At 39.3% G+C, this 288,358-nt stretch overlaps 4 protein-coding genes across 9 annotated transcripts; all 4 read right to left on the reverse strand.

Moving 5' to 3' along the window:
- Positions 1-34,112: 34,112 nt before the first annotated feature.
- On the reverse strand, positions 34,113-169,936 carry BAHD1 (bromo adjacent homology domain containing 1). 3 transcript variants are annotated; one of them, XM_058162099.1, is made up of 8 exons: positions 169,269-169,936; positions 164,445-164,485; positions 71,091-72,740; positions 53,812-54,173; positions 47,405-47,564; positions 41,224-41,300; positions 39,069-39,160; positions 34,113-37,389 (listed from the first exon to the last, which is right to left on the reverse strand). In XM_058162099.1, the coding sequence occupies exons 2-8, from the start codon at positions 164,470-164,472 to the stop codon at positions 37,200-37,202; spliced, it is 2,559 nt and encodes an 852-aa protein (XP_058018082.1). In that variant the 5' UTR covers positions 164,473-164,485; positions 169,269-169,936; the 3' UTR covers positions 34,113-37,199. The 3 variants fall into 3 exon arrangements, with proteins under 3 accessions (XP_058018082.1, XP_058018084.1, XP_058018083.1); XM_058162101.1 differs by lacking the exons at positions 164,445-164,485; positions 169,269-169,936 and adding an exon at positions 105,247-105,493; XM_058162100.1 differs by lacking the exons at positions 164,445-164,485; positions 169,269-169,936 and adding an exon at positions 104,904-105,492.
- A 9,467-nt stretch (positions 169,937-179,403) lies between these two features.
- IVD (isovaleryl-CoA dehydrogenase) lies at positions 179,404-210,192 on the reverse strand. Of its 3 annotated transcripts, XM_058162102.1 has the most exons (12): positions 210,012-210,192; positions 205,335-205,424; positions 198,905-198,956; positions 198,575-198,744; positions 194,122-194,215; positions 192,304-192,440; positions 189,186-189,282; positions 186,831-186,924; positions 184,796-184,877; positions 183,872-183,976; positions 182,344-182,416; positions 179,404-181,720 (listed from the first exon to the last, which is right to left on the reverse strand). In XM_058162102.1, the coding sequence occupies exons 1-12, from the start codon at positions 210,156-210,158 to the stop codon at positions 181,587-181,589; spliced, it is 1,275 nt and encodes a 424-aa protein (XP_058018085.1). In that variant the 5' UTR covers positions 210,159-210,192; the 3' UTR covers positions 179,404-181,586. The 3 variants fall into 3 exon arrangements, with proteins under 3 accessions (XP_058018085.1, XP_058018086.1, XP_058018087.1); XM_058162103.1 differs by lacking the exon at positions 183,872-183,976; XM_058162104.1 differs by lacking the exon at positions 179,404-181,720 and having other exon boundaries at positions 182,344-182,443.
- A 2,290-nt stretch (positions 210,193-212,482) lies between these two features.
- Positions 212,483-222,218, reverse strand: LOC131187647 (small kinetochore-associated protein-like). 2 transcript variants are annotated; one of them, XM_058162106.1, is made up of 10 exons: positions 222,065-222,109; positions 220,512-220,593; positions 219,994-220,128; positions 219,412-219,553; positions 219,034-219,099; positions 217,797-217,902; positions 215,619-215,733; positions 214,554-214,615; positions 213,844-213,918; positions 212,483-212,829 (listed from the first exon to the last, which is right to left on the reverse strand). In XM_058162106.1, the coding sequence occupies exons 3-10, from the start codon at positions 220,016-220,018 to the stop codon at positions 212,695-212,697; spliced, it is 726 nt and encodes a 241-aa protein (XP_058018089.1). In that variant the 5' UTR covers positions 220,019-220,128; positions 220,512-220,593; positions 222,065-222,109; the 3' UTR covers positions 212,483-212,694. The 2 variants fall into 2 exon arrangements, with proteins under 2 accessions (XP_058018089.1, XP_058018088.1); XM_058162105.1 differs by lacking the exon at positions 219,994-220,128 and having other exon boundaries at positions 222,065-222,218.
- Positions 222,219-234,374: 12,156 nt separating this feature from the next.
- On the reverse strand, positions 234,375-268,988 carry DISP2 (dispatched RND transporter family member 2). Its single transcript, XM_058162189.1, has 8 exons — positions 268,975-268,988; positions 256,710-257,165; positions 254,039-254,068; positions 251,243-251,366; positions 250,002-250,114; positions 245,381-245,499; positions 240,028-240,125; positions 234,375-237,782 (listed from the first exon to the last, which is right to left on the reverse strand). The coding sequence occupies exons 1-8, from the start codon at positions 268,986-268,988 to the stop codon at positions 234,375-234,377; spliced, it is 4,362 nt and encodes a 1,453-aa protein (XP_058018172.1).
- Positions 268,989-288,358: the final 19,370 nt, after the last annotated feature.

The raw sequence follows: 288,358 nt of genomic DNA on the forward strand, positions 1-288,358 counted from the left end.
GACTTGGTGGCCGTGGCTTGGTGGGGGCGGGAGGTCATGTGACTGGGTGGGCGTGGCTATGTAACCATGTGACTGGGGGATCAAAAGACAGAAACTCACTAACAATGTCCTGCTGGAGCAGAAATGGACTAGATGATCTCCAGGTCCCTTCCAGCTCTGGATTATCCTCTGAAGCTGCGTCTAATGCCACGTTTGTACTCCTTCCTTCCTCTCCTCTCCTCCTTCCTTCCTTCCCCGCCTCCCTCCCTCCCTCCCTCCCTCCCTCCGTCCTTTCTTTCTTTCTTTCTTTCTTTCTTTCTTTCTTTCTTTCTTTCTTTCTTTCTTTCTTTCTTTCTTTCTCTCTCTCTCTTTCTTTCTTTCTTTCTTTCTTTCTCTCTCTCTCTCTCTCTCTCTCTCTCTTTCTCTCTTTCTCTCTCTCTCTCTCTCTCTCTCTCTCAAAAATGAACCCCCCCACACCTCGTTTTTCCTCCCAGCCTACCTGAAGCCTGCTAGAAAAACCAAAAAACAGGGGGGGGGAGTCCGTTTTTCCTCCCAGCAGGCTTTCTTTCAGGGAAGCCTGCTGGGAGGAAAAACAGAGTCCCCTCCCCGCATTTTTTGGCTAGCACCCAGCTGAGCCACATGATCATCAGAGTTTTTTTACTTTTAAAAGCATTTTTCCATCTGAAGAAAAAATGCTTTTAAAAGTAAAAAAAAAAAACCTCTGATAATTGCACGGCTCAGCTGGGCATTGGGGGGGGCAGGGATTTTTGCTACTGGGTCTCCGCTACTGGGTCACCCACCGCCATTGCTACCAGATCAGGCGATCCGGTCCGAACTGGGAGCATTTCACCCGTGGTTTAAGCACTAATCCTCTTTTTCTTTCAATTAAAGAATCCAAGATGAAACATTTTCAATTAGCCCAAGGAAATGCTAGGTGTTTCAAAAGTCCTTACCTATTCTGGTTACAAATTTGGAAGAACTTTCTGTAATCTAATTACTGTCTGGATGAGTAAATGCATTATCATTATAACCCAGAGGTTCCCAATCTTTTTCGCCCGCGGCTCCCCCGGAAATCCGACCTGCAACTGCGCATGCGCACCAGACGCGCCCGCGGCTCCCCGGAAATCCGACCTGCAACTGCGCATGCGCACCAGACGCCCCAGAAATGGCGCATCAGCGCCGGACCCAGCGGGCGCAGATATTCCGCGGCGCCCCCATGACGATAGCGCGGCTCCCTGGGGAGCCGCGGCTCACAGTTTGGGAATCACTGTTATAACCTGTGTTAATCAGTTGTGGTCAAGCTTTTCCTAAGAGCAATCTTACAGAAGATGTTTGTAATTACTTCTAGTTCTCAAGTCACAACCATTTGTTTAGTGAGGACTACTATAATTTAAAAAGTATTGACATCAACATTATTCAGCAATTCTGAACTAGGTAATGCTGCATAATTCATAAAAAGAAAAAAAACACCTTTTAATTTCAGACATGGTATTCTCTAAATGTGTGTGTGACTAGACATAGTGGATATTTTAAAGTAGAAATTTGTAAACCACAAATTATTTTTCACTCTGAATGGAGATTTAGCTTGTCTTTACTAGGCTTTGCAAAATAAATTCTGTTGAAAAATGTAACTCGTCATAAATAACAGTTATTAGAGAATTAGATTTTTCTGAGAGCTTATGGTTAAGACTTTGTTAACAGAAAGGCTATATATACTGTAGAATGCAAAACTCTGCTAGAGGCAGAGAAAATGGTGCCATCTAGTGGCCATTTAGATTTATGCAATTCAGATATGGTAGTCCTGACCTGTTTTATTTATTTATTTATTTATTTATTTATTTATTTGATTTTTATACCGCCCTTCTCCCGAAGGACTCAGGGCGGTGTACAGGCAGCAGTAAAAAATAACAATACAATGTACAATTTAAAATAGAAATTAAGAAACTTATTATAATTAGCCTAGCATTTTAAAAATTTATAAAACTAAACCCCATTTAAAATAAATAACAAATTTAAAATCAATTAAATTTAAAATTTATAAAAGTTAAAAAATTTAAGCCAGCCCCGCGCGAATGAAAAGGTGTGTCTTCAGTTCGCGGCGGAAGGTCCGAAGGTCAGGTATTTGGCGTAAACCCGGGGGAAGCTCGTTCCAGAGTGTGGGAGCCCCCACGGAGAAGGACCTTCCCCTGGGGGCCGCCAGCCGACATTGCTTGGCGGACAGCACCCTGAGAAGTCCCTCTCTGTGAGAACGTACTGGTCGGTGGGAGGCATACGGTAACAGCAGGCGGTCCCGTAAGTACCCGGGCCCTAAGCCATGGAGCGCTTTAAAGGTCGTAACCAAAACCTTAAAGTGCACTCGGAAGGCCACAGGTAGCCAGTGCAGCCTGTGCAGGAGCGGTGTTACGTGGGAGCTACGCGAGGCTCCCTCTATCACCCGCGCGGCTGCATTCTGGACTAACTGAAGCCTCCGAGTGCACTTCAAGGGGAGCCCCATGTAGAGAGCATTACAATAATCCAAGCGGGAGGTAACGAGCGCATGAGTGACTGTGCACAAGGCATCCCGATCAAGGAAGGGGTGCAACTGCCGAACCAGGTGAACCTGGTGGAAGGCCCTCCTGGCGACGGCCGTCAAATGATCTTCAAACGACAGCCGTTCATCCAGGAGGACACCTAAGTTGCGCACCCTATCCTTTGGGGCCAATAACTCGCCTCCAACAGTCAGCTGCGGCTGACAACAATATGTCACAACAATATCACAACAATATATGTAGGTATCATACAAAAAGATTATATAGTATATAAACACATATATGAGTAAATATAGGAGGTATAAGCATATATATATATATATAGGAAGAAGAAAAGAAAAAAAACAATAGGACAGGAATGGTAGGCACGTTTGTGCACTTATGCACGCCCCTTATGGTCCTCTTAGGAATGGGGTGAGGTCAATAATAGAAAGTTTTTGGTTAAAGCTTTTAGGATTATGAGAAGAGACCACAGAGTCAGGTAAAGTATTCCAAGCACTGATGATTCTGTTACAGAAGTCATATTTTCTGCAATCTAGATTAAAGCGGTTGACATTAAGTTTAAATCTATTAGTTGCTCTAGTATTATTGCAATTAAAGCTGAAGTAGTCTTTGACAGGAAGGACATTACAATAGATGATTCTGTGAGTTAAACTTAGGTCTTGTCGAAGGCGACGGAGTTCCAAGGTTTCTAAGCCTAGGATTTCAAGTCTGGTGGGATAAGGTATTTTATTGTTTTCAGAGGAATGGAGAACTCTTCTTGTAAAATATTTCTGGACACGTTCAATTGTGTTGATGTCAGAGATGTGGTGAGGGTTCCAAACAGGTGACAAGCTACAATGGCTAGCTAGATTCATGCAAAATGCTAAGCAAGCAAACCATATTCGTGTATGATATGCCGATCCAGATAAACTATGTTTTGGGGAGTCCTCTTATAAAATGACACATCCTCATAAAACAGAATATGGAGTTCACATATTATGCTAAACCAGAATATAATCTGTTTGGTTTGAGTTAAGGACAAAATGTGGTCCAAGCTATAATTGTTCGTAAATAATTGGTGTGAATTCAGCAATTTAGAACTTTCTCCACAAGTTTGAAGACTGAGACAGAACAACAGAAGAGAAAGAGAAGGAGAAGGAGAAAGCCCTTAGTAGTACAATTTCAAAATATTTTTCATGATTTCCCCAGATCAAGGCCTAGATTTATTTTTCCAAAATGAAAATAAATATATGAATTTCACAGGGAGCACAAATTGTTAGCACAGATTTTAGTACTTAGCACAGGGGTGTCCAAACTACGGCCCGCGGGCCAACTGCGGCCCGCGGGTCAGTTTTTATTGGCCCACAGCAAATTCTCGGTGGACAGTGGGGTGCGGCCCCCGTCCTGGCCCCCAAGGAAGCCACTGCTCGCCCGGTTGCAGATGCGGAGTGGCTCCGCTGAGGCGATCCCCGCCCACCCGGGGCTGCGGGCCGGCCATTCCGCCACTGGGCTGTAGGGGGCGCCCAGGACGCCCATGGCTCCAGCCCGGCCCACCAGACAGAGGAAGAGGCGGGCGGGCGGCGACGGCCATCGTCCCCACGCGGGGCTGCAGCCCCGGAAGCCAGGCGGGCGGCGCTCTGCTTCCCAGCCCCGCTGGATCCTCTCTCGGGCGGCGCTCTGCACGCACTCAGGGGCGCCACTTGTCGCGGATGATGGTCTGCAGCTCCCGGATCTGGTCGTTCATGGGCAGGAGTTTGAGCTGGGCCGCCGCCGATCCCGGCCAGTCGTGACGCGCCGCCGCCGACGTGGCCGTGGCCTCGGCGCCCGCCGCCCGCACAGCAGCCGTTCCGCCAGCGCAGCAGCATCGGCTGCCGTCGGCGCTGCTGCTGCTGCTGTCCGGGCTCAGGCTGTCACCGCTGCCCGGCCGGGTCGGCGGCGCAGCTGCGAGGCCTGCCCTCGCCGCTCGCCGGCATCCCGGCCTCTACCCCGCGGGCCCACCACGCGCTGGTCGCGGCAAGGCATCGCCTCCATGCGCCGCGAAGCAGCGCCGCGCGCCGCCACGCTCCGCTTTACCTCAGCCGCGGGCCCGTGTGCCGGCCTGTGACGCGCCGAGCTCGCCCGCTCCCATTGGCCGCGCGCCTGCCGCTCCGCGCGCCGCCACTCGGCGTTCGGAGGAGGGCGGTGCCCGCCCACTCGCCCCTAGTTAGCCCGTCCCTTTCTGGCCTGGGTGGGAGCGTGGCACACCTGAGTGGCTGCGAGGCGGTGCGGGCCTCGCCTGGGCCTCCCCGGAGTCCCTCCATTGGCTGCTGTGTCTCCCTCAGTGGGAAGAGAGTTCGCGACGGACGGCGGAAAATCCCCAGTAAATACATGCTGGTTGCCAAAAGCTTGACTTTTGATGTAACTGGGGATGCTGCGAAGGTCATAAATGCAAAGACTGGTGGTAAGTCACTTTTTTCAGTGCTGTTGTATTGGTCGCTAAATGAGTGGTTGCAAGCCGAGGATTACTGGTAGCCGCTGTCAGTATTTAGGTCTCTATGTATTTAGGTTTCTATGCCCATAGCCACATCCACTCAGTCACATGAGGAGTTAGCCACGCCCACCAGTCACATGACCACCAAGCCACACCCCAAAATAAGCCACGCCCACAGAACTGGTACAAAAATTTTTAGCCCCCCCGGTGGCCCGGGCCTTTGCTTATTTTTCTGTATTTGGCCCTCACTCAAAAAACTTTGGACACCCCTGACTTAGCATTTTCATGTGCAAGTGGCAGAGATTTTAATGCTTAATAAAAGCATAGCCGCACAACATAATTTTCACATGGTTAAATATTATTTGTAAAGGACTTAATAGGAGGATAATGAATACTACTGCTTATTTGCTGGTCTGAAAACCTCATTAGAAATTTGTGACCCTAAGTAGTTAATTAAATAAACTAAAAGCAGACTACAAAAGAACATGGTTATTAATCATCTGATTAAAAGATCTGTGCCCCATTATAAAAGCCAATTTCTATATATTTAAGTGTAAACTGCCTATGAGATGCATGCATGATCAGATTTTGCATTTGGCAAAATTAGTCTGAAAAATAGTAGTACTGATTAATCTAAAAAGTGTGTGTATCTTTTCTTTTATGTACACCGAGAACGTATGCACCAAGACAAATTCCTTGTGTCCAATCACATTTGGCCAATAAAGAAGTCTACATGATAAATAAAAGACAACATTGTTGTGTGAGGGTATCTCAGTGCAAATTATACTCCCATGTACTATGCTTGATTTTGCCAAGTAAACTTTTCTGGGAAAATCATTTTTCAAGTTAGGAATCAGTTGATTGCTTACCATTAATTTGGGCTGACTCTTTCAGCTAGAATGCTATTTTACTTCTACAAACCATAATTATTTCGGGTTCTCTAATTGCAAGGAAAGCAGTAGAAAGATAGATCAAGGATTGCTCAGCTCAGTTTAGCTGGTCCTTGCTTAACAACCATAATTGAGACTAGCAACTGTGTTTAGCAATGCAGTCGTTACATGAGACACCATATTCATTGCCTTTGCTTGTCAGACTCTGGCTGTGAAGTGTGCAAATGGTGATCACATGACTGCAGGACTCTGCTTGCTTATTTATTTATTTATTAAATTTGTTTGCTGCCCATTTCATTGCGAGGTGACTCTGTCACTACTTGTAAAGTACCTAAGTCTTGATTATGTGGCTCTTCAACAGCCATAAGTGTGAGGACAAGTCATAAAGCTACTTTTCCAGTGCCGTTGTAACTTGAAATGGTCACTAAACAGGGCAGCAAGGATTACCTTATCTGCATCAGGTTCTTGAGAATCAGCCATTGTTTGGGAATCAATAACTTTTTTAAAAAAAAATTTAGATCCAGGCCAGACCTATCAGGTTACAGCCGTCTCTAAGCCAAAAACAAGAATACATGGTCTAATACTAAATAACTAATAAATAACTGCATTTATAATTTAAGCTGCTCCTGTCTTATGCTTATGACCATGACTTGATTATAAACTGGCTTAAGAAAATCATGGGCTTTTTGGGACTGTTTGAGAGTGAGGCTAAACTCCTACTTTGAGAAATGGTGAAAGTGCAACGGTAGGATTTTATTTGTTTTAAAAAGCACAAATAATAACATCGATATAGTTATTAAGATAGAGCACAACTGATATTTGGCATAGCGCGTTGCTTTCGGCATTCCTGCATTATCTGTTTTTAATTTTTAAAAAGCTTAATTTTAAGAAAGAAAAAGCTGGCACGTTGCAAAGCAAATATCAAAAGCCACTAGCAGTTTTATTTACAAATTTATTAATTCTGTGATTAAAAGAGACACATTTGCTGTCATCACCAGTGAGATCATATGCGTAGGATGAAATAATTGTGGCTTATGTGTGTAGGAGAGGGCCCGAATTATAAATTTGCATCAGAACAAATTATCCATGGGTCCTATAATGGAGTAACTGATTACATGCCATCAAGTCTTGTTGCCCCTTAGCGATCACATAGATTTTCTTCATGTCTTGTAATAAGACGAGTTATTAACCGTGTGTGCATTAGAAGAATTGCATAAATTGCACTATTTCTGTTTCCTTTCCAAACATTGCAGGCATCAATATAGGAAAAGACATAAATAATATATTATAGTGATGTATAGTGACAATCTGATGGGTCTGTATCAAACTTCAGCCCCTATCCTCCGCGCCTGTTATCAGGGGATGTTGGGAATCATAATTCATCATACCTGAAGGTTTGCCCTGTTTGGGAAGCACTAAACTGAATTTCGGCTAAGGGAAACACAAGGTAACCGGGGGAAAAAAAAAAGGCTGATAGTTGGCAATTTTAATGAGTGCCAACACAATTTCATTGGATGCTGGAGCTCCATTCAGATGAAAACTTCCAGTTGGTGTGTGCATGTTTGTCTATGAAAATTATAGCCTGCATACAATAACATGTTTCTGAATAATTAAAAGCTAAGCCTCGGCAGCCAAAACGAAGCTGGACATTCCTCGGTATAAAATTAATGTTTTATTCTCCGTACTGAAGGCTATCATCAGGCTGCTTTTTTTTCTGGTGCATGATGGAAATGTTTGGCAGCAAGTGTCACATTCAGCATCTTTAGGCTGTGTGCTAAAGGTAGGCTTGAGAGCATAGGCAATGCTTGATGCAACTGCAGAGCACTCTCCAGAGCTATATCAGCTCCCATAATTCCCGGCTAGCATTAAATCTTCACCAACAACACTTTCTTCCTAACTGGCAGATCCAAGTTCAAAAAATAAATTGTGTAACCTACGAGAAACTTCATCTCCTAGAGATGAAGCTGTGAAGACTTCAAGAAGGCTTCTACAGATATGTGAGCATAAATGGCAATTCAGTTGTAACCTGTCAGCAAAACCATGTCCCATAGCCAGTCACAATAGATGATGCCCTGGCCTGATCATCTTGGCTTATCTTGAAAAAAGCTTAGCAAGATCAAATCTGGATGCTATTTGGAAGAGGATCCACCAGGAAATTTCAGGTTTTAGACCAGTTTGGGAAATTATAAAAGCGTACCCAAAAGAAGGCAAGGGTTAGCATTTCCATATTGTCCCAAGTGATGTTATTTGAATTCATAACAACTGGTTCTTAGACAAATAAGGTGTGGGAAAAACTGAGAAGTAGAAGGTAGGACTGAGAGGACCAACATGCTGAGACATGTCCTTCTGTAATGCATGGAGATTATCCTGCCTCCTGTTTGGCTCCCCACTTTACTGGGAGGAGATGAGCTTCTGGAATGGCATCATCAGGCATTTTGCGAGAGTGGTGCTCCTTCATCTTTCTAAATGTCTTATTTTACTTAAGGACGTTCTGGGCTAGGGGAAAAAACCTAACATTAACTATGAGCCAGACGGAAGTGGATAGATAAACACCCCTGATTATTCATCTACAAGAACATGTCATTTATCTTTTTATCTTCAGCATAAATTGTATATCATAATAAAATGATCTGAATTTTGATCCATTATTTCTGAAAAGGACTATGTTGTCAAAAGCTACCATAGACTAAATTTTCTTAGCCATTTACTGGATGATGTCAGCAGAACCTAAATCAAGCCATCAGGATGGGCTTTTTATCTGACTATTTAGGGATGGTATGACTGAAGGAATTTTCAGCTCCTCTTATAATAAGACAGCCAATCCCATTATATTATGTGCTATTTAGGACAAATTGTGCACTCTAATCATTACTTGCTCATTAGGGGAAAGAATAGAATAGAATAGAATTCTTTATTGACCATGTGTGATTGGACACACAAGGAATTTGTCTTGGTGCATATGCTCTCAGTGTACATAAAAGAAAAGATACATCCGTCAAGAATCATAAGGTACAACACTTAATGATTGTCATAGGGTACAAATAAGCAAACAAATCATATTAGGAAACAGTCAATATAAATTGTAAGGATACCAGCAACAAGTCATACAGTCATACAGTCATAAGTGAAAGAAGATGGGTGATGGGGAACGATGACAAGATTAATAATAGTGCAGACTTAGTAAATAGTTTAACAGTGTTGAGGGAATTATTTGTTTAGCAGAGTGATGGCGTTCAGGAAAAAACTTAGATAACGCATTCCCTATTTTGATTACTTGTTGCCTGTTTGATAGGAATGCAGCTACCCACTTATGCAGGAATCCAGAAATGCCATAAGATTTTAGCTTTAGAAATAGCTTGCTGTGTACCACTGAATCGAAGACTTTACAGAAGTCTATATAAATTGTATCTATTGATTTACCCTTATATATGGTAGAACTAATTTTGTATTGTCAATTTTCCCCTCCTTTCTTGCAATTTTACGATAGCCTTTTTCTGCACAATCACAAGAGAAGTTTCTAAGGTGTAAGAAGATGTGGAAGAGAATGTTTTGGTCTCCCAACTATTCATTCTCACAGAGCTTGTCAAGGCCATTCACAAGAAGGAGTTTTTTTTAAAAAAGTCAAGATGTGGCTTTGATTGCACGCTTGCCCTGATGGTTCATCCCTGACAGAATGAATCAAAACAGGCCTTATTTTGGCAGCTAAAAGTAGAATCAGCGTCAGATGATATGTCTGAAAATAATGCCATCAACAACCTGCATTTAGCTGCTAACATCTTGTCCTTCCCTTAAGAGCATTTAAGGGCAAGTTTTCATGTGGAACAGAGGAAATTTGCTTTCCTGGGATTCATTTTTAATGCCAAGATAAAGAAGCATCTCCAACTTATGTGACAAATCCTAAAGAAATGTAAAGCAGATTTACTGCTCTATGAGGTAAGCCTTTACTTCTCAGAACCCAGATTGTCCAAAGAGGATGATAAAGGAAAGTAGAAGAAGTTTTGCCTGCCCTGGAGTGCTGCCATCATGAGCAAGTAACATGAAGAAGGAGAGAATAGTAATTTGCTGCAAGCACAATACAAAACATTTCGTGTTTTTTAGAAGGTTTCCTGGACTAAGGCCTTTAGCACTAATTATATGTCTTGCTCACTCTTGTCCCTTCTAAATGAATTCAGGAACTGCTTAGGTGAGAATACTTCATGGAAGCATAGACTTAGAAAGATATGGAGAGATTGTCAGGTTTGCTTGAAGATAATGCTGAAGAAATGCTGGGAAAGACTGAGAGCAAAAGAAGAAAGGGATGACAGAGAATGAGGTGGCTGGGTGGAGTCACTGAAGCAGTAGGCATGAGCTTAAATGGACTCCAGAAGATGGTAGAGGACAGGAAGGCCTGGAGGAACATTGTCCATGGGATTGCGATGGGTCAGACACAACTTCGCAACTAACAACAACAACAATGCTGAAGACAAGAAGCTTTCTCAAATACAGCAATGAAGGTTGGCCCAAAGTTGTATAAAGATTTCCATCCCCCAAAGATTTCATTCATTCATTCATCCATCCATTTTCCATGGTAAGCTCTGGAACTGACACTTGGGGGGAATTCCAATCTGTCCCTTGCCTCTATTCTTTGGGTGGCATCTAGTATAAGTACCAGTAATTCTTAGTTTCAAAGAGTAATTAGGATCCCATGAATTGTTGATATAACAACATTAAAAATACACAACTGTTGCTGGAGGCATGACGGGCAGGATTTCTGTCTTGTGGATGGACAACTAGTTAGGAGAGTAGGTACTACTCTCTACCAGTTAGGTACTACTAACTACAAAATTTTGGGCTTGGACAACCTGGAACTATGCTGCCTAAGGTCTGACCTAAGCATAGTACACAAAATTATCTGCTACAACATCCTACCTGTCAACGACTTCTTCAGCTCCAACCTCAATAATTCACGGGCAAACAATAGATACAAACTCAAGGTAAACCGCTCCAAACTCAATGGCAGAAAATATGACTTGAGCAGCAGAGTGGACAATGCCTGGAATGCTCTACCTGACTCAGTTGTTACAGCCTCAAACCCCCACAGCTTCAACCTTAAACTATCTACCGTGGACCTCACCCCATTCCTAAGAGGTCCGTAAAGGGAGCGTGCATAAGTGCACCAGTATGCCTACCGTCCCTGTCCTACTGTCCCCATTTATTTGTACTCATTTCCTATGTTCATGTTCATTTTTATACTTATACCTGTTATCTTGTACATGTTTGTATATATATATTTTGCCCTTATGTTACCTTCTTTTGGGCATTTTTTGTGGAGCTCATGCGATTCAGAAGCAGGAAGAAGAATGAGAAATTGTCATCGGCCCATCAATTTCTCCTTTTATAAGTATCTGGGTATCAACTCAAAAAACGGCAATGATCGGGGAGTGAGTCATGCTTAAAAAGGAAGGGCAGGAGCAGTGCTTTTTCAAGTAAAGGTGTTTATCAGTCATATTTTATTCTGATTACACTTCAGAATAACGCAAATCCTCCCCCACTCTGGGCAGGAGGACCTTTGAACATAATAATGTATTGATCAAATGTGAGAGGTACATATTGTCCGGAACCATCTTTCTTAATCTTGGGAAATAGAAAGTACGCATATTATTATTATTATTATATTCAGGTAGGATCTGGTATCAGTAACCTCCTGTTGCTATAGAAACCAATAGGATGGAGGAGGGGACGGAACAGGCAAATAGACATGATAGGTCTGTTTGAATGCTAATGCTGTACTAGAGAGTTGTGCTTTCTCTGCTTAAACCTTGGCATTCTCTCTTTAGTTGGCAATGCTCAAACTTTTAAGGGAAAAAGGAAGACCCACCCAAGCCTCTACAGCATATTTATTTATTTATTTATTTATTTATTTATTTATTTATTTATTTATTTATTTATTTATTTATTTGTTAAACACAACAGTATATATAAGTATAAGCATGAAATAACCATACGAATTGGATACAATCAAAGGGAACATTAGGACAGGAACGGTAGGCACGCTGGTGCTCTTATGCACGCCTCTTAGGAATGGGGTGAGGTCAATAGTAGATAGTTTTTGGTTAAAGCTTTGGGGATTTTGGGAAGAGACCAGAGAGTCAGGTAGTGCATTCCAGGCATTAACAACTCTGTTACTGAAGTCATATTTTCTACAATCAAGATTGGAGCGGTTCACATTAAGTTTAAATCTATTGTGTGCTCATGTATTGTTGTGATTGAAGCTGAAGTAGTCTTAGACAGGAAGAACATTGTAATGTTGTCTCAACCATGGCAGCTTGAGGAGGTATGGATTTCAACTCCCAGAGTAACAGATGTCACATAAGAATGACTATCCGAGGTCATAAAGAGCACTGTTTGAAGTTAAAGTCTTCCCCGGTTAAGCATATTGTTACTATCGGCAAGGAAATGAGCTGGAAAAATGACTTTTTTCATTCTGTTTTTTTTTTAAAGTTTACTTTGGCATTTTTCTTTTCTCTCAGGTCCTTATACTCTGTTCTTTCTATTTTGACAGCTTCAGAAATTGTCCATTATTCCTCTATTCAATGCCCTAGAAATACATGTTTAGGTTGCTGCACGCTTTGAAGATTATTCAGAAGCATTCGTTGGACCGGTGGTGAAATCCTGCCGGTTCTGTCCAGCTCGCATGAGCCTGTAGCGCCGGTGGAAGGTGGTTCGGTGAACTGGTAGCGGCGGCAGTGCAAGGCTCCGCCCATCCAGCCAGACGTCATTACTTCCTGGTTTTAACCCATTGCGCATGCGCAGAGGGTCAAAAATTGGATGTAATGATGGCATGGGTGCACTTCCGAACTGATAGGGAAGGTAAGTAGATTTCACTCCTGCCTTGGACCTTGTGGTAAGTTCTAGTGGAACACCTTCTGTTATTCATAAAAGCAGTGTGAGTCTGAAATAAAGCTGATGCCAATTTACAGAACATTCACATTAATGTGATTCTCAAAAAATGTATTTTAATACGTATTAAATGTTCAGTGTTTTATCTTCAACCTCATACTGACAACTTTAGCTCCAACACATCCAACTATTTCTTTTTGACTTTGTTTCATAAATTGCTATCAGAATAGGCTGCAGTTCTGTCTGCAAACTGTCTTTCTGAATTCTTCACTGGAAAAAGAGAGGGCTTGAGATCATCCAGAGAGCTTCTTACAGATGATCTCTGTGACAGTGAGTAGTGGTCTCCAGTGGATTTGGATTTTAGACCTCTGGGAGTTAGCAGAAACAGCTTTTTTCAAGCCATGATCATAAGGACAAAGGGATCGCCCACCTCCCCTCTTAATCACTTTTATTGGAATTGGCTTGTATATTGCTTTTTGGACATTAAGAAGCTTTAGGAGGTCAAGTTATATGTAACTTTCTAATCAAGGTCTTAGTCAAAATCTTTACATGCCATTTTGAACAAATTGATAAGAACTGTACAGCAGACAAAGAATCAGAAACAGAGCTCTCCCTGCCCTTTGCACACTTCGTATACTTGTTACATTAAGCAAAGTAGAACTGGTCCCTTGTGAATACTTGTAAAACAGGAAGTCACTGTGATCATTTCATTCCCTGGTGTTTCTGTGCATAAATTCTGTGTATTTGAATAAGGAAGTAGCAATATGAGACAGCAGACGTTTTGCTGCATTGAAATTTCATAACCATAGCCCAGTGTTGGTGAACTTTTTCAGCACTGAGTGCCAAAAGGGGAGCATGCGCACGGGGGACTGCTGGAAACTGGAAGAGCAGCTCCCTGGCGTGCACGCACGACACTGCCGGAAACCGGAAGAGTAGCTCCCCGGCACGCATGCGCGCACGGGAAGCTGAGCTTACGGTTTCCAGCGTCCACATGTGCGCTGGTCACCTGGTTTTCCTGTTTCTGGCACACATGTGTGTGCAAAGACCAGCTGGCTGGTGCGCATGTGTGCGCCAGAACCCAGAAGAGCAACGGGCGACAGCTGGTGTGCCCAGAGAGATGGCTCCTGCAAACGTGCCATAGGTTTGCCATCACGGCCATGGCCACTCACTAAGACCCAAATTAAATGTGTCCATTTATTTTTCTGCACATCATTTTTTTACTTGTAGAAAAATCCCAAAGCACATTCTGATATATCAGAAGTTTTCATCAGTGGGTAAAAGACTGTTATACTGTAGTTCTCTAAGCACCAGATATTTGGGGAGAAAAATAACAATAGATATGTGCCCTGTATTTAGATCAATGCTCTCCTGGTTTATAAAAGCTTCTTGCGAAGTGAAATGTGGATATGTTCTCACAGTGATCAATGCTTCCCTTTGGGAAGGGGTAATGCCCCAGCTTTTTAAGGAGTGTGATCCACTTCTTAAGAGACCCTTGCTAGACTCCACCTATTGGATAATTTTCATCCTGTCTCCAAAGTTCCTTTTCTGGAGAAGGTTTTTGAGAAGATGGTTGCGCAGCAGTACCTAAGGTTACTGGATCAAACCTTTTCCAGTCAGAGTTGAGGTTTGACTATGGCATGGAAATGGCATTGGTCACCATTTTTTGACAATATCTGACAGGAACTGGATGGAGGTAGCACAGGGGTGAAATCCAGCAGGTTCTTACAGGTTCTGGAGAACTGGTAGCGGAAATTTTGAGTAGTTTGGAGAACTGGCAAATATCACTGGCTGGCCCCAGGAGTGGGGAGGGAATGGGGATTTGCAGTATTCTTCCCCTGGAGTGGGGTAGGAATGGATACTTTGCAGTATCCTTCCCCTGCCATGCCAACCAAGCCCCGCCCACCAAGCCACACCCACAGAACCGGTAGTATAAAAATGTGGATTTCACCACTGAGGTAGCATGTCCATCTTTGCTCTACTTGTGGGGTCCTGCAGATCCTGTACTTTTTCTGCTGCTGTTTAACATACACATGAAGTTATTGTGTGAGATCGTTCACCACCCTGGGCTGAGATATCATCACTGATGACATGGTGAGTTAATTGATACAGTGCCTGGAGGCTGTTAAGGGCTGGATAGGGAGCAACAAGCTTAAAACTGAACCCTAGCAAAACAGAATGGCTCTGAGTTTGGAACTCTTTAGAGATGGAGAATTGCCATCTCTGGTTTTCAATGGGGGTCACACTGCCCCAAAAAGACCCGGTGAATCATCTGGGGTTCTCCTGGACTCACAACTCCTACTCAAGGAGCAGGTGACAATTATGGATAGAAGGGTCTTTGTGCAGCTGCAGATTGTGCATCAGATATGCCCTTTCCTAGACCAACAATCCCTACTCACAGTCACTCACACCCTAGTCACCGCCTGTCTTGACTACTGCAATGCACTCTCCAGTCCTTGAAAAGTGTCTTGAAGCTTCAATTGGTTCAAAATTCAATAATCTACATGGTTCTTTTCAAATCTAGATTTGTAGACATCATCTCTTTTGCGGGAGTTGGACTGACTACTGATTTTCTTCCAAGTTCAGTTCAAGGTGCTGATTGTCACTTTTAAAGTCCTACATGGCTTGGGGTCAGATTATTTGAAGGACCATATTTTCCTAATTATATCTACCCAAGCCACCCAAGTGGCCAGGCAGGGTATGTTATGGGCCCACTTTCTTAAGGAGGTCCCTCTGGTGGGATCAAGAAGAAGGTCTTCTTTGTGGTGGCTCCCTCCCTCTGGAACATCATTTCTATTGAAATAAGATTGCCTACTACTTTGACATTATTTCAAGAAGCCCTAAAGGTATGGATTGGCCCACAGGTCTGAGGACCCCAGGGTAATATGGAACTCATCAAGTTGCTGGTTTCATTTTTGTCACCTGGAAAGTAAGGTGCATGTGTAGGTATTTATTGGCTTTTGCACTGGAATTTTATTTGTATAAACCACCTGAGTTACCGTGAGTTAGTTGGGTGGCCATATTTTCTAAATTTTCTTAATAAATAAATAAACAAAATACAAAAATACAAATGTAAAAATTAAGATACAGGGATTGTATATCAGGTGAAGTCGGTCTTGATGGGTCATCTGCATATCAGCACAGATGTTCATGCCAGTGGTGGGTTTCAAATTTTTTTACTATTGGTTCTGTGAGTGTGGCTTGGTGGGCGTGGCAGGGGAAGGATACTGTAAAATTTCCATTCCCACCCCATTCCAGGGGAAGGTTACTGCAAAAATCCCCATTTCCTTCCGATCAGCTGGGACTTGGGAGGCAGAGAATAGATGGGGGTGTGGCCAGTCAGAATCTTTACTACCGGTTCTCTGAACTACTCAAAATTTCCGCTACTGGTTCTTCACAACTGGTCAGAACCTGCTGAAACCCACCTCTGGTTTGTGCTTTAAAACTGATAGGCCAATCATCTGTCACAAATTTTTTGTCATCCACATAGCTGCTGGATTATAAGTGCCAGCTACAAGACCAATTTCTAGCTGCACCAGCGACTATAGCAAATGATTTTACACTAATGACATCTTTTTTCTCATGTTGTTCCTTGCTTTTGGATAATGATTTCTAATAAACCACTTCTGAAGTTTCTATGATAAAATATGTTTGCTATTCTAGCCATCTCATTCAAGCAATTATTTATAATAATAATAATAACAACAGAGTTGGAAGGGACCTTGGAGTCCTTCTAGTCCAACCCCCTGCCCAGGCAGGAAACCCTACACCATCTCAGACAGATGGTTATCCAACATTTTTTTTTTAAATTTCCAGTGTTAGAGCATTCATAACTTCTGCAGGGCAGATTTGGATGAGAACACAGAACTTATTTTCAATTATAGCTCAATTTCTCTCCTCTTTCCTTCAGCCTCATATAATAAACAGAAAAGTGAATACGTAACATCCTTTCTTAATCTGATCCTCTAGCTTAGAGTTTCTCAACCTTTAAAAGATGTGGACTTCAGCTCCCAGGATTCCCAAGTCAGCATGGTTATAATCAGGAGTGGTATTCACTTATTTTAACAACTGGTTCGCAAATGTGAGCAACCACCTCCGTGTGTGCCACCTCCGCACATGTGCAGAATCTTCTGCGCATGCGCAGAGTAAAAAAAAAAAGGACGCAATGACATCTGGGCGGATGGGCGGAGCCTCCCACAGCCCCAGCTACCGGTTCACCCGAACCGGGTAGAACTGGCAGAATCCCACCGCTGGTTATAATGCTGTTTTATTTCGCCAAATAATTCTAGCAAATCAAGAAAATACAAATAGAGTTTTCAAACTATTTTTCTGTATGCCAGGTTGTATGTTTTGTTTTGTGTAATAACACATGACCAATCTGGAGAACTTGAAATTTAGTCACAAATATTAGAATTTCTGAAGGAAACCTGAATTTTGAAACAAGAATGGAGGGTGAAACACTGTTACCTGTCACAGTGTTTTTAATTCTGTTGTATTTATATACATGTTTTGAAATAATCAGTATTGTGTAATGGTCAATTTTGACATTCAGAAGCTCATCAGATTTCCTTCTTCATTTATATTCAGACTTGGTGAAGATACTGTCCATGTTATTTCCTGTCAGTGTTACTGCATCCATATTGCTCTTTGAGGAAAATGGGCAATCTAGAAATGTGAAATAAATAAATAAATAGTATTCATGGAGTACCAAAAACATGCAGTAAGGCATCCACCAATGCTCCCCCCCACAGAAAAACCTATATTTCTCTCCAACTGTGGATCTTGTAGACCAGGGTGTCAAACTTGATTTCATTAAGGGCCGCCTCAGGATTGTGTTTGACCTCAGGTGGGCGGAGTTGGCATGGCTAGGGTGGGCATGGCCAGTTTGACATCATTTGTGTCAGGGGCACCTGTAGTGGCCTGAGCGCTCTGCCAGTGAAAACGGGCTCCAGAGCTCCATTTTTGGCTGCGACAGCCTCCTGTAGCCCACTGCTAGTGAAAATGGAGCTCGGAAAGGCTGCCTGCAGCCTTCTTGAGCTCCATTTTCACTGGCAGAGGCACTGCGGGCCGGTCCTTCACTTTCCAGAATGACCCTGCAGATCCGGCCCCTGGGCCTTGAGTATGACACCCCTGTTGTAGACAATCAGTTACCCACCAATGCTGAGTGTCTTCAAGACTGTGGAACTGTAGCTGTTTTTGAATTCAACTTAGTTACACAAATTAGTAATTCTATTTGAAGCTGCTGGTGTGGCCATCTGGAGATGTCATGTTTGATGTCTAGTATGCATTTGACACTTAATTCTGTCTTTTTCACCTGAATCAGGAGAGACAAGCCTGGACTTGACAGTTTCCAAGAGGCTGTAATGAGGATTCAAACAGACCAGAGATGAATTTAAATAGAGATAAATGTTGAATAGGTGCTTTCAGGACTGGGTGCTTTGAAGGTAACCTGTTCTAGATAATGTACCTCTCCTTTTAAAGGAAAAGGTGATATGGAAATTCCCCATGATAGTAATCTGTTGCTAGATACATATACAGCTTTAGCCAGAAGGAAAACATAGGTCCGGTTTTGGCTGGTGCATTAGGTATCACACATCTGGATGACTTTACTTATCTTAATAATCACTCAGATTGCTGCAATCCATAATAGGCCAGAACACAATTACCAATTGTTAAGTAGGGTGGCTAAATGGGATTATATCAAATCAGCCCTTGAAAGGAGTACAAGGCCTACTTGGGAATTATGAAGTTTAATTTAAAATGTTGACCTTAGTCAACCTATTATATTATTAGACCTATTAAACTCTAAGCAATTTAGGACCCAGTCATTTTAAAAATGCCTCCCCCAATAAGATCAGCTGGGAAAGCTTTGCTCAGAATCCTTGAACAGAATAGGACAATTTACCACGGCCAACTCGCTATGGCCAACTCACCATGGCACAACTCACTGTGGAACAATTCAGCAAATACAAAAATTACATTAATTTTGATGCAACTGTGGCCAATAATAATAAAATAAAGAAAGTCAATCCAGAAATACAAGAGTTACAATAATTTTGACAAAAATGTGATCACCAATAATGAAAGTAACCAAATGAACTGATTAATACAATATTGACTTGTCCCACAGCAAGTTATCCTGCTGAGAGTTGGCCATGGCAAGTTGTCCTAGACCCATCTAGAGATAGGTTGGACTCACTGTGAGTTGCCAGGAGAATGCCCTTCTTGGTGACAGTAGCACCTCAATCATGAAGCTCTCTCCTAAGAAACGACCCCATAAACTGCATTATTTTGGAAAATATTTGAAGACATTTACAGTGTAGTAACTCTTCTAAGACTAGATTGCCTTTAAAGTTATTTGTTGTTTTGCTTTTTTAATACTAATCATTTTAATTTTTTGCATTTATTATGTTTAAGCACTTTGGTTTCATTTTTAAAAACATATCAGAATCAGAAATAAGGGGGAAATAAGGAATTACTTTCATGCTTCATAGAATTCCATTAAATTCCAAGTTAGGAGTCGTGTCCATGGATACCTTTCTTGTTGCTTGCCAGGCTCCCTTTTCGCAATATATGAATCATTATGGTTTTTAAATTAGAAAAATTAATGGGACACTACCAGACTGCAGAGCATAGCACCAGAGTCTTAACATTCAAATGTTAAATTTTAATTAGTTTCTAAGTTTAAATGTAAGGTATAAGTTGGAGTTGCAATTCACTAAGAAGTGAAAAATGATGAAGGAAAGCTGAGCTAGTAAGGAATATTCCGAATGATGATCCATTTTGCTTTTTGATAAATGCCAACAGCACCTACTCGGGAAAAAGTCAGCAGATGCCAACTGAATGTTAGGAAACAACCTTTCCTATAGTTAGAGCAGTTTGGCAATCAGATGAATTACCGAAACAGGTGGTAGCTTCCTCCTCATTGAATGTATTCAAGCAGAGACTGAGCAACCATCTGTCTGGGATGTTTTCCTGAGTTGTCTGCGTTGGGCAGAGCGCTGCATTCGGTGGTCTGAATGGCCCCCTTTTGACTCAGTGATTCTACATGGGTATTTGGTGACTCTTGAAGGCAACCCTTTGTGAGAACTTTCATGGCATGTTTTCAAAGAATCAAAGGTGTTCATTGGCACTAAAAGGTGTCTCCCTAGCCCAAAGTACTCTTATGATTTAAAATTCCAAATTTATTTTGTATGCAAGAAAGCTTCATACAATCTGGGGGCAGCTAATCTGTGATGTTTCCTTGCTGAGCTGCTATTGACAGCTCCCGTTAAATAATGGCAAAGTGACAGCAGAGGCAGCTACCCTGCTAATACAATTCTGCTTTGTGGGTACCAACTACCTAATAAGTACTGGGCAGCCCAGAGAGATTGTTAACAATATGGAAGAAATAATCCTTTTCCCTCCTGCAGAGAAAAACACCGAAGTTGTAACTGCAGTGACAGCTGTTGTCCTGAAACCCCAGACCTTTGAAGAACTGCTCTTTCTCTTGGAGTTTCATAGTGAGTAGCTTGAAGAATCAATATGCCTCCTGTGGACTATGGGGGGGCCCTGCCCTCATTATCACCACACGAAATGGCTTTTACTGGGAATTGAAAGATGCCCAAAGCACGCTTATTTCCTCTTCTCTGTGAGATACTTTGGAGACTAGTTTGTGCATGTGTTTTCCAGCACAAACAACAATCCAAGCAAACGGGGGCAAAATAAGCAAGGCTGTACTTCTTCAATTGGGCTGGACTTTCTGAAAGACAGGTTGCTGCATTTCAGATCAGGCCACAAACAAAAGAATACTCAAAGCGGCCCATCAAAAGGAAGTATTCCTCAGTTAGTACATAGGGAGATTCATTCATTGTCAAGAGAGGGTGTGATGGGCTGAATTGTTGTTTCACCAAGGCAAAACAAAACAAAAACCTACAAGATTAATGAAAACTGATCATAGAATTGTGGAGTTGAAAATCACCATAATAATAATCTAATTCTGTGCTTCTCAATCTTAGCTGGCTGGAGAATTCTGGGAGTTGAAGGTAACGCATCTTTAAGTTACCAAGATTGAGAAACACCGATCTAATCCAACGGTCTGCAATGTGCAGGAAAACCAGTTCAGCCATTCTAAGTGGTGACTACGGTACCCAACCACTTTTTTTAAAAAAATCCAGAGACTGAGAACCCACAATATCTGAAGAATGATCTCACCCCAATGGAATTGGCCACCCCATCCCCACTGGTAGAAGGGCCATAGAATTCCGGTTGGTGTGGACCAAGAGAAGAACCTTTTCTGTCATGGTTCCTGCCCTCTGGAACATTGTGCCCCCAAGGGAAGAGCTGCACCTCCACTTTTGGCTTTCTAAAAGGGCCTGAAGTCCTGGCTCTGGCAATTAGCCTAAGGCCCTAAAGGTGTCATTCCGGCGGTAGTTAAAGGACTAAGATAAACCTCTACCTCCTTCCTGTGCACCCCTAGCTCTCTTCCCTCCCACCCAAAATTGTTAATTTTAACTCAATTTTAATGCTATTATTTATTGTTTTAAATGTTTCATCTTGTGTTTTTTAATTGATTGTAAGCCATTTAAGAGTTGCCCCTAGATGAGATGGGTGCATATAAGTTAAATAAATAACAAATAAACAAACAATTTAAATCTGCAAGTAAATTGTTCCACTGTTTTTCCACTGTTCCACTGTTGTATATACCTTATCGTGGTGTTTTGTATGTGTGTATGTATGTGTTTGCTCATCGTTTAATGAAATCTGAATGTGTATGCAAATCTAAATGTATATGCAATTGAGCTTAGTACCTTTGGTTATGGATACACTTCCTAACTGTCTTTCCTATGACACCTTTTCAGGAATTTTTTAGGTTCCTAAAAAATAATATGCAGTCTATCCTCAGCCTACCTGTACTTCTTTTTTTCTAGACTGAATTTTCTAGCCTGCCCTGATAAGACAACTCCTCAGGTCTCTGTATTATCTTTGCCACCCTCCTCTGAAGCTGCTCCAATCTCTCAGTGTGCAGAATAAAGAGGAATAGGGACCTTGTGTATCTTTGATACCATTCTTTTAATATTTGTGTTAGTTGTTCTAGTAGTTATCTCACACTGTTTATTTCAGTTGATTATCAATGACAATCCTCCAGGCCTTCTATGATATAGTGCTTTGAAGCCATGAATCCTTCATTAAGGCCCTATATTTTTTCTCCTTGTATTTCCTTCTGGTGAAAGGAAATACAATCTTGTTCCTCTCAGCCTAATCTTCCAATCTGTGTAGGTTAAGTTGCATACTTGTTCTGCCACACCTGCAATTTAGTAATGTGTATAATAATTGAATGGGCTCCCTTATCAAATACAAATGTTGAATGATATTGGCCTCAAGATAGAACTCTATGGGGGTTCCACTTGTTACTTTTGTCCAATTTGATACCTCGTAGATGATGTCTTCATGGTTTGGTCAAGTCCTGCCTTAGCCATAAAAGCTGGTTGGGTGATTTTGGGCCAGGGCTGTTGCTGTGGGGAAAATAGGAGGAAAGTGTGTTGGATATGTTTTCTGTTTGAGTTATTTGTAAAAATAATTTTAAAAAATAATAAATAAAATAAATAAGAAAAAGACACAGATTTGACAAAACAGCAACCCATGGACTCCGCATTTCCTTAGCTTCCTAGTATTGCAAAGTAGTTCACTTGACAGATGATTCATAATAATCTTTGATGCCTTGATAAACTAGAAATACCTGAGATAAGCCAGAGAACATGTAGCATTGTTGATAAATGGTGATTAAAATCATGCTGAGTATGAGAGTTTTCTCATAATCATTGCAAAAACAAAGGACAACCAGCCCAAGAGAGGGAGCTAAATTCTTTGTTAGTTTTTTTTTTAAAATTATGTGCTATCAAGTTGTTTTCTAGTGACCACATAGATCAGGGGTGTCAAACTTGATTTCATTGAAGGCTGGATCAGGGTTGTGTTTGACTTCGGGGGTGGGGGTGGGCATGGCCAGCTTGATGTCACTCATTTCAGGGGTGCCTGTGGTGGTCTGAGTGCTCTGCCAGCAAAAACGAGCTCCTGTGCTCTGTTTCTGGCTGCCATGGCCTCCTGCAACCCTCTGCCAACAAAAACAAAGCTTGGGAGGGCTGCATGTGGCCCTCCCAAGCTCAGTTTTCGCTGGCAGAGGCACTATGGTCCAGTCCTTCGCGGTTTCCAGGGCGGCCCCACAGGCCAGAACTAAGCACCCTGTGGGCCGGATCCAGCCCGCGGCACTGGTGGGTTTCAAAATTTTTTACTACCAGTTCTGTGGGTGTGGCTTGATGGGCATGGCAGGAGAAGGATATTGTAAAATCTCCATTCCCACCCCATTACGGCAAAGATTCCCATTTTCTCCTGATCAGCTGGAAATTGGGAGGCAGAGAATAGATGGGGGTGGGGCCAGTCAGAATTTTTACTACCGGTTCTCCGAACTACTCAAAATTTCCGCTACCGGTTCTCCAGAACTGGTCAGAACCTGCTGAAACCCACCTCTGGCCCATGGGCCTTGAGTTTGACACCCCTGACATAGATAGATTTTATTGAAGATGATCTGTCCCCAACCTGGTCTTTCAAATCTCCCAACTGTACCCTCATCATTACTGTAGCTGAATTTGCTACTGGTTGTCGTCGTCTTCTCTTTCCTTCTACCTTTATCAGCATTAGGCTGTTTCCAGAGAAGTAGATCTTCAGATAAATGTGTCCAGAGTAGGATAATTTGAGGTAGAGAACAAAAAACTAAATGTAACAAACTTTGAACCTTATATTTAGAAATAAGACTAGTTCAGGTTTAACGTTTCTGAAATTCTTCTGACACTTCCTTAATCACTATTTAGCCTCCAGCTGAAGCTTGGCACTGATTATCATGCAATTAGTATTATTATGAATTTCTGATCAAAGAGAAATAGAAGGACAAACCCAAATCATCCTGGCTGATGTTCCAGCTTTGAATTGCAACCCAACAGCAAATTCAACAGACAACAAAATGACTTTCATTTACTAGATTATATCACGGTGATCCTATCTTATGAGAGCTAGTATAGTTTTTGAACTTGGATCAGTGAAACCTAACTAAGATTCTCGAGTAGGAAATTCACTGAATGATTTTGTGCCAGGGATTCCCTTCCAGCCCAACATACGTTGTTCTTGTAGGGTTAAAATGTACATTGTCTGGAGTCCCAGAGAAAAACAGAAATTGCCATTTTCAGTCTTGGTTTTCCACTTTGTTATTATTCATTGATTTATTAATATTCATTATCTTCCACTGAGTTAAATTATCCATTTAAGATGCATGGATGCTTCTTTATAGATGATATATATTATATTCAGATAATTGAGAAAAATAAGCTGCATCTTAATCACAATTCAGGTACTCTCCATCCAACTCAGGTACTCTCCATATTTCTAAGAGATATTTGGTATTGTATTTCAGAAAAGTCTCGAGAATCACAGACTTTTGTCCACTGGGAACATTTATAAGACTTCCTCATCTCTTTTCTTTAAAATCTCTCAAATAACATGAAAGCTCTTAACTTACCTCCTTTCAAGTTTACATACTAGTTTCTGATAGATCTGAATCATCAAACCAGGAGATGTTCTGCATTTATATCTTTTACATTTTAAATTTCTACATATAAAAAAGCAGTTTTATCATCCAAATGCCTTATTTGTATTCTTCTTACAGCCATTACAATTCAAAGTATTCTTATAACTAGGTATTTGTATTCAGAGATTGGATTATATGCCAAAGCACACAAAATGCTTCCCACTTTCCACTGAAGTGGTACTCATTTATCTTGCATTTCCATGCTTTCAAACTGCTAGGTAGGCAGGAACTGGGTTAAGAACAGGAGCAACACTTGGGTTTTAACCCTGGGCTGTCAGCTTTCCATACTATAAAGTTGCATTTTTTTCTGATAGCAAACATTTATCGATATAAATAGTTATGGATTTACTTTAAAGGTTTTATAATTTTAGAAGTGTAAGTATATGTGAATTACATAGAATTTTGCATTGAATTTGGTAATCTACATAAATCTATATGTTATTTATGCATACTAGCAGATAGGGTCCAAAATAAGCTGATTTGCTACAATTAAAAAGTGCAATTCACTTGAACTTTGATGCTTGTTGATCTTTGTTTTTCATTCTTTTTCTACCTATAATTAAATGCACTTATTCTTTTTTGTATATTTCTACTACATGTTCAAATCAATAATGTTGATTATTGCCTTCATGTTAATAATGAAACCATACTAATAGGACTCAGGCAGGTTATAAAAAAAGTAAGCAGTTATAGAAGGTACAATATATGTAAATGTACTGAATGAGAGTGAAGGGTTGTTGTTTTTAAATGGAAAACATCGTTTTGTGTCTCATTGATTTGGTCTTAAATTCTCTGTGGCTAAATTAAGCAGTAGAAACTACGATCTGTGAAAATGTAAGCTAAAACATTATTATTTAAAGATGACATTTTATGAAGGCATAAAAAATACATTCCTTTTTAAGCTATTCCTTTTTGTGGTAAGCAATACTACGCAAAGCAAGAATTTGTATACCAAGTTACACAAATTTACCTACTTACTCTAGAGGGACTATTCCTGTCAAATACAACCACCTTGTTCCTTGATATATTATTATTTTTATTTTTTTTTATAAAAAAGTTTTATTTTTACAATCTTATCAAATAATTCATCCAATGTACAGTTATATACAATTAGTCGGGCCTGCCCAGTCATCACCCCCCTTTTTAACCTTCTTCCCTCTTCTACCTTCTTTTACTTTCCAAACCTTCCTCTCCTTCTCTTATCTACCTCCTCTCCTCCCTCCACCCTACACTCTTCTCTCTCTTCTACCCCTCTTCCTTCCTCTTCTCCTCTTTCCTACCTCCTACTCTCTCTTTTTTCCCTCCCCACCGTTCTAAAATGGCAACTGGTCAGACCCGACCCTACATTAATTATATTTATACATCTTCAATAATCCCTGTACATTAACCATCACTCCATCACTAACCTCAACCCCCAATTCCTTCCCTTTACCCCCACCCCACCCCGACTTCCCAGAACAAAATGCAGGGTATCAAAACTAACAATCATAATCTAAAATAATTCCTAAATTATAATCTCTAGTCTCTCCACGCTTATTCACACTCTCAATTCCCCTCTCCTTCAAAAATATATCTAATACAAATTATTTCCTAAATTTACTCATATGCTATTTGATATTTTTTTATCTGATACTTATTTTGAATATAATCAATCCACATTTTCCATTCTAAAATATATTTTTCTTGTGTATAGTCTTTCAAGTAAGCAGAGATTTTGCCATTTCTGCCAGATTTGATACTTTAAGAGTCCATTCTTCAATTGTAGGTAATTCTTCTTTCTTCCAATATTGAGCAATCAAAAGTCTTGCGGCTGTTATTAAGTTCAAATCAATAATGTTGATTATTGCCTTCATGTTAATAATGAAACCATACTAATAGGACTCAGGCAGGTTATAAAAAAAGTAAGCAGTTATAGAAGGTACGATATATGTAAATGTACTGAATGAGAGTGAAGGGTTGTTGTTTTTAAATGGAAAACAACGTTTTGTGTCTCATTGATTTGGTCTTAAATTCTCTGTGGCTAAATTAAGCAGTAGAAACTACGATCTGTGAAAATGTAAGCTAAAACATTATTATTTAAAGATGACATTTTATGAAGGCATAAAAAATACATTCCTTTTTAAGCTATTCCTTTTTGTGGTAAGCAATACTACGCAAAGCAAGAATTTGTATACCAAGTTACACAAATTTACCTATTTACTCTAGAGGGACTATTCCTGTCAAATACAACCACCTTGTTCCTTGATATATTATTATTTTTATTTTTTTTTATAAAAAAGTTTTATTTTTACAATCTTATCAAATAATTCATCCAATGTACAGTTATATACAATTAGTCGGGCCTGCCCAGTCATCACCCTTTTTAACCTTCTTCCCTCTTCTACCTTCTTTTACTTTCCAAACCTTCCTCTCCTTCTCTTATCTACCTCCTCTCCTCCCTCCACCCTACACTCTTCTCTCTCTTCTACCCCTCTTCCTTCCTCTTCTCCTCTTTCCTACCTCCTACTCTCTCTTTTTTCCCTCCCCACCGTTCTAAAATGGCAACTGGTCAGACCCGACCCTACATTAATTATATTTATACATCTTCAATAATCCCTGTACATTAACCATCACTCCATCACTAACCTCAACCCCCAATTCCTTCCCTTTACCCCCACCCCACCCCGACTTCCCAGAACAAAATGCAGGGTATCAAAACTAACAATCATAATCTAAAATAATTCCTAAATTATAATCTCTAGTCTCTCCACGCTTATTCACACTCTCAATTCCCCTCTCCTTCAAAAATATATCTAATACAAATTATTTCCTAAATTTACTCATATGCTATTTGATATTTTTTTATCTGATATTTTGAATATAATCAATCCACATTTTCCATTCTAAAATATATTTTTCTTGTGTATAGTCTTTCAAGTAAGCAGAGATTTTTGCCATTTCTGCCAGATTTGATACTTTAAGAGTCCATTCTTCAATTGTAGGTAATTCTTCTTTCTTCCAATATTGAGCAATCAAAAGTCTTGCGGCTGTTATTAAGTTCAGAATCAATTTAGTCTCTATAGCTGTTTAATTTTATTCTTGGTTTTTTGCCCATCCATACAAATTTACTAATCCCCTTTTGCCATTCCTGTAATTTAATATCATTCTTAAACACCGGTATCATTTGAAACAAAAACAAAAACCTGGGCAAAAGATATATTATTTTTTAGGTTTAGATTTATTTTTAATCTTGCCCGATTAAAAGTTCTGGAGAAGTTGATAGCTTGCATGCTGTTTTGGACTACTTTGACTGGTCTTAGTTAAAGTATTAGGGGCTTTGCTAATAAATAAAGTATAGATTGTATTGTAAACATTACATTCCAAAGTTCAATTGGGTCATATCTCCTAGAGAAGAATGCATATTTTAGTAAACATTCTTTCTTAAAGATTAGTTTAGTATGTCTTTTTCTCTGAACTTCACTGTGTACATACAAGTGTGTATTGCTAAAAAAAAGAGGTCCAAATTCTAATTCTTCCTCGGCGTTTAATAATTGCATTGGTGTAGCGTTATCCTTTCCCCCCCCAAAGAAGGTCTTTACTAAGATATTGTTTCTCATTGCTACAATAAAACAATACATAACTTAAAAAGAGAACAACAGAACAAGAACAGAGAATATTTGAATGAATTGTTGAGTACTCCTTTTCTTCAATGTTGAAAAACTTCCTAATATCTCCAGCTCACATACTTAATTGCTTATGTTTCTTTCATTTCTCTGTTACTGAAATAATCTTGTATAACGTAATTAATATAATTTCCCTATTCTTCAGTCCTTTTTTTATGATTGGCTTTTTACAGCAGGAAATCCAAGCTTGATTTGAAGCTTGGATTTGAAGTTGAAATTTATATGGTTTAGACCAGGGATGTCCAAACTTGGCAACTTTTAAGACTTGTGGACTTCAACTCCCAGAATTCCTCAGCCAGCTTTGCTGAGTTGAAGTTGAAGTCTGCAAGTCTTAAAGTTGCCAAGTTTGGACACCCCTGGTCTAGAAATTCTCAAAACTGCATTTGAGAGTAAAGAAGATGATCTTCAATAGAGGTAGGCAGAAGCTGTTGGCTTGGCTGAAAGGGATGAAACATTTTTTTGAATCCAGAACATTCAAATTCCAACATTGGGAAACAGCTGACACAGATGCCTAACTAGTTTGCTGAGCTCAAGGAAGGGAGAAGGTACGGCACAGTCTCATTTGCAAGATTGTGTTGTTATAGCCAATCGGAATGAAAGTAATGTTAGCCTTCCAATGGACTTGACTTCATGGACTCATTTATCTAGTGGAGCTGACAAAAACCCTTTATATCAGGGGTCTCCAACCTTTGCTGCCTGAGGAATTCTGGGAGTTGAAGCCCACAAGTCTTAAAGTTGCCAAGGTTGGAGACCTCTGCTTTATATGCTAAATCATTTTACTATACATTAGATTGAGGATCTTTCCAAACAATCTTTTTAGGGTGCCAGAGAACTCCTGTGGGGAAACAATGAAAGTCAGCCACTAAAGAATTATCAAAACTTCTTTTAATAACAACTTACGGGACCGCCTGCTGTTACCTTATGCCTCCCACCGACCCGTACGCTCACACAGAGAGGGCCTTCTCAGGGTGCCGTCCGTCAAGCAATGTCGGCTGGCGGCCCCCAGGGGAAGGGCCTTCTCTGTTGGAGCTCCTACGCTTTGGAATGAACTTCCCCTGGTTTACGTCAAGTGCCTGATCTTCGGACTTTTCGCCGTGAGCTGAAAACGCACCTATTTATTCAATGCTCTCTACATGGGGCTCCCCTTGAGGTGCACTCGGAGGCTTCAGTAGAATGCAGCTGCGCGGGTGATAGAGGGAGCTTCACGTAGCTCCCGCGTAACACCGCTCCTGCGCAGACTGCACTGGCTACCTGTGGCCTTTCGGGTGCACTTTAAGGTTTTGGTTACGACCTTTAAAGCACTCCATGGTTTAGGGCCTGGGTACTTACGGGACCGCCTGCTGTTACCGCATGCCTCCCACCGACCCGTACGCTCTCACAGAGAGGGACTTCTCAGGGTGCCGTCCGCCAAGCAATGTCGGCTGGCGGCCCCCAGGGGAAGGTCCTTCTCTGTGGGGGCTCCCACACTCTGGAACGAGCTTCCCCCGGGCTTACGCCAAATACCTGACCTTCGGACCTTCTGCCGCGAACTGAAGACACATCTTTTCATTCGCGCAGGGCTGGCTTAAATTTTATCGATTTTAAATTTTAAATTTTCTATTACAAATTTTAATGGGGTCTTAGTTTTATATATTTTAAAGTTTTTTAGGCCAATTATAAAATAAGTTTTTTAATTTGTATTTTAAATTGTATATTGTATTGTTTGTTTTTTACTTTTGGCTGTACACCGCCCTGAGTCCTTCGGGAGAAGGGCGATATAAAAATCGAAATAAATAAATAAATAAATAAAAATAAGCGGGACTGGATTGAAATTTTATTGGGGTTATTTATATTTTAAGATTTTAAATTGTTTTAATATTTCGGCCACATTATAATACGTTTTTTAATTTCTTTTAATGTTTATATAGTATTTTTACTTGGCTGTACACCGCCCTGAGTCCTTCGGGAGAAGGGCGGTATAAAAATCGAAATAAATAAATAAACAACAAAACCTATTGCAACTAAATGTTCATGGCCTTTGAAACTGCAATGTTCTCTAATATGTTTTACTAGTGTTAACATGGATGGCTCTTAACTAAACAAAGCCAAATAAAAAAGCAAGCACATAAAGTTCCTGCCCAACCCCTCCGCTTCAGCTTCCTTTTTCTGTGATACTACAGTAATGTTTAGTTTGCTCAGACAGGACAGAGGCAACACTATCTTTGTTTTAATAAACTTTGTAATGCCTGCATTGTCAGCGGCTTATAGTATTATCATGGTTTACCTCCCTGGGACAGTGTGTTTGATGTCTTGCCAAGAACAGAGGTGCTATCTGTTGGCTTGGCCAGCAGCCTAGCATCCAAGTGAACCGTTCAAATGATTACATTCTCTCTTGTACACTTTCATTTGTAAAGACAGCATTGGCATTTAAAAATGCAAACAATGGTTGGCCTGCTAAGCTTTAGCATGGGCAAGCTGCGCAGCTCTTGGATACCATGAATGTAGTGCATGGCACATTTGCTGTAAATGTACATTCAAATTTGTTGGTTCAAGTCCTCTTTGTCACAGTGTTTCAGTCTATCACTTTAGCATGTCTAAAGCATGCATACTTCACGATGAATGTCTCAAAGGTGCTTTTTTCAAAAGGAAACTGGACTTTCTTGTTTTTTTCTTTGAAAACATTTCACTTCTCATCCAAGAAGCTTCTTCAGTTCTTGGATGAAAAGCAAAATGTTTTCAAAGAAAAGAAAAAAAACCAAGGAAGTCCAGTTGCCTTTTGGAAAAAGCACTTTTGGGACAAGCATGACCTGGACAACTGAGAAGCTCCATAGTCACGATGAATGTTTTGTTTTATTAGATACTGATCTTTATGTATACTATTGGACTGTGATGGAGATCCGGTGGCACTCAGCACCCTCTTGGATGGCACGCGAGCCATCATCTCAGTTCACCTCTGCCATGCGTACGCACGCACCTTCCGCCAGCCAGCTGGTCTTTGGGTCTCTGCCATGCGTGTGCGGGGGGCGGGGAATGTGAGTGGGGCTTGCGTGCATGTGAAGGGGTGGGCCACATGCACAGGGGCCATGTGCGCATTGCATTTGGGGGGTTTGGACACGCGCTTTGGGCACTCAGCCCGGAAAAGGTTAGCCATCACTGCTATAGGATATCAGTGCTGGCTGCCAGACTGATAAGATTTTGTTCTTTCTTTTCTTAATCTTGTCATTTTATCAAAGAAGAGATGATTAATTTTTCCTTCTTTGTTTTTGGCAAGCAGACAAAAAATACCTAAATGTAACATGGTAAATGTGCAGTATATATTAATTTTTAAACACAGGGGTTAAGAGAAAAAATTCATATTCCGTACTCTGCAAGATTAAGTTTTAACACCAAAAATATAGCTTTAGAACAGGTATATTTAAAATATTAATAAAGTAAATTTTCATTGAACGGATTGGACTTTCAGTTCTTGCTGGGTAAAAAATAAGATAATTACTTTGAAAATTTTGCATTTGTAAGGCATCAAATCCATGCAGCTAGCATTTTAGTAAATTTTCTCTTCCTTTTCTCATCTATGCCCACTGTTCCCCCTTGCCTCATCCCACCAAGACAGATGATGGCTCAGTCTTTGAGTTCAAGGAAGACCAGGGCTCAGGCGGACAGAGAGGCTACAGAAATCTGGGTAACCATTAGATAGTAACAGAATTAGAGTTTTCTGTATTTGTTGTTGTTGTTGCAGTGTAACACCGAGTTTTATTTAAAAGAAACACCTAGATTGTTGCTTCTATTGAAACGTAACCATCCTGAAATGGTTTAATGGAATGTTAGGGATAGATGTTTTGGTTGGTGCTTCAGGGAAAAAAATCACATATTTTTTAAATTTTATGTCCACATCCCTTTTCTCCCCAGAGAAGAGCAAGAGAATCTCTCTCTTCCCCTAATCACAGCCCACTCACTGCATGATACTGGTAATGATTAGTATCATTGCATAATACTGGCAATGATTTCTCAAGACAAAAGCAACAATCTGACAGGTTTCAAGCCTGTTTTGAAGTCACCGAGCAGCAGGGTCATCTTCCTTCCTTCTGCCTTTTACAGATTAAGGAAGATGAGGTGTTCCCCAAAGCATCTGAGAGGCATCCAATTAGAGGGTGGCGTCATTTCTTTCACGCAAAGGCAAGGGGTTTATTTCTGTTCCTGTTGGCTCACTATCCATGAATAGCTAGTGGCATTCTATTCAATAATACACTAATTGCAGCAAAAAAATCTGCCCATCAGATGGGGCATTATTTATCCCGAGTACAACTTAAAGGGATTTTGTGCATGTGTTGAATTCTCACACCTCTGATTAGAATTAATTCCTCACACAACAGGTCTGTCCAATCTGAGGTGTAATAGTAGCAGGTCCCCTCTAGAAATCCTGGGGTATGGACTGCAGAACTGGCCCCTCTCTTGCAAAGCTGATGGCACTTTGTAACTTTAAAATTGACAAGATGAAGGGCATTCATAGACGTTACTTATGTTACATAACACTTACCTTAGCTACATTGAATTAATTAAATGAAAAATAAATTTAGTTTTGGACCTTGTTCCACCTCCCTTTGATACACAGATCCTGGCCCCACCATTCAAAGTCAAAGGAAGGCTCCTGCCTTTAAAAATGAAGCATAGCATGTCAAGCAATGATTGCTCAATTTATCGGCTCCTTAAGTGGGTAAGACTGAGATGCTCCTCCAAATTGCTATTCTGCCACCAGATGGCACTTCTTTACCATTTAATTGTCCGTCTCTGAAAATCTTGTTTTAACTGTCCTGGATAACAGAATTAAAATGTAGAAATGCAGCTGATGTATTTTTGCACTAGCAAGTGGGGAAAAGTTGCATTAGTGGCATTCTGCAACAAAAGAGTGCCCTAACGTATGTTTAATGTATTTTACCATCCCTTCTTGCTTTGCACTGCTCACTTGCTCTAACAGAAAACCTGTAATGTATTGCTATCATTCACAAGCAAGGCTCTTGAAATGCTTTTGAAGTCTCTTAACAGAGCCAAGGACCCATTCAATGTTTTATTCAAGCACCTGACTTCTTTGTCTGCTTCAACACTAACCCTTATGGGAATGTGCTTGCTGTTAGTTTTGCTTCAAGTCCTCGTGATGAAGAGACCTAAAAGGACCCATCACCAAGAGATTGGATGCTACCAAGAGGGAAAAAACTAATACCAAATAGGCAACTGAACAGAAATGGGCTGAAATAGCCAAATCTGCCGAGAGATGTTTCTCTCAGACAGATTCGAAACGATTTGAAACTGGGCCTGAGAGGAAGGAGCAAGGGGCGTGGCCAAAAAACTATGACTCAGTCTCTAGGCAGATCCGACTGTAACAACCCATGTCTGGACAATGCCACAGCCTCACTGGAGAACTGAAGTAGAGTTGCTTCTCTCCAAGTTCAATCTTCAAAATGTAACCTTCCGATCTCGGAGTTTGGGCTGTTGCTTGCAGCTTAAAAGAATCCTTCATTAAGAAAAGGATTCTTAATTTCAGGCTCAGGCTCAGGATTATAGTTCCCATCACCAATCTCTTTCCACTTACGACTGTATGACTATAAGTTGTTGCTGGCAATCCTTATGATTTATATTGATATATTGACCATCAATTGTGTTGTAAATGTTGTACCTTGATGAACATATCTTTTCTTTTATGTACACTGAGAGCATATGCACCAAGACAAATTCCTTGTGTGTCCAATCACACTTGGCCAATAAATTCTATTCTATTACTGCAGTTACCTTGCCCCTCCCCTATTTCGGAAGTCAAGAATAGGGAATCTTTGGGCAAAGAGAGCTTGACATTTATTATACGTTTTTCCTCCAAGGACCAGAGAGAAGATGGTAGAAAGGTGCTGACATCAAGCAAAGAGTTTCCCTCCTAATATGAAATATTGTGTGATGAAAATGTGCATGGTGGATTTCAACCAACTTTAAAGAATAAATATATTTTATATACCATTATTTGTGAGCCACTTCAAATGTATGGCAGGATTATCCATTTAATTAATAAAATAAAAGCAATGTCTTTTCCTGTTACTGTGCAGTAGCACTAATACCATACAGTACCCGTAATAAAAACTAGACAATGGCTTTGGTTTTGTTTTCTAAGTCAATACAATTTCTCAAATTTATTTTTAAGAATTACTTCTAATATATCTTTTTCACAGAAGGAGAGTATAGGGAATGTTCTCATTCCATCTGTAAACACTGAAATACAGATCTGGGAAACAAGGGAAGAGACACAAAAAGTGCATTTTACAAAATTATCAACTAAAATATATTTTACATGTATTACATTTCAATTTAAATTCTACTGACTGCATTTTCAGTTTCAAAAATATTTCCATATCTAATAGATTAAAAAAGCATGAAATATTTTCATTGAAGATAAGACATTTCAAATCATTTACATGCTGTCTGCAAACAGCATAAAACAACTACACAAATCTTTAAAACAATATTCTTGGCCTGAAGTAGATTCTGACAATTATCAGAAGCAGGGAAGGTTTTGGGTTTCTGTTCTCCAGAAAAGGGGCTCCAAACCTATTTCAGAATTGGGTAGATAACTATTTTGTTTTTTCCAATTTTGTTTGTTTTTAAACTACTGTTGCTTTCCTGCCTGGAGAAGCCAGAGAAAGGAGAGGGGAGGAAGTAGCAACAGAAATCAGGAATTTACAAAGTTGCTCTGTTTCTGAAGCTAAATTTCATTTTCTTTCATGAGGGCAGGAAGATTGCCCTGAATCTGGGTCTCAAGTCACCATGCTGAGGATTCCAGCCACCACATCATGAATTCTAAAATATCTTTTTGGGAAGAGGCTCTCTGGCACTAGAGTTTCTCTCCCATTTCTAGTTAAGAAGAAAGAAAGAAAGAAAAAAAAGAATCCTAATCTGATTCTGCATAGATCAGACTAGGCAACTCTTCATACACACTCCAACCCAGATCATTGAAGAACTGTCCCTTTATCTCTACCTTTCCCTCCTTGACTTGGCAAATGGAAGAACAGGCCATGGCTACAGAGCATATCGTACTGCTCCCCAATGCTTACCCCTTCCATCCATCAGTTCCCCCTCCAGGGTTGCTTTTCCTGCATGAAGAAAAGTTGTAGGGAATCTTCGGTTCCACATACCTGTGTGGTCACAAGATAGGCTTTGTAGCCCTAGTTAACAAAGAGCCCTTCTATGTGCCCAAGCAGCGGTTTTGATAAAAAGGAAGCCGCTACTTTGACACTAGCAAGCTTGGAAAATTCATGCTCAGCCTTAGGTTGGAAGATTCCTCCTCCAAGCAGGAATATACCCATTCCTGATGGAATGCAATCATCACCTGATTTCTGCTATCCACCTTCGGTTAGACTTTTTCACAGTTTTCCCCCCATTGTTTCCCCTCTTTGGTATGTAGAGCAAGTCTGCAGGTACCATTTGTGTCAACACACAAGAAGCTGAATATGGTAGGGCTACTTTCTCCAGAACAGATATAGAGCACTGGTGGCCAAACTCTTGCTTCTAGCCTGAGGGTCAGAAGTTTTATAGTGCTAACTCTACTTGAAAAGATAACAATATTAAAGCCGAGGAACGCTTCGATAATAACTGAACACTAATTAAATCTCCCTCACCCCTTACAAAAGGGGGAAAAAAAAGCAACTACATAGGTCCCTAGTTCAGGTGAGCAACTCTGGCTGTCAGCAGGTACATGGACTAATACAGTGTTGATTCTCCTTTCGAATTAGTGCAATCTACAAATGGATTCCCAGCTGGGTGTTGACTGATTGGGTGGACTCTTCTTATGCTGTCCTTTGGTTTGCTTTAGAATTAACTGAAACAGCTTTGTGTTAAAGCTAAACTAAAGTATTCTAAGAGCTATACATGTAAGGCAAGAGGCAGAAATATCTGTGAGAATCAAGTAGCAGTTTCTCAAAACGCAAACCTCTCATTGGCCAGTTCCTTTTGGAAGCCAGAGTCTCACCGTCATGGGCATGTTCATATGTCAGTGTTGATATTCTGGGGTGGGTGGGAGAGAAGAGAGGTAGACAGGCAAAAACAGACTCAGTTGGGTTACGATGCCTGTTTCAAAGACTGACACTCAAGCACTATGCACTATGCTATTGTTTCTTAACTCTGGCTTCTAGCCCTCCCAAGTTAGATGAGTGTGCAAATCCAGGTTCTATGAGGACTGTATATGAGAGTAAAGAAAATGGGATGTGGAAAGAAAAATAAAATAAATTACCTCTGCCTAAAATAGGCAGGCCTCTCTAAGTTTGTGGAGAGAAGAGATCAGTATTGTAGCAGCTGTTATTTATGTCTCAAACTCTGAGAACTTTTCAAGTGCCACCTTATCACCCTCACCATAGTTGTGCCCAATAAGCATGATCTTTAAGGCTGGGCCTGTTTCCTGATATCCTGATTTTTATGGCATTTATTCAGAAATAGGTCCTATAGATGTCAATGTAAGTTAATGCTAAGCAATTGGCTTGGAGTTTCAATCTTAGAAGGATATGCAGCTTTTCATAATGGTGTGAGGTGATCTATTACATCTTTCCCACGTTCTGCTTTGAAGCAACAATTTGACTGGGCAATCACACAAAATACTTGAGTGTGGTCCTTCTCAAGTAGTATGTATGCAAAATATGAGAAGGACTTTCAGTGTATTGATGGCTCCCAAAACAAGGTCTCATCTCCATTTTCAATATTATACTAAACAAAAGGATATATGTCCTTCTTCTTTTTAGAAGGACATGACATCAGGAACCTTTTTATAGTTTGATTCACTTCTACACTGAAGTTTTCCTTCAGTGTGTTCTACTCATCCCCAACAAGATTGGCTCTAGAGTCAGTTTACTGGCTTTTATCCACTTTTATCCTCCCTTCCCCCCTCCCTCCAGTATATGAAGCTCATTGTACAGATATATAGATATAGATTTACAGAAGCAAGCACCTATATCTATATACAGACACACATTTCTTTATAGATATATATTTCCACTTATGCTTTTTATATGAAGTGCTGTGCTTTGAAGATCTGCCTTAACAGGAAATCTGCTCCCAGATGTAGAGGACTGAGTGCTTCGGGGTTGTTATGCAGTGCCTGTGGGCAGCACTCCACCAAAGGAGGCTCCTACATGGACAAAGAGCTTAGCCTGCCTAATAGCCTGCTATTGTTGCTCACTTGACGCCACAGTGGCGTTACTGTGGATTCTTCAAGATGCGTCCATGCCTGAAATCATAGACATGACGACAGAGAAAAACCAACTCCGGATCCGTGTCCTCTGGCACCTTGCGATGGGCAGGGGTGGAATATTCTTCAGAAGGAGGAACCATCGCCGTTTTCTTGCCTGGAATCCCTTCCACGCGACGCTTTGCCAAGGCACAAAATCTGCAAGACAGCCAGGTAATGATGCTAATGCATTCTTGGTTACTCTGATAGTAGTTGGCCACAGTTCATTCATTCAGGGGTTTATCAAATTTTACTTTTATTTATTTTTCCAATGCAAAGATTCTGTTTTCGATTCTAGCCATTATGGTTGCCTAGTGGCAAGTTGGAGGCTGTGCACGCTCTCACACATGTTATGTGCACATGGTGAAAAATCCTTTTCCTGGCCCAAGCCAAAAAACTGCTGAGCCCCAAGGAAGCTATATGATGAAAAAGGGAGCCATGAGCCTTCCTTCCTCCTTCCTTTCACTTAGTGATACACCTTCAAATCACTTGACAGTGGGACTTCAGCAATCTTCTGCTGTTTGCCCATCAACCAGTGGATTGACAGGCTACTGGAAACCGTGGTGGGCCACCCAGAAGGCTTCCAAGGGCTATATATGGTCTACAAGCTACTGTACAGTAACAATAGCAATAGCAATAGCACCAGTGGTGGGATTCAAGTAATTTAACCAGTTCTCTGCCCTAATGATTTCTTCCAATAACCAGTTTACCAAATTGCTCAGAAAGTGAACAACCGGTTCTCCCGAAGTGGTGCGAACTGGCTGAATCCCACCACTGAATAGCACTTAGACTTATATACCGCTCTTTAGTGGTTTACAGCACTCTCTGGGCAATTTATAGTGATAGCATATTGCTCCAATAATCTGTGTCCTCATTTTACTGACCTTGGAAGAATAGAAGACTGGTTAGGATTGACTTCCTGGCAGTGGGCAGAGTTAACCTGCAATATTGCATTCTAACCACTGTGCCACCGTAGTGCCACAATCTTGCAATATAATAAAAGGCAATGAAAACCTATCTCCCACAGTAGATTACATTGTTCTTTTCCTTGTAGATTTGGAGCTGTGGGTTCCAGATCTACAAAAGATGGCTCAGGATGTATTGGCAAAACGTTTGAGGAAAAAAGTGAGGAAAAATAACAGCATGATCCCATTGTTCCTTCCCGTGCATCCCTACTCCAAGATCAAAAGCACAAACGTATTTATTAAGACATTTGGATTTGGTACATTTTATTAATTCACTTAATTATCTCGTAGTTCTTGTACACTGTCAAATGACAGTGGATGTTGCTAAACAAATACATAATACAAAATATCAAAACTCATAAAAATACAGCAAAATCAATACATCTGGCTCAAAGGCCAAATAATTGGACTGGAAAGGCCAATTGTGCTTCCGTAAGTTTTTTACTGCTATGTCTTCAGCAGGGATAGACAATCTGGGGCCTTCCATATATGCTGAATTACTAAACCTGCAATCCTTGCTGAGACTGGTACAAAACATAGATCAATCCTTTTAGTGATCTAGGTATGCATATGCTAGTAGGCACATACAAAAAATGTCTGGAAAAAATGCCAAGATGATCTCATTAGGACATCTGTGATAATGCCACAATAGCTTGATTATAACATGTTAGACTATGGATCATCTCTCCCTCCCTCCCTCCCTCCCCCATCCTCTCTCCGTACTAAAACTATCTGTGATGCCCAACAAACCACAACTACCAAGAGAGATAGGGAGAGAGAAAACCTTACCAATAATAAACAAACAAACAGTCTTCCGGAACTGTTCTGATGGAGCAGAGACCATAAAACAAGCATGGTAAGAGCGCCACCTACCTGCAGTACTCTGCAAAGGTCAGAACATAGCACTTTTCCTCTATACAGGCCACACTGTTCTCATCCTGGTGTCGGGATGCAAAGATCTCATTCTGCAAGAAAGTGTACAAGGGGATCAGAGTCTGGCAAGAACACTCTTCTACCACATGTTTTTGTCTGTGGTGTGTTAAAGTATATATCTTATTTTTATATGCTTTTCAGTTTAAGCCCAGTTCTACCAAGAAGTAGGTCGATTGTATTAGTAGACCAACATGTGATGATTTAAACATTAATGGTTACATTTTCAAGTCACATATAAAGCATTCAGAGTGTGGGTTTTTCATTTACCTTCTGGAGTGTAATCTTCTGAGCCCTTACATTAAGTGAGGCAAACTTTTCATCGCCGAGATGCACATTTTAATCAAAGAATATATTTACTGTCTGAAGGCCACAGGGATTCTAATGTTTTATTAACAGGGGTGGCTTAAAAGCAAAAAAGATATGTCAAGGCTACTGAAGGCAATATTAGTCTCTGTTTTTTAAAAATGAGATATTGCACTAAGTGTCCAATTAGTTGACTTCTATGTTATAACATAGCAACAATGAACATATTTGTTTGTTTAGTAAATGTATATCCTGCTTTTACTTCGAAGCTATAGGCAGCATCAAAGCATTCCTTCTTCTGATTTTCTTCTCACAAGAACTATCCTGAGATAAGTTGATCTGAGAAATAACAATTGGCCCAAAGTTACCCACTTTCACATCCGGGGTAGATTTGAACCCTGAACCTGGTCCTATCTCAGCACTTAATAGCACATCAAGTTTTTTGAAGTTTAAATGTATACATTTAGTAACTAATAATTTCTACCTCACCTTAGTTCCTTAGATGTAGGGAAAAGGAGGCAGATAAGTACCGGTACTTATTCACATTAATCTATGAGAGAATCTACAACAACCTATCAATACATTAAGTTATATAATTGTTATACCAGGCATTTCATGAGTGCATGAAAAAGCAACACTTTAAACAGCACTTCTTTGAGGGAGCTAAAAAAGAAATTTAATTGAAATAGATTATATATTAGCATTTATATTTTATATGAAATGTAAAGTATCTAGCTAAAATGGAAGTCTGCCAGTTCAGAAATATGCATGGACATTTCACAGCCCACAACTGCCTATTCATTCGCTTATATAATTTGACCAGAAGAAGACTTCATTTTCAAGTAGCTCTTATATTTTAATTTCTGGGATCAACCTGACAACACTTCAAATCAATTATGGCCTTTTCTTCAACTTCAACTTTTCTTCAAAGTTTCACTCCCTCAAAGCTCAATTTTAAACTAAAAGGCAACAGCACTCATATTTTCACTGGGTTAGTCTAGGAAATTTTAGATCTGAAAGCATCAAAGCTGGTTGGATCATCCTATCAGAGGATCATTGTAGTTGGAATTACAGTTAATAATAGGAATAGCTAGTTGGGGAGAGGTGAGAGACTTTTTTTTTGTTGCTACGAAGTCTTATAGACATATAGATGGACCAAAATTACCATAATGATAGAGAACCTCTGCATTTATTGTACTATAAAACACTAATCTGGGGAAGTAGCACTGTAAAAAATCCAGCCTTTAAAGATAACCTTGCAGTTTTAAAAGTGAATGCTTCCCTAGCTTTTCGTGTCTTAAAGTGAAGGAAAGCCAACTTTAAAATATGAACAAGAACTATTCTGTAACAAATTCACAAAGATAAAAGGACACTTTCAGCATAATTTAGGATTGTTTATAAAATTATGAATGTTTGGGGTGAGGTAATGGAAAGTCTTTAAATGTCTTGCCACTCAAATTACTTCTCGACTTATTCCAGAGGGCAGCTATGTTAGTTTGGTACAGCAGAAACACTGAAAGCAATAAATGTGTTAGTCTTTAATGTAGTCTTTGCTACTTTTTCTGGCTTATGAAACAGTGGAAATGTTCCCATATCTAGAAACAAGTGGCCCAACTGTAAAATAAAGACTAAGCATTTGTTAAAGCAGGAACATAAAATGACCCTCCTTTTCTTTGCAAATAAGCGGTTGAAGAAGGATTAGAAACATTAGAACCATCACATCAAGCAGCCTTTGCTGACTCGTTTTAATGTCCTGGACTTCCATTCCTGATCATCATGGCCAAATACTCACCTGATGCATGCTAGAATTACGGCCTCCCTGAGTGTGCTCTGGTCTATAATACCACAGGAGGCTCATCATCAATTCCCCTAGAAAGAATAAAGTAGTTTTTTTCTTTTTTAAATACGCTTAACACACCAGCATGAAGTAGAACATAAAGATAGTCTGCTTACCTTGAATAGTGCTCACTAATGCATTCATACATATAGGAAATGCCTCCATGCATAACCAGCACTAGTAGCTAGTGAGAGCTGCAGGGGATGTTTTTAGTCAGAAGTTCTCTCCTATCTCAGTTTCCCCAGATTGAAAAACAAAACAGGAAAAAAGTGCAGTCTACTTGAGCAAAGGTGGTGTGTGGGTTGTATAAGCAAACTATTATTCTCATAGTTCCTTGTGCAACACACATTTGAGTAATTGAACAAAAGGTGGACCATTGCTCTCAATGAAGTTCTAATATCAAGATAATAATGTTTAATGAAGGCCACACAGTCCACAACCTCTTGCTGTTTATATGGAATCTAACTCCCCAAGCTCAGAGCATGAGAAAAAGGTTCAGAATAGTCACCCATCCTCCCACTTCTACTGAGGGAATAGCTCTTGGAGCTGCAAATAGGATGGTGAGGGCTATATGCAGTTTTTACATTTCTATGATGTAGAAAGCTACAATTAGGTCGAGATTTTGCAAAATACAGACAGTGAGAGAATAAGAAAGGTTCCAGAACAAGACTTAGTATACCACTGCTTGGCCAGGAGGCAAAGGCTGTAGAAGAAGACTTGCTGGATCAGAGGCTTTTTTCCACCCTCATTAAATGTAGCAGAGTTGTAACAGTCACTCAATTGGAAAATCATTTGCAATGACACTGAGAAACTCTTCATGGGCTCCTCACATCACAGAAGCACTTGAGAGGAAGGATAAAAGCAGCACAACCAGCATAGTTGGCCGAAATCTGACTGATGTCTGCAAGCAAAGGGATTACTCAAAGGGATTGTGTTTGCTTGGACAGCAAAAGAAATTAGTTTGGAAAAAAAGGCTGACGTGAGTTTTGCAATTTTTTTTAACGAAATTCTTTGTTAAATCAGAAACAGAATTGATCAATACTCAAGGAATGAGGAGTGCAAGCTGAGGTCACTGCTAACAACTTTAAAGTTAAGAAGCTACAGAACTGTTGTTTGAGTTTTGCAATCAAACAGGAAAAGACAAGAGACGAATGATGAAATGATGATTTAACAGAGTAAGAGGCAACGAGATCATTGATAAAAGGAGAAAACACCAAGCAAGAAATGATCACTTCTATATGGTAGGCAAAATGGTTGCTAAATACATATGTACAAAATATAAGCAAAGTTTTGCTGACTTCACAAAAAAGCAGAATTTAAATGTAAGATGTGATGAACACTGAAATGTTCCAATCGCCAAAATACAAATAGAAAAAGAACCCTCTTTATTAGTATAAGCACTGTTCGGACAAGTTGTGAGACATAGTCCTTACTTGGAAAGAGAACTGCAAAAAACCCATGCTGCTATCTGAAGGGTTGTTGGGTTACTTCCTTTCCTTGTCATGTGTCAGGAGAACTATTTATTGTGGGATGGTTAGGCAATGTCTTGTGGATTAAATACTGATATCCCAGATTAGTTGCAACATGAATGAGGAGCGAGTTCTACATTTTTGTTGATATACAAAAACAGCTGGTCCACTGACTCCAAAACACAGGACTGAACTTTGTACATAATTGAAAAATGCCAAGAATTCCAGATGATTAACATAATAGGAGCAAACAGGTGACACCCATATTCATTAATTAGGAAGCTTTTGCAGTGGGTAATTCAACTATGATGGGGATGTCAGTTGTGAATCCTCCAAGAAGATTCAACCCTGCACAAGAATGAAGTGTAAGCTGCACAGATGACAAAGTCATCTTTTCAGATGATGATTGTGGGAGTTATAACTGAGAACCGTTAAATGCAGAAAGCTTTGTGGACTAAATCCTGAAATAGAAACTACCATAATCCACTAGTCACGGTATTTATTGAGCCAGCTGGGGAAGGCTTACAGCATTTTTCCAGAGTATTCTGGTCAGTGTGAATCTAGAATTGCCCCTCTGAAGGGAAACGATACAGCAGAATGCAAATAAGACATCTCAAAGCCTGAGAGATGGAGAAGATGAAGGGTTCTCTGGATCTGTTTTCAAAGATGGATTAAAAAGAGCAGCAATTGTCTCTGACAGGTATATATGGATAATGAGAAGACAGAGATGAGTAATGGTACACCTCAGAAACTAAAGAAAAGAAGATCTACTAAAAGATACTTCCTGAGTTGTAACTTTTGTAATGGGAGAACAGGCATGTTGTAAACAAATTAATACAAACCAATTTTAGTAAAGGCAGGAAGTTTTGAAGAATCATCATCTAGATTTTTCTATCATGTTGAAGTGTTTCAGTTTCTTAAATCTATTTCTTTTATCATCTCTAAAGAAACTATTGAATTAAAAGCTTTGAAGACTAGAATATATGTGGCTGACTTTACTGCAAACTTCTGGAAGATCTCAAGAACCTTAACATGAAGAATAAGGGAGAATGACAAATAAATCATTAAAAAGATTGTGCTATATACTCAAATTATAATAAAAACCCAGGAATCTGATGTAACAGCCTCTCCTTCAATACACTTAGATTTAGTAAGCCTGAGATTTGAGAAGCATCTACAATAATAGAATTTGGTATCAAGAATTTGGTATCAAGGAGAAGATAATATTAATACCCTTAAATTTCATGCATGTTCTCAAAGTAATTTGTAATTCAGGAAACAAATGCTATTGAGTCAGGAGATAAATGAAAGAGTGAAATAAGTGGTCTGGTTAAGTGGAAAAACTGTCATAGTGATAATCCTCAGAATTCGAATTAACATATGCAGGCAAAGTTTGAAAGTATCAGTGATGATGTCCAATGGGGCAGATTGGTAGAATTCATATTGAAATCTGGTCCTTAAATGATGCCACTGGTCACATTGCATGGAAAGATAACAATGCCAGGAAGAAAAATAGAGAAACAGGACCTATACTAATCTATATAAAAATCCTTCAACAGAGGAGCCGTAGTAGGAAGAGTTGAGGAAGTTCCTGGCAACTTTTAGTAAGAACAGGATGACCTGGACTGAGAAGAACATGCTTTTATTGGGCTTTCAATTTCAGTGATATAGAATGTAAAGGATGTATGTTTGTGTTTTTATTTTTATAGTTATAATGTACACTGAAGACGGCATTTAATTTTGTTGTACCATGTGCAATGACAATAAAGTAAACTAACTAACCAATTTTCTTGGCAACTTGTCTGGACTGTTGAATCTCTCTGTTAGAAAATCATTCAGGTTCTATCAAAGCTGAAGGCAAGGAGAGGGCTATTGCAAATGGATCCTTTCAAATGATGTAATTGAATGAGGCCCAAAAGAGGACACATTTGTTATGGTATCAAAGAGGGACTTTGTACTGAAGACTTTTTTTAACCAGGAAGATCACTGGACAAATGACTGGAATGGAAAATTCAGTAAGTTGCTTGAAATAGTAAAAAAAAATAATGGTATGAGATCAGCACACAGGTTGAGTCTGAACCCATAAGAGTGGTTAGCACTGAAGATCACATTGGAGCTATTGATTCTGAAGTGATTGGCATAGTTTCCAATGCCATTTATCTCTGAAGCCCAAACAGATATGAGAATGACCTTCTCCCGTAAACAGAGCATGACACTTGAGTAAATAGTGTTTTTCAAGCCTATTTAACAATCAAGACAGCTTTCTATGACATGAACCTCTCTTAGTTTTAGCAGTCAGAAAGAATGGTTGTTGGTAGGAAGCAATTTGCTAGCATAGTTTTTGAAGTGTGCCTTTGCCCCACATCTGCAGAGGACTCCTTCAAAAGCTTATCTCAGTGAAAGATGCAGGGGAGCAAACAAAAATAGTAAAACAACATCTGAATCACTAAGCACATTTTTGAGAAGGGAAGAATCCAGATGATGCTATAGTGCCGTGATGGCAAACGCCATCTCTGTGGGCACGTGAGCTGTCAATCCCAGTTCAGCTCTGCCACATGCCTTCCACTGGCCAGCTGGTCGTTGGGTCTCTGCTGCTCATGCACAGGGGGCGGTGTGTGTGCGGGGGACCAGCATGCACATGGGAAGTGGGATGCATGCAGGGGGCCTGAGTGTGCATGAGTGTGGGGTATGCGTGGGACTGTGTGTGCATGCATGGGGATGGGGTGCATGTGTGTGGGCCACACGCACATTGCATTTTGGGGGGCAGGGCGCGCTGTGGGCACTCGGTCTGGAAAAGGTTCGTCATCACGGCTATAGTGTCAGAAGGAAACTAATGGAAGCAGATGTGGACTGGATGCTAAACTTCCAAAGAAACATCTGCAGTTCTAGAAATTTCCATTACTGACTCTCTGAAGACTCATCACCCAATGTGTGAGATGCACAAAGAAGAGAGATCATGCCACCTCAATCCATAGAAATGTCAGCCTGCTTTGCAATTGAAAGAGATGTTAATGTGAACTGAGTGCCCCATGCAAACTTTCTAATTTTTTTTTTGCCCCTAGCTTTACTAGGCATGTTTACATTTTTAAAATATGTGGAAATAATTCTGAGAATCTGTAAACATCGTGAACTGATTCAAATTCAGCACCACAAACTGCCTGCTTGTGTTGCATGTTAACAGTACACTCCCTTGTACTGTGTTGCAAGTATAGTCTAACTGGCTTCAATGAAAGCATTTTGAAAATGGCCCATCCACTTTCATCAATAATACAACTGATGGAGATCCCTAACTACTAAACCAATGAGGAAGGAACAACCTATAGCCCCCCCCCCCCAATATTTTTATTTCTTATTTCCAATTCTCTGGCAGCAAGGCCTTTGTTTAGTCCAACCATATGGCAATCAAACAAACAGAAATCAAGTTATCTTCCATTTCCCAGATGACAAACTATAGAGAATGTTAGCCTAATTAGAGGTTCAAGACATTCTGGCTGTGGAAATATTTTCTGGGAGTTGATTAACTTGGCAAAATCAGTGCAACTGTTTCCAGGGTGTACGTCCCTAATTATTAGAACCAGTGTCTAAAGATTCTCAGAAAATAAAGTAAGCTGAAAAGCTTCAGAAAGATTCCACTTTGAAGTATATTTTTGGGGTGTGTGGGATGTATGGGTGACTACTGACCAACTGGATGTAATTATCTGTTGTAAGAGACATAGGCAGTTTTGCCCATACATAATCTAATTCAAGGACAAAGTTGATTACTCTTGCCTTCGTTTCAGAGCAGAAGCCTCTGAATGCCTTTAATTTTAGTAATAAGGCACCTATTTGCCAACTTAAAAAAAGAGCTGCACTGATTTTGCCAAGTTGACATCAGAACAGCAGCTCCCACAAAATATTTCCACAGCAGGAATGTCTTGAAACTCTAATTAGGCTAACATCCTCTGTAGTATGTCATCTGGGAAACAGAAGATAACTGGATTTCTTTTTGCTTGATTGTTTAGTAAAAACTAAACAAAGACTATGATGCCATAGAAAAGAAAATAAGAAATAAAGATAATTTGGGGATATAGGCTGTTCCTTTCCCATTGGGCTAATGATTAGGGATCACCATCAATTATATTCTCTCAAAGATGCTTTTTAAAAAGGCAACTGAACTTTGTTTTTCCTTGAAGATGTTTTGCTTCTCATCCAAACTCAGTCAGAACTGAAGAAGCTTCTCAGATGAGATGCAAACATCATCAAGGAAAAAAGTTGTCTTTTGAAAAAGCACCTTTGGGACAATCATGACCTGGATGGCTGAGAATGTCTATAGGCATCAATTGACTTATTGAAGTAATGATGTAAATGAAAGAAAGCTCCACAGGTTACCAACTGGACTTCCAGGTTAATTTAATTTCTTATCTTGGATCTTCCTGACCTGACCCAAGCTTGCAAGTATTACCATCATGGATACAGATAGGTTGTCTGAATCATTTATCTGCCTTTTACATTCTAGGGATTTCTGTCACACTGGGCCTTTGGTAGACAGGGAATGATATGCAGAAAGATTGTCAGGCACACACACACACACTGCCCACTCCCAAGTCCACAAATCTTTTGTAAACAAATACATTATTACACAACTAACATCCATCGTATAATTGGCAACTATGTTTTGTGCTCAATACCTGTTTTGGGGTCTTCCCACAGGGCAGATATCTTAGCCACGTAAGGCATCGATTTCTTCCGTGGCCCTGATTTCAGAAGGACTGTATCCCGAACCCGAATTATTTCTCCATCTCTTTCCACGGCCTGGTAGCTCTTACGAACAGCTGGTTGTGGCTCATTCTACAAATATTGACAAGAGAGAGCGCCAAGAAAAGGAGTGAGTCTGCAAAAACAATACTGAGAAACAGACACCAGCAGCCTCTACTAATCCACCTACGCCAAGTAGACAGCTTCCTGCCAAAAAAGGGTGTCTTTATTGCTAAAGAGCCCGTGGAGAAGACGGATCATACAAAACAGCAGGATACTTCTCTCTTCCCAGCGGGTTAATTTCAGAAGCAAAACATGCTGCTCAAATGAAAGGTAACGATTACTGAGAAGAAATATTCAAGTTACCTTACTTAGTTCAGATTCATTTTAAGGACTAAGGCTGGACAAAAGGGGAGCTTCTTCATGCCTGGCTCCGTGGGAGACTGTAGGGCTATTACCCCATTAATCGATTTTTACCCTGTCTGGTGTAGAAATCATTATTGTGTGACCATTGATACTGAACCACTCTTGGCTGCAAAGAGTTAAACGATTGAAGGACCATGTCCGCTACATCCCTATTTGCTGGTTCCCAAGATGTACATTGAAAATAAGTTTTGCCATGTAAGAATTGTTGCCAGATATTTGTTCTACTAGAGACAGTATGGTTAGTGGTTAAGGTTCAAGGCTAGAAACCAGGAGACTTTTGAGTTCTAATTCCACCTTGGGCACCAAGCCAGCTGGGTAACTTTGGGTGAGTCACTTTCTCTCAGCCTTAAGGAAGGAGGCTAAATCACAAAAACCTTGCCAAGAAAATGCAGGACTGATCCAGGCAGTCTCTGAGAATTGAGCAGAAGGAAAAAAAAATATGTCCACTATAAGCACTGTAACAAAATATCTATGTGTGGACATATGTGGATAATCCTAGATAAATGAAATCTTTTTGTGCTATTACATTTCTTTGCCCACACACATAATAAAGATCTATACAAAATGTGTGTTATAGTTAGAAGTTTCAAAATGGAAAAGTTGATACCAACTCTAGCTATAGTATATACTTAAATGCACACTTTTATATAGATTTGTCCATAGATAAAAGTTCTCCCTCTCTCACTGCTATTGTACATTTCTAATATGTTCCATGTGTTGCCAGAAAAAGTATGTTGCACCATATTTCCTGTGCTTTTAGAATTCCTCTGAAAATAAGTTTTCAGAATGTTTACAATGGTGTGGTTACAAAATAAAATGGAATTGCCGAAAGAAATCTGTGAGAAATAAGATACCAATCTTGATATTCAAAGTAATAAGGTCTGGAATAAAAATGATGCTCAAAGAAAGAATCAAATTCTGGGGGAGTGGGGGAGAGGTGTCACTCTCAAACTGGAGAAAATAACCCCATAAAGACTTTTATTTTAAGGTTTATGTCAATAACGGTTTTTTTCAAAATCACTCCCATCCAGTTTCCGGACAGGCTTTATATGAAACACTGATGTGAGATGTGCTCCCATCACCACCACTGAAGTTTCGGCGGCCAATGCCATTTCTGTCCCATGATCAAGTATGAGTCCTGATGGAAAGATTTCATCTAGAAGAGGGGTCTCCAACCTTGGTCCCTTTAAGACTTGTGGACTTCAACTCCCAGAGTCCCTCAGCCAGCAAAGCTGGCTGAGGAACTCTGGGAGTTGAAGTCCACAAGTCTTAAAGGGACCAAGGTTGGAGACCCCTGATCTACAAATCTCTTGTTGCTAATTTTCCACCACAGGTTTGAAAAAGGAAAGAGGTTAGAAACTAGGCAAGTTTCTAACTTCTTTCCCGTTGTGTCCAAATGGGAGACAACGTACTACCACCCTTTTTTTAAGGCAGGTAGCTGCTTACATCTCCCCATGCCACTCAAACAAGCTAGAAAGGACACGCAGGAGGCAGATTCAATATTTCAGAGGATTCAATTGACTTCCTTGGCTGGACTCCACAAGATCAAATGTATTCTAAGTTGCAAAACCAAGCAAAACCTCATTCTCTGCCCATCCGTCATCCAAAGTAGAGCAGACAGAGGTTACTTTATCTGCAAGGAAATTCTCTAATTTATGCGGGGTGGTGGTGGTGGTGTCTGCAGGGAGTTTGTTCTACTCATCCTCTCCTAAAAGTTTCTGGGTCACTCTGAACATAGTTGCTAGACAGAATCAATGGACACAATAACCACAGAGGAGAACTTTGCCGTTTGTATTGCCACTGAAGGGGTCTCAAAACATGAGCTCTTACCAAAGTCTGGTTGTGGTTTCTGGTTTTTGGCCACAATTAAACATTTTTTTCAGTCATTTCATTTCACTCAACTCTTCAGAAAACTGCCTTTCTTGGGAAGCAGTAAGGAAGGTTACAAATGGTGGTCATGAGGTGATGCAATTGATTGCAAGAGCAAATCAGTTGCCAAGTGACCAAATCTCAGTCACATGACCATGGCGGTAGTTGGAAAGCCAGAACTCCGAGGCCCATTTGTTGGTTCAGATGTAGGTGGAAGACTACTTGTATTCAATGTGCTTTCTATTTATGCTTCTTTCTTCTGAAATTCAGCCCTTGCAATGTTTTCTCAGTTCAGATTTTCTCATTTATATTTGCATTTGGCACTCCTGGCCATTTTTTACAAATTATAATCCTGTAGATATATAGCTGGCTTCTTGGGCAATTTGGTATCCAACGTCTATCAGTAAATGCTAGATCTGTGCAGAATGGAATCTTATGCCATTCATGACATAAAAGATAAATGCATGGATTTAGCTAGAGTAATAAATGAGGCTATTCCCATGAAACTTTTGTCCAGTCACTGTCCCAGGCACTTTCTTGGATTCCAGCTGGAAAGGTCACTGGTCACTGGAATGTGTCTGCCCCCCACATGTACCCTCCACCCCCAGCCCCATTGCACTGACATTTATTTATTTATTTAATTTATTTTATTCGCTCCCCACAACTCGTATTGAAACGTCTCTGGATGGCTTACAGTATTAAAACATTAAAATCCTGACAGATAAATATTTTTAAAACAATAAAAATGGAAATCATAGTTAAAATAAAATTAAAAGATGTGGAGGGAAGGAACAGGATACCCAGTGGCAGGGTGTGTGTGTAGGATTGTGTGTGGTTAATTTATTAATCATCTCCAGTGTGATGCTCCCTCATTGGAGCTCCAAGCCATCTGGCAGAGCCAGGTCTTGCAGGTGGTCAGAAGGGTGAAAACTGATTTCACCTCAGAAGTAAAATATGTTCCAAAGGGCAGGAGCCAAGGCAGAGAAGGCCCTGCTCTCCTGGACCCCACTAGCTTGAATTCCTTGACTAAGGGGGTCCGCAACATGCCTCCTCTGCCAACACAGGTGGGGAGGATAGTGTTGTGTCTTGCCCGCTCTCACTGCAGCCGGGGTCTGCTTATCTGCTTCCGAACGCTGAAGAATGTCCTCCCGGCCCCAGCCCTGGCTCCATGCCCAGACAGGCTGAGGAGGGGGCATCTCCCGGCCCCAGCCCTGGCTCCATGCCCAGACAGGCTGAAGAAGAGCAAGTATCTCCAGCCCCCAGCTCTGGCTCCATGCCCAGGCAAACGGAGCAACTAGACCCCTCCCCCTCCTCCACAGCATGTGAGCCTGAGGAAGGTCAATTACCAACAGCTGCCGACTGGAGTGACCCTCACGTCAGAAGACTTGATAGGCGGAGGCAACAGAAGGAAGGGAGGGGCAGGCCTGGATAAGTGCTGAGTCATGGAGCCACACCCCATGGCCTATATAAAGGATCTGCTTTCTGGCATTCTCTGAGTCAGGCAAAGTCTAAACATATCTTGCTGAAGTCACTTTCTGGTCTCCTGCCTGCCTTGAGGACTTTGCTAGGACTTTGGCAGAGCTGCAGAGGCACACCTGATTCGGATTTCCCTGACCCGGCCGTCAGCGGAGGAGTGGGACACGACAGATAGTCCCAGTGGGGTGAGACGGTTATGCTGACCATAACAGCCTAATGACTATGGGAATTGGTTAATGATTGCAACCAGGACTGCAGGGATTGCTGCTGCTAAACAATGTGGTTGCACTTTACAATCGCGTTGCTTAACAATGGAAATTTCAGTCCCAATTGCTTCCTAAGTCAAGGACTACCTCTAAGTGATTTTAAAGAATACCTTATTCTGTAGGGCAGGGGTCCACAATCCCCGCTCCGTGGACCGGCACTGGGCCATGGCATGCCAGAAGCCGGGTCGCACAAACAAGTGAAGTCCCATCCATGGGATGCTGGCAGCGTGTGAAACCACACCCCCTCTGGTCTGTGAAAATACCTCTCTCTATGGAACCAGTCCTTGGTGCCCAAAAGGTTGGGGGCTGCTGCTGCAGGGTTTTATAGTAGAGAAGCACTTGCCTCCAAGTGCAGATTACAGAACTCCATTAAAGTCCATCAAATGATCAATTATTTAGGGGATTGCAACTAATTGTCTCATAAGCCATTTTGAAATGTTTACAGAATTTGAATATATAGTAACTCCAATGTTGTATTTGGTGGCAACATGGGTGAATACTAGTGGTGCAGTTTTAGAATCTGTCTTGCAGCAATTTTTTTTTTTTGGTAAAGATGTAGTTGTGGACAATCACCAAGCCTTAGTAAATTTTTAAACAGGAATTCTACCTTCTTAGGGTTCAGCTTTTTAAAAACATTTTTTCATCCTGCCTTTATTATTTTTATAATAATATATATTTATAAATTATGTATAATTTACAAATATTTATATTTGTATAGTATATTTCTATACCGGTATTTCTCTAATTATATTTATAAATTACTATAAATTTATAATATTAGGAATTTATAATAACCTTGGAACTGACGTGCATACAGAATGACTTGCTGTTCGGGCATATCCTTGCCATCAATGAGGCCCAATGAGGTTGGGCTAGAACCATATACTTTTTTTATTAAAGATTTTAATCTTTTTAAATTTAAATTAATAATTTTCCCCTTTCTAGTCCCTGCGTTTTTGACATGACAGACAAGATTATTTTTATAAATAAGGCAACTATCATATCCAATACTCCTTCCTCCTCTTAATTTTGTTATAATAACCCAGTTAGGTGAGTTGGCTCGAGAGAGAATTATTCGCCTTAAGCCACCCAGCTGTGTTTCATGCCTAAAATAGATTAAATTCAGTCTCCTTGTTTGTAGCCTGATGCCTTAACCACTAGACCAAACTGGCTTCCAATATTAGGACTGTTATTTTATTGCCTAAAGAAAGATGGCCGATGTTTGAAGACTTTGCTGTGAACAGCACTCTGAAAGAGATACAGTGCTTCCTTAACAAGTATAGTATACTTCATTCCAGCACCTAATATTTATTTCTCCTATACCAGTGATGGCTACCCTTTTTGCCATCATGTGCCAGGAGGGGAGAGGGGGGTCACATGCCCACACCCATAATTCTATGCGTCCCGCCCCCCTGCATACGACTCCCCCACTGCTCCTGGCACGTGATGGCCCGGTAGGCCTGTTTTTCTCTCTCACATCCTAGAGAGGGTCTGGAGGCTGGAGACAGCAAAAAACATCACTTCCTGTCCAACCGAAAGTTGGTAAACAGGCCGTTTCCGGCCTCAGGAGAGACTCTGGGGTGGGGGTGGGGGCGGAGGCAGTTTTCGCCCTCCCAAAACTCATAGAGAGGCTCTGTAGCCAGGTGAGAGAGAAAACTGTGCCTTCCCCACCATGTTTCCTGCCTCTTTCCTGGGGGCAGGAAACAGCCTGTTTCCCTACTTCTGGTGGGCTCAGAAGGCCTGAAAATCAACTGGCTGAGCTCACATGCCCACTGATATGGCTACACGTGCCACCTGTGGCATGCTTGCCATAGGCTTGCCATCACGGTCCTATACAAATGCACATACGTAAAAGTATAATCTATAGATTTCCAGTTTAACTTAGTTTTTAACAAATCTATTATTTTTCTGATTTTTTTTAAAAAAAGGTCATTTAAATATCTTCTAGAAAAGTCTTCCAATATATTTCTCAAAGAAATTATACTTTAAAAATGATCAGAGCAACACTGTTAAGTCAGACAAGCTATGACTAGCCTCTTTGCCTTGCTATCTTTGCTGAGAAATTGCTACAAGGCATTCTGCTCCTGTCCCAAATAGCTAAGATTTAGATTGCAATGATTACAGTAAAGGTAAGATTCTTTTCTTCCTACACCAAAAGGCAATAAAACATTCTGTCACAAACAATCCTGATGTAACCTAAATCGTTTTGCTTCTTTACTATAAAACGGTTTCTTTATTTTTTATATATACATTCATTCTCAGCTCCGCCTGCTAACAAGAAAAGTCATTTGCAGAATGCTTACCACAACATAGACAGCCTTCTCAGATGCCGCTCCAATGGGTATCCAGCCATTTGTGGCTCTCCTCCGGTTGATGCGTTGCTGCTTTGGATGCAGGTGACTTCCAACTGTTTTGCTGTCAGATACGTGCAAGCAGCTAGTGGTATTCCGGAGGCCAGATTTAGAGCCGCTGGGTGGTTTGGAGCTCTGCGGGCATTCACGGGCCATAGTCTGGGGCTCTGAGTTTGGCGTTTGTAAGTGAGGAACAGGTTCTGCAGCTGGTGGCACACTGGGTACCGGACATCCTGAGAGAGGATGGGCAGGTGAAACGGGATGTCCTGCCACTGGGATTGTGAGGTTCAGCTGGTCCAGGGACTTGCAGCTATCTACAAGATAAGCAAGAGGTGAACAAGTAATACAAGTTTTGCTTTTCAGACCAAGATTCAACCTTTCGCAATTTCTGCAATAATTCCCAAGAGGAACATTGAAAAGCACCATTTAACCACAACCATATTATAGCCAGAACTCAAGTCTCACATTTGAGAATTTCCAGAACAGACATCAAAGTGATCTACTGGCCATATGAATATGTAGTATTTTTGTCAGTTGGCTTCCATCATAATTAACTCAGCATTCTAAGTATACAAAATGTATGACATCTATATCTATACTAAATTATCAAATCTTATTTTCAGTCTTGAGAATCAAGACATCATTTTCCTTGAAAGTCTCCTCCACAAAATAAAAATCTGCAGTTCTAGTGCTACACCTGATGAATAGGAGAAAGAAAAACAATGTAGAAGCCATTTCATTTAAACTTCCTATACTTATCAGAAGTATTTGGGGCTCACCTCCCTAATACTTATACAGTTTCTACCATGAGTCCCAGAGGGAGCTATTAGCCTATATTTCAGTATTTGAGGAAAAAAATGCTTTCCATTTCCGTATCTTCCCACTCCACAAAAAGTTTGGAACTTGGAGCAAATAAATTTGTTTGAAAATGTCTTTTTCAGATTTTCAATCATTTATAAAATCCATGTTTTTGAAATACAAATCACTAGGGATGTGCAAAATGTTCTATACACAAATCATTTTGAAATACTCGCTCTTAAATTCCAAGCATCAAAACAAAGTGTTTCAAAACACCTCAAAAGGATTAAAAGACCTTGTTTCAAAAGCAAAATAAATGATTTTTAACTTGAAAGAACAGTTTTGAATTCAAAATGGAATGTTTCAAATAGAAATATTTTACACACCATTATAAACCATGCCCTCAATTCCTGCCATACTAGCAAAATGGAATGACCACATTTCTGTTTAATCAACAGTGGGATAAATCTTTTTTTTTCTCCTGACAATATGCAAAAATAATTATCAAATAGTTTCAGTATCTCAAGAAAAATTAGAGCAGGGGAATAATGGAACTGGGAATCAAAACAGTTCAATATGGCTGTGCAGAGATCTGGATTTAAATGGGGAAAAGGTGACTTAGATGTCCATGAGGACACATTCCTACGTATTGTACTTGCTTAAAATAACAAAACTTCTTTTTCATGGGCTCATGCAACTCAGGAAGAGACAGATTATCTTAAGGAAATGCCAACAGGTGAGAGACATGCATCTCCATGTGTGCTCTAAGTCCCCTTTTTCTTTCAAATCTAGATCACTGTACAGCTCTATGTGGAAGTAGCTCCTGATGCAGTGCTAATATGAAGGATATCTTCACATAAACAGTTAAAGTAAAAAATGCTTGACATTGGTCATGATTTTCAAGACACAGAATGTGGCCTGAAGTATGCAAACTTTATAAAATATGTTTAGAATAAGAGTCATCATCTTAATCTGAATGGCAAGAACGAGTACAGATAGAAAGTGGCTTACACCTGACCAATTCCACAAGAAGCATCCTTCACCCGGAAGAGTGAAACATTTTTACATGAGCAGAGATATTACTACCAATAAAAATCAATAATGCCTTGTATAACCTCTAGAAAGCAAGAAAGTTCATTGACATGCAAACTGTGATAAAACCAAGTCTCTGCTGAAATCCGTGAAATCCTTACAACTATTTAAAAAAAAGAATATTGCCATTGATTTTGATCTAAAGAACGGAACATGACTGGGATGTTCTCAAAGCATACATAATATCTCAAGCAGGGAATGGGATATACTATTTCTTTCTGGAAAGGGATGTTTCATATTGTTGTGGTCCATCAGCAGCCTACGGAGCTGGCAACAGAGTCGGACAGCAATGAGGCTGAGGTGAGGCCAGGGCCATCGGGAAGTGAGGTGCGGACTCCAGAGCCTCCAGAGACTGATAGTAGTGAGGCAGAGGAACAGGAGAAGCCTGTTCCTAATGCATGCATGAGAAGAGCTGCCAGAAGGCAAGAGCAGCTCAAGCAGAGAAGACAACTCGGGAGTAGGGCCAAGAGATGATTGGCCCCTCCCATAAGGCTTAAAACAGACCAGCACCAGCGTTTGGCCTTTGCCGGAAAACAATGTTGTAGCTGCATCTTCTGCTTCGTCTACGTCTTTGTTTTTGTGGCTTCTGGACATTTCCCAGGAAGGGCCTTTGGCAGTTTGCCTAAATGGACCAAGGTTTGCAAGATAACTGAGGAATTTGTGTTGGGAGGCATTTGTTTTACTTTGAGTTGAACGACACTGGGAATGAAGTAATTCCCAGCTGTTCGAATAAAGTTTGTTTGTTTTTTCACAGAATGAGTTTATTACTACCTACTTGGGCCTGGGTCACAACACATATATCTCAAATAAGGATGAAGGGAAAATAGCTTCAGTCTGTATTTTTTAGATGAACCTACCCAATCTGCACTTCTCAAACCTTCAAGTGAATTTGAATTTGTCTGCAGAGCAAAACTCACTGTGAAAAAATACCAAAATAACAGAGTTGGAAGGGACCTTAGAGATCCTTCTACTCCAATCCCCTGCTCAGGCAGGAAACTTTATATGCTTGCAAAAAAGTAGGAGACAGAACAGGTAGTCCTCCTCTTATGGCAGGGGTGTCAAACTCAAGGCCCAGGGACCGGATCCAGCCCACGGGGTACTTAGATCTGGCCCGTGGCACCACCCTGGAAACAGTGAAGGACCAGGCCGCAGTGCTTCTGCCAGCGAAAACGGGCTCCCGAGCTCCATTTTCGGCTACAATGACCTCCCGAGCTCCGTTTTCACTGGCAGAGGGTTGCAGGAGCCTGTGGCAGCTGAAAACAGAGCTCAGGAGCCCATTTCCACTGGCAGAGCTCTGGGCCCATAGGTGTCCCAGACAGGAGTGACATTGAACTGGCCATGCCCACAATTTCTGTTGCTGAGTAAGACAGTTGTTAACTGAGTTGCACCCCATTGTACAATCTTTTTTGCCACAGTTAAGTGAATCACTGCAGATATTAAGTGAATCATGTGGTCCATAAGAAAATCTGGCTTCTTCCATTGACTTTGCTTATTCGGAAGCCAACTGTGAAAATTACAAATGGTGACCACATGACCCTGGGATAGAGCAACTGTCATAAATACATGCCAGTTGCCAAGCACCTGAATTTTGATCATGTGACCATGGGGATGCTACAATGGACGTGTGTGAAAACGAAATCATTTTTTTCAGTGTTACTGTAGCTTTGAACAGTCACTAAACAAATGGTTGTAAGTCAAGGACTACCTGTATTTGGGGAAAGGTGTAATATCAGGGAAAAGGTGCTTGTGAAAAATATACAAATGTTATAACTTCAAACTGGTTTGTTGCTTGAAGGACCCGATAGCTCAGGGAGAAAAAGTGAAGAAATAATTTTCTGCTTGTGATCCAACAAAGATGGAATTTCTCTAGCTACCATTTTGTTATGTTATGTTATTTTATTTTATTTTTATTTTTATTTTAATTTACCTTCATTTTACCTTTATTTTATGCTGTCCATCTTCCCTATAAAGCGACTGTTTACTAGTCACAGAAAGCTGGAAGCAGTGCACAAATTACTCTACTACCACATGAACCTTTTGTGTTTAAAGAACGATACAACTCTTCATGTAGCAAGTTCATCTTTTTTCTAGGGAAAGCATTCGTTGATTAGGTTACAAACATGCTTCCGCATTATTCAGAACATTAAACAGGATCTCAGCTCTGAATACTTAGCTATAGCCAACTAAGTAAAACTGATATAATTTTACAAATGAATTATATAGCTATTAACTCTTCAGTGCAAGACAGGATTTTGGGAAATCAATAATTCCACAGATAAAAAAAAAGTTTAGTCACACAATTTTTATCCATATGCTTCTCTTTGAACGGCAGTATCCTTCTGCAAAATGAGTAAGTCATAATACCCATTTTTCCCACAGTCCTAGTTTAAATATTGCTTTGATCTACCTAAAATCCTCCAGCAGTTTAATTGAATTAGTTATCCCTTCCTGCAATCTTAAAATTGTTCTCACAGCATGGTTGCACACAGCCAGAAAATGATGTCCACAGAGGCACCTGCCATTCTGAGGAGAAGAAATTATACCTCTTTTATCAACTAATTGTCTAAATAACCGCTATTAGAATTATATAGTCCTGTAGCTTTTGTACTAGAGATACTGGTATGGAATTTTCCAACACAGCAAATAAGAGAAGTATTTTAAATAGTCTGAATTAGAATTCTATACATAAGCAACAAAAGAAGTAAAATACACATCAATGGAACCCACTTATGCAAACACCAGAAGTGTTCTTTTTGAATCAGATTACATATTAAATTGGCTCTACAGAAGCCAGTCTATTGTTCTCTATGGCACAGTAGGCTCTTCTATAACTCCTTCCTTAGCCTTTCTACCTAAATGCCTTTACTCTACAAATGGATATCATCTTTTCAGACACTTTTGAGCCGAGGCACGGTTGAATTTAACTTTAAATTAGTTAAATGCACAAATACAATTACTCAACATGCATTTATTAACTCTCTCCCCTTAAAAACTATAATTTGGCAATAACTTTTGGATGGACTATAGAGATTTTAATAGTTTATTTAAAGACTGAGATTTAGAAAATGGTTATTCAAACCACCAACTCACAAGTTTTTTTGTTATCAGTGAGAAGATCTGCCTCCCCTGGGATCACAGGAAGGATATACAAAATAAACTAACCTAATAAATTGGGGATAATTAGATTCTAAATGGGAAACAGTTCAGTTGCTGAAATGTTTGTAATTCTATCCCTTTCACCTTAGTAATTTTTGCTAAAGAGGACTCTAGGACAGGGGTCCCCAATCCCTGGTCCGTGGACCGGCACCAATCTGTGGCATGCCAGAAACCAGATCGTGCAAACAAGTGAAGCCCCATCCACGGGTATGCGAAACCACGCCCCCTCCAGTCTTCAGAAAAACTTCTCTCCATGAAACCAGTCCCTGGTACCCAAAAGGTTGGGGGACCACTGTTCTAGGAGAACTGTACGGTAGTTGATATTACTTTCGGTTTAGGCAGTGCTCAAAGAAGCTGACAAGGTGTGCAATATGCATCCCTAGAACTACAGGTGCTAAATCCCTGCTTTAATTGGAGATGCTGAAAATGACACTTGGCTGTCAACTGTACAAATTACATGTTTACCTATCAAACCATGTCTCTCCTCAAACAGAAGAGGAAGGAAGGAAGGACTCACGTATACTGAGTCAATATAAAACATATAAACTGTACATATAAGTAAATTGAAAAATAAACTGAAATCTTTTAGGTGAAAAAAATAAAAATAAAAAACTAGAATAATGTGGTTACCTAAGTGTTCATGCCCTTTTATAAGTAGGGATGTGGCAGTGCACAAAATCAACAAAACATATTCAAACTGATGTTAAATAGTAGTCAGTACACACTTGCCATCAATGAAAGTGATTCTGATGACTCTACATAAAATTCAGCTGTTCTAGTAGGTTTTTTCTGATACTCAGTTGCCTCTTACAGCAACAGTCACAGTCAGCAACGAGCTTACAAAGCATCAAAAGTTGGAAGGTATCAGTCAGGAAAGGGTACAAAACAATTTCCAAGGTACTGGATATACCATGGAATACAGAGAAGACAGTCATCAACAAGTAGAGATAATACGGCATATAGTGAGATTACCAAGATTACCAAAGTATCCCTCTAAAATTGATGAAAAAGCATGAAGAAAATGGTCCGATAGGCTACCAAAAAGCCTGCAGAAACATTAAAGGAGCTGTAGGAATTTCTGGCAAGTACTGGTTGTGTACTGTATGTGACAACAATTTCTTGTATTCTTCATATGTCTGAGGCAGAATGGCAGGATGGAATCCTTTTCTTACAAAGAAAAACATCCAAGACTGGCTACATTTTGCAAAAAACTTACATCAAATCTAACAAAAGCATGTGGGAAAATGTGTCATGCTCTGATGAGACCAAGGTGAAGCATGGTGTGAAACTTGGCTTGGGGCTGCATTTCTTCAGCTAAAACTGGACTTTTGTCAAGGTAGAGGAAATTATGCACAATTCCAAAAATCAGTCAATTTTGGAACAAAATTCTTCTAAACTGAAGATGAGGAAGAGGAACTTCATCTTTTAACACAACGACCCAAAGCATACCTCCAAATCAACAAGAATGGCTTCATCTGAAGATCAAAGTTTTGGAATGGACCAGCCAGAGCCCGGATTTTAATCAGTGGGGTGACCTGAAGAGAGCTGGGCACAGGATATGTCCTCACAACCTGACAAATTTGGAGCGGTTTTGCAAGGAAGAGTGGGCAAAGATTCCCAAGACAGGATATGCCAGCTCCAAAAGACTGAATCTATATATGTAAAAGCAAAAACCACTCATGCATTAATCCTGAAATCTCCAGAACCATAAAGCCTACAAACTTGAAATTTGCCACGTATGTTCCTCTTGGCTTCTAGATGCTCACTAAGAAAGGATTTTTTGAAATGACCATCAAAGCATTAGTATTTCCTATATTATTATAACACGCTCTGGTGCTAATACGTTCTACTCCCCCTCCCAACTTGAAAATAACTCTGGAGAGAATGGGATAGCATAGGACAGGCTTCTGTGGGACAAGCCTCATGGAGAGAAGGAGCTAGAAAGACTGAGGGAGAGACGGGAATAGGAGAGGAGACTTTACGTGGGGCAAGGCTGAGGGAGAGAAGGGGATAGGGGGGGATCTATGGGGCCAGCCTGAGGGAGAGAAGAGAAGAGAAGAGGACAGGAGAGGAGAGGATCCATGGGGCAAGCCTGAGGGAGAGAAGGGGAGTGGACAGGACAGGAGAGGCTTCTGTAGGGCTAGCCTGAGGAAGAGAAAGGGAGAAGAGAGGCCGATCATAACTACTCATTAATTTTCAAACTCTAAATGTCGATTTCTCAAGCCTGATCGCACAGTTTTGTAGCGGAGCACGGGTATTCAGCTAGTGCTGTCATAAAATCAAAAAGCGCTTCAACAAAATTTTATTTTAAGGGTGTGCACACTTATGCAACCATGTTATTGTACATTTTAATTGTTACTTTTCCCCTTAAAGATTTCAGTTTGTTTTCTAATTGAATTGTACAGCTAATATGATATAGGTAGAAACAAATTCTGAAGTGATTTATCTTACTTATTTTTTTTTTTTTACATCTCAAAAACCTGGCATTCTAACAGTGGTGTGCAGACTTTTTATATCCTCTGTATAAAGAGTGAATAGAAATCAATGAAGTATAAAATGATAATTAAAACAGTTTTTAAGATTTTATAAATATCTGAAAATTTGCCTTTGGGGAAAATGGTATCATTAGTTGTCATTTATGGCTTCTATAGTGATTCAATGGTCAGCAATTCAGTGATCCACCTGGTAGACTTTAATACTTACTCTTTGGACCTTTGGAGTATATAATACAATCATAGACAATCTGCTTTGCATAGGAAAGGACGCTAGTTCCAGCGTTTCTACTTAGAGTTGACAGACTCCTATCTGAACCTCTGGAGACCTACTACTAGTCAGGTAGTCCATAGCTAGGTAAGATTAATAGTTTGGCTGAGGATAAGATAACTTATTTTACTTAGTTTAAAGCTGGGAATATAAAAGTTTAAGAGTCTTCCAAGCAACTGAAAAACAAGGGCTTTTGATGATGATTATACTCATCATCTTGTATTTGATTGAAATATACTTTCTTGGTGGGGAAGGATGATAGGGCAGGGAAGTTAGATTTTTATTTTTAAAGGAATTTTTTTATGATACAGGAGAAAACAATTCTAATGTAGTTTGGGAGGGTTATGAACTTTTTAAAAAAAAGTAAACAACCTTTTCTTGGGATGGGGGAGTAAAATTGGAAGCATCTCAATGCTGTAAGTATTATACTTAGAAGTCTTTGAAAGTTGTAGCTAAGTTATATTCAAGTTTGGGAGGGGGATGTTTTTGAATCAGTCATAGATGAGTTCCTGCAGGTTGTTGTTGTTTTTTTTTGCAAGAGTTTTGGAAATGATTTGCCACTGTTGTTTTTGTAGGGCTGCGAGTCACCCTACAGCTGACTTCATGCCTAAAGCAGAACTAAATTACCCAGCTTCTAGTTTGGCGCCTTAACCATTACATGAAACTGGCACTTATGTTTATTATAAATAAATGTTTTCAGATATATAAAAGAATAGTACTGAATAAGTAGTGGAAGGAATTGATTTCAGAAATATACAAGAATATAAAAGGACATTCTGTAAAAGGTGTGTGTAAAAGGAATTTAATTGCTCAACCAACAGCAATTCCAGCTGAAGGCAGAGCAGGCCTGCTGAGAAGACCACAGTACAGGGAGCCAAGAGGAACAAATGGATACAACAGCACTGGAGCCCTTTACTTTATTTGATACTGAAGATAAAACCTTCCTTGTGTTGAACTCAACGCTCAGTGATTACATGAAGACAGTCGTGCTGGTTTTATGGCAACATATGGAGCTGGTTTGCCTTTGCCTTCTTAAACTCTACAGAGATTAGAGATTGGTGATCTTTTATCCAAGAACTAACAAGATCAGAATTTGGTTAGTTTTCTCAGAATCTGCCAAGATTTGGCCATCTGCTCTAGTTATCAATATACAACATTGGATTCTACTCTAAAGAGCTCAGACATCACTTGTTTAGTCCTGAGGTTACCTCACTACAGTGCTAAGAGATGCCTCAAAATCTGCTTTTAAATTGAAGCAACCCAGCTATCTAGTACTTAGGGATATTTATGCAATCTAAAATGATATAATCTCTACATTTGAAGAAGCATCTACTAACTTTCTCCAACCTAATGTCCTCTTGGTCTGATGGACTTCAACTTCAGTGACCCATGTGAATTCTGAAATTTGAAGAATAAGCTCCTTGGAGCAATTTGGCACAACTGGGTTAGGTTCTTTGAGGAAGAATCCTTAGATCCCAGCCATTCTGTCAGTAAGATTTGAAAATGATTACTTGCCTAGCAAACTGTGAACAGGAGCACCAGAAAGAGAAGTATTTAAAGAAGTTTTCTTCTTTTTCATTTACATTAAGTATGTGTGGGTAGATGGGCTAGTAACATCTGTGTATTTATTTTTAAGGCTTCTTTGTCATTCTTTCCTGTTTCTCGTTTTTTGTAAACAAGCAATTTGCTTTTTAGAACAAGAAAAAAGAGAATATGGGCTACTATGTTCACATGCATAATTTTAAGTCACAATTTGTATAATAAAAATCCTAGGTCCTTGGGAAGGATTTGATAGGTAGACACACACACACACAATCAAATCCAGCCTAAACGTCTGGTTGACAATGTGACCAACCATAATAATAAAGCCAGCATCACTACTGAACCATTTACATTCCCAAATCAGCCATCCTCTGTTCTACCTTCTCCTCAGAAAGATCAAAATCTTCAAGGGGAAAACAAAAAGAACTTAAATGAAGAATAACTAACGATCTAGAACAGCACAAAAATAACAGAATAAGCTTGTCAGCATTAAACCTGTTACAAAAAATAGCTTACACAACTATTAAAAGATGTTAACACTGTAGTATCAAATATAAGCATCAATTCACTGCAAAACACAAACCAATTGATGTACAGCAGAACTGCAGTTATAAAACCTTAGATGCAAAATCAATAAGTAAGAAAAAAAAAAGCCAAACAGTGCATCACCAAAACAGATCATCAGGCTAGAAAATAATAAGCTAAGATCATATGCAAATAAGCTAGAATAGATGAAGAAAAAGAAGTTGAAGAACAAGACCAAATAATACCTGAACAAGAAATAACACCAAGAGACAAAAAAGATCAAGGAAGCGTTGTAAAGTAATAAAGCAACATAACAGCCATAGGCAAGAAAATCAGCAGATATGAAGCTCAGATTGCATGCTACAGGCAGAATCTCCCATTTCAATTAAATCGGAAAAGTTCCTATCAATGGAAAGACTGCAATAAACTAGCCAACTCCTAACAAAGAAGAAATAATGCAATTCTGGCCACATCTATGGGACAAACCAATGAAATACAACAAGAAGGAAGCTTGGATAAAAAAGGTGGATGTTTCGTTGCAGGTTGCGGCTCGACTATCTGCCCTGGGCAACTTGTGACTGGAGATGCACCCCCCAGCCAACGAGGCTGGTATCCATCATCAGCACCGGATGTTGAGGCTCGTGGAACAGCTGCCCCTTGGATGTGGCTGGCAACCTCTACCAGCTGACGGGGGTGGGGGTGGGGTGGGGAGGAACCTGGACGTTGGCTGGAGAAATGCCTTTGCCCGCCTTTGAAAAGGCAAAAGAAACCACTGAAGGTCTCTTGCATTGAAGGTCTCTTGCTTGAAGGCGGGCCCACGGGGTGAAATGAAACCATTTTGCCTAGTAGTGTTGACAGCAGCGCCAAGGAAACCTTACGTTTTCTCTGAACCTTACAAACTAGCTCTCTGAGGCTGGCCTGCCGCTCCTGAGACAAGTATACTCTGCCCTCTAAGGAATCAAGCACAGCCCCAAGATGGAGTAATTGGGTCGAAGGGGTAATGTGGCTTTTTTCCATGTTAATGGAGAAACCGTGCTCCCTGAGACAATAAATAGTTACTTGGAGATCCTCGATGGAAAGTTGCCTCGAAGAAGACTGGATTAAAATATCATCCAAATAACATTGGACATGGACAGGTATGGCCCTAAGATGGGCTGCCATGGCGGCTAGCAATTTCGTAAAGGTGCGGGACACAGAAGAAAGCCCAAAGGGTAACGCATGATGCTGACAGTGAGTACTGGCATAATAAAACCTAAGAAACCTACGGTGGGAAGAACAAATAGGAATGTGTAAATATGCCTCAGTGAGGTCAATAGAGGTGAGGAAGTCGCCCCTCCTGATTCTAGCCAGAATAGATTGAAGACGCTGCATTTTGAACTGTTTATACACAAGATATTGGTTCAGCCTCTTGAAGTCAAGAATAGGTCTCCACCCACCCAAGGACTTGGGAACGAGAAATAAGAAGGAGTAGAACCCCTGTCCCGCCTGATCCTCAGGTACTGTCTGGATAGCTTGAATATCCAGCAGGTGTTGCACAGCCAAATCAATGAAGACCTTTTTGTGTCTGTCTTTAGAGACAGGGCAGCGAATAAAGAACCTCGGGGTGGTGGAGGAGAGGAATTCAAGGGATAGACCAGGTTTTACCGTAACCCTGACCCAGGTATCTGATGTAACTTTGCCATTGGTTGGCAAAGAGAGCTAATCTGCCCCCGATGGGAGGGCCGGACATGCAGTTAATGGTGGCAGCGGAATGAATGACTTCCTCCCCTTGAAAGGGCTGTTTGCCTGGGAAGGTTCTACCCCGAGGCGGCCTGTCCTGGTGTCCCCTCTGTCTAGGCCCGAAGGACCCTTGGGAACTAGATGGTCCTGCCCCCCAATCGGATCCCCAAACAGGCCTGCGGAAAAAGGGAAAAAATCAAAAATCACCCCTGTGGTGAGAATTTTATGCTTTTCCTTTGTCTCCACCAACAAAGGCTCCAAGGCGGGCCCAAACAACTTGTCCCCCATAAAGGGAGCGGAAACCAGATGCCACTTGTGATGGGCATCTGCTTGCCAATGCCAGAGCCAGGCCAAGCGATGAGCCACCACCGCAGATGCCATGGATTTGGAGATGAATCGGGTAGAATTGAGCATGGCGTCGGCCAAGAACTGGATTGCAGCAATGATTTTGTTAAGATCCTGCTGCAGTCTGGTGTCCTCAGGAGGCAATTTGTCCTGTAACTGGTGCAACCAGAGTTAGGTTGCCCTGTTGAAGAACGATGCCGTAGTGGCAGAACAAATTGCCCAGGCTGCCCTCTGGTGTGCCTGTTGAAGGACCTGGTCCGACCAGCATTCTTCTGGGCGTAACCCTTCATCCTGGTCACCCAGGATGGAGGTGTTTGGAATCAAGGCAGCTACTGGAGCATCCACCGTTGGAACTTGGAGTAATGCTGCCGGTTCCGGTGCCATGTTAAAGAAACACCTGTCAGCAGAAGGAACCGGGCCCGATCTGGGCGATGCCCACTGCCGTTGGACGACATCAAGGAACAAGCAAGGCGGTGGAATAGTGCCCACAGGCTTAGTTGGTTCTGAAAAGAAAGGATTCAACTCCTTGTGAGAAGGTGGAGGAGCATCCCCCATAGCCGGGGGGGGGGGGCAGCTACACTGCGTTGGATGCTTTGAAAAGCAATGATTTAAATATGGCCAGTGGAAAAAGACCAGTGAACGCAGGCTGTTCTGGGGAAAGACCTTCGTCGTCAGAAAGGTCTGGCTCCCAGGACTCAACCTCCTCAAGGAGCGATGCGTGGCTCTCGTGGGAGGGAGTTGGGGATTCCAGATCTGGAAAGGACAGCAAATTATCCTGGTAATCATGAACAAGAGAAACAGATGCGATGTACATCACAGAAGGCACCCTGCTGGGCTGATGGTACTCAGCTGCTAGCGATTGTTGAATAGCCTTAGCAATAATCTGCTGGATGTTGTCAGGAAAGATAAAGTCTTGAAGGTGCTCCTGAGAAGTCTGGGCTACCACTGGCGCATGGACAGAGGGATGGACAAGGGATCGGCCCGGAGCAGAAACTGCATCACCGACAGGAGGATGCGCTGTGACAATAGTGGGTCCCCACAATCCTGCTGTAGAAATCGATAAAGGGCAGTCTCGAAGAGAGACCTGGTCAGGGGTCGCCACAGAGAACCTTTCCAGGGGAAGCTTCTTGCCGGAAGAGCATATCTCACCCCTGAATACTACGCCCGAGGGTGCATGCTTGCTGGCCTTGTTGCAGATCTTCTGCAAGGCTTGATCCCTGCACCTCTCATCCCTACTAGAAGCCGTACTGAGGCTGCAGGGCTTGTGGTGGGCACACGAGCCCTTGCTGCCCGTGGCCCTGTCCACCGAATCGCAGGCCTCAGAAGTTCCTGGACATGTGTCCACCGGAACCAAGTCCGTCTGCTGGGCTGATTCGGCCTTCCAGCCGTTCTTAGATTTGGACAGAGGTTTAGGTGGGTGAGACCCCTACTCCAAACAAGGGAGACAGAGTCAAGCTCTCTAGAAAGGCACTGCCTGCTTTAATGTTGTTCTATACTTCTTGTTTCTTTTTAAACAAGCCCGCCTAGGACCTGCCAATCACCGAAGTATATAAACTGGCCTCTGCAAAGGCCCTTTCAGTTCTGAATGTGAAGTCTGCCTCTGCAATGGTAGCAACAATGGCCAGGCGTGCAAAATGGCCGCTCAAGGTGGTGCAGTACCAAGTACTCAGGGTGCAACTCTCTGTTGAAATCTGGAAAAGGTAAGGCCTAATCCACAATCCAAGGCTTAAATGCCAGCAATTAAGGCAGCAAGGGTCAGAAACTCCGGCTGAAGCATGGAGCTCAGCTGTAAAGCACAATTGCGCTGATTGAAATTTGAGCGTGAAGCTCAAAATGGTGCCTGCCATCAAGTTGAAGAGTGCAAAGCTCCTATGCTGTAAAGCGCAATTGCAGTAATAGGAATTTGAGAGCAAAGCTCAAAATGGCGGCCGTTCTGAAGTTGAGGAGCGCGATGCTCCTATGGTGGCAAACAGAACGTCCAAGGCTCCATATCCATGCGGCTGAGTTTCAGTGTCCAAAGCCGCCGCCAAGCCGTGGAAACCAATGAAGTAGGGCTGTCCCCTCTAGATCATAGGCAGGCAAAATAGAAGCGCAAACTCCATCAGTCAAATCAGTTGTCAGGTGGCTTCTGCCAGCTGAATGGGCCAAATGGCTGCCCGATCACCACAGGGTGTGCAGAGCTCCATGCAAAATTCTTCCCAGCTGCGGGGAGCATGAAAGCCATAAGGTCAAACCCCCAGCCTCCATGGAAGTGCAGAGCTCCACGCTATCTGGAATGCCTGCTGTTCATTGGAGAATATTCAAGCAGCGATGGAAATCAAGCAGGGAGCTGGGATATCCTGTTCGCAGGCAAGCTGAAGCTAGCTGCAAGGAAAAGGCATGATCCACCAAAGAGTGGAATCAGCCCTGTCACTCACAATTAAGCTGAAATTCCTAGCAGTGTTAGCTAAGGAAGAAACAGCAACCAGCAATATGGCCAGAGACACGTCCATCCAGTCTGAAGGACTGAGTCAAAAGCTGGAAGCCCTTAACAACAGGGGCGGGACTTAACAACTCTGACAGACTCAGTCCTTCAATCTGAACAGACAAGTACAATCCATGCCTGGCTGCTGTCTCCACCACTATGGAGAAGAATCTTTCAAGAAGACTTACTATCATCACCATCTCTGCATTGATTCCTTTGTCAATAATACTGAACAAGTCAGGTCATGGCTACCACACTTCAAAACATCAGCAGGCTATCCCACCTCCTTTACATGGGCAATCTGAAACTATATGGAAAAACACCATCTGAAATGGTGCTCAGCAACTGCTGCCCAAATATACAGCCAAGATACTGTAATGGAATTTGAACTAGAAAAATGTGCCACCCTTACCGTTCACAGGGAAAAAATAGTGACAACTGAAGGATTCAAGATGCCCTATGGAAGTAACATCAAGAGTCTGGGTGAAGATCCTTACAAATATTTGTGCATCCTTCAGGCTGACGTCATCAAACACACTGAAGTCAAGAAGATCAGTAGTGAATACATCAGAAGGGTGAATAAGATCTTAATGTTCAAGCTCAGTGGCAGAAATACCACAAATGATTAACACCGGGTAATTCCAGTTATTCGATATACAACTGGAAAGGTGGACTGGATTTAAGCTGAACTAAAAGCCCAGATAGGAAGACATGAAAAATAATTACAACGAATCATTCCTATCATATACGCAGAGATATTGACAGACTATTTATCAAGAAGCATTGTTGCAAGCATACCAAATGGTGGAAGAAGAAAAAAGGAAATTAGAAGAATATCTGATGAACAGTGAAGAAGATGCATTAAAGCCCTTCCAACTCTATTATTCTGTATGGTTGGATTGATCCTGGGTTCATGTGATCACCATTTGCAATTTTCCAGCCAGCTTCCAACAAGCAAAGTTTATAAGGAAAGCTGGCTGAATCTGCTAATGAATCTGGCTTCCCTTATAAACTTAACAAGTGTGATTGTGATTCACTTCACTGGCAGAAAAGGTCATGAAATTGGATGTGACTCATTTAACAACTGCCTTACTTAAAAATGGAAACTCTGGTCCCAATTGTAGTTGTAAATTGAGATTACCTGTATATTAAGCAATCTGACTTTGCAGAGCTATGCACAGAAACGGGAACAATATTCTTTCTACAGTACTTTAAAGTGGCTGACATCATGTAGCTTGTGCAGGCAGCTGAACCATGACATGAGATATGTAGAAATAAAAGACTTTTTTTAGTACAGTTAAGGGAGTTGAATGAGTGTTGAAAGGAAAACTAAACAGTCATGTTTAAACTGATCTTGTCTAGGGCTGATGGACAGCAAGTGTTCCTTCTAAGTGTCTACACTGTGGGTACTGCTGTTGGAAAATGATATATTTATATTTGGAGAACTGTTGAGCTCAGGGAGAGAAAACTTGTGAGCTATATCATGGCCCATAAATTTCAGAATCCCTAGCATCATATTGCAGAAATTTGGGGCAAGTCACCCAAAACTGGTGGTACAATTTTTGATAAGAAATACAAATTACACACACACAAATTGTGATAAGCCCTCAGAGAGGCTTAAGTACATTTAAAGAATTAGACTGTCCCACAAATTAAAAAAAAATGGAAGAAGTGAGTAGTCAAAAAGATTGCTCCTCTGGATTTAAACCAACTGATTTGTTTGTGTAGACCAGTCCTCCCACACATGGTGATCTCCAGATTTGGATCATCAACTTTGAGAATTTCGAGGAAATATCTGCAATTAAAGGCTCCCTGTTGAGAAGGAAAGACTGAAAAATTTCCACATTTTTTCTAGTAGCCACATATTCCATCCTTCTACAGCAGCTTCCTCAATCAGTTTGCCTTGCAGAGTTGTTAGGACTGTAATTCCCCAAACTGCTAGCCACTCTCACCCTAGCTGCAGAATACCTGGTTGGGAAGAACAACAGCACAGTACTCATCCAACAAGTATCTCTATCCGTATTATATTATGTGTAACATGAATCAGTCGTGTCATGCGCACAGCTTCAGTCAGAAATAGGGAAGAACAGAAACATCAAGCAGCCATTTCCTCTGGGTTATCCTACTTCTTGCATCCCTTTACATCTGCCTTTTTTTAAGCCTTTGTTGCTTGCTTAAGGAAACTACATACAGGCCAAACACTAGGTTTGGATTACAACTTAAACAAGACATTCCATAAGCAACAATTGGAGATGCATTTGTAAGAAATGTCCCATGTGCAAACTTGATGCAACCCAGAAGAGGATTGAGCGTAAGATCTCTGAAAGGAACAACTGGGCTGCTACAAGCAATAGTACTTAGATTTATATACCGCTTCACAGTGCTTTACAGCCATCTCTAAGCAATTTTCAAAGTTAGCATATTGCCCCCAACAATCTGGGTCCTCATTTTACCAACCTCGGAAGGATGGAAGGCTGAATCAACCTTGAGCTGGTGAGACTCAAACTGCTGAACTGCTGGCAATTGGCAGTCAGCAGAATTAGCCTGAGTGCTGCATTCTAACCATTGAGCCACCACCGCTCAAGAAGACACAACTGGTATCTCCAACCTCTAACTTTGTCTGTGAATAAAAAAAAAATGACCTAATTTCCATGGACTTTCTAATTCAGGTTCAGAGATGCTGAAGGCCAGCATGGTATCCCAGCATCCAATCATCCAGGCAATGCAAGCATATCATGTACTGGCAACAAGGATACAACTTTATTCAAAGACTCAACTGCCCGTAAATATTAGCATTTTTAACAAAAGGAAATGGTTGCAGACTTACCTGCTGCAAAAGGCATCTTATAAGGGTAGCCATTCCGCCCTGTATGCCCACTACCAATTCTGCTTTCTGGTACATGCATAACTCCACAAAGGCTGAAGCTGTTAATTGCTGGTCCCTCTCCACAACAATATGGAGAGCTACACCAATGAAATGGCTGAAAGGAGGGATCAGACGGTAAGGAACCAGGAGATACCAAAAGCCCCTCACAACCCGTTGCCTGTGACAACTCATCCTTCGGGTATATCGAGCAATGAGTGTAACTATTATATCCACTTTGGCCATAATAAACATAAAATCCATTCAACGGCGTCAAATCAGACGATTCAAAGAGACAGCCACAATCTGGATGATTGCCTGGAACAGGCAAAGGATGGAACTGAGGTACTGGGAAGGAAGGCTGATGAAATTCCTGCTTGGGGGTAGGAGATTTCTCTCCAGGTCTTCCATATTCAGGCTTCATGGAAGCTTGCCCACCCATTAGCAAAGGCAGTCTGTGGAAGAAACCCCCCTCTGTGCCTTCAGAAGAATTAGGTGATGGTGTGTAACTGATGGATTCCGTTTTCCCATAGATTCTAGGAGAATCCTGATGAACTGCTTTTCTAAATGCACCCTCAGAGACACCTTGCCAGCTACGTTGACCCTCTATTTTGACAGAGGATATTTCCTTTTTAGATTTAACACAATTTTTTCCATTGGCTTTGGCCCATTTGAGTTTTGATTTGGAACTGTGTCCTTCCATCTTGCTTTCTCCAGTTGATTTACTTCTGGGCTTTAATGGTTGGTCTTTCTCATGAGTCAGTTTCAGAAAAGCTGCAGCATTAAGACTGGCCAATCTCTTTGGGGCAGGATGGTAGGGAATTCCTTTGTCCTCCCGTCTTTTCCCTTCAAAGCCACTGCCCAGGGACTGGTTATAAGGAGCACATTTCTGACTTGATTTAGTTTGGTTCTTTCCCTTCGCTGTTTTAGTGCCTCGTTTTTCTGTCAAGGGCCATGAGCCCTGAGCTTTGCAACATATGCTATTAGTGCAACAAATCCCACTAATCTGGGGGGAATCTTTTCGAAAACGCCTGCCAGATAATAAGTTGTCATCCCGTTCAAAGAGCAGGTTGTTCACTGCCTCAGCATTCAAGGAGGCTAGTCTCCGTTTTCTGGGCTCCGAGGGGCAGACATTATGCCCTTCCTCCTCATTCCCAAGGCATGACAGCTGGCATTTGCTTATAGAAGAGTCTGGTTTCCCTGCTCCTGCTACTTGAACTTGTTCTGGAAGGCAGGAAGGTCTGAAGTCATCTATGCAACTGGCAAGACCTCTTTGCATCACCCTTGGAGTCTCCTCTGACAGTGATCCAGCTACATCCTCTAGTCTAGTGAGTAGCACAGAGCAAGTTTTTTTATCTACAGAGGAGCTGAGGCGTTTCCTTAAGGGATATGTCTTTCGGAGTTCTTGCAAATTCCTGCTTTTAGTCGTATTGGCAAGTCTAGTCTGGACTTTCTGCCCTTCAGTACCGTTTCCTTGCTTGCTGCCCTCCACCTCAGTCCTATCCATTCTCTCACCGTCAATCGGTGACAAAGCTTGGCCAGCAGAACCAGCTGAGTACTTCAGAAGCAAGAGCTGTTTCTTCCGGGCATGCGTCATAGGATCAATGTCCACCCCTGAGAACACAAAGGAAAATGTCTTAATATCAGAAGTAGATAAATGCTTCCTCACGCAATACACCAACTGATACTTAGAACATATGTGCTCTATACAAAATATGGATCTTTGGGGGCAAGGGATAAGGCGTTTAACCAAATGAGGATTTCAACTATCCTAAAAACATGTCTTCATTTCAAACCAGAACTTGACAGTTACATTTAGCTAAAGACCAAACACCTAAAACTTCATTCCTTACTCAGAAGTATGCTACTTTACACTAGTAACTACTCTAGTGTAGTTACTCTACACTAATTCCAGCAAATACTGATTTATCTCACCATCTTCCGAGAGATGATTCCCATCAGGATTATCTAGTTCCAGGATTTCTCTCGCATAACCAGGACACCATTTTTGTGGGAAAAGAACAGGACACCATTTTGAATACAGTATAAGACTAACCCCAAAGCCTTCCTTCTTCATTCAGAAGTATGCTATTCTTTTGTTAATTTCAACCAACACTGATCCATCTCACCATCATCTGTAGGGATGATTTCCATCAGGGATTAGCCACTAGTAGAATTTCTCTCACATAACTAGGGAAACCCATTTTTTAAAAGGGGAAGTATCTACTTTAGCTTTTTTTATCTATGTGAAAAGTGTTATCTTTGAATATTCATGTTTTAAATAAAATCCTGTTAAAAAGTTCTAAAATGAGTTTGCAATGTATCATCTGCATAGAATGCATTCAAAAGAAAGATAGAACTTATGACCAGGACTGGGGAAACTATGAGAAGCGTCTCTGAAATTCCTGCATACAGAAGAACACATCCTGCCTGACCAGGGAAAGAAACCGATCTGCAGAGGGTAAGATCTCTTAGCCAACAGAGAATGGCCATTCAGAGCTGTAAGGGCAGGCTTAGAAACCAGGATGAGTAACACTCAGAAATGCTGATTTTCCTTCACGCTGCTTTTGGATCACATATTAGTAATACACATATGTGGGACCAGCATATACCTTTAAGAACGTATTAGGAAGAAAAAGAAAACACCCTCCCCCACACAGATGGAACTGATTGGTCAGGTTATCAGAGATGCATTAGGCAATTATAATTTTACAGCTTTAGGTGTAAGAGTTAGAATTTATTCTAGCTGCATTTACTTTTCCCTACACACTCTATAATAATTTGGTTTCAGTTAATGCAGATATATTCAGAATAGTATATTTTGTCATCTAAAAACACTTCCCCTCCAAAAAGGTAAGTAGCTGTCCCCTTCTTCTCTTAAGACATCCACATCAAGATATCATAATTTTAAATTTTCTGATTACCATACATCAGATTCCCTCAATCCCAATTCCAAACCACCACTCAGGATTTCCTAGTTATGGCTCTACAAACTAAAAATGCTGCTCACTCATTAAAAAAAAGTAATCCTTCTAAATATTTTGAAGTATCCATTGCAGTTCTCTATGTTTAAGAATTGTTATTATTTCAGTGTTGGAATTACTATTATTTCTGGACAATGTAATGTGAATTCATTTCCAAATTAATTTGGTTTCAACTTTTTTCTAGTCCATTTCATACCAGCTCAGAAAAATTCGACATTTGTTTCTTCCCCGTCTCTGATTTTTCACAGAGCAAATAAACTTGTGGGAGAAGAGAAAGGCTTTGTTTTGTAGACGCAACATAGTTATGCAATCATATATTATTGAAAAATGATGAATGAGGGCACCCTCCACTTCAATTCCATCTAGACCTGCTAAAAATAAATATTGATGCTCTGCTTCTTCTTCTCTTGTTTCTATTTTTCCTCCATTTTTGCAGTCATAAAATATCAATAAGGCAGTAAAAATACGTGGCTCATGAGCAGTGGATCCTACCATTTAGGGTCTTTGCAAAATTCTCTGAATTAGGCAGCAAGAAAGGAATACAAGCTTCATTCAGGAACATTCTAGAATATATCAGTATCTCTGCCAAATTGGAGGAGCACATATAGATAGCACATATCTGCTTGTTTTTAAATTTTAAAATATATGGAAATATTTTAGTCCTTTCCCCTACCACATATAACAGGAAAGAATGCAGGAACTATACTGCTTTTTTCTCCTTGGGTGGGCAGCTAACCCTGCTTTCATTTTTCCCAGAAACAGAAATGAACAGGTCTCAAACTTCATCTAAAGTGCAGTTAGTCTTCAGTCAGCAACAGAAACATCCACATTTATTAACTGAAAGATAGAATGGAGTCCTCTATTGGCATCAAGGAAAATGTCCAAATTTTTTATTTTTCCTTTCACTGGAAATGAAAGGGGCCACCAAGTGTCAGCATTTATTATCCAAAAAGTTTTTAAGCCCTGTAAAAAGAAAAGCCTGTGTGTGGGAGGAAACAATCCAAACTGTGGCCAAGAGAATCAATACCATATTTAGAGTGCCCTGAGGGAGTAAACCGCAACTGAGAAACGTTATCTGTTCTTTTTCCCCTTCCCTTTTGTAGGAGTACTAGAAGAATCTCTAAGACTAGCCAAGCAACAAGATCACTACCAATATTTACCTGTGAAAGGACTGGGCTGTCCTTTCACAGGATAGGTTGTTTAAAGAACAAAGACAAATACTTTTGGTAATTTTATTTGGCTAATGTCGACGCATCACCCATTTTTAGTGCCTTTCAATTAAGTCTTTTAAATCTAGCTGCAATAAGGAAAGCTGTTGAGGGAATTAGAATATTTATGCAGTTTATGCATTAGTGACATTCAGGATGGATCCCCAAAAGCTACTTACAACTTAAATCTTTGTCCTCAGAATGTCAGTGAAAATTAATTACCTACATGGAGTACCACCTTTTAATAATAGACATGATTGATTGATTTATTCTACTACAAACTAAAGACTCCAAAAAAGTCTCCCTCACTCATGTACTATCTAAATGTTTTAGACTGCACCTATGAAGGTTCTACTTTCATAAACTATCTGTCTAGTTCTGAGTCAGGCAATTCTGGTACACAATCGGGTGCAAGTGCTAAAAATGAAACAACATGGCCAACAGATTCCTTGAAACCCCAACTAGGGATGGCCAACTTTTTTGGCATCTAGGCAGGGCTAAAACAAAGATTGAAATTCAAATAATCAGATACATTATTTATTTTATTTATTTTTATTTATTTAGAAAATTTATATTGCCAACTACTCACACATGGCGACTCAGACTTAAATACATCGACTCCCTTTTAAGACATAATTTGGTTTTTCGAGAAGCTCTATGTATTGCATCCAAGACCTTGGGAGCTGATTATAGCTCTGAACTTCAGATTGAGCACCTTCATTTTACAAAAGATCAAAGTTCATTTGAAGAAGAATATATTGGGGACCTCTAGTCATAGCAGAATCCAAGAACAGCCAATGCAGCACAATCACCTTACTGAAATTTATCAGCAACAGATCTGAAGTTTCATTTTCACTCTTAGTGCAGAGTGATCCTTGAATTCCTCTCTCCAGTTAATTAAAATTTTGTCTGGAAAATTAAGTTATGGAAGCAGTGTCAAACATGGATACCCTTACTTCCAAAGACTGTTCCTATAACTATTTTAAGTGCACAAAACACTGAGTAAGCAGCATGTTTGCCTCATTTTCCAAGCATTGCTGTGAAAAAGTGCCATGTCTTAATCTGGCACTGACAAAATATGCGTAAGACAGAGCTGCTCAGCTCTTTTTAAAAAAGGAAGTAAAAGAAAAGTGCCAAGAGGATCTGATGATCACTGTAGTTATCTCATAATCGCTGGAGTAACTGCCGGTAAACTTTTTCAGTCAAACCAAAACTGCAAGACTATCCGAAGTAAGCAGTAACTTCCCCCACCAACACTTCAAATCCCAGTCCCTGTTGAAAACTATAGTCGCAAACATATGGATACCTTGAATCTCTGTGGACATATGCCCCATCCTAGCAATTATATTGCTGTCAAGCAATCTCACTCCACAGTAAATTACAGGACACACTATACTGTTATCAAAACCAATAATTGCCTTAGCTGGAATGTTTGATTTCCAGACTATGAGGCACTGAAAAAAATGAGCCAGCAGTTACAGGCACAACATGCAGAGAAGCCTCCGGCGATAGGCTTGCACTTTCCCTCATGACATTTTTTTAATTGCATGCACTGAAATTCTGCGGAATTATTACTTTGCTTGCAAGTCTTAATTTTTGACCATGTAAGCAACACTATGAATTGTGCGGTAGAAGCATGTCATAGAGAACAATAGCATATGTTCAGTGACACAATGAAATAATTATTTCAACTAGAAGAAAACTGTCCCAAAGGTTTAACACTATTCAACTACAATTGTATTGAAGCACCTGAGGTACATCTATGAATATAACTAGATTTTTGTGAGGCTGAATAAGCACAAATTTTGCTTTCTTGGGGAAAAATCCCGGCTTAATTGTAAAGCACACTTGTTATAAAAACAATGCCCAGAAGAAGCTATTTTCAGTATTAATATAATCTGTGATATAAATGAATTAGAGGAAAACATTGGAATAATTTAATTAGAAAAGGTTTTGTAATTAGCTCACTATTTTACTAATGGATTCTTCTTTTAAATTTCTAGAAGACAGACTTTCTCTCTCAATGTTTTTTTAACAAAAGTTTATTATACAGAGACAATGGTGATATTTTGGTAATGAAAGTGTTATCTGAAAATGAGAAAAAGGTATCAGCATGCTTGGGTAAATCCAAAGGCTTTGCAGAAATAGAAAAAAATCTAGGGAAAATATCAGGGGTGAAATCCACTTACCTTTGCTACCGGTTCGCAAATGTGAGTGTGCGCACCTCCTCCACACATGCACAGAGCCTTCTGCGCATGCGCAGAGGGTCAAAAGGGTATGTGATGACGTCCAGGCGGGTGGGCGGAGCCTCCCGCCACTGGTGCTACTGATTCGCCCGAGCCGGAGAGAATCGGCTGCATTTCATCACTTGAAAATATCCCAAACAGGTCAAGGAAAACCAGGAATGCATAGGAGTTGCTGAGGTGAGTGTTTGGGCTCAACCAATCCAATTGGTAGGTTCCATAATATTATCATAAATCTCTTGAATATAGACTATACATGCTTGTTAATGCAGCTTGCTGACATCACCCAACCAAACTTGGCAGACCTCAAAAAGCTAGGTAAAAGAATGGGAAAGCAAAGAAGGAAGGGCAAGCTGAAGACATTTAAATGGTAAAGTTCTAACACAGGTGCTATTTATGATGGATGATAATAATGAGGATGATGACGCTGTTGATGGCAAAGACCCCAATATTCTATGCAACACCAAGACATAAATTAGAGTTACTTTACTTATTTGACACCCTAAGTCAAGAGCAGCCCTATAATATTTTGTGGGATTGGGGAGTTTTTCAGCACGCTTTGTGCTGAAAACATCCTCGGCTTATACTGAGTCCCCTGTTTACCCCAGTTTTTGGGGTAAATTGGGGACCTCGGCTTATACTCGAGGTTTTTTTTTTCTTCTTTTTTTCACATTATACCGGATGGCGCAAACTTGGCGGGCTTTTGCATTAGCGCGGGGAAGCCCTGCCGGTGCAGTGAGAGGGCGGGGCGGGGGAGCCGCCAGCCTTCTCGGCTGAGGGAGGGAGGGTTTCCCCGACCGGTAGCTGCCTCATTTCCCACCCTCGGCTTATACTCGAGTCCCCTGTTTACCCCAGTTTTTTGGGGTAAAATTGGGGACCTCGGCTTATACTCGGATCGGCTTATATTCGAGTATATACGGTACTTTACTTATTTGACACCCTAAGTCAAGAGCAGCCCTATAATATTTTGTGGGATTGGGGATGTGATCACATGAAATAATTTAAATGCACAAGAGATGGCCAGGGTTCTTGAGGGCAGCCACGATACTGTAAATCAGAATGCCACCATTTGAGGAAGAAAAAGACCTTTGTGACAAAAATTAATCTTGAGATTACCTCTTCTCACTACCGTAAAAATTTCTCTTGGGGTGCTAATTTATTTTATAAAATTGAGCAGCAGCGAAGTTGCCTCAGGGAAGCTGTGGAACCGACTCCCAACTTTTGCTGTGCTCTGGATACCTCAATGCTTTTCTCTCAATGGTTAAGTGAAGCCAGATACATCTCTTTCATCATTGTAACCGGCAAAAATACCTTCTCGATACATTATTCTTCTTCCTCAGGTGGTCATCGGAAACTGCATTTCCCCCACGGCTTGAACGCAAATTTTGCGCAACTTCTTTACTTTTTGCAAGTTTTAGATAAAAACTAACTCCCCATAGTATGTATGCTTTATTTATTTATTTAGAAAATTTATATTGCTGCCTACTCACACATGGCAACTCGAGGCAACTTGCAAGGATATAAAAAAGACCATATAGAAGAAATAAAAATAATAAAAAAGAAAAATAATAGAATTATAAAATAACTCTCACTCCCTATCCCGGCAAAAACACATATTCATATTAGCCGTCTAATGGGCTCCATACTGCCTTGGGTTCCTCAGGCCTGCTGGCAGAACCACACCTTCAGGGCCTTCTGAAAGAGTAGGGGCAGTCTAATCTGGGGGGGGGGGGCGTGATGGTCCAGAGACAGGAGCCACCATGGAGAAGGCCCTTCTTCAGATGTATCTCCTTATGGGATGGTTATTCCACAGTCAAACAAATATAAATGGAAGAGAGCAAGATTAGAGAATGGAGAGATAAGCATGTGGAAAATGCTTGGAGCTTGTAACCAAAACTTAAACAAAAATCTGCACAGAAATTGGCTGTGTTCCACTGGAACTAAACTTGAAACAACTCCAGTTTTTTGCTCTGAACTTCAAAAAATTTATTGAAATAGAGGCATTTTATTTTAAGCTTGTGATGGTCCAAATAGCCTGTAGTCTACATAGTTTTTTTTATGATTGAAACAGTTAAAACAATGGTGTTCAAAGAAGCCAAATTCTGTTCCAAAGCCAGAAAAAATGGATGCTTACAATACATCATTCTCCATTCTGTTTGTTTACTAGATTAGATATTTCAGGATCTTGCCCTACAACCTTATGAAATCTTGGTGTTTTAGCCTCAAATCTTAGAAAATTATGGCATACCCATTCAAAATTCCTAATGATATTTCAGGTAAGAACAATGAAATCTTGTAACATTTATAATCTCATATGTACGTAATAGACCCATATGAATATATGAAATTTAGATTGTAATTGTAAATATCTTTTTTAAATTAAATAAGTAAAACTATCACCACATGCATATGTAACTGGCTCAGAAATCTTACTCGCTGAATGCTTATCAATGATTCCTTCTCACCAGCTGAAACGAAATATCAAATGAGGTGATATTAGAATCAATGCTAGAGGTTACGTTCTCCACAATTTGGTAATTTATGATTTGGATGAAGGAATAGAAGGAATACTTATCAAATTTGCACATAATACAAATTGGGTGGCAAACCTAATATTCTAGAAGACAGAAATAAAATTCAAAATTATTCTGATTGACAAGTGAGCTGAGCGTAACATAAGGATATTTAAAAGAGGCAACTTCAAAATTCTTACTTTAGGAAACTGAAATTTCACTGAAATTTAGGAGGATTGTCATGTAACCAACAATCCTTCTAATTCTATAGGAAGAATGGTTCAAAGGATGGGTACCATGATTGAATAATGCTTTCTAGCCTGTTCACTTCACAAAAATGCTCCATCACCATCACCATCACGTCCTTCCCAGAAGACCCACTCAGATAGGCTGCCATTGGAGCAGGTAGTTCTGCAAAGTACCTTGGTGCTGAGTCATACAAGGCTTTAGAAGTAAAAAAAAAACCCACAAGCTCAATGAAGTAGTAGCTTATGGGAATTAATAATTCCAATTTGTATTTTTGTTGGTCTGTCCCCATTTTGAATATTGTGCCTAAGCATCATTCTTATAAGGATGAATATAATATGAAATCAATTCAGAAAATACCAAGAATGTTATTGGTTATTAAAAAAAATCAGTCCTATCTAGGGACCCTATGGAAAACCATGACAGAATAACAGAGTTGGAAGGGACCTTGGAGAGACTCCTGCTCAAGAAGGAAACCCTATATCATTTCAGACAAATGGTTGTCCTTTAAAAACCTCCAGTGTTGGAGCACCCACAGCTTCTGGAGGCAAGTCATTCCACTGATTAATTGTTCTAACTGTCAGGAAAATTCTTAGTTCTAGGTTGAGACTCTCCTTGATCAGTTCCCATTCATTGCTTCTTGTCCAGCCTTCAGGTGTTTTGAAAAATAGGTTGACCCCCTCTTTGTGGCAGCCCCTTAGATATTAGAACACTGCTATCATTGCCCCTTTTAATTAAAATAGATATACCCAATCCCTGCAACCATTATTCATACGTTTTAGCCTCCAGTACCTTCATCATTTTTGTTGCTCTTCTCTGCACCCTTTCTTGAATCTCAAGATCTTTTTTATATTGTGGCAACCAAATTGTACTATACTGTACACATATGGATGGCTTGACTTGATAATTTTAAGGTCAGTTCCAAATGTATGATTCTAAATGCTAGCAGTTCTCCGACTGTTTCTACTAACATGATGGTTTTGACAATATAAGCATCAGTGGTGGGTTTCAAATTTTTTTACTACTGGTTCTGTGGGCATGGCTTGGTGGGTGTGGCATGGCTTGGTGGGTGTGGCTTGACAGGCGAGGCAGAGGAAAGATACTGTAAAATCTCCATTCCCTCCCCAATCCAGGGGAAGGACACTGCAAAATCCCCATTTCTTCCTGATCAGCTGGGACTTGGGAGGCAGAGAATAGATGGGGGTGGGGCCAGTCAGAATTTTTACAACCAATTCTCCGAACTACTCAAAATTTCCGCTATCGGTTCTCTAAAACTGGTCAGAACCTGCTGAAACCCACCTCTGATCAGCATGTTCTAGATCTCATCAATGATGCAGTGCCTTCTTATGAGACCCAAAGATTCTTCTGATGTTTGCATGGCCTAATTTTGTTGTCATTTAGGAAAGCCTTGAAGATATGCCTTTTTCAGCAGTCGCTGGGTTAGGATATTGTCCAACTCCACTTGCTGTCTCTCTGATATTAGTTATTTATTCTTTTTCTCTCTGACTGTTGAGTTTTTGCTGCTGCTGCGGATCTGTTTCTTCATACTGTTTAAATTGCTTTAGTCATTAAGGTGGCCAACACACTGCTTGAATAAATAATAAAAATTTTGAAGAAGAGAAAAAAATTCTTCATTTTACCAAGCAGTTCTGTCCCCTCGTTGAGTTCGTCCTTAATTCAAGAATTCATTCTGATCCAGTAATAGCAGCAAAATCAGAAGCTTGGTAGATGGTGGGAACAAGAATAAGGCCCCAGAAGCCTGCAGAAAGGTTAGAACCTCACTAATTATGCTGCACATCCACTAATTAGATTAAAGAGAGGTATCTGTTTCTTCCCTTAATTAGATTAAAATAAGTTGCTCAGAAAAAGTATTAAAATGCACACATGCCAAATGGATTACTAAATTCTCATTTAGCCACTGATTGCAAATTGACCAATCCAGTGCTTTGTTAGGGAAGCATTCCAACCTGCAAAACAAAATAACCATTCAGCACCTTACATACTAATCCTGAAAGATTTAGGTATCTGATATTTAAATTAATCAAGTAGTCAAGAATCTTCTTTGATCACCATCTCTCCCTCAATATGCTACTCTTTTTCTTTTCTCACCTCCTTCTGAGTGCAGCCTCATTTATACTTTTTCAATAATTATCTGTGAACCTTTTCATTGACTTTGAATTTAGGCACCAGTTGTCCTTAATCCCAATGTATTTGAAAGCTATTACCAGACATTACCAGATATAACCCATTCTTTTCTGTTTTTGCTTTATGATGGATCTCAGCTGAACAATAAAGCAAGAATACACTGCACTCCTTCCTGTTTTTCTCCAGACCCAATGCCACTGTGTAGTAGGTTGAATTTAGAGAGACTGACCTGCTTAAAAAGTCAATGAATACGTTTCTATGTCTGAGGATGCCTGGGAGTCTGGGTTTTCCCAGCCCTATCCCAACATGCACTTAAGTTATCTAAATGTTATTTATTATTAGGAATAATTAAAATTTCTAATATGAACATTAAAAATAGCTCATACAAATTCATCATACAAATCTTAGGCAAAAGAAGTTGTAAGTCCACCCATTTGGCGAGGTCAAGGTTGGGCAAACTGTACAGTACTAAATTCTCCTGTAAGCAGTGCAAGTAAAGGTTGCAATTCTTTTATAGTTGTTCTTCAATTCAGAGTAACACACTAGTAAGTGTCACTGAATCTAGTCATTTTTAGGCAACGGAACTATGCAAAACATCTCTGCTTTGAAACCAGCAAAAAATTATTGCAAACTGTGGTCACATGATTGTAGGACACTGCAACAAGTTGTAAATGTGAACCACTTCCCAAGCACCCAAAATTTGGCTCTATGACCATGGGGTAGGGTAGCATGACATTTTTCATCAGCCAAGAGTGCAGTGCAGGCTGTAAAACACCCTTTCCAAGGTGATCGTAACTCTCAACAATCACTGAACGAGTGGTCGTAAGTCAAGTACATCTCATGGCATCTGTAAATCTCATGGCAAGGTTAAGGGCTTGTGGAACTTTTAGTGTCTGACTTTAGATGGTAGGAAATAAGGCCGTAGAAAACCTACTTGAGAAATATTCAAACTCTATTACTCATTTTTATACATGCACAAAGTAACAGAAAAACAAATGTGCAAACGACCACTAAATGAATGGTTTTAAGTCCTGTATCTGTACTTCTTTTGCAAAACTTAGATTGGATTTCATGGCCTCTTCAAGTCCTAATGCAATTTAACCGCTTTAGCATATTCTATTTTCTGACATTGGCAGGGAATAATTTCCACATGACATTTCAGATGATTAATTGAAAATAACAGAATGAATAAAGAAATACAATAAACATCAACTTCTCAAGGATCATCATGTTGGTTGGGAATTGCAGATGTTAAATTCTGCACTGGAGATCTTCCAAGTTGGGAAAGATTGATTTAGATTTCCAGACTTTTATTTTCTAATGCTGCCGTCACTGCTCACTCTGCTGAAAACCTTCAACAACTTATGGACAGTTTTAGCAAGGCCTGCCAAGACTTTGGACTAACAATCAGCCTGAAAAAAAACACAAGTCATGGGTCAGGACATGGATTTGCCTCCCCATATTACAATCTCTGCACAAGAACTGGAGGTCGTCCATGACTTTGTGTATTTCGGCTCAACTATCTCTGACACTCTCTCTTTAGATACTGAGCTGAATAAACGTATTGGTAAAGCGGCCATCACATTTTCCAGACTTACAAAGAGAGTATGGCTTAAATAAGAAGCTGACGGAACATACAAAGATCCAGGTCTATAGAGCCTGTGTCCTGAGCACACTCTTGTACTGCAGTGAGTCTTGGATCCTTTATGCATGGCAGGAGAGAAAGTTGAACACCTTTCATATGCGCTGTCTCCGACGTATTTTTGGCATCATCTGGCAGGACAAAGTTCTAATTAGCGCAGTCTTGGAACGTGCTGGAATTTCTAGCATGTATACACTACTGAAACAGCGATGTCTATGCTGGCTTGGGCATGTCATGAGAATGGCTGATGGTCGGATTCCAAAAGATCTCCTGTTTGGAGAATTAGTGCAGGGAAAGCGCCTCAGAGGGAGATCATAGCTGCGAAATAAGGATATGTGCAAGAGGGACCTAAAGGCCCTGGGAATGGACATTAACAACTGGGAAACCTTGACCTCCAATCATTCAGCTTGGAGGCTAAAGACGCAGCATGGCCTTCTTCAATTCGAAGAGACATTTGTTCAGCAGGGTGAGGCAAAGAGGCAGTCCCGGAACCAGTGAAATCTGGGGGCTTTGCAGGGGACAGAATGTATCTGCCCTCAGTGTGGAAGGGATTGCCACTCTTGAATTGGCCTTTTTAGCCTCACTAAATGCTGTTTCCAGAGCACGATACCATAGTCTTTTGAGACTGAAGGATGCCAATAGAACAATAGAATTTTCTAATCCTTCCAGGCAAAGTTTCTTTTCCAGAGTAGATAAAATCGTGTAAATAAGGACTGATGTCAGTTTCGGTTTCTGGATTCTCAATTTTGGTAATATGTTAATTATACTTCCACTGTGCTGTGGAACAGAGCCTTTTCTTTCAGAACAAAATTACTTTACATCAATGAGCTTTTGGAAGCTGTTAAAGAGAGAGTGCTTCCAGGTGCTATCATGATGCCTGTAAGCTTCTGTTTTAAACTGAATTTATACTAAATTTATTTTTATTGTAGAGGCTTTTATTATTTTCATATACTAGAGATGTTTTAATTGCAGGTAGTCCTCAGCGTAGACTGTTTGCTTAAGAACAGTTCAAAATTACAACTGGCTCAGAAAAAGTCACTTACAATGATCCAGGCTAAGTAAATGTGTTTCAGTCTAAGAAAAGCACCATATGTACTGCAAAGAAAATCACCCTTAATTAAGAACTCCCCCATCCCCACCCTGCCAAAGAATTATAGGCAAAGGCACCTCCTAAGTCAGTCTAATTTGCCAACTCCCAGCTGAAACCAAACTCAGAGATCCACTGTTATAAATGTGTATCTCTGACATTTCCTTATGTGTAACTTGTATGCAAATTGGCCAGAAATGACATGTCTCTGGACAAAAAGCAAAGCAGAACTAATTAAATAACTACTGATTGTCTTAAAATGAAGCATCTCATTAATAAAATTAATTGTTCCTCCTATCTACGTGTACGTACTCAAATCATTTGCTTTCACATGGATACCCAGAATACACACACACACACACACACACACACACACACACGCGGTTGGAGAAAAGAGATTCTGGCATAAAGGAGAAGAAGGGGCATTTCTTCTGCGTCTTTGAGACTGAGGCGTCTAAACAATGTATATGGAGTTCATGACTTTCTACCTATGAATTCTACGTACATTTTTCTAGAGTCCTCACTCATTGCAGTTACATTCGAAAGTCTGTTGCCTTTTAAATAAGATCCACCTCTATTCTGTGAACAATAGCTAGCCCACTGCCAAGGCAATTAGGGGTAGAAATGAATGCCTTTCTTTGGGGAAAATACAAGGATGACTCAAAATGATCTGACCCACATATTGTTTTGCTAAAGGAGATTTTTACAAGATATCCAGAAAAAGAAAGCAGCTTTGCAGGGAACTGATTCAGTAGCCTATTTAATTACAAGAAGTTGTTGATGGTGGGATGCTAATGGTGGCAGAGAGGAAGGAATAATGTGAATATACCAAGTCAAAGCCTTTGGGTAGCCTGGCTTTGTAAACCACTTCTTTCTGGCTAAAGATAATAAATAAGCATCTCAGCCAAATTTAGTTTGAGGAATGCTCCTACATGGAATTCAACAGGGGACCTTGTCACAAAATAAACCCAAAGCAATCCTTGGCTACACTCCCTGGTTAACTCAGGCAATATGTTTCAACTGTAAACAAACCACAGAAGTACAGCTTGCAATCTACACAGTCCATTGGGAGGAGCAGCCAAACTAGGAAACATGGCAAGCAATTCTTCTGCAGAGCCCTGGAACTCTGCTGCCTGTCAAATGATATCTTTGCACCAACCTGAAACACCTGATGTTATGCAAACTTTCCCCAGCTTGAGAAAAGAAATGTGACACTCTTCTCTATAGTGAAAGTGAAACTATCCTTAAGTCAAAGGATTTGATTTAGTTTTGCTTTCACTTACAGACTGAGCAACAAGAACTTAGAAGCTGATTTTAATTCAGTGTCCACAGCCAAATTGGTAAAATTCCATCATTTTATTTCAGAATAGGCAGAATTTTATGGGGAATTTATTTCCCCATAAAATCCACACTTAAAGAGTTCAAATACTAAGCACTCTGCTGGATTTCACAGCTGCTCAATTTTTTTAGCAATGATCCATGTTACATGGAAAAACCATGTCAGCTATGCAAAATTTCTTACATGACACAGGCATAAGAAAAGTTCTAATAGGGTATGTTTATTATCTGAGAGGTTCAGACAAAATCTCCAGTGTGTGCTGTAGTAAAGGAACACCAATGAATAATGCATGGGTGAGTAATCTTTGAATTCCACCCCTCAAGTTTCACTTTCTTATTGCTTGGAAAAGATAAATACACAAACCTGTAATCGTAACGCTAAATGGACTTTACACGATTGTAAAAGCTTAACAGACCACGAGCCAAAATCTAGAAATGTAGTGTGGGAAGTTTCTAATGTGTAATCTTCCATGGAACATTTTCTGCTTCCAAAGTATGTTAATAATAATCAGTATAATAATCAGTATAATCAATTCCAAATTTTGTAATTTCAAAGCAATCTCTGGAAAAGATATATATTATTGATGATATCAGATTGGAAGTTAAAAATTGGAGAATATGAAGCAATGGCAAAATCAATAGCATATATATGTAATAAGTTTAACCAAACTTAAGCAAGAATCACTTCTGCATATTTAACAAGGCAAATTTAAGCATTTAGAACAGTGGTAGTCAACTTGTTCCCTACTGCCCACTAGTGGGCGTTCCAGTTTTCATGGTGGGCGGTAGGGATTTTGTCCGATACTGTGAAGCACTTTCCTTTTTTTAATTTAATTGACTTTCTAAAAAATTTTCATAGCATTATTTAAAAACATTTTCATTAGGTTTTCATAAAATTCCCTGTGACGATTTAAATTTCTGAAAATATACTATTTGTATCGCCCGCGCATAAGTTTAGTTTATGTTACGTAAGTAAAACTAAAGTGCGACCACTATAGTGCGACCGCAAACAAAAGAGCCTCGTCCCAGAATAGCTCGCACATCTCCCCCCACACCAGCCAGCTGTAACAGACAAGCAGAGCTGGTAGCTGGCGCCCCCCCAAACCCAATCCACGATGCGCGAGAGGCATGCGCAGACAACGATACATGGCGCATTACTGTGGAACCGGTGGGCGGTTAGAAAATTTTACTACTAACAGAGATACAAAAGTGGGTGGTAGGTATAAAAAGGTTGACTACCCCTGATTTAGAATATAGTTTTAAGGGGGAAAAAGAACTAACCAAAGTACTGAAAGATTCTTTCATAAAGATATGAAAAATGTAAATGTTTATAAATATTGTACAGTATATCAATCAGTCATGGAGAAAATCTGTCTATGGTTGCTAGGAATCAAAAACAACTTGATGGCATATAATCAATCAATTTCAGTCAGAGTACAAGAGGGAAGTTAGAAACTAAATATTTACCTGTAATGTTTTTAGAAAGTTTTATTTCTTAGTAATTAGTGTTTCCAAATGTTTATTAATATGGAGTATATAAGATAAATATGAATGCCCTTGACTGAGACATTTTCAAATGCAAATTACTCTATGCCATTTATTTATTACATTTGTATCTTGCTGCAATCAATTTGACTCTCAGCAACTTATATGATAGGAATTATTTTAATTGCACAGGAAATTGCTTCAAACCATGTTTCATCTGCACTTAAGAAATCTGGAGCACAAATCAGTCTTGTATGCTTGGCAAAGGGCAATTCGAGGTTTTTGTCTATATAATTTGTGATATGACCTAAATAAGATATGTAATAATCAGAGCTATTCTAAATTTCAAAATTAAATTCTGTCAAAAATAAATGCATTACAATATATAATAAAACCATTATTCTTTGGAGGGCCTGAAATATGATCCTAATAGATATAAAGACCTTAAAATAATAAAGGTGGAAATACTCATTGTGGCATTGTGTATAGATTTATAAATATATCTTTCTGATTTGCAGGATATAGAGTTTGCCAAATATCGCATACTCGATTATTCAACAATAGTGCCATATAATTTGGAAGGAGATTGTCATATTAAAACTTTTCTGTATATAAAACATTCACATTATTTTTCCATGCAACTATGTTGCCAAATTTAAGATGCATGGATTTTAACTTCTAGACTTCTTTAGGTGTTTAGTATGGTCACCGCTGACAATTTTGGGAGTTGAAGTTCACAATCTGGAAATTGCCACTGTTGAGCTACACTGTCCTAAAAGCTATCACATAAACAGAACATTTGCATAGAAATTCTGTAGAACACATGCAGTATTTTTCAGTCCCCCGATTTTCCTTTGGAGACCTAGAGTATGAAGCACAATAGATATGCTACATTTATTGGAGACTCATTGTACCTATATGTAGTCCTTGATTTACAATCATTTTTTTAGTGACTGTTTGAAATTACAATGGCACTGCAAAAAGTGACTTATGACTGGATTTTACACTTGCAACTGTTATGACATCCCATGAGCACATGAGCAAAATTCAGGCACTTGGCAACTGGCACATACAGGTAGTCCTTGACTTACAACCACAATTGAGCTCAACATTTTGTTGTTAAGTGAGACATTTGTTAAGTGAATCATTTAAAACAGGGCAAATCACTTTCCCCCATTTTATGACCTTGTTTGCCGCAGTTGTTAAGTGAATTACTGCAATTGTTAAGTTAGCAACCTTCTTATTGAGTGAATCTGGCTTCTCCATTGCTTTTCGGAAGGCTGCAAAAGGGATCTTGTGACCTTAGAATAATGGTCCTAAGTATGAACCAGTTGCCAAGCATCTGACTTGTGATCACATAATCATGGGGATGCTACAAAGATTGTAACTATGAAAAATGACAAGTCACTTTCTTCAGTGCCATTGTAACTTTGAGCAGTCACTAATTAAACTGTTGCAAGTCAAGAACTACCCTGTATTTATGACAGTTGCACTGTCCCAGGATTATGTGGTCACCATTTGCGACTTCCCCAGCCAACTTCTATTAAGCAAAGTCAATGGGCGAAGTCAGATTCACTTAATGACCATGATTCACTTAACAAATGCAGTGATTTGCTTAACAACTGAAGTTAAAAAGGCTATAAAATGGGGCACTGTTCATTTAATAACTGCCTTGCTTAACAACAGAAATTTTAGGCTCAACAGAAGGCAAGAACTACCTGTATTGTATTTTCTGCAAAGACTGTGTCAGTTGCTATTCACAATATCTGTCATGTCACTTTAGGAAGCTGACTAAATATTAAAAAGGAAGGACTGAGAGGCTGGATAGGGTCTGTGGGCTGTGCTCCCCTACATTAAATTAAAGAAGAAATTCAGGTAGCGAGTAACCCTTCAAAAATGTTCTCTTTCAAAATTTACATTTATGCAATTAGTTCACTTATTAAAAAATGTGCAATCTTCAACAATCAAACAATGGCATTTCTCCCTCAAATATTAACATTTTAAAGTTCTATTATACGATACTTGCTAAATAAGGCAAATTGGCAGTCCAGATTCCAGAATACAAATGTGACAATAGAGTGAAAAAAAATATTTCTACATTAACTTATTCTACTGAAGGTCGGCTATACCTACAAGTTAAATGTTTTCAGTCTGAACACAGTACCTGGTGACCTAACAAAAATGTCCATGTGGTTTTCTTGGCAAAAATACCAAAGTGATTTTCCATTTCCCCATAGGATTCCCCCACCCCCAACTCCCTAGAAAAAGCTACTTGATGCCTTCTCTTCCAAAGACCAAGCAGGTCCAATACTGCTTAGCTTTTTCAGACCTGCCCAAGTTGGCCGGGTGCTACCACCCAGCCACAGATCAAGTTCAGCAAGGTATTACTCTGAAGGAAATGCACGATTGAAACACTGAAACCATACATGAAGCTCCTCCTTGTTTCTGACAGTCCAGACAACTCATTTAAAAAAACACACATTAAAACGCAGTAAATTGAACCAGGAAGGTTCAGTTTAATGGTTTATTTCAAGCCCTTGGTTTCAAACACACCTAAGCCACATTCCCTAAAAAGGTTTACAACAATGGAACTGATTCAAGTTGTGTCACATTCTTGAGGCATAGCAATTATTATGGTAGTAATGCCTCAAACACCTAGCCATCTTTTCATCATAGCAGCACAGCTGTGGTATACCAGTAGTGAGGCCAGCTTTTGCTGGTTATGCTTATTCCACTAAGCACTACAGCGATTATTTTCCATGACCAAAAGGCTCTCTCATTCTGCACTGACACATCTAATCAAGCACAAGCCTTGAATAGTGTCATGAAAGCATTAGAGGTCTGCTGAAACAATAATAATTAAAATTAATGCCGGAGATGAGACCCAAGTATAGAGAGGATTGTATAGAATCTTAAGGCTTTATTATACAGGCATATACTCTGCCCACAACACAGGGAACAGGAAAAGTCTCATTAGATATTGATGCTTCCAAATGCTGATGGAAAATAGAAATGCAGAAAGTTATGGAACACCCTGCTTTGTTCACTGTGCAGGCTTAACAGCAGCTCAACTATAGCATTTTTCAAACTTAGATTTCTTCTGCTATTGTTACTTGGCAAGAATGATAACCAACTTTGTGACCCAAGAGAATATACACATTATCTCTCAATATCCCTATGGACAGCTTCAAATGTTACAATTTGCTGGAACAGAATCTAATACCAACTCCTCTTTAGCAATTTGATAATCCATGTTCTCTAAAAACCACTGTCATCCAAATCAGCTCATAGACTTTTCTGATAGCTTTCTTAGCTATAAACCGGTATAAAACAATCTGCTCCCTTTTTCTCAATCAAGATTTGCCTGTTTAATGTTTATTGTTTGCCAGATATACCATTTCTACTTCTGTATATCTCTGTACGAAGTAGAAGATTCAAATCTAACCATTTGTGCCCATTGGTATTTCAATTCATCTTTCAAATGATTTCTTCTTTTATTTTTAATCTTTTTGCATGATGAAGATTTATATAAAATATCCAAGGCTGAATTATTGCTTATGCACACAAGTACTTGATGTTTCTGAATTCAAAGTACTGCAAAATTCATTACCCTCATTTGTTGTACAAATTCTTTATCAATGTGGATAGAGACTTTGAATGATAAAGAATTTGTATTGCTTGCCAGAAACCAGATATCTCCTTCATTGTCCATGTCTTTCCTTGTATGTCTCATATCACTATCTAGCAGTCCTTATGTCTCTTAATTATTGCCTGATTCTATTCAAATAATTCAAATTCTTGGGAAATACAGTATAATAAGGCACTAATGCTTAAAATATACCATGGCCAACCTAAAATGTTCCAGAAAATATTTCATAATTTGACCATATTAGTCAGTCACCATAATAAGGAACTGAACTAGGTAACTAGTGAAATGCTTCAAACCAACAAGAAGTCCAGTTGCCATGACTCAATTTAGAGGTAACACCACCTGGATGACTGAGTATCTTCATCAACATGTTTGATTTTTTAGTTCTCAGATTTCAGATCAGATCTCAGATAGTTGTCAGATGTGGAAGGAAGGAAACATTATTTTCAGTATATACTATCCCTATGGAATATCTTGAAACACAAGGAAATTTTGTGGCACCTATTTTAGAATGGCTACCAATTGTTTTCTTTTAGAGAGCATCTAATTCCTTTGACATCACTGAGTTTTGTGGTTTTAATTAGACAGGGTATTGAATATATGATTTTGTTAGATGGTGTGTCAACTGTTACAAGTTTCCATGGGATTGAGAGTTTATAAATGTTACAATAAACAAATATACTGTGTTGGTTACATTATAATTTTTAGACCATCAATGTCTGATGTTTTTAATACATAGCTTATTATGTCTAAATTTATTAACCCAGATCTTTTAAAAACTTTTATGCTGAAGCCCCATCATATAAAGAAATCCCAATAGCACATTTAGAATTTATTTTGGTACTTTGATATATTTTACCCCTCTTTAAAAAATTTATCTCATTCAAATCTGCATATTTGATAGGCACTCCGTGCATTATTTCATGTAAGTTTTAAAGCAAAATGTTGAGGAGATCCAATCCCAAGATCACAACCTGAATACCCCGCTTAACATCTTATTCCATTTTAAGTACTCTTTTGCGTACGATTAAGACAGTTGTGAATCCACTGAACAGACATGCCACACTAAACATCCCTACTAATCAGATATTATAAGATTCGCGATAGAATCAAATTTTATATTATACACACAGAATTTGCACAATCTGCAAAGGAGGCGCTTACCCACTGGAAAAAAAAAAGTACTACACAGTTAAACTGCCAAGACTTGTTCGTGACAAATACATGTTGACATCTCATAATCATTGCATGTTTCCTAAGTGCTTAAAAATCACATTGTAATTTATTTTTTAAAACATTTATAAAGCTACCAAGTCTGGGAGGCTTCCAATCAGTGATCTACCCATGAATATATATATTCATATATCAATAGGAAGCTGTTGTTTTATAGATTCTCCTTTTTGTGAAATATACAAAGTTTGCTGTCTTTTAAATTTTTTCCTGTTTCACCTAATCTCCAGGATTCTTCAAAGGTAACAAAGATTCCACTATACTAACAATAAGTTCCTAAGTACCTTAGTATGCAATTTATCTGGCTTAGAGATATCTAAATTTATTCAAGGTCAGTTTGTATTCTCGGCTTCTATCAAGCTCAAGTTGGAATCCTGCTTTGACTGCCCACATATTTTCAGTGTTAAAGAAAACTGAACCAAGATAGTTTTATTTTTCTTCATTAATCTGTTATTGTGTTGCCGTCTTCATTCAGTAGCTAATAAAGTTTTTTCCCTCTCTTTTATTTTGAACTTATTTGGAAAAGTCTATTTTGTTGTTCTTTGCCTCCTCGGTCAACCTCAGTTCATTGTGAGTTTTAGCCTTTCTGACATCATCTCAGGCTATTTTTGTGTGTGCCTACTTGATTACGTGTCCCTCTTTCCGTCTCCTTTATGTGACTAACCCCCCTCCCCAGAACTTCACTGAGCTTTGTGTGCAGCTATATTGGATTCTTTTGCTATTTCCCATTTTCTTTCCTTTTTGGAACTGTTTACAGTTATGTTTTTAGCAGCACAGTATATACTTTTTAGGAAGTTTAGTCAATGGGCTCTTTTCCCCATGTATTTACCATTGTTCTGAGTTTATTAAATGTGATTCCTTGAAGTCCAGATGATGAATTGAGTCCATGTTCAAAAACAAGAACTTCAATATTAGATGGGCATTTAATCCCTGCTCCTTCCACTTTTTCTTTTTCTTTCTATTGGATGGGATTCAAATAATTTAGCAACCGGTTCTCTGCCCTAATGATTTCTTCCAACAACAGTTCACCAAACTGCTCAGAAAGTTAACAACCGGTTCTCCCGAAGGGGTGCGAGCTGGCTGAATCCTACCACTGGATGGGATCAATCCTCTTCTACTTCTCTTATAAGAAAAAAAAAACCTCTCAACAAAAAAGATCAGGATTTTTTTTTTAATGATCACACTTGGCAGTTTGTCTCCCAGTAAATGCACTGTATTAGTAAAAGACACTAGGGCTGTACAAATAATCCCAAATCTGCTGTTTGATGCTAAGATAGATTTTCAACACGTTACTAAAACATTTGGAAGGGGAGCTTCTGTTAAGAATGCCATGGAAGTCAAGCGTTCAGGAGGATATGGTGGCTTGCCCGTGCCTGTAGTGCAGGAGTCTCAAACCCACATGCCACATATAGCTGTCCAAGTAATTTTCTGTAACCAGCAAAAATACTTTGTGAAGCTAGGGATACTGCCAAGCGAAGCTATGGCACTGAATGCAATGTGCTCCAAAAAAGAAGCAGTCTGACACCTAGGCCTTAGTAAGCAGATCTCCTAGTAAAAACAAGGCTTTATTAACAGGGCTAGACAGCCACTGTCTTGGGGCTACCTTTGCAGAGCACAGTTACTCTCAGGCACCCACCCCTCCACCTGCGAGTGGGTACTGCTTCTCAGGTAGCCCAAATCTCTCCAGAATCTACTGGAAGTAGAAATGATTCTTTAGAATCTTGGCTTAGAATTATAAGGCAGGATAGATTTTACATTTCTGACTGCCATGGCTGAGTGTAATTTAATACTTGATTGTTAATCATATTGAGCAATTTGATTTCAATTCAAAAGCGGGATGTACAGGACTTTGTACGATCAATAAAAATGGCTCTATTCAATTCTCTAAAACTATACTGTTTTAGAAACTTTAAAAACTGCCCATGTGCCGTCCAAGAGAGACAATATGTACCATTATGGAAGGGAACACTTTATTATTTTGACTTTTGAGGGATGCAAGTGGTATGTTAGGTGGAAATGTGAAGTCAAACAAATTTGAGGAAGTTTTTAGAAGTCAAAATGGGTGCACTGACTCACCAAGGTTTAATGCATCCCCTTTGACTTTTACCTTTAACTTTATATGTGCTGAACACAGGGGGCTTTCTCATATGCATATATAATTTGAGATTAGGCCAAAGTTGTTTATACAATCAATTTCAATCAATTTCTTATTTTTAATTGCTGGGGTGTGTGTGCGGTTCATGTACTAATATCCTTTTTTGCCAAATAACCTATCTTGACATAATTTGTAATAGTTCTAGGCTTGGCATTAGGTGGAAGATTATATAAACATTGGATCCATACTTAATTTATCAATTAATCTTTTTCAATCTTTTACATAAGTATATAATTAGGAATTAACTTTAACAAGAAGTTCTCCCTAAAGAGAATGTTCTTTGGAAATAGTTAACATCTCACAGTTTTTCTAGTTTCAAACATGAAATTCGACAAAAAAAAATTATTTGTATCCTTTGTTCAATGGATAATTGCATTTATTCTTTCCTACTAATCTAGGCCTAAACGTTTTAGCTGATCTTGCTTGCTTTATATTTTGGATGCCAGAATAATAACCTTCCAATGAAATCTCTTGTACGGTTAATAGGAAACAAGCCCTACTGCACTCAGTGCAGATTATTTTGCAAGGTGTACATTGGACTGTGACCTTAATTCCAAACTTCATGCTGCAAGTCCACTGAGTGACAACCTCCAGCTTTGGTTTCAGAACCAGGAGAAGATGATTAGAAGCTGAGGTCTAGTTAAAGCAGATGGAAGTTTTGGCAGTGCATTGCCTAGATAACAAATAGGGTGTTTCCTTTCTAGAGCTAAAAGAGAAAGGATGGGGTTGGCTTTGCATTTTGCAATTCAGACAATTCAAGCTGATGCATTCTTTTTATCTTGGATCTGTAAAAGATCCTCCTCAATTCTAAGCTAAGCCTTCTGAAGCACAATGTAACTGCAAGATGATTACAGGTCTTATCTCTGCCTCCAAGTGACCCTTTATTGAACAAAGAAGCAAAAGTATTTCCATTTCTCATCAGTGCATTTTAAATGTATTCTAAAAATAAGTTTTAAATAACTTGAAACAAATAAGTTTAGCAATATTGTATATTGCTAAACACTTCATCAAGGTATTATTTTTCTTGATGTCAGTCATGAATCTATCATACTTAACATTTTTCTTTCTCTTATGACCAGATCTACTGCCAACATTCTCTTGACCAACCAGATTCTAAATTTTATTCTGATGGTAATTAGAAACATTTAATTTGGTGTTCTACAACAAAGCAACCTACACCCATAGTATGTGGTGGACAAAAATTTTTAGTAAAAATTTGACCCTTTCACATTTTCAAAAAGTAAATGGCTTTTCCCAAAGAGTGCAGTATTTGATCCAGTTAAATAATCTACCCATTTATCATCACTCAACAGTAGAACTAATTTATGCAGAAATTATCCAAGCTACCAAAAATTATTTTAAAATTATTTTAAAATACAATAATAAAAATTATTTTAAAATACAAAAACAGCTATGCACTTCAGAGTGAAGAATCTAACAACACAGGGCTATCCTGCTCTGACTTAAACTTATGCCTGTGAAGTAAATGTTAAGTGGAATGCTTATCCTTTTTCTCTTTGGTTTAATATAGTATACTTGAATTATAGTTATACACATGTCTATGTTGTGAGTTTCAATTAGCTCAATTGATCAGCTGAAAATGGAATTTGTTCCCATGGTAGCCTTGCTGCAATATTTCTTTATCTGGATCTTTACAGCAAAGTGGTGGGAAGGAGGTGAATGACAAATATGCCACGCAGAAGTAAAAGTGGCCATTTCAGTGTGCTCCACTTGATGAACAAAAATTGATGAAACTCATTCTTTTTCATTAACCAATATTAGTTGTGTATTATGTGTAATATCAATTGATAACCTACACAGCATGCCCAATGTAAGCTAACCAGTTATTTTGGTTATTTGTTTTGCTTCTAATTATTGTTAGGGATAGGAAATCAGTACTTAAATACATCTCACTCATATCTGAATAATGTATATTCTTAATCGTTCATTTGTTTTAATACAAATTTAAATTGATATATAAGCAGCATCAAATAATGAACACTAAAGAATAATAAAGCTGCAAGGGACTAGGTTTAGAAGCTAAGGGCTTTATTCAAGGCTGTCTCCCCTGTATATTAATTTACATCAACATCTCATATAAATCAGTTTGTATCTTAATACCATTCACAAGGAGAATACAAGTCTAAAGACATCTGCTCTGTTCAAAACTTCTATCAGCAGCACTAGCTAGTTAACAGGAGCCTGAAATATCTTAGATAAAATCATTCATTTATGAAATCCAGCCACAACCACAGCATTTTTGTGCCTCACAAAATGAGAATATTGAATAAAAGATAAAGGTGTAACAAACAAAATCCCACATAGTACATAGCATCAGATCCCCAAAAGCTTGCCAGAAAAGCTCTGCCTACAGTTTTTACTAGAAGACAGACAAGGCTGGGGTGAATCTCCAACTGATGGAGCAGCCCCATCACTGAAAAAAACTTCTGGACTTTGCCCTGCTAATCTGTAGAAAACAATGGATTAACCGTCTGTTTTTCCTGGCATGACTGAAATGGTAACCAAGCCATAAAGGGCTTTTTAAGTAAAAAAACCCAAAAAACTAGCACCAATTGGTAGGTGGTAGTTTGCAGCCCCAAATAGACTACTGCATGTTGGATGGTGATGGAAGGTATGAGCCACTGAAGTCAGGTCTTCTCATTCCAAGTAAAATTGCACCTGATGCATCATGTACATGTAAAGATGCATAAGGGCCTCCCAGGATGTGGCCTCAAGCTGCTGATCCAGCAGGATCCGTGAGTCTAGGCAGATTCCCAAGTCATGGATTTACTTCTTCAAAGCCATAAAGAAACCCTGGTGTACATAAGTAGCTGTAGAACAGTATGAGTCTGCTTTCTCCAATGCACAACTTCCAGCAACCAGGACATGATTTGGATGGCAGCTTCAAGTGCAAGGGAAGGGTTCGGAATCTCCTGGATCAGGGGTCTCCAACTTTAGTAACTTTAAGGTTTGTGGACTTCAACTCCCAGCTTTGCTGGCTGAATAACTCTGGGAGTTGGGAGTCCACAAGCCTTAAAGTTACTAAGGTTAGAGACCCCTGTCCTGGACTACCTCCCCAGCAGCCCAAAAGAGTCAATGGGACAAGACTGCAGCCCTCAGGTGGTTGCAGATATCCTAGAGAGCACCTTATCCATTTCCTTGGAGACAATAGACCAAAAAGAAAACCAAGTAACCAAACAAGATGGTGCCTAGTCACCACAGAAGCCAGACAATGATGAATTTGAGCAATTTTACAGTCAAGTCTACTGGAGTTAGGCAGCCAAAATGTAAATAAATAAATGTCAAGCAAGTTGGTCACAGTGGCCAGATGTTAAATCAACAGGATAACTCTTACCTCTGGAAAAGGGCCACCAGATAACAACCAGCCAAGATCATAAGGAAGGAGTGATAACGATACAGAGTACATGTACCCAATTTATTGCATAGAATAGATATATCTTCCTATTCAGACTACACACAACCCACCTATAATTTAGGGAAGGCATGGGATGAAGTAAATAATATGGTTATGCAAGGTATTCTTTGAAATAATAAAACAGCTGCATTCCTCTAAAGCTTGCGCTACTTCAAAGCCTGTCCGGATTGTGCAAGCACACATCTATGCAAACAATCTACACTTCCACTGGGACTGCCAATGAAACAATCAAGTATATACAGGTGGAAACAGACATGGACAACTTTCAAGGAATCATGTAAGTTTTGCATTTGAAAGAACTGCTTTGGTACATTTTTAAAAAATGTTTTGCTCAAGTCTAGTAAATAAGGAAAACATTTGCAATTTTAGTGCTGCACTAAACAAAACACAGAAACAAATTTTTCTGCAAACCAAGATCTGCTATATATAACAAAGGCTAGGAAAGATATTGTTGGAAACAGCTGTCACTCAACATGGAAAGAAATAGACCAAACAGATTAAGAAGTCTGCTTCGGTGTAGGGCAGCTTCTTCCAGTCTTTAAGTTATATTGTAGAGAGCTGAAAATTTAGTAATAGGTTTCCTGTAGCAAAGTAGATATCTCTAAAAGTTAGCTTGATTTAATTAGTGTGGGCCTAGTTTACCTTTAAAGCTAAACCATAATGTATTTGGATTAGTCTGTTGTGCAAATTCATTCATAATGGGTTAGCACTATGTGCAATCCAGTCCACTAGAGCTTGGTCAACTATTCATAGTTAAATAAATTCTGGCATGGCATTGTGCAGGAATACAGCCAGTACAGCTGCATAAGCTAAAGGGCAATGTGGCTTTAAAGCCAATAACCTACAAATACAAGCTATAAAGGCATATTAAATGGAGGTATTTTTGCCAAGAAAATATGAGAAGAAAGGAAAAGGAAAATTTATAATAGAAATAAGCGTCAGAAATGTCCATCTTAGATGAAAAAAACATAGAGATCGCACCCCTTTTAGTATCTAGAACTTCTAAGAGTTTGCTTTTAGGTCAAGGAATCAAACTTACATTTTTGTTACAAGTTAATTCAATTATATTTTAAAACAAGAGTATACAAAAATCTGCTTAACATTTTTATTTAGCTGTCTCAGTAGTCAAATTCATCAGGCACAATGTTTGCCTCAATGAAGGCCTCTTAAAAAGTGCCAAAATAAATAATATTGCAGACCTTGCTCAGAGAGATTAATGCATCTCTTGAATCAGAATGCTGGGCAAGGTTTTATCTATATTTAAGTAAATCTATTCAACAAGCCAGAAAATTTTGGTAAACAAATTAGTTTTCTCTTTGCTTTACAAGGCTACTGCCAGGTACTTGACTAGATCAAAGAATCCAAAGGAAATCATTGCTGATGGATAATTGGGAGGGGGGGAAGGCCAACTCCTCCAGACCTTGCAGTAACTCATCTATGACAAATTATCAACTTCTTTTGAAAATTTTTGTTTGAAATCAGCCTGAGCTGATTTAAGAAAGTCTCTGAATGTGGCACAAATGTGCCACTTCAACTCTCTTCAGTTTATCATAACTTACTGATATTAACTGAGCAGCAGAAATTCTAGTCCTAATCTCCACTCAGCCATGAGCTCATTACTGGATTTATTTATCTGAAATATTCTTATAACAACTTTCAAGGCAAAACTTCCTTAAGGCAATCTCCAAGGTTAGGAAAAACATAATAAAATACATGATTCAAGGTGTTAAAAGAACACAGAAAACATTTTCAAGAAGTAGTATCACCCTCAAAATACGAAAATCCCTATGGAACTCAGGGATTTTCTTGACGGACTATGCAGGGCAGCAAAATACATTCTGATGCAGCATTTTATTTATTCACTCCAAATTGTTCCTAACATTCAGTGGACAGCACTGTTTCACATCCTACCAATTGCTAGAAAAGGCCTTAAATTCCCCCTTTCCACATACTCCATTTTCTGGGGGAAATAATTTTGTTCTACTGTGAGAGAAAATAAAAAAATTATTTGCGTTTTTTATATTGAACTAAATCCTATTTATCTTTTTTAAAAATTCGTATCAGTGGTCCGCGGGATTTACAATTATGAATTTAGTGGTCTCTGAGGTCCGAAAGGTTGGTGACCCCTGCCTTAGGACATCATACTATCCTGCATTGAAGGCTTCTTTCAGGATGGATGCATTGTATTTTTATTTAAAATATAACAACCAAATGCTGTTAAAAAAGAAAAGAGCTCAAAACCTTTGAATTCAGCTTGACTTCTAGGGAGTTTGATACATGGCAGTTTTACTGCCAGCCATACGGAAGACATTTATCATTGTCTTCTTATAGGATTTGTTTAACTTCCTAAGTAACCTAAAATCCAATTCCTGGTGGTCTTTTTCAAGTACTTATTTGGGGAGATGATGCAGACAAGAAGTTAACACCTAAAAAGTATTACCCGTAACACAACATCCTTTGAATCTTCATATGAGTCTTATTCATGATTTACACCCTTGATGGCCATGAATACCCAACCATGTGTCCTGTGCCTAGCAAATGAACTATGGATCAAGATGGAATTAGACATAAGCAAATTATACGCAGATTATCAAATCAGGGAAAATATACACAAAATTATTATATATGTTAAAAAAGACAGACATAAACAGTAGTAAATTAATTCTTCGTTTCCTCAAAACTGGCATGTGAGTTGCACAGCTTCCTACACAAATTAGTACACTTTACTTCATCTCAATTTAGCATACTAATAACAACCATGTACAGCATTCTTTGTCTGCTTGATGAAATCATTATATTTAACTCATTATGACAGACATTACAAGAAACTGCCACTTGATAGCTACCTGAAGAACACTATAATCTCACCAAAACTTTCTCCATATTCTTCATTCTGTAGCTTTAAAATTAATTTTCCTTCAATTTCCATCTTTTACTAGTCCTATCTGCTGCTTCCGTCTGTGTGTAGCTCTTCTGCTAGGCTGTAAGCAAGTACAACCACTGCCACTTTAGCACCCAACCGACAAATTATTATACTTCTAATACTACCCCTCCTTTTCCCATTCACAAGCCAAGTTCTAAGCACTAACAGAAATTCCAAGACTCTTTCACAATATGTAACACACACATTTGATGACAAGAGGTTTATCATCAGCCACAAAGTGCTGTATAGTTTTAAATGTTCACAGTCTCATTTTTAATACATAAAAACTTAAATGTTTCCACAGAAGCTTCTGTAAAATCAGGTTACAAACAATACACAGTAGAAATACCCAATTAATACATATTTTGTTCTATTAAGATACAAGACATTGTCTCAAATACAAGAATTCTGTAAGGGCTCTCCAGAAATCATTGGAATGTCATAGAAACATTTTTAGATTGCATTGTCTACGATCCTCAGGATTCTGCTATTCAATTCACAGGACTTATATGGCGTCCTGGAATTATCCCGTAAGTAAAAAGACTTGGAGAAATTAGAGATGGGCAATAAATAAGCCCACGTTTCAGATACAAACTTAGTTCTTCATTCCTTAAGCAAACTTATTCAGATATTTCTTAGTTCCAAGAATCATAATAAAAAGAAACATTCTTAAACAATCATGGCAAAACAGTATGAATAAGGAAATATCCTATGCATTGGGAGTGTTCAGGAAGCAAATGTAAATACTGTGGATAAATAAAACGCAACTATCAATGTCTTCCTCTCATAAATTCTGCTGAATGCTCCCTTTAAAGAGCATCACCAAAGAGGAACTCCTAGAAATAACTTCCTTGCTATAGAAAACAACAACCTGCTCCTGCCTTCCATGTGATCTACAGACAGAGAGACATGGAAATCAGCAAGCAAATACAAAGCCAATCTTTGTTTTTTTTTAGTCTCAATATTATCCTTCCACAGTTAGGACAAAATACAGCAGGGAGGAAAAAACTTTTCTTTCCTATGTTTTTTTTCCTCTTAGGCAAGCAGCTTCAAGATTTTGTCAACTCAAGGCAAGCAGCTAAAACAGAAGGTTTGATATGCCGCTTTGCAGTTTCTGAAATTTCTTGTTTTAACTGCATTATTGACATACATGTATACCAAATATATTTTTCTTCCTAATTTTCCACATACGTTTTCCTCCAAAAGCTAGTAAATCTCCAACTACAATTTCTTAACATCGAAATTAAAATACCCTGAACATTTTCTTACTAAGTATTAGTCTAAAACCCTCATGAAGCACTAGAAGAAATCCCCATATATATTTCACATATTTTAAGTGAGCCTTCTTCACACCATTGACATGAAACTGATTTGGTATCAGATTTTGAAAGTCATTATACATTTTATTTGCATATAACCAATTTCATTTCAAACTTCTTTTGATGTCCTCATGTCACTTTTCAGAGACATGGTCCACACAAAGCGCAGTGTAACTTGCTCAGCTCCCCCAGCAGTTCTTATATTTTTCGGAAGAGCTTGCTTGTACTTACTTGCCTGTACTTTCCTGCCTGTACTATATATAGAATGTATAGGAAAGTATCCTCATTGCCACCAAATTAAAATTTAGTCATAGTTTCCTATGGCATATTTCCAACTGGCATATTGGGAGAGAAATTGATTACTTCATATTTTTTGCTTGCTATTGCAAGGATAAGGGTTGCCTTTTCCTTCAAAACAACTGATTGTATATTAATGATAGTGAGCAAACCACCACTACTTGAAAGAATGCAGTGGCATTCAAAGCAGAATGAATATACATTTGTAAATAGTGATAAAGCACTGTTAATGGAAAGGAAGAATACTTCAGAGAACTAAACAACTATTCCGATACATCTCTACTCACAAAGCACTCTTTCCCAGGTTAATATGCCTAAATCTGCAGCTAAAGCAGTTTATAAAAGATGAGATTCTGGCTGATGTCATAACCATGGTACAGAGGAGAATACTAAATACGTTTTTTTTTCCTCTTGAATCACTGGCAAAATCATTCTCTACATAAGAAAATAAAAATATTTTCTGGCATCATTTTGGATTTAGTATTGTCATGACCCCCAAAGCTTCCTTCAATATTTCAATATTTCCAAATGCTTATACTGTATTACTTTACTCCACAGATAAATTTCTCTTAGAGCAGGGTCAAGTTGTTAAGTATTTGGCTTTTTCTAGAGAAAATACCTCAGAATTGTATTTCTAGAGCTCCTGTCACAAATACATACAGAAATATACACACCCCTTTTGAAGAACAGTTTAAAGCTTCATCCTTTCTTTCTGGGGCTGGCTCCAAGTTCCTCTTCCAACAAAACGTTCAGCTAGGTATTAAGACTGGTTCCTCTGCTTCCTATATACTACTTTAAAGATATCTTTCCTCCCTGCCTCATTTATCCTTTCCCCAAATCCCCAAGACAGAGCTGACCCGCGGAACTGTGGGGAGCATCCGATCTGGCTATACCTTTCAAAGGCAGGAAAGCCATCAAGAAAGGAAAACAGAAAAATCGCCAAGAAAGAAGCTGAAACCCTAAATCGCCCAGCTACCCATAGATTCGGTTCCTGCCTCGGCTCGGATTGTTTGGGGGTGGGTGGGAAGGGATTTCGCCCCCCTTCCCTCGGCGCTATTGTAAAAGTTAATGGGTTTGTTACATAACTTTAGACCCAAAGGTAATCCCAGGGAGAAGGACAGAAGCCTTAATATGATCCAAGGAGACACCGGGGAGTCGGGAGTCAAGGCTCAGCCCACCTGCCACCGGGGGCCATTTCCTCGCTGCTCTCTAGCGGCCGGCTGATGGGAGGGAGAGGGAGATGGGAGCAGCCCGGAGGGCCCTTCAGATCAGGCTTAGGACGACCCGACGGGCCACGGCACCCTTCGGGAACCCGGGATCCTCAGCGCCAAGACACCAATACCCGGAGGGGAGGAAAAGGGGGGGTGGGGGAAGGAAACAGAGACGCAGCCAGCCAGTCCAACCGCTTACCCACCCACCATGACACGAGGAGAGGCGGACCGACATGAGGCAGAGTAGGAGACGGGGGCGCCACCCGGAGCTGAAGGGCTCCACGCTTTAAGACCTCGGCTCTCCGTCCACGGCGGCCCAGGGGCCAGCACCGACCGGATCCTGGCAGAAACTTCCCGGGGGCCGCCCGTTGAAGCCAGCGCGCTAGCTCGTAGGAGGGGGCGTCCCGCAAAAGCCGCGCCCCCTCCGCTTCCTTTCCCCCCGGCCGGCCACCCACCCACCCACCCACCCACCCACCCCTAACCCCAGCCGCGGCGGCACCTGTTCCCATTACCCGCCCGAGCCCCGCAAGTTCCCCCGTCGCGGCGCCCTCTCCGCCCCACCACGCGAGCGTTCAAGGCTGGCTGGCGGCGGGCGGAGCCCCATCGCGCTGCCGGCCGGTGCGGACTGACTGACTGACGGGCTGGCCAAGTCCCTGGCTCACTCACCGGGGCGCTCGCGGATTGCTCCGTCGTCGTGGCTTCCACCGCCACCGCCGTTTGACTTCGTGGGGCCCACCCAGGGTAGGCGAAGGCCCCAGCCGGGCTAAGATCCGGCGGCTGGAACGCCCCGGGGCGCCCGAGTCCCGGGCTCCACGCTGCTGCGTCAGCAGCAGCAGCAGCAGCAACAGCGCCGCTGCCTCCTCCTCCTCCTCCGCGTCGCCGCCCGGCTACAGGATGGGGACAGGAGGCGCGCCCCCTTCTGGGGCCCGCGCGCGCAAGGCCGGAGGGGGGCGGTGGCGGCCGCTCGGCCGCGGGGAAAGGCTCCTGCCCTGAGCCGCTGTGCCCTCACCTCCCTTGCTCCGTCGTCCTCGCCGCTGCCGCCGCCTCCAACGCCGCCGCCGCTCTGCTCTAACTCCCCCGAAAGCGGCAGCGGCAGCATCGAGCCCCAGCTCCGCTCCGTCCTCCCTTCCTGCTTCCTCGTCGGCGGCCAATCATGGCGCTCTCCTCGGCTGTCCGCTCTGCGGCGCCCGCCAATCAAACGGCACCTTGCCCGCCCCCGCTAACCAATCTCCGCACCAGCCACCAGGTCCCAGCACAGGCAGACGGCTCCCTGCGGACACGGACACGGCCGCCCAGCGCGGGGGAGGGGCGTCCCCACGCGAGTGGCGGCAGCAGCAGACGCGGCAGAAGCAGCAGCAGCCGCAGCCGCCTCTGCGCCGGCCCCGCCCCCCCCGCCTAACCTGTCTTTCCGCAGCCCCGCTGTGCGCCCCCCAGTCGGTCCCCATCTGCTTCTCCCGCCCGCCCTTGGACCTGAGTGGGGGAGACGCTGCCTTTGGCCCCATCTTCCAAATGGAAGCTCTTGCGCCGTTTCTTTCTCCCCCCCCCGGTCTTCTCGACCCCCGCGTTCAGCATCTGCTCCGAGGAAGTTTTTTCGCCTCGGGTTTTTAGCAGCTCCTTCTGGCCCCCTCCCGCCTCCGGTCCCCTATGGCCTTCCTTGCTTCTGTCGTCCTTCGATTACGCAACGGGTTTCTAGGGGTTCCCCCCCGGGTTAGTTCCCTTTCTTCTGTGAGAGTTCGCTTCCAACATAGCGTCCACTACTTTAGGCCATCGGCTCCAGTTCCCGTCGCGCCCTTGGGGTCCGAATCTTTGGGATGGCAAGCTAAGCTCGCGCCCTTTGCTACAGGTGGGAATGTCGGGAGCTACTCAACCTGACTTTCACCTTTTGAGAATGTAGTTACTCTGTTACTCCGTTTTCCAGGCCACAACCATTTAGGCATCACCATCGTCTCCAAAAACGTTGGTCTTGTTGGAAAGGGGGGTGGGGTGGGGGAAACTCTCCTTTTCAGCAGCCTTTCTTTGGCCTTTCTTTGACGATTTTTGCCCTTTTCTGAAACTACCGCACAACTAATTCGGTGCTACTTAACATTGCAAGATTAAGCCTTATAGTAAAATGTGAAGCCGTAATCCTGATGGTTTTACAAATCCTGAATTTCACACACCACACACACTCCCCACAAGATAGCATGAATTCCATGTGACAAAATGTTTCTTCTTGCATTTTATTGGTCATGTACTGTTTTCTTCTATCCATGCTTATTCTTGTTCCTTCAATTTCTGGTGACAGGACATCAGGATTATGTGCTCATGGCTGCATGATTCAGTTTGGGGCATTAAGGTTCCTTGTAGTGGCATACTATACTATAGAATCATCTCTTGTAGGCTGTGGGATACTGTAAATGATTTCCAAATCATAACCTTACTGTAATGTGTTTGTTGAAATTTCATTCGGGTCAATTTGCAATACACTATTCCCTTACATTCTTGCAAGCCCTCTACTTCAATCAGAACGTATTAGGTCAGCCAAATCAAGCTGCAAATGTGATGTTGCAAATCTGTATTGTGGTATGACTCTTCGCCTCCATTCACTCAGCCTATGTAGTTTAAAAGTGTTTTGCTATAAGTAGTCTGAAGTTCTCATGCCCAATGGGGTGATCTGATGAATAGCAAAGTAGATATGATATTCCTGCTGGGAATAGTTAGAAAAATAACAGACACAGCACCCAGTGAAGTTTATCCCAACTGCCTGGTGTTCTCCAGCTGTGTCAGGTACATCTTCACTCCCTGCCTGCCAAAACCAACACTAGCAGAGAAAATGAGAATTGCAGTAAAAAAATGCTGTGACTATTTTTCTTTGTACTATCACAAACCCTTGTTGTCCGTTATAGCTCAATGTCCTGTAAAAGACTTAGGTTGGTCTGGTATTTATAGGAAAGTCCCTATTTCTGAGAGCTGCTCTTTATCTTTCTTGATGGGGAGTGCCAATGTAGATATCAATAGCTATGTCTATGGAGATTCTCAGTCATCCAGGTAATGGTTATCCCAAAGGTGCTCTTTCAAAAGGCAACTGGACTTTGTTTTTCCTCAAAGACATTTTGCTTCTCATCCAAAAAGTGAACTAAAGAAGCTTCTTGGATGAGAAGCAAAAAGTCTTCAAGGAAAAACAAAGTCCAGTTGCCTTTTGAAAAAGTATCTTTGGGATATCAGTAGCTCTGCCAGCACACATATTGCAATGTACAATGTACAATGATACAATGATAATCAAACATCATTAATAACGTTAACATAAATAACATAGCTTGATTTCAAGTTAAAGAACACATCACAGAAAGAATTGGAAAATCACAATTTTGCCATCATTAGTAGGAACTATTTTCTGTGTTAGTTCTGGCACAACATAAAAGATAATATTTGAGTCAGTTGCAGTTGGGAAGCATCAGAATTAAATTAATGAATATATATATATTTATTTCCCATCTACAATCACTTTACATTATTTACAATTACATACTAATTTCACTATGTTTGGATTTTTTTTTATTACAGTTTATTACATTATTATTAGGTTCATGTATTACAAAAGTAAGCCATTTAGTTTGCCTGTTTGAGGGTTAGTATGTTTAGTAAGTTTTGTAAAGCCAGCTGATTGTAGCGGTTCGGCAGTTTGATTCTCACCAGTTCAAGGTTGACTCAGCCTTCCATCCTTCTGAGGTTGGTAAAATGAAGATCCAGATTATTGGGGGTAATATGCTGACACTTTAACCACTTAGAGAGGGCACTGTAAAGCACTGTGAAGCAGTATAAGTACTAATGCTATTGCTGTAATTTAGTAAACCACAGTTAAATAAACCATGGCTAATAGAAAATAATATTCTCAGGTCAGGATTGAATTGTGGGGTCCTTTATGCTCTCTGAGAGCATAGTTGTTTTCTTAAAGATATTTCATTATCCAACTTTACTCAACTAAGTAACGATTTCAGTGAAAACCATGGTACTAATCAATGCTAACTATGCTAACAGAGTAAATATGTTCATTTTTTTTCTGTTACCCATATATCATTATGCATTTGTTCAGCACTTGATTTAATAGAAAGCAATTCCCATGGTGGTTCTTTAGGACAAGAAATATTTCCTTCCAATACAGAATAAATCTTTCACTTTTACATCCTAGGAATTTCTAAAAATTGTTATCAAACTGTAATATGTAACAGAACAGTATATTATTTATACTATACTATTTATTTATAACCAGATCTAATTCTGAGGTACCCTGGTGATGAATCATATTAATTAAGTTTACATTTAGCTTACTATAAATGAAATAAAATTTAGTTTTTGTCCTGGCCTGACCCATTATTTTTTTAAGCGGCCTTGGCATCCCACTCAAAAGTCAAATATAACTCTCAGTCCAGAAAAATAATACATCTTCTATTTAGTTTTGCAAAGTCATGAATAGGTTATATAGAACATCACAGCAATCTAGATCTGAAAGACAAAATGTGATTGTGACCATGCATGTTAACACTTGCCCGGAACATCCTAAACCCAAGCAACTTTTTCTGAGATCATGCAGCAGCTGGAGAAGATAGCTGGGTGGGCCCAGGAAAAGATGCAGGTGTTTTAAGATATTTCTGGCAGGTGCACTCATGACATATCTGTGGGTCTGGACCACTGCCCTGCCCTAGTGAATTGTCTCATGATGACATATTTACAGCCTAAGTATTTCATCCAGGATACGTGGTTGTTTTTAGCTTCTCAGATGTCATAGAGTAACATCAGTGCCACCTCTTAGATGATAGAAAAATTAGCTGTGTAAAGTTTGTGTGAATAATTCAAATTCAGCTTAATTTTCACTAGATGATCTGTTCCCAATTAGAAAATAGTACTTCACAGGGTTCTGCAGGGATTTCTGTTCCTTTACTGCTTTTATAAATTATTCTAAACAAAGGTGTTTTAAAGCATGATAGGTCATTTGTCCATGAAGATAATAATTCATCCAAAGTGAGTGATCTTGAACCCACACCTAAAACAATGTGGCTTCGAATTCTCCTGCATAAAAAGTGAGGTAAGTCTTGGTATGAAAAGTTAGAATTTTTCCTCTGTACTATTATTTTCTTTCTGGAAAAAATATTCCTAAATTGCAGCACAATCTCTGACATCTTAAAATGAAGCAGCTATTGCTGCTGGATTCTTGAAAGATGATAAAAATAATTTGCAGGGCACCTTCACTTAGATACATCATTTCCCTTCTTCTGTCATTCTCCCATTTGCCTGCCAAAATAGCTTTTTGATATTGTAATCTGTAATAAGCCTACAAGAACTTTGAACAACAAAAAGAGAAAGTAGTTTTGTTCTCCATTGATGATCCATGTTTCACATTAAACCAGGCTGTATCTTAACCATGGATTTTTGATAAAACCACAGTTGTCTAGATATATAATACTGCACTAAACCAGTTTGATCTAGTCTAGAGGTAAAGGCATCCGGCTAGAAATCAGGAAATTGTGAGTTATAGCCCCATTTTAAGCATGAAAGGCAGCTAGGTGACTTTTGGGCCAGTTATTCTCTCAGTCCAACCCACTTCACAGGGTTGTTGCTGTAAGAAAAATAGGAAGAGGGATGAGTAATGTGTATGTTTTCCACCTTGCGTTACTTAAAAATAATAAAGGGATGAAAATCAAATAATAGGTAAAAATAATATCTAATTTGAGGAGGAATTAAGATGTGCACATCTCACTGAATATTCCTAAAAACGTATCATGTTTTTATTTTTAATTTCTCTCTCTTTCTAGAATGTTGATCTTGTAGAAGGACAGTAGCTTTTATTCCAATTTGTATTTTATTATGTTTATTTTTACATTTTATTGACCTACCCATTTCCACTGACCAAGACTTAATCTAAGTGGTTGTTTTAAACATTTTACATATTTTTAGCTAAGCCTCAAAAGAAGCAGGTGACAACAACCAAAAAGAATACCAACAAGATGAAGATTTAAAGGGGGGAAAAAATCTAAGAAACAAAGGAAGAGTCCTGAGCAGCAGATAATCTCCAGAAACTCAACTTAAGATAGGGGCTTTATTGCAGCCTAATGCTTTGATAAGTGAGCCACAACCTTTAAACTAACTGTCAGTAATAATTAAACTGGGACGCGGTGGCTCAGGGGCTAGGACGTTGAGCTTGTCGATAGAAAGATCGGCAGCTCGGCGGTTCGAATCCCTAGTGCTGCCGTATGAGCTCCTGTTACTTGTCCCAGCTTCTGCCAACCTAGCAGTTTTGATAGCACGTAAAAATGCAAGTAGAAAAAATAGGGACCACCTTTGGTGGGAAGGTAACAGCATTCCATTCGCCTTTGGGATGGCCGGGATGGCGGTTGATACCCCTAGGCTTATGGTCATGGGGGATTTCAACCTGCCGTCGACCGGTGTACCATCAACAGCAGCTCGGTAGTTCATGGCCTCCATGACGGCCATGGACCTGACCCAATTAGTTAGTGGCCCCACACACATTGGGGGAAGCACACTGGATCTGATTTTTGTCTCTGGACAGTGGTTGAATGATCTGGAATTAGGAGACTTAGTTATTGAACCTTTGTCATGGTCAGATCATTCGCTTCTTCGTCTGGACTTTCGGACCGCCACTCAACACCGCAGGGAGACGGGGCCAATACGTTGGTTCCGTCCCAGGCACCTGATGGACCCAGAGAGGTTCCTGACGGAGCTTGGGCCATTCCCTGAGGATCTAACTCATGGCTTGGCCGAGGAACTAGTTGCGGCCTGGGAATGGGCCGCGGCTGGAGCTTTGGACCGTGTCGTGCCTTTGCGGCCTCTGACCTGGCGCAGATCTCAACTGGCTCCTTGGTTTTCCGAGGAGCTGAGGGAGATGAAGCGCTGGAAAAGACGCCTAGAGAGTATATGGAGGTCCAGCCGTTCGGAAGCTGACCGAACACTAGTTAGGTCATATATTCAGACCTACCTAGTGGCACTGAGGGAGGCCAAGCATGATTACGTTTCCACCCTCATTGCGTCGGCAGATAATCGCCCAGCCGCCCTGTTTAGGGTGACCCGCTCCCTCCTACATCAGGAGGCATGGGATGATCCCTTGCAAGGGTGTGCTGAGGATTTTAGTAAGTATCTGCATGATAAAATCGCTCAGCTTCGGGACGGTTTGGACCAAAATCGGGTAGATTCAGGTGAGATGGCGGAGGCAAGTCTTGTTGAGACCATCTGGGATGAGTTTGATACTGTGGCTCCCGAGGACATGGACAGGATGCTGGGAAAGCTGAATGCCACCACATGTTTATTGGACCCGTGTCCCTCCTGGTTGGTGCTGGCCACACAGGAGGTTACACGAGGCTGGCTCCAGGGAATCGTTAGCGCTTCTTTGATGGAGGGTGTTGTCCTACCGCCCTGAAAGAGGCGGTGGTGAGGCCCCTCCTCAAGAAGCCTTCCCTGGACCCAGCTGTTTTGGGAAACTACCATCCTGTCTCCAACCTTCGCTTTGTGGCGAAGGTTGTTGAGAGTGTGGTGGCACGACAGTTACCCCAGCACCTGGATGAAACTGTCTATCTAGACCCGTTCCAGTCCGGCTTTCGACCTGGTTACAGCACGGAGACGGCTTTGGTCGCGTTGGTTGATGATCTCTGGAGGGCTCGGGACAGGGATCATTCCTCTGCCCTGGTCCTTTTAGATCTCTCAGCGGCTTTTGATACCATTGACGATGGTATCTTGCTGTGATGGTTTGGGAGTGGGGGGCACCGTTCTTCGGTGGTTCTCCTCCTATCTCTCCGACCGGTTGCAGACGGTGTTGGCAGGGGGGCAGAGATCGACCGCAAGGCGCCTCATGTGTGGGGTGCCACAGGGGACAGTTCTCTCACCTCTCCTGTTCAACATCTATATGAAGCCGCTGGGTGAGATCATCAGTGGTTTTGGGGTGAGGTATCAGCCTTACGCTGATGATACTCAGCTGTACATCTCCACCCCTAACCACCCCAACGAAGCTGTCGAAGTGCTGTCCTGGTGTCTGGAGGCCGTGCGGGTCTGGATGGGGAGAAACAGGCTTAAACTCAACCCCTCCAAGATGGAGTGGCTGTGGATGCCGGCATCCCGGTACAGTCAGCTGCAGCCGTTGCTGACTGTTGGGGGCGAGTCACTGGCCCCTGTTGTGTCTTGCCTGCTCTCACCACAGCCGGGGCCTTCTTATCTGCTTCCGAACACTGAGGAATGTCCTAGTATGCCTCCCGGCCCCAGCCCTGGCTCCATGCCCAGACAGGAGGAAGCACCTCCCGGCCCCAGCCCTGGCTCCATGCCCAGGCAAACGGAGCAACTAGACCCCTCCCCCTCCCCCACAGCATGTGAGCCTGAGGGAGGTCAATTACCAACAGCTGCCGACTGGAGTGACCCTCGCTTCAGAAGAATTGATAGGCGGCGGCGTCAGAAGGAAGGGAGGGGCAGGCCTGGATAAGTGCTGAGTCATGGAGCCACACCCCATGGCCTATATAAAGGATCTGCTTTCTGGCATTCTCTGAGTCAGGCAAAGTCGAACATATCTTGCTGAAGTCACTTTCTGGTCTCCTGCCTGCCTTGAGGACTTTGCTAGGACTTTGGCAGAGCTGCAGAGGCACGCCTGATTCGGATTTCCCTGACCCGGCCGTCAGCGGAGGAGTGGGACACGACAGCCCCAATGGAGAGGGTACGCAACTTAGGCGTCCTCCTGGATGGACGGTTGTCCTTTGAAGAACATCTGACGACCGTCTCCAGGAGAGCTTTCTATCAGGTACGCCTGATCCGCCAGTTGCGCCCCTTTCTAGACCAGGATTCCTTATGCACAGTCACCCATGCCCTCGTCACTTCTCGCCTGGACTACTGTAATGCTCTCTGCATGGGGCTCCCCTTTAGGAGTACCCGGAGGCTCCAGTTGGTCCAGAATGCGGCTGTGCGGGTAATAGAGGGAGCCACTCGTGGCTCCCATATAACACCTCTCCTGCGCAGGCTGCACTGACTGGCTGTGGTCTTCCGGGTCCACTTCAAGGTGTTGGTCACCACCTTTAAAGCGCTCCATGGCTTAGGACCAGGCTATTTACGGGACCGCCTGCTGCTACTGTTTGCCTCCCATCGACCTGTGCGCTCTCATAGGGAGGGCCTCCTCAGGGTGCCGTCGGCCAAACAATGTCGGCCGGCGGTCCCCAGGGGGAGAGCCTTCTCTGTGGGGGGCCCTACCCTCTGGAATAAGCTTCCCACAGAACTTCGACAGCTTCCTGACCTCCGGACCTTTCGCCGCGAGCTGAAGACGTATTTATTCTCTTGTGCAGGACTGGCATAAAATAGATATTTATTACTAATTTTAATGGAGGTTTTAGGGTTTTATTGTATATTTTAATTAATTGGGCCAAATTGAATAGGTTTTTTAAAATTGTTTTTAATTGTATATTGTATTTATTTACCGTTGTTTTAGTTGGCTGTAAACCGCCCTGAGTCCTTCGGGAGAAGGGCGGTATAGAAATTAAATAATAATAATAATAATAATGATGATGATGATGATGATGATGATGATGATGATGATGATGATTGGCGTTGCGTCATGCCAGCCACATGACCACGGAGACTTCTTCGGACAGCGCTGGCTCTTCGGCTTTGAAATGGAGATGAGCACTGCCCCCTAGAGTCGGCAATGACTAGCACATATGTGCGAGGGGAACCTTTACCTTTACCTAATAATTAAACTATGTAGGATTGGGAAAGTGAAGAACTGCTTTATCTAGAGGATGGGCTGGAAATAGAGATGGAAGGGGCTGTCACAGCCTATATACCCTATCCTCACAGAGCTGAATTTGGTGGCTAAACATTGCTTATTGATCGATCAAACAGTTATTTTAATTTCTGATCAAAATAACATACATATGATGTTTCATACATCATACTAAGTAAAACCTAAGTTTCAGAGAAGGGAAAAAATTGTCAAAGATATTATTGCAATATGAAAATCCAGCCAGCCAGAAATAATTCAGACGTACTAAATATTAAAAAATGGCTATGAATCAGTTGATTTTTAAGAAGTTTTTTCTGAAGAGGTACTTCAGGTTATCAGGGTGCCACTGACAGAACAGCATTGCTTCTATCAGTGGCAACCAGTGGCAACAGCATCCTATGCTTTGAAATTAAGAGAAAATCAAACATTAATATAAAAAATCAAATTCATATAAGTCAATGTAACTACAAAATAATGTAAACTGAAAATTGTTATGTTTATTTCTGAAACATTTTGAATGCTTTAGAATAGAAATAGTATAGTATAGTATAGTATAGTATAGTATAGTATAGTATAGTATAGTATAGTATAGTATAGAATAGAATAGAATAGAATAGAATAGAATAGAATAGAATAACAGAGTTGGAAGGGACCTTGGAGGTCTTCTAGTCCAACCCCCTGCTTAGGCAGGAAACCCTACACCACTTCAGACAAATTGTTATTCAACATCTTAAAAACTTCCAGTGTTGGAGCATTTACTGTTTCTGGAGGCAGGTTGTTCCACTGATCAATTGTTCTATCAGGAAATTTCTCCTTAGTTCTAAGTTGCTTCTCTCCTTGATTAGTTTCCACCCATTGCTTCTTGTTCTACCCTCAGGTGCTTTGGAGAATAGTTTGACTCCCTCTTCTTTGTGGTAAACCCTAAGTTATTGGAACACTGCTATCATGTCTCCCCTAGTCCTTCTTTTTATTAAACTAGACATACCGAGTTCTTGCAACCGTTCTTCATATGTTTTAGCCTCCAATACCCTAATCATCTTTGTTGCTCTTCTCTGCACTCTTTCTAGAGTCTCAACATCTTTTTTACATCGTGGCGACCAAAACCGAATACAATATTCCAAGTGTGGCCTTCCCAAGGCATTATAAAGTGGTATTAACACTTCACGTGATCTTGATTCTATCCTTCTGTTTATGCAGCCCAGAACTGTGTTGGCTTTTTTGGCAGCTGCTGCACACTGCTGGCTCATATCTAAATGGTTGTCCACTAAGACTCCAAGATCCCTCTCACAGTTACTACTATTGAGCAAGGTACCACATATACGGTACCTGTGCAATTTGTTTTTCTTGCCTAAATATAGAACCTTACTTTTTTCACCATTAAATTTGCTTTTTTTAGATAGCGCCCAATATTCAAGTCTGTCAAGATCCTTCTGTATCTTAAGCCTATTTTCTGGAGTGTTGGCTATTCCTGCCAGCTTGGTGTCATCTGCAAATTTGATGAGTTCCCCATGTATCCCCTCATCCAAGTCAATGATGAAGATGTTGAAGAGTACTGGGCCTAAAACAGAGCCTTGGGGTATTCCACTTTATACTTCTCTCCATGTAGATGCAGTTCCATTGTGGACTACACATTGAGTGCCGTTGGTCAGCCAATTACAAATCTACCTGATGGTGATGCTGTCTAACCCACATTTTTCTACTTTATCTTTATCATTTTCTAATTGAAAGTGAAAGATTGGAAAACCAAAGTGCCTATTTTGTTGAATATGTGATATTAAAAAGCTTGGGAAATGGCTTTAGTTAAAAATGTTCATTTGAAAATTCTATAGTGAGGGCCAAACTTGGTTAAAGTTGATCATCATGATTTTTTAAAGTATTTTATTCTTTAATATCAGTACATTACCTCTATTAAAAAATACTGTTTTGTATAGGACATGGAAATGGCATTTCTCCTCAAGATTTCATGCATGTGAATGTGTGTCTGCTGTCAATTAATATTTTTATTATTTGCTTTTGGTTTTGTTTCTTCATTTAATACATTAAAATATTATAGAGCAAATGGTTTCAGCATAATAGATTCATTAATTTCTTAAAAAAATATCAAATACAATAGTGAAATAGAACTGCATGAATAATCTGGATAAGAAATTTAATTTTATATTACTTAAAAAATAATAGACGGGTAAAAATCAAATAAAGGTTATATTGCTGCATCAACGTACATTTTGGGCTCATACATGTGATTGGGACATCCTCTATTTAAAGTGCTATGTATGCTTTAGACTGGAGATACTTTTAAATTATTACTAATTTTAGAAAAAGAGTAAACAAAGAAGCAAAATGACCAAGAAAAATTAATTAGAACAGAAATACAGTATATATATAAGTGGACAAAAGAATTACCAAGATGGTACAGTTACTGCACAGTGTATCTTTATTTGAAAATTAACCATGAAAAACATTAAACCACATTTAACTTTAATATAAATTTTATCAATCTAGGAATTTAAATGTCTGAGCTAAATACCAAAATTTGTAGTTCAAAAATACCAAGATGAAAAAACTGTTTATGATTGATAAATACCCTGTTTCTCCCAAAATAAGACATCCCCTGAAAAGCCCAATCAGGCTTTTGAGTGTATGGCAATAAGGCCAGACGCTTATTGCAGGCTTCAAAAAAAATATAAGACAGAGTCTTATTTTGGGGGAAACATGGTATTAGTTTCCAATTTTCCCTCTATTCTACCCTTACCAATGCACAATATTTATAATTGGAATACACTTAAAACTGGATTGTGTTTCTTGAAGGAGAGAGAAAAGACCTGTTTATAATACACGGACAACTAACTGAATAAGTTTTGAAATGCTGGGATATAAAAAACTGAAAATGCTGTTGTAATTAAATGATTTTCAGTATTTATGGGACCATGCCATCAGGAAAGTCCTGCTTTTCAGTTTCTAGAAGGCAGACAATGCTTGTTCTTTTTACAAGTTGCATTACATCTGTAGTATAATGTGCAGAATAAGCCATGATAGCTGTGTTCACATTCTGCTAAGTTCCAGATCACAAATGGTTGGCTCGTATATCATGTTAAGCCAAAGCCAAACAAACTGCATTATGGTGAAGCTTAACATATGAACTCAGATTTAAAAAGCGTATTAAGCGATAATATGATCTGTTAGATACTAGTATAATTTGTGTTTCTAGCCGTTATGATTATTCAGTATACTGCAATTGACAAATGTCTTGGTGTGAATTGTGTGATGGGTTCCAAGTAACACCCAACAAAATAAAACTCCGAGGCTTGAAGTTCCTCAAAGCTACATTTTATTACAGATGTCATATTGGCACTTCTGGGAAAACCCATAAAGTTGGACCGTAAGAAAGGCTGAGCGCCAAAGAATTGAGGCCTTTGAACTATGGTGCTGGAGAAGACTCCTGTGAGTCCCTTGGACTGCAAGGCGATCAAACTGGTCAGTCCTAGAGGAGATCAATCCTGACTGCTCTTTAGAAGGCCAGATCCTGAAAACGAAGCTCAAATACTTTGGCCACCTAATGAGAAAGGACTCACTGGAAAAGAGCCTAATGCTGGGAAAGATTGAGGGCAAAAGGAGAATGGGACGACACAGAATGAGGTGGCTGGATGGAGTCACTGAAGTAGTAGGTGTGAGCTTAAATGGACTCTAGAGGATGGAGAGGACAGGAAGGCCTGGAGGAACGTTGTCCATGGGATCATGATGGGTCAAACATGACTTCGCAACTAACAACAATGGGAAAACCCGAATCTGAAAGTTTCCAGGTTTACCCCACCCAAAGTAAAGTTCAAGTCGCTGCCCAACACCCACAAGTCCATCACATGGTCCAATACACGTCGTCCCAACTGGAGATACCTCCCAAGTCCAGCCTTCCAGGTGCAGGGCAATTTGTCCTTGACTTTCTGAGAAAGGAATGTTATTATGACTATACATCACCCCAGCTCCATACAACCCCCCTCCCAGTTTCTCACAGTAGTAAAGGTCTGAAGGCCTAATGCAAAAGATGTCAGGCTTCCAGGCCTGACATGTGAGCCTAACCAGTGGTGTTAATAGAGTGATATATCAATCTAGCCATTTCTGATTTATTCAAATTTTGGTTAATTTTAGTCATGGAGTTTGGAACTGTCCTCCAAATTAGGTCCTGCTGCTTTTCAAAGGTGAGGCTGGACTCTTCCCCCAAATAATGGCATTGTACCATCAGAGATCTGCAGGAGAACCTGAAAGCAAGTAACAAGGAATAACAATAACTTCAATAAATTGTTATGGGATCTTTTGCTACCCACTCAGTGTAGGAGAACAGTTTTGTCTTCCTGGAACTGGGTTGTGATTTCCTGGGGACTGGAAAATAGACTTTGATAAGGAGGGGCTTAGCTGGATGATACTGAAAAACAGTGAAAAGGGGATTTTTGCCAGATGCTTCCACCTCACTAAAAATTCAAGCAGTGATCCATTTCCCTCTTGTCTAAATTGATACCTAAAGGCATTCTTCCCACATTTCACCTCTGTATAACTATTTATGATACCTGAATTTTACCAACAGCTTTGACAGTTTCTTAGTCAGTTTAGGAGAATGTATAGACCTGGAATGTAAAATCTACTATAGTGCATGGATAAAACACAGCTTTTTCTTCCCTAACAGATACTTGTAAGAGCTTGATCCTTAAGCTTCCAATTTACACAAGTCTTGGCTATTCATACAGAATGCTGCCTTTTGTGTGTACTGTATGTAACCTTTATACATAGCAAGCGGTCTCCATGTATGCAAAATGATCACCGAAGTGGGAGAAGTGGCAGTAGGAAATCTGTGTGATAATTAACCATTGTGCAATAGCTCTTGCACTCAGAAATTCTACAGGCCTTTTTTTCCATTTATGCTGCTTTGGAAGTCCATTAAGAACCTGACAGATTTGCTGAGGAAGGGTTGATGGATTTGGGGGTCCATCTGGCTATTACCTCTTGCTGCCTTTTGTTTCATCTTCCTTATTACTGCACATTATTCTGTATCCTTGGTGTTGGGGAGTGAAAGCAGATATGTGCAGTTGTGTCTCTATACTCATCCCAACCCAAACCTTTCTGATACCTTATACAAAGGGGAAACCTCTACTGAATGATGAACACCAAGTAGAACCTCTCTTCTCTCTTTTTTCCCCAAAGCTTCATACAATAAGGCACCTGTGTTAGATGTTTGCAGGTGCTGCACAAGATAATATTATTCTAACTAAAGCAAATAAAGTGGAATGATTACCTTCCATGATTTGGAAATTATACTTCTATTGATGCAGTCTAAAACTGCATTTATCTTTTATGCACTCAGATCACACATTTGGCTCTTATTCAGTTTGCAATCAATGACTATTCCAAAATATTTTTCACAAGCAGGATTTACCAAGCCAGATACTCCTCATTCTATATCTGGGCTCTTGATTTTTCCCCTCTCTATTGAATGTTGCATTTATCTCAATTTTTTTCAGTCCAGTTCTCCAACCTATCATGCTTATTTTCAATTCTGAGTTAGTAGCTATTTGACCCAGTTTTGTATGATCTACAAATCTGATAAGCATTCCTTCCAGCTCTTCAATGAATAATTATGTAATATAAATATTGCAAAGTAAGGGACTCAATGTATTCTGGACCTCTCTCCAGTTTGAAGAGGATTCATTGAAAAATTCTCTTGAATTGTGATTTTTTTTTTGGAGCCAGCTGTATATCCACTTAATTGTCATGCCATCTAAATCACACTTTACTTGCTAATAGGCATGTCATGGCACACTTTGTCAAATGCTTTGATGAACTCAAATTATATTATGTCTACAATGTTCTCACAATTTATTAAAGCAGATACCCAAGCAAAAATAAGATAACATTAATTGATAAGATTTGTTCTTGACAAATCCATGCTGCCCTCTGCTAATTACTGTACTGCTATGAATTAAAGAGACACAGATTGATCTCTTTCTGATCTACTTTAGAATCTTTCCAGATATCCATGTCAGACTGGCACAGATTTGCTGGATTCTCTCCCCTCCGCCCCCCATTTTTAAACAACCATTTCTTCCTAGCATGTGGTCACAGATAATACAGAAAGATAATACAGCCAGACCATCAGTTGTCTAGTACCTTACAATACAGTTCATCTGAATCTGCAGATTTAAACTCATTCAAAAATAAGGTTCAAGCTTCATTCCTTCTCCTTCACCTCACTTTTCAGTTATCTGATGGAACATATTTCTATCGGAAAAACTGAATAAAATACAAGTCAATAAACTCTCCCTTTAGTTATCTATTAAACCATTTGCTGTCTTCACTGAACAACAATATACAGATTGTGTTTTCTTTTTAATTTCATAACTAAATAAGGTACTGCTATTTCTTGCATCTTTCATTAATTTCAGCTTATTCAGAATTTTTGTTCTTCTGACATTTATTCTAGAGTTTCAGGCTACCTTCATTTTCCTTTAGAATTTAGCCCATTTTCCATTTCTTATGTATGCTTTTCATGCAACCACAGATTTCTTCAGCTGTCTTTATTTTTCTGTTATTGAAATTGTTTGCAATTACTGTATGTTTTTAGTATACAGTATATATTTTCTTTCTTTAGGAACTCTGACTCCTCTTTTTGCTTTGATTATATTTATTTCATAGAAACTTCAGAGTTTCTTAAAATCTGCTATTTTGAAGTCCAAGACATGCATTTGATTATATTCCGTTTTACTTTTCCTTAAAATCAAGAATTCCAGCATTACATTTTCCCCTATAAAGTCCCTGCTATTTTCATTTGACTGTGAAGATCCTCAAGCATCTTCCATTCTTCTCTGACAATGAAAAGTATCAGCATAAAAGTCAGGAATTTCCTGGCAGAATTCCACTTTAGTTTTTTTCCAACAGATACTTGGTGTAAAGTTTCCCATCATTACAACTTCGTGTCTTTTAAAAAGAACTGCAATTTTTTTCTTAGTAGATTGGCAGCAATAGATAGCCATAACAGTACTGCTGCTATTTGTTCTTCTACTTATTTTAATCCAGATGTTCTCAGCAGCACTGCCAGATTCATTCTCTGGATTTCTAAGCAGGAATGGAAACAGTTAACATACAGTTTTCTCTTTCTCTTGTGTTTCTTTTCAAAATGTCTATCTTCTAGTCATATCTCTAAAACTTCTTTGCAGTATCTCTCTTCTATTTGTATTAAATTGTATTTTCTGTACAAGGAGCTCAAGCTCAGTTTGCTTATTTGCCATGCTCTAAACATTAATAGTATATAGACGGAACATCCTGAACATTATGAGTCAATATTCTTTCTTATTTCTTTCAACGGGTTCAACGGGCCTCATTTGAGCAATACTCCCACTTTCTACAGCGCCCAGGTTTTTATCTTTAAAAATAAATGAGCTACCCTTGATTTATCTAAAGAACAGCTAATCTCTGCGGGCTATGATAAAGCCAAAATAAAAATACAGTATAAATACAGACAAGAAGACATAGAATTACAAACTGAAATTAGCTCCTTAGCTGGTAACTCCAGAATGCTCACCATTATTGTTAAGTTCGGGTAATAAAGAGGCAGGAGACCAGTGAGTGACAACAGCTCTTTAGTTTATAGTGAACCCAGCAAAAGACAACAGGCAAAACCCCCTCTTTAAATACTATTCTGGCTGAGGCTTCAGCCAATCAGCAACGTGTTAGTTCCCGCCCAAATTTCCCTCCTAAAGTTCAAATACATTACAATTATCATGAATACCTTGTGAACTATCTGAGCCCATTGATTCTTCCCAGCCTAAGGAAAGAACTCTTCAGAGTTTGACATGGAGGTAGTCCTTGACTTACGACCATAGTTGAGCCTGCAATTTTGGTCATAATTCATGACAGTTGTTAAGCTGGTCACTAATGATCACAGCCATTTTTACAAGCCTTTCTGTGGCAGTAATAAAATGAATGCAGTAATCATAAAGTGAACATCGAGGTCCTGAAATCCAGTTTGCCACGGTGCAGTTTTTGGTCAGAAACCTGAAATAAATGCCATTTTCTGCCAAAAATGTTGTAAATCACAGTAAACCACGTGACTACATGGATGGATGTAAATGCAGGCTGGTTGCCAAGCACCCAAAATGTAACCATGTGACAGGGTACAAGCCATCAGAACTTTGAATTCAGGTCATGTCCCTTTTTCAGTGTCCGTTGTAACTTCAAACAGTTGCTAAGTGACTGATTTTAAGTCGAGGATTACCAATAATGTATAAATCTATGCCCTTGTTTATGACAGATATAAGAAACACCTACAAATGAAAGATTATGGATAGTAATCAACCTTCCTAATCAAACTTGCCATTCTTCAGCCAGATACAATTTTTCCAGTTCATCTTGTGCCAGCAATCCATGATCTAACTAGTTTAGACTATGGTCTAAGAAACCAAATTTCTTGCACCAACACTAACTTAATTCCAGCCTATTAACTAAGCCGCAATTGGTGCAGGGTAAGAAAATAACTTAACAGTTATATGATTTCAATCCCTTTCTGGAACGTTTCTCCTGGTATAATAAATCTTTATATATTTTGTCCTACTGAGATTTGTTTACATGGGAATAATATTTCTTTGTCTAGAAAGAATCTTACAATTTGTGCACAAATTCTGAAAATAAATTGGATATAATACTAACACCTTTAGTTGGGACACTTCAGGCTTAAAGAGAGCAATACCAAAGTAGAAGTCACATTTTTTTTAATTTTATTTTTTGGTAAATGGGATTTTGTCTCCAAATCTCTTTGCTTGAAAATTCCATTCCTATTTATATAGAGGCATTCAATAAAAACGTCTAGCTTGTTATGCTTAGTTTTTAAATATTTACTCTGATTTCCTGAAATATAAATTATTTTAATGGTTTGGGTTACGTTCCAGCAAAGAAAACAATACATGTGCTCAATGTTGACCTTGAGCTAAGAGATCTCTAAGGCATCAGAACTGGGCAGTGCAGCAGGAAGTGGTGCTGATGAAATCATGGGTACATTAAACCCTCAGCTTCTACCTTGGTCAATAGTATAGCTATAGTGCTAGACAATAGCAAGGCACATTTTCCAATCATGTATGTCTAGAGAGACTGATTTTGCCTATTTGATATGCCATAAACCAAGATGAGAAACAACTATAGAACACCACATAAATGGTGAGCTCAGTGGTGTTCAGCATATAATAGAATCATTATTTCTGAAATTTCTTGCAAGAGGAAAAGGTTCACTTTCACATATGGCTCATAGATATATAGTACTCATTTCCTACAACTATCTTATTGATATGTCATTTTATTCAAATACCATTCAGTTCCACATCTAACAGTGAACCACCTACTGCCTTTGGTATGAACAAATGGACTGGTAAATGTTGCCATTAGTGTTTGCATTGGGGGCGTTTCTGTCTCCTTCTTCCCAGCTTTCAGGTTGGCTATTGCAAACACCTGGAATTTGCTATGGTTCCCTCACTCATGCCTTTAGTAATTTCCACTCATACACAGTTCCCCCAATTCCATCCAGCCTCTGTTTGCCTGATTCCATCATTGCTTACCTGATCTGACGTTTCTCTGTATTTATTCTCCCTGTGACTGGAGAGGCGGGGGATGGGGGGGAATGTATGTGATGCAGGAGTCAATTGTAAACTGAATCCAATTTTTTTTGCCATAACATCATACATAAGCATAAGCATGAAGCAACAGTAGGACAGGAACGGTAGGCACGTTTGTGCTCTTATGCATGCCCCTTATTGACCTCTTAGGAAAGGGGTGAGGTCAATAGTAGTTTTTGGTTGAAGCTTTGTAGACTTTGAGAAGAGACCACAGAGTCAGGTAGTGTATTCCAAGCATTAACAACTCTCTTACTGAAGTCATATTTTCTGCAATCAAGATTGGAACGGTTCACATTAATAATAATAATAATATTTTAATTTATAGACCACCCTTCTCCCGAAGGACTCAGGGCGGTGAACAGCCAGTTAAAATACAAAGCAAACCCGTACAATAATTAAAAACTACCCCTAAAAAACTTATTCAATTGGCAAGGCTAAAATACAATTGCACCCTATAAAATCACTAAAAATTTAAAAACCCCAATAAAACCATTTAAAAGTTTTTAAAAGTTAAGCCAGTCCAGCAAGATGAAACAAATAGGTTTTAAGTTCGCGGCGAAAGGTCCTAAGGTCGGGCAGTTGTCGGAGTCCAGGGGGAAGCTCGTTCCACAGGGTAGGAGCCCCCACAGAGAAGGCCCTCCCCCTGGGGACCGCCAGCCGACATTGTTTGGCAGACGGCACCCTGAGGAGACCCTCTCTGTGAGAACGCACCGGTCGTTGGGAGATTGAAGCCGGCAGAAGACGGTCCCGTAAGTATCCCGGTCCTAAGCCATGAAGCGCTTTAAAGGTCGTCACCAATACCTTGAAGCGCACCCGGAAGACCACAGGTAGCCAGTGCAGTCTGTGCAGGATAGGTGTTACGTGGGAGCTCCGTGATGCTCCCTCAATAACCCGCGCAGCTGCATTCTGAACTAACTGGAGTCTCCGAGTGCTCTTCAAGGGGAGCCCCATGTAGAGAGCATTACAGTAGTCCAGGCAAGAAGTAACGATAGCATGAGTGACCGTGCATAGGGCATCCCGGTCCAGGAAGGGACGCAACTGGCGGATCAGGCGAACCTGATAAAAAGCTCTCCTGGAGACGGTCGTCAAATGATCTTCAAAGGACAACCGACCATCCAGGAGCACGCCCAAGTTGCGTACCTTCTCCATCGGGGCCAACGACTCGCCCCCGATAGACAGCCGCATCTGCAGCTGACTGTACCGAGGTGCCGGCATCCACAGCCACTCCGTCTTGGAGGGATTAAGTTTGAGCCTATTCCTCCCCATCCAGACCCGTACGGCTTCCAAACACCGGGACAGCACTTCGACAGCTTCGCTGGGGTGGCCCGGGGTGGAAAAGTACAGCTGAGTATCATCAGCGTACAGTTAGTATCTCACCCCAAAGCCACTGATGATCTCACCCAGCGGCTTCATATAGATGTTGAACAGGAGGGGTGAGAGAATCGACCCCTGCGGCACCCCACACAGGAGGCACTTCGGAGTCAATCTCTGCCCCCCTGTCAACACCGTCTGCGTCCGGTCAGAGAGGTAGGAGGAGAACCACCGATAAACGGTGCCTCCCACTCCCAACCCCTCTAACCGGCGCAGCAGGATACCATGGTCGATGGTATCAAAAGCCGCTGAGAGGTCTAATAGGACCAGGGCAGAGGAGTAACCCTTATCCCTGGCCCTCCAGAGATCATCCACCAACGCGACCAAAGCCGTCTCAGTACTGTATCCAGGTCGGAAGCCGGACTGGAACGGGTCTAGATAGACAGTTTCATCCAGGTACTGGGGTAGCTGACATGCCACCGCACTCTCTACAACCTTCGCCGTAAAGCTAAGGTTGGAGACTGGACGGTAATTACCTAAAACAACTGGATCCAGGGAAGGCTTCTTGAGGAAAGGTCTCACTACCGCCTCTTTCAAGGCAGTGGGAAAGACCCCCACCCGCAAGGAAGCATTTGTAATCCCCTGGAGCCAGCCTCGTGTCACCTCTGCGTGGCCAGCACCAGCCAGGAGGGGCACGGGTCCAGTAAACATGTGGTGGCATTCAACCTTCCCAGCAACCTGTCCATGTCCTCGGGAGTCACAGGATCAAAACTATCCCAAACAACCTCAACAAGACAGGCCTCGGAACTCTCACTCGGATCTACCCAATTTTGATCCAATCCGTCCCAAAGCTGAACGATTTTATCGTATAGATAACTGTTAAACTCCTCGGCACGCCCTGATAATGGGTCCCCCCGCCCCTCCTGTTGAAGGAGAGAGCGGGTCACCCGAAACAGGGCGGCCGGGCGGTTATCTGCTGATGCAATGAGGGAGGAAACGTACGAACGCTTCGCATCCCTCAATGCCACTAGGTAGGTCCTACTATAGGACCTAACTAGTGTCCGGTCAGTCTCAGAACGGCTGGATCTCCAGACACTCTCTAGGCGTCTTCTCCGGCGTTTCATCTCCCTCAGCTCCTCAGAGAACCAAGGAGCTGGTTGAGATCGACGCCGGGTCAGAGGCCGCAAAGGCATGACACGGTCCAAAGCTCCAGCTGCGGCCTGTTCCTAGGCCGCCACTAGTTCTTCAGTCGTGTCATGGGCCAGGTTCTCGGGAAACGGCCCAAGCTCCGTCAGGAACCTCTCCGGGTCCATCAGGCGCCTGGGACGGAACCAACGCATTGGTTCCGTCTCCCTGCGGTGGTGCATAGCGGTCTGAAAGTCCAGACGAAGAAGAGAATGATCTGACCATGACAAAGGCTCAATAACTAACTCATTTAAAACCAGATCATTCGCCCACTGGCCAGAGACAAAAATCAGATCTAGAATGCCACCCCCGATGTGGGTAGGGCCGTCCACTAACTGAGTCAGGTCCATGGCCGTCATGGAAGCCATGAACTCCCGAGCCGTCGAGGATGCCACGCCAGTTGATGGCAAGTTGAAATCCCCCATGACCAACAGTCTAGGGGTCTCAACTGCCAACCCGGCCAACAACTCCAACAGCTCGGGCAGGGCTGTTGTCACGCAGCAAGGAGCCAGGTACGTGATCAACAAGCCCACCTGAGTCCTACAACCCCACTTCACAAAGAGGGATTCACACCCAGATATCTGAGGCACAGTGGTCTCCCTCGGTTCCAGACTCTCCTTAATAATAACCGCCACCCCCCCACCCCTACCCTGGGCCCTCGGCTGATGGAATGCTCGGAAACCTGGTGGGCACATCTCCACTAGGGGAACCCCCCCTTCAGTGCCCAACCAGGTTTCCGTAACGCCCATAACATCCGTGGTCCCCTCCTGAATTAGATCTGAGATCAGGGGGGCTTTGTTAACCACGGACCTCGCGTTACATAACATCAGCCGAAGGCCCAGGTCCCAAGTACTCTGGCCACTCGGGGAACGGGAAAATCCTGGGGGACTGGAGCACGCGATCGCTCTTAAATAGCGAGGGCGTACCCCCTGAACCTGATGTGGCCCCCCCTTCCATCATATCTGCCTCTCCCACTTACCGTATCGATGACCCGACCCTGATAAACTGGAACTAATACCTCCCCTGTCGCCTTAGGACCCGTTAAGCTACCACCGCGAACATCAGCTGGACTTGGCACCCTCCCCGACGGAATTCCCCACCCACCCATCCTCCCCCCCAACCCCAACCAGTCGGTATCCCTCCCCCTCTTAAAATCCCCATCCCCATTAAAACTCCCCTTAAAAAAACGATTAAAACAGTTAGTTAAAAATCCCCTAAGTCTCCTAGATTTAGCATGCCAACTCTCGGGGTTCCAAAACCCGAGCTTATTGTGTATTGTTGCGATTGAAGCTGAAGTAGTCTTCAACAGGAAGGACATTGTAACAGATGATTCTATGAGTTAAACTCAGGTCATGTCGAAGGCGGCGGAGTTCTAAATTTTCTAAACCCAGGATTTCAAGTCTGGTGGCATAAGGTATTTTGTTATATTCAGAGGAGTGGAGAACTCTTCTTGAAAATATTTCTGGACACGTTCAATTGTGTTGATTTTTGAAAATGTGGTATGGGTTCCAGACAGGCGAGCTGTATTCAAGAATTGGTCTAGCAAATGTTTTGTAAGCTCTTACAAAATCAATCTTGATCAGTCACCAGGATCCAATCTTGATCAGTCGCCAGGGCCAGAGGTTTAGTCTTCCAAGCTTTTGGACTCACATTGGAGCCCATTCTCAAGGAACCCTTCTATACCGGGATGCAGAGAACAATGTTTTTAGTTTCAGGGGAGAATGTAAAATGATTTCAATTCTTCACACTCCCAGGAAATTAGAAAAGAAAATCAAGAACCTACATGTTATTTCACAAAAGTTGTAAAGAGTCTCTGGCTGCATAGTTTTGGGCAGGAATCTATCCAATGTATCTGCAGGGTGTTATTGTGGATAAATTAGGAATCCAATTTCTGCCTGCACAGTTACTACAGTAGGTGGGATTTTGAGGAACCACATTGTCTAGTTCAGCTTCCTTTCCAGCCAAAGGTTGACATGGGAGACATATGCAAACTAGTTATGTAGCCCCTCTAACCCTCCAACTTATACTGCTGTAACAAATTGAATAATCTTTATGGCTTTTGCGGGACAGCATAGAAGATTGTGGTCTTATTTTTCCAATCTTCTTAGTTTTTGAGGCATTCGTGAAAACTAGGATGCTCTCAGAATGAAACTGTATTTTTAATATTGTATTATTGAATTACTGAAAAAAATAAAGATGTTTATTTTCATAACAGTTTGTGTACAGTAAATTCACAATGGAACTGTGTGCAGTCAAACCCTATACACATTAATATGAAATTGTGTCTTACTATAAAATGCAGTTTCATTTAAGAAGGTCCACAGGGCTAAAACCCAAGGAAACTGGGGACTGCATAGCAAGCTTGCTGAGGTCCAGTTGGAAAATACCCTACTGCCATACTTAATCTGGTAAGCAGCAGAGTTTAGCATAGCTGCCAAAATATTTAAAAAAAATCCCCAAGAAAAGGTATTTGACCCCTCCACAAATGACAAAGAATATATCTCAATCACAAAACTATTCATTTAAAATGCCACCGATATAAAGTAATAATATTTTAAGAATACAGTATAACTATGGATTTAATTGGACAGATGTTATACTTTTGCTTTGTTTTAATTTTTTTGTAATTGATGTAATCTTCTGATTTTTGCATAAAACAAAAGGCAGATTATACTTTTAGCAACAAAACAAACCAATTGGGGGGGGTAGGTTGCCACTTAGATTTGTTTCTCATTAATATACCTTCTATGTCACATTATACTATTAATTATGATTTATTACATAAAACCACATACAATGTGCTTACCTATAAACCAGGGGTGAAATTTAAAAAATTCCACTACCAGTTTTGTGGGCATGGCTTGTTGGGGGGAGGTCATGTGACTGGGTGGGTGCCAACTTGACATCACTCACATTGAGGGGCTCCTCACCAGCTCCTCCTCTCCCAGCCACTCCTTGTTGCGAATGGCAAGAAAATGGGGAGGGGAATATTCCTGCCTACCATCCTTCCTTCAGTCTGTGCTGAGACTGAGGAATGGATGACAGGGAAGAAAATCCCTTTCCCCATTTTCCTGCCTTTCACAAAAAATGGCTCCATTCCAGCTGCTCCCCCCCCCACCCGTCCTCCTCCCTCCTGGCTGCAGCAGCTCCGTTGTGAGAAAAGTTAGGATTCTCTCTGCTGCATTTAACATTGGAATCTGTGGCAGAGAAAATGCTAACTGTTCTCCCTCCATTCAGAACCGAGCTGCTGCTCCCTTTATGGTTCCCTCTTGGCCCCCTCCTTCCTGGGGACTACCTTAAAGGGACCTGCAGCAGTTCCAGTCTGAATGGAGGAAGAAAAGTTAGCATTCTCTCTGCTATATTTAACATTGAATACTGTGGAATATCGAGCAACCAGAAGAGGTGAGCGGCGACTGGCTGGGTGTAGGTGGGGCCAAGGAGGGGTAATTACTACCAGTTCGGCGAACTGATGCCCATAATCCCTAGCGGTTCGCCCGAACCGGTCCGAACCAGTAGGATTTCACCCGCTACAAACCATAAACCTGCTCCAGGCGTCCTCCTATATTGTGGTTCAGATCTGGTCCTGGAACTTTACTATCTTGTCAGCATTAGGCAAAGATGTTTTGATTTTCTCAGGCCTTTTAATGTTTGTATGTTGACTTTAAGGAACTTAAAGGAACTTCTTTATCTCCGTGTTTAACTATTTATTTTAATTAATAGTATTTCACTGTAGATCAATTGTTATTTAACATTTTTATATGTGGTTTTAATTATTGTAAGTTTTTGAGGGGGAGAGAGGGAGGGAGGGAAGGAAGGAAGGAACTACACAATGTTATGTTATTATCTTCAGTGTCAGAGACAATATCAGATCTCCCTTTTATATAATGACAGTGAGTGGATTGTATCCAAATTTTCAGGCTACTTTTAATTTTTTATTTTAAGGAGAGTGATAAAAGAACTTAATTTATTAAAAATGTCACCCCAAATAATCATTAATATGCCAACAAACCTTAGCTGTATAGTTCTAAATGTTCTTGGGAATCCTAAACTAGGTTTGGCAGGTGTTAATCATGATTTCCCAATCCCAGTGGATAGGTTCACGCAACAGGCCAAACTAAAATCAGTAAATTACTTTTGTGAGCCCAGCCAATCTAAAGAAAGGGGAATCTATCTTTACCAGGCTTCTGTTGAAGGTTGGAATGTATCATGATTGATATATCTACAGATTATTGGAAGAATAAAAACAGACTTCAACAATGAGGAAAGGCTTCTAACAAATGACAAAATGTAAAATGTTCTACAGAACCAAGACCATATGTTAGGATGCATATATAAAATGTTATTTAGATATTATTTATTATTTATTGTATTATATTATTTAGCTGCCCTCTCCAGAGGGAAGAATTATGGAATAAATCTATAAAATTTACCCAAATTACAACTTAAAAGGAAACTAGTATATAATGTTTTATAGGGTGCTATACAATCCTGTCATTACTTGCCAAGATAGACAATTTATATAGTAATAAATGCTGGAAATGCACAAGACAGAAGGAGAATTTTTACCGTATGTGGCAGACATGTAAAAATTTTTTAGAAGTATTGGAACAAAATAATTTTAAAAATAAAATTGAACATGAATCCACTTTTTTCTTAACTAGGTATTTCAATATAAAATACTAAGAAACGAATCTCAGGAAAGCTGCTGTGAAACTCTAGGGAAAAGGTGGCATATATATCTAGCTCATAAAACAAAAGCAGTGATCAGTTTTAAAAGTCTAGGTGTAATCAATGAGAAAGCTATTTCCCCAGTAGTCACACAGTACCTTGCCTGGTAAACCTTTGTATAACCAAAGTAGTATGTATGTATGTATGTTTGTTTGTTTGTTTGTTTGTATGTGTGTGTGTATGTATGTATGTATGTATGTTTGTATGTATGCATGCATGCATGTATATATGTATGTATGTATGTATGTATGTATGTATGTATGTATGTATTTCCTAATTTTTATTCCATTTCTTGGTCCTTTCTCCTATTTTCCCTATAACAACCAGTGAAGTGAATTACATAAGTTGAAATAATGAATCTCATCACCACTCATAATGTTTCCTTTCCAAGAAAAAAAAAATCAGCTTCATGAAAGAAACTGCTAATAACTCTCTAGCACAGCTCCAAACCTGGTGACTTCCAGATATGTAGGGCTATAATTGCCAAAATGCCTATCCAGCACAACTGACCAATTTCTCCCAGAGGGAAAATAAAAACATTTTCCAAAAATGACATACCATCTTTATCTCTTTTTCCCCAATATACAATGACTTTGCCTTCTTTTTTTAAAGGACAAACTCTGGCGGATAAGCTTCCATTGAGATGATTACTTTTTCCACCAAACAGAAAGCAATTTCTACAGGCCTGCCTTTTTGACATTTCTAGTTCTTCCCATATAAAAAAAGGCACATATTTTGTAACACCTGGAGAGACATATTCTGCACTTTTCAGACTTGACAACTTTAAGATTCAGTACTGGCTGGGGAATTCTGGCAGTCTGCCTGCCTGCCTGCCTGCCTGCCTCTCTCTCTCTCTCTCTCTCTCTCAATCATCTATCTATCTATCTATCTATCTATCTATCTATCTATCTATCTATCTATCTATCTATCTATCTATCTATCTATCTATCTATCTATCTATCTATCTATCTATCTATCATCTATCTATCTATCTATCTATCTATCTATCTATCTATCTATCTATCTATCTATCTATCTATCTATCTATCATCTATCTGTCTGTCGGTGTCTGTCTGTCTATTATCTATCTATCTATCTATCTATCTATCTATCTATCTATCTATCTATCTATCTATCTATCTATCTATCTATCTATCTGCCTTGAGTAAATCAAAACATATTGCCTGCACTTGTGTCAGAAGCACCAGGGCACTTCCGGTTTGTAAAGATTAGCTGGTAACACTACCGTTGCCCAGGGCATGCCCAGTTGGGGGTTCCCTTCATGACTCCTGCAGCAGGTGGATGGAAATTCAACCCCACTGCATGGGAGCACTCAGGTCTCAAACATGGGCTTGCTAACCTCCATCCCAGTGTCCTAACCACACGAGCCCACCATGCTCCTTACCAAAATATATAAAAAGGCAGGATACAAAATCTAATAACAATAAGGGAAGGATAATACAGATATGTACAATTCTCCTAAGTAAAGATTCACAAACCTTAAAAGGAAGTAAAGTTCCTGTTCCATATGCTGTAATAGTTTAAAGAATGAGCAAGGAAGCCAACTTTTGACCACCTTGCTAATTCACTCAAAAGAGCAGCTATAGTGAGCTAGAAGGTAATTAATTTGTATTAAGCACGCTTGAATATGAGCCCTAAATGTAATTAAGAACTCAGTAGAAGCCACTCATTTAGACGTCTTGAGTGGACTCTAGGGAGAGAGTAATCCAGGCTTCTCAGCTGGCAAAGGCCATTGGCAGCTGAACAAAGTAGTGCTTTTGGGGAAGAATGGCCTATTGTTCCAACACAGTTTAAATTATACAAATAAATATATGACTAGATGTGTGTTATCAGACTGATGATCTATTCCAGTCACTTTTGCAATTGCCCCAAATACATAGTGCTTCTTAATAATGAGCCAGCCATATCATAAGTTATAAACAATTTATCATATTAATTTATCAGAATTATTTAAAAAATCATACATTTTCTTTCACCCTAATCTACCTTATAAACAAATGAAAGAATTGAAGGAAATTATTGGGAAGAAAAACCAGAAGAGAGCCCTGTGAACATTATCTTGAGCTCCTGGAATGAAAGATGGATAGAAAACAAACAAACAATTCTTTAATAATATGAGATGTCCCAACAGCTAGATAAAGCAACATTTCCTGAAATTTGGCCTTCTACATGCGTGGGGGCTATAACTCCCAGCATGTTTCTGGAAATAGTCCCAATGCAGCTGGAGGATACTCACGTAAGTAATGATGGGTCAAAGAGGATGAAAGTCTAGTTATTTGTGGGTTTTTTGCAACATATGTTTATCTACAACCTATTTCCAGGATATTCCAAATACCAATAGATCAAATATTTCAGATTGTGGTAGAATGAGGAACTTGTTTCTCATAATTTTGAAAATATGAAAAAAAGAACAATGACTATGGAACTGAAGGACAAGGGAGGGATCTGTTTTTATTTAAACATAAATAAGCTGAATGTAAAAGTATTAGGCATGCAACTTTTATTACTTAGGAAAGGCTTTTCCTCTTAGATCAGTTGCTCAACCTTTTTCAAGGAAGAAGAAAATCAGGCCTTCTATGATGTGCAAACAGCTGGCCAGAAAGAAGAAACTACTAGTTCAACCTGATATCCATCTGAACTAGAAAGATATGAAACGTCCTTGAATTCTCACAAGCCCCCTGCCCATAACTCAGGTTCACCTAAGGATGCTTCTCCATGATATCTTTGCCATGGATCTGTTTGATCACCTTATCATGTTTCTTAATTGAGCTTATTTATTTCTCTTGTCAGCTGTGCTTTCATCTCAAAATGAACTTTAACCATTTTCCCTTCTGAAAGACTATGCAGGTGTGTTGGTTCCTCATCAGGAGAAACTAGCATATTACCAGCAGGCAACTTCTGTTAGCCTATCCCCCAACATGCACAGAAGCTGACATGTCTTCCTAAGATGCTATTATTTGATATGTGTTCTCAAAAAAACAGAGATGGTGTCTTGATGGCTTTCCCTTTTCTAGGGAGTTTGCACCAATATGAAACAAGTATGTGAATGGGAGCCCTGATCCTGCCTTTCCAGTTTCTGATCACCCCAAAAATGCTGGTCTTTGTGTTTCAAAAATTAGTTCAAACTGTTTGGGAAGAACTGGTAATAGAAGTTGTGACTATGGAAGGACCTTTTTCTGGCAACACTGTAAGATAAATTATAAATTTCAAAGATATGTAATTTTGTTACACTTCCATAAAATAGCTTTGTTTTTGGTAATTCCTTGTAAACTGCTGAATTAAATTTGTTGAAGCTTATAATCAGCATTAAAGCCATGTTCAGACGAACTGTAGTTTCTTAGTATGATATGTAATTACAACTGTATGTAATGTTGGGAATTTTCATTTGATTTAGTTTTGCTAGTTATGTTATTATAATTACACAACCAAATTATTATAATCATTATAATATTAGAAGGTTTTATCCTAGCATATTGTATTACAGGGTTCCCAACTCCCGGTCTGTGGCCTGATGCCAGCCCAGGTGGGAAACGGGCTGTGCAAGCAGCAGGCGAGCATGTGAAGCTCCATTTGCACAAGTGGTGGGCATCCGTGTGTGAGATGTTTAAAGTTATTTTTCTTTAAGTAGTACAGGTAGGGAATCCTTATGATTTATACTGATATATTGACCATCAATTGTGTTGTAAATGTTGTACCTTGATGAACGTATCTTTTCTTTTATGTACACTGAGAGCATATGCACCAAGACAAATTCCTTGTGTGTTCAATCACACTTGGCCAATAAAATTCTATGATGGGAGAGTCATTGCCAAAAAAAAAAAAAAAGGAATACAGGTAGTCCTTGACTTACAACTGTAATGGATTGTGAGGGTTGTAGGACAGGCCACCCATTCAATTTTACAACTCTGTATTGTGGTCATTAAGCAAAGGTAGTAGTCATAAAGCAAATGTGGTCATAAAGTAGTTGCTGTGGTCATTAAATGAACAATGGTTTGCTATGGGCCAGTTTTGCCAAAAATAGGAAGCAAATGTTGGTTTTCAGCAAAACTGTTGCAAAACATGATCACATGACTCTGAGACACTGCAAACTGCCATAAATGTGGGCTGGTTGCTAAGGACCTAACATGCAGTCCCATGACTGTGGAGGTGGAGCGGGGAAAGTGGGGGAACGGACAGCTGTCAGGAGTGTGGAACCAAATCAACCTTCACGGGGAAGTACATTGTAACTTTAAATGGTTGCTAAGCAACCAGTCCTAAATCAGGGACTACCTATAAGCTTAAAATGTGTTTTGAGATGGAAATGCTTCGTCATTACAGAATAGAGTTTACCCAAGACACCCACATAGACACACACAGTGTTTTAAACCAGCATGTGGCTTATTTTTAACTATGTGATTGAGGGATTGCAACCATGTGATTATTTCAACAGACTATTGCTTCAGCTCAGTCACACACTTCATAGAGAGCTGGATGCTTACAGTAGATAGTAGGTGATACGCCAGGGAGTGAGATCTGAGAATCAGGGTGAGAAAAAGTAATATGATACAGTCACTTGAAGTAATAAAGTTCTTTATGAAATGGAAAGGAAACATGCTATTATGACTTTTTTCCTTCAGATTTCTTTATTTCAAAAACTGCTCAGGTTCAAATGTAATGGAAAAAATGATAGTGTCTTCTACTCTCAATGGAACCTCACTTTTTTCAGACAAAAAATGAGCATATTCAGAGAGAGCTGTTTTCTCTTTTAGTGTACAGATCTACTTATAGCTTTCTGGATTTACTGGATGTAGCAACTATATTTAATTGGGGCTTTTACACCTTGTAAAAAGTAAATGGTCTGCCTCTTTGGACCAGAAGTAACTTGCAGCACATTTCTTACTTGCCATCTAATAGCACAGGTTTAATATGAGTATAGTTGGTGAAGTAAATTCTGTGTCATTGTGAACCACATTCTGAAATTCAACAACGTTGGTTTTAGCATGAAATAAACTTGACGTTCTGCAATACAGAAGTTTTCTCTTTCATCCCAAAACCTACATAAGATATACATCCCTCTGAAAAGCACAATAATGCTTAATTCACAGTCTCTAATTTAAAAATGAATGCTATTGTATAATACTGTATAAGCACTATTGTGTAATGGACTTGAATCATTGTGCATGTAACCTGTATAATTATGTTTTTAACTTGAATTTTTCTGCAATAAGCTCTATTCTTTAAACTTGGACATTTTTAACTTGGAGACTTGCTCTGGTTACTGAGGCTGAGTTAACACAGCATGCTAAGTTAAAGCTAATCTATCTTTTTGCTTGTCCAATGTATGAACTTAATAATTAGCTGTTATTGTATAACAATATAAAACAATACTGTGAGAACCATGTTATTACTAATTTTCCTATTCCGCTCTTAAATTCAAAATGGAATCAGAAAATCAGCCTGGAGATTTGTAGTTAGATTCTGAATTCTATGAAATACCTTGTTGATTATTACATTCTTGCTTTTAGCTTTAGATATTTTCAGGTCTCTTATTATATGAGATGCAAATTTGAATCTTATCGTGACTTAAGGAGCATTATGCTAGAGCAGTTACAGTGAATACTCAAGCTCTATTAATGCCTATTGCTGAGTTCTGCTTCATCCACACAACCACTTTGCTTCCTGAAGCCAGGAGGAACCATGCCTGCATTTGTTCCGTTTTTTACTGTTTTATACAGCTTTAACATACAAAGGTCTAAAGCAGGGGTCTCCAACCTTGGTCCCTTTAAGACTTGTGGACTTCAACTCCAGAGTTCCTCAGTCAGCTTTGCTGGCTGAGGGATTCTGGGAGTTGAAGTCCACAAGTCTTAAAGGGACCAAGGTTGGAGACCCCTGGTCTAAGGGCTGTGATTCTTTCAGCTGAAATTCCAGGGATTCTTTTCATGAGAATTGAGCCTCCAACTGGATCACACAACACACTTGTTATTCCACACATTGCAATTTTTCGGTTGATTGGTTAACTGTACATTTTTCTGTAGGTGTACACAAAAAAATTAGCAGGACTTTTAGGCTGCCATCTAGTGGTCCTATGAATTTATAAAGTTGCTGAATAACCCTTTTTAGAGCTGAAATTTGAGAATGGGGTTTATGGTATCTGTGGGGTAGGTGCTAAAAGTCTTGTTTATATACGGAGTTTCTCAATCACACAATTCCAAACAGATTCTAGGCAGCTTCACCAGGTATACAAAAACATACAAAAAAGAAGCAATATGCAAGGTACCACATGATCTCCAGTCACATCGTTCCCAACTCTAGGGGGGCTGTGCTATACTCTATCCAAAATCTAAGGAATAAAAAAGAAACAAGTTTTCCGGAATGGAACACCTGAAGTTCTTCTTAGGGTACATCAGCTTTGGGTGGACAATTAAGTGCAAGCTGTGGCATACACAATCCTCTAGAAACACTTAGCATGAACTCACCTTGTGCTATGGCAAGGAAACTATATAGATTTGCCCACACGTTTTTTAAAGGTACCAAAAAGCAACTCTGCCTTCATGATATGAAAATCAACTGCATCTGCAATGAAACATACATAAAAGCACACTAGAGAGTCACATACTCCCATATTATCTGGTATTTTTTCCTCATATAAGGCATTTTTCCTCCCAAAATTGCAGGCCAGCTTCAATGGATGCATTGCCAAAACATGCTAAACTAGAAATGCAGTTTGTGTGTCATCCAGACCAGAGGCTTTTTATCAGTTAGATAAACAATTTATATTATTTGGGCTTCTTATGATACTAGACTTGATAGGGAAGAATATTCTGGAATTAATATTTTATTTTGCCTCAAAACACAAGATCAGGAGGTTAGACTAATAGTGTGATATAGACAATCACACTATTTCTCCCACACATTTGAAAATCTCTGCCATCTCATCTATTGTGACTCCCACTTTTAATGAGCCATTGCAGAATATATTTATTTACTCCTGTCCTTAGATAGTATATCATTTAATTAAACAAAAAAAAAGTTTCAGCCATGTAGAGATGGAGAGGATTACTAAGATGGTGGGCCTTGGATTAGCAGACCAATGGATGACCTCTTTACTCATGGTTTGTACAAGATTAGCTTTCATATGCTGAATAAACATATTCACGTAGATAGGCAGTAAGGAAGGTGATTGATGGAGGGAAGCAACTCTGACTTTTTCACTGATAGATTTATTGGTGCAGAGCGTAGCAATTTTATCTCTCATCCATTCTTTAAAAACCGTAAATGGAAAAGATTTAAAGGTTTTACCAAATGAGGTGGACAACCCCTATGTCCTACCATACCATTTTTCTCAATAGATTCTCTCTACTCCCAATAATTTTCTCCAAGTATTTAAGCTGGGCTTGATCATTTTAGGCGAAGTAAAGGAATTAAAATCAGAGTGGCATTTAGAGTACAAAATCTAGGAGTGGAGAAAGGGATCAGTATTTCCCTTCTGCCTGCATGTTCCTACCACTCCTTCGTCAACATTACAAGGTAAAAGTTAGGATCAGTACTCATTAGCCATTTATCACATAAAGTCATAATTCTTTATCGAATACATATGTATAAGTTCAAGAGGGTGAACGTCAATGGTGGGTTGCTCCTGGTTCTGTCTGGTTCTATAGAACCAGTAGTAAAATCGGCGGGAGGCTCCGCCCACCAGCCTGGATGTCATAAATGACGATCTGCACATGCGCAGATAGTAGAACCCACCCCTGGTATACGTGCTAGTTCCTCTTAACTTTATCTCTACAGTCACAATCCTTAAGATAGTTCAGCATAGTGTCTTCCAGGGAACTCTGTAAAGCGGGGATTTTAATCTCTCCTTAATCCACGTCTACTCTAACATCACTTATAAAAGGACACAATTGCCTTGCCAAATGCCACTTTCTTTCCCAGTAACTAGCCCTACCTCCCTATTATAGATTGCTCTTAGTTTTGTGTAGGAATTTTTTTAAAAAATGCTCCCTTTTTCTAAAAAGACTAATTTCTCCTGCTTTTAAATTTTGCCTAAACTTCGTTTGACTTTTGCCTGACTGCTTCCAGTGCACCTCTCAGCACCTCTGCTGCAAAAGGAGAAGGTATCCTAATCATGCCAATCAAGCTCTTTTACCTGCTTTAGAAATGTCTTCATGACTCACTTCTTTCATTTTCTGGTTGGCTCACTCCCTTTTGTGATTGTGATTCAATTACATCTATCTGTCCAAGAAATGAATATAAATCACCATTGGATTTTGTGCTATTTTAAAGGAAGAGAGAAATCTTGTCTTTACTTCCTCATGAGTAAACTGTCTTCACAAGCAGCTGCATATCTAGTACTTCAGGTTTTCTTCTGAACAGATTCACCCTTCCCCTTTTAACCTGATCCAGAACTCCTGGCAGGATCTTTCTATTAAAACTATTGAGCCCTCCCACTGCCTCAAGTTGGTAATCCCTTGCGAGGTATGGTTGAAGAGTAATTCTGGATTCTGTGAAATACAATTACGGTAAATATAATCACCAAGACATACCCTCTGCCTTACCCACTCCTTAAATACCATACTCCTTCTCAAAGTGGGCTCTTTTAGTGCAATTCCAGGTAAGCTGCTTTAAATGCTTCACAACTAATGAGGTTCTCAAGCACTTCAGGTTACCTTTGGTTCAAAAGCTTTAAAGCTAAAGGCATTTATAAAGGCGACTGGTTTTTGAACCTGCTTTTGTACCCCAGAGAAAACATCACAGCTACTGACATCTGCAAGTGTTGGAAAAGAGCATCTGTTGGTTCTCAAACAACATGCTTCCTAGCACTTTTTCTTAAATTAATTCACAATATTTTTGCAAATAAAAATTAAGGTTTTCTGGCAAATACTCTTCTACATTTGATTTTTCAGAACTTTCCATCATCTCAGCTGGAGAACTATTTCACGGGGATGTAGGTAAAACAAAGTAAAAAATAAATGAACTTTACTGGTATATGTATCCAGACCTGAAACAGCGAAAATCTGAAAATCTGAATTATATTTTCATGCAACAGAACTGCTTGGACAGACAGACTGCTTTCATGCAACAGACTGCTTGGACAGATAGAGTTGCATGGCGCAATTCATAAATTACAATATATATAACACTGCATTGATTTGTAAGCTTTCAAAGGTAACCAACTCTGAGTAATACAGAAGATGAGGGCTAGTTGCTCAGCCATAAACAGATTTTCTTGGTACACTCTGGCTGATAGCTTTCTTCTGTGTTTTCATTCAGTAAGAAGGGATTATAATTACAAATATACCACATTTTTATCCTAATTAAACCAATAAATATGGATTTTTTGCTAGATTCGTAGATACTTTCCTTGAGGGTTTTATTAAACTGCAATTATTATGGATGCAATGGACAGAGTTCAAAAGACTAGCATTCAAATCATACAGCCATGAAACTAGGGAGGATGTACAAGTAAGATTCTGTCCTATGATAGAAATGCTGTTTTGTTTCTTAGCCAAATTCATCCAATGTTTTCATTCCAAGCAATTGACTGGGGAAATGCAGAAAAAATAATTGCTACCAATCTGCCTTCCATTGAGGACCTGTATACTGCACGAATCAAGAAGAGGGCCGTGAAAATATTTACAGATCCCTCACATCCTGGATATAAACTGTTTCAACTCCTGCCCTCAAAACGATGCTATAGAGCACTGCACACCAGAACAACTAGACACAAGAATAGTTTTTTCCCGAAGGCTATCACTCTGCTAAACAAATAATTCCCTCAACACTGTCAAACTGTTTACTAAATCTGCACTACTATTAATCTTCTCATCGTTCCCATCACCAATCTCTTTCCACTTTGACTGTATGACTGTAACTTCGTTGCTGGCAATCCTTATGATTTATATTGATATATTGACCATCATTTGTGTTGTAAATGTTGTACCTTGATGAAGGTATCTTTTCTTTTATGTACACTGAGAGCACATGCACCAAGACAAATTCCAATCACACTTGGCCAATAAAAATTCTTAACTTGGAACTTAACTTGGAAATCAGATGCCGGTAAATCACCTTGCTGAGAGCAGTGGGTGAGGACAGCTTGCAACATAGTTGTATGAGGTAGGTTTTTCAGCGCTGGAAGGTAAACTAACCCTAAATAATTGCAGCACATAAAGCTTAAAATATGCAGTCTGTTGAATTTGGCATTGGTAGACAAAGGAAATCTATACCTGCATCAGGAGCCCTCTATCCTTGGAAGGGAAATGCCATTTTAGAAGTACTATTGCATTGTTACCTTGTGGCTGAAGGAGAGACCTGTGACTTATTAAATGAGATTCTTGGCTTGTCTCAGAGTATGCTTCAGGGATCTGATCACAACAGAGTTTGGTTGCTCACTATAGGACCTTTCAGCAATTTAAATGAGCTTAGTTTATAAAATATAGGCACTGTAATCTGATTAATTTGTACATGTCTGATACTTACAGTATAGATAAAGGATTAGCTATTTGTTATATAGTTCAGGGGTCTCCAACCGTGGCAACTTTTAAGACTTGAGGACTTCAACTCTCAGAATTCCTCAGCCAGCAAAGCTGGATGAAGGGGGCTGGGAGTTGAAGTCCACAAGTCTTAATAGTTGCCAAGGTTGGAGACCCCTGATATAGTTTATTCCTATGTCTCAGTTTAACCAGGAGGAGGATACAGATTTCCCACCCACCCCATCTCATGAGTACCTTTGTTTCCATTGGAAAGTGAGAAATGAGAAAGTGAAAGAGTTGTAACGAGGAGTAATAGTTAAAATAGAGTTTGGTTCTTGTCTGGACAGTCCTGGACAGTATTCTGTTAACGTCTGGATTCACATTGTGCTAGCTATGGCTTGTTCAGCTATGGTTACCTACAATTGGCTGGAATAATACATCACACTAATAATCAACAAACCACACTATGATTTCATATGTGTGGATTCTGCTTAGTGAGGGAAGATTTTGGATTTTGATCCTCCTTATCCAATGCTACTCTAATTTTTGCATAGAAATTCACAGGCTCCATTCACCTCTATAGGCAGCCAAGGAGGTGAAAATATTTGGCAGAAATGAAACTATTGTCCATTTCTCAAGTGAAATGTGACTGTCAAAATAAAGAGTCCTTTGCATGCTTCAAAGTATTTTAGTGAGTTGATAAGATCTGCTTATTTTAAGCATGTGCAAAGTTAGCTAGTGTTAAGCCAACACGAACTATATCTGTTGAGGCAGAAAATTGGTTAATGGAAAAGGAGCCCTGCTGCATGGGTCCAGCCCTACTTTCTATGTCACACAATGATTAATAGCATGCATGTGGGAAGCTTACAACTACACTACTGTTGCTTCACAGAAGCCGATGTTTAAGACATGCTCCCTCCTTAATACATGATATAAGAGGAATCAGGGATTCATTCCATTATTCCCACAAAGAGCTATACTTACATGAGACAGCATTAAGTATATTTTTTCTACTGGGAGGAGAAGGCATTTTCAAAAGCAATAGGAGTTATTGCTATAATGCTGTTGTGTCCCAGCCTCCAGCAGCACTGACTCAAAAGAAAAAGCCATCGGGAGGGCACTAAGTTGAGGAAGACTGATCTTAGCTCCATTTTCCTTTTTCCAAGATCCTTAACAATAATGTTAAAATAAAAATCAAAAAGTATGAGTTACAGTATTATTTCAGGTCACTGAAATCTTTTAAATGGAGCATGTCTATTTCCTGTCGTACGTAAGAATACATACCCAGATGCTATTCACTGATCCATAAACAAGAAAAGAGTAATTAAATTTGATGGCTTTTTAAGTTGAAAGATCTATTGTGTCTCAATTTTTTCTTGACTGAGATTAGAAATACCTTTACTCTCGCTCTTTCCTAGATATACAATTTCCCCAAATAGTTAATAGATGACTTGCAGGAAAAAATATCTAATAACCTATCAACTTTAGGTGATAAATACAATGTACAAAAGGCACTAGACATTAGCCAGAGAGAAAAGGCAAGACGGTAGCGGACATAAAACTTCCAAATAGATGTCAGTTCCTATAAATGATTTTGAAATGCAATTGTTAATTCTTTAACAATAAGCTAAATAATATTTTTGAAACTGCTTTATGCAATCTGGCCAGTCCACCAAGTGCATATTTCTGAGGAAAATGTATATTTTAACTATTTGAAGATAACACAAATAATATGCTATCTGTTGTGTTCAGCTTCCGAACTGATGGTTCTTTTCAGTTTACAGAATTCAAAGAATACAACCAATGTACCAAAATGGGAAGATATGAATCCAGAACTCCCTAAAATACAAGAACCAGTTTTGTAATTATATTATGAAAGCTTAGTGCTTTCTTGAACTGATATCAATTTCGAGTTTCAGAAGCAGAGATCCTAAGATCTATATAAAAGTTAGTTCTACTGGAATTGTTAATTAAATATAAACAAATGGGAAATGAATGTATGCATGCTTGTGTCCAAAATGATGTCACCTCGAAGGCATAATATTCCTGCCTAAACAACGCATACTAAGTGCTCCATTACCAAAGTAACACCCCAACCCCCCATAAAAGGAGTTAATATAAGAATATTATTCAGATGAGTACAAATGCACTGCAGCAATCCAGACCACCAGTAAAAGGAAACAAGCCTATACAAACATCTTCTAACAAAATGGATGCCCACATATCTTTATCAAAAAACGTCAGGTAACTTAACACATTACAGCATCCTAGAACTGAGATAATTCTGGATCAAGCTAAATTCACTAACACTAGGGAATTCCTGGAAACTTGGCATTCAGACAAATTAGCTATCAACAGATACATAGGGATAAGCTACCCTTGCAGACCATTCAAAAGAAACACTAAAAAGAAGGAAACAAAAAGACCAGAACCCATCCTATCCAGCAGCCTACACCTAGATAAGCAGGGATAAACACCAAACAATCAAGCAGATAACAATAGCTTTGAAACAAGTCTGACACCTTTTTGAAGAGCTTTCTTGCCTAGTCTGTTGCACAACAGGCAGAAATTAATTGGTATAGCCTTATCCAGTATAGAGGCTTAATTATATACTCACCCCATCTATATTTCTAAACTATGTAGATGTTAACAGGGCAAGACATTTGAACCAAATTCAAAATGTTTTTGCAGTCAAGACACACTGGTTTGATTAAGATGTTGTTAATAAAACATTGTTGCTCCAAGACCCAATTGTATTAGTATTCTACAGTTATTGTATAACAATTTAGGATACCAGGTTTTGGGGCTTGTTTGCTGTGTTTTATTTTAAATAAAGCTACATTCTTTCCCATGAGTTAACTCATTAAAACTCAATTAAATCCCTTCATTTAATGAATTAAATGATTCTATTACACACCTGTTCATCAGTACTTTTAGTTGTATTTGCCTAAAGATGTATAGTTCAATTTGCTTCTCTTCATCATTTGCACTTGAGTTTTAGTTACTGCCAACAGGCGCAATCTTGTCTGGCAGAACAGATCAAAGTCATAATATATTTGCAAAACAAAACCAACAACAAAAAGTATGAAGGTTGTTACAGACACTTGTCACAATCATCTGTATTTTTAAATGAACTGTTTTAAATAATACATTGTGTTCCTTTTCTAATCACAGTATATAAAAGAAGAATTGCTGTTTGCATGAAGGTAAGTAAGACAAAGCCACTCAGAAAACTACATGTTTTGAAGTGATGGTCTCCCGAGTATACACGTCTTGTGAGTTTTTACTAGGTAAGACAGCCAGTCTGTTCTCTTGGGTGAAACTACAAGCCTTTCACAATGAAAAAGGTCAATCTACTCACAAAATTCAACCACGCTTCTCTAAGGAACCATTCGGAAACAATCTCTCACCAAAATCTTTTCCATACAATTTGTTAGCAATGGCTGAAGTCATGTAGGATGTTGAGCCTAAATTAAAGAAACCATGTTATTGTTTCATCCAGTATGGTAATTCAGGCATTGACTCTGGAGCTATCCCAAGTTTAGTGCAAAATGCTGTTCTTCACTTGAAATGTCACAACCAGGGTAACTACCGAGTTCACACAACACCCTAGTCCTTAATGTGATCTATCTATCTATCTATCTATCTATCTATCTATCTATCTATCTATCTATCTATCTATCTATCTATCTATCTATCTATCTATCTATCTTCTGATGTTTTCGCGGGTGTTTGTATGTAGGTCTTTGGTTATTCAGGTTTTCTCCCGCGTAAAATTGGAAGTGTCTTGGCGACGTTTCGACGAAGTCTCATTTGTCATCTTCAAGCTGGTATTTTCAGCTTTGTGCTTTGTGCGATCACACATTGCTCCTAGAAGCACGAAGCTGAAAACATCAGCCTGAAGATGACGAATGAGACTTTGTCGAAACGTCGCCAAGACACTTCCAATTTTACACGGGAGAAAACCCGAATAACCAAAGACCTACACACACACACACACACACTTTGGGCTTTGAGGGTAATATGACTGCAGCCAGTTGTGCTTTATACAATACCCATTGTGTCTTAATAGAATGTATATACCAATCCAAATCCAAAACATTTAGCAGACCTTCTATGTGTCTTTTTTATGACCTGAGGTGTAGTGTGGGTGGTTTGTAATCAAGGAAACTTTTCAGTTAGCCTCTGAACTCGTCTACTGCAGATCTGTTTGTTACCTACAGTATTTTTTCTGACATCTTCTGACAAAGGATGGTTCTCTTCTCTTCCCTCACCCATCCATTAAAAAAAAAGATTTACAACAATGTAGATGGAGGCGTATGTCAGTTTATTAAATTTATTTTATGACATTATTTTCTTATAAACTGTCCTAACAACCTCTTGGAAAGGCAAGAATCGCACCTTTCTTTTCCACTGTCGGTGCATTGACCTTCGCACGAAGTGACGATGTTCGTACCGCGCACTATCCTTTTAAAACCGAACCACGATTTCCTGAGTTAACACACTTGCTTAAATTTGCGTCACATTCAAAAACAAAGTAGCCGGCCCTGAACAACCGACCCAGACACAAACGAACCCGACCCCATTTTTATTATTTTTATTTTTTATTTTATTTTTTGCCAGCCACCTCAGCGCATCCTGAGCCCAAAGCGATTGAAGACCCCACAAACCGGGCTTAGGCAACGGGAGCAAGCTCATAAATCGCAGCCCGAGCGCGGCTTTTGGAGCAAGTTCCCGTTCCGTTTTCGAGAACAATCGAGAGCCACAATCGCTCGGGAAGCGGCGGGAGCCTCTGAATAGCAACGTTCGAGTAAGCGCATCCGGAGGAGGCGGGCCAGAACCGCCGCCCTCTCCATGGACGGCGTTTTGGCGATCCAGGCGAGCTGTCAGACGTCACCCTCAACCTCGGAGCGACCCGCCCGCGCAAACCTCCCTCGGAATGCCTGACGCTCGAGGACGGCTAGTAAACAAGCCGCCCCGGGAGCTCGGCCGAGAAGCAGCGCGTGACGCCCGCTTCGTGACTTCCTCGACCCGCTTCGCTGCAGCGGCTCGTTGGGCAACCTTTGGGCGACTACCCGCCCTGGGGGCCTGTGCTGGGGCTTTAGAGTGCGACATTTCCTATTGCTTCCCTCTCCACCGCCCTCCCTTCAGGACTGCTTTTGTCCGAGTGGGGAAGAGAGAAACGTGGCCGACCTGCTTCCGCCTCGTCTAAGAGGCAAACTGTCCGTGGCAATCACCTAGCCCCGCAAGGATCCACTCCACTGACCGATATCTGGCACCGGCCTCCCTCTCACATTTGCCCACCCCTCAATTCACACGCGCAAACCGGGACGGAAGAGAAACATAAGGGGGATAAAATGCTTGCCCAAAGCAATATATCATAAGAGGACTAGTAGTGGTATCAGTAGAATAGAATAGAATAGAATAGAATAGAATAGAATAGAATTTTTTATTGGCCAAGTGTGATTGGACACACAAGGAATTTGTCTTGGTGCATATCAATGCTCTCAGTGTACATAAAAGAAAAGACAGCTTCATCAAGGTACAACACTATTTGTAGCTCAGGGCTGAAATGCTAGTAGCACTTGTGATGTTACCTAATGAAACAGAAAGCAAGCAAGCTCAACCAAGGACCCCTTCGCTATTAGTGGTGTCCCAAAGGCACATTATATACGGAAAAAGGAAGGCAGTTAATCCAGTGTGGCAGCCTCTAATGTGTTGAACTTTAACAATACTCTTGCCAAATAAATTTGAAGCTGGCTTGGAATCCAGGTGCCAAGATTAGAGGAAGGTACCTTAAGACAAAACATAACTCAAAAGCAGGGCTTAATTTCTTTGCATTTATAAAGCACTAAAGGTCCATCCTGGAAAATGTATACAGGTAATCTTTGACTTAACAGCCGTTTAGTGACCGTCTGAAGATACAAGGGCACTGCAAAATGTGACTTAACAACTGTTGCAGCTTCCCCATGATCATGTGATACACATTCAGATGCTTAGCAACCAATGTGCATTTATGATGTCTTAGCGTTATGTGACCTTTCCCAACTTTCTGACAAGCCAAAGTCAGTAGGAAAACTAGATTCACTTAAAACCAAGTTACTAAATTAACTGCAGTGATTCACTTAACCACTGTGGCAAGAAACATCTTAAAATGGGGCAAAACTCATTAACTATGTTGCTTAGTAATAGAAACTTGGTCGCAAATCAAGGGCTAATTGTACTGTAATTTTGGTTTGTGTCTTTTAAGCCTGTGCAGATTGCCTTTCTTTGTAGTCATGCAGTTAGGAAAAGGTAGGTTGGAGGCTTTGTGCCCTATATTCCCCTGGAACTTGAAAGCTGGCTCTGATGTATATTTCACTTCCCTTAACAGGCTACTGTAGAGATACTTTTACAGGGAAATCTTGCAAGCACCTTTTCTGATTAATAAATTTTATTAAAGGGCATAAACATAAGGTGTAGCTCACAAAAGCGTATGCTTTAAAAAATAGTTGGAAAAACTACCAGTATCCTTTTTTATTACTGAAAGTAATTTTGGCAGTTTAAAGTTTGATCTAAACATGGAAGAAGAAGACCCAAGACTAATGTGGCTGTCTGGGATAAGTGTTAGTTATAGAGAAGAAAAACTGCTCCTGCATGCTTATAGTCTTTTAGAATAGAATAGAATAGAATCTTTATTGACCAAGTGTGACTGGACACACAAGGAATTTGTCTGGTGCATACGCTCTTGGAGTAGGTAAAAGAAAAGATACATTTGTCAAGAATCATAAGGTACAACACTTAATACTAGTCATAGGGAAACAGTCAATATAAATTGTAAGTTTACCAGCAACAAGGTTACAGTCATACAGTCATAAGTGGGAGGAGATGGGTGATAGAAACGATGAGAAGATTAATAGTAATGCAGACTTAGTAACTAGTTTGATAGTGTTGAGGGAATTATTTGTTTAGCGGAGTGATGGCAGGGAAAAAACTGTTCTTGTGTCTAGTTATTCTAGTGTGCAGTATATTGATATTGATTGTTTCCTGATTGCTTATTTGTACTCTATGACTATCATTAAGTGTTGTAATTATTGTACCTTGATCAAGGTATCTTTTCTTATATACACTGACAGCATATGCACCAAGACAGATTCCTTGTGTGTCCAGTCACACTTGGCCAATAAAAAATTCTATTCTATTCTATTCTATTCTATTCTATTCTATTCTATTCTATTCTATTCTATTCTATTCTATTCAGTGCTCTTCAGCATCGTTTTGAGGGTAGAAGTTGAAACAGTTTATGTCCAGGATGCGAGGGGTCTTTTATGTATGAAACTACTGAAATGGTGGACCCTGGTCAGCCTTAAGCTTTGTTCAGGGGTTGGGACACCCCTAGGGACATGAGCAACCCAGGGCTGTGAGTCTCCAATTTGTAAACCTTCCTCGAGGTATGCTTCTGTGGAAGCCTCAGTACAGTTGTAGCACTGCCAAGTTTGAGAACCTCTGTGATACAACAGTTAACAATTTTAGGGGATTATGTATTGCAATGTTTGAGAATTCCACTTACCCTATTGTCCGAACCTAGTCAAAGCTAAGTATAGTTGATATAGGTAGCATGATCTGTAAACTCAATGAATGTGCTTTGCAAACTATAACTTAAGGCTTCTCATGCATGAATTCAGCCTACTCTAGTTGATTAATTAACTGTAGTTAAGCAGACCATCACTTGAAACATGCCCACTGACAATGTATTTTGTAAACCGGGGTTTATGGCATAGCTGTTAAAAAAAAGATGCTATAAAAATATCACTTTAAATGTGTGAAACAGATGGCTGGCTGGCTAAATGAGGATATGAATTAAAACAAGTTGATATTTTTGCTGGCTAATTTCTCTTGTACTGAATTTTGGATATTGATTCACAGGGCAAAACCCTGTCTCTTTTATAAATATACTTCTCTTCCCCCCCTCATCTTTTTATATCCTGCCCCAATCCTGACAGATTCTGGGTAAGTAACTATTGTTATTCAAAACATAAGATACAAAAGCCGAGTGAATAAAATAACAGATGCCAAAGGCACTGAGAAGCAACTAAGAGCTGAAAATACACTTGAACAAGATGCTTTTCACTTGTTTTTGAAATGGAAGCAAATATATATAAACAAATTACTGTATAAAATACTATAAATAAAAATATTATATAAAGTATATCTCCAGAGATAAAGTATTTTAAAGGGTGGGGGCCACCACTGAGAAGCCCGGCACCCAATCCAGACTCCATGAAATTCACAAGAGAAGGGAACCTCAGCAGGCCCTTATTAACTCTCTTGACTGGGCAGATTATTTTCTGGCAAAACATTTCCAGATATATCCCAGTCCTGCATCAGACAATGCTTTAAGAGCATAATACCTGAATGACACCTAAAAGCATACTGGTAACCATTGAAAATTTGGAGTTTTATTGTGCTGGTTGGAACTCTTTCCAGTAACCTAACTGCTAAATTTGCACCACCTGTAGCTGCTGGGTTGCCTTCAAAAGCAGTGTCACTTAAAACATGTTCTAGTAATCCAACCACGTGGTGTGAGTTGTTATTGCCAGGACATATTGGCCCAAGTAAGATTATAAAAGGCACACTCCCAAGCTAGGCAAAGGTTTCTCCCAATCACTGTTGCCTCCTGCTTCATCAGGAACCAAGAGGCCAGGAGGACTCCCACGAAATGAACCACCTCTTCTGGGAAGAGGACTGTGATCTAGTTGAGAATGACAACAGGAACTGGTGTTAATTGGGCTGCCTAGCTCTTATTAACAAACAATAGCTCTACTTGTAGATTTAGCCCTTTGTCAGCCTGAATTGATTGTGACCTCTCTGATTGCTTTTGTTGTCAAAGAAAGTTTTTGCTGAATTTCAAACATTTCTTCCTTATGATGTAGTTATAAAGGGTGGAGTGGTGGGGTGTAGCATCTTCCAGTATTCCCCACTTATTTTGGATGGCTACTGCTGTTCATATGTCTAGATTACGGTAGCTGCTGCAGTGAGACTATAAATTGCATTTCTCTTGATGAGCTTCAAACAACTTGTAATAATTCAGCAGCTACTCAATAATAGATCAATTTTTCTTGTATGAGCAGAGCATTCTCACACCGGCCATGTACTAAGAGCCAAGGTAAAGCTTCTCATGATTGCTGGCTGAACCACTCAGTCAGAAATTTGCAAGCTTTGCATTATGTATTTAAGTAGTCTTCAAACATCCTATGATAATTTTGATTTCTGGACAGTGACTTTGTTTCTCAGTTTCATGGTGTGTTTTAAATGAAAGTGGACAATACAGGATCACTATGAGGTGTGCCAGATTTTTATTGTGATTCAGCCATGTCACTCCAGCTAATGTCAATTTTCTGGTCTGTATCATGATTGAACAAATGGAAAAACCTTGTGTAACTTTTACTTACTATCTGTTCTAAATAGCAGGTTTTTTTCTAAAACTTCTGTGGGGCCCTTTATAAGTTGAATAAATTCCCTTGCCTATGTTGCTATGGCTCGATGATACACCCTGGAGCACATTTTTTAGTTGTAAGTCATTCCACTTAATATACTATTATCAGCATTTACCTCCACATTCAACATAGAACCAACTTAATATATGTAAGGATTATTTGTGTTCATTTGTAATGCTGTGTCATATCATCATCATCATCACCACCACCACCATCACCACTTTAGCCATTGCAGGATGAAGACCTCTTCCGCCTATTTCCAACCAATACGGTCCTGAGCTTTCTTTTGCCAATTGGGCCCACTATACTTGCTGATATCATCAATCCATCTTGTTTTAGGTCTCTTTCGTGGATGCTTTTTATCAAGTGAGAGCCATTCTACCTTGATCCACCTGCATCAGTTCTTCTTGCTACGTGACCAGCCCATTTCCATTGCAATTCTTTTACTGTCTTGATAATATCGTATACTTTCATTTGTTCTCTAATCCATGTGCGGGTCTTTCTATCTTGTGTTGTAATGCTGAGCATGTATCTTTCCATGGCTCTTTGCAACACTCATAGCTGTCATTCTATATATTCTTCCCAATGAATTCTGTTGACACTTAGCTAGCACCAGTTTAGCTTATCAGTTGACCAGATTCTTGTGTACAGGTAGTAATATTAAACTTTTCATTATTTTGAAACTCAGCAAGTGTCTATGGTTCTTTGTGCCTGATAGTTAACCATTGAATATTGTTACTGATAGTACCATCATTGTAAATAGGACTTTAAAAATCTTCATTATTTTGACGTTCATGCTCATGTTTTATATATACCATAATTTGTTGGAGGTGTCCTATAGAGAAGCAGATGATGGTTGGGTTTTACATTATGGTGCTTCTTTGGGTTGTGGTTCAATCGTAAAATCATATCCCAAATTTTCTTGTTGTTATGAGGCACATCATATGTCCTGTATCAGGGGTGAAATGTAAAATTTGTTACTACCGATTCTGTGAGTGTGGCTTGGTGTGTGTGTGTGTGTTAATGTGACTGGGTGGGCATGGCCAACTTTTTTTTTAAACTTTTAAAAGCATTTTTCCTACAACCTCTTCAGCCGAAGAGGTTATAAAAAAATGCTTTTAAAAGTCTCTGATGATCAGGCAACTCAGCTGGGATCGCCAGAGGAGTCTTTTAAAAGCATTTTTTCTATAACCTCTTCGGCCGAAGAGGTTGTAGAAAAAATACTTTTAAAAGGTTCTGATGATCCCAGTGAGCCGCACAATCATCAGAGGGGTTTTTTTTTACTTTTAAAAGCATTTTTGGCTGAAGGAAAAATGCTTTTAAAAGTAAAAAAAAAACCTCTGATGATCGCGCAGCTCAGCTGGGCATGGGGGAGGGCAGGGATTTTTGCTACCGGTTCTCCGAACCACCCGCCGCCATCGCTACCGGATCGGGCGATCTGGTCCGAACCGAGAGCATTTCTGTGTTCTGTGTTCTTCTTTAACCAGCATGTCTGCAAGCATTACTGCTGCAGAGAAAGTATTTTCCATAAAGGAATTGTATTATACATTTTGGATGTAATTATCGAATATAGTGGATGGGTAAGGTGTAAATCAGACACATAGATAGCCTCTTATTATGTGTTCCTGGCAGTTCATTATAGCACCTTCCTCTAATCTTTATAGTTTTCTTGCTCAAGGCTGCTAGTGAAATGAGTTGGGGGTTATTGGGGTTTTTTTAAAAAAACTTTGTGTCATTTATAGGCTGCTTGAAAGAATTCCAAAACTTTTTTTGGTATTATCTTTATTAAGACCAATAAACATGGGATAAAAGTGCAACCTTTTAAATTTCCCCAAATGCTTAATAGGGCAAGATATTTTGAAAAACAAAATAAAAGAAATGAGAAAAAGGTGAAGATTAAAACATGGATATTGATTTCTAAGATGAATGGCACTGTCATCTCTGCCCTTTCTTTTTTTAATAGAAAGAGATGTTTTATGGCCTAAAATACAGGAATTGTACCCTATGTTTTCCATAAAGTATACATTTAATTTGTATTTAAAGCTTGGAGTGAATATGTTGCAATATCACACAGGTATTTCTTTGAACCAGGAAAAGGTATATATTGAAGAGATATTTTGGATGAAAAAGCGAGGAAGAAAATAATTCTTAATCCTTTCTCTGTCAAACTTTTTCTCATTCCACATTGTTCATATTCCTTGTGCCTTGTAAAAATCTTTTCTCTCTCTCCACATTTAAATTATAATAGGAGGAATAATACTTGAATAGAGTTGTTGAGTTAGCTCATGAGCACTAACTGATAATATTGAATAACCCTTTCCATATTTCAGTGCAAATATACCATCTGTTCCTCATTGCCATTGACTTTTTAATCATGCTAAAATGTTAGTATTATCAAGTTAGTTCACAAAATATTGTCTTTCCTGAGCACTGGATGATTTTGCTAATTTTATTTTACTTGTTTTGATGCATTTACATTAATAATGTTATAGTAGTGAGATATACATTATAAAAATAAAACAATATGGAATTTATGAGCTTGGTTTTCATTCCAACAGAATGGATTCTTATGAAACAGATGTATAAATGAGATATATTGAGGCTTACATCAGTATTTTCTTCAAGGATCTAAGAAAGCTACTACAAAACTTTTCTGTTTGGTAGTTGAGCTCTTATCTTTGTTTATACTCTAGTGATTAAGTTTATTTTCAACATTTTTTATGAACTTCTTTGGGTGCTCTTTAATCTTACCAGCCTTTCAGTATATTGTTAACTTGCTGAGGATAACTCATGATGTGAAATGCTTCTGGTACATACATATTTCTTTTTTTAGTTAATCACATTTTATTCTATGGAACTTAATAGAGAACAGAATGACTCACCAGTCCTTTCATGGATTGGGCCATAAATTACCAGATAAACAAAATATGTTATACAGATACAATGTCTAGACAAGTATCATTAAAAATAGGCTGCTATTTTTTTTAGTAATTTTTAAACTTTTGCTATGTTTTATTTTTGTTGTACTGTTTTTATTTTGTTTTATAACATGCAAAAATTCCAATTTCAATTGAACAGTGTGTTGTCTGACTGCAAATCATTTTAGGAAATAATAATCAAAGTGTTTGCATTTTGCATTTTGCAAACACTTGCATTAATATCAATTATATTATTATTATCAGTAATATTAATAATAATCATCATCATCATAGTTTAACCAAGGTAACATATCTTCCTTATATCATTGATCCTTCAATATATTTCCCTATTTCTAGCTCCTGTTTTTGTAAGCTTTGCTAACTACGTTTTATTGTGTTTGGTTACTGACCAGGGTTTTTATGCAGGTGGTAAAAATTTGAAATGGCTTTCCACACAGAATGTTAGAAATGCATTGAAAGAACTGATTTGTTTTTTCTGAACAGAGAGAATAAGTAAGAAATATAAACATTTTCAGACTTACATAGATCCCAGTGACGTGAATTCATTTGCAGTGGCTCCAGGTTAAAAAAAAAATGCTTGAGTCAAGCATAATTTAGCTTTCTTTTTGGTATTTCCCCCCAAAAAACTTTTTGTTGATTTTCCCTTTAAAAAAGTATACAAGCATAAATTAACTTTGAAAATTACCATAGGTAAAAAAAAATTGTGTTATTGGAGGAACTGCAAGATAACATGTAACAGGCAGCAAAGTTAGAAATAAGGGTATTGCTAATATTCTTTTTTTCCATATTGCAGTACAAAACAAGAACTAAAATCAGCCTTTATTGATTAAAATTTGATTTACTGATAAATGTAAATGTACCTCTAGGAATCTTCATCCAAACATTTTAAAGGGTTATATGAGGCTCAGGAAAAGTTTATTGCAAATGCATTCATGCAGCCTTTTTTGTCTTTAGTTGTTCCTGAAACTGACAGATTCTTCCTGTAGTAGAGTCTTTACAGGACTTAAAGAGGATACCTAGGTAATATTTTGCCTTACAGTCTCTGAGATTTTACTTATTTTTTAATCTCTCAGGAAAAACATTCTTGGCATTATCAAGATTAATGAGATTCAGTGAGAAATTTTTTTGGAATTCCTCTGTATAGTTTATGTGCATATGCTTGATTGATGGCAGCAAAATACCATGATTTGAGATAAGCTGACCTTTATTAGTGACTTTTCATATTTTCCCTTTCATGCTCAAGGATCGGCAATTAATATTAATGTGCAATTAGAAGACTGGAAAAATGCTATGTAGAAAGCCTGCCATTAAAAAAAATAAACTCAACTCTGTAGAATAAATACATAACCTCCGCAACAATTATTTCTGTGTCCATCATAATCAACACTTATTATATAAGGCTTTTCCCATTCAGAAAGATTCTAATGGAAATTCTCACTAGAGAAAAACCTCAAAAATCTTTGCCTCTTATGACTTTCCAGGTTATTTATCAAAACTAGATATATTTAAGAAAGGGGCTCTATGCCTCAGAGTTTCTTCTCATTGTCAGAATGAAGCTCGATTTCAGAATTTATACTATTACATTATATGCATTCCCATGGCAGCATATGATGTTGTGAATAGAAAATTTTGATTTAACTACAGCTGCTGCCACAAACAAATACTCTTGTCTAAACTCTTGTTGGGTGTCGAAGGAAAGAAAGCCTAACAAGTATTGTAGAAGATTTATGCTGATGTGTCATGTTTAGGCAAAAGTAGACATGTTGTTTGCTTAATTCCGGTGTAGTTCTCAAGAAATGTTCAAACCCAGCATTCTCCACTTTGGGAATGTCATGTAATTCTGGGAGCTGTAATCCTAACAAAGCTGGAGGCATCAAGTTTAGAAAGGTGAAGTATATAAATGAAGTGAAAAAGACAGGGCGCTTTCTTTTAAAATTAAACTCACTGGTTCAGCTAAATCAGTAGTCTATACTAAAGAGAATGTTACATCAATCCAAACTGTACTATATGGTTTCTGTTTATTTTAATTATACTTTTCTGAATTAACTGTAACTGCTGGATTCAATGCAAAATGCTAAGCCATAAATGATAATTTATAAACATAGTTAGATTCTAGTAGGTAAGCCATATAGTGTTTTGACTGAATCCATTTGCCATTAGTGTGAACCCAGCCAACTGTGGTTTATTCAATAGATCATAGTTGAATGAATTATTTATGAACAGGTAACTTGTTTACTTCAGTATATAAATTAAGATCCACCAGGTTTTACACCGTTAGCTAATTTAATGAGCTTATTGAGGTTTGGCATGTAGGAATATAGTAAGAAGATCTAAGACAGTATATGGAGAATGTTTTTCATTTACCTAGAGATATAATAAAATACTGTAGTATTTGATTGCATCTGCAGACTGAATTTATGGTTACTAACTTTTATTTGTCATCATAGCTGTTCCCACATACAATATTAAAAGTGACATACATTACAATGGGGAAATAATTTTTTATTGTAGTATATCTGCCAAGAATGTCTGCAGTTCCTCCCTAAAATAAAAACAGAGACAGATGTTCCCCTTTCTCAATTATTATAATCTTGCCCCCAAAAATCATGATATAATGAATTCTATGGCATAGAATTCCAGCTTTTTCTTCTGACAGTGCCTTGGCATGACATAACAAAAGTAGGAGGCAAATAATAGAACTATAATTATTGCTGCTTATTCTTCATGTGACAAAAACGAATTTATTACCTTTTATGTTCTGCTTCCCCCAGAGCATTTGGTAAGCTGCTGCTGGAGATAGAGAGCTGAACTATCTGGATCCTTATCTAACAAAATACTTATTGTGTTCTTTATAAACAGTAGTTTATAAACTACTGTAGGCACAACTTTTTTGTTAGCACAGGCCTGCAGCTTTGTGTCAGCTTCCTAAGTGCGTGGTAAGTGACACCCTTTAAACAAGTAAAATGATTAATTACAAGTAATGAATTATGACTAAAGAGCTACTTGTTTTTTTAAAGAAATCAGACAATATATGTAAAATACTTGATCTAAGCTGTTTAAAGCCTTGCATTTTCCCTTGCTCACTGTTAGTAAATAGTATTGATAAGAAAGAAAGATTGGTAAAATGTTTCCTTCCTCGTTTTCCTCCTTTCTCCAACTCAGTCCCTTGTTATTTGTATATTGCTTTGGCATGGGTAATATTTGAAATGAGCATCAGATTGAATATGAAAATAATGTTTAGAAAAACTGTACAGGTTTTATAGTTCTTATATTCTGCATTATATTATTCTGCTTTTGAGCCACTTTAGAGTCACAGTATTGAAAGGGCAAAAAAGCCCATGCAAATAAATAAATACGATAGAGATCTGATTTTAGGCTCCCACCCAAATGAAATAGCTTGTGAGAACTTTCCTAACGTAAGGGATTCTGCACATGGTTTCCAATAAGAAAATGCCAATGTTTTAAAAATACTTTCTTCAAATACCCTGCTTATATTAGATAAAAGTACTTGGTTTGAAAAGCCCTTTACTTAATTTAAGTTGCCACTCATCATTTGCAAACAGATGGAACTATATCTATATAGCTATTTAACAATAGCACAATTTAAACATTGTTGCTACTGTGTGAGAATGGGTGGGTGTAGCAAAGAACTATGTTCTTCAGTTATTTTAGCAGGAAATAATTTTCCCCATGTTGGGTCAAGCTTTCTGCTGGGAAAAGATTTTCAAAGTCAGCAATACATTTTGCAGAGCAATATGCCACATCACTATACATAGTCTGCATCTCTAATAAGCAGGAATTTCAACATCCATCTGCTAGATTTACGCCTAGTGGAAAATAATACAAATTGCAGAGAGTTTTTGAGTCCCTTGAGTATGGAGCAAACTGTAACTCATTGATTTGTCAAATATTGATAAGGTGCTTTATCGTGTTCAAAGCACAATCTGACAACACTAGTCCAAACGTTGTTTAGATTCAGCAGAAGTTCCCGAGCTTGACAATATTATGTTTAAATAAACAGGAACAAACTAGAGGGATTAAAACTAGAAGATCAGAGGATTATTTATTCAAATTGGTTATTTTAAGGCACATTTTCAAAGACAGCTTTAAGTCACAGGCTGGATTCACAAATTGCACTAAGCCTTAATGCACTTCATTTGCTTTTGGTTTAGTGCATAATATAAATCTAGCTATTGGAATTTATTTGATGAACTGTATCTAAGCAAATTATGGTTTTATGTGATATATAAACCAGGTCACTTCACAGAAAATTATACATGAATAGATTCCAAGACTGCTCAAGACTAGAACCAAGATTGGGGCATTCGGTGTAGATTACATTTGCATGACACATTAACTATTATGTACTGAATAAAGCAATTTGCTGATCTCACTTAACGTATTAAACATTTTACAGATCATACACGCAGATTGAATCAACATGTTAAGCCATCAAGCTCAAAGCTTAGCATGTTGTTTGAATTCAGTCACCCAAAGCAATATTAACTTTTGATAAAAGAGTCTAAGTATCAAGGGCAGAATCAGACTGAATTAGGAGACAAGGTAAAACAGAGTCTGATGCAGAATCTGTGAATCTGCATTTGAAATACAGAATGCAGTATAGAAAAAAATGCCATGAAAAATGTCAAAGATGAACAATTTAAGATTGAGCCAATCAGCAAAGCTTTTTCTTTTGCAAATATAGTTTGAAAGCATTCCAGTAAGCCAGGGAACTAAAATTATTTACTCCTATAACATATCGTCAATCCTTTCAGCACCCCTATTCCAAAAAGTCATGCTTTTCCGCAAGTCAGCATGAGCCATCTATTTGTTTTTATCTGGCGCAGGATGATCTGAGTTCAGTGACAGTAGCTGTAGATAGTGATTGATCTTATTTGTGTGCTGTTACAATACTACATACTTAAAACAAGGGATGCTTCAGATTACAAAGGACATACAGTAGAACCTCTGGTGACGACCACAATTTGTTCCATAACTTTGTTTGCAAACCGATTTGGTCATGACCCAAACCTAATTTTGGAAATTTGCCAAAATGGTGAGGTGGGGAAATCGGCTGCAAAAAAAAAGTGAATTTTTTGATTGGAACACGATTTGGTCGTGGACAGAAGCATTTGTGGTCACACTGTAATTACAATACTGGTTTCACTTTTGCAATTTGTAAAGTATTTATTTTTTTACCTGACCTTTATTATTTTTTATAAATAACCCACAGCAGTAAACATACCTAATATTCCCTATTTTCCTACAATTACCTTGTGAGGTGGGTTGTATAGAGAGAGAGTGACTGGTGCAAAGTAGTTCAATATAGGTACCTTTTTGACTGGGATAACCTTTTGTCTTGGGTCATCCTGTGGTCTTGGCATTTGAATACCTTGCTCTGCTCCCCAGCATAATCAGCAGGAATTGGCAGCAAGGGAATTATGATAAATACAGGTACCAAATATTTAGAGAGTATTTAATTAGTGGCTATTTGGGCTAAGTTCAAATAAAATCTTCTAATTTTTTTCAACTTCTAACTAGAAAGTCTTCATGCTAATTTATAGAATATAAAACAACAGACAAGTGGACTAGATAGACTAACCAATGGATATTGTATGTCAATTTTTGTTCTGGCACTTTCTTAAGCTATAAGAAATATGGTAATTCCCTTCATTTCAAATCTAAGAAACACACAGCTTACAATTTTGCAAAGATGGGAGGAGTAATTTTTCTTATTGTTTTTTTTAAAGTGTAACTGTGCTTCAAGCATAACTGATTGACATATACATTAGTCAGACTGCTGTTTGTCTTCTTTGTGTGATTCTCCCAAAAATGTGGTTACTTCTATTTATATTTTAATATTAAATTGGTATTTGTGAATCATTTTACAATATCTGTTTTCAGCCATGGTTTGTAGATTAGAATGAGGTAAATCTAGCCATTATAATTACTTAACATACCATGCATTAGTGTCACATGTAAATCCAATCTGTATGGGTGCTGTTTTATTTAGAGATATTACTGCTTTTTTAAAAAAAAAATGAAATATAGTTACTGCCTATATAGTGCAACTGGTAGAATACTGTGTATGACAGCATTTCAGAGCTCTTGTGCCTTTAATTAGAAGCTTTCTTGTGGCAGCTTTTGCCTGTAATTGCTTTCTTCTCAGCAGGGACACTCATTATTTATCCCTAAAATGTATTTTTTCCTATTTTTAATTAAAATACATTTCATTACAGTTTTAAAAAATAATAAGAGGAAATCAATTACTAAAATCCCCTCTCATCTATATAGATAGAAGAACTGGCTGATTTCGTGGTAATATAATACAGATCCATAATGATGCATGCTGGCTGAATGAGAAGCAATTAGAGGGGCAGAAGCTGGCAGGAAAAAACTTTTTCAGGGGAACTTTAATGAAAGAAAAAAGATCATGAGAGCAGGCAATAATATACAGTAGAACTATATTAAGTGGTTACTGGGAACTCTGTCCAAGTCCATAGCAGAAAAGCAATGTTACAGTAGAATTAAATAATATTTGTATAGAATCAGTAAGTTTGTGAGACATGGCTATACTATAATGTTCAAAATATAAGTTTGTCTCATTTGTAATGTTTAGATGTCTTATTAATATCCACCCAAATTAGCAATTTGCAATTTGCTATGTGAAATGAGATTCTGTGATGAGATGACATTTTGGGTTGATGCTGGGAAGCTACAGTATGTAAAATGATTATTTAGTTATGCTACCCAGGTAAAGTCTGATGAAGGAAAAAAGAAGTGTGTAGTGCATTTTTATAGACAGCATTTGGAATATTCCATTTGTGTGCATGAAAAACAAAACCAGGTGGATGCTACTTATATACAGCTACAATTGAGTCAACCATTAGATTTCAGCAAAATGGCACCCCAAACTTTGCTTCCATCTAATGGTTGTCCAGATTTTACAACCCAGAACCAGTAGCAGGAGTTGTTCAACAGATATTAACAGGTTTCTCTTACTAATTAGAAATAAAGGCATTCAAAGTACTATTCTTTTCTGTTAAGCAAGATTGCAAACCTCCACTTAGCAAGTCACTGGTGATAAGTGGTTTTCATGAATATATTATAGATACTGAGGATGAGTTTACTTATGTAAAGCAGAAAAAGAAAAGAGTAGGGAAAAATTCACAATGTTTTAGGGCAGTCAAATTATAGAATTTTAAAAGTAGAAACTGGTCTGTGCAAAGAGAATATGTTTATATTGCCTTTTGGAAAATAATAACTTTTTGATCTTACCAAAATTGTACTAAATGTGATTTGCATTCCAAATCATGGGTAGAATTCTATAGACAAAATTTCCAGTGATTGAAAGATAAGATAGGATTGTTGCATATCTATTTTTATAACAGGAAACCAAGAAGACTCTTCACCCAGAGTCCTTACAATAAATACTGTTAATATTTTTAAGGCAACTCTGAGAACATTCCAAGTATAGGAATTTGTTTTAAAAAAACAGAACGGAAAATGGGAAGGGAAGTTGGGGAAACCAGCTCTTGAGACTACTCCATGGATAAACTTCCCTGCAGTGTAATCTTCCGGGACGGACTTTACACATGAGAAAGTAGGGTAACTATTCTTTCACCTCCTTCCCTTTGTGGCTATGGGAGCTAGACTATGCAGATACTTGCTAAAATTTGGTTCCTCCATGGTATAGAAGCTACAGGGGATATTCTTTACACACGTGCCACAGTCTTCTAGAAGACTGGTGGTCTCATGTGTAAGACCCCTACATTTACCTAAGTGTCTACAGCTGATGCTGGCAGCTGAAGCAGGGGTGAAATGCTCCCAGTTCGGACTGGATCGCCCTATCTGGTAGCGATGGTAGCGGGTGGTTCGGAGAACCAGTAGCAAAAATCCCTGCCCCCCTGCCGAAGAGGTTGTAGAAAAGAGGTTGTAGAAAAAATGCTTTTAAAAGGCTCTGACGATCCCAGCTGAGCCGTGTGATCATCAGAGGTGTTTTTTTTTTACTTTTAAAAGCATTTTTTTGGCTGAAGAAAAAATGCTTTTAAAAGTTAAAAAAACAACCCTGTAATGATCGTGTGGCTCAGCTGGGCATCGGAGTAGGGTGGAGGGATTTTTGCTACCGGTTCTCTGAACCATCCGCCACCATTGCTACCAGATCGAGTGATCCAGTCCGAACCGGGAGCATTTCACCCCTGCATCACCCCCATCCTGAGCACAGTATTAGAGTGACTAATATTGTTTTAGTACTGTAACCCAGCTTGAACTTTAACTTGAAAAAGTCCAGATAATTTGCTTCATCCAGGGACCTCTGGAACTGAGGGCTTACTATCTTTTCAACAATCTCCTAAAAAGGAAAGGAAGGTTGGAGTCTGGATGAAAATTATCCAACACTGTCAAGCCCAAGGATGGCCTCTTAAGAAGGGGGCATATACCACTCCATCTTTCAAGGTAGGGGCATTATTTTTCTCCAATAATAAAGCATGGAACCAAAACACAGGTGGCAGAGCACAGTAGTGAGGATCACTGGAGATTTTCAAGAAAAGATTGGACAACCATTTCTCCTGTTATGGACAGGGGATTAGACAAGAAGACCTCCTTCATAAGATCTGCTCATCTGGATCTAATTTCAAGTGTGCCCAAAAAGGCAAAGAATATTTCCACAGTAGCCTTACAAGAGCTCCTCAGGCACCTCCCAGAAGACATGAGTTTTCCTTGCTGTTCTTATCACTACAAGTTATATAATAAAGGATCTTACCTCAGGCCACTCAACCTAGCCTTTTCCATTCCAGTTTTCTACTAACTTTTTTTTCACATAGCATAGTGCACTTTTTCTCTTAATGCCATTCATTCTACTCGAGGCTCCTTATTTTGCCATTTTTACCCATTACTCTACATTTTCCCATTAGAGTAACCCATTAAATTACTCTACATTTTCTGCCTCTTTTAATGTTAACTAATCTATCACTACTATTGATGTCACAAGTGCATTAATCTACTAGTAGAAAGAAACTACACAAATTAGATCTATATGAGAGCTATGCAGGGGGGGTGGGGGTGGGGTTGCGGTCCAGGAATAACATAAGAGCAAATCTGCTTGAGCTCGCCTGGGCAAAGACCGTATTTAATAATTACCTTCAGTTTTGGGCACCTAGTACCTGAAAAAATTAAGTTACACAAGTCACATTATGGCTTAGCATAACATGTGAATCCAATCTGCAACTGCTGATTAAGTATTTATCTTGCCTGTAAAATTATAAAATTCCATGTGTATGGGGATGGAAGTTATCCGCCATAGTCAGCCAGATGTTTAGATTGAATTTTTTATTTTTGTCCACCTATCAAGAACCTGGGATAGGCAGATGTTGCCGACTCTGAATGGCTTACAAAATCCAAAAGCAATAAAACAATTAAAAACATACAGTCCAGGCTAAAACAACCATAGCAATAACAAATCACACTAGGACCTTCACAAACACATTAATTCCTAGTTAAATTATACTAAGATGCAACACTTTAAGCAGTGAATTGCAATGCCTCTAAAACAAAATATCCAGTTCAGCACTCCTGGATTTGCAGGATACATAATCCTAGCAAATGAAACAAATTATGTATTTTATTAAGATAATAAGCATGGAAAATTAAGAAGTAGACACTAGTGATTTAAATTATGGCCTGGTAATTGGATCCAAGCATACATGCCTCATATATAAGTATTTATTGATGTGGAATCATTTTGATATAAAATTTGACACGACAGGTGAGAGGGTTCACTCCTTCCCCTCCCTCCCTCCCTTTGTGTTAACTTCTGGTGAGTACCTAAGACTACTCCCTGCAGTTATCTTGGTAAGATTTTTTTGAAGTGGTTTGCCATTGTCTCTTCCTAAGGCTGAGAGAGAGTGACTGGTACAAGGTTACTCAGCTGGCTTTGTGCCTAAGGCAGGACTAGAACTCACGGTCATTCCATTTCTAGCCTGATGTCTCAACCACTACCCCAAACTGATTCTCGTTCGTAAAACTATAATTCAGTAAAGGACAAAAATATGGTATCATATTAGTATACCCTGTGTATGGAGAAAATACCTGAATGATATTTGGAACATACTGTTTTACTACATACTACGGTCAGAGTTAGAGTCTTACCACCTAAATACTATCCTATCACTAATGGGAAATGACATCATTTCTTGGTACTGGGATCCTGAATGGCCTGTCCAAAAAAAAAAAAAAGGCATAGAAATTCTTTATTTTCTATCTTATATTGAAAGGAGTATCACGATTGGCAAAAAGATTGGCAAAAAGATTTGCAAAAGCAAAGGAAGAAATATAAAGAATCTTAAAGTTATATTTGCTGTGTGGAAAGAAATGACCTGGCTAGAAAAAAGCATGGTCACATTCCTGTTAAGGACTGGCAGGACATTATGAAGGCCCAAGCAAAAGATAGGATTCCCATTACAAGATGAACCATATTCAATGCTGGTAGAGGGATAACAATCTTTATCCCAGCTAAAGACTGCATACATGGCTGAAGCCGGGTGAATTTTTATGGCACACCATAAAACAGTTTACTAGCTTTATCTTCTTCCCAACATTCACTGCCTGAGATGGCCACTTCATACTAAAAATATCACACGCTGCGTTGATATCATTTCCAAGGGAGAGGTTTTTTTTATTGACAATAGCAAATTCAATGAGGAAAAGTCTTACCTGCAGCATGAATTGTCGGGATCAACATTTAAGAACTTTAGCTGAAGAAAAGAGGTAAAAGAATAAGTGAAGATCTACTTTGGTGTTACTGATCATTCATAAATATTGAAGCATTTTTACAGCAGAAGCTTTGCCTATAGCAATGTTCAAATTGCTAGTCATTTAAAGACTGAGAAAAACTAAGGAAAATGTTTTCAGAACTGATTGCAGACCCTATTATTATTTTCTCACTTGTGATTTATTTATCATAGTTATATAAAAATTGCCAGAATCTAAAAATTCAGGCAGTTTACAATGATAGAAACATAAAACAGTATAGAGAAAATCCAATAAAAAATCAAATCAACATTAGCATAGTGATCCGATTGTCCCAATCAACATGTAGTAAGCTCACCTTTGAAAGCCCTTCAGATTCTCTTGTAACTTCTATTCAGAATGAAGCCAATAAAGCTGCTGAACCCTGATTGTACAATGTGATATCAAGCTGTTCCATTAATGATATATTGGCAGAAAGGTGAATACCATTATTATCCCAAAGTCTTAGTTAAAGAACAAGCAAGGATCAGTGTCATAAAGCCCAATAACCCAAACACTGGAGTAGCTTGCCCTCCTACTGTTGTGGGTGCTCCATCACTGGAATTTATCAAAAACAGACCGGACAACCATTTGACTGGGATGGTGTCAGGCTGCTGCCTTGAGCAGCGAATTGAACTAGAAGACATCCGGAAGTAACTTACAGCTCTATGGTTCTAGTTCTATTGTCTCCTAAATGGGTGGTTTAATCTCATTCTTATTTCCCATTGTTCTTACTCTATTGTGGCTCCCTTTCACCTCAGTTCTTTTTACCACCTTTTCCCCTTCCTCCATTACTGCCATAGAAGTCCATATCAGCTGTTTTCGAAAAGTCATGCAGGTTACCCACAAAGCAAAATTGGTGTGATGAGACACTTATTAAAAGTGCATATTAAAAGAGCTTCTCAACAAACTCACAACAATATTCTGAGATAACTATAGCTGAAGCTTGAGTGTATAACTGCAAATGGGAATGGCGCTTTATTTAAAATGTGGGCCTTTCATTGCTCTGCACCCAAGAACACAGAAAAAATAGCATAACAGTTTTTTGAAGGAAAAAGAGAACTAACTCATTAAAATATCTTGCATCAGAGAAAAGCAAAGCCAAAATGTCTTCATTAAAGATGAAGCAACAAAAATAGATGTAAGCCACTCGCAGGATACATATACTGCACTACAGGGAAAAAATAATTTAGTGAAATAAACACTCACACTCACAATACCTTACATTAGCTTCCCTGCCAGGACAACAAATTCTGGCAGGAAATAAAAGAGGGTATTTGTTTATTTATTAAATATACTACCACACAAACGTTTGGTGGTTTGCAATGATGAATTGCATTTCAATTTTCCAACCAAGCTATATATTAGCCACTTCCATTTTAGGCATCCCACTGGTTATGTCCCCATGGAATACAACATTGCAGCTTGATCGATGCTCTGGTCTGTTCTTGCAGCCCATGCATAAGTAGGTAATATCTTGGGCATGACTGTTTTCATTAGCATGACCACCACAACCCTGATAGGCACAATTTTAGAGCCAAAGCAGGCAATGATTGACAGCCAGTTTCCTAGGGAACTTTTCATCTCCTGTAAAGTTCTAGGCTAGATAAGCTTAATTACCCCAGGAAAGGCATGGTAGTGAAGAATACCATTTCTGTTGTGTAAGTGGTTTTTTAGTTTGCCTAACAGAGCACATTTTGAGTAGAGAAAGGATGAAGGAGAATCATGTTAGGGTCAGATTTCATGCTGGCTCAAATCATGCACATGAGCAAAGCGAGAAACCTTTACAATACATATTTGATCAAAAGTCTAATATTGTTTTGCTTTCCCAAATGGGTTATTTTCAGGAAAAATTTAAAAAAGAAAGAGATGTGGCCTGGCATAGCAATCTGGGAGCTTGGACACTGAAACCATGTACTTCCAGTTATGGAGCCAAAACATGTTTCTGCTTCAATAAACAGTGTTGATGCAACTTTTTGTCTTTATACTTGCAGCATATCCTGCTGGAAAGAATATATTTCTTGGGAACTGTATTTTGAGAACAGTATAATACCCTGTTTTGAATTGAGTTAGATGTGATATTGTGTATATGCACTCGGGAGAGATAATGTAATTAGGCCTTAAAGGTAGCAATGGGCAAATGGAGAAGCCCTGATTAAAATGTTGCAAAATCTGTTGGAATCTGAGAGAGAAAGGAGTTTTGATCTGAGAGAACAATTCAGAAATGGGAGTGGTGTTGCCAGTGTGAGGAAGTGTACTTCAGAGAGTTGTTTTAAGAAATTCTAGGCAAATAAATACGGCCTTAAGAGCCTTCCCCTAGTTGCAACAAAGTGAGGCACAAGTATGACCTGACAATATCCTTTTCTGGCTGTCTCTCCATGGTGCTGTCTTCATCTGTTCCTCAGCTGCACTATCTCAGTTATGGGCTGTAGTGGTATTAAAGTAGTATTCTCCCTTTATTCTGACGCACACCATGCAAAGATATCAGTTAATGGATATCAATTTTGCAACAAGCAAGAAAACACTAATGATAAAAATGGATAAATAATGGATAAACATAGTTGTTATACAAAATCCCTGAAACTGATTGTCATGCAATTATTACACTTCTGAGACTTGTGAAATACAAAATAAATATTGTTTGAATCATCTGTTTATTGCCATGCCTCATATTCTCCAAAGAGAGGCTCTAAATCACTTCTATATTAAAGATTTTTAAAAAACCCTTTTAAATATTTTTTTCTAAGAATTAAAATTCTTATTCTGATCTTAATCTGAATGCCAGAAGCTTGAGGTTCTCCACAGATGTCCCAAATCTCTAAGTGGTTGACAGGAATAAGGAAGAGAGTTGTTTTCATACTCATAATTAAGAAAACTGAGAATGGTATTACAGAAATTAATAAGATTGTAGAAGATGTCTGCCCAGTTGTTATTTGAGGATTAAAAAGTGACAATCACAGAGCATAGGGAATGATAAATGGTGATTATGGACCCATCTCTACCGCTGAGTTAAAATGCTATCCCGCTTTTGAGCTGACAGAAAATTCTTGTGCCATGTTATCAACCCCACATGTCCACTGTTCAACTGGCTTATTTTAATTGTAGATTTAGCCTTCTTTCAAAAATTCTGATGCCCAGAAGCTTCCAGAAATGCAGAGTTTAAGGTGCTAATCATGTGTCCAAAGCCCAGCAATTGTCCCAGCCTTCCTGAGCAGCTGCTTGGCAGGCAGAATGGAAAATCCTGTGCAATTTGAAAGGGTGAGCATTCCTCTACTTCAGTACTTCTTTATTACATTTTTTGGCCACCCCTTTGCTGTGGGGCTACTCCTTCCTAGGGCTAGGAGAAAATGAGTAGCCTAAGGTCACCTTGCTGGCTTTGTGTCTAAGGCAGGTTAGAACTCAGTCTCTCAGTTTCCATTCTGGTAGCATATCTGCTACACCAAACTGGCCCTATTTTTAGATTGAAATTTCACCCAAACATTTCTTAAAATAAACGGATAAAACCATTTCTGAAGCCGTATCAAGAGTCTATCCCAGGGATAAAATGCTCCAGGTTTGGACCGGATCACTTGATCCGGTAGCGATGGTGGCGGGTGGTTCGGAGAACTGGTAGCAAAAATCCCTGCGCCCCCTTCCGCCCCTGCATGCCCAGCTGAGCCGTGCGATCATCAGAGGGTGTTTTTTACTTTTAAAAGCATTTTTTCTTCTGCAGAAAATTACTTTTAAAAGTTAAAAAAAAAGCCTCTGATGATCACGCGGCTCAGCTGGAATTGTCAGAACCCTTTCAAAGTATTTTTTCTACAAAGCGTTTTCAGCCGAAGAGGCTGTAAAAAAATGCTTTGAAAGGGTTCTGGCGATCAGGCAACTCATCTGGGATTGTCAGAACCCTTTCAAAGCATTTTTTACAAGCTCTTCCGCCGAAGAGGTTGTAGAAAAAATGCTTTTAAAAGTAAAAAAAAAAAAGTTGGCCACGCCCATCCAGTCACATTAACCCCCCACCACAAGCCACGCCCACAGAACTGGCAGTAAAAAAATTTACATTTCACCCCTGGTCTGTCCTCACTAGGGTTTTGTGGTCTATCTCATGCTTTACTGTAGGGATCAATATTATTCTTTCATGGAGCAATGATGTCTTAACTCCTGACTTTCGTTGCCCCTTATTGGCCTAAACCAGGGGTGGGCAATTAATTTTTATCAGGGGCCGCATGAGAAGCCTGAATTGTGTCAGAGGGCCACCAACTTTCTTTCATTGTAAAATACTTAAATTAAATATTTTGAATAGCTGGTACTGATAATCAGAAGAATAAAGCACTCTGTAAATATGTATATTAGGTTATGTGAAACTGTGGTCTATTGGTTAAATAAGAAAAACAATTATTGAACCAGTGCAATTTATTTTTCAAAATAAAAGTTAAAAAAAAAGTTTAATTTATGGTGTTTATGATTGGCCTCACGCGGGCCGGACAGGGACGTACAAAGGGCCAGATGTGGCCCGCGGGCCTTAATTTGCCCAGGTCTGGCCTAAACGGTGGTGGTGTGACTATTTCCAGAACTCACTTAGACCCACATTCCTCCTTAATTTCATAGCATTGTGTGTAAGCGCTGTGAGTTTAATGGGAGCAGCATGCTATAAATTGCAAATGAAGAAAGCCTACGTATGTTATTGATGATAAAGTGTTGTGACTGTTACTTTCAAAACAAGGGGAGGGGAAAAAAAACCCAGTACTTTTTTTCTTTTAAAAGCCTTACCTTTCAGTGTCCTTTTATGAATCAATAAACATTTGAAACCCCTTCTGGATTAATGGGGGCGAACTCAAGAGTCGATTAGAAAGTGTTTTAAATCGATTGATCCAGCCAGTCTGTTGAACGCTGTGATCAAATGCATCGCCGCTGACTGTGAGTGCCCTGGACGTCCCACAACACCCGTGGTCAGATTCTTGTGCAATGACAAACAGGGGCTAGCTGGATTCTTGCACAAACCGTCGAGGGCCTTTGCAATTCGCAGGCGAGGCAAGTGACCCCTAAACACCACCTCCGTTCGTTTATTAGGGGCGGGGTGTTGCCGCACGTCCTCGAATCCTCCCGCCTCAACAAGGCTGAGCCGTCCGTCCGTCCGTATGACTCTTTGAAGTCCGCTGTGGGCTGTTCCCAGGCTTCGCAATACCCTTTGCTTATTGGCCTCTGGTCGAAACGGACGTCTGGCTGTTTGTTCTGCCGTCGCCGGGATGCAAAAGCATCCAGCTTTCGTGGGGGGGACGGGGGGGGGACAGTTTTTCCCTCTCAAGGCCGAATGAGCCAGCCGTTTCCCTCCGCCCGCCCGCCATCTCCAGGAAGCGACATTTACTTCAGCGGTACCCTCCAGGCTTCTGCTGCCGCCACGCAGATTATAAACCCGGGGCGCTGGGAAAGAGCGGCAGGCAGAGGAGGGATTAGAGCGCGAGCGCTGGGAAGGCGCGCGAGCTACGGCCGCTCCTCAAAGGCGCCCAGCGGTGGCTGCCCAGCAGGAGGGGCGGATTGGCCTGCAGGGAAGAGCCTCCCTACGCGGCTTGGCTGGATGCCGGCGCGCGTTCAGGCAGCTCGAGGCCGCCTCTTCATGCGCTCGCTGTGGGCTGAGAAGTGGAGCCCTGATCATTAACTCCCTTCCCTCCTCCGCTGTTATTCATCACTGGGGTTTTTTTTGTTTTGTTTTTACTTTTGTTCTCCAAGGGGAAAAGTCCTGGAGGAAGGAATGATGTGAATGCCGTATTCGGCTTCTGGAGAAAAAAAGCAGGCTATAAATCTAAAAAAAAAAAAAGGGGGGGGGGAAACTGGGTAAAAATGTGGGCCATTCCAGTAGGGTAAATAACACATTTCCTTCAAGTCTCTGCCCTTAAAGTATACAAGCAGCCCTTTTAGCATTTAAAGCTATTATTTAGAAAGTAGCAATGGTGCACAATAAGCTACAAGATATCAAAAAGGATCTGTCAAATTAGAATAGAATAGAATAGAATAGAATAGAATAGAATAGAATAGAATAGAATAGAATAGAATAGAATAGAATAGAATAGCATTTTTTATTGGCCAAGTGTGATTGGACACACAAGGAATTTGTCTTGGTGCATATGCTCTCAATGTACATAAAAGAAAAGATACCTTCATCAAGGTACAACATTTACAACACAAATGATGGTCAATATATCAATATAAATCATAAGGATTGCCAGCAACAAAGTTACAGTCATGCAGTCATAAGTGGAAAGAGATTGGTGATGGGAACTATGAGAAGATTAATAGTAGTGCAGATTTAGTAAATAGTTTGACAGTGTTGAGGGAATTATTTGTTTAGCAGAGTGATGGCCTTCGGGAAAAAACTGTTCTTGTGTCTACTTGTTCTGTTGTGCAGTGCTCTACCGTTTTGAGGGTAGGAGTTGAAACAGTTTATGTCCTGGATGTGAGGGATCTGTAAATATTTTCACAGCCCTCTTCTTGATTCGTGCAGTATACAGGTCCTCAATGGAAGGCAGGTTGGTAGCAATTATTTTTTCTGCAGTTCTAATTATCCTCTGAAGTCTGTGTCTTTCTTGTTGGGTTGCAGAACCGAACCAGACAGTTATAGAGGTGCAAATGACAGACTCAATAATTCCTCTGTAGAACTGAATCAGCAGCTCCTTGGGCAGTTTGAGCTTACTGAGTTGGCGCAGAAAGAACATTCTTTGTTGTCCTTTTTTAATGATGTTTTTGATGTTAGCTGTCCATTTTAGATCTTGCGATATGATAGAACCTAGAAATTTAAAGGTTTCTACTGTTGATACTGTGTTGTCTAGTATTGTGAGAGGTGGAAGTATGGAAGGGTTTCTCCTAAAGTCTACCACCATTTCTACGGTTTTGAGTGTGTTCAGTTCCAGATTGTTTTGGTTGCACCACAAGGCTAGTCGTTCGACCTCTCATCTATATGCGGATTTGTCACTGTCTCGATTGAGACCAATCACTGTTGTGTCATCTGCGAACTTCAGTAGCTTAACAGATGGATTGTTGGAGATGCAGTCATTGGTATACAGAGAGAAGAGAAGTGGGGAGAGCACACAGCCTTGGGGGGCCCCTGTGCTAATTGTACAGTTATTTGATGTAATCTTGCTTAGCTTCACCTGCTGCTTCCTGTTTGTTAGGAAGCTTGTGATCCACTTACAAGTCCGTTCCGGTACCTATAGCTGGTTTAGCTTAGTTAGAAGAGTGTCTGGAATGATGGTATTGAATGCTGAACTAAAGTCTACAAAAAGGACCCTTGCATAGGTCTTTGGAAACTCAAGATGTTGTAGGATGTAGTGCAGAGCCATATTAAGCCAAATTAGGGGGTAATGAAGAAGAGATCATTGAATATCTCCATGCAACTGACTTAGTTCAAACTTTCCTAGCCATGTGCTTTCCAGATATATAGAAATACTGCCAGGATTTCCAGTCAGCATATAGGACATAATGCAGGAAAAGCCTGATTTAAAGAGGGAAAATAGATAAAAAGATCCTCATTGTCATCAAATCTTTCTCTTGCAGTGTCCTTCCAGTGGGGTAGCAAGATTCAAGGCACTGCAATCAAGATGCTTTTGCATCTGAAGAATTATTGAAGAGGAGCTGGCTACTAAGGAGAGAATTATTTCTGGCCTAGCTGGTCAGGCAACTTTTAATTTGTGAAAGCCAAACCCTCATCTAGGTCTTCCTAAACTCATTCTTTGTTTATGCTAGCAACAAGCCAGGGTGTAACCCTGCTATAATCAAAATGTCAACTGAGCTATGCAGAGGTTTTAAGACTAATGTCTTATTTATTTATATGTCCAGGGAAAACAGTTCTACTAACAATTATGTATATTCATACTTACAATATGGTCTTCATTAGACATCAATGTCTCAAACTTTGTTCAAAGTAGTGTTTGGTAATTTGTCTATTAGGGTAGGAACAGAATGTAACTTTAATTACTGATTAAGAAACCTCTAAGCCTAGAGATGAAATACATTTCAAACATTTCCTTTAATTTGTAGCTGTAAGACAGTCATGTAAATAAAGTTGTCTACTGTCAAAAGAAATTATTGGCATACTTTATGGGAGTGGGGAATTCTGCAGTTTGCAAAAATATGCCAGTAGATTAATCTGGAAAGCAGAAGGACTGTGATATATTTTAATGGTTAGAATGAATGAATGAATGAATGAATGAATGAATGAATGAATGAATGAATGAATGAATGAATGATGAAGAATTGGGAGAGTGAGCTCACAGTGGAGTATCATTGAAGAAATATTACTTGGCTGATTGAAGCTCTGCTAAGTATTAAGAGATGAGGCTATAGTTATTAAATGGCAAAAATGTGAAAAAACCCATACTTTAAAGTGAAAAAATATTGAAACAAGGGATAATACTGTATATGGAAGAAAGTTTTATGGACAATAGAGTTTTCAAGAAAAAGCATGTTGATCTAAAATACATCACACACACAGGTACAATTTAATTCATTGAGAAAACCCTACTGGTTCAGATGATTATTTTGAAGCTCAGCTCCAGGGGGGCACACTCAGTTGTAGTGCTTAGCTTGCAAGTTTTCTAGTACTGTAAAACAGTTAGGGGCAAATTATTTAATTGATTTTGTTGGATATTGATTCCTTGTAACTTAAGTTGCTATATTCTTCAGTAATAATTCATACTGAATATGGAGGTGTTCATTAAGCTTCTACTGTATAGAAAAGCTTATCCTGACTAAAGTAACAATTTTGAGATATGATAGTGAATCTGCACTGATTGGAATATTTTTAAAGATACCTCTGCAGACCTGGATGAACTCACAGATACTGTAACATCATATGTCAGCTTCTGTGAAGACCTATGTGTACCTACAAGGAACTTGCGAATACACAGTAATAACAAACCTTGGTTTACACCTAAACTTAAGCAGCTACGACATTCCAAAGAGGAAGCCTACAGAAAAGGTGATAAAATGCTGTACAATCAGGCCAGAAATGCACTAACAAGGGAGATAAGAGCAGCAAAAAGAAGCTACTCTGAAAAGCTAAAGAATCAATTTTCAGCAAATGAACCAGCAAACATGTGGAAAACTCTTAAAAATATCACCGGCTATGGCAAACCTCCTTCCCAGGCTGAAGGTAATCAACAACTGGCAGATGACCTGAATGAGTTTTACTGCAGGTTTGAAAGGAAACTACAGCCACCTATCTCCACAACCCCCATCTCAGACACAGCAACAACAGCCAAGCCTCCTACAACTGACCCCATTTCATTGGGTTCACAACCCCTAGTGATCACAGAAAAGGAAGTGCAGGACCTATTTCACAGACAAAAGCCAGGAAAAGCTCCAGGCCCAGACAAGATAACTCCTTCTTGCTTAAAAGTCTGTGCTGACCAATTGGCCCCATCTTCACCCATATTTTCAATAAATCACTAGAGATGTGCTATGTTCCTTCTTGCTTCAAACGCTCTACCATCATCCCAGTGCCGAAGAAGCCCACCATCAAGGAACTGAATGACTACAGACCAGTTGCTCTAACATCTGTAGTCATGAAAACCTTTGAAAGGCTAGTGCTTTCCTACCTGAAAACCATCACGAATCCGCTTTTAGACCCCTTGCAATTTGCATACCGAGCAAATAGATCAACAGATGATGCTGTTAATATGGCTCTGCACTACATCCTACAACATCTTGAGTCTCCAAAGACCTATGCAAGGGTCCTCTTTGTAGACTTTAGTTCAGCATTCAATACCATCATTCCAGACATTCTTCTAACTAAGCTAAACCAGCTACAGGTACCGGAACAGACTTGTAAGTGGATCACAAGCTTCCTAACAAACAGGAAGCAGCAGGTGAAGCTAAGCAAGATCACATCAAATACCTGTACAATTAGCACAGGGCCCCCCCAAGGCTGTGTGCTCTCCCCACTTCTCTTCTCTCTGTATACCAATGACTGCATCTCCAATGATCCATTTGTTAAGCTACTGAAGTTCGCAGATGACACAACAGTGATTGGTCTCATTCGAGACAATGACGAATCCGCATATAGACGAGAGGTCGAACGACTAGCCTTGTGGTGCAACCAAAACAATCTGGAACTGAACACACTCAAAACCGTAGAAATGGTGGTAGACTTTAGGAAAAACCCTTCCATACTTCCACCTCTCACAATACTTGACAACACAGTATCAACAGTAGAAACCTTCAAATTTCTGGGTTCTATCATATCGCAAGATCTCAAATGGACAGCTAACATCAAAACATCATTAAAAAAGGACAACAAAGAATGTTCTTTCTGCGCCAACTCAGTAAGCTCAAACTGCCCAAGGAGCTGCTGATCCAGTTCTACAGAGGAATTATTGAGTCTGTCATTTGCACCTCTATAACTGTCTGGTTCGGTTCTGCAACCCAACAAGAAAAACACAGACTTCAGAGGATAATTAGAACTGCAGAAAAAATAATTGCTACCAACTTGCCTTCCATTGAGGACCTGTATACTGCACGAATCAAGAAGAGAGCCGTGAAAATATTTGCAGATCCCTCGCATCCTGGACATAAACTGTTTCAACTCCTACCCTCAAAACGACGCTATAGAGCACTGCACACCAGAACAACTAGACACAAGAACAGTTTTTCCCGAAGGCCATCACTCTGCTAAACAAATAATTCCCTCAACACTGTCAGACTATTTACTGAATCTGCACTACTATTAATCGTTTCATAGTTCCCATCACCAATCTCTTTCCACTTATGACTGTATGACTATAACTTGTTGCTGGCAATCCTTATGATTTATATTGATATATTGATCATCAATTGTGTTGTAAATGTTGTACCTTGATGAACGTATCTTTTCTTTTATGTACACTGAGAGCATATGCACCAAGACAAATTCCTTGTGTGTCCAATCACACTTGGCCAATAAAATTCTATTCTATTCTATTCTATTCTATTCTATTCTATAAAATATTTTCAGATCCATTGAGCACATAAAATGAAGGATTGTAGAGCAAACTGTGCAGTTTATAGCACAAAACTAAATAAAGCATCCCAAACTTTTGAATTCATAGTTCATGTTAACAAAGCATTCCCAACACTAATGTGTAATAGTTACAAACTTACTTTCAACCCAACACAGCAAACAACTAATGTAGATTTTTACAAGATATGGCTTTTGGTTTAGTGTATTGCATATGACCTTGGTTCTCACTCAGTTTTTTGGATAGCCTAGGGTTTGTGGCATCAAACTGATAGCATATATGTTTGCCGTTATCATTGCTCCAATTTTTGATACACATTTTGGGAAGCTTATAGTTCATTGCTGAAGGTATGCAGGTATTTTTTTGGTACAAGACATACTTGAGAATTAGAAAAACTCAAATGTCTGTGAGATAATGGCTATTTAAAATTATCCCCTTGAAGCCCAATACAATGCTACTAAATGAATAACTCATTAATGATAATAAATAGCTTGCTAAAAGCTGAATTAAACAGCCCATCCTTCATAGGTGACAGCCTCTGCCACTTATGTAGCAATATAATGACTTTTAGTATGTGTTTGTAAATTAAATAATGGTTTGACAAACACAGTACTACCTCCTTTCATAACGTAAGGTTAATTTCAATTTATCTAGATCCCTTGTTAATGTGTCTCCTAATACTAGGGAATGCAATGCATTATTCTACTGTATATATTAATTCTCTTCCTAAAGAGTATTAATGGAAAGCAGTTGGCAATTTGTAAAAATTGAGTTTATGAGACTTATTTATTAAAAAAGAAATGCATTTTTTTAGCAATAATGTTTGAAATTGGTATTTTCATGAATGCATTTAACCTGATTGATTTTTCAAAATGTATAGCTTAATTCCAACTGACTTTGGGTAGGATACAAGAGTCCAAAGAAATACATTTTTAAAAATATGTGGACAATAATCATAATAAATGTTAAATAGGCATCAAAGACATTGTTAAATTAATAGGGGTCACATGCCTACTGGAACAGTGCTTGTTTTCATAAACCCTGAAGAGTAGTGGCCACATGTTTTTATTCTATTAATTGCCACTTTACCATTAGAAAAGAAAGGAGAACCAAGATGTAATAGTGGTTAAGATGCTGAACTAGGACTATTGTATGTTATTGTAGTCTACATTCAGCTATGGGCGATTCCAGGCCTAGTTATTCTCTTTCAGCCTGAACTCCTGACAGGATTGTTGCAGGGATAAAATGTGAGATCCCTATGTAAGCCACCTTGAGCTCCAGGAAGTAAGGTGGCATGTACTGTATAACAGATAAACTATTAGGTAATAAATTGTTTTCATTTATGTATTTATTATCTGCTTCAAGCATAGCAATCAATTGGACAGGGAGGCTGGCTGGCTGGATGATCTGTACTTAAGATTGTGTTATACAATTAAGGGGCGTGCATAAGAGCACCAGCATGCCTACCGTTCCTGTCCTAATGTTCCCTTTGGTTGTATTCATTTTGTGTGTTTATTTCATGCTTATACTTATATATATTGTTTAGTATTTGTCTGACAAAATAAAATAAATAAATAAATAAATACCAGAAAGATCTTGTGTCCCTTCTAGAGAGCGATGCTGTTCATTCTGCACTTGTGTATCATCAGTTCAGATTGTTGTGTACATGGAAGATTTTGTAAAACCTTATTCCTTTAAAAGATATATCAAGAATGCACAATTCTTAGGCTGCAAACAATTGGTGGTGGGATCTCTTCTTGACCTTCCAATGACCTCCAAACTGCCTTTACTGGAGAAAAGGGGGAAGAGAGAAGCCGAGAATAGCTGTTTTGCCACTGCAGCCACTGAGAACACAGCTGTTTTCTTTTTTCCTGCTGACAAAAAAGGGGAAGCTTTATTGCTGCTCTTTTCTTTCTACAGTAGTGTGGTCTGAAAAATGGAGAGTATGTAAAAGAGATCACAGGGATGGAGATGAGGGAGAAGAGGATGCATGGCTTATGTACTGGAAAGATTTGGGTCTCTGAACCAGAATCTGCTGCAGCTCTAGGTTTCAAATGCATCTGCCAGGTTGGACCCTGGCTTGCTATCAACTTTAGGCAGCAAGCGAGCTGCGTGTGTAGCAAATTAACATGTTTGCACTGGTATGTGTAAATTTCTCTAGAGAATTCATGGCAACAACCTCATTTTTATTGATATGCCAAAGGTATTAGAATATTTGCTTAGTTAATTTCACAAAAGGAGCAGCTGGTTTGCTTAAAGTTCCTGCTACAAATACTAGCCGCTCTCCTCATCTTTCCATAACTATTTTCCATATCAGGGGTCTCCAACCTTGGTCCCTATAAGACTTGTGGACTTCAACAGCTTTGTTTTTCAAGCTTTGCTGGCTGAGGGACTCTGGGAGTTGAAGTCCACAAGTCTTAAAGGGACCAAGGTTGGAGACCCCTGCAGTAATGGTATCATTCAGCCGGTCATCTCATCTTCACCAAACTTATCTCCCTGCCCTTCTTCTGCTGCACAACCTGCATGTGCAGACAGGATACATGGCTTCTGCTTTTTTCATTGGGAGAATCGGTCAGGCTTTTTCATTCAGCTGACAACTGGGCCTCAATATTAGCCTTTCATAGAACAGCAGGTGCAAGTGGAAAGATCCTAAGTCTGCTAGCAGTAATCCTCGCACCACCTCCCACTTCCACAATATGGTCTGCTCAGTGAAAGATGTTTTTGTTTGCTCTTCACAGTTGTTAATTCCTTTACACTGAAGTGACATGTCTTCCCAAACTTTCTGTACAGTGATTCCTCAGAAAAGGTACTGTGTGATTTTCTCAAGCTACAGTTATGGTAAGCACCCTTCTCTAAAGAACAAGCCTGCTCCTGCAAAAATTGGGTAAGGAGAACCACAACCTGTGCCTGCCAGTTGTCTTTTAAAAATGTGCACATACAACAGAGGAAATTCCATAAAAACAATTGCTTAATTAAACAAAGCACACTAGATTCCATTACATTATTGAAATCAGTTTTCATAATAGTGAAAACGTGTAGAATCTAAAATTCTAAATAATTCTTTAAATAGGTCTCCCGTGAGTAAAACAAAATGCTAGTCTAAATATGGTTCTTAGTTGTTGGGGTTTTTTTCTTTGTATAATTGAGGGAGAATGGATTGTCCATCCAACCTTGAAGTACCAAATATTTGGTATATCAGGAGTCATACGAGATTGTGATTTGGACAACTATAGTTGCTATCCTGAGCAAAACAAAGCACAGCTTGCCTTACATGGTTAGGATCAGCCTACTACTTTTGAAACTATAATTACATGCTTAGATGAGACAACTAAAAGCTCTTGTAGGACAAGGTATTAGATTAAATGATGGGCAGACAATATTCCACCCACTTTTTGATTTAGGACTTTTCTGTCTCACATTTCTACAGTAAAATCAAGACTAAGATTTATATGTAGGTGTGTATTTTTTAAGTTGATAACATTATACCAATATAAATTGGTTGTTTAGACAGTATCCTAAATACTAAGTTTGTGATTGGTTTGTGAAGTACATAATTCATTGATGAATTCTGGTAGCTCATGGGTCACTTTAATCTGCTAGATGCTACAGTATATTCTGGAAAACTGATTCAGAATCTTGTTTAAGGACTTTAACGCTATACTAAATTACAAGTAAGGAATTAATTCAAGTGATAGGCTACAAACTTTGCCTGCGAACTAGCAAATAACCCAACATCAACCTGCACCTGAAAATGCATTTATAGGCCAACGGACCTGCTGCATAATGTTGAATAACATCCAGTATAAAATAAAAAAAATATTAAACAGAGTACATGACGTTTTCAACTCCCTATGTTCCTTCCTATAATCTTGAATGCAGTTATTATGGAGTATTATGTGAAATATGACACAAATTAACCCAGTCTATTTATACATTTATTCTAAAACTGGTTGCTCTATAACAAATATCTTTCAGGATAATGTACAAGAAAATCAGAAGCCAAATCTCAAATCCACAGAATAAAAACAAAAGATCCAAACAATAAATTAAAAGGGGTTGAATTAAATGTATGAATATGCCATGTATCCCTTGCAAAACAATACAATAATAGAAACATTTATTAATTTGATTTGATATAAATTACAAATGATAGTTGAAATTCCACAGGAATTTAAGGTTTCAAAATCTGACCAATTATTCCAATAACTTTTAATGGTTGTAAGACAATAATGAAGTGAGAGTTATTATAGCTAAAAAGGTACATTTTTTGCCTCCACAGGATGAGGGAGGGTTCAAGCTTTTATATTTGATCATATGATGTAAATGAATGTAGAAAGTTTTACCCACTTTCTGCTAGAAGAAACAGACATGCTAACAGTTGATGCATAAACAGAGAAGCAACAACTTATTTTATAATTGTTTATTAATACTAGTGATCTTACAAAGCTACCCGGTACTAATTACCGGCAATTTCCCCATGTTTTACTACAGCAAATGCAGCTTAAAAGAATAGAAAGAACCCTTTGTATAAAAAAAGATCAATATACTCTTTATAGTGACCTATGAAAAAATCTCATAAGATTGATTAAATGCTTTTAAATAATTGTTTTTTTGCCATAACTCTAGATACCACGTGGCAAGTTTTGGAACCAAGTTCCAGTTTGATCTGAATTATTAATAATCCCGTGCTTGATTGGCTAGATTAATTACAGTACTTCAATAGAAGTGATAAAATTATATTCTAATAACACTTCATGATCTTTAAGAAAAAATATTGTAACTGATTTTTGAGCTCAACACATAGGAGAAAGTTATACTGTTGCATTTTAAAACTTCATTTCTACATTGAGTAATTGCTTCCATGCCGCATATTTAATACTTTAAAAAGATGAAGCCAAAGTTCACAGGCTACGGTAATTAATATGTGATATGGAAAAACCGTAAGTGGATTGTTATGGAATATATATGTGCTGCAATTTAACAGAGTACTGTATTGGAAGTTCTCATCTTTAAATGTAATTTTTCCTTTTAAAAATTAACTTTTTCAGGAATCCTATATGCAGTCTGTGAAATATATAATTTTTCCATTGAGATTTTCAAATGGATTTTAAAGTCAGGCACTGATTTCTGGAATGCAGAATTAATTTAATCTTGTGGATTGCACTGCAATCAAAAATAGGTTAGTTCAGAAGCAACAATCTTTTTTTACTTATAACTTAGTTAAGAAGAAAAAATTGGATACGGGTATTTTTAAAAAATGTATACCCTGTGCTGCTGGTTTAGGTCAAAGATGCTTCCTGAATTTGGAAAAAGAATTACCAGGTTTTTTTCCCCCTCTAGTCAGACTGGCTGTGTTGTCATGGAATTTTTGCACTACCTTCTTGAGTTTAATATAGATTTTTCTTGCAAAAGAAACATTTGGTCCTTTTCGTACTTGCAATATATCCTGTATTAATCAAGGAGAAATTTTCAAGAGAACCAACAATCTCTCAGTGAAGCAGCTGCCTAATATTTTAATTGCTCCTGGAGTGATAGATAGTGACGTTCTGACACAAATCAAACATGAAACGGCAGTCTATCAATAACTGCAAGCTTCATGTGGTGCTCATATACTTCAGTTAACACTGAGACAGAATACACAGAAATACATACCTCACGTATTAACAATGTTTTAATAATAGCCTCTTTAATATTCAAATAGACCTAAAATTTCACAAAACCCGGTAATCAAAGATCTCCATGCATTCTGATAGCATTTTGGAAATAGGATGCATTTCCATTCATAAAAGTGACATGTCAGGTGAAAAAATGTAGTTTAGTGATTCTCACACAGGGAACGTTTCAAACTGGATGAAATCTCAATCTTCTACAATAAGACTTGATAGCAGCTATTCACATCTTCTACTTGAACTGCCTATTTTGTTCCACTGTAACTGCAACAGTCACATGTTCTTAAATTTAGCAGCATAATAATTTTAAAAAGGATAAATGGGGTGGATATCCTACTATCCAGGTGCAGAACAACAGCTGTGCATGGTTGAAGATTTGGAAAGAAAAGGCATCCTGGTTTGAAGTTCAATTCTTCTTTACAACAGTCTTATTAAACAAATGCAGCATTAAATGACCGACCAATTATTATTCTGCGCACCTCACTTGTCCCTGCCCCAATTTCATACAATTTAGCATCACGCAAAAAACGTCCCATGGGATAATCGTTGATGTAGCCATTTCCCCCTGAAATGAAAGGAAAAAAGCTACATGTTAAATGAGGGACAGAAATCCTGATGGAGGGTTAAAAGAGAAGCAATCTGTTCTAGTGGTTAAGGCATCAGGCTAGAAAGTGGAAGACCATGAGTTCTAGTTCCGCCTTAGCCATGAAAGCCAAATGGTAACCTTGGGCCAGTCACTTTCTCTCAACCCAACTCGCCTCACCAGGTTGTTGTTGTGGGAAAAATAGGAGGAAGGTGTGTTGGATATGTTTGCCGCCTTGAATTATTTGTAAAAATAATAAAGGCAGGATACAAATATCTACTCAGATGTTACTTTAATAGCTCTTAGGTCCTTGGTTAGGACTTGAATTGTTAAGTTTTTATCAGTCTCAGACTGTGGGACTGGTAAATTGAAGATTAAATCTTAAATAATACTAATACTAATAATGCTACTACTACTAATAATAATAATGTATTCATATCCAAAGAAAGCTTTCATGCTAATTAATATTAAATCCATCTGAAAAGAAACTGAAATTATAAGATATAGTGGTAATCAGTAAATGAGATGGAAGTAGCTATATAATGATATGCAAACTTTTAATTAGTTGGTCTCCTAATGGAACAGTCAGATATCTCGGCTCTTACCCAAACACTGGATTCCATCCAAAGCAACTTGAGTAGCACATTCTGCAGAATAGAGGATCACTCCTGCACAGTCCTGAAGAAGAAGACAAGATCACTTGCACTGAAATAGAAGGATGCAAAGCAATCCCAGTTTGAAAAATAACCCAGCAGAATTGCATATTTATTTCCATGTCCCACTATACATTTAAATAAGGTATACATAATTATTACAGCAAAATTAATTGTTTTCTTATGAAAAAATCATCATAAGAGCTGAATTTCCAAAAAAATGGAATGGCAGATAAAAGACAGCTCCATGAAAAATGAAATCAACGACTAAGGCAAAAAATGAACAGCCAGTGAGTTGTCAGCTGTCCCAGGTAAACCAGACAGGAAACACAAAATGAATTAAATATACTTTATAGCAAGGCTAAATTAAGAGAATTTTGCAAGTTTCAAAGTACAGACTTCCCACCGCTGCTTTTAACAGCTTGACACATTAGGGCAGGTCCTTCCTAAGTTTCCTTTTCTGACTGTTAAGCCTCTGAGGGCTCCTGTCTATCTCTTCCAATTGTTTCCTAGGGAACATCTCTTTCCCCAGTTTCTCAAGGTCATTCACTACATTACATGAGAAGAATGGGTGCTCAAAGCTCTCTGGACAAAGACAGGATGGGAGATTGGCCACAAGTGCTCCAGGTAGTCATGAGGAGCAAGGCAACAAGCTGTGGCAGGTTTTGAGCAATGGAAGACAAGGGAATAGCCATGTTGTTCATGCCATGGTTAGTGCCTTTTTTAAAGGACACTGTAACTTATTACAGAGACTTCTTATGCTACACTACAAATAAATCTTTTGTAGATAGGCGAAAACATATTCTAGCAGTTAAAATGAAAAACAGGTATTTTATACTTTTTGTGTCTTACTTTCAAGTAGTATTAAATCTCTACATCTTAACATACTCCTGGCAAAACAAAATACAGAAGAAGCTGTGTGGAAATTAAAAATATTTTATAAGTAGGCTCAGAGTCTGGGAAACTCAGTATGTGATTTGGAAAGATGGGTAAAAGTGGTTTTTTTTTGTTTTTTTGTTTGTTTACATTTATATCCCGCCCTTCTCCGAAGACTCAGGGCGGCTTACAATGTGTAAGGCAATAGTCTCATTCTATTTGTATATTTACAAAGTCAACTTATTGCCCCCCCAACAATCTGGGTCCTCATTTTACCTACCTTATAAAGGATGGAAGGCTGAGTCAACCTTGGACCTGGTGGGACTAGAACCTGCAGTAATTGCAGGCAGCTGGTTTTAATAACAGGCTTCTTAAGCCTTGAGCCACCATGGCCCTTTTGAACAGATAATCCATTTAGTAATTACTGAATCAAACATTAAATTATTTTATCTGTTGTTTTTTTAAAACCTGATTTTCTGATAAGTTGCACAGTTATGAATTTTACTGCTTTGTTGTGCTTTTATTGTTTCTCAGTTTCATTGCTATGAATAGAAAGGCTAAAATAAAATAAAAACAGCACCACAATATTCTCCTGCAAACTCACCTTGGCATTGATGTGTCCTTGATCACACGCCTTTGCTACATTATATACATACTGCCGGCATGCCATCAATCGGGTGTACATGTCAGCCATTTTACCCTGCATCAACTATACACAGCAGCATAAAAAGGTGAAAAAAGCAAAATGTCTGAAATTATTTTCAAATGCTATGTCTAAAAACCTGTATTATATTGGCTTCCATTCCTGAACATCGCTATAGTCAGACTTACAATAGCAGTAAAGAAAGAAAGAATTAAAAATATGTTTCATTATTGGTATATAGAAGACAGAAGTAACATACATTTCCAGCGGCTGTCCACAAATCAAAGTGCAAAGTGAAATAGAAGCAAGAACTACTTGTGTTGGATTGGCAAGCCTTAGTAAAATGTCACTGGAAGAACAGTTATTACCAGAGGAAAATGGTGATAACAGTAATTGGATGAAATCCAACTTCCCTTGAATCACAGTAGCTACTGTACTGCCAAAGTACTTTGAAAATCCAAATCCTACTTGTTCTCCAAAAGGAAGCTACAAATTAAAATAGTTATTTGTTTGTTAAATTTACATGGTCCACAACTCCCAGATATCCTGGGCAGTGAGTGTATGGAAGTAATGTATTGAGCAAATCTAATCCAAAAGTTGCTCCCCAAAAATACTAAAATTCAATTTTAAGAATATCTTGGTATTCTACGAGTAAAATGCCATATTCTCTCACTCTGAATCACCCAGCAATTGAAGTAAGAGAAAAAGTACAATGGTTTTGCATTTTGTCTCTTAGAATGCAAATATCCATGTAACTAGGGTGGAAACAATTAAAAGCCAATTAATCCAAACTCTGTTTAATACGGTTCTTATTGATGATCAGATACTAGCCAACTATTGAATTCTTCCCTGAAAGTTAATTGGTGTCACTTTCATTATGCTTACCTGGAAGTGGCCAATTTTCTGCCCAAATGCTTCCCTGATATGCAGATACGGAACAGCATGATCTAGCACTGCCTGCATAATTCTGCAAGGGGAACAAATGCACTAAAATTGATTTTATGAATTTATAGCATATCTCTGAAACGTGGCCCAAAAAAATTCAATGAAAAACATAGTGAATCCAGAAAACCATGAAACTAAAAAGGCATTAAGAAAAACAAGATAGATAAGCAGTAGAAAGTGATTAAAAGAAATTGACCGAATATTAAGAAATGCCTTGAACCTACAATGCCTACTTAAGCATTTCAGTAAAATAGTATATTCTAGAAAAGGAAGAATTGTAAGTGACAGAGCTGTACAAAACTGTTGGTCCATTTTGAAAGTGTAGTGATTGTAACAGTATGGAGGCTACTAGGATAACCTTTACTTCATTAAAATTAAAAAAGAAAAGCAAGTAGCCCATGTTGGGAAAGTCTTCTGAATCAAACTATAAAACAAAAGACTAAAACATACAGTTATTTGACTAGATAGTATGACCCTTCTTTCCTATTAATTAGCTAATAATGTATTAAATTAGCAAACTTTCAATTTCCTCAGGATAAATTAGGGGAATTGAAAACAGAAATTAGGGGAATAGAAACGTGTGTGTTGGAAAGGATGAAGGGAATCTTAATAATGATATTTGTTTTCAAATAATTAACATTTTTAACATTGAATTTTAATATAAAATATTTAAAGTAATTAAAAAAGATTATGAAGTTGGAAACAAAGAAGATTTCTATATCTGCAAAGTAAGCATCATTAAAAACTAATTTTACTCATAAAACTATTATGCAAACTTGAAAAATGCAACACAAAGTATTTTTTGGAAAATGAGACAAAACAAATGCTGGGGGGCAAGGTGGAGGAGGGGGGAATTATAGCTTCCAGCTTCTCTATATAATGGCTCATTAGAAGACTTGGTCTCTTGTGGTTTTCATTCTGCTCATGGAATGCTGAACTGCAGTATTACTGTCTTATGATTCGCTGGTTAGGCAGCAAGAAATTATGGTAGGCTGCATTACTCTGCAGATAAGAATAAATTAGATTAACTTTATCTGATTCAAATTTGACCCAAATAGTTTGTTATGGTATTTTATGCAGGGTTCTTTGAAAGTATAAAGATATCTAGCACTGGAAACAGTGCTCTGTATTGTGCAGCTGTATTTTAAAAAGTTTAGACATCACTTCTCTTTTAATATCTTATATTAGGGAACCCACCTGCATACTGCCTGCTGTCGCTCTGGTATCCTCTTCCCTGAATACCCTTGTTTTGGTGTTCTGATTATGCTGCCAAAGTTCAGCAGAAAAGAGGCTATGTTTTGCAGAATGATTTTTCTTTCAAATCAAGCAGTAACATAACCACACAAGTCTCTTGACTCAAACTTTAAAAATAATACTTAGAAATGACAGTGTCGTTTTGGTGGAAACTCACTCTGGTGATGATCATTTCATTACTTCATACTGTTCTGTAACCCTCAAAATATTATAATTTTTTAAAAAAAATGTAAAATGCATTTGTTGTCAGTCTCCTTAAAAAGTAATGGACAGTATTTATGGGCAATTCATGAACTGAACTTCCCCTCAAATTATTACAGAAGCAGACATTCTATGCTGACAGATGGGCAACAACCAGTAATGGTACAATTATCTCTGCCACTGTTTTCATGTGTCTTAATAGCATGAAGAACAACTGCACTTGTAAGTCATTGCTTACATAAATCACCTCAAAGCGATAAAAATCATGAAGGCCCCTTTGCTCCTGGAGATAATTGTGAGGAGAGAGGGAGCAACTGTGGGTTAGTATTAACAGATTGCTTGAAAATAATTTTAAAGATAAGGAAACTTAATGTAAGAAAAGCAAGTAAAAAGACTAATTGAAATGCAGGAATAATTTCTCATGTGAATAATACTTTACATAATGAATTATTACCACCAACTGAGAGAACTGATGAAGTATCACAATGTTCTCAGAATAATAAAATAAACTCATATTTACCCCAGTGGTCCACCACACAGAATGAGTCTCTCTAGATCCAAGCCACTCATCAACACATAGACTCCTTTGCTTAATTGTCCCAATATATTATTAGCTTTAAGAGACAAAGGGAAGTTGGTTACTTATATAACTTCAGCACTGGTTCAGATAAAAAAATGCACCACGGATAGGTTATGTGTAAGGCTATATATACACAGCAGTATATGATATAGAGAGAATTACATTTTTAACCAATACTATTGTTTAGCAACAAAGAAAAAGTACTGTTACAAACCCACTTTCTTACATATCTTGACAAAAAATAATTAAACATGCACAACTTAAGGTTTGATCTCATTGCCATGATGATAAAATCAAATTATAAACAAATTAGCATTAATAGAAACCTGTTGTGTCTAATATGACATCAGTCAGTTCCAATATTAAAAACTACAGTACTAACAACCTGATTTTAAAAACATACCAAAGAAAGCAGCAATAGTGAAGGAAATGTACCTTTACTCATTGTTTATGCTGATATACAACTGTGGAATCAAACATAAGGCTCAGCAATTGATGTTATTCTGCAATATATATAGCTGTGCTGTTTGCCTAACTTAAATGCCCTCCCCCCATAAGTAAAAAAAATAGCTGCAAACTGTAGATAATGTAATTACATGGAGTGGGTGCATTCTTTGTGAAATGTAGAAAAAGAGAAGTATTTTAATTCCCTGAGTGAATCTCAGAGAATAACTTTGAATAAATATATCTACAGCAGAATACAAGATGAGCCTTTTGAATCTGATTTTGGCCTTTGCTATATGGCCTAAATATATAATTCTGTGGATGCTTATGGGGATCAAAGGACCCTGTGTTACACCCACTAGAACAGTGATGGCTTTTCCGGGCGGAGTGCCCAAAGCACACATGTGAGCACATAATTGAGTGCGTGCACACCTGAACCCCCAAAATGAAATGTGTGCATGGCCCTCCCGCATGTGTCCTGCTCCCTACGCATGTACTCGCCCCCATGCGCCCCACCCCATGCACATGTGTGGTAGAGACTTGAAGATCAGCTGGCTGGAGGGGTGCGCACATGTTCAGCATAGCTGAACTGGGGCGATGGCTTGCGTGCCATCATAGAGGGCGCTGTGCACCACCTCTGGCACGTGTGCCATAGGTTCGCCATCACGGCGCTAGAGTATATGTGAACAAAGCCATGTGTGACAGAGTTGTAATTCTAAAATGCATTTTGATCCAAGTGAAAGAACTCTAAAAGCTCAGAAAATTACTGGAACAGGTCAATGCTGGACAACAATTGAAGTGACCCTGGAGTTCAGGGAAGCTTAACAAGAATATTGGCATTTAGTAGTACTGATGTTGTCTTCCACTGAGCTGAGAAAATGGAATATATTTTTTACAAAAAAGAAATGATAAGATCTCAATACTGCCTAAAAAGATGGAAGCCAGGAATCCATTTTACTGCCAATAAAATTTGAAAAATAAGAAGGTGCATTTTCAAGAGTAATAAAGATGGCCTCTCCTACAGTTCCTTATTAATAACATGGATAGCAAATATGGGAAATAATAGATTCCTAATACAGGAAATTACAACCTTGACCCCTATGCTGAATACTCATCAAGATAAAATGGGTGATATTAACATGAGCTGTTTCTATTGAATGTTTTTAACATAAAGACAACAGTGGCACCTTAATTATTAATACTTTAAAAACTTACTCAAACATACCTTTCTCTAAAACTTACTCTACCTCATTTCATCATGTAGATGAAGGCAAGACCCACTTACAAAGAGATTTTATGCATATATGGATAAATTAGAGGTCAAGGAAATGGAATAGGAATAGGCAGGAGTGCTATGGAAATCAGGAGACAGAATTACTAGAATGGCCATAAATAAATTGTAGGAAGAATTTGTCAACTCTGGCTGCTTTAACATGTCTGGACTTCAACTCCCAGAATTCCCCAACCAGCAAACTGGCTGAGGAATTCTAGGAATAGACATCCAGACATCTTAAAGTGGCTGAAGTTGAGAAATACCCTGTAGATTGTCCACTGTTATCTTAAAGGTTAATAAATCATTACTGGGTAAGTAATATGTCCAGAAAATGGAGTCTGTTTAAACTTTAAACAAACCATTGCTGTTAGAAAAGAGAAGGAATAGAAAAGAGAAGGGAAGTGATGGAGGGAAAATTAGATTCAGAAGAAAAAATAAGGTTAAGTGTAGCGAAACAACTTTTGATTTTTCAGTTTTAAAAAATATTTTATTTAACATTCAGAAAGACAAACCTAAGGAGAGAGAAACAGGGGAGTTGTCATTACAGCTGAAAGTAGCACAGCTACTGTGTTACTCACCAGGAACTTTGCAATCCTCAAAGATTAATTCACAGGTATTTGACCCTCTCATTCCCAGTTTATCCAGTTTTTGTGCTGTGCTAAAACCAGGCATATTCTGAAGAAAAGAGATAGAAAATACACAGGGAAACCCTCTTCCATTAGAATCTAGACTAAAACACAATTCTTAAAGCTTCCAACTGAATAGTCTGTACTGAATAGGAGTTAATCACAAAAATGACTCATGCAAAGTGTATTAATGGCAACATGGTAAAGAAAGAGCTCTAACATCTACAGAGAGAGCAAATCAGAGACCACAAATCAACATACATATACCCAGTTCTTAACATAAAGTTTAAGTTTGAGTTCGTGTCACTTTTGCTCCAAACCCCAAGGGACCATAGCTCTCTAAATAAATTAGGGTTGCTATATAATTTGAATGAAAAGCAGTAATTATTCCTTTGAACGATTGAGGGCAAAAGAAGGGAAGGCAGAGAATGAGGTGGCTGGATGGAGTCACTGAAGTAGTGACACTGAAGCTTAAATGGTCTCTGGGGGATGGTAGAGGACAGGAAAGCCTGGAGGAAAGTTGTCCATGGGGTCGCGAGTGGTTGGACATGACTTCACAGCTAACAACAACAACAACAATTATTCCTTTATTTGGCAGGGAGTTAACCTGTCAGATTTTCATGAGACGATTTACAATGGCTGTAAATGGCCTACTAGTGAATAAAATCCAGCCCTGTGCCAAAAGACAGTTCATATAGCAGAATTTTTTCTTTTATTCTACACAACAGCCTGTCCCCACTTAAATTTTTTTCTGAAAGATTTGAAACTATGAAGACTCTGGCCTCATGAGTCTGATATGAAATGAAGGAATCTTGCTCCCGTTTCCTGATTTCTGATGTTCCATTCAATAAACCTGCCTTCTACTCATTCAATGTTCGATCTTTATTATCTTAAAAAAATGTAAATGACAGAATATCGTTTGTGAGAACATGAATTCTGTTTTCTTCTTTTCCACATTTATCGAGGAGACAACGATTAAACTGCCAAATACAATTGTTCCAAAAATTTAACAACTTGTTCAAGAAATGTGAAACCACAGACTCAGTCTATGCACAATCAAGTGGCTTTATGGCAGGGGTGAAATCCAGCAGGTTCTGGAGAACCGGTAGCGGAAATTTTGAGTAGTTCAGAGAACCGGCAAATATCACCTCTGGCTGGCCCCCGAGTGGGGTGGGAATGGAGATTTTCCAATATCCTTCCCCCAGGAGTGGGGAGGGAATGGGGATTTTGCAATATCCTTCCCCTGCCACGCCCACGAAGCCATACCACGCTCACCAAGCCATGCCCACAAAACGGTTAGTAAAAAATAATTGCATCTCACCACTGCTTAATGGGTATGGCATATTCTATTCATATAGCCTTATATCCTTTTAGTAGAACTGAGTTTCCATATTTACTCTGTGCTCCTTAAACTGTCATTATTTTGCAATTGCTGAAATATTTAAATGTTTAGGTGGGGATGGTTATTGATTTCATTTTTTCTTACTAGCTATTAAACTATTTACAATATATAGTCGGCTGAGCATTCAGGGTGATTCACTAATTATGAATATGCATACAGAAAATCATAATGGCTCAATTCCTCTAACAAGAGTTTCTTATGAGATGTGGCAAGATAGTTCTTAATTTACACGAAGATGGACATGGGAATGACTGTAAAAAGGATTTTAAAATAGGACTGCCATCAAATAGGCTTATACCTTTTCTCACATCATCACATAGGATATGTTGTTCCAGTTCAGAAACTTAGAACTTCCTTGAGCTCACTGAAGTTCAGCATCACAAGCATCACAAGTGGTGGGTTTCAATTTTTTTACTACTGGTTCTGTGGGTGTGGCTTGGTGGGCGTGGCATGGCTTGGGTGGGTGTGGGTGTAAAATCTCCATTCCCACCCCACTCCAGGGGAAGGATACTGTAAAATCTCCATTCCCATCCCACTCCAGGGGAAGGATACTGCAAAATCTCCATTCCCACCCAACTCCAGGGGAAGGATACTGCAAAATCTCCATTCCCACCCAACTCCAGGGGAAGGATACTGCAAAATCTCCATTCCCACCCCACTCCAGGGGAAGGATACTGCAAAATCTCCATTCCCACCCCACTCCAGGGGAAGGATACTGCAAAATCTCCATTCCCACCCCACTCCAGGGGAAGGATACTGCAAAATCTCCATTCCCATCCCACTCCAGGGGAAGGATACTGCAAAATCTCCATTCCCACCCCACTCCAGGGGAAGGATACTGCAAAATCTCCATTCCCACCCCACTCCAGGGGAAGGATACTGAAAAATCTCCATTTCCTCCCCATCAGCTGGGACTCAGGAGGCAGAGAATAGATGGGGGTGGGACCAGTTAGAATTTTTACTACCAGTTCTCCGAACTACTGAAAATTTCTGCTACTGGTTCTCCAGAACTGGTCAGAACCTGCTGAAACCCACCTCTGATCACAAGGTAAATCATTATTTTAAGGTCCTAATCTTGCCAGTTTAGAGCGATTTCTAAGGAACTCTTCTTACCATATGGACAAAGGCAAATCTATCTCTGCCAAAGTTAACACCGTTGCTCAGAACACTTAAGGAAGGCCAGCAGAATGTCTGGTCTTTTCAGTTTCCTATGCAAGATTAGCCACAGAAAAAGGAACTGCTGGCCTTTATTTTGGAAACAATGTTATTTCAATGAATTCAGGATATAGCTTGTTTCAGGGGTGAAATCCAGCAGGTTCTGACAGGTTCTGGAGAACCGGTAGTGGAAATTTTGAACAGTTTGGAGAACCAGTAGCGGAAATTTTGAGTAGTTTGGAGAACTGACAAATACCACCTCTGGCTGGCCCCAAAGTGGGTGGGAGTGGAGATTTTGCAGTATCCTTTCCCTGCCACGCCCACCAAGCCATGCCCACCAAGCCACACCATGCCCACCAAGCCACGCCCACAGAACCGGTAGTAAAAAAAATGGATTTCACCACTGGCTTGTTTTATTTTCTAACAAATAAGTTCTTTCACGGTTGAAAGGATATCCATAAATCTGTGTAAAATATTTTACATGGAAGATGAAAACAAGCCTTGGAAACGTACCTTTTCCACAATGAATGCTGTTATACCGTGAGAAGTTGGAACAGCATTGGGGTCTGTTTTAGCATAAACAATCAGAACATCAGCATCTGGTCCATTAGTAATCCAAAATTTGTTCCCATTTAGAACAAAATAATCCCCTGGAAAGGAAAGATGAACTGCTTAATTGTCTGGTTCACAAAACACGCAAAGTCAATTTATTTCCAGAAAGTTTATACTTCCCAAGACAATTTAAATTTCCATAAATGTTTCTTCTCAAATTCTGGATACCTGTTTGCTTTTATGTCTATTTTCATGAGATCATTTTTATAGTTATAGAGAATTATTATATATCTTAGCTCTTTTCGTAATCAGCCAGTTTCCTTGGAAAAAAGGAGCAGAGTTGTCCTACGCAAACAACACATTCTTCAAAGGATTAGTCAGCCAGAAAGATTGGCCCACAGGTCAGTGCATCTCAAGCAGTATGAAGTTATGACTCAATCATATCTCTATTCAATATTTTATTTTTCACCTCACAACTCTGCTCCGCACAATTTTTTCTTAAGGTGGTTGAAACAATCAGAAACCTGTGCTCTCTGTGTTCCCCATGCCTGCCAATAAACCCAATCCTCAAATCTGAAGCAAGAGAAAGCAAATGTGAATATCAGAAAGACGCAGAAATTATTTTATATATCAATAAACACCTGGATGGATGCAATATCTTTCAAAGCTGTGTCTATGTAAACTTCAACTAGATGATCCTTCTACACCTCTGCAATTATCTTCTTTTATCCTCCATAATCCCTTGCGGGGTGGAGTCTGGGCAACTGAATGGAGCTAGCAGAGTGTTTCAATGGCCGGATGCCCTTCCTGTCGCCAATGCGGAGTTTTATTCAGCAAATATATTCTCAGTGTGCCCAGAGAAATATCTATCTCTACCTAGGATTGAACTCACAGCCTCCTGATTGTGAGGCGAGAGCTCCACCTCTAGGCCACAACACTACTCCTTCTACACCACTGCAATGATGGCCCAAAATTGGGGGATGGGGTTGAATCCAGAAAAGATTCAGAATTCCACATGGAATTCTACATCAGCAATGAGGATTTCCTGCCTTTGCCTACTTTGTACCTAAAGGTTGAAACTTGATAGAGCTATCAAGAGGGGCCTCAGGTGGCTCAGACTGGTAAGACAGTCTGTTATTAACAGTAGCTGCTTGCAATTACTGCAGGTTCAAGTCCTACCAGGCCCAAGGTTGACTCAGCCTTCCATCCTTTATAAGGTAGGTAAAATGAGGACCCAGATTGTTGGGGGCAATAAGTTGACTTTGTATATAATATACAAATGGATGAAGACTATTGCTTGACATAGTGTAAGCCACCCTGAGTCTTCGGAGAAGGGCGGGATATAAATGCAAATAAATAAAAAAAAATTTAAACAGAATGCAACAAGTACAGGGTAGAATTGCAGAAAAGGGAAATCATAGGTACATTTCCCCATTCACAATCAATGGATGTAGGTTGATTGGCAGTGATTAGCAATGAAAATAAGAGAAAAGGGATAGGACAATAAGGATCCACAATGGATAACACATTGTGACTGCATTTAGCCTGACAACAGTTGCTTTAGACAGAACTGTTGTATTCACATCTGTGGCAGCTCATCAGCCTTTTTTGCTTACCTGTGCTTTGAGAATTGTTCAGACATACATCAGAACTAGTATAAGTTAATGTGTGGACATAAAAGAACATCTAGAAAAAGCTTGATGTGTTGAAGTGGAAGTCCAGGAGGCATTAGGTATCTTTTACAAACATTTTTTCCCATGTATACGCAATAATTTTTACCTTTTTTGTCTGCCCTCAGCTTCATCGAGACAACATCAGAACCAGCATTGGATTCACTCATTGCTAGTGCTCCAATATGTTCTCCACTAATCAACTGGGAGGATAAGATGAAAAAGAAGTCTATTTTGCTGATATCATTACTATTTTTTTTTATTTATAAAAAGTTCACAAGAATCTGGTTTTCATGCTTTGGGGAACTGCCGATAGCAAGTGTTATCACTGGCAGAATTCTCCAAATAATTTTACTAATGACACTGTAGAACATCATCACACCAAACAAGAAAATATACTGTCATCCCGTTATAGCTAATGAGTAATGAAACATTGTTTGGAATGGACTTTACAGCTTGGAGAATGGTACAAAGACAAAAGTATCAGTAGCTTTGCATGATGTCTTCTCCCTGATTGCCTTTTGAAAACAGGACCAAATTGATGTACTGCATACTTGAGAAATGGTCAGATCATTGAAAACAAGAGTTTGAAAATCTGAAAGGAGCCATGAGTCTGGAGCAAGATGTCAAAATCTCAGCCCATATGTTAAAATTGCAATAGTCCTTAATTCTTAATCTAGAATTGTAGATAATATTCAGTTATGCCACCCTGGCACAACAGCCCTCTCATTCCCTTGCTTTCTGTTCTTTCCCTCTCTGCCATCTTCATATTTACATCTATTCTTTTTCCAAGCTCATTCAGTACACTGGAAGGAAGCAATATAGTTACACTCTGCAGATTAATACTATTTCAGTGTTTCAATTTAAGACAGTGAGGTGCTTGGGTAAACTTGTACATTTCTCAAGAAGAATGAATTAGATAAATCATACAATTTACCCATTTTTAACAGCATTATGGGTTTCACTAATTGAAGAAAGATTAGTACAGAATAAGGAAAATTTGTTTCATGGAATCAGAATGCAGAAATTGGGTTCTCCCTTAATGTTCCAGCCTAGAATTTAATAAATGGAAAACAACTACCAAATTTCAACAGTCAGAGCATTTTTTAAAAAACTATCAGCAAGTCCACCATAAGGAAACTGTCATCCTTCCCTATTTAGTTTGTATTTAAAGCACTATTAGCTCATCAGCTCTGGCACTCGCCTATTTAATGCAAAGTTGTTTTTAACGAAATGCTATCTTGCAGTAATGGGTACTCACTTGGGGAAAGATAATTTAAATAAAAATAAAAATTAGAATATCCCTACTCTAAGTGAAAAATGTAATGGTGCAAATGGAATATATTTCATTTTACATCAATTGGGCAGTGATTGCACTGTTCTCGGTGCAGTATCAGTGACGGTGCGGTATCAGTGACGAACACTGAGGGGTAAGAATAGGAGGCTAATCAAGTCAAAAGCCTCTTCATATCAGAAATCCATTCCTTTATTCTCTAAATAAGGAGAAAAGCTGTCATCTTTTTCAAGGTCTCCTGTAGGCAGCACCCATATTAGATCTGTGAACTCTCCTCTCTGATGAATTAAGAAGAGCGATGTCTTGTAACAAGTTCAGAACTGTACGGATATTTTCAAAGATGCATAAGTGCAACAGAAGACAGGTAGTAGACAGCTCATTGTCTATGGAGATTCTCAGGGTCATAGTTGTCTCAAAAGTGCTTTTTCAAGAGGCAATTGGACTTTCTTGTTTTTCTTAGAAGACGTTTCGCTTCTTATCCAAGAAACTTCTTTAGCTCTGAAGCGCAAACGGTTCAGTTTGAGATGGAGACAACACAGACTCATCCCCAACAGCCTGCACCTGTGTTCAATAATGAAGGGACACAGGGCAGAAAACATCCTGCAGAAAACACAGCTCTATAACACAGTTCCAAGAAGGCTCCATACCCACTTACACTACTCAGGTGACTCTGAGGACACAGACAAACCTCCAAATGGCCTCAACAACATTCTAAAAGAATGCAAATGACCAGCTGTCTGCAAGGAAAATAAATCTTTCCATTCCCCACCATCCAGGCAGAGCTGAAGAAGCTTTTTGGATGAGAAGTGAAATGTCTTCTAAGAAAATCCAATTGCCACTTGAAAAAGCACCTTTGGGACAAGACCCTAATTGCAAAAACTAGATTCAAATTCAAGTTGTAATTACAGCCGGACCCAGGCTGAAAACTACAGAATCAGATCACAAAGAGCCTGCAGAAGGGCATGTAACATCTAAGGCATATTCTTAGGGGCTTCTTCAAAGTTGCCACCAAATGGAAATGCTTAATATGTTAGGGGAGGGGTGTCCCAACTTGGCAATTTTAAGATTTTAAGACAGAATTCTAGGAGTTGAAGTCCACAAGTCTTAAAGTTGCCAAGTTTGGACACCCCTGTGTTAGGGGAAATTTTAAGGTTAAGTTAGAAACTAAATAAAATCAAATTCAGTTTTTGTTGTGGTCATACTTTTATTGATTTTATTTAGAGGCTACCTAAAGGGACTCTTGGTAGTTTACACTTTAAAAGAGCAAAAAACAATAAAAGTAAGGGAAAACTCCCGTCCATATTTGCATATGAACAACAAAAAACACAACTGATGGCAGATTATAAGATTATAAGATTAAAGGTTCTTGATGTATATTTCAAAACCAAGCAAGGTCTTTGGTCTCTAAAAAGTTGCACTGTTGACTGAAGGCCTCAGAAACGAACAGTTTTAACTTCACCATTCTCACACTTGGACTACTGCAACTAGCTCTACATGGGGCTGCATCAACCAAAACAGAGGTGCCAAACTCACATCATCACGGCAGTGTCATGTGACCCATTGGGACTTTTTCCTCCTCCACTACACCAGGCGTGGGCATGTTTTGACAGCCCCAACCCAGAAGCTACAACAGGCTACCATTAAGTTACTGAAAGAGTAGAAGTCAGAAGAACTTTTGTTTGGCACTGCAGTCTTTCTCACTCACTTTTTTTTAAAAATTAAAATTAAAATTTTCTTCATTCTTTAATCTTTAAATTTAAAGATTCTTCATTTTTTAAAGACACCATCTGGAAACTTATTGCTTAGGATGTAAAATATTATTTTTTAAAAAAATACGCTTGGAAAAAATACACTTGGAAAATTTAGCATGATAAAAGAGAAAAGAAATAACTTTCAGTGCCAGATTATTAATGAAAGAATGAAATAACTTAGCAAAAGGTTTGTGTTTTTTTTCTTGATGGCCTTGATGGACAACAGAAAAAGACTTCTAGGGGCTCTGGGAGGTTGCTCATTCAAGTCTTCAGAAGCCTCCTGTGGATATCAAATACCTTCTCTTCATCATTGCACCATAGGCTAGCCATGGCAGGAAACAAATGTGGAGGTAGCCCAGCCAAAAACCTTGTGTGGGAAGTCTACGTGAAAACATTGCAGAGTGTTTAGCTTGCACTAAAGCAAATGAGGGAGGACTACAGAGACCTGCAGTGTATGTTTCATTTTTACAGGAAAAAATATCAGCTTCTGCTTCTGGAGAAGCATATAGAACAACTGTTCAACTGCAGCACATATATGAAAGGGCTGCCCTGTACATGTTCACTCAAAATTAAGCTCTACTAAGTTCACGGAAGCTTATTCCTGGGCAAGTATGTGTAGATCTGCTGCCTAAATATGTACGTAAAACACTTATCCTAACCTCAGTGATAAACAGGCTCTCTCTCAAACCTACAAGGACTTGGTAAATATCCTTTATAGATTTAAAATTGGTTTCTTTATTTCTCATTAATTTGTAGCGACAAATCAGACATGAAAATTGAAGATGGTTTTTAGTCCAGATGTTTTTAAATTGATTTTTTCCTCCAATACAAAGATAAACAAAATACATCTTATAAAGTTTAAGTAAAACAATTGAGGCAAAACGATGTACTCTAAAACAAAATGAATACAGATAGTCCTCGACTTACGACCACAAATGAGCCCAAAATTTCTCTGGTTAAGCGAAACGTTTGTTAGGTGAATTTTGTCCCATTTTAAGACTTCTCTTGCCACATTTGTTAAGGGAATCCCTGCAATTGTTAAATTAGTAACATGGTTGTTAAGTGAATCTGGTTTCCCCATTGACTTGTCAGAGGTTCGCAAAAGCATTTACATGACTCTGGGACACTGCAACCATCACAAATGTGAGTCAGTTGTCAAGCATCCGAATGTAAATCACGTGAGTTGTTAAGTGAATCTGGTTTCCCAATTGACTTTGCTTGTCAGAAGGTTGCAAAACGGGATCACTTGACCCTGGGATGCTGTGGCCGCCATTTTATTATTTAAATTCATAAATAAATATGAACCAGTTACCAAGCCTCTGAATTTTGATTAGGTGACTATGGAGATGTTGCAATAGTTGTAAGTGTGAAAAACGCTCATAAGTCATTTTTTTCAATGCCGTTGTAACTTTCAATGGTCACTAAATGAAGTGTTGTAAGTCAAGGACTAGCTGTATATCGAATTGAAGTTGTTGCATGCTTTTGTTCTACTATGTAATTGGCTTATTTCAACAAACCTTGGGTAGATATTTCTCTTTTTGTGCTTCGTTGCCATTCCTCACCAACTGATTGATGCACAGATTTGAATGCGCACCGTAGCTTAATGCAACCGCTGCTGAAACCCGAGATATTTCTTCCACTATCAGTACATGGTCCAGATAGCCCATCCCTGATCCACCATATTCAACTAGAAGGAATTGGGGAGTGGAAGGATAGTAAAGTTTATAATTAGTCTAATATAGCCTAGAAATATGACTAATTGACCCAAGTCCAATATATCCATATTGCCACATATTCCAAATCCATAGGCTACAAAGGCTTGTTCAATGCTGAATGCAGGTACATACCTGGAACTGTTACTCCCAGAACTCCTAGGTCTCCGAGCTTCTTCCAGAATTCCTACAAAGAGTAGAACAAAGCTAAAAGCAAGATTTTGGCCTAATGTAAGGCCACTCAGGTTTTACAATGTCCTTAAGTATCCCAGTTTAATCTCCCTACCAATATAAAATGCTTGGTAAAATATCTCTTGCCCAACATTACAAACAAAGGATTAGTCAGTTGAAGAGTGGTTCATTTGCTGTTCCATCTCGTACAACTCTAAATTAACACTTTATCATCATTGTGTGGCTAATCATTAGCTCACTAAGATAAAAAAATTGAGATTTTCCATGCAGTGAGACCAATTAATTAAAATTTGAAACTGACATTGTTTATCAAGTACAGTTAGTAGAATCTATGCGTTGAAAGACCATTTTAATATGAAGTGTCTTGTACGATTATATTTCAGGTTTAGAATTTATTTGCTGAATTGTTATTTTTCAGGTTAATCAGTAGCGGCTTATAGCCAAAACTTTAAGAGGAGAAAAACCCTAAAAAGTCTTTTCCCTAGTCCCTTTTGGACTGCAAATAATTTGCAAGCATGTGGAATGCTAAAATTTTTACAATTTTGGTATTTAGCTTATTAATTCTGACTATGTTTGCCCAATTTAACATGAAACGTGATGAAATACTTGCCCAGGAATCACACCCGATATATCATAGAAAAGTACAACCAAATGCAGTTTGCTAGGTAGCAGTATCACTATAGCAATAGCATTTAGATGTATATACCACTTCACAGTGCTTTACAGCCCTTTCTAAGCAGTTTATAGAGTCAGCATATTTCCCCAACAATCTGAGTCTTCATTTTTACCGACCTCGGAAGGATGGAAGGATGAGTCAACCTTGAGCCCGGTGAGAGTCGAACTGCCAAATTGCAGTCAGTAGAAATAGCCTGCAGTACTGCAGTTTACTCACCGCAGCTCAGATGTCCTCCTTTTTGTCCTCCATATTTCAGCACCTGGCTGTTTTATACCCACACCCCTATCTTTGCAAACAGCATTAGCCACAAGGATCTGAGCAAGACCGTCACATACAGGATAATGGAAGGTTAGTCCTTCCTCCAGTTTCTGTGCTTGAAAAAACAACATTCCAAATACTATTAAAATAGTGAAAACAGTAGAGCTCCAGAGCTGCTGCTGCAAAAACAGGTATGCTTTATAGCCTTCATGAATGATTTATTTATTTTATTTATTTATTAAATTTGATGAATGATGATGATGATGATCTCGCCTTTCCTCCAGGAGCTCAAAGTGGTCTACATAGCCATTTCATTTTTACTGTGCAACAACTACCCTATGAAATAGATGGAACAAAGACAATACAAATGATCCACAACAGAGGCTGACGTTGGACAAGGGACTCCATGGTCCAAATCCAACTTCTTAACTGCCACACTGCACTGGCTCTTAAGTACAGGTAATCCTTGACTTTTGACCATAATTGAGCCCCAAATTTTTGTTGCTAAGTGAAATTTGCCCCATAACCCCATTCATGCCACAGGTGTTAAGTGAATCACTGCAGCTGTTAACTTAGTAACACAGTTGTTAAATGAATCTGGTTTCCCTATTTATTTTGCTTGTAAGAAGGTCACAAAAAGTGATCAAAAGCCCCTGGAACACTGCAACCATCATAAATATGAGTCAGTTGTTTAACAGTCAAATTCTGATCACGTGACTATGGGTATACTGCAATGGTCGTAAGTGTGAAAAAAAGTCATAAGTCACTTTTTTCAGTGCTGTTATAACTTTGAATGGTCACTAAATGAACTATTGTAAATCAAGGACTACCTGTACAGTTTTCCTAAGGACTAATTGCTGCTCAACCATAAATTAGTTTGGATTTATGGTACAAATGGCTATAACTTGAGTATTTTCTGTATCAGCAGCAATTGGTTGGGCTAAAATGGAGTTTTCTTATATTCATTGTTTTCAGAAGGGATCCAATAGAAAATAAGGTGTTAGGCAAAATATAATTGTGCTGATTAAATTTTACAGGAAGATCTTGGGCTTTCTACAACCTTTAAACTTACCCTAAAAAAACCACTTTCTTTCTATAGCCGTCTGTTAGATTGTTTTTGTGGTCTAAATGCTCCCTTGGGAAGACCTAGAGATGCTGCAAAGTGCAATCTAACATTATTTGATTACTTCAAATATGAAGCTGCAACTGGTTCACTCAAGTGATCAGTAAGGTTTATACATTAAGCTTCTCCCAGATTTGCTACTTGGGATTCTTTGTCTGGATTTACCATTAACTCAATCCAAGAACTGTCTCTAAGGAAAACTTGCATTTTATTACTGAAGTTATTATCCCTCCCTTGAGATAGAATTCTTGGACTGACTTTTGGCTTATGGTATATGTAGAATGAGGAAAGAAATTATTTTTTTACAAGAAATGGCAGAACTGACTTAACTCGCTGTATGTGGTAATCTTTGTGAACAGTTTTTGAGATATGTACCTCAAAATATTGTTACAGCTCAGCTACTCTCTCTTAGAACAGTCAGCCCTGATTTGATTTGGGAGGTTGAGACCTTCTATTCTTAGAATTCCTTTAAGCATCTCCCTGAACTCCTTGCTCCATTTACAATTTAAATCATTATGTCAGTTATTTTTTTAGGATCAAAGGACCACATTACTTACAAAAAAGGGTGCCTTTGGAAAGTGGACATTCTTAAATGGTGCAAATGGCAATATAAAAAATGTAAATAATTTTTCTGCGGACCACCAAAATTTTCTCATAGACCACCAGTGTTCCCTAGACCACCAGTTGGTTACCACTAGTTTAAAAGGGAGAAGTAGCTATTTTGCTATGTGTGGGTCAGAGGAGATAAAACCAACTGCAGAAAGGAAATAGAATAGCAATAACTCTCTCTTCTGACCCCAGCATGCAAATACAACAAGTTGTTTGAAAAAGGATAGTCTCCTATAACCCTTAATAATAGGATAGTTTGTGTGGGATTAAGTCTAGGTGGGGGAATAGTATAGTAACCTTGGCTTGGCTTATTTAATGGCTCAGCCTTACTGAGAAACTTACTGTACACAGAAAAGCTTCTATAAGCAGCGTAAGTGCATTTCCACGAAAATGAATGCAATGGCCTCTATTGGTAACCAGTGTCATATTCTATGCTACTAAGAACTAGTTATTATTTAAGGTGCATCTGCATGGTCATAGACTAGACTAGACCAAAACCTACTACTAGATAAAATAGAAAAATATGGGTTAGACAGCATCACCACCAGATGGATTCGTACCTGGCTGACCAACCACACTCAATGTGTAGTCCTCAATGGAACTACATCCACATGGAGGGAAGTATGCAGTGGAGTACCTCAAGGCTCTGTTTTAGGCCCAGTACTCTTCAACATCTTCATCAATGACTTGGACAAGGGGATAGATGGGGAACTCATCAAATTTGCAGATGACACAAGGTGGCAGGAATAGCCAACACTCCAGAAGATAGGCTCAAGTTACAGAAGGATCTTGACAGGCTTGAACATTGGGTGCTATCTAACAAAATGAAATTCAGCAGTGAAAAAAGTAAGGTTCTACATTTAGGCCAAAAAAAACCAAAATGCACAGGTACCAGATATGTGGTACCTTGCTCAATAGTAGTAACTGTGAGAGGGCTCTTGGAGTCCTAGTGGACAACCATTTAGATATGAGCCAGCAGTGTGCAGCAGTTGCCAAAAAAGCCAACACAGTTCTGGGCTGCATAAACAGAGGGATAGAATCAAGATCACGTGAAGTGTTAATACCACTTTATAATGCCTTGGTAAGGCCACACTTGGAATATTGCATTCAGTTTTATAACATAACATGACATCAGAGTTGGAAGGGACCTTGGAGGCCTTCTAGTCCAACTCCCTGCCCAGGCAGGAAACCCTACACCATCTCAGTCAGATGGTTATCCAACATTTTCTTAAAAATTTCCAGTGTTGGAGCATTCACAACTTCTGAAGGCAAGTCGTTCCACTTATTAATTGTTCTAACTGTCAGGAAATTTCTCCTTAGTTCTAAGTTGCTTCTTTCTTTGATCAGTTTCCACCCATTGCTTCTTGTTCTACCCTCAGGTGCTTTGGTGAACAGTCTGACTCCCTCTTCTTTGTGGCAGCCCCTAAGATATTGGAACACAGCTATCATGTCTCCCCTAGTCCTTCTTTTTGTTAAACTAGACATACCCAGTTCCTGCAACCGTTCTTCATATGTTTTATCCTCCAGTCCCCTAATCATCTTTGTTGCTCTTCTCTGCACTCTTTCTAGAGTCTCAACATCTTTTTTACATCGTGGCGACCAAAACTGGATGCAATATTCCAAGTGTGGCCTTACCAAGGCATTATAAAGTGGCACTAACACTTCACGTGATCTTGATTCTATCCCTCTGTTTATGCAGCCCAGAACTGTGTTGGCTTTTTTAACAGCTGCTGCACACTGCTGGCTCATATCTAAATGGTTATCCACTAGGACTCCAAGATCCCTCTCACAGGTACTACTATTGAGCAAGGTACCACATATACGGTACTGGTGCATTTTGTTTTTTTGGCCTAAATGTAGAACCTTACTTTTTTCACTGTTGAATTTCATTTTGTTAGATAGCGCCCAATGTTCAAGTCTGTCAAGATCTTTCTGTAACTTGAGCCTATCTTCTGGAGTGTTGGCTATTCCTGCCAGCTTGGTGTCATCTGCATTTTGGTTGCCATGATGTAAAAAAGATGTTGAGACTCTAGAAAGAGTGCAGAGAAGAGCAACAAAAATAATTAGGGGATTGGAGGCTAAAACATATGAAAAACGGGTGCAGGAACACGGTATGCCTAGTTTAATGAAAAGAAGGACTAGGGGAGACATGATAGCAGTGTTCCAATATCTCAGGGGTTGCCACCAAGAAGAGGAAGTCAAACTATTCTCCAAAGCACCTGAGGGTAGAACAAGAAGCAATGGGTGGAAACTGATCAAGGAAAGAAGCAACTTAGAACTAAGGAGAAATTTCCTGACAGTTAGAACAATTAATAAGTGGAACGACTTGCCTTCAGAAGTTGTGAATGCTCCAACACTGGAAATTTTTAAGAAAACGCTGGATAACCATCTGTCTGAGATGGTGTAGGGTTTCCTGCCTGGGCAGGGGGTTGGATTAGAAGGCCTCCAAGGTCCCTTCCAACTCTGTTGTTGTTGTTGTTGGTGTTATTATGACAGCATACACAGCAAACGAGATAACTATGCTGGATTTTGTATCACAGATCACTAGTCGAACACTTCCCAAGCGTTTAGGACTGCGTAATATATCAGTGAATTATGCGAGCAGATCCCAGTAAGGTGGCCTTCTGCAGCTGACCATCTTGTCAGCGCCAATAAGTGCTTGCCTCCCAGTGTGCCGAGTACCACTGGAACGACCTGCACTGGTTTATGCCAGAGTCTCGGCAGTTCAATTTTCAAATCTTGATATCTGGTGACTTTTTCAAGTTGTTTCTCGTCGATTCTGCTATCACTAATTATTATTATTATTATTATTATTATTATTATTATTATTATTATTATTATTATTATTATTATTATTTCAATAATAATAATAATAATAATAATAATAATAATAATTAGAACACCCTGAACTGATTTCATAAACAAACAAGCATATTATAATTAACTTAATAAAGAAATACAAAAGATGTATAAAATTCTGAGGAGAAACTTTTTAAATACTAAAGGGTTTAATAAAAACACAGCAGTAGAATTATATCCCATAAAATAACTCTTGCTTATAAAATGTTACTTTTGGATGGAATTCCATGTTTTAGATTAACAGTCTTAATACTATTTTTTTATAACCTGAACCTCCCTATTTTTATCTATTTTTAAAATTTTTAAACTGCAGTAAATTCGAAACAAAATAAATAAAAACCAGGTACAGAGTTTTTCCCCCCTCAGTGTTCAAATTGAGTTTACAAGAAAGACTTTACTTAGACATTTAATTAAATTCATTCTTTCTAACAAATAATATTTCATAACAACTTACTTCAGTATTTATATGTTACGCACATTTACATTCTAAAAATGTAATACATAGTTCTATCTTCTCCAGGTTGATGCTTTCCAGGCCAATATGAGGTAAGAGGAATTGTGAAATCTACCTGAAGGGCATTAAGCTAAGGAAATAAATTACTAAAAATACTGGCTGTATCACTGAAAGCAGTTCGTTTATTTATTTATTTATTTATTTATTTATTTAATGAATTAATTAATTTGTATACCGCCCTTTTCCCGAAGGACTCAGGGCAGTTCATAGCCAATAAAATACAAAAATACATATATCACAAGTTAAAAACAGTATAAAAAACTAATTCGATATAAGGCCTAAAAATTTGGATACAATTAAAAACCCCGTTTAAAAATCCCAATTAAAAACTTACCCTCATATCTTTGAATTCATTATCCCGATCAATTTCTTGAGCCTTTGGAGCTAAGTGTTCCTGACAGAATTTGGTCATGGTTTGCCTAAGCTGTCCAAAATACAATGAAAAATGCATATTAGAAACCAACATTGTTAATTTCCTTTTCTTGCTTAGCATTAAAAATATCTCGTTTGCAATACAAGATAATTATCAGCTGAGTAGGAGGCTTCCCCTTTGTACTTGTGTGAATTGAAGCAAGGGCAGTTTTATTATCTAACAAATGAAATGAATTTGTGTCATTGAGAAAAAGAATTGTGATGAACAGCAACAGTTCCAGTGGGACCTGCATATCTGTGTTAGGGTATGATTTCATAGTCCTAAACACTTTCCTATTATTCCCATATTCTATGTTTCCTTGCACAATCCCTTGGGGGTGTGGGTTTGTCCCTGAGTAGTTACTTGAACTTCCTTTGAGGGAAATCTAGATTTTGATCTTATGATTCAGTCTTAGTAGAGCGTTCAGTATTGCATTTGTTTGATACCTCAAACATACTATGAGACAACACCATAGAAGCTCTATTATTGTCTATAGTATTCCTTAAGATTCAACTCCATGGCTCCAGGAATGCTGTCATAGGTACAACAAGAGAAATTATTGTTCTTCTAACCTGTTTTTAGGACAGAGCAAGACTCTAATGAATAAATTACGTTAGAGAGCTATTGCTAATAATCTAGCATTCTCCAAGCCTGACTTCTTGGAAAATCCAGGATCAGGAAGCTCCCCACCCCCAAAGTCACAACAGGTAAATATTTATTTATTTATTTATTTTATTTATTTAATTTGATTTTTATACCGCCCTTCTCCCGAAGGACTCAGGGCGGTGCACAGGCAAAATAAAAACAACAATACAAATATACACAATTTAAATACCCTTAAAAAACTTATTCAAAATTAGCCTGATCTTAAAAATCATCATCAATTAAAACCCCATTAAAATTGGTAAAATTCCCTTTTAAAATCCAATTAAGCCAGCCCCGCGCGAATAAAAAGATGGGTCTTCAGTTCGCGACGAAATGTCCGAAGGTCAGGTATTTGACGTAAACCAGGGGGAAGCTCGTTCCAGAGAGTGGGAGCCCCCACAGAGAAGGCCCTTCCCCTGGGGGCCGCCAGCCGACATTGTTTGGCGGACGGCACCCTGAGAAGTCCCTCTCTATGGGAGCGTACGGGTCGGTGGGAGGCCAATACCAATTGGTAAATTGGTAAAAATACCAATTTTTATTTACTTTATCAGGCTGCCTGAGTCCCTATAGATTCTGGTTAGTTTTCAATTAAAAGAGAAAAAGCATATTGAGAAAAGAATAGTGGGGTGAGGGGGGTGGCCCAGGTCTCCCAGCAGATACCCTAAGCATCAAGGAATCGATACAATTCCAATATTAAATGTTTATATGTTTTTCCCCAGAAATCTGGATGGTCTTTTTATGAGGTATTAAAGATCTGGATGTACCCACAACCTTTTGGACTAAGAAATTAAGCAAGCACCACTGGCTTTTTAAAAAATATTGTTTCTAATTTTAAAATCTATTTACTAAATTTATGAATTTAGCCAAATATGGAAACCTGTTGTTTTTGTTTTTTGTGTTATACTTTGTGTTATTAGCCTTTTTTCTTCAATGAGATGGATGGTTTTATAATTTGTATAAATGAATGAATGTATAATGTTCAGGAGGGAGATGTAGATAGCTTTTCACACTCATTTCTGTCCCTGTAGCAAGAATGCTACTTTTTTTACAGGTTTAGACTCAAGAGAGATTCTGAAGAGCTCAACAGGATGGTTCAGCCCAACAATATTGATGCATGGTCTTCACATGTTTTAGATCTCAATTCCCATCTACCCTGCATTAACCAGCAGAGGGCATTGGATTCTCCATCCTTGATTAATTTTATCTAATTTGCAGTAGAGGATTGTTGCAGTATGCAGTTTGTCAACATTTGACTAAATCTTACTTTCTTTGGATAGAGGATAAAGGAATAAGATTTTATGAACAAACTGACTAGGTTTTCTGAAGTTATTTCAACTATGATAGATATTTTCATGATCTTTTTTTTCTCTTTTGTTATATGTGGATGCTTATACCATTATTTATTAATTTAGATCAGGTTATTAATATTACTTGATACAGATAGTCCTCGACATACAACCACAATTGAGCCCAAAATTTCCATTGCAAAACAAGGCATTTGTTAAGTAAGTTTTACTCCACTTTATGACTTTTTTACCGCAATTGTTAAGTGAATCACTATAGTTGTTAAATGAATCATGTAGTCATTAAAGCAAATAAGGCTTCCCCCATTGCTTGTTGGAAGCTAGCTGGGAAGGTGATCACATGACCCTGGGACAATGCAATTGTCATAAATACGGTGCCAGTTACTAAGCACTCAAATTTTGATCATGCGATCATGGGGATGCTGCAACCATTGTAACTGTGAAAACCACTCATAAGTCATTTTTTTCAGTGTAATTATAACTTTGAACAGTCACTAAACGAACGGTTGTAAGTCATGGACTACCTATGTTTATAATGTCTTTTCACTACCATATTGTTGGTATGTTTTTCTTATTACTGTAAACAGAATCAAAAGTGGACAAAATTTTTTTTGTCAAAGCATTTATTCACCAATACACTGAATATAATTCAATCCTGCCTTTCATAATTTATCTACTACCTAGTGGTCAAGTAGGTAAGTACTTATTATCAGTAAGTACTTACAGTATAGATTATAATCCTATTTTTATGCTTCATTAAATCAAAGAGAGAGAGAGAGAGAAAATACAATGGATTTTTACCGATCAATATAACCAATCAACGTATCATAGTAATGAAGATAACAAAGTGAACCAAAGCAAGCAATCGGTTTTAAATGTTTTCTTAAAAAAAATGCAAGCCAACAAGATCAACAGAGCCATTCTAGAGATAGCCATGTGAAGACGTTGCTCAAGTCTACTAAGAGGTATATTTGTCTTCATCAATCAATCAATCAGAATATAGCCCAGCAATAACTCAGCAGAGGATTACATGTATGTATCTTCACTGCCCACATGCCCACCATGCAAATTTTGAATGTCACTCATAGATTCTATCACTAAAAATGAACTTAGAACATGAACGATGACAATTCCCAATTGTCTTGGAGTTACAAAATTCATCTCTGCTATCTAGGTCATTCATGTAAGCAACGGAATCTATTCCAAAAATTCATTTTGAAATATATAGTGATTACAACAATATTTTATTTATTTTACTGGTCACTCCATGTATGTTTTTGTCACATTATGTTTTCTTAAAAATATTTGTTTGCTTTTATATATCTTATATTTTGTTGGTTTGCCCTAAAGACAGAGTAAAAATAATCAGCCCTAGAGACAGAGTAAAAAAAATAATAATGTGAAGACATTTTGTCTTTTACCTTGTAATTTTATCTGTTGCAAGGGCTATAGCTAGTGGTGGGTTTTGTTTGTTTGTTTTGGTGCCTTTAACTCAAGTCACTATTGATTCCTTGTGACTGCCTGGTTAAGCTCCCTGGGCTTTTCTTAGCAAGATTTCAGAAGTGGTTTGCTTTCTTCCTAGAGTGGTGAGAGAATAACTGGCCAAAGATCATCCAGCTGACTTTATGCTAAAGGCAGGGCTAGAACTCCCAGTCTCTTGGATTTCCAGTCTGATGCCTTAACCATTACATCAAACTGACTTTCTATTGCTAGGCACAAATGAGAAAAACCTACTTTTGTAATGAAGAATAAAATGAATCTCTAAAATTCAACTTCCTTTCTTTAAAAGGTATGTCAATATTCTTGGATGTTTTTAAACTGAAAGAACAAACAGGAAAAGAGCCTTTTAAAATCAGAAAAATTGTTTATGACCCTTCCACTGTTTTATATATCAAAATTGTTTGTTTGTTACTTGACTTTTTATAACATTACTTTGTAGTACAATCTGGAAACTATTCTGATTTACTGCTCAATAATTTGCTTTTTAATTATTTTTTACATTTGTTTAGTCTTTTTAAAAATTTAAACTGGTAATCATCAACCCAGCTGCTGACAGTAAGGTCCACCAGTCCACCATTTAATAGTCTAGCATTGTTCCCCAGTGCTCAATTCAAATTTCTTTAAGAGAGGGTTTCAAGCAAACAACTAATAATGTGCAGAACAGCCTGCAGAATTAAATTGTGACTAGTAACTTTAATAACCTTTTTCTTCGAGGACAAGATCTAAACCTTCAAAGCCAATCAGATTAGAGATTGTTACCGGCATTCTAGTCACCAGATTCTATAACACGCTTATTCAACTTTTTCTGAAAAAATAAATCTCCAAACATTGTAACCATTTCTCACATCTTAAAACTAATTCTATTTGGCAATGCTTTCTTGATGGCCTCAACAGGATAAATGCGTTCCTCATCGCCGGCGCATACAGGATCCCCCGTCCGCGTCTTTTGGGATTCTTACTCCCGTGTGCTCCAGAGCAGAGTTCTGGGATCCAGAATAGGCCCGGTCCCGCTCATGGAAAAGGATCCCTACGCGAACACACAACACGAACAGGAGTCAGGAACCTCAGCAGCAGGTCGGCGGAGGCTGCAGGAAGGAAGCAAAGCAGATGACGCTTGTTCTCTAACGCTAAAAGAAGCTGCCGGGTATACCTGTCGCTGCTCCGCGTTCAAACCATTCACCGTATCATCCACCGAGACCCCGGCGCAGCCCCGCCGCCAGAGTGGCGACAAACCCCCGAGGAAGCCGCGTCGGGAGCAGCTGGTGGCGCCCTTCCTGATCAGCCCGGCAGCCGCCATCACAAACTCCGCAGCGACCTCCCACTCCGGCTGATCCTGGCCGCATTCCCACCGCTTTCATTGGCCAATCAGCAAGAGGGGGCGAGGCTTAACTGTCCACTGGGAACTCTCGAAATGAAGGGGCGCAGCCAATCGACGGCAAGACGGTGGTGTGCCTCTCATACATGTAGAGAGCAGCTATTTCTCTCGGCTGCTTCGCCGAGCTAACAGGGTGTTCGATGCCCAAAGGCTGAGGAGGACTTGGCGCCGTCCTCTTCTACTCCGCTTTCAGCCCGATTCTTCTGCGAGGTTTCATCCCTGCTTTTAAAGACTCCTTTCTCTCACTCTCCCGTTAGTCATCGCAAACAAAGCGTTTTTTTTTCCAGAAAATGCTTTTCTGTCTAACAGACAACAATTGGTCAAAATTGGCAATGCTCTATCAAATCCTGTTCCTGTCAAGAGTGGCGTTCCTCAAGGCAGCGTCCTTGGACCAACACTCTTCATATTATACATTAATGATCTTTGTGACCATATCTCAAGTAATTGTGTTCTCTTTGCTGACGATGTCAAACTATTTAACACCACAGACAATACATTTATCATTCAAAAAGACCTTGATCATCTAACCGCTTGGTCTAAAACTTGGCAACTCCAAATCTCAACCAGCAAATGCTCAGTCTACATATTGGAAAAAAGAAACCAAACACTAAGTACATACTTGATGGACATTACCTTACAAATGACCCCCCATTCCGTTAAAGACCTTGGAGTTTTCATATCAAATGATCTAAGTGCCAAAGCCCACTGCAACTACATAGCAAAAAAGGTTCTAAGAGTTGTAAACCTAATCTTGTGTAGCTTCTTTTCCAAAAACAGTACTAACCAGAGCATATAAAACATTTGCTAGACCAATTCTAGAATACAGCTCACCTGTTTGGAACCCTCACTAAGTGCCAATTTGGCACTTAGATCATTTGATATGAAAACTCCAAGGTCTTTAACAGGGTGGGGGTCATCTGTAAGGTAATGTCCATCAAGCTTGTACTTAGTATTTGGGTTCTTTTTTCCAATATGGAAGACTGAGCATTTGCTGGTTGAGATTTGGAGTTGCCAAGTGTCTTATTAACAGTAGAAACACATTTAATACCTCATAAAAAGACCATCCAGATTTCTGGGAAAAAACATATAAACATTTAATATTGGAATTGTATAGATTCCTTGATGCTTAGGGTATCTGCTGGGAGACCTGGGCCACCCCCCCCCACACTATTCTTTTCTCAATATGCTTTTTCTCTTTTAATTGAAAACTGTCCAGAATCTATAGGGACTCAGGCAGCCTGATAAAGTAAATAAAAATTGGTCTTTACCTGTTGCGGCTCAACAGCATAAATACACCACATATTGAGCCAAATTATATAAACACTCAATTTAATTGATTTTAATTAATACCCCTTGTTTGCTATGCAATGCGACATTATTGCAATATCGGCTGGCGGCCCCCAGGGGTAGGGCCTTCTCTGTTGGAGCTCCTACTCTTTGGAACGAACTTCCCCCTGGTTTACGCCAATTGTCTGATCTTCGGACCTTTCGCCGTGAGCTGAAAACGCATTTATTTATTCAAGCGGGACTGGCTTAAAAGTTTTATTAATTTTAATTGGGGTTATTTATGAATTTTAGGGTTTTAAATTGTTTATAATTTCGGCCATTTATGTAATATGCTTGGTTTTAAGTTTTTGTTTTAATGTGTATATTGTGGGGTTTTTATTATTTGGCTGTACACCGCCCTGAGTCCTTCGGGAGAAGAGCAGTATAAAAATCTAATAAAATAAATAAATAAAATAAAATATTTGCCCCATTGATACATTATAATGGCCTGCCAATGGAACAGTTTAAAGATTTTCTAATACAGTATAGATTGCTTCCCCTATTTTGGAAACAACTTCTTTTGTCATCATCCATATTAGTTAGGACTGATGGAAGGTGAAGTTCAATCTGAAGAGCCTGTACACGACATATGTAAATCTCTTCAATCCCAATAAATAGGATTGAAATTTCGATCTGTAAATTAATATTTAGGGAATAGAGTTCTTTTCAAGAACAGAAAACTGAAAGATTGAGAGATGTAAGGTGACAGATAATATATCTCACATACCTAGATTAGCTACTTCCAAAGCCAAGAAAAAAACAAGAAAAACATGAAAAACAACATTTTTAAATTCTTCTGGTACGTTCAGTTTAAACATAAGTTTCGTATCTTCTTACATTTCTAGCTATTCTGTAGAATATGAATTATTGTTTAAATGGTCCATGATGTTAGAAATGACTTCAGCCAACGAAAATTTGGATCGGTAAAAACAAAGACTTTATTTCAAAATAAACAATAAAGCAGTTTACAAAATGCAGTCCAGCAGAGACCTTAAAAAGGAGTTTGAGCCAGGAAGGCTCAAACTATTACTATTTTTACTATCATTACTATTTTTTTATAATACATTATTATTACTATTATTCCTATTTATTTTTGAATTCACTATAATGGTAAACTTAATAAATCTCAATCTTATGAGGAGTTTAAGAAGTCAACTTCTTGGTTTAAGGCAGCAAACAGCTCTTCCATTTCTCTATGAAAAGACTGTTGCTCTTCTAAGAAATGAGTCCTCTCCTCCTCTATCTGCTTCCATCTGGTCTGAGCATTCTATAAAGAAAAAAGTGGTTAAGTAGCAATGTCTACTTTATTACAATTGCATTTAATAAATTCTACAGTTATGAAAATTGATACACAGGTAGTACTCAATTTATGATCACAGTTGAGACCAGAAATTTTGTTGCTAAGCAAGGGAATTGTTAAAGGAATTGCACACTATTTTATGACCTTTTGGCCATGGTTGTTAAGCGAATCACATATTAAGGTAATGACATAGTTAAGGCGAATCCGGCTTCCTCTATTGTCAGAATCTAGCTTGGATGATTGCAAATGGTGATCATGCGACCCCAGTATGGTGCAATCATTGTAAATACTTGCGGATAGCCAATTGCCCAAATTTTGATCACATGGCTGTGAGGATGCTCCGATGATTATAAGTGCAAAGACTGGCTGTAAGTTTTTTCAGTGCTGATGTAACTTTGAAGAGTTGCAGAATGAATGGTTGTAAGTAGAGGATTACCTGTACAGGAAACTAAATCTAGGAGCTGGAGTTGACACTTTATGTTATTTAGTTACTCCCTACTTTGTGCACAAATCCACTGATCTAACCCCCAACAAGAGATCATCCACCTCCTTTCAAAACTTCCAGGAAAGAAAATGGATGCACCACACTCTTCTATTGCTTAAAAGCTGTTACTATCACAAAGTTCTTTCTAGTATAGGATTCAATTTGAATCTACTTTCGTTTCAACTTGTAGGTTTTTTTTCTGTCTTTAGTTTCAACAGGTTTCTCCTGTCTTACATGTGTCAGTTAGGTGCAAAACATGTCAGAGATTGCTTGCACAAAACAAAGTGAGAGTTTTTTTGGAATTGATACATACTTACAAATAAATAGTAACTACCACATGCCAAATTGAGTTTTTTCTTCTATAGATATACAGAACTTAACTTCGTAGTTAGAATAAGGTTAGAATAAAAGCATTAAAAATATTAAACACGGATGTTGTATGGTAGTAATATACGTATATTTGAAGGGGCAAAGAGGAAAATCCATCCTAGTTTTACCTGAATATTTTCTTTTTCCTCTTTAGCCATTTGGATGAACAATTCAAGATCAGCACTAAGTTTGTCTGATAAAACCTGAAAGGCAAAGACATTGGAAATAGCACTATTATCAACTTCTAATTCGTAATTGAAAGTGAAACTTTTATATTTTATTTTATCTTACATTTTATACCCATGACTCTGGTCATAAACTAAATTCAGCAGCTAGCCATAGAATAGAGAAGCTACCTCAGAAACAAACACTAGAATGGGACACACTCAGAAAGGCATTCAATAACCTTATATCACACAGCCTTAACTCTGCACTCCCTCAATTAGGCTACCACTCTCAGAAACAATTGATAAGACTAACAAGTTGCCAATGTAAAAGTAAGATTCAACTATTAGATTAGTTGTTGTACCCTGTACCCTGTTCTTTGCTTTAAAAACTTAAAGGTTTCCCTGTCTAGTAATGTCTGACTCTAAGGGGTGATGCTCATCTCCGTTTCCTAGCTGAGGAAGCCAGCATTGTCCAAAGCCGCCCGCTTCTGTGGTCATGTGGCTGGCATGACTATATGCTGAGGCCTGTAGAACTCTTACATTCCTACCAAAGTAGTATTTATTTACCTACTTGCATTTGCATGCTTTGGAACTACTAGGTTAGTAATCTTAGACTGCCTTAGATTAGATTATATTTCTCCTTGGGAATTGTAAAAGAATCACATTTTTACCGTTATCTCAGTTTGTATCTTCTTTTTTGTTTCTTCCTCTTCCAAAATTTGTTCACCTGTAACTGATTTTCAAATACTTTATTGTATTTCAAATATATAAGGCTGTATTTCTTCTTATTCAACTGGAAGCATAGAATACAAGCAACTTTGGAGTTATTCTGCTGCCTCCTTTGGTAAGAAATTCCCAAACATCTGTTTCCAAATAGTATCACGTGAATCAGAATGATTTCATACAAAGGGATCATATTTCAGAGGTAGAGCATATGCTCTGAGTGAAGAAAGCATTCAACCATCAAACCTTCAGTTGGGCAGCAAAAATGGGAAAGGTTTTTGTCCCGGCTTAATTATCAGAATTGCTGATTATCTAATAATTTATTCAGCAGTTGAATTTTAAAGTGACTTAGTCCGTATATAACAAAACAGAGTACAATAAACATCTCCCTGCTTTTTACCACCTAGATTCTATTTTGTACCACACAGTCTAGGCCAATGTTTCACAAACTTTTTGCACTAAATAAACAGCGGGCAAATGTGGGGTCCACCCAAAATACATAATTAAATTTCCTCCCTATGTTTGAATCTCTAAGAAGATGGATGTTTTATAATTATTACAGTTGTATTTCTATGATTTCCCATCCTCTCCCATTTTTAAAGCATTTTTAAAATATTAAAAAAATCTAAACTTAAAAATTTATTAATCACTTGAATTGCTTTATGTATACAGTGCTATATGTTCGCTGGTTGAGAATGTTCAACAGATATCTTTAAATATTAAAACTATTAAAAAGACTGAGCAGGCGACTAACAGTTTAGAAGCAGATGCAAGCTATAGTGACAAACAGGCTGTGTCAGACTACCTGGTGAACTACCTGGTGAAGTTTCCTAGAGCACCAATGGCTCATGGATCACCTTTTGGGAAACACTAGTCTAGGCATTCTTAATTACATGAAGAGGACACTACTATCATAGGAGTTTTAGCCTTCTGCTGGGGGAAAGATAGTGACAGAAATAGTATTGTATATGATTGTCTTGTTTGCAATTAGCACAGAATATTAAATGCGTTACCTGGGTCCCAATTCCTGGCTTCTAATATCAAGAGGCAGCTTTCCTGAAATTTTTTCAGCTTCTCATTTTCTTCTTCAAGACTATCACACAGCTTCTTCATATCTGTCATATCCTTCTGCAGAGACCAAACCAAAAGGCAGATTAAGAAAAAAACCTATTTTTATTAGGTCTTTAAGAAATAAGGACACAAGAAAAGATGAAGAATTGTGCACTAGAACAACCTTTTTATTTGGAGGGACATTATTTGCTCTTGGTTATTATAAATATCAACAACTATGATTGATTTCTTAAGATTTAGAAAACGTGTTACGTGAAGTAGAATTTCACTAATCTCATAAATAGTAGCTTAGTGTTGGTGTCTGGATTTGGCTCTATGGGTGAATTTCATTCACTACCCAGTGTTCCATCATTTCAAAAATGTATGGAGGAGAATGGAACTTTGGAGTACTTTGAGACAATTCTTGTTTAGGTATGCTAGATAGCAAACTTAGGGAATAGGTTTTACAGCCTGGAAAAGAGAAGGTTGATCCATTTCTCCTCTCCTATCTGGAAGCCTCTCCTCCCTTACTTCATGAACTAGCTTGAAGTGCTACCATAGGAAACATATTACCATGAACATAACATTTGAATATGCAGGCAGAGACATTTTAAGGGTGAGAAATGGCCGTTCCCCATGGTGGAGTAATTAAGCATTGAAGGTAGATCCAGATTAAGAAAATGCATTCTTAATAGCAAGTACCAAATTCTCTTTCCTTCTGCTATGGAGAAATCCAAATGGACACCCTGCAAAAATTGAATAGTACCCTAGGAAGGTTAGGGCACTGCACTTAGAAAGCAAATGACTTCCTTCAAAAGCCAGTTCTATGGAGGCAAACTATTTGATCATGCTTCCTTGCTTTGTCCTTGGTCATGTCTGGCAGTGGAAGCTATCAAGAGAGCTGAGGAAAGAAGATTGCAGTTTTCCCCAAACTTGATATCTTTCAAATATGTGGACTTTGGAAAATCATGGAATTTATCCATATCTGTAGAATGCTACATTTGTGGAACTGTGAGAAACATTTTTTTTAAAAATGTATAAGCTAAAAAAATAAATAAAAACAGCCCATAGACCAGTGGCTAACCTTTTTGCCATTGTGTGCCAGGAGGGGGGGGAGGTCACGCACATGCATGGCCACACCCATAATTCTATGTGCCCCGCCCCCTTCTCCTAGCACACGATGTCCCGGTAGGCCTGTTTTTCTCTCTCACCTGGCTCGAGAGACTTTCTAGGAGTCTGGGGAGGGCGAAAACAGTCTTCCCCACTGCCCCGGAGGCCCTCTGGAGACCAGAAACGGCCTGTTTGCCAATTTCCAGTGGGATCAGAAGGCCTGTTTTTTGCTGTCCCCAGCCTTCAGAGTCTCTCTAGGAGTCTGGGGAGGGCGAAAACAGCCTTCCCCACCCGCCCCAGAGGCCCTCCGGAGGCCAGAAACGGCCCGTTTGCCAACTTCCAGTGGGACCGGAAGTTGGCAAACAGTCCATTTCTGGCTTCCGGAGGGGGTGGTGGGTGGGGAAGGCCATTTTCGCTCTCCCCAGACTCCTAGAAAGACTCTGGAGCCAGGTGAGAGAGAAAAATGGGCCTTTGCCACACACCCCCCCGAGGCCCTCTAGAAGCAAGAAACAGAGTGTTTCCCCACTTCTGGTGGGCCCAGAAGGCCCGAAAATCAGAGGCTGGAACTGAGCTTGCATGCCCACTGATATGGCTTTGCATGTGTGATATAGGTTCGCCATCACGGCCATGGACTATTCCCTCTACTTTTAATTCTTTTTCTGGACTAAGCAAAAACAGGAAAGAATTGAAAATGGGTCTATAGAGGGAAATACTAGAGAATACAGTTACATAGATCTTTTTCTTCTAAGAAGAAGACGTTAATCCGCAAATATTTTCCACACCAAACAGAAGAAAAAGACTTTAATCCTCTTATAAAATGATACATTGTGAGATGATATAAAACCCTTAAAGTAGTTCCAGCCTGTCATTCTTATACAACTTCATTACTCTAAAGATGAAAATAGCAAAGGAGAGGAAAGACTGGGTTTACAAATTCAAAAAGTTAATTAAAATTAGAAAATTATAAGAACCACCCATATTCTACCTGTTTCATCTCATAATAAAAAAAAAAGCCAAGTTTGCTTCCTTACTTGCATTGCCGTCACTTTTGAATTCAGTTCACTCTTGACATTCTCCAAAAACTTGTTTTTGTTTTTGTTTTTGAGTTCAGTCTCCTGTCTGTATCTGTTCATAGGGCTATTGAATCAAACATTAGTGAGGCATCATGGATGGCAATTTTGCTTGCATTTAGTAACCGATCAAGAACACTCATTATTTTACAGATGGAAAAGAGGAATATAGAGAAATTATTAAACTGTAAGATATTCACCACATAATGCCTTCATCCAGAAGCACTACTACTTGATTAGCCTATATCAGTATCCAAATATTCATTTCTGTACAAGGCTTATATACTGTAGGTTGCTCCAATCAACCAACTTTGAGCAATGTCTGGAAACTGTTAATATGCATCCACGCTAATAATGCAAATCTACATGGTATAATATCCACAATACAATCTAACCAAATATTTACACTGTGTGGTATTTTCATAATTTATTTGTTTCTGCAATTGTACATTGTGAATGCTGTACCCATGGCACTTTAAAAAAAAATAAAACAGATTTCAATAATTTAAGTTAAATACAGGTAGTCCTCGACTTACAACAGTGCATTTAGTGACCGTTCAAAGTTATGAAAAAAGTGACTTATAACCATTTTTCACACTTATGACCATCGCATCCCCATGGTCACATGATCAAAATTCCGATTCTTGGCAACTGACTCATATTTATGACAGTTGCAGCGTCCAGAGATCATGCAACCTTCTGACAAGCAAAGTCAATGGGGAAACCAGTTTCACTTAACAACCGTGTTACTAATTTTCCAACTGCAATGATTCACTTAGCAACTGAGACAAGAAAAGTCATAAAATAGGGCAAAAGTCACTTAACAAATATTTCACTTAGCAACAGAAATTCTGGGTTCAATTGTGGTTGTAAGTTGAGGAATACCTGTACATTTTTGTAAGGAATTAGAGGCTTATAAAACATTTCAGAGTCCAACATTTGGGCTGTAGAGTACTCTTACTCACTTCATGCTTTGGATTTTTCTAATCTTGCTAAAACTTTTCTATTCTCAAAAGATTTTTATCAGAATACTTTGTTTTGAAGTTGAAATAAGGCTGTAACAGTTTTTTTCAAATTTGAAGAGGACATTAAAATTTTGGTATATTTAAAACATAAACTGTTTTATAAGCCATTCCAAGGCATTCTGCCACAAAGTGGGAGGGGGAAAAAGGAGGACATTTTGTTTGCAAGTACTCACGATCGTGTTGGCACTCCTTTCTTCGGAGGGGGTGGCAACGCAACTTTTTTCCCTGACTTTGTGAGTCTTAATATGAAAGGAATAAATAGATATTGCAACAGCATAAAGATTTTAAATCTAAACATTTCAATACAACAAACATTATGGAGAACAAGAGAGAGAGAGAGAGAGAGACAGAGACCAAACAAAACGTTTTGATTAGGGAGGTTAATTTTAGCCGCCCTGACACATTAGGCCAAATTTCTTTTTTGGTGGGAGGGAAGAAAAAAAAGTTGCAAATTCTCTTTTTAAAAAGGAAGGTATATGGAACTGGTGGTATATGGAATGGAGTTGCCAAAGAAATAGATATTTTGGCAATCATAGCAAAAGTATATATACCTTTGATTTGGGTCTTTGAAGGCAGCACATACACATGCAGTAGGGTTGTTGGCACCAAAAGTAAAAACAGGATTTTTCAGGAGCACCGAGTCCATCCCTTTGTTCTGGTTTTGCTGCTTTGAATAATCACAGGGCTGCACTTCTGCAAATAAGGAAAATTTGGGTAAATGGTTAATGAAAACTCCTGCCCTCAGGTTAACATTAAGAAGAAAAAGCAGAGGATGAGATCTAAATTGAAAGGGTGGTTTTGTAACACCGAAGAGTGAAATGGAATTTGGAAGTAAACGGAAAAAGTTGCAGGATTCAGCAATAACAGGAATAAATGGCATGGCAGAGGAATAAAATAATTTTAATATTATGGATTAAAGCAATAAGCATGGCAATATCCACCTGCCTCTCCCACCTCTCTCTATTCCATCAGCGAAAAAGTAGCTGTTCTAGAAGACCTGCATCCTCATTGTAATAAAAGAAAAAAAAAAGATTGTATCTTTCTTCTTGAAGTCCTGTACTCTTAATTTGTGCAAAACTTTGGATAAGGCAAGAGACAGCAGAAAATCCTTCGATCTTTTTATCTTTAAATACCTGTATCAGCAGAAGAAGACATCATTTCCTCAAGTCCACTTACAAAAGTTTGATTTGATTTCTGATTTTCAACAGGCACGGCTTCTTATTCTTATATTTCACCAAATTTGAAGGCCTGAATTTCTAACCTTTTTTCTAAAATGCAAAGCCAAAACTGACATTGACCCAGAATATATGCACAGAATCTGATGCCATCCTGATATTTTAAATAATATTATCCAAAGAAATCTAGCTAGCTTGACAAACGATATAAATAAATATAAAGGTTGCAGCCCCAAACATTTGACAATAGCAGCATACTTATTATCTTGATATAAAATTCCACTCTTACCTGACTCTTACTTCAAAGGATGAGTGAGGTTTAAGTACATAGTTCTAGTTATAAGTTTGATTAAATTCTAATTCACATCCGGCTGATCTAAAATTACCTACCACAGGTAAGAAAAGCATATGAAGTTGTCTTTGCAAAAACTCTGCAACACAGGAAGAAATAATTGTAGGATAATGCATTAACAGACCTTTCAAAACACCAGTTGTTTTGGACTGTTGGGGAATGTAAACGGGGATTTTAGATTTGTCTGTCTCCATGATATTTAAAGTCTGAAAGACATAAAGTAATGCAGATCAACAGCTCCTACAATAATAGAGTATGCATGAAGCCAAGCCTGCTAAAAGTTTATCAGGTACAATATACCTGATTAATAAATTAATAAATTAATAAATTAATAAAGGCAAAGGGAAAACAGCAATTTTAAAGAGTTTTGCTTTTCTGTATTAATTATTGCAAAGTTCAGATACTATACTGCAAGAAACTGTGATATATTTTGCTTGTTTGGATTTGGGCATATGGTTTGCACTATGCATAGCACTTTATCCCAGGTTTCTGATTTAGTGTGCTATTCAAATTCCATCATTTTGAGTTTCTGGAAGCTTAGTTTTACAATCAGAATAGTATATAAAACCCACTTCCCAGAAATTGAAATAGATTTTGTTTTGGTTCTAGACAGCAAGTACGCTAAAAGACAATAATGTGTAACAGGAGGATGTTGGTAAAGCTAGCTATTAATCAAGTTTTAGGATAAGTAATTAGCATTGCAGACAACTATTGTTTTAATTTTATTGTCTACAACAGCAGTCTATTCTATTTTGGAGCAAAATAAGTATTTTTTGCAACCTTCAAAGTAATTTGCAATAATTTAGGTCATTAACCCCTTTCTCTTCAAATCTCACTTTTATCAAAAATAGCTATGTTCATGTTGCACACTGAACCATGATTTACTTACTTATACCTTTATGAATAACAATGTTTAATGTATAAACTGCATTAGAGGAATACACAAGGCCATCATATTCTGATAAAATGCATTGTATAATCTATGTTTGTTTAGAAATACATCACAATTTCATGGGGTTTTAAGTTAATTCCATTTCACAGAAAGGAATGAAAATAAGATTTTTTTTAAAAGTGTTTTGAGATTTCATACTGTTCTGAGTAAAAAAAACCAAAACACTTTTATAGACTTAAGCAAACATAACAAGGGCCAGCCTGATATATTGTGCTGCCTTTTCATAATCCAGCAACTTCAGGCCTTGGTTGTTGTTTTTTGCAGACGTCTCATTACCCAAACTAGGTATCGTCATCAGTGCTAGGCTGATAATATTACCTAATTTGGGTAATGAAACCTTGCAAGAAAACTACCAAACTCAGAGAGCACCCCCACCCCCATTTCAACCCCGAGCTACAAAATACTCTTCTTTATTGCTAGCAACTTCATACTACAACGTTTAAACTTTCAAAATGTTTTCTTGAGCAGCTCTCGGTTTAGCACATTGTGGTCCTTTGGTCTGTCTCTAAGTGATGAGGAACAACCCAATCTCTTTGTACATATGTTGTGCACTGCCAATAAAGATCTGAATGGAGGAGGAACCCATGTCAGGAACTCAGTTGCTTGTGAATACAGAATTGTTTAATTTCCAAATAAAGGCTTCCAGCAGAAAACCTTCCAACCACGGACATACACAGACAGCATCACTCAGGCGAGACCCCAATTTGATCCCCGAAACTCCTAACCTGTGAAATAAGGCACTCAGAGAAGCTCCCAGCAGAACCACCAAAGGCTGTTTCTACAACAACGTCCCGCCGCCATTCGAATTGCAAAGGGCGTTTCTATTCGACGCAAGATAACGCGGCAGCTGAAAGCTCACCCCACCCCCGGGAAGGCTCCCGCGCGCATGCGCCGAATAACCAAAACGCCCAGTCCCGAGATGGGGAAAACTTACTTCCGCCAAACCTTCCAGCTCGTGAATGGCATGAAAAATGAGACTCCTCGTAGAACAGGGGTCTCAAATCTTGGTCCCTTTAAGACTTGTGGATTTCAACTCCCAGAGTTCCTCAGCCAGGCTTTGCTGGCTGAGGGACTCTGGGAGTTGAAATCCACAAGTCTTAAAGGGACCAAGGTTGGAGACCCCTGCTCTATACTGTTTAATATTGAATAATTTTAATCAGCTGAATGGTACTTTTTTTTTAAAAAAATTTACATTTATACCCCGCCCTTCTCCGAAGACTCAGGGCGGCTTACACTATGTTAAGCAATAGTCTTCATCCTATTTGTATATTATATACAAAGTCAACTTATTGCCCCTAATAATCTGGGTCCTCATTTTACCTACCTTATAAAGGATGGAAGGCTGAGTCAAGCCTGGTGGGACTTGAACCTGCAATAATTGCAGGCAGCTGTTGTTAATAACAGGCTGTTTAGCAGCCTGCGCCACTCAAGGACCCCTTGAGTGCTTGCAGGTCAGAGTTTGAGAACCTCTCATTCTAACGCTTATTTCACCTTAAACACTGCTGCTTTCTATTCATTAGGGAAAAACTTGATGTATATACTTCTGGCTGTTTTTAATAATTGCAGGGAAAGGATGTTAGGAGTTTTAATTTTTCTCCAGAAAATGCCTTTGTCACATTTTACATGGGTGCTCTTCAGATGTCTATTGATTTTGGAACATTTATATGCTGCTCCAGTCTAATTTTGAACAGTTTACAAAAAGTATAAAAAAATACAGTAAATGTTATGTAGTATAACACCCTGAGCTGTATACCATACAATCAAGCTAAAGCCTTATCTGCTTCAGCATTCTGTGTTCCACAGTGGCAAATCAAATACACTGAGAAGACTCACAGTCCCAAGGAATAGTTCTCTTTCAGTGTTGTATTGCAGATGTCTTGAAAGTGACTGAGGGAGGATTAAACAGCTTTTGATAGTAAGATCCTCCCCATTATATTGGATTCATTAAAAGCTGTCTAAATTAGTGGCCATCTCTACAGCTTTTACATGCTAAAGACTATATACTTTAATTACTGTATGTATTGTGTAAAGAAATGCTAGATTGATTTTGAATCTCACTGTACTTAGATTTGATGGATTACCCTGAATTCTAAACAGAAATTCATCTTTGTCCACATTTTTAATGTAATACATGATTTTATATGCTCTTACCTTTCTTTACCAGCTTTCAGTTCCAGTTAAAAGCCCCAGATGTTGGTCAGAGTTACAACATCTGGAGCTTTTTCGCTTCAACTGAAGTCTAGTAGCATGAAAAGCAACAGTGATCAGAATGATATACATTATTTCTAGTGTAATATCACCACTGATTTATATAGAGATGGTGTTTTAGCTGCAGTTATATTTGTAGTTCCTTTTCTTATGGTTTTATGTATTTTACACTGTTACATGATCATTTTGGATCTCTGTGAGATCCTTTTTTGAATGTCTTGGTATGTTCAGCAAACTTGACCATCTCACTGCTTATCCAAACTCCATTTATGAACATCTTAAAATGCATAGTCCTAATATTGATTTATGGATTGCTCCAATTTGCTCATCTCTCCAGTGTAAAATCTGACATTTACTCCTATTCTGTGTTCTTTAACCCAATTACAATCTTTGTCAGCATCTATTTTTTTAATCTCATGGCTCTATTTTTTTAATCTCATTTGCTAGGAACAATTACATGAAGGATTTTTAAAATCCAGCTATTATATACAGTAGATCTTTCTATAAAGTCTGAGTGTAGCATCTCTTCAGATTGTTGTCAGCCTATCTCCTGGTTTTTCTCTCGCTATTGATATATCTTTTATCTTCATCATGTCTGACATCTATCAGAGGTCACCTGTGAAGGCTAGATCAGATGCTTCAATTCCTCTTCTTCATCTTTAGCACACTTCTCCAGATTGTGACTGCCCTGCCTCAGGAGATTTCAAACTTTCAAGAAATTCTAAGGATCAGGCACCTGGAAATCCTGTTTCTTTTGCTAATACCTTGAAAATTCTTGTTTTTTCTTCTGACTCTTATTCTCCTTTTTTTTTGCCCATTAGAAGTATTACATAAATTTGCTTGTCTAAAATATTGGTTCTCAGTTGGTGCAGTATCTGTGTTACATGATTAGTACATAAATTTGCAGAGGTGATTGTCGATTATCAATTAGTAACCCTTACCGTAACCCATTTGTTGGGGGGGGGGAGTGGGGGACAGTGTAAAATAAGCAGACATAATCTATTAGTGTATGAAATTCACTGGTATGCAGAAAAGGAAGAGCTATTCTTCTTTGATGTACCTGTAGCAATTTTAAAAGCTGTTATTATTTTCTGCCATCAAGTCAAGCTGATGCTTCATACAGCACTGTATTTCTCCCTGCGCTATCAATTACAATAAAACTGTTGGAGGAATTCATCTTTCAAAGAACAGGTAAGCTGCAGACTTCTCTAACCAGCATAATTACCCAGGTTTTACCTCATATCTCCAATCAGCCTGAGAATGTAATGAATAATACTAGCAGTCCAAGTACAACATTAAAGTTGCTGGTTCCATAAGATTTGCCCTGTGTATTGTAATTAATGTTTCCTTTCAAGTTCTAAATCTAATGGCAGCAGAAACTAGATCAGTCTCAATCCAATTCCATGGTTTATTCCATACATCTACCTTGACAGGCTGCATTTTTTTTCATTCTTTCATTCTTATTTTTTTCAATGAATAGAGACCACATGGGATTTCTTAAAGAATAAAAATAGTGGGAGGCTGCACATCATTACTTTATTTGAAAATGAGCCAGTATACCCACATACATGCACACATTAAGAGGGAAGAGCATCATGTGAGACTAGAAGAGATGTATGGTATAACTCATCAATTTACAGTCTAGTAAATGCTTGTTCTGTGATTGGTCGGGGATCACACAAGCCTTCTTCCTATAGCAGGGGTGTCAAACTGGCAGTCCATGAACCGGATCCCTCATGCGCAGGCCACGCCTACCCCAGCTCCACGAATGGGAAAAACATCATGAAACGTAATGTGATGGCAATGTGACGCTGTGAGTTTGACACCCATGACCTACAGCCATAGGTTATCTCATGCTCTCAACATTCTAAATATCAAGCTTCCATTTATTCAGTCTGTAATGTATCTTTAAATGTTTCGGCGGGAAACAAGCACGTTGCTGATTGGTTGAAGCCGCCGGTTGAACTGTATATAAGGAGAGGTTTTTCCCCAGCCTGGTTGCTGGGTTCACCATATAGTAAAGAGCTGTTGTCACTATCCTGGTCTCCTGCCTCGTTATTGCCCGAATTTAACACTGGCGACGAAGGTGGGATTTCGGGGCTGAGAGCACCAGGAACGAGCTGAACGCACGAAAGAACCGAACCCAGCAAACTCAGGGCGGAAACGCAGCGATGGCCAGCTACACTCCACCCGCACCGTTTGACCCATCCAGGGAGAAATGGGGAACGTACATGACCCGTTTCGAGAGCTTCCTAGAGGCAAACGAGCTGCAAGGAGTTCCAGACAACCGCAAAAGGGCGTATTTCCTGAGCCACTGCGGTCCCGAGGTCATCGACATCGCGGAAGCCCTGGCAGAGCCAACGCCGGTACAATCGGTATCGTGGCAAACTCTGCAAAATCTATTGAAGAACCATTTCGCACCAACACCGTCCAAATATGTACGGCGTTTTGAATTTGGAGAGCGCAGACAGCAAGAGGGCGAATCTATCAGTGATTACATGGCTGCCCTGAGGAAAGCCTCCAAGGATTGTGGGTACCGAGACTTGGATGAGGAGCTGTTAGAGCAACTCATCCGTGGGGTCAGAGACATTCATTTGCGGAGGCGGCTGCTATCAAAAAGCAATCTAACGCTGGCAAACGCTCTGGACGAAGCCAGAGCTCATGAGATGTCCACCCAAGCGGCGGAAACCCTACAAAAGCCACTCACGCCAACGGCGAGCACAAAATCAACCCCGGTCCACAACGAAGAAATCCAGACCGAATCAGACGGCGAGGATGAGGAAGGAGTTTGTCTCACCGGGAGAAGGGGCAAAGAAGACCGGGATGAATGCGGAAGTTGCGGAGGGCAACACCAGCGTCAACAATGCAAGTTCAAAGACGCTACATGTCGGCGGTGCGAGAAGAAGGGGCACCTGGCTCAAGTCTGTCGAGCACCCCAACCTTCCCGCCGAAAATTCAAACCAACCAATCAGAGCGCGGGATCGGCTAGGCGACCCGTGATTGGTCAAAACAAAAAGGGCGCGAATTCAAATCGAACGACCGTGATAGTAGGTCGTGCAGCAACCCGCGTAGAGAAGAAAATCTTCACAAAACCGAAAATCGAAGGAGTGCCGTGCCGACTAGAAGTGGACACAGGGTCAGCGATCACAATCATGTCCTGGGACACTTTTGCGAAAGCTTTGCCGAAAATCGCCAAACGCAAACTGCAAACACAGCGGCTAAGAGTTCACGACTACCAAGGGAATCGCATCCCTGTTCGAGGGACCACCTCCGTCCGCGTCGAGTACGGACCACACAAGAAGACCCTGCCCATCACGATAGTCGAAGGGACCCTACCAAGTCTGTTGGGACTAGACTGGTTCCGTGCGTTGGGCATGGGAGTGACTGGCATCTACAGAAATGACCTTAATCTAAAGGACACACTCATGGACGAGTTCGAAGATGTTTTCAAGGACTGCCTGGGCAAGTACAAGGGGACCCCTATTTCCTTCAATTTAGACCCCCAGGTAGCCCCCATACGGTTAAAAGCAAGGAGGGTCCCTTTTGCCCTTAAACCCAAGATTGACAGGGAGATAGACAAGCTCATCAGTCAGGGGATACTGGTGCCAGTCGATCATGCAAAGTGGGAGACGCCAATCGTCACCCCAGTGAAACCAGATGGGTCAGTTAGAATCTGCGCTGACTACAAGGCGACGTTAAACAAAGCCTTGCAAAAAAGTGCTTACCCGGTCCCTTGCTCTCGCTGGGGCAAGGGCACGTTTTTGCCAAATTAGATTTGGCCCAAGCCTATCAACAACTGCCTGTAGACGCCAACACAGCCGAAGCCCAGACAATTGTGACTCACAGAGGTGCTTTCAAGTGTACCCGATTACAGTTTGGGGTGAGTGTGGCACCGGGTCTATTTCAAAATTTAATGGAGCGACTTCTGCAAGGGCTCCCGGGGGTAGTCCCCTATTTTGATGATGTATTGGTATCAGCCGACAATTTAGAAGAATTGGGGGAGAGGTTGAGAAAAGTTTTGGGCATTTTCCGGTCTGCCGGTTTAAAGGTTAAAGTGAACAAATGCCAAATAGGGGTAGAATCCGTAGAATTCTTGGGATACAGGATTGACAAGGAAGGAATCCACCCCACTGAGAGCAAGGTCAAGGCAATAAGAAAGGCTCCAGCACCCAAAAACAAAACAGAGCTACAGGCATTCCTGGGTCTAGTGAACTTTTACGCGGTCTTTTTAAAAAATAAGGCAACCGTCGCCGAGCCGCTACATAAGTTACTGGGAAAGAATACTGTTTGGTCTTGGGGAAAGACGGAAGCTAGGGCTTTCGAAGCAGTAAAAAACCTACTTTCGGGTGATAGCTTACTGATCCAGTATCATAGCACAATGCCATTGGTATTAGTTTGCGATGCTTCCCCCTACGGGGTGGGTGCTGTGCTCAGCCACAGGCTCCCAAATGGCACAGAAGCCCCAATAGCCTTCTACTCCAGAACGATGTCCTCGACAGAGAGGAACTATAGTCAGTTGGATAAGGAAGCTCTAGCTATAGTATCAGGGGTAAAAAAGTTTCACGAATATGTTTTTGGTAGAGACTTTGAAATTGTGACAGACCACAGACCACTGTTAGGGTTACTGGCTGGCGACCGCCCAACGCCTGTGGCACTTTCGCCCAGATTGACCCGATGGACTATCTTTTTAGCCGCCTACTCCTACAAACTGAGGCATCGGCCAGGAAAAGAGTTGGGGCACGCGGACGCGTTAAGCAGATGCCCACTGCCAGGGGCGATCGAGGACCCCACTCCGGGGACGCCCATACTGTTAATTGACTCTCTGGACTCTGGCCCAGTCACGTCCAAGGAGGTGGCTCGGGCGTCATAATAATCCACATTATTGTGAGAACTGTACTTGGTTGGGTACAAAGAGGGTGGCCCGCTGCGCCGGCGTTTTAAAGAATTTGTAAAGAAACGTGGGGAACTTTCGGCTCAAGGGGTGCCTGCTATGGGGGATCAGTGGTGATCCCAGAGAAATTGAGGAAAAGGGTGTTGGATCTCCTCCACGAGGTCACCCAGGGATCGTGAGGATGAAGGGTCTAGCGAGAAGCTATGTGTGGTGGCCCTTAATGGACTCGGAAATTGCTGAAAGGGTAGGGAAATGCCAGGCCTGCCAGGAGTCCAGACCGCTACCCCCAACGGCCCCGGTTCGGGAATGGGAGAGACCCCAAGGGCCCTGGTCTAGAATCCACATTGATTTTGCCGGCCCCTTCCACGGCCAAACCTTCCTGGTAGTAGTCGATGCCTACTCCAAATGGCTGGAAATCATTCTCATGAGATCCATGACAGCCGAGGCCGTGATCTCAGTCCTACGGCACCTATTTGTAACCCATGGGTTGCCCGACACGTTAGTATCCGATAACGGCCCGCAATTCACGGCAACCCAGTTTGAGGAGTACTTGGCAGAAGAGGGCATCCGGCATGCCCTCTCGGCGCCTTTCCACCCTGCGACGAATGGCCTTGCAGAGCGTTTCGTCCGGAGCGCAAAGGAGGCATTTTCCAGACTCAAGCCAGGCAACTGGCAAACAAAAATCGATGTTTTCCTGGCCGTCCAACACAGAACCCCCTGTGTCACAACCGGCAGAAGCCCAGCAGAATTATTAATGGGCCGAAAGCTCAGGTGCCCACTAGACCGTTTAAATCCAAACTATACACCGGAGGGTTACAAGGGGGGACTCGAAAAAACAAGAGGGATGGACATAGGCGACCGAGTGTGGGCACACAACTATGGTGAAGGCCCGACCTGGGTAGCAGGAAACATCCTAAACATAACAGGTCCAAAATCATACTTGGTGGAGATACAGGACGGCCGGGTATGGAGGCGCCACATAGACCAAATAAGAAAACGCATAGCCGAACAATCCGAATTAGACGAAACAGGCCCTGACTATACAATGTTTGAATCCACAGCTGACTCAAACCCGGGAAAATCGCAGGACTTATCTGAGTTCCCGGAGGTCCAGCGACGCCAACAGGTTCCATTAGAAAACAGCAGGGACGACTCTGCAAATAATCCAGGGCCGGATGGCCTAGAGGAGGAGCTGAGAGGAGCAAACAGCCCCTCCGGTCAGCTCGACCCACTCCCAGGGAATGAACTGCGCAGGTCCGAAAGAGTCAGGAGACGCCCAGTCTATTTGCGTGATTACGTTGAAAAATAATATGTAAATATCATGTAAATATGGGTAAAGTGTTTTCTGGGAGGGAAGGAGTGTAATGTATCTTTAAATGTTTCGGCGGGAAACAAGCACGTTGCTGATTGGTTGAAGCCGCCGGTTGAACTGTATATAAGGAGAGGTTTTTCCCCAGCCTGGTTGCTGGGTTCACCATATAGTAAAGAGCTGTTGTCACTATCCTGGTCTCCTGCCTCGTTATTGCCCGAATTTAACACAGTCATTCCCATGTTTTACAGATTTCCTAGATTAGTTCCCTCTATTCTTTTCAGTGTTTTACAGTATGTTCTTTGCTGAGCTCATTTTTTAATATTTGTAACCGTTTCTACAATAACTGATCTTTTCTAAAAAAATATATTGCATAACAAGATCAAAATAAGACAGCCTTAACTTGTTAATCTTAGTTTACAGTGCTATGTCCAGCTTCCAAAGTCTTATTTTAGCTGCTTAAAGTATCTGCAGTAATCATCTCCAAATTTTGAAGGAGTCTCTTCTTTCAGTTTTTTTATAGTCCAACTTTCACAAGATATAGAAAAACAATACAAGTTATTGTCCTCCACTTGGTAATAAGATTAATGTCCATGTTTTTACAGATCTTCTCAATTTTATTAACTTCTATTAATTGACTCAGCTGTGCTTTTTTACTCTTCTTTGTATTGGAATGAACACTACCCTTTTCCAGTTTTCCAGCCAATTGTAATTGTCTCATATTTTTGTTATTACGTTGGTTTTCATGGCATGCTGTTGGCTCCAGGGGCTTTTCTTTCTGGCAGCTATTCCAGTGTCTTTGCTAATTCATGTCCCAATATTTCTGACTGCTTTTCAGATTTCTGTTTGTTACCTGGTGGAAGTATGTTGTTATAATTCCTCAGTGTATTTTTTTCATTTTCATTTGCTTTTCATTCAGTTTTTCCCCTCATCTCTGCTCTTTATTTTATATAGTAAATGTTCTCTTTATTAGGGCAAAATGAACTCTCTTTTCCATCCATATCTTTGCAACGCTCATTCTCTGGATTTACATAGAATCTGCCAACATTTCTGCTGCATCTTTGCTTTCAGTTTGGGCACTGAAATCATATCTAGATATGTACATACAAACAGAATATTTCCTTTTCACATTTGTTGAATATGGATGTTGGCATAAAACCATTGTTTCTTCTTCAAATGCATCTGTGGTTAGTGAATAAGTTTGGGAAATTGTGACATTCAGAAGCATAGCTTGCATGTAAACAGCCTGTCAGCTTTGGAAGCCATACTAGGTCAGAAGCTTCCGTGCTGCCACTTTCTCATGCGTGGGAAAGTAGGAGGGGGGAATTTAGTAGAGGAGTTGCCTTTTGACATAATAACATTCTTCCTGTCGGTCAAGGCCAGGCCGATCCTGCATCTGGAGAAGGAGTGGTCGGAGTGCTGTCTCGAGGTGGGACGGATGGTGATTGGAGCATGTGATTGACTGTGGAGTCTTGGGGGTTTTGATTTACTGAGGGAAAACCCAGACCTCTCTGATTTGGATTTTCCCAGATGTGCCAGTTTACCTATCCTAGTAAAAAGAACTTTGAAAAAAGCTTGCTTCAGAGTTTTTACTTGGAGTGGAAGGTTTTTTCTGGAACACTGACACAGCCATTATTCTATACTATATGGTGGTAGGCAGATTTCAGCTGAGTTGGTGATATTTGTGTTTTTTTATTAGTGCTCCTCCATTCTTTCTATTTTCATTTATAGAATAGCACACTGTACATCTATCTGACTAGAAATTTGCATGTCAGTTGCTCTTACTGGTGCTGAGAATGCCCATTTTGATCCTTGTTATTTCTTTTTTTGATGATATTTAGCTTCCTAGGAGTCATGCTTTGTATGTTCCCTGTACCTGTCTTGTTTAATTTCTTCTATCCTAGATAGGTCTTTTTGTCATAAGCTTTATCAGCATTCAGGCTCCTACACCATCCTTTCTTATACTACTTGTAGCACGTTGTTGTTCTTTTCCAGTGGCAACCTTCTTGCCTGGGGTCTCATTTTCTACTATTGATTTTGAAATTATATATTTTTTAATGGTGAAAGTATTCATTGTAACATGGGTTAATGTAGGGCATGGATAGGCAAATGATTATATTCTAAGGATTATTTAAAATGCCAGGATGAGGACCTTCTATCTGTGCATACATACACCATATATTTTAGGGCTTTTGGCTGTGACACTCGTATCTTCATAAATCATATTGAGTTTTGCATAGAAACAAATACAACATCTTGTTGTTTTGTTTTGAACTCAATTCCATTTTATAAATAGCTTATTCCAAAATTACGTTAGTTCCACACCATTGGGATTTATTCCTAATATTTATATGCATCTTATTGCTACAACCCTGAACCTTTTTACTACATATGGGCATTAACTCCAACAAGTTGAAAAGATATGTATAGATTGCAGACTGTGCTATAATCAGGGGTGAAATGCTCCTGGTTTGGACCGGATCAACTGATCCGGTAGCAATGGTGGCGGGTGGTTCAGAGAACTGGTAACAAAAATATTCAGCTGAATAGGTTGTAAAAAATGCTTTCAAAAGGTAAAAAAAAAGGCTCTGATGATCACAGCTGAGTCGCGCGATCATCAGAGCCTTTTTTTTACTTTTAAAAGCATTTTTTCTACAATCTCTTCGCCTAAAGAGGTTGTAAAAATGCTTTTAAAAGGTTAAAAAAGGCTCTGACGAACACAGCTGACGATCGTCAGAGCCTTTTTTTACTTTTAAAAGCATTTTTTACAACCTCTTCTGCCGAATAGGTTGTAAAAAAATGCTTTTAAAAGTAAAAAAAAAAGATTGCACACCACAGCTGATCACACACCCCCACACGCTGTTCTACTTACCGCATGCCTCCTTTTGGCATGCACTGCGCGCGCACCTCGCATTTGGTGCGTGGTGCGCCCTGTGCATGCACAGCCAGCGAACCGGTAGTAAACCGGCTCAGATTATAGCCACTGGCTATAATTATATATATTTCTACAAATATAAATTGAAGTTGCACTGCTAGTGATGTAATATAATTCTCATGAGATTCTTTTCTACGTAGGCAGTCAGACAGATACTGTAAAAGTAACTCAAATTAGTTTTATTTAGTTCATACTGAACAAAATTGTTTTGTCAATACATTATGTTGCATACAATTAAAGGGAGTCTATCCCCTTCCCAATATAACCATGGTATATTTTTAAGATGGAGAACAGTCTAAATAAAAGGGTGTGCAGGATGTGGATGTGATACAATTTTTATTGGATCTACACATGTCTGCTAAATATTATTGAAGTAGTGAGGGAGGGACTCATGTAACAGAGTTGAAAATGCAGAGAATCTACAGGGTCCAAAGCTTTTGTATATTAAAAGCACTAAATCATTCATTGTAATAGAAAAAGTTCACTTTAAGAAAAAATGTTTATTTTTTAATGCTAGGATATTATTACAGCTAGATGCAAGATGAACCACCAAAAGGTGGAAAAGCGTGTGACATTGCAAAGTGGAATGTAGGAAAGTAAATGTAGAACACCAGGCTAAAATTATAGGTACAGCTGAACAAAAATAATTAGTTGAAAACTGATAGCTGTGAATAAAATATACCTAGCATGAACATTAATATAAATCAAAAGATGTATTATATTTGATGAAAGGCAAATTACTCCTATCAGACACTGAAAAATATATAATGAAAAATTGGATGAAATTTAAAACGTGCTCTCCTTGGAGAAAAGAGTTTAATCACACCCCCAAGTTAGAAATAAATTATACTCTTAACATTTACTTTTAAAGAGTACTAATAATTATTTGAAAAATTACCAAGAGATATTTTTTTCTGTCCCTATCTGGATATAATTTCTTGAAGAGATTGCATAATTCATAGAAAGTGATTCAGTTAAAACATTTCTGTCACATCAACAATATACAAGATTTTAATGACTCAACACCAAATGCTCCAAGGTACAAAGTTCTCGTCTAGTGTTCCGTAGCTACTAAGTCATTCATTTCTGGGATTCCTGGGAGTCTCTGCTGCTTCCAAAACTAAGTGATGTTGCAAAACATCTTATACCAGAGACAGTTGCAAACAACTCTTTCTTGATTAACCCTAAGCCTAACCAGGATTCTTTTTTTCTTCTTCTCTTCCATTCAATCATATCAGCTTCTCAGAGTCTCCCTGGACAAGTCCCTGCAGTTTTCCCCGCAAGGATTTTCTCGGTGGTTTGCCATTGCCGCCTTCCTAGGACGAGAGAAAGTGACTGGCCCAAGGTCACCCAGCTGGCTTTGTGCCTAAGGCAGGACTAGAATTCCTAGTCTCCCAATTTCTAGTTTGATGCCTTAACCACTCTCTTAAACAAGGATAACTGAATATAATCAACCCCATGGCACTGACTACAAGGGTAGGCAGTTGATTAGCTGACACTGCATTAAAACTTGCTTCTGATCTACTTCAAAGTGGCTGGCTTAGTATTTTTTAAAAGTGTTTTCTTCACTTCTGCAATAATGCACTTCATTTTCATGCTGAAAAAGGAAGGGTTTCAAATCTGCTATTTGAGCTGAACATCTTTTCCATGCCCCTGAAATAGCAGTTGTTCTACTCTGAGATTTTTCCACCCTCAGTATCCAGAGTTTTGAACCCCAGACCGCTTGATCCAAACATCAGGCATATCAGGTTTGCTATTTGGTAGAACAACGGGATCCATGCCTCCAAATCCTCCTAATCGTGTCCTTCTCAAGCCATTGTTCTGCTGGGATGCTGATGCAGAGGTGTCAAAGACAGTCTCTCTTAGGTCCAGCCTCAAAGTGTCTCTCTTTCCATTCAGGTGACCCCTCTGAGCGGAACAGCAAGAATCAGCTTCATCTAAATGATCTGGACAGGAGCTGGCTGATTCCACAATTTTTATGCTGGATTCAAAATCACTGAGAGAGGTCTCACTGGAGACATTCTGAACACTGAAAGAGCTACCGGTGGAATAAAGGCATCTGTGAAGATCATACAGTTCAGCTTCTGGCAGATTACTGTTTTCTGAGGTATAATCTGATTTTTGTTGATTGGCATTGCTGGAATAATGGGATTTAATTAGCAGTCTGTCATCTATTGTGCTGGCTGACTGGGAATGTTCCCAGGCTTTCGGATCATATTTTTGGCATCTGCACTCTCTGCAGAGCTCGTCTTGATGATTTTCTGCTTCTGTTCCTGAGTTGCTTCCAGGCTTGTAAGGAGAAGATGTTTGCAAGGCAGGGCACTGACAAAGAGATAAATGGCATCCCTCAGTTTGCTCTAGCTTCTGTCTGTCTCTCTCAAAGGATGAGTGAAGCTCCATTCTAGGGCACCGGTTGTCCTGGAGCTGAATATCTTCGGATAAGACAGATGGACGATTGGACAGTTTGCTTGTGGAAGTGCTATTGTCAAAGCTGTCACTGAGTTTCCGGGCCAAAGGCTGGAGTTCATACTGTTCATTTGCACCGTTGGATTCCTGATCTTTTGCTAATCGGTTCTGTTTCTCATTTCCTCCACAGGTGAAAGTTCTGCTGGAGGAATTAGGGCTCTCGGAGTAGTCCTTCAAAATATGAAGACACGGCCAAAGAATTTGTCCACAATTCTTATTTGGACCAAAGAAGCAGCACAGAGATTGGAAGAAGAATGTGGCAAAGCCACAGCTGATACATTTGATCATCATCATAAAAATTCCTAACTTCCTGTATGCTAGCACAGTGGAAGGTAACATAATCACGCCCGCGGAAAACAAAGCAGAAGTTCCCATGATGGTGGCACAGCTCATCTGTTTCAGGGAAAAGGCTACCCGGCTCAGGCGATCAGAGTGGGAACACAAGTGGTAGGAAATGCAGTAGTTCACTGTGAAGTCGATGGAGAGGCCCACTGCTGCTGAAATGAAGAGGGACTCCATAGCATTCAGCTGCCATTCCAGAAGAACCAAAAGTCCAACAGTTACCAGAGCAGTACCTGCTACAGTGATAACAGAGAATGCAGTAAGAAGGACATTCCAAGTTGTGAGCAAGAGAACCACAAAACAGATGGCTATTGACAATCCCAGCACCACCATGGTCTCTGTGTCGGTGCTGTGCTGGAGATTATAGAGCTCCAATTTACTGGTGAACCAACCATTTTGAAGCCCCATGGGGGCTACCTTTATCTCTTGTCTTATCCATAAGCCAAGCTCATCATAAAATTGTTTTACCTTGCTATAGTTGGAGCTGTAGTAGTAAATAGTTTGAAACTCTAGCACCAGGGCAGCAAGATTGCCCTTCTCATCGAATCGGAGACCAAAGTCACGAGCTTCAGCTGCTTCTCTGTTGTGCTCCATTATCATCATTTTGATGCAATGAAGGAAGACTTCTCTGCCATATGGGAAGGAGAAGTGGTTACAGCAGAGGTTGAAGCTGTGATCTCTCTTGGAGCACTGTCTGCTGTCCATCCACTGCTGAAATTCCTCCATGAAACAAACTGTGGGTTTTTGTTCCACGTCAGCATAGTAAAAAGTATGATTCTTGACATTTTGGCAGAATTGCAGCAGCCACCTTTGTGCTTCAGGATTTTCAATGGTAAAGGCTGAGTCTCTCACCAGAGTACCATTACTTTTAGGATTAAAGTGATCCCCATTGTCCACTGGGAGTACACCCCACACAATAGTGATGGGCATGTGCATGTCTTCTCGTTCTAACCTTTCAAACATGAACTCATTACAATATTCGGCATCATATCTCTCAAAGGGGTGATTTAACCTGAACACTTGTATAGATGGCATCTCCAAAGTTGGGAGCCTTAGTCGAGGATTTAGACAGGAAATATAGGCACCACCTATAGCCAAGGCAGCAAACCAACAGATCCAGATATAACGGAATTTGATTACTCCACAAGGAAGAACTTTCTCAAATAATAATTTGGAAGTTTCCCGCCACGTAGTCTGGATACTCTGGAGGAGATGATGGAAAGACAGAATGACCCTTTTGTGCCCAGTATTATTCCAGTAGTGTTCTGGTTTATAAACACATTTCCTTGCTATGAATCGTTCATATAGCACAACTGAAGCAGGGAGCCACGTCAACATAAATATCAAGTTCACCAGGACAGAAGTGCCCATGTAGATGGCAAAACAGCGTATGGCCGTAATGTAACTCAAGTAGCTTGCGTAGAAAGCAGCACCAGTTGTTAGGCAAGATGCCATCATGAGGTAACCAAAATGATGCATGGTTGTTCTCACCCACTGCAAAAGCCCTGCAGATGGGTTCTGGGTTTTGCTACGATTCCAGAGGTCAAAAAAGACCAAGGTATGGTTGGCACAAATACTGCTGAGAATGATCACTGCAGATAGGTTTGCAAAAGGGAAATAGGAGAATTGGAAGGCCACCTTGTACAAGAAATACGAAATCATCAGGGTACCAAAGACAATCATTATGGTGACAAAAGTGATAAAGACCGAGTGTAAATAACAAAATATACTCAGAAATATTGCCAGTATTGCCATGATTGGATACACGGTATCCAGGAAAAGGTAGTGCTGGAATAATTTCTGCTTAAGGCCCAAGTCCATCCCAATGATGGATGTGTAATTATCAAACAAGTCCCCTGACTCAAGATTATTTAGGTAGATTCCCAGCATGGAAGCTCCCTTCATGGTTGGCAAAAACAACAGGCTATATTTCAGGGTTGGCACTTGATATCCCACCGTCTGCAGGCTGAGGAAATCTCTGTCCACTAAAAAATGAAGGAGCTGGTAAACCGCATGGAACCGAGTGCATTTCTCTGGGAGTTTAGAACACTGCATGTGTTTGTCTCTTTCAGTCTTGAAGCCAACGCACGAAGGAACAAGAATGCCTTTATGATAGTCAGGGGCACAAGAACGTAGGAGGGTCAGGGTGTGGGAAACATCCGCCTGGGTAATATCGAAGCAAGAAGATCGGTTGTGTAGGGCAGCAATATAATTCCCAAGAGACCAGCTTGGACAGCATTCGTTGGCTTCGGTACGTTGACACAGGTTCCCAAACTGTGGGTGTGAACGGATCTGGAAAATGGCCACAAAGAAACGAATGCATTAGGTTTTTCTATGTCTCTCTTCCTTCTTTTATTTTTTCCAATATCCTCATTTTCTGTCACTCTGTGGCTTTGTTGGGCTGTTGACAACATGAAATCAAATAATCTTGGGGTTGGCAACTGGAAATCAGTGTGCAAAAATTGTCAAAAGATTATTTGATGATAAAAAGGGCAGTGAGCTGGAACTAACTCTCTTTTGCTCCATAACATAAACATAAAAACAGCAAATGATGATGATGATATACTTGCATGACAGCCAAAAATGTGTGTTTATTCTCCCTGAGTTAAGAAAGATAGCCACCTCAGCCTTTACTCCATATGCTAATTACCTTTTATACTAGATACGTAAGCCATCCAGAGTCGCTTTATCAGGGAGATGGACAGCATATATACATTTAATTGATAATAATGCAGTTTGTAGTGTCAAACATAATAATACTGTAATAGGATTTAAAAAGTTATCAAGCATATTAATGAAGTGGACATTTTCAAGTTTCTCTTAACTTTTCATCATAAAATAACATAAGCTTTGATACCTAAATGCTATAGTTTCACAAAGCATAAATATACTTTCGTTTTAAAATTATCCCCAAATACGGATCTTTAAAAACATCCAATAATCAAAGGGCTAACTTTCCTTCCCTTTGTTTTCTTTTTCTTTGTTTTCTTCCGTATTCAGTGAACTAGATTAGATTACTTCTATAGTACATTTCTACTATAATATTCTTATCTTTTCCTCTTTCAAATTTTCTTTCCTCTTTTTTCACAAATCTGTTTTGATCAACCAAAAAAGAGATTTTTCATTACATTTTGTTATAAATTCAGTATGCTGGATGCTTGATCCTCATTCCTTTGTGTCAGGGGTGAAATCTAAATTTTTTCCCTACCAGGTCTGTGGGCGTGGCTTAATTGGTGGGCGTGGCTTGGTGGTCAGATGACTGGGTGGGCATGGCCATAACAATAAATAATAAAAATAATAAACAAAGTATACAAAACAATAAGAGGTACCAAAAACCAACTTTCATACTTTACACACACACAACACAACACAACTGACTCACACACAATGTAAAAGCAGCTGCACTTCACCCAAAATGGCCCCTGCAACAAGCAGGAACCTCACACAGCCACAAAAAGCTCAAAAACTAAGTTTCACACTTTACACACACACAACACAACACAACACAACTGACATACACACACACACACACACAAAATGATACATACAGCTTTGTGAGATTTTGTGTGTTTGTGTAGTTAGAGTGAAACACTACAGAAACACACCAAATCTCAGCTGCACAAATATTTTATTATTTTATTTAATTTATATTTTTTAGATCGGGGTCTCCAACCATAGTAACTTTAAGGTTTGTGGACTTCAATTCCCAGAGTTCCTCAGCCATCAAAGCAGGCAGATTGAGTTGCTCACTGAGGAAATGGATTGCAGGCAGGCAGATTCAGTTGCTAGCTGATGCAACTGATGTAAAGCATGGCTTTGCGAGCCTGAAAAAAGCAGCAATAAGGCAAGTGGGGATGGGGCATTGGGTGGGCATGGGTGGGGACTGTTGTAAGAGGTTGTTAAAAATGATTTTAAAAGCCTGTGATGATGAGGCAACTCATCTGGGATTGCCAGAGGAAAAAAATGATTTTAAAAGCTCCTCTGACGATCCCAGCTGAAGTTGCCTCATAGCAGCCCAGAACCTCTTAAAATAATTGTTTTAACAAGCTCTTCGGCTGAAGAGCTTGTAGAAAACATGTTTTTTAAGGTTCTGATGGTGAGGAACTCAGCTGGGATTGCCAGAGAAGCCTTTTAAAACCTGTTTTTTACAACCTCTTTGGCCAAAGAAGTTGTTAAAAAAAGAGTTTAAAGGATTCTGACGATCCCAGCTGAGCTGTGGGGTCATCAAAGGCTTTTTTTTTTTTTTTACTTTTAAAGGCATGTTTTTGGCTGAAGAAAAACTGCTTTTAAAAATAAAACAACAACAACTGATGATGGCGCGGTTCAGCAGGGGCAGGGGCAGGGATTTTTGCTACCAGTTCTCCGAACCACCCGGCGCCATTGCTACCGGTTCGGGTGAGCAGGTCCGAACCGGGAGCATTTCACCCCTGCTTTGTGTGCATGTGAATGGTCTCAGAATTACCTAAGTTATTTAGAAGTGTAAAACTGGAATCTGTCACTCTAAGGAAATGTGTCTATTCCTCAAAGCACTACTAACCTTGTTCTGTTCCATTTGACACATGGATTGTATCGCTTGCAAATTCCACAAGCTCCCAGCAGTTGTAGACATGAAAACCAGCTGAGAATAATTCTTCCCTAAAAGGAAACAAAATACATGAACAAAGGTGAAGGTCCAATCAAATTATTTGGAATAATAACATTAACAACAACAATAATTCAATAATAATTAGAAATTATTATTATTAATTAATTATTATTATTAATTATTATAATAATAAGTGGAAAAAGTTATAAAAAATGAGAAGGTGAAGATCTTGTGGGACTTTTGAATACAGACGGATCGTCACTTGGAACACAACACACCAGATATCAGTTGTCGAAACCGAAACGTACAATTTATTGACATTGCGGTACTAGGAGACGCCTGAGTAGAAGAAAAAGAATTGGAAAAAATCACGAAATATTGCAACCTGGCCATTGAAACTATGCGATTATGGATGAAACATGGAGCAGGGATACCCTGTCATTGTGGCACTTAGTACCATGTCCAAGAATTTACAAAATACATCAAGAAATTGCAGCTTTCTGCAATAACACCAGCAGAACTAGAAAAAAGTGCCCTACTGGGAATATCGTACATTTTAAGGAGATATTTGGTTGCTGGCAGCAACCCGTATCAACCATCAGCGCCAGTCAATAATATGTGTGATACATTTTTAAATGTTCAGTTGACTGAGTTTCATGTTTAATGAATAAAAGAGATAATAATAATGCGATAGGCTCTTTTCATTGCCATTGCATAACTTTTTTTTTGTGAACAATTAATTGAAGAAGAAACTTTATCATTGTTCTGAACTACTCTTTATCTCCCTTAAGAATTGAGTGTCATATTGAGTTTTTATTATGTTGCTTGCACAGTCAGACAGATGTTTAACCTGGATTTTGCATTTTTGTTTACCTATTGAATCCTTCCCAAGGATGTGGATAGATAGATGTTGTTGCTTAATTAAAGGTATTGTTGTAGGATTTATATTATTCCAAGTAAAGCAGCCTTTTGCAATTGACAGATGGTGCTTTTGTCAATGCTGATAGTGTGCTAATGGTGTTCCAGATGTTTTGGAATTGCATCAAAGGCACTTATTGGTATTGGTAGTATCATAGTAACTTTGCTTTCTTTTGCCATATTCTATTTATTATGTTGGTTGCAAATTCAGCCAGATATTTAGAATAGATTTGGCATTTTTATCAGGACTGTTGGATGAGCATCCAGAGCCAGAAGCGGCAGGACTGCAGGAAGAAAAGTTGTCTGCTTATTACTATTATGGTTGGTCACACAATTGGCCAGATATTTGGCTGGATTTGGCATTTTTATCCACATATCAAGTCCTTCCTAAGGACCTGAGATAAGCAGATGTTGTTATTTGATGATGTTAAAGGTATCCTTGCACAATGGAAGCTGTTCCATGTGAAGCTGCCTACACAATTAACTGATGGTGATTCTGTTAATGCTGATGTTCAAGTGGTGCTCCAGATATTTTGGGAGTGCACCCAAGATGCCTATTAATGTTGATACTATCTTTGCTTTCTTTTGCCACAGGCATTCTACTTCTATTCTCAGTTCTTTGTATGTTGTGATTTTCTTCAGTTCTTTCTCTTCTACTTTGTTGTCTCCAAGTACCACCGTGTTTATTCTTTAGACTTTTTTCTTTCTTTCTTACTGATAGTTGTTAAATCTGGGTTTTATGTGGCAAGTGCTTGTCTATTTGCATTCTAAAATCCCAGAGCACTTTAGCGCCTTCATTTTCCATTACTTTTGTCTATTTTATGTTCCCACCACTTCTTGCTTGCAGGCAAAGGGTACGTCTTTCAAATATTCCAGTGCATCATTGTTGCTACTTTGTCATGCCATTGATTGTAGACAGTCTGTGTGATTTTTCTGCAGTAGCTAACCAGGTGATCCACTATTTTTTCAGCTTCTTTGCTGAGACTATATTTGGTTTTTGTAGCTTAATTCTGGCTTTGCATGCATTTGTTCTTAAAGCCTTGGTCCTGTGCAGCCAACATTGTGCAATTACCAGCAGTAATTACTGTTACACAAAACAATATGAAATCACAGATGCCAGTTAGTTAACTGATGTTGGTCCTCTATACTGATCAAGTTCTTTTCAAGAATCTAAGAATATATCAATGTAATATATATGTGGATCCAAGCAATGTTTCCTTTTGCTCTTGACAGATGGAAATTTTGTCAATGAATACGTTTTCTGAGCACTGTCCAATATTTTGTGGTAGGGTATGCAGTGTGCCAATATTATTATTACTGTTGGTTGCACAGTCAGCCAGATGCTTAGATTGGATTTGGCATTTTTATCCATCTACTGAGTCTTTCCCATGAACCTGTGATGATGATGATGACGATGACGATGATGACAATGATGATGATTAAAGCTTGGGTTTTAATGCTTGCTGCCTAGTTCATTGCCAAAAACAGGAAAAAAGATTCTATAGTATATTTAATATTAAACAAAGAATTCCCCACAGCTTTTCTAAAGTTGAACAATGACTAGAACTGTTAGACTTTATCAGTAGAGATTATTGTTTTCAAAAGAAGAACTGTATAAAAAATATAACTTGTTTTAATGTAGCGTTATTAATGTAAATTTGTTCTTTGAAGACAATGACTCAGAGTTGCTTCATATTTGAAATATAAAGTATAGCCAGTGTTCCTGCCTCTATTGATATTATTTATTACTTGTTTTTTTTAAAATTAACATTTATTTTTGATTCAGCTACCAGAACGTCTAAAGGAATGTATATAATAGAGAAAGAAACACACTTAAATGTAGTTGTATTTCTTGTGTGGTATCTGTCCTATAACATGCTTCCTGGCATTCCTTTTCCTAGATAGCGGCTACATTTTATATCTATTTCAATTGATCACAACAATGAAACCAGGGCAGATTGTGTTCCGGTACACCTTTAATTATAAGTAAATCACCTTGATCTTATAGGATTTATTGAATGCATATGAGAGAAGTACATCTAAAAACCCTTGGTACCTTGATATTAATAATAAGTGAATTATACATTCTATACCCAAATCCGAAGGAAGCTTTGGAATGAAATCCTACTGAACTGCCGCAGGATATTTTGAGAACAGCAGTGTTAGCAATCTGAGCAAATTAAAATGAGAAACATTTGGAAAGGTTATCATGGAAATTTTCATGGCGGCCAACCAGCTAGTCTCTCATCTGGGATACGTTCTACCATTTCCTACTGTATTCATATGGAATCATGCAGAGAATTTTGTGCTCATTGCATGCCTTCACTCATAACTGAGCTGTTTTGAAAGGATTTTTATTGTTGTGGTTCCTTAGAGTTTTCATTCTACTAAAAAAAACCCCCAAGGTCCTCTTAAATAAACTGATGTTTCCACATTTTTCCTCCAGTTCGTTAGCTACTGATGATCTGAATGAATTGTTGCTAGATAATAATGGTTGGAACGGCGATCATGTTATGGAAAAGTAATGAAATAGCCTCATGTAAATTAGGTTGGGTTTTTAAATTTTTAAATAATGCTGTTTTTAATCAGAATAGTCTAGCATGCACATATACAACCTCCTGTGTCTTCAGAAATGTGGATTTACAGGCGGCTGTTACATATAAGTTGGGTTGACAAAATCAGAAATGAGGAAGTGATAAGCCGCCTGGGAAAACCAAGGGAAATCATCAAAACTATAACAAAGCAAAAGTTAGAATATTTTGGACATACGATGTGACACCTGGAAAAATATGCCTTACATACTTCACTTAATCCTCCAAGGAAAGATTGAAGGCAAATGAGGTCCAGATCATGGCTGCAAAATCTAGATTTTGTCCAAAATCTGGTTTGGACAAATTTCAACAGCACTTTTTCATGCGGCTGTTGATAAAAATAGAATTGCCAACACCAACGTCCGATGACAGATATGGCACAAGAAGAAGACATGTCTTCAGCAAAAGCTTTATGTGTCATTGATGACATATAGTTTAGAATCTGAGGTATCAGATGCAATGCATCTCAGTATGCAATGATTATCTTACATTGTTGAAATGGGTTGGTATTGAAGTAAAGTTCCTGGTTTTAAACAGGATCACAAATGCACATTAGTTTTAGAGGTGCTGGTTGAGGGGTCTCCTGTCCAAGAAGATCCCAAAGACAAGAAATAATACTGGGCCTGGAGGCATCAATGGTTTATTGCTAAATTATTGAAATGTTACCTTTTGGGATGTGCAATCAGTCCACAGGGAGAGCCCTAGGCCCCGCCCATAATAACTGTAGTACCTCATCATCTTTAAGAACCCAAACATTTATCTGCTCTTTGTGTTTCCAGGAATTATTTTTTTTAATGGCAGTAGCAGAGGTTTTGTTCTAGGCAAAATTATCTGCTAGGCAAAAGGAGGCAAGTTCAATGACAGCAAAGTAATATGTGGGAGATAGTAAAGGGCAACTGAGTGGGACAGGAGACATTGGGCAAATAAACCAGAGTAACTAACAGTGGAGAAGCTTTGTAGAAAGCCTGTAAAAACACTTTCAAATGTGGGGTGCAATTGAAAAGAATTTTATTAACGTAACATTTGTTTAAGGAAAAAAGATCTTCTGATACTGATATCTCTCTTGTATGCATGCAAATTCTCCCCTAGGTTCTTGTAAATTAGGAAACAGTAACGTTTGTTTGGTTTTAGATCTACGGTATATTTAAATGGATTTATACAAGGTAAACATTATTGGATGGGTATATAAAAGTCTTTGACAACTCCTTGCATTAAATAAATGAGCTCCATTCTTTCCTTTTCATAGTCTGGATGCCAAATCTATATTTTTGACAGTCTAGTTTTACCATTCTCCTTTGTTTTCCTAATGGCTATCAATCCAGAATGCAGAGTAATTGTTTTTCATTTCAAAAAGAAAGGTTACTGTTAAATATTAGGGGGAAAATTTTAAGGAAGAGGAAGAGTTCAACAGTAGAACTGGTTCCTGAGGGAGGTGTTAAGCTCTCCTTCACAGAATGTGTTTTAAGCCAGGGGTCTCCAACCTTGGTCCCCTTAAGACTTGTGGACTTCAACTCCCAGAGTCCCTCAGCCAGCAAAGCTGGTTGAGGAATTCTGGGAGTTGAAGTCCATAAGTCTTAAAGGGACCAAGGTTAGAGACCCCCCGTTTTAAGCAGAGAATGGTCAGCCATTTCTTGGGAATGTTTTATCTTGAATTTCTATATAGATTAGTAGTTTTTGTGTGTGTGTTAGCATAGTGGCCAAAATGGCATCTTTCATTGCTACGATTATTTTATTAAGTAAAATGTTGCCATTCTTGCTGTTTTGTATTCTGAAGTCTCATATCAAATTAGTCTTACCTGGAGGACTACAAAAGAAACCATCTTTTTCATAGTCTGGCTCCACCATCCTCCTTATTCTTGCTTCTTGTTCTCCTTGTAAAGCTCTCTGCCCTTTGTTGATGCCCAGATCTCCAAAGCTAACAAAAGAAATAAGGAATGTCTTTAGGAAACTATGGAACTGAGCGTTGTTCTGTATCAGCTCAGCTGATTGACATAATTTCATTACACAGAGATGGAAAATGAGGCTTTCCTGTGTTGAATCCAATGATATCCCTGATTTGGAATATATAGATACATAGATTGCCATTATGTATCCTATTTTTATTTCAATTAATTAATTTCAGGGTATATTTGGGGGCCAAAATCCTCTCTTAAAATACACCGAATGTATAGTAATAGTTTCCAGCACAATCAAAATAAAAATTACTTCTGTCATGCAGCAAAATCAGTGGTGAAATCTGAACCAGTTTATTACTGGTTCGCTGGCTGTGCATGTGTGCTTCACGCACCAACTGCAAGGTGCGCACATGCACACAGTGCACACCAAAAGGGGGCATGGGGTAAGTAGAACAGTGCATGGGGGGTAGCGGGTGGGATTAGCTGTGACGTGCAATCTTTTTTTTTTACTTTTAAAAACACTTTTTTACACCTATTTGGCTGTATAGATTGTAAAAAAATGCTTTTAAAAGTAAAAAAAGAGGCTCTGATGATCGCGCAGCTCAGCTACGATTGTCAGAGCCTTTTTTTTCCTTTTAAAAGCACTTTTTTACACCTATTTGGCTGTATAGATTGTAAAAAAATGCTTTTAAAAGTAAAAAAAGAGGCTCTGATGATCGCGCAGCTCAGCTACGATTGTCAGAGCCTTTTTTTTCCTTTTAAAAGCATTTTTTATAACCTATTCGCCTGAATAGGTTGTAAAAAATGCTTTTAAAAGGTAAAAAAGGCTCTGACAATCGCGTGGCACAGCTGTGATCATCGGAGAACCAATAGTAAAAAAATGCATAAAAAGTTAAAAAAAAAGTTCTGACAATCAGCTGAGCGATGCGCGATCTTCAGAACCTTTTTAAAAAAAACTTTTTAAAGCATTTTTAACTACCGATTGCAGGGAACTGGTAGTAAAAAAACGCTACAAAAGTAAAAAAAAAAGTTCTGACGATCAGGTATCGCTCACCTGATCGTTGGAACTTTTTTGTTTTACATTTTTTACTACCGGTTCAGCAAACCAATAGCCTTTTTTATTACTGGTTTGGGAAAACCGGACTGAACTGGGAGCATTTCACCCCTGAGCAAAATCCTTTTAAGTGGGAAGAAAACTTCCCCTTAAATTGGACTCCATTACTAGTGGGCATTTTAATTCTAATCTAATTAAAAAAAAGAAATACTAAGCCTTTTTGGCTACATGCTCAATTCTTGGTTAATGTTTGTTTGTCTTCCATACCTTAACTAAAATAAAAATTGATGCAGAACTACACGCTACATCTGATATTGATATATATTGATGGTGCTATGATAAAAATGTAATTAGAGAAATTATCTATTAGGATCTTATAGTCCATTTTTGATAGCTGAATATATCTGGATTATTATACAATAATGTGATAGAAAATGTTTGATAACCATTGGCTTTTTTGATATTTGAGCATCTGTTTTGCAAATGAGACCAGTACTTGTGGTCTGAGGAACTTGTGGCGGCCTGGGAACGGGCCGCGGCGGGGGCCTTAGACCGTGTCGTGCCTTTGCGGCCTCTGACCCGGCGCAGGTCCCAACCGGCTCCTTGGTTCTCCGAGGAGCTGAGAGGATGAGCGCGGAGAAGACGCCTAGAGAGTTCCTGGAGGTCTAGCCGTTCGGAAGCTGATCGGACACTAGTGAAGTCCTATACTAGGACATACCTAGTGGCATTGAGGAAGCGGCGTAGCTCGCCTCCTCCCTCATTGCATCGGCAGATAACCGCCCAGCCGCCCTGTTTGGGTGACCGCTCCCTCCTACATCAGGGGCGGGATGACCCGCAGGGGCGTGCTGAGAGTTTATGATTATCTATCGATAAAATCGTTCAACCGGGATGGGTTGGACCAAGATTGCGGTGATGATCGGGTGAGATGTTCGAGGTGGTCTTGGCGATATTGTTTGGGATGAGTTTGACCCTGTGGCTCCTGAGGACATGGACAGGTTGCTGGGTAGGCTGAATGCCACCACATGTTTACTGGACCCGTGCCCCTCCTGGCTGGTGCTGGCCACTCGGGAGGTCACGAGGCTGGCTCAGGCGATTCGACCGCTTCTTTGGTGGAGGTGTCTTCCGGCCGCCTTGAAAGAGGCGGTGGTGAGGCCCTCCTTAAGAAGCCTTCCCTGGACCCGGCTGTTTTAGGTAACTATCGTCCGGTCTCCAACCTTCGCTGCGGCGAAGGTTGTAGAAATATGGTGGCATATCAGTTTCCCTTGCACCTGGATGAAACTGTCTATCTAGACCCGTTCCAGTCGGTTTCCGGCCCGGTTACAACACGGAGCGGCTTTGGTCGCGTTGGTGGATGATCTCTGGAGGGCCAGGGATGAGGTTGCTCCTCTGCCCTGGTCCTATTAGACCTCTCAGCGGCTTCGATACCATCGACCATGGTATCCTGCTGCGCGGTTGGAGGGATTGGGAGTGGGAGGCACCGTTTATCGGTGGTTCTCCTCCTATCTCTCCGACCGGTCGCAGTCGATGTTGACAGGGGCAGAGGTCGGCTCCGAGGCGCCTCACTTGTGGGGTGCCGCGGGGTCGATCTCTCGCCTCCTGTTCTTTATCTACATGAAGCCGCTGGGTGAGATCATCAGTGGTTTCGGTGTGAAGTATCAGCTGTATGCGGATGACACCCAGCTGTACTTTTCTACACGGACCACCCCAACGGTTATCAAGTGCTGTCCCGGTGTCTGGAGGCCGTCGGGTCTGGATGGGAGAAACAGGCTCAAGCTCAATCCCGCCAAGACAGAGTGGTTGTGGATGCGGCATCCCGGTACAGTCAGCAATCCGCGGCTGACCATCGGTGGCGAGTCATTGGCCCCGATGGAAAGGGTCCGCAACAGGCGTCCTCCTGGATGAGCGGCTGTCTCTAGAAGACCATTTGGCCGTCTCCAGGAAGCGTTCTACCAGGTTCGCCTGGTGCGCCAGTTCGCCTTTCTGGACGGGATGCCTATGCACGGTCACTCACGCTTTTCGTGACGTCTCGCCTGGATTACTGCAATGCTCTCTACATGGGGCTCCCCTTGAAGGGCATCCGGAGGCTGCAGTTAGTCAGAATGCGGCTGCGGGTGATAGATGGAGCCCTCGTGGCTCCGTATAACACCATCCTCGCAGACTGCACTGGCTACCTGTGGCCTTCGGGTGCGCTTCAAGGTCTTGGTGACCACCTTTAAAGCGCTCCATGGCATTGGGCGGGTTACTTACGGGACCGCCTACTGCTACGAATACCTCTCACCGACCCGTGCGCTCTCACAGAGAGGGTCTCCTCAGGGTGCCGTCAGCAAGGCAATGTCGTCTGGCGGCGCCCAGGGCAAGGGCCTTCTCTGTGGGGCTCCCACCCTTTGGAGCGAACTTCCCCGGACTCCGCCAGCTTCGGACCTTGGACCTTCCGCCGCGGGCTTAAAACATATTTATTTAATTGTGCAGGACTGAGCTAGGTTTTAAATTCATGGGTTTTAATTGGGTTTTATTTGTATATTTTAATTAACGGGCTTTCAAATAAGTTTCTTAATTGTTTTTATTCTGTATTTATATTTATATGTTTTTAAATGCCTGTGAACCGCCCTGAGTCCTTCGGGAGATAGGGCGGTATATAAATACGATTAATAATAATAATAATAATAATACTTTTAGGAATTGGGACCATCAAGAACTGGCTACAATAGGGATGCTCATTCATACATGGTTACCATGATAGACGTGGGTCTTCATAAAATACTTCTTAGACAAAAAGGCAAATGAATATAACTAAAAATTAATAAATGAATACCTATTAAAAGAGAGTTCTGTGCCTTAAAATACTAAGTCAGACTTTAAACACACCATTTTCTTTCTCCTTTCCTGCCTCACTTTTAGCATATTGGAGCCATAGTCACCAGAGTCATTTCTCTCTTTCAGGATTCAACACTCTCCTAAGAATAAGCTTCTTACAATTACACACTTTCTCGTATGCAGGTATGGGGCCTAGAAATGTTAAGTAAGATGGCACCCAACTACTGAGCAGAAATTCTAGCCGGTTAGTGTTTTTAAATCACGTTCCATTTGACAGAGGGAAACTATTCATGGGCTCAGTGGTGCCTACTAATATCAACCACTTGCACTTATATTAAAAATGTGTGATCCTTAATCCATGCTTCCTGCAGCCATCATCATCATCAACAACAATATACATTTTGCACCTGGCCCTCAAGGAATGCTATTCATGTCTTCCAAACTCCAGAATCTTACCTCCCCCAACATAAGGTCTGCATTCATTTAATGGCCACAGAATTCTCAGGCAATAATCTTAAGACTATTGAAGCAGGATGCAAAAAAATAATTCATAGAGATGGGGTGGGAGGGAACACCTTTTTCTCACTATTTTAATGCATGTCATGTTATTGCCACTGGAATAACAACAATAATAGAAATAATAATAATAGCAACCTGTTGTCAATGAAGGGAGAAAGGGAAAGCATCTTTTTATAGCCTGTTTGGCTTTTCATATTCTTCCATACTGTGAGCTTTCTGCCAATCTCTGTGTCTCGTGGTTCAAAACCCTATTTATAATGAAGAAAGGAAGATTTTAAAAAAACATTAAAAGTGTGATATTTTATCAGCTACAACAGGTACATGTCCAAATCAATCTTGTTTTTTCAAATACGTACAGCCTTATGATCCCAAAGTCATGAGGGTGGAAAAAATAGAATAGGCCTGTTTCATTCTAATCAAGATTTTCAGAGTGTCTTTAGACGTTCTTGTTATCCTCAAAAGTTTTGAATAACCTCATTTTTTTTTCATTTCAAACCATGTAACTTTCATTTCAGACCATGTAACTTTCATTTCAGACACCTTTTGTAATATGTGAATAAGTCCACTTACTTGTTTTGACTACTTTTTATGTTGATGCTGCCTTGCAAGGAATCTTTAAGAATTCTATTTACCAAATGTATAATGGAGCCCATTCACATTCTAGAATCCCAGAATGTATCCCAGAATGTATCCCAGAATGTATAAAGGACATATCATTTAATGATTTTTAACCATCTAAAAGGGCAGAATTTAAAAACAGTGCTTCAAAGGTTAGGCTCTAATTTTTTCCCCAAGATTCTCACTGATACCCTATAGCAGGGATCTCCAACCTTGGTCCCTTTAAGACTTGTGGATTTCAACTCCCAGAGTCCCTCAGCCAGCTTTGCTGGCTGAGGGACTCTGGGAGTGAATCCTAGTCTTAAAAAGAAAAGGTGGATGAAGTAGCTAACAATAAACAAAAAGTTAAGCACTGTGAATCTAGTTCAGTATTAATTAGTCTGACTAAAAGCCTTCAAACATACTTTCAATTCTAACTGGCAATTGAGTTTAGCTTCTTTATATATAAAGCACCGAACTATGTGGTGCTTAGCTTAGGGGTTCTTAATGCACTCAAAATTCATTCAAGTTTCTGGAAAAGTATGGTGAAATGCAGTTATCATCCTGAGATTTACTTCTGCATGCTACTGGATGGAAAGCAGATAGCAAACTTTTAAAATAATTGCCCTCAAACCGTAGTCCTCCAAAAGGCTAATATCCCCACCATCTCCCAGCCCTGTGAAAACTTAGTTCAGTTGTAATCTGGGAAGCATCAAATTGGGCATGGCTCTTTGAAATTGCAAACAAACTCCCAAGTTATGTAATCAGTATGAACTTACCCACATGGGCTCAGAAAAATCTGGCACATTTCCTACTAGTAGGCCCACCAAAGTGCAGATCAACACAGTCACCGAGCAGAACACTAAGACAGCAATTGGCCACTCAGCAATCACTTGGGATAAACTAAGAAAGAAGCAATAAAATAAAATAAAAAAATCAAGCAACTGCTTTTTCTTTCTTTTTCTATTCCATTTGATTTGAGGATCTGTCACAGGATAGAAAAGTAAATAGACAAAACAAATAGACGGGTTTTAAAAATAATCTAATGATATCATTTGATGACTTCCCTGCCCATATTTGCCTCTTCACACAAGTATCTGTTATTTTTACTTCACAACAAATGTTATAATCCCCAATGGATGAGGGCTATATTGTAGCACGCTGGAGTCCAGTTCAAGGAAGATTGTTCCAAACTGTCATGCAAAGTTTGTTTGTTTTTGTTTTGTTTACATTTATATCCCGCCCTTCTCCGAAGACCCAGGGCAGCTTACAGTGTGTAAGGCAATAGTCTCATTCTATTTGTATATTTACAAAGTCAACTTATTGCCCCCCCAACAATCTGGGTCCTCATTTTACCTACCTTATAAAGGATGGAAGGCTGAGTCAACCTTGGACCTGGTGGGGCTTGAACCTGCAGTAATTGCAGGCAGCTGTGTTTAATAACAGGCTTCTTACAGCCTGAGCCACACCGTGGCCGCGGATTCAGCATTATCTGTTCCTGCTTGGCTTGTTTTTTTAATATGTACTTCCAAAGTGTAATTGATGTCCAATCCTCCAAAGGCAAACAAGCAAAACGTATTGTGGGAACATAATCCTAATCTCTCATGTTTCCTTCCTTTGATATGGCCTTTTATCAAATTTGGGGAACACTCTTATTTTGCCTAAAGATTTCACAGATAAGTGGTTCTTTCCCCTCCAACTGATCAAAATTGTTGGCATCTCCTGCCCACTACATAAACTCAGAACATAAGATCTTTATTAGGTCAGGCTAGGGGCCATTTCTTCCAGTACTTTCCCACACAATAGTCAACCAGATGTCTTCAGGTACCTCAAATGGACAATAGTGGAGACTGGCATCTAGTTACAATTTCCAGTGTATTGAAGTTCTATGAGATTTATTTTGCCTTTTGTTTACACTATTAGGGAACATCCCAACATTCCACACACTTATATTTTGAAGTAAGATGGTTTGAGATTTGTTTTTCTTTTTTCCTGAAATATAAGTAGTGGTGTAGTCCTTCATCCTCACATTACATTTTAGTAACGGATGTCTTACCATCATAAATAAACAATGTTATCAATCTGAAGTTAAAGCATGTAAAACACAAAACATGACTCATTTCATGCAATGAATCAGTATATCAGTATCTGCAGAATATAGTAAGTAAAAGTTTACATGTAGCTCTGGTAGTTTAATTGAAGCTCCATCTGGTTTTTATGTGAGTTGTAATGGACAGAAAAAACAGGTGGAGCTTCTGATACTGGGCAGTTTTACTGGGCTGCATCTTCCAAACTTCTTAGCCCAAATGGCACAGACTGGAATTATTAGCTACACAGATGGGAAAGTCTGAAGCATAAGAAATTGTATTTTAATAAATCTAGTATAACTTAAGCCTGAATGTAAGAAAATGTACAAAACTGTGAAAGGAAATGTGTTAAAAGAAAACCAAACAAGGTCAGCTAGCAAATATGTCAGTGACATACAGTGCGTGTGCTGAATCTTGACACTTTAAACAAAAATATTGAAGCATTAATAAGCATTAATGAGCATTAATAATTAGCAGTTCCAAGCTAAATACTGTAAATAAGGAAAGTACATGATGAAGAATCACTAGATATATTGTGAGGCATACTTCTAATTTGCCTGCTTGTGGGTTTTTTTTAACATGGGCCTGCTTTTTGCAGTCTTATCTGCTTTAGATAGAATAAACTGGAAAAAAACACACACACATAACTTAGCCAAAGCAAGATAACTGTATGACCCTCTCCCATTTCCAAACTCTGAGGAAATCATAAATGATTCCAGGAATACTTACTATCATGGTGCATGAATAATAGAGAAAGGGGCCAAACTATGACAGTATTTCTCAAGCTCAGCAACTTTAAGACTTGTGGCCTTCATCTCCCAGAATTCCATAGCCCCCTTTCTCTACACATGGTAAAAATTGCTGATAATGAGAAACACTGAGCTATGATAGAATAAAATAGTGACGACAAGCAAAGCATTATGCATGCAGAAATGAATGTCATATGCAATGCTAGGATAAATATGTGAAATTGTTCTTAAACTAATAGTCTAAATACAGGGGGTTACACTCCATTAAACAGATTGCATCTCTAAAAATGTAGGGGCTTGCTTTATAAGTCCTGTAACCCAGATCCAAAAAGAAGCAGCTAACCAAGACCAAATCATGATCTAGCTATTTAGATAAGTACAATTTTTAGGAAAGCAAAGTACATCTACCACAAAGTGGAATCCAAATAAGTGGTAAGCATTTTAATGAGACCCATGAACTCGTAATCTGACTCAGGGTTGTCAAACTCCCGGCCCATGGGCTGGATATGTCATGCCAGATGTGCCACACCTGCATCCGGTTTAGCGAAGGGGAAAAAAAGTCCTGATACATCATGTGAAGCCATCATGATGACATGAGTTTGACACCCCTGATCTAATTGCTTATCTTTGCCTGCCTGGAATTATGCAAAAGTAATATTTTGTCTCATTCTAAATAACTGGATTGAAGGAAGAAAATGTGAAATAATAGAAGGGCATGAAATAATGGATTTTAACCTACCTTTTTGGCATCCTGAACACTTTGTCATGTCTGTAGGGAGAAAGATAATCATTGGCTTATTAATTTCATGCCAAGCATAGTTCTGTATTGATTTGACCATTTAGCCTTCTGAGCAAGAAAAATGCAAAGTCAAAATTCCATGCTACAGCACAGGCAATAAGCCCTAATGGGCAGTATCTTACTTTGATTGTTTATTTCAATCAGGAGTGAAATTTATTCATCTGATTAGTAACTGTGTCTTAAATCCTCAGTATTTCTCAAACTGGTATTTGTGGGTTTAAAGCAGGGGTGAAATCCAGCAGGTTCTGACAGTTCTGGAGAGTTGATAGTGGAAATTTTGAGCAGTTTAGAGAACCGGTAGCGGAAATTTTGAGTAGTTTGAACAACTGGCAAATACCACCTCTGACTAGTCCCAGAGTGGAGTGGGAATGGAGATTTTGCAATATCTGTCCCCTAGGAGTGGGGAGGGAATGGAGATTTTGCAGTATCCTTCCCCTGGAGTGGGGTGGGAATGGAGATTTTGCAGTATCCTTCCCCTGCCATGCCCACCAAGACACACCCACAGAACTGGTAGTAAAAAAAATTGGATTTCACCACTGCTTGTGAAAGAATTTAGATCAACAAAAGTGAAGAATTTAGATCAACAAAAAAGCTAGTGAATGCTAACGCAGGGAAGGCTAATCTAAGATTTTTATTTATTTTTATTTATTTATTTATTTTCCTCAGATTAAGAAGTCTGCACTGCCAAGACCTCTACTCTACCAAGAGCCAGGCATGAATAGAAAGCTCAATGAATTTGCAAGCTCTACTAGGGCCATAATATTGACATGACTTTTTATGATAGAATGGAAGTGAAATATGATACCCATTAAAATGTAGGCATTTTTAGATATCAGGGTTTACTGAATCGGTTGATTCATCAGTTGATTCATGTATGAATCAAATGCTCAAGTTCTGTTTCTGAAATATAAACACGAGTATTTCCATTGAAAGCATGGGGCAGCTTTTCCCAATTTGGTGCCTTGCAACTCCTATCATTCTACATCAGTAAGGGAAGGTGATGGTTGCATAGGGTGAGAGCTAAAATCCACCACTTCTCTAGGGCACAAACCATGCCTTTATGGACAATGCCCTCCAAAGTTGCCCATACTGCTTGAAATAGGAGAGGTTATGGGGAGCAGGAGGATGAATGGATAGAGACTATGCAAACATAGCAGAACGTGCTAGGAAACAGCCAAGAAGCTAGTGAAAAACTGGATTTACCAGTTTCCTTAATGTTACAGGAATAATGCTCAGTAATATTGATGACATAGAAATATTTAAAATACAAAAAAGATAAATACCAACTTTCCAGCTTGTGATTTGTACCTATTTTAAAAACACCAGCATGCAGGATCCAAAATTGAGAATGTAGAAATTAGGAATTTTTTCATTAGAATTTTGTCAAGAGAAATAACTTATTTTCTCAATCTCCCCATCCAATTTATTCTAAAATAAAAGCAGATTGCTCGCCTGGTCAGGAGAAAAGCCTATATTAGTCATATATCATACAGCATTCTAAAGATTAAAATAAATATTCCAAAAAATAAAAATATGATCTTTAAGAACTTTCGCTGGAGTAAAAACACACAAAGAATAAAACTGCAAAACCCACTTGGAAAAGGCAGATGTGTTGATTTATGGTACATGGAGTTTTAGAGCTAGACTTAGCTCCCAGGGGTGCATTAATGCTTCAAAATAACACAACAAGCAACCCTTAGACTGGCCTGATGCCAGGAAGAGGATCATTAAACTTCAGCTACTAATGTTGCTGTTGGATAAAAATAAAATGTCTGTTGTCATTAGGTATGGTCCAATGAGAAATTAATGAAGGGAAGGTTATTAAATGAGAATAAGGCCAGCCTATAAACCATCTTGTATCCTGAGGGTTTTTTCATACCTTTTATAGTGTCATATTCACACTTCGCTATTGAATTTGGTTTGGCTAAGGAGTCATACCCAATCTTATGTTCCAGAGGAAATGGGAATATTTTCATTATATTTATCAGCTATTTGAACAGGTTCCAACATCTCTCAAAAAAATTAAATGGCTACTATATTGTGCAGGTAAAGTAATGCTCTAAAATTAAGCTACGGATGAAGAACATATAAAATTAGGATAGATATGGAAAGGCTATTTTAGAAAGAAATGCATCATCTGTTCCTCCCCCAAAAGATCAAAGAGGAAATGAAATATCTGTATCTACATATACACACACCTATTATGATTTCATTAGGACTAATGTAGAGCTCACCATAGTGCAGGGGTCTCAAACCTTGGCAACTTTAAGCCTGGCAGACTTCAACTCCCAGATTTCCCCAGCCAGTAAAGCTGGCTGGGCGATTCTGGGAGCTGAGGTCTGCCAGGCTTAAAGTTGCCAAGGTTGGAGACCCCTGCCATAGTGGGAAGAGGGTGAGCAGGCGATAGGAGTTCCTATTGCTCAGTCCATTGTCCAGTACTACCCATGAATGGACAGCTTCCCCTTTCTTCCCCTTCTTTGACTCTTTATCTTTTATGCAGCTGTCTACCAGACAGCCCTTCAGACTCTCTTGCGTAAGGGAGCAGATGCCTTCCACACCATCCATCACTCTTATAAAGACATGCTAAGCTGCCAGAGTGTGTGGTTCTTACCTGACTGTTACAACGTGGTGTTGCACTGGCCGTACGTTCTGCTGGTCGTGTGGCCATTGCTTCCACCTACTCTCAGTAGTCTCATGTCGGGGAGTTGATAATGAATCCCCACTGGAGCGATGGGAGCACAAAGTAGCTCGGTCCCCATGTCCTGGCAGAGGGGGCAAGGCATAGTTGCTTCTGGTGGCTTCTTGGTGGTTGCAGTGATAATACAGGTGAGGCTGGAAGGAGTCCTGAGAGCCAGATGGCACCTGGCCATTGGACCGAGTGGAGATGGGTGCAAGCTTATGACTGGAACTGGGCTGATGGTACCTCACTGTGCTGGGAGAAGCATTGAGTAGACAGTGATGGACTGGGCATCTCCTTCCCCAGGAAATTCCGCTGGGGCTTGACTCAGCTTTCCTGATCTCTGGCACATTAAGACAGGCTTGACCAAGCTCTGGATTTGCTTTTTCTCTGCAAAAAGAAAACGTTAACTTTGCATCTTTCCTTTCTGTTTCTATCTGCTTTCCCCGCAAAATGTAGTAAAATGAAATAAGTGATATGATGCACAATATATATCCCTTTATCCCTTTAGTAAAAACAAAACTTGTCATGACCTATGTATACATTGAATGAACAGACTTGAATCTTCCATAATTAGCATAGTACCATCAACTCGTGTTCCACCAACATGTATTATGCAAGCAGCAGGCTTTGCTTCTCAGATGCTTCCTGACTGAGGAGCAGGATTTCGGCTTGGTAGTGCATCTCCTTTGACTCTGTTGTGGAACAGAAGAAAGCAATAATACTCTAGCCTCCAGATAGGAAGAGAAAAGATGGAGTAATGAAGAAGCAACTCCTGTTGCCCTGCTCAAGCCAGCTTTGTTGTGACTTCTCAAATCTGCAGGCACCTCTAATTTTGAGAGTAAATCAAAATAATAAGCAAATTTTATCATTCACAAACCTATGCTCTCAATGCTTCAGAAATGTAGGATTGCAAATCCAGAGAAACAGATGAGTCAAGTGAACTCAGTTTATAGATTTTTCAAGTAGCCACATCAAAAACATTTTATTTTATTCCTGTAATTTCTTTACATTGAAAGAAGAAATGAAAATGCAATAAATTGAAGCAATATTTTTTATAGTTAGCCACTTTAAGTTCTTAGAAGGAAAGCATACCTTAATAGTGATAATTAATTCAAGGATCATTAACTAAAATAAACCGTTTTCTGAAGAAAGATGATCTATGCTGGCTGAATGAAATGCAATACCTCCAATATTGTAAGTGCCAACAGATGGCAGCACTGATGTGCTAACAGATCTGAAATGTTCTTTAGTACCTGTAGTTGATAGCAAGTTGCTGTGAGAAAGTTTATGCTGCTATTGTTTGTGAAACAGAAACCTACAGCATGTACTTATCAGTGCACTTTAAGCAACGTAACATGATTGATTCAGGTTGATTATGGTGATGACTGTATTGATGTGACTCCTGTGCATTGCTTTAAAAGAATACACAGACAGCAAAGTGGAAGAGTTGATCTGTGTGATCAAGAACGAAGTGGATAACCCATCACAACAGCCAATAATTTCACATGAGACATATTGATGAACTAATTAACTGGCACTAGGTAGATTATTCAAAAGGAAATTACTGACAACTGCACTTCACTGGAATGTATGCATTACATTACTGACATTTTTAAGTATTAGAGCAGGGGTGAAATTCAGCAGGTTCTGACAGGTTCTGGAGAACCGGTAGCAGAAATTTTGAGTAGTTCGGAGAACCGGCAAATACCACCCCTGGCTGGCCCCAGAGTGGGGTGGGAATGGAGATTTTGCAATATCCTTCCCACAAGAGTGGGGAGGGAATGGGGATTTTGCAGTATCCTTCCCCTGCCATGCCCACCAAGCCATGCCCACCATTTTTAAGTATTAGAGCAGGGTGAAATTCAGCAGGTTCTGACAGGTTCTGGAGAACCAGTAGCGGAAATTTTGAGTTGTTCGGAGAACCGGCAAATACCACCTCTGGCTGACTCCAGAGTGGGGTGGGAATGGAGATTTTGCAATATCCTTCTCACAAGAGTGGGGAGAGAATGAGGATTTTCCCCTGCCATGCTCACCAAGCCATGCCCACCAAGCTACGCTCACACAACCTATAGTAAAAAAATTTGAATTCCACCACTGTATTAGAGGGAACAAGTCTGATGGGTTCCTCACATGATGATGATAGAAACAAAAGCTTCAAGAATTGAAATTTGCATCAGTACCAAAGAAGTATGGAAATTATTTTTTTCTACATTTTCCTTTTCCTTGTTGTACCCCATAATTTTATTATTCCCCCCTGCTTGTTTCCTTTTCCTTTTTCCTTTTTTTCTTTTTTCTTATTTATAAAAAGTATTTTATACTTTTTTTGAAATGTAATAAAGTTGTAAAAATAGAGTTGACATTTCCCAGCAATTGTTGTACTACTAGAACTAAAGTGAGAGATTTGTTCACAGCATCTTGATTGCTGATTAGTCCATGAAATATCATCACAAAACTTCACCTGCGGGCAAAAAAAATAAAAATAAAATTCAAAACCCAGGCTTGGCAAGAAAATAAGGATTACAGATTTATTGGGATGCAGCTGGTGTTATTCACATGGATTTCCTGGAACCTGAAATGACTATCAATTCAGAACTTAAGATTGCAACACATAAATCTTTGAAACATTGTTTAAGCAGAGTTTGCAAACACAAGAATGGGATTGTGTTACTAACAATACTGGGCTCATATTTCACACGTCACCTAAGAGGTAATTGTGTAGTTGGATCCCACCATCTCACCTCATCCACCATTCAGTCCAGACTTCTTGTCATTCAACTTTATCTTTTCCCTAAATTGAAATAATGCCTTCATGGCATCTGTTTGACTCAAATACAGAGGCAGAAAGGACTGTCAGAGCTTGGCTGAAGAGACAAATTTCATGATGGCTTTAAGCAGTTTTCCATTGCTGGCAGAAGTGTGTAAATAATAATGTTGTGTGGAGAAGTGAATAATAGAGTTATAACTGAACTCATTTTAAGGATTGCTTTCCTGTTTCATTTATTAAGATGCCCTTATTTAAACTAAAATTATAGAGGTGGAGACATTCCTTATTATTCGACTCTTGTAGATCGATATGTTTATTCCTATTACACATAAATGCCATCATACAATCTTCCATCTGCTGGTTGATATCACACATCCTTTCTGTTCTTCTCATGAACTACACCCAGTGGTTAAGATGCCATTTTCTATATAGAGGCATAAGATGGATTGATGCAATGATGCATAGATTTTTTTTTAAACAAAAAAAAATTTGGATTCTTATAATGATCTCAAATTACACTCAACTTCATGTTTTTAAGCCAAAGATAGGGGCAGACCAATTAGTGAGACAGGGAAAAAGGCTAAAAAGCTTTGACACTTTATATGGCTTATCTCTGAGCAAATAGTTGGCCAATGATGTTCTTATATCTTAAGGGAAACTTCAAACCCATTTTTAAATTGCACACTAAAACAATTAACATTTTCTTTTTAGTTCATAAATTAGTAATGCCATTAGGACTAATTTGTCAGAGGGAATCTATATATTCTTTCCTTTGGGTGTCATTTTTAGGGTGTCTTTTTAACATAGTCATTTGCTCCATTTAACCAAGGAGAACAACTGCCTCCATTACCCTCTCAGATTGTCGTATTTAAGTTAATCCATTGATTTATGGGTAATGATCTATCACAATGAGCAACAAAAAAGATCTTAATGGACAGTGAAGTGTCCCATCATTATAGCTCTGTAATAATAATGTTGATGCTGTAATAATGTGCAAGCTGAAATAGTCCTCTAATCATAGCACAGAGGCAGCAGCAGCAGCTTTCAAATGTTGGTCTCCCAGCTTCGTTTGCCTTGCTCAGCTGGTTGCGGCCATGAAACAAAGAAGAGAGTCAACAAAGCAGACAACACAGAAGAAAAAGTGGGTGACAACAGCTCGACTTTGGCAATGCAGCTGCTTGACTGCTTTTCTTGATTTGTCTCCCCTATCATTTTCATTAGCAGAAAATCTCTCTGTTTGTACCAGAAACCAAAAATATTCTGAGAAGCAAAACAAGGAAAAAGGAAATAGTATTGAATGGAGGAAGATGCATAAAACCTCCTCCTCCTCCTCTTCCTCCTCCTCCTCCTCCTCTTAGCCATTGTCTATCCACTGCCACATGAAAGCCTTCCGTATGTTTCCAACTAATATGGTCCTAAGCTTTCTTTTGCCAACTGGGCCCTCAATACTTGCTGATGTCATCAATCCATCTTGTTTTAAGTCTCTTTCGTGGATGCTTTTTATCAAGTGGGATCCATTCTATGTCTGCCTTGGTCCACCTACCATCAGTTCTTCTTGCTATGTGACCAGCCCATTTCCATTTCTATTCTTGATGATGTTGCATATTTAACACATAAAACAAACAAAAAGAATTGCAGAACTGCTGTGGAAATAATATGCAGTTTGTTCTTTTTCCTCAATTCAAGTTCAGGATATGCCAATAGTCAGTTATAGTTCTAAGGACTGCTTGGCATTCATACAATATATAAAATATTGAAAGAGTTCAAAATCTAATAATATATATAACACCCTCCCAAATAACTTTTTGTGTGTATTCTGTTGAGCTTTTCTCCCCATTTTCATTAGTTTCCCCAATTTCTGAAAAAAGACCAATGCAGAATTTCCTTTGAAGATTTTAGGAGCTCATTCAAAAGCTAATATACTGGAACAAGAACGCCTGAAACCAAATGAGAAGCAATGCTAATTTTTCAATATACTCCTTTAAATATTCCCACTGATTCAAGCCTGCAGGCTGTCATAGTATGAATTAATTGAAATTTTTGAACAGTATTTAAAGACAGATCAAACATGCTGTGCTTGTCAAACCTAGACATTGTTCATACTTTTGCCATGGCAGTTAATTCACAATTTGCTAAGAAGTTGTAGTGTTGCATCAACCTGTCAATGAGAAGAACTTTTAAGATGTTTCTTTTTTCTGAACCAGTAGCAGTGCCATTGCAGGAGCCTTCAAAGACAATGCAAAACGAAAGTGTGGAAGCAGTATTTTACAGGACGGTTCACCTTCTCATAATTGAGTATCTCTGTCTTATTTGGACCATTCAGCCTATTCATGCTTAGGGTTCCTACCATGACAACTATTTTTATTAATATTTTATTTATTTCGATTTTTATACCGCCCTTCTCCCGAAGGACTCAGGACGGTGTACAGCCAAGTAAAATTCGGACAGGTTGCTGGGTAGGTTGAATGCCACCACGTGTTTATTGGACCCGTGCCCCTCCTGGCTGGTACTGGCCACTCAGGAGGTGACACGAGGCTGGCTCCAGGCGATTACGAATGCTTCTTTGTTGGAGGGAGTCTTTCCGACCGCCTTGAAAGAGGCGGTGGTGAGGCCCCTCCTCAAGAAGCCTTCCCTGGACCCGGCTGTTTTAGGTAATTATCGTCCGGTCTCCAACCTTCGCTTCGCGGCGAAGGTTGTAGAGAGTATGGTGGCATGTCAGTTTCCCCGGCACCTGGAGGAAACTGTCTATCTAGACCCGTTCCAGTCCGGTTTCCGGCCCGGTTACAGCACGGAGACGGCTTTGGTCGCGTTGGTGGATGATCTCTGGAGGGCCAGGGATAGGGGTTGCTCCTCTGCCCTGGTCCTATTAGACCTCTCAGCGGCTTTTGATACCATCGACCATGGTATCCTGCTGCGCCGGTTGGAGGGATTGGGAGTGGGAGGCACCGTTTATCGGTGGTTCTCCTCCTATCTCTCCGATCGGTCGCAGACGGTGTTGACAGGGGGGCAGAGGTCGGCCCCGAGGCGCCTCACTTGTGGGGTGCCGCAGGGGTCGATTCTCTCGCCCCTTCTGTTCAACATCTATATGAAGCCGTTGGGTGAGATCATCAGTGGCTTCGGTGCGAGGTATCAGCTGTACGCTGATGACACTCAGCTGTACTTTTCCACACCGGGCCACCCCAACGAAGCTATCAAAGTGCTGTCCCGGGGTTTGGAAGCCGTACGGGTCTGGATGGGGAGAAACAGGCTCAAGCTCAATCCCTCCAAGAGAGAGTGGCTGTGGATGCCGGCATCCCGGTACAGTCAGCTGAGTCCGCGGCTGACTGTTGGGGGCGAGTCATTGGCCCCGATGGAGAGGGTGCGCAACTTGGGCATTCTCCTGGATGAACGGCTGTCTTTCGAAGATCATTTGACGGCCATCTCCAGGAGAGCTTTTTACCGGGTTCGCCTGGTTCGCCAGTTGCGCCCTTTTCTAGACCGGGATGCCCTATGCATGGTCACTCACGCCCTCGTGATGTCTCGTCTGGATTACTGCAATGCTCTCTACATGGGGCTCCCCTTGAGGGGCATCCGGAGGCTTCAGTTAGTTCAGAATGCGGCTGCGCGGGTGATAGAGGGAGCCCCTCGTGGCTTCCATGTGACACCTCTCCTGCGCAGACTGCACTGGCTACCTGTGGTCTTTCGGGTGCACTTCAAGGTTCTGGTTACTACCTTCAAAGCGCTCCATGGCTTAGGGCCGGGCTATTTACGGGACCGCCTGCTGCTACCGAATACCTCTCACCGACCCGTGCGCTCTCACAGAGAGGGGCTCCTCAGGGTGCCGTCAGCTAGGCAGTGTTGTTTGGTGACACCCAGGGGAAGGGCCTTCTCTCTGGGGGCTCCCACCCTCTGGAACGAACTCCCCCCAGGACTTCGTCAACTTCCGGACCTCCGAACCTTCCGCCGCGAGCTTAAAACATATCTATTCATCTGCGCAGAACTGGATTAGATTTTAAATTTATACGGGTTTTAATGGGTTTTATTATTTATATTGTTCTTTTCTAACTATTTGGCTGTGTAGAATAAGTTTTTTAATTGATATTTTATTCTGTATTTATATGTACCTTTTTATTTGTCTGTGAACCGCCCTGAGTCCCTAGGGAGATAGGGCGGTATACAAATATGATAAATAAAGAAATAAAGAAATAAATAAATGAAAGATACAAGGAAACTCTGTGGAACATCTTGTCATGTTTCTGAGGGCAAGGCTGCAGTCCTTTAACTCTTTTTTAAATGGTAGAGCTATAGTGGCACCTTGGTACTCATCATTAATTTGCTCTGGGAGGTGTGATGAATATCAAAAATGATGAGTACCAAACAAATTGTTCCCATAAGGAATAATGTAGTGAGTCACAAGGCAGCTGACACCGACATGTTCTGGCTTGTGCATTGAGTATCAAACAAACGAGGAGTACTGGCTCAAAATTTTCACATCAAAATGTGTTGAGTACCAAATTCATTGAGTTTCAAAGCAGTTGAGTACCAAGGTACCACTGTAGAGCTCTCATAATAAGATTTCTCTTGTTCCTCATCACAATGGGACTGACATCCAGATTGTCAAGATAATCAATTGAGTCAACCATTCAGTATTAGAAGGACTGTTTCAATATTCAGGCCAGTCTGGTCTCAATCTTAATTCAGGATATCCAGAAATTCCTAAATTTGCACCACAATGTCTTTTTGAAGACATAATATTTTGGAAACTTTGAATTATTTAATTCCTGGCAGCTTCAGTTTTTAAAAAAGAATAATGTATTCTGGTCTGTCAAATTGTTAGGTTTAAAACAGTGACAAAAATTTTATAATCACAATAGCTAGGCAAAAATAAAAAAATGGGCCTATACTTTAAGCATTAAGAGAAAACTGATTTGCAATATAAATTATGTTAACAACATGACCCCGTATTTCTACACAGGTAGTCCTCTTACAACCATTCATTTAACAACTGTTTGAAGTTACAATGACAAAAAGAGATTTAGTTACAAAGAGACAAGTTACAAAAGAAACCTATGACCTTTTTTCACCCTGATGATTATTGCGACGTCCTCATGGTCATGTGACCAAAATTTGGACGCTTGGCAACTGGCATGTTTTTATGACAGTTGCAGTGTCCTGCAGTCATGTGGTCACCTTTTGTGACCTTCTGATCAGCAAAGACAATTGGGAACCCAGATTAACTTAACAACTGTGTTACTAACTTAACACAGCAGTGATTCGCTTAACAACTGTGGCAAGAAAGGCCATAAAATGAGGCAAAATTTATCACGCTTAGCAATGGAAATTTTGGGCTCAGTTGTGGTTGTAAGTTGAGGAGTTGCTTTGACTTTTAATTCAGTACAGCCATAGGTCTCAGTTTTCTTTCTCGGGTGATACTTAAAGCTATAGGAATATGTGCATCAATTTTTCATTAGATTTGGATGGAGGTTAGACCTGAAACTTCACAGAGCAATTCAAACCAAATCAATTATAATTGAAGAATATCTGTAACATAGAATTTTAGATTTCCACAAGGCAATAGACAAATATCTGCCAAGACTTAAAATGCTCCCAAGACCAAGACCAATTGATTTGCCTTGTCTGCTGCATGCGAAATTATCCCAGGCTACAACATTTGGAAACAGGCAAAGCATAATAAAATCTAACTCATAATATTATAGTATAATGCTTGGCTAGAACATATTTTTCACTATATTAAAGACTGATCCCACTCTCCTTCTCAATCTCATCTCTTGTGAACATGCTTCTTGAAAATTCTTCTTTGAGTAAAAAAAGTACCGTAACTCATTTGACAAAAATTTCTTAGTTTTTAAGTGCTGGTATGTAGATGAATATTAATCAGTAGGACAAATTTTGTCCAACTTCATTTATTTATTGTTACGCTTTTATGCCTTATTGTTTTATAAATAATTCAAGGTGGAGAACATATATAACACTCCTTCCTCCACCACTTTTCCCTATAACAGAAACCCTGTGTGGTGGGTTGGGTTGAGAGAGAGTGACTGACCCAAAGTCACCCAGCTGACTTTCATGCCTAAAATGGAACCAGAACATACAATCTCCTGGTTTCTAAGCACTTTAACAACTACACTAAACTGGCAAACTTTAATCAAGTTGTGATTAAGCATGCAAAAAAATTAAAGAAGCATGATGGTGATCGAGCCAACAGTAGCAACATTGGAGACTGTTTCAATAATGATTATATTGTAGGAATGTGCAGCAGGTTACGGTAAAGACAACCGTATTGTAGAAATGCTTAGGAATTCTTAAGCATTTTCAATGCTTCCATCCAGAATGTTACAGTACACTGTACAGTTTTTAAAATATTGTTTTTATTAAAATGTATCGTTTTATTTTATCTGCCTGTTCACCGCCCTGAGTCCTTCAGGAGAAGGGCGGTATACAAATTAAATTATTATTATTATTATTATTATTATTATTATTATTATTATTATTATTATTATTATTATTATTATTATTATTATTATTATACAGTGGTATCACTAAGTGAACTTGGAGGGGGCAAGGCTAAGTTAAATTGGCAGGATAAAATTTGTTGGACACTTAGACACACATTTTATTCCTTTTTTAAAAATAAAATAAACTTAAAATAAAGAGTAGAAAATTGTTCCATATTCTCAAGTTTGCTCTGTAATTTTCTAAGGTGGTTTTGGAGGATCCCAAGGCTTCACAAAGGGTATATGGGATTACGTGGAGACCCCATGTATTGTTCATATTTGCCCTGAAGTGTTTTTTAATAAGTAATAATCCAACAACAACTGTGTTTATTGAACATATTTCTGCATAAGGAGGAAGGAACTATTCAAACTTTATTTATCTGTAAAATTTATGGCTGCTCATCTTACCTAACTCGGGGCAGCTTACAGTCTTTTGGGTTCCATCAAAGTAATTTTTAACCCAATACCTTAATACCTACACCAAACTGGCTTTCACCAAACTATAAACATTAGATTATAAAGAAGCAAAAAATAGAATGCAATGTCCAGTTTGGAAGTGGTAAGAGCAAAGACAATAAAGCAAACTACCCATTTTTTTGGCCAATAAATTATTGAGACAATGATAAACAACCGCCAACCCTTCTTAATTATGTGGCTTCTGTTATACAGAACATCAGTCCAAATTATTCACAACCACCCAGGTTGGAAAATAGCTTTGAGGATCTTTTGAAGGTTCCATTATGCCTAATAATAACATGATTAATCAGCTGAGAATACTGTACCAAGATTAACCCCACCCAAACTGGCTGGGAATTTTTGCACTTTTCCCAGATACTTTGAAGGCATCAGATTGCGAAGAATGACATTTACATTGTCCCAACTATTAGGATTAATGCTTATTGTTTATGAAAATAACAGTTTCCCCTAACTAGCAATCGAGTACTTCACAAACGTGACCCAATGGGAAATGTTTTCAAACCCCACATATTGTTTTCTTCTTTTAGAACTGCTGGTAGGATCTCTTTTTCTGACAATATCTGGTTTTTGTTGTAAACGAAAAGAATCATATTTTTGAGTACTTTATGTAATTTTTCTGGGTGGCAACAGAAAAATTATTATTGCTTGTTACATGTGTCTGCATTTCCTTCTCTTCCACCAGCATTAAAGACACTGAATTAGTCTGGTTAAAAGAAGGAAGAGGAAAAGGAAGAGGAGGGAGAAAAAAACCCTGTCCAGTCCTGCCTTGGCACCACTTTTTAAATAGCTAGCAAGCATGTGCAAAAACATTTGTCTTGTTTCTTTGTGGTGCCACACAGAGGACTTGTTTTGTTTGTTTGCTGGATTGTAGGAAGAAGTATTCCCTGACACAAATGACAGTTGTGTATCTCAAGGACATATGTATCATATCATGTTAATTGAAGATATAAGAAGGCAGGCTTCACCCTGTAGATAAATAAGCAAAGGGACTCATTTGCTAATGCAAGAAAATAGACTTAGGCATTAGCTGACTCAAGAGGAGGCTAGTTTGCATATGGCTTCCCAAAGGCACATAGGATGCATTTTAGATAAAGCCTCCTGCAGCTACTGGTCTTCCACACTTACAGAATAGAGCAAAAGAAAGAGATCTCATGCAAATGGATCAGCTGTACTCAATCTTAGGGCCTTCTCAGTGGCCCTTACTGCCCAGCTGTGCAGAAGACAGCATGTTCTTTATTGCTTTTCCTCATCTACTCCACATCTTACAATAGCAACTTTTGAAGGAAGGGCGGTCTGGTTGGGTGAAGTATGTGTGTGTGTGTGTGTGGTGGAGAGTACCACGAAAGGAAAGCTGTATCAGTTGGATGCTTGGATTGTTGGGAAAAAACAAACAAACAGATTCCTCCCCCCCACACCATTCCACCATTTTCCGTCGCCCAAGGGAGATGCCTCTATTGTCTGGGAAATGAACGGCTCGCTTGGGGGATGCTATTGGCAGACCGATGTAGGGAAGGAGTGGATGGCAAGAAAGCATAAATAAACCCTGCAAAGGAAGTCGGACGCCAGAGAGACGAAGGACCAGGGAATGGAGGGTGCAAACCCACCACCTCCTTGACCGCCTAGCAGAAAAGCCCATGCCCTCTACTCGAGCCATACCTGGAGGAGCAGCACCCTCTCTCTGGGAGCTTTGCCTCTGCCCTCTGGCTGGCAGTCGCCTGGACCAGCGCCTGGGAGCCAGCCGCGCCCTCCATGGCCCCTTCACACACCCTTTCCGCTCTTACGGAGTCTTGGGGGCTGCAGCTGAGGGCGGGTGGAACGCGCTGTCCGCAGCTCCGCGGTGCTGAAAGCTCGTTCCAACGCTGCAGCGGCGACTTTCGCCACTGACAAAGCGCGTGCGCTAATCTTGGGCGACCGGATCGAGGAGGAGACCGGGTCGAGTCGGCCACGTGGTCCGACGGCTGTCAAGAGAAAGAGGGACCATCTGGCCCCGTTGATGGGTCTAACCGGAGGTTCCTTGTACACCAATGCTTTATTTGTGTTAAAGGACATCTTCTATGAGCCTCAGATTACATTGTCGGTACTGACTAGGGTAATGGGGTTCGTAGTCCAAAACATTTGAAAGGTACCAAGTAATCCAAGCTTCTTATCAAGCAGACCATGTTCCATTTCATGCAAACTATGTAACAAGTACGGCTTAAAGACATAGATACTGTCCGGTCATTTTCAATTATTGTGATATCATTTTTATTTCATTCTCTAAAATGTTTTGAAACATTTGGTTTTTCTGAATATGTTAGAACTGCGGGTAAGATTGCTGGATAAATATATAAATGAAACAAAACAAAATATAAGAGCTATCTGAAGCCTAAGCAGAAAATAGTAGTTTTCTACCAAAAATAAGCATGTCCTCACAATGCATGAGAATAATATAGATATCTCTGAGAATAATAGCAAAACTCACCTTGATTTTACCATTTCTGTATCATTCTCCTGTTCAACATCTATATATGAAGCCGCTGGGTGAGGTTATCCGTGGTTTCGGGGTGGATTATCATCTGTATGCTGATGATACTCAGTTGTACATTTCCACCCCGAACCACCCCAACGAAGCTGTTGAGGTGATGGGCTGCTGTCTTGAGGCCGTGCGGGTCTGGATGGGGAGGAACAGGCTCTGACTCAACCCTTCCAAGACAGAGTGGCTGTGGGTTCCGGCGTCCCGGTACAGTCAGCTTACACCATTGCTGACTGTGTGTGGGGGGGAAGTAATTGACCCCCAGGGAAGGAGTGCGCAACTTAGGCGTTCTCCTGGACGATCGGCTGTCCTTAGAGGAAGATTTGACAGCCGTCGCCAGGGGAGCATTTTATCAGATTCACCTGATTCGCCAGTTGCGCCCCTTCCTCGACCGGGACGCCTTACACACGGTCACTCACACCCTCGTCACTTCCCGCCTGGACTATTGCAATGCTCTCTACATGGGGCTCCCCTTGAAGAGCACCAGGAGGCTACAGCTAGTCCAGAATGCGGCCGCGCGGGTGATAGAGGGAGCACCGCGTTGCTCCCATATAACACCCATCCTGCGCAGCCTACACTGGCTGCCGGTAGCCTTCCGGGTGCAATTCAAGGTTTTGGTCACCATCTTTAAAGCGCTCCATGGCTTAGGACCGGGATACCTACGAGACCGCCTTCTGCCGCCGATTGCCTCCCAACGACCCGTGCGCTCCCACAGAGTGGGCCTCCTCAGGGTGCCGCCGACCAAACAATGTAGGTTGGCGACCCCCAGGGGGAGGGCCTTCTCTGTGGCGGCACCGGCCCTGTGGAACGAGCTTCCTCCGGGGTTACAACTCCCCAACCTCCGGACCTTCAGACGTGAACTGAAGACTTTATTATTTCAGCGAGCTGGGCTAGCCTAAGAATAAAATATTTTAGTTAAATTTTAATTGGTTTTTAATCGGTTTTTACCGTTTTAGTGATTTGGCTATTATAATATTTAGTTTTAATTGGGTTTTATATTGCTTATTTATTGTATTGTCTTATTTTAATATGCCTGTGAACCACCCTGAGTCCTACGGGAGATGGTGCGGTATAAAAGTATGATAAATAAATAAATAAATAAATAAATAAATAAATAAATAAATAAATAAATAAATAAATAAATAATAGTAGCTGTCCCAAAGGTGCTTTCTTTTTTTCTCAAAAGGCAACCAGATTTTTTGTTTGTTGTTTGAAAAAGGAAAAAAGAAGCACCTTTGGGACAATTATGATCTGGATGATTGAGAATTGGATGATTGAGTTACATAACCGTAACTGCATGACATTCTTTGGGTCCTTGGCACTATTTCCTATTGATAAGAGCAATGTCTTTGTTCCTCATATCTTGAGAATCCACAACTCAGGGAGAACTATTTTCAAACTCTTGGAGCTATGAAAACTTACTAATTCATTGCAATTCAGGTAAGCCCCCACCTTCTGAATGAAGTCTTAAGAGAGCAAAGAATAGAAGCCCTTCTGTGATGACACATTGTACATTTCTTTAGTGTGAAGTTACCTAAGACAGCATCTTTTTGCATGCCTTCTTATGCAAATCCCAATGACTTCAACAGGACCTAATTTTCCTTCCCTAGTAAGTAATAAGTAATTGGTATGATGGAGAGAAAAGGATGGCTTTTCCACAAACTACAAGATACAAATGAAAAAATTGTCCCAACTATTGAATTCAAGCAAAAGAATCTAACTTGCTTAAGTCATAAACCTACTGGTTTTACATGGTAAATTTGCTTGTTTACAAAGATAACCGCACTCAACGTGTAGTCCTCAATGGAACTACATCCACATGGAGGGAAGTATGCAGTGGAGTACCCCAAGGCTCTGTTTTAGGCCCAGTACTCTTCAACATCTTCATCAATGACTTGGACGAGGGGATAGATGGGGAATTCATCAAATTTGCAGATGACACCAAGCTGGCAGGAATAGCCAACACTCCAGAAGATAGGCTCAAGTTACAGAAAGATCTTGACAGACTTGAACATTGGGCACTATCTAACAAAATAAAATTCAACAGTGAAAAAAGTAAGGTTCTACATTTAGGCCAAAAAAAACAAAATGCATAGGTACCGTATATGTGGTACCTTAATCAATAGTAGTACCTGTGAGAGGGATCTTGGAGTCCTAGTGGATAACCATTTAGATATGAGCCAGCAGTGTGCAGCAGCTGCTAAAAAAGCCAACACAGTTCTGGGCTGCATAAACAGAGGGACTGTTCAAGATCACGTGAAGTGTTAGTGCCACTTTATAATGCCTTGGTAAGGCCACACTTGGAATATTGCATTCAGTTTTGGTCGCCACGATGTAAAAAAGATGTTGAGACTCTAGAAAGAGTGCAGAGAAGAGCAACAAAGATGATTAGGGGACTGGAGGCTAAAACATATGAAGAACGGTTGCAGGAACTGGGTATGTCTAGTTTAATAAAAAGAAGGACTAGGGGAGACATGATAGCAGTGTTCCAATATCTCAGGAGTTGCCACAAAGAAGAGGGAGTCGGGCTGTTCTCCAAAGCACCTGAGGTAGAACAAGAAGCAATGGGTGGAAGCTGATCAAGGAAAGAAGCAACTTAGAACTAAGGAGAAATTTCCTGACAGTAAGAACAATTAATCAGTGGAATGACTTGCCTGCAGAAATCGTAAATGCTCCAACACTGGAAATTTTTAAGAAAATGTTGGATAACCATCTGACTGAGATGGTGTAGGGTTTCCTGCCTGGGAAGGGGGTTGGACTAGAAGGCCTCCAAGGTCCCTTCCAACTCTGTTGTTATATTATATTATATATTATAACAGTTGACAGTTGACTGATCCAAGATGGCTAACTAGTATTCCAGCATAAAAATAAATCATCTAACAAAAATATAATGGATTATTTGTTTGAAGTTAAATGATTTGTTCTCTAGTGAAGCTTTTAAAAGAAGTTACAAAAATTAAGTAAGCAGCTGAAGTATATGAGTAAATTGAATTGACAAGGTTCTATAAACATGTCACTGTATTTTTCACGTAGCATATTTTTGAAACCCGCAATCAATCATGATGACTTTATTATGAAGAATAGATACGAAAATCTAAACTAGATCTTCATTTGGGAATTTAGGCAATTCAGCTCTAAACAATTCAGCAGGGATCTAACAAATCCCCCCCAAAAAACAAAACAACAACACCCAATCTAGCTGGGTGGGCATTCTAGAATTTCAATATGTGTCATTGTCTGAGTCATCTTTAATTAAAGTGAAGACATGTTTGGTGTAAAGTCTATAACAACTAATGTCTCTCTTGAGATATGTTACAAATAAATAAAAGGTACTGGAAGTCTTATCCTCAAGAGGTCATGTGATATGGGCAATCTTTTTAATGCATATTTATTAGAAAGTTGGCTCTAGTGTGTTCAATAAAATTCATTTTCAAATCATTAGGGCAGAAACATGTGTATTTGTATGCAATCCTTCTCTGTGATATGACGCTCATGATAGACGTTAAGGTTTTATTGGAGATAATGTTTCAATATGTCAAGCTTTCTGAAGAAGCTCATCTCATGCAGAAATAAACTTCTTTTTATTATTAATTTTACCTTAGGGCTTTGGATGGATAATAATGAACCTTCAGTGTCATATTTCCATCACTGTTTTTACTTTAGCTTTTATTGTTGCCATTTTGACATTTAAGAAATGAAAATTCTTAATATTTTGTGATGGTATTGAATAAAACTGTAATGTAGAAAGTGGGAATGATGCATTGCATTCAAGAGCATTATTCTAGTTGTTGCTCAAGAGCTAGTAAAACTATTTCAGTTACCATTCCACCCAATTAAAGATTTAGATACTTTCTATGTAAATTTTCGAGTCTGATGTTCTTCAGAACAAAGTTAAATTTGGTTAATTATTCTTGAGTATTATTTAAGATGTGTCATTACAACATTTATTTTAAATCCAATATTATATAAAATTTAGATTTTTATGTACTAAGTTGTCTTTTGTATTTTCACACTAATCAGTATGGGAGAATAAGTAACTCATTTTATTGATTTAGATGTAATATATAGTAACTTTCATCTCAGATAGCACTACTGTTATATAGGAATCGAAGCCAGCTACATATGAAGGATATCATGCTAGAGAAAATTGTTATGTATGTTGAACACATTGTTAGCCAACAGATAATATTTGTTAAAGATATATAAGGTATATTATTTATGGCAGTACATTTTAGAGTAATCAGAACTGCTGTATATTTCACACACTCACTCATAAACCCCACAATAATACAACAGCTTAAACAAAATATATCAACTCTGTATTTATTAAATTTTACATAAATATTATATATTAAATGCAGCACATAATTAAAATACTAGAATAGAAATATTTGGAAAAAATAGGGTAGAAATTCAGAATTTGATTTAACATTCTTGAGTGATTTAAATGAATCAAGGAAAAAAATTACATCATTAATAGGAAAAGATTCACTTGTTCTATTATGACCCTATTTGCATTGTTATAAGCACCACTACACTCCATCTTATAAAACATTGGATATCAGCTATCTCAACTGAACCATGCTGAGATGGAGGTTGTCCTCCTCTTTGGCTTGCTGATCTTCCACACATTAGTGTCAGACCACCACTTAAGTATGAGTCAGCTCAGCAGGGTGCTGCAGCTGCCAAAAAAGCCAACACAGTCCTAGACTGCGCCAACAGAGGGATGGCATCAAGATCATGAAAAGTGTTAGTACCTATACTGCACTACTGAGGCCAGTTTAAAATACTGCATCCAGTTCAGGTTGTCATAGTACAAAAAAAGATGCCGAGACCCTAGAAAGAGTGCAGAGAAGAGCAGTAAAGATGATAAGAGTTCTGGAGTCTAAACCATACAATGAAGCATTAAGGGAACTAGGCATATGTAGCCTAACAAAAAGGATTAGGAGGCAGGATATTTGTCAGAATATTTGTGAACTGGAATAGGGCATAGCAACAAGGTCAGCCAATGGGAACTGAGACAGGAAGGAGAGTGGGCGTGGCTCTGTAGCTCTGTGCTCAACTCTAAAACTGAAACTACTCTGCTGAATTGAAACTGAAATTGTTCTCTCCTCTGGCTGTGTTTGCCTGTACTCCCTTCCACATTGGAAGAATCAGCCATTGGTATTGTATATTTATTTATGTGTTATATTACATATAAAGAGAAGTTAATGAATCCTGCTGAATCAGTGACCTGTGTGTGCTTTCTGGATTTGATTTCTGCAATAAACTCTGACAGTTTTCCAGTACTTGAGGGCAGTGGTGGGTTTAAATTTTTTTTACTACCAGTTCTGTGGGTGTGGCTTGGTGGGCATAGCATGCTTGGTGGGTGTGGCAGGGAAGGATAAAATCTCCATTCCCTCCCCACTCCAGGGGAAGGATACTGTAAAATCTCCATTCCCTCCCCACTCCGGGGAAAGGATACTGCAAAATCCCCATTTCTTCTCAATCAGCTGGGACTTGGGAGGCAGAGAATATATGGGGGTGGGGCCAGTCAGAATTTTTACTACCGGTTCTCCGAACTACTCAAAATTTCCGCTATCAGTTCTCCAGAACTGGTCAGAACCTGCTGAAACCCACCTCTGCTTGAGGGGCAGTCTCCAAAGCACCTAAGGGCATGACAAGATACAATGGATGAAAGCCCATTAAAGAGAAATCCTTCTTGCTACATAGGACAGCATATGCCCCAAACATACCTTGCACAATATAGGCACTTACTATATTCCAATGCCCTTCTGAAGGGAACAATTTCTGGAGGAAAGTGCATGAAGATACATTTCTTTAACCTATGCTTTTATGTGGAACAGAAAACGCACTACTCTGGTGCATATTATAGTGAAGTGAAGAAATTACAGTGCTGATTTTTTGTTAAAAAATAAGCATTTACTGTTCCTATTTTTTATTCACGCTCAGTGTATATATATACCGAGAAGTACTGAAAAGGAAGAAAAATGAAAGAGAAGCTGAGAGAACTTCACTAGCTCTGCGGTTTCCATCCTGTGATGGAACTCAGGAGTGTAATTCACTAAGCAGCTCATGAATCAAGTAAGCTAGAATGAAGAGTGGGAAGTCAATTTTTATTGCTGCCTCTGATTTACCGTGCCTTTATTATTGTTTATTAAACTTTTATGCTACCGATTTCCCCTGTAAGGTGACTCTGGGCTTTGAAGGATGTTTATAATTATTGTTATAGTAAAAAAAAACACCAACCAAGTACTTGATTACATGTCTTGTACAGAACCCATACAAGGTAACAAAAAGAGAGAGAGAAAACATCCCCTGTCTTGTTCCAGGATGCTTCTTGTTCTTGAGGCATCATTCATAAAGTATTCCAAAAATAGATGCTCCAGTGAGCATTTCCATTAAAAAAAAAACAAAGGCGGTTCTAAGCAGCTGCACCAAGTGGTTGTTATATAAGGCATCCAAGCAGAAAATGAGTGTGTGTCTTGCCCAGGGAGTATTTATCCCTGCCTTCTAAGCAGCCACAAATTCCAAAATTCCAAAGGCGGCTCTGCCGTTCTTTCTAATTGTCACTGTTCTTCTATTGTACGATAATTTGTCGGCGCTGAAAATGTCCCCTTTCAGCCCTTTGCATATCCACACAGCTTGGCAGTGCTGCACTTTGGGATTATATGGATAAAATTGCCATCCACAGGAGCCACTTCTTCTTCTCACGTTTCTCTGGAACATTCTTCAACGGTTACTTTAACATGTATTTTATTTAATTCTGTGTTAGATTTATATCATAGTGTTTCTTTGGGAGCTCAAGCTGGCATGCAGTAGAATAGAATAGAGTAGAATAGAATTTTTATTGGCCAAGTGTGATTGGACACACAAGGAATTTGTCTTGGTGCATATGCTCTCAGTGTACATAAAAGAAAAGATACGTTCATCAAGGTACAACATTTACAACACAATTGATGATCAATATATCAATATAAATCATAAGGATTGCCAGCAACAAGTTATAGTCATACAGTCATAAGTGGAAAGAGATTGGTGATGGGAACTATAAAACGATTAATAGTAGTGCAGATTCAGTAAATAGTCTGACAGTGTTGAGGGAATTATTTGTTTAGCAGAGTGATGGCCTTCGGGGAAAAACTGTTCTTGTGTCTAGTTGTTCTGGTGTGCAGTGCTCTATAGCGTCGTTTTGAGGGTAGGAGTTGAAACAGTTTATGTCCAGGATGCGAGGGATCTGCAAATATTTTCACGGCCCTCTTCTTGATTCGTGCAGTATACAGGTCCTCAATGGAAGGCAGGTTGGTAGCCATTATTTTTTCTGCAGTAGTGTGTGTGTGTGTTAAAAAGCAGTCAAGAGGATGGTCACGCCCATGCGACAGAAGCCCCATCCCTTTGTATCTGTATGTGATATCAATGGCCATACAAAAGGACGGGGGTTCTGATTGTGCAGTTGCAACCAAAATCGCCGCTTGTTTTACTTACTCCCATCCCACAGATAACTGTGGCGGCATGACCCAGTCAAGCAGGGGTGTCAGAATCAGTTTCACTGAGGGCCGCATCAGGGTTCTGTTTGACCTTGGGGGGGCCAGTGTGGGCGTGGCCAGCTGACTTGCGTCCAGAATTCTGGCCTTGATTTTCTTGCTACTTATGAACGACCTGTCAATCTTAAATATTGTTATTAACAGATGCAAATTAGAGATAGCTACCGGACACTACTTTGAGTCCTTTCTTATTTTGCAATTGATGTCAGAAAATTTCTTGCTACCATGTTTTGATAAGGACTTTGAGGCTTGCAGGGGCATGGAAGTCGCAGAATCAGCAAAATAACAGCTGTACAGTAGTGAACCATTGAGGGAAGATTTTTTTTTCTTTTTGTCAGCCACACTAGGTAAACCAGACTAGGAAATCAACTCCATGGGAAGACTAAAACAATTGTCAAATAAAACAGAATCGTGCAAGTCTAATTGTGTTTTGACTCCTCTCTTTCTTATGGTACAGTGAATTAAGAAGGCATTTGCCTGAGTTGCTTCTGAACGTTATCTGGCTGTTCCATACTTTAAAAAAATGCTCCAGTCCCTTTTATCTAAGCAAAAAGCCTACATATCTCCATTAAAGTCATCTTCCTTATTATTCCTCCCCCCCACTTGCCTTTTATGGGTTTAAAGAGAAAATCTTAATAGGTTGATATTTTGCTTTTTAAAAGCTGATACCTCTGAAATGGGGAAAAGATTTCTCAATGTTTGTGATCGGTATCAGGATTTTTAATAGGTTCAGTATATTCTGTAAGCATCAGTGTAGTTTACTTTAAGGCCTATTTTGGCTCTTAAGCTTTCCCGAAATACTATTTCTTTGATCCATTCAGGTGATCCAAATGTTTTGGAAGAGTCAGAAACGGTCTTGAGAACATACCTGGCCCGTGGACTAAGAGTTTCCCATCTATTTTCTTCTGTATCCCATGGGCTAACTTTTTTTAAAAATTTTTACTTTTATTGAATTTTTACAAATAAACAGATCTTACTTACATCTTAAGCATAACTGCGATCAAATACACTCTATATATTTTTACTATAAATTTTAATTCTCTTTCTATTTTGTCTATTTCTTTTTTTTTTTTTTATTCAAAAAGTTTTACAAAATTTTTCCCCTTTCCCCCTCCTCCCCTCCCTTCGCAACCCCTCCCCCGACTTCCCGGAACGAGCACAAGGTATAGTTAAAATAAAACAAACATATGCTAAAAATTTTCGTCCCAACTTAATTATACCCTACAATCATCAATTCCTAACTTCCCCAAAAGCAATCAAAATAATACATCATAATCATTCAAAACAGTCTGATAACTCTTAGTCTGATATCTCGTTGAATATAGTCAATCCATTTTTCCATTCCTTTAAGTATCTTTCTTGCGTATTGTCTTTCAAAAGGCTGATATCTTAGCCATCTCAGCCAAATTGGCAACTTTCAATATCCATTCTTGTATTGTTGGTACTTCTTTTTCTTCCAATATTGTCCTATTAGTAATCTTGCTGCAGTTATTAGATTTAAAATCAATTTAGTCTCAATTACTGTACAATCCGTAATAATTCCCAACAAGAAAAATTGCGGCAGGAACTTTATCTTCTTTTCAGAACATTTTGTAAAATCCACCAAATTTTTATCCAAAAGGCCTTTATGTCCTTACAAGTCCACCAAATGTGAAAATATGTAGGGTCATCACAATTACATCTCCAACATTTTGCTTGCATTTCTGGATACATACGATAATTTTTAGGATCTAGATGCCATCTATAAAACATTTTATAAAATTTCCCTCAGATTCTGTGCCTCGTGAATTTAACATTTCTAACCCAAATTTTTCCCACGTTTCCAATAATATTGGCTCCTGAAAATTTTGTGCCCACTTTATCATACAGTGCTTTACCAAGTCCCTTTCAGAATCTATTTCAAGTAACACATTATACAATCTCTTTATATGCTCCTGAGACTGATTTCTAATTTGCTTTACCAAATTTCCCTCGTTCTGCTCTATACCAATTTTCTGATCTCCTTCCATCTAGCACGTAGTTGCTCATATTGAAACCAAGTATAATTTTCCTTCCTCTCTTAATACTTGCAGAGATTTTAACTGCAAATTACCTCTTTCAGTATACAAAAGATCTTTATATGTAATCATTTCCTGATTCTGTTCTATGTTTATATTTTCTACTGTATGTCTAGGACTTGCCCATATAGGAACCTTATAATTTAGTTTATAAGAGTATTTTTCCAAACATGAAGGGCATTTCTTAGCACATGATTTTTAAAGGCCTTATCCACTTTTTGTCATAAATTAAATATGCATGCCATCCATATAACAAATCATAACCTTCTATATTCAAAATTCTGTCCTCTGTTAAATTAAACCAATCACTTATTGCAGAGAGCAGCTGCTTCATAATATAATTTAAAATTAGGCATTTTAAACCTCCCTTTCCGAGAATCTTGAATTATTTTCATTTTAACCCTAGCTTTTTACCTTCCCATATAAATTTGTTAATTCCTTCTGCCATTCCTCAAGATTCTTATCTTTCTTAATTATTGGTATCATCTGAAAGAGGAATAAAAATCTAGGTAAAACATTCATTTTAATAGCAGCAATTCTCCCCAGCAAAGATAATTGCAATTTTTCCAAACAATCAACTCCTTCTGAACTTTTGCCATAAAACCTCATAGTTATTCTTATACAATTTCACATTTGATGACGTAATATAAACCCTAAGTACTTAACCTTCTTTACAATTTCAAATCCTGTTACTTCCTCTAGTTTTTCTTTCTGTTGTCTGGCCATATTTTTATTATCACTTTTGTCTTTTCTGATTTACCTTAAACCCTGAGACATTCCCATATTGATCAATTATTTCCAACAAAGATTTACTAGAATTTATAGGGTTTGTTAAAGTAATCACCAAATCATCTGCAAAAGCTCTTAACTTATATTCATACTGTCTAACTCTAATTCCTCTATCTCCTTTACTTCTCGTATTTTATCCAATAATGGTTCTAGAGTTAAAATAAACAATAATGGTGATAAAGGACATCCCTGTCTTGTTCCTTTCGCAATCTTAAAAGGTTCTGTTAAGCTACCATTGATTATAATCTGTGCTGTTTGCTCTCCATAAATTGCCTAATTATTCTTAAAAACCATCTCCAAATTGCATCTTTTCTATTAATTTAAATAAAAATCCCAATGCAATCGATCAAAAGCTTTCTCTGCATCGAGAAAAATAAATGCTGCTGGAATAAAATTTTCTTTTCTAAGTACTCCAGTAAATTAACAATCTGCCTAACATTATTCCTCATCTGTCTCCCTTTTATAAATCCAGATTGATCATTATGAATTCTTAGCTGCAGAATCAACATTAATCTATTAGCTATTATTTTAACAAAATCTTATAATCATTATTTAAAAGTGAGATTGGCCTATAATTCCCAGGTTTAGAACAATCCTGTTCCTCTTTTGGTATCAATGAAATAAAGAGGTTCTCCATGAGAATTCCCCTCCTAGTTGTATCTGATTAAATAATTCCTTAAGTGGACCTAACATCTCATCCTGTAAATTCCTATAATAACTAACTGTAAGCCCATCCGTACCAGGAGTTTTCCCCATTTTAATTGTTTAATTACCAAAATAATTTCTTCCGAGGTTATAGGCCGATTCAATTCATCCGTTTGTTCTAAAGTTAAATTTTTAACCTTATATTCCTTCAAATAATTATCAATATCCTATTCAATATATTATCTTTAAGATATAAATTTGTATAATATTCTAAAAAGCTTTTTAATTTTATCCTGTTGATATCTCTCTTTACCTTTGTATTCTATTTTTCTATAGTACGTTGTTTTGTCTTTTCCTTAAAGTGTATGCTAACCACCTACCAGGTCTATTTGCGTTACAAAAGTATTATGTTTGGCATATTGTATATTTGTTGCCACCTGATCAGCCATTATCATATTAAATTGATTCTGTAGTAACTTTATTGCATCTTTAAGTTTTTGATCATGTGGTTATGTATTAATAATTGTTGTTTCTTATAAATTTCCTCTTCTAAATACCTCGCTGTCTTTGTTGCTTATTTCTCTGTCTATTATTAAGATATATTAATACACCTCTCATAAAAGCTTTACTGCAGTCCCAAACCATTTCTATCGATGTGTCATTATTCAAATTATAATCAAAAAATTATTTCATCTGCTTTTTACATTGATTTACATTATCCTGATATCTAAACAAATTTTCATTTAATCTCCAAGTTCTTCTACCCTCTTTTCCATATTGCAATTCCATCCAAACAGGACTATGATCAGACAAACATCTTGGAAATATCTTAGATTTCTTCATCCTAAAAAGCAAATCATTAGAAATTAAAATAAAATCAATACGTGAGAAGGATTGATGCCTATCAGAGAAAAAGTATAGTCTCTTTCCTCCAAATTCCGCAGTCTCCATACATCTCTTAACTCAAAATCTTCTATCATATCAAAAAAGGATTTAGGCAGCTTTGCATGTGCAGGTATCTTCTTGGAAGAAATTCTCTTGTCCTTTCGTGTATCTATTACTCCATTCCAATCTCCCAATATAATACACGATTTATAATCCCATAGATCAACTTATCATATAACATTCTATAAAATTTTTCTTGTTGCTGATTGGGTGCATATATACCAAGCAAGAGAGTCCTTTTGTTTCTATTGTAAGTTCAATAGCAATATATCTTCCGTGAATATCTGCCTCTATTAACTTGGCTGGTATATCTTTTCTCAAATAAACCACTATGCCATGTTTTTCTCCAAAGCTGAAGCAACAAAATGTTTACCTAACTTTGAGTTTATTAGGTACTTTTGATCTGATAATTTAATATGCGTTTCTTGTAAGCAAATAACATCATTTTAAATTGTTTCAAATAATGAAATATTTTCTTCTCTTCTGAGCTGAGTTCAAACCATTGACATTCCAAGTCAAGATTTTATTTGCCATTACTGGGCTGCTGAAGCCTTTGAGCAATCAACTGAAGATCGTCCTCCCGTATCTTGACGTGCTCCTCCACCGCTTCTGTAGCAGAATCCTGAACTTTACTTTGAGTTTGTTGCTCCTTTTCTTTACGCTTAAGGGCTCCCTCGTCAGTCTTTGTTCTTGTGGTTGTTCCTCAGATGGTAACATCACTGGAATCACCTCAGCTTCCACACCCATTTGAGTCTCTTGAATTCTTTTTTCTATTATTTCTATTTCAAATTTCAGCACTGTAGAAAGAAAATCTTTGGCCTTAAGCACTGTGTCAATACGATATCTCCTTCCTTGATAATACACTGTCAAACCAACTGGAACCTCCCATCTAAATTGAATCTGGTATTTCTTAAGTTCTTGTGTAAAAAATGTAAAGTCCTTTCTATCCCTTAACATCTTGGGAGGAATCTCTTTCAAAACCTTCAACTCCTGTTCCCCTACTTTCAAGTTTTTCTGAAAAGCAACTTGCAAAATTTGATTCCTCACTGTTCTTTTCAAAAAATAAACCACAATGTCTCTAGGAAGTTTCTTTTGCCTAGCAATCCAAGAATTAACTCTATAAATTTTGTCAATTTGATAAGCAACCTCTTGTGGATCAAGTTCAATAAATTCAGCCAGAGCTTCTGATAAAATTTTTTAAATCTTCCCTTTGTCCTCATTCAAACCTCTAATTCTCAGAGCTCCTTCCATCATTCTATACTGCATCACCACCACTTGATCTTCATTTTATCCAATTTGATTTGCATTCCCCCCATTCTATTTTCTATTTGTTGATTTGACTGAACAATTTCTTGCACCTCCTCCTCCACCACCTCCAGTCTTTTTGCCAAACCTTGAAAAGCCATCAAGATATCTTCTCTTATTTTTTTATTATTCTCTTTTATTTCTTCTCTTATTTTCTCATTATTATCCATAATCTCCTTAAACCTTTCTTCAGACACTTTCCCTTGCTCTTTAATCAGATCTTCTAAAGCTGGTTCAGAACCCCTTCTGCCCCCAATCTTAGGTGGTTTAGTAGCCATTTCAGTTTTAAAATTCACAAAATATAAGTCTAGAAACTTCTCTTTTCCCCTTTAAGTATAGGAGAGCTCAGTTCACTTCATTAAAATCCACACATAACATTTCTTATCTTCTTAGTTGGACAGACTGTTTAAAATTCCATTCGTCACTTTCACTCCCGTTCAGGCGCCATCTTTAAGAGTCAATTAGAACAAAGGAAAAAAAAAATTTCTCTTTTTTAGAAGGTAGAAGTCAGGAAGTCAAAAATACTTGCAATCCAATAATTGTCCGCTGGCACTCATTCCGTCTGCTTAAAGAGATCCATAAAGATAAGACAATTAGCAGAGATGGACACTTTCTTCTTTTCCTGCTTTTGCAGACACGCACTGAAGTCGGAGATGGCAGGAATATTTATGGGACCCATCGACCCTTGAGCTCTGCTTAATTAAAACAAAGCCTCTGGGAGGTCTACCAACATTCCTGCGCTCTTATCTTTCCTCTTTCATCCAGAGAAAAAGATTAAAGCCGGCTTTTCCTGGCTTTTACGATGTTCAGTGCGGAGCCCCTTTAATTAGCGCTCAGCGAAGAGGTGGAGCCACCCGGAAGTCCTTTTGTCTATTTCTTTTTCATTTTCTGTTCTCAATCCAATCGTACCACTTCTTTCATATTGCGTAGTATTCCGAATCTATTTGTCCTTTTAAATCAATGGTCAATTTGTCCAGTGGTGGGATTCAAACAATTTAACAACCGGTTCTCTACCCTAATGATTTCTTCCAATAATCAGTTCACCAAATTGCTCAGAAAGTTAACAACCGGTTCTCCCGAAGTGGTGCGAACTGGTTGAATCCCACCACTGAATTTGTCCATTTCTGCGCAATCGAATATTTTTTTAATTATTAAACCTTCGGAAGGTATGCTTATATTTCTCCAGCATTGTGCGAAAGCTATTCTTGCTGTGGTTATTATATGTAAGATGAAGTATATTATTCTTTTGTCGTGTTTTCGTTTGGTTATCCCTAGGAGAAATAGTTCCGGGGTGAATTCTATCTGAAGTCCTGTTAATTCCTGTAACCACCTGTGTATTCCTTCCAGTATTTTTTCGTTTCGGGGCATAACCACCATGTATGATAGAAGGTACCTTGCTTTTGACCACCATGGGCTAACTTTTAAAATGTTCAACATTTTTCAGAATATCAGTAATATCAGGTCACTAAACCTTTGTCCTTAGTCAATTCCTGTATTATGTCAAGAAGCCATACATTTTTTCTTTAGTACCATTTTTTTTTGGTCAAAACTACATTTTTGCTCATGAATTCCTCCATGGTATCCAGGGCATTTTAGAGATTGATTGAGAAACATTTATTTTCCTGACATATTGAATTAGAGAAATGATTATGCCAGCCCTGAAGCTGCCCCTTCCCATTCTACCAGTGAAGTAACACTGAAAGAAATTTATAAATGGCTAAATGTTTTGGATTTTATACCCCTGAAAATAGGTAATGTGCGCAAGAGTGATTTTTAAAAAAACCATCTGCCATAATAAATCTTTTGATACTAAAAAGATCTTTTAAAATGGCAAGGGATCTTTTTAAAATGAGAAGTTTCTCTGAAATAATCATAAAATCATCTTTTCTCAATCCAAGAACAGTAAACAAAGGAGAGATAATGCACAGAAATGCAAGAAAAATAGTAAATAATAGCAGCAGAAGTTCTTCTCCAACAAAGCACTTCCTTCACAATAACAATGAAATATTGATAGTTCCATCTCTGTCCTAGCCATCAGATTACCAAATATAACCCAAAGAACTCTCTCAAACATTTCCCAACCATTCTTGATCATAGGTAATTAGTCACTCAGTGATTCTTGGATATTTCCTCATTTTCTCCTTCCTTTCTTTTCCACATTCTGAGTTCTTCCTTCTCTGTCTTCCTTTTCTTCTTTAACAAGTTCCATAATCTTCATGCTTCTGACTAAAGAATAACAGAGTTGGAAGGGATCTTGGTTTCTTCTAGTCCAATACCCTGCTCAAGCAGGAGATCCTATATCATTCTGGACAAATGGCTGTCCAATCTCTTCTTAAAAACTTCTAGTGATGGAGCACCCACAAATAAATAGCGCCTTCCTGTTAATTACGGCATAAAAATCTGAGTCCTGCAGATTTGGCATCCTCCTTCTGCCGTTATTGCCAGCAGTGCACTTTCCTTCATGGTGGAAAAGGAACAACCCAAATGTGGCTGGCTGCTTAGCATCCATCAGTGTCAAGAGATGTCAGTTCAATGACTGCCTGCCGCAACCTTTGTAAACAGCAGCCACTGCCAAATATGTGTGAGTGGAAGGAATCAACGGATGCAGACACACAATCTTCTTCTTCTCTGCTTCTCAGCCCAGAGTTGTGTCATTTCTCAGCTCTCTGACTTTGATGGATGCCAGAACTGTGCAATCTAATAAAAGTCACATTACTCACTCTCTCCTGGCAAGCTCTGAGTTTGTAGCCTGTTACTCATTCCACACTCATGATTCACTTAGCAAAGCACTGGCTGTTGGCCACTCTCTGATGACCTGACAATAGGCAGTTGGCTTCCCCTTCATTCTCTCCCCCTTGCCACTTCCTTCTTGCCACATTTGGTTCTCCAGAAAGTTCAGGAACACTCTACCACATTTTTCTGCCAAGCAGAAGATCTGCATCTTTTCTCTATGGCTAGTTACTACATCAGGCCTCTTAACTTGAAGATGTCAATGGGAGTACATTCAACGAAAACACTGACTTTCCAGATGGTCCAGAGGATTAAGTGTTATAATAAGTCTCATTCCAAAAAATATTGAAGTGTGGATAAAGGCTCAGTATTACAGCTAAAAATTTGGTAGGTTAAAGCCCCTACCATTGCTTGGCCAAAGATATTCTAGGGGATTTACTCTGTGATTTAAAAAAAACAAACCCTCTCTAAGTTATCCATTGGCATGAAATATCTACTAGGAGTTAAGATTGTGATCCCTCTTAAAATATATATTGATATACATTAATATCAATGTAATGTTCATTTCAATGATATCTGTTTTACAGCAGAAATCCAAACCTATGACATATGTAATATCATATATGACAGATATATTTAATTCAAATATGATACACATTGGCAGAGATGCAATCTCAATTTCTGGCTAACTTGTAAATATTAATCTCTTACAATAACCTATAGCTATAATAGATCCCAAAAGCATAAAATAGATTTATTGCAATTAATAGTATAGTGAGAATATAAAGCATATTGTCATATGATTTCAACAAGTTTTCAACATTAAATGTGTCAGGGTTCCGACAGATGCCCTAATTAAATCATGAGCCTTGAGCCACGCTTCAAAAAAAAACCCCAGTTATTTATTAGAAGCTTCATGTCAGCACGTTTCAAAAAGCACAATCCAGCCATCTCTCTGTCAAGGCCGGCTACTGTGGGTAACCAGGGAGATGGCCTTGACAGAGAGACGGATGGAATGTGCTTTTTGTTTTGACTGAAGTGCTCACTCGCTGCAGCTGCAAAGTTCATTTTCCCATCCCCCTTGCTTATGGCAACTTGAGAGCAAGCCAGGAATGCTTTGCGAGTTGACAAACATTATCAAGACTATCCATAAAATTTTCAATATATAAGAATACACTATATTAAATCCTAGGGGGACAGTGCCTATCATCAGCAAAAAGCAAATATCACAACAAATAGAACACTCTTCAGACTTTCCAGTATGTAAAGATATAAGGCAAGAATGCCCACTTTATCTTTTATTATTTGTAATTGCTTTAGGAGTCCCAGCAAACAAGATCCAAAATGGTAAACATGGGATAAAAATTCAAATAGAAGAATACAATATGAAATGCTCTGCACATTAAGAAGAAGTATTAACAATTATGCAGTCACAAAGCTCCATATGATAGTCAATGCAAATAATAAAAGACTTTGGCTGTCTTTCTGGATATAAAACTAATGAAAAGAAAATGAGGAAAATAAAAAAAGCATTTGCTATCTGACAGAGAATCCTTTATCAAAAAACAAAAAACAAAACAACAGACTGACTCTGAGATAAGAAAAGACTTGATGAAATACCTAGAGCCCCATTTGACTGGACATAATAAATATATATTTCAAGACAATTACAACAAAAATTATGGGAAAAAACTAAAACAAGACCTGGAAAGGTAGTAATATTAAAACTTTCCTGGTTAAATGACACCTGTTACAATAACAAAAAATGAATATACTAGCCAAGATACATTTTTTAAAATTCATATGACACCAACACCAATTTCAGATAAAAACCTGCACGACTGGCAAATAATTAGATTTACAAGGAAGAGGGGAAAAAACCTGACAATATGATTCAAAACTGCCAGACCTGCACGAAAGAGGCCGATAATCACTTCCCAATCTGAGACTGCTTTATGGACCAAGTTGCCAATTAATGAGTACAGAATAGATATTTTTTTCACGTACCTGAGCATCAGTAATAAAGATGGCATTACTTTGGTAACTGAAAATGCAATGGATCTGCTAACCCTAATACTAAAAGTCAAAGAGCACATGAAAAAGATTAGATTAAAATTAAATATAAAGGAGACCAAACTAATGACAATAACAAGCCTTAGAATTGACAATAAAGATATCGAATGGATGGATAGTTTCTGCCTTTTAGATTTAATTATCAACAGTAAAGAACAAGCAATGAAGAGAGAGCTGCTGTGAAGGCCTTAGAAAAGGTATTCAAATGCCACCATGTGTCTGTACCTACATAGATTAGAATCCTGAAAGCCATAGTATTCTCTATTACACTCTATGGAAGTGAAAATTGGACTTTGAAGAAGCAGGATGGGAAGAATCTCTGGTGCAGGAGTGTTCCAGTTTCCTGGTGTGTGTGTGTGTTTGTGTGTGTGTGTGGTTCTTCCTTTGAAAAGGTGGAAGGAAAAAGAAGAATAGGATGACTAGCAGTAAACAGATGAATTTAGTTACAGTGGTGATGAAGGCACCATTGGCAGACTTGAAAGAACAAGTTAGGGATAGATCGGCATGGAGGAAATCTATTTATGTGGTTGCTAGGAAACAAAAAAGACTTGATAACACACAATCAATTAATCAATAATAACATGCCTAGCTAATGAACTTCACAGACATTTCTGGTACAAAGAAAGAAAAGAAGAAAAGAATCTGAAAGGATATATAAATGAAGTCTGTTTTAAAACAGTGGATCATTTAAAAGCAAGATAAGCATGGCAATCCCGCCATTAGCATCACTGTCAAGAACTTTTTACTCCAAAGAGAACTAAAGTAAATTAGATTTAATTACTGTACTTATGCCAACATGACATACTAAAAATTAACAAAAACTGCTCAGCGAAGGTAAATCTATCCTGGTTAATCCGTCTTCATATAACTGGAAAAATAAAAAGGAATCCCAAGAAAGAAGGAGAAATTTTGAAAAAAAAATTGAAATCTTATACAAAATCAAGATAATATATTAGGATATATTTATCGATAAGTCCATCAACATTTATCAGGAAAGACAGTTTCCACAAATGTTAGAAATGCTATAACAAAGAACAAAAAAGTTTACCCTATATAGGGGCTGTGCAGAAAAAGCCTTCTCAAAAGTATTAGAAAGAAATGCATCAAAATATTTTTTAAAAACCCTAAAAATAAAATTTGAACAGGAATTGTTCAGATATTTTTATTCTTCCTAGATGTAATTCCAGAAAATACAAATAAAAAAATTATATATATTCTAAGATCATTGACAGCAGTAAGAACAAA

This window comes from Ahaetulla prasina, chromosome 1 (genome assembly GCF_028640845.1).
Source record: "Ahaetulla prasina isolate Xishuangbanna chromosome 1, ASM2864084v1, whole genome shotgun sequence".
Lineage (NCBI taxonomy): Eukaryota > Metazoa > Chordata > Lepidosauria > Squamata > Colubridae > Ahaetulla > Ahaetulla prasina.

Excerpts from the sequence above, each read along its gene's own strand:
- IVD (XM_058162102.1), bottom strand. The coding sequence starts at position 210,158 with ATGGCGGCTGCCGGGCTGATCAGGAAGGGCGCCACCAGCTGCTCCCGA. Across the intron at positions 194,216-198,574 it reads AAGAGAAATATCTACCCAAG|TTGATTAGTGGAGAACATAT; the intron begins GTTTGTTGAAAT and ends TTATCCTCCCAG. Across the intron at positions 181,721-182,343 it reads GGATGGAATCCAGTGTTTGG|GGGGAAATGGCTACATCAAC; the intron begins GTAAGAGCCGAG and ends CTTTCATTTCAG.
- DISP2 (XM_058162189.1), bottom strand. Across the intron at positions 254,069-256,709 it reads CACCACGTTGTAACAGTCAG|ACATGACAAAGTGTTCAGGA; the intron begins GTAAGAACCACA and ends TTCTCCCTACAG. Across the intron at positions 250,115-251,242 it reads ATTTTTCTGAGCCCATGTGG|GGTTTTGAACCACGAGACAC; the intron begins GTAAGTTCATAC and ends CATTATAAATAG.
- BAHD1 (XM_058162099.1), bottom strand. The coding sequence starts at position 164,472 with ATGTTGATCCCGACAATTCATGCTGCAG. Across the intron at positions 39,161-41,223 it reads GTAATTCTAGCATGCATCAG|AATGAGATCTTTGCATCCCG; the intron begins GTGAGTATTTGG and ends ACTTTCTTGCAG. Across the intron at positions 37,390-39,068 it reads ACCTTTGCAGAGTACTGCAG|ATTTTGTGCCTTGGCAAAGC; the intron begins GTAGGTGGCGCT and ends GCTGTCTTGCAG.
- LOC131187647 (XM_058162105.1), bottom strand. The coding sequence starts at position 220,581 with ATGGAGACAGACAAATCTAAAATCCCCGTTTACATTCCCCAACAGTCC. Across the intron at positions 219,100-219,411 it reads TTCAAAGACCCAAATCAAAG|ACTCACAAAGTCAGGGAAAA; the intron begins GTATATATACTT and ends TTTCATATTAAG. Across the intron at positions 217,903-219,033 it reads AAAGGAGTGCCAACACGATC|CCCTATGAACAGATACAGAC; the intron begins GTGAGTACTTGC and ends TTGATTCAATAG.